This window comes from Neopsephotus bourkii, unplaced genomic scaffold (genome assembly GCF_033783945.1).
Source record: "Neopsephotus bourkii isolate Nb327-2 ecotype Australia unplaced genomic scaffold, CSIRO-AGI_Nbou_v1 NB_804, whole genome shotgun sequence".
In the NCBI taxonomy this organism is placed as follows: Eukaryota; Metazoa; Chordata; class Aves; order Psittaciformes; family Psittacidae; genus Neopsephotus; species Neopsephotus bourkii.
Window position 1 is genome coordinate 3,123,133 of NW_026901300.1, and position 281,539 is coordinate 3,404,671.

The following is a 281,539-nucleotide window of genomic DNA, read 5'->3' on the forward strand; positions in this document are numbered from 1 at the left end:
AAACAGAGAGCTGCACTGGGACAATGCCATGCTCTCCAGGAGGGGTCTGACTTACCAGCCCACATACCAGTTTCCTCCCCTGCAGCAGACTAACCCGCAGGTTTGCTTTGCATGTGCCCAACAGCTCATTGGGATTCTTCAGATATGGAAACTCCAGAAGAAAGCACATCCCCTTCTATCCAAAGGGATGCGTACAGCAGGGCACCCCACTCTGCACAGCTCTGCCCTAACCAACACTAAACTCCTCATGGCCCACACAAAGCACACAGCACTGTGGAAGAAGGGATGTCCCCACCAACACCAGCACTGTTTCACTTCCAGAAGTTAGAAGCAGAGACCTGACCCTGCCTTGTGCTTTTCCAGCCTGGATATTATTCCCGCTTTCACCATATCTCTTCAAGCTCTGAAAGCTGACCCACGGTTGAAACACATGCAGAGCAAAGCACGCCCTGAGCTGCTTATCCCGCAAGCAAAACAACTTCCTAAGAACCAATTCCATGCTGGTAACTATCCGCCAACACTGTGATCCAGGTGTCTCCGTACCCTCCAGCTTTAGCACTCCCAAACAGGGGATGTTTCCATTATGTCCTTCGACAAGCACATTCCCTAAGGGAATAACTTCGTGTCTACAAAGCAACTCCAGCTGGAAAAGATAAGGCAATCTTCCCAGCACCCCAGCAGTTCGGTAGAACAGCAGCAAAGCAGCCCAGCGTGCAGCAAAGGTGTCAGCGAGAGGCCAGGGATTGCATTCTGCAGGGAAGTGCCAAAGAAATAACTTCATTTAGGGCTTTTAACCCGCAGCAGCCTGGAACGGGGCAAGCACAAGCAGTGCTGTGCATGCAATGCAGGGAGGGCATCACCCTGGAGCACACCCCTGCCCTGCATCTCTTCAGCCCTACCTAACCCCTGCCCTATAGCCACTGAGGAGACAGGGTCACCCCTCCATCCCAAATAACGGGGGGGGCACATATGCCAGCTCCCACACAGGGGATCCCGCTCACACCAGTCCCCCCCAGTAACAGGGGGACAGTCACACCAGACCCCCCCCATAACAGAGGCTCTCCTCATCCAACCCCCCCCAATAACAGGGGTCCAGTCACTTTAACCTCCCCCCAGATAACCAAGGGCCACTCACACCCCCATACAGTAGACCCCAGTCATCCCAGTAACACGGGCCAACCACACCAGTGCTCCCACCCCGCGCAACAGCGGCCCATTCACCCCAGTGCCCCCCCCATCAGGGGCTCTAGACCCCCCCCTTTCCCTAACAGAGCCCGGCCCCCCTCAGCCACAGGGAACCCCCCAGCCTGGCACCCCCCGTCCACAAGGGCCGGCTCCGGGTTCCGAACCCCGGGCCCTGCGCACCCACCGCGGCCCGTCCCGCGCTGTCGGCGGCGCCCGCAGCCCCGGCGCGGCCGGATCGCACCACTCGGGCACACGCGCGGAAGGGGAAGGGGAGCACGCTCCGCCCCCACCGCCCGCCAATGGGCTCCGAGCGCGCCCGCCCGTGAAGATCACCCCCTCCCTCCCGCGGTTGGTACGGCCCCACGGCGCCGGGCGTGATGGGGCGTCTTAAAGGGACAGGGAGCAGCGTGCGGAGTCGGGTTAACGGGCATGGAGCGGGCTTTGGGGTGTCAGGGCTCAGAGGAGGGGATAGGAGTAGGGTGTGTATGGTCAGGGGTGGGGGCCAGGTTTGGTTTAGTGTCAGGTCTGGTATGGGGCTGGTTTTAGGGTCAGGTTTGATTTAGTGTCAGGTCTGGTATGGGGCTGGTTTTAGGGTAAGGTTTGATTTAGGGTCAGGTCTGGTATGGGGCTGGTTTTAGGGTCAGGTTTGGAGTCAGGCTTGGTTTGGGATCGGTTTTAGGGTCAGGTTTATTTTCAGTCAGGTTTGATTTAAGGTCTGTTTTGATTTGGGGTCAGGTTTGGTTTGGGGCTGGTTTTAGGGTCAGGTTTGGTTTGGGGTCAGGTTTAAGGTCAGATTTGGTTTGGGTCTGGTTTTAGGGTCAGGTTTGGTTGGGGGTCAGGTTTAAGGTCAGATTTGGTTTGGGTTTGGTTTTAGGGTCAGTTTTGGTGTCAGGCTTGGTTTGTGGCTGGTTTCAGGGTAAGGTTTATTTTGGGGTCAGGTTTTATTAAAGGTCTCTTTTGATTTAAGGTCAGGTTTGGTGTGGGGTTGGTTTTAGGGTCAGGGTATGGAGCAGCGCTGGGCACAGGCAAAGCCAGGACCCGCAGACCCCTGGCTGCAAACTGTAGTGCTGTGGGACCCCCAGTGCCCGGGGCAGGGCTTACGGGAGGCTGGGGCACCAGCTCCCTCCCTCCCTATGGATGGAGGCGCCGCTCCGCCTGGCAGAGCAGCAGATCCAAGCCCCCGGTGATGGAGCCGCAAACCGGGCGGGTGGGATGCTTCGGGGAAGCCTCGCCTCCCGCTGCAGCCCCGGGGGTTGCACAAGCAGCTCCACGGGATGGGTTTTGCAGCCCAGACCCCGGCTCCCGCGGGCACATCGGGGCTGGGGCTGTCCCCTCCCTTTTCTTTGCGCTGCTGGATCACGCCCAGCTCAGCCCCACACCAGGCCCCAGCATCGTGCATGGGGTCACCCCAGGGCTGGGTCCCCTCCCTGGCACATCAGAGCCGCGGTCCTGCTGCTATCGCTGTGTTGACTCTGGCTTCCGAGTCAATAAAACCCTCATAGAAGGTGCAAAGTCTGCGGTGGCTGAGCCAGGGCTCGCAGGCACCAGAGGGGGCAAGGAGAGGGCTTGGACCCTAAAAGCATCAGTTTTGGGGCAGTGATGCCCAGGGCAGCAGGGACACCCGTTCAGGACAGCATCCAAGAGGGTTCAGGGGCCACCCGGGGAACACTGGCTCTGGGACTGACCCCACAGAACCTCTCTGGGGTCACAAACTCCAGTCTGTGACTCTCCCCCATGAGGTGAATGGCCGCAGGTTAAACATCACCTGCAGTAGCCCCGAGGGGACAGCAGGACAGAGCTGCTCCATGGTTTGGGGTTATCCCAGCCCATCAGGTGCCCGGAGCGGGGACAGGCACCACAGCACAGCCCATCTCATTCTATTCCTGCAAGGAAGGGGCTGGGCTCCCATCACACCCAGCCCAAACCCTCCAGAGGGCAGGGAAGCCCGCAGGGACCTGTTTGGTGGGTGCTTTGTCTCCATGCATACTTGTCCCACACGCCCTGCTCACACCCCTCTGGCTCTCCTCCATCTCCAGCACAGGCTGGGGCTGAACTTCTGCCCATGGAGCTCCCGCAGTGCTGGCAAACGAGGTGGGACCCCATGGGACCAACACAGAGGTGATGATTGGCAGTGTCTTGGCCATCGCACAAGTACCTGCATCTACATCTGCATGCATGCGCTTCGCCACAAGTGAATGAGCAATAGGAAAGCTGAGAAATACAGACCTGATTTTCCTCCAGCATCAATGCCAGTGCTCCCACATGGGGCAGTGGGGCACGTCCAAGTCAGTCCTGCTTTCCTCCTTCCTGACTGCTTGTCTCTCACACCATGTGGGTGCAGAAGAGGAGCCTGTCCCCAGGCTCCTGTCACTCTGCAGTGACCCCCTGAGGACACAGGGGCAACAAAGGGGCTCTCTGGACTCATCCTGCCTCCAGAGCGGATGCAATCCTGGCATTGACTGAAGTGGCAGTTTTACTGGGAATGCGGGCAATAACAGCAATAACAACCCTCCAGGCACAGCACGTCCAGACTGAACTGGGAATTGATCCTTTTTTTTTCCCCCTTTTTTCCTTCCTCCCCCACCTCCCGTTTTCGGGACTTTGATTCTCTGTCTCCCCTCCAAGGCAATGACGTGGTACTGCAACATGCAACCACTAGCGCTGCGAACCGTTAGGCTAATGCCAAAGCCCAATGAGCTGAGGATTTTTACCTCCCTCTCCTACAAATTCCTCTTTTCAGCCTGAAACACGTTTGCAATTGTCTCATCCCGACCTCTTCCTTTTATCCAGCAGCTTCCCTTCCCTGGGTGAGGAGTTCCAAGTTTGCCACCAGCACTGGGAAACTGGGATTCGCTGGGACTCCACTGCTGGAGGAGCAGAAGGTCCTCGGCTGATTGTACAAGAGAATTCCACCATGCAGTGGCTCTCGGGAAAGGCAGGGAACAGACTTCACCAGGGAAAAGAGGGATCACTGCAAACATCCATTGAAGGCCACTGAGGATGGGTACAACATCGCAAGCGACATGCAGGCACCACAGCAGTTGTGCAGCTGGATGTGGAACAGTCTTGGGAATGCAGTGGAAGAGATCAGAGAGAGCCCAAGTGATCTGCCAGGGTCACCAGGAACTCACAAAGAGAAAACCCCAACCTATGGCTTTGTTCCCATCCCACCGCATCCCATCCAGGGCTGGTGCCTGCTCCCTGCACATACTCCCACTGCCAGGGGATGTAAAGGTTTTCTGTCTGCTCCCCATAGCAGCCAGGCCTGGGGCTGTTCTCACTGCCACCAGTGATGCTATAGTGATTCTCACAGGCCAGGGCCCCCTGGATCACTGTGACACTACTGGCTGGAAAGATGCCATCCCTTTGCTGGCTCTGCAGGGAGAGTCAGAAAGGAAACAGCCTCAGGAGCGTTTTCCAACGTGCAGTACCGCTCACTCCCAGTGTGTGTCCTTTGTCACCAGCCTCACAGGCACGCAGCACCCATCAAACCGACACAGCGGGACCCACAGGCCCCATCCCACCCAGAGGGGCACACAACACCTCCCCACTTGAAAGCAAACTCAGAGACGTAGTAGTTTGTCTTTCTGACTGTGTTTCAAGCTTCCAGTTTGGAGGTATACAACATTTGCAACTGCTACTAGTCCTCATCAACCTTTCCAGCAGGTTTCTGGAATGAACAGTGATAAAATTCCTAGGTTTGCAGGCAAGGATCTCACAAGGAGGAAAACCAAGGCACTGAAAGTGGAGTATCAAGATGTCAATGTTATCTATAGCGTTTCTTTCCTGATATCAAAACCATGCTTTTAACTTCCAAATAGAGAGCACAGATCCCTCCTGGGCATGGCACAGTAGAGCAGCCACACAGCTGGAAATAAAGCTCAAGTCCCACCAACTCAACCAACATCCTTTGTTACTGCCACAGGCATCAAACACTGCATCTTGCTTTGAATCCCTTGCTGAAACCTCCCCTATCCCTTGCCATCAGCTCTGAAGGAAACAGAGATTGTGCTAATATTGGTGGGTGAAACATCAAAAGTGGAGCTGTGTGAACACCCCCAATGGCATTGCCACATTCCAGTCAATTCTTCTAACCCACTGTTAAGGTCCCTCCCAGCTCCTTGGATATGTACACATTTGCCTCACAAATGCCCCAAATCCCTTACTGAAGAGGCACACAGGCTGAGCTAGCACAGGGCTGTCAGAAAATGAAGGCAACATGTTGATGCATGCACAGACTGCATCTAAAAAGGACCTTCATCATTTCAGAGCTGTGTTTTGGGGGGCAGAAAGGGAAGCTCTGTGTTCTGCTCTCTTGCCCACCCTGGTTTAACAAGGCACACTCTTAGTGGAGAAGTCACTGGTAGAAAAGACGTCCGTCCTTCACTCAAATATTGAGTTATAAACTAAGGTTTTCATGATTTAAACCTCTTAAACCTTTAAATCCTGTTAAACAAGATAGGAAATTAAGGCTAAGAGATGGAGCACATCATAACACTGCAGCCTAGTTAAACCCCAGATTAGTCCAGTGTTTTGGCAATTGGGTTCCCAGCTTGAGTCAGAGAGCTGATGCACTACAGCTCAAGTGGAAGCATGGAAAAAGGCAACTGCTAAATACAGCAATGAAAACAAGACTCCAAAAGGATGAGAAGCACAGAAATGAGTCCCACCCCCAGCAATATCCAAAAGAGTTACAAAAATAATTATTAAAGAAATACAATAAAGCCTCCTGGGTCAGGGAGCAGGGGAATGGTTTACGCTGGACCTACCAGCCCATTCCATAGTCACCAGCAAAGATGCCAGCAATGCATTGCTGCACGATGGTCCTGCATGGTACGAGAGTCCTGCTGCTTTCTGGAGGATCAAGACACCTGGACCCCTGAAAGTTCAGCTGGAACAGGAGCCCCTGTGGGTGCTGGATACCCCAGTGCTTGCTGAACACCAGCCGGGGGCACCAGGCCTGCAAGTGTCTGTGGGTCAGTCAGGCATGTGTGTGATGGAGGGGAGAACTGGCAGCACTGTCCAGACGATGCTCCAGTGTGGGACTGCATGTAGCACCCTTCAAAGGCACCTCTGGCTTGGTAGGAGGAAGACATGAGGCTCTGTCCTGCAGCGTGGCTGTGCTGAAATCCCTCACCATAGCCTGGAACACAGCTGTGTTGAAACCCCTGGCTCTGAACACTGGGATGCTGCATCTGGATAGCAGGAAAAGCCGGAGGCGAAGCGCAGTAGTAGCTTTGGGTTGGGTAAGTGCCTGGTGAAGGGTTAATCCTGGGAAGGAAGAAAACAGAAAGTTACAGTGTGCTCAGAACGGGCATTGCCTAGTGATGGAATTGCCCCGAGGGTAGATTTCCTCCTGACCAGTGCTTAGAAAGGTCACTGCAATCCATCAGAGCGATTCATTACAGGAGAAGCTCTAATTATAAGCAGCACTCAAATAAAAACAGGTTTACCAGCCTCCCAGGACAGATGTTCCCACTTCCAACCCACAGCAATTCCACACCCACTGAAGGAGCTCGATTCTTGGTCTCTGTGCAAAGAATACTCAAGCCAAACTGCAATGTGCTTGAAGATTAGCATACACATCCTCCCTGCCTTCCACTGAACAACACATCTGCTCAGTTATTAATCAGGAGAAGCCACAGCTGCCAAGTGTTATTTATCAAGAAGCCATAAAGGCCTTTGGTGCGAGTAAGAGACCAGGGTATAGAGTGAAAAGGGAAGGAAGAGAGAGTTACAAGTAACATTAATCATTCAGAAGCAAGGCCTAGAAACAGCTTTTGCCAACAGCAGGAATGACTCATCCCGATGGAAGTATCAAGAGAGACAAGCTGCCTGGAAGCCAAAGCCTCTGGGACTTCAGGAGTACTGCTCAGCCCACGCTCACCACTGAATCAAGACAATACTCGTGAAGAACATGACTGCCAGATTCCCAGCAAGAATAAAAGAGTGGCTCATGCTGGGGGCTTGGATTTTATTTTATATGAGGTGTAGGTTTGGTTTGGGGTTATTTTTATGGTGATGCCAAAGCCTGGACCTCCTGGAAGTGTCTCCTGCCTGGTGGCAAGTTGATACCTGAAGTCTTAGGACAATTTAAAGAGAAAAACCCAACAAAAAACCATCAAGACCTTTTGCTTGAGAATAAGAATCAACCTAATACAAAGTAAGCCCCAGCTGCACAGATAGAACTTGTGTCTAAGACACAGAGTCACGCAAATTCAGCTGCAAGAATGGAAAGATCCTAGAAACACCTTTCCACACCCTGTTTGAATGTAAATGTTTATGTAAATACCTTTGAGGCAGAACAGTCTATTTATGTCATCTCACCTGAGGCAAGCAGGTTTAGACACAGGGCTGAGGTGCTGTGTGCAACAATCATCAGCAGAAGCATGAGACTGATGCAGACACAGCACAGCAGCGAGACAGTCCCTCCTCCCAAAAGCAGCCCTTGCACAGAAGGGAGAGAGTGAAACCACAAATGCTGCTGGATCTGCCTGGCCTCCCCTGCAAGTGCTCACATGTCTGAGTGCCCCAGTGGATCTGGGGTACCCTCCTCCTACAGGCAAGGGTTTCTTTTAGGGTCTCCCCACAGCTGAGAGCAGATGCAAGCACTTGGGAATGTTTCCATCACAAAGCTTTACAGTGAGCTGATGGCTTAAACAATACGTAGAGTTCAACCTTTAATAGACAGCTGAAATCACATCTTAGAATAGGGAAAAATTGACCTAAATTTCCAACCTGTTTTAGAATACAAGGGTATATTCACATGGCTTGTGATCCACCCAAACTTAAAACCATTCCTGAACATCAGCCACAGGCCCCAAGGTTTCTTTTTGCTAATGCAATCTTGCTTTGACACTGAAATAATGCATTGAAAAGTTTACACTGAACTTCATGACATCTTCAATTTATAATGCTCTGCTCTTGCAGAGGTTTGGACACAACTCACCTCGCAGCATTCCTGGGAGGAGAGGTGGGGCAAAGAAAGATAAAGATCATGCCTGAGGGATCCATAAAGCTCCCGCTGTCTATCCTAATGTTGGGGCAGAACTGCACAACCTAGCTTTTATGTCAGCCCAGCTGCAACACCTTTGCATGTGCTCACACTGCCCTTGCAGCAGGTGAGAGGCAGATCACTTCAATTTAGCTTTCACTGAAAGACCTGGTTGAATTAATGTGGGATAATGTATTTGTCACAGTAATGTCAGCAGTGTAACATCAGTATGTTCCTTCTAACACCTAAGATATGAACACAACAAGCACAGAGCTCTTAAAGGCAACTTAATGCCTCTACTTAGGCTTCAAATTTCCCCTCTATCATAAGATCTTTCACAGGAACTCCTGTACTTACTTGCTGCTTTCCAAGGCTCTTCTCTCTGCTGAGGACCCTGGGATATATTTCAGCCCTGGTATCCTCTTTAGCAGACTGAAAGGGAACACCCGGTCCAGCTTAGAGCCCACCGACTCTGGAAAATCCAAGCAGAAACAGTAGCCAAGCCCATCTGAAGTCAGCAGCATGTTAAGGAGGATCACAGACAAAGCCCACTCATTCCTAACACAGTCACATGCAATCCCCCTCTGGCCACGACCACTTTCCCTTGGAGAATCCTCCCAGTTCTACCCAGAGCATTCTCTGCTCTGTGTTCTCTGCATGCACCAAAGCCACAGGGAAGTGGAAGCACGAGGTAAAAACCAAATGCAGAACTGGGTGGGATGAGGACCAGCAAACCCAGTGACAGTTTAATGCAGAGGAAACACCATAAAGCCAGTGCGTCTTGGCAGTAAGAACTGCAGGACGTCCTCCCCCTTGTGAGCCAGTGATCCCACTCTGGTTCAGGGCTTCACACTTGGAAAGGATACAGGCTTCCCCAGCTAAGAGCCCACACAGGTTACTCAAGAGAGAAGAATGAGGGATAAACCATGCAATGCAGAGCACAGACCATGGCACCAGCACCACTGGGACTCTAACCCCAAAAAAGAGAGTCCTCTTCATCTGTGAGCGGGTGGTGGAGACACCCAGCGTAGCAAAAGCTACTGGCATGAATCCTTTGGCATCTTCTACCTCTGACACCCTCGAGACAATGGGCTCGAGTAACAGGTAGAGGAGGGCAGAGAGGACAGCAAAGGCGACGGTGAGGAAGCAGTGCTTCACAGTGCCCACGTTCTTCTCAAAGCTGCCAGCAAAATACCAGATGATAATGGCACCGCAGGTCAGCGATATCAGGTCTTCATAGACAAAGATGTAGGTAATCAACCTGTAAACTGAGCACACCAGCACTTTAGAAAGGCACAGGCAGCAATGCATTTGTTTGCAACCACTACAATGACACGCTTGAGCAAGAGGGAGAGCTAGCCTACAAGGATTAATGGCTTTCATTTCTATCCCGGTGTAGAACAGAACTTGAGCGCTTTAAAACCAGGCATAAATCATCAGTTAAAGTAAGCGCTATCTTGGGTATCGCACACGTAGGGACTGACTCTTGCTGCTTCCTGGGAAGTTGCCTGGAGAAAAGGAACAGTATCTGTAGTAAATTTCAGTCTCATTAAAAGAGAAGGCAGGAGACATAAAAACGACTGGTGTTGTACCTGGGATTTTGCTCAAAGGATAAACACTATTTAAACTGCTAAGAGGCTGGCTTTCTCACCAAAAAATGCCTGGAGGTTACCAGAAGTAACCTTAGGTTAGCGTTCTCCTGGGCACCCAGTGAGGATGGAGCCAGAGTTCTCCCTCAGTCCCACAGCCAGGAAAACAGCAGTTGTGAGTACAACCTGGTGCAACCCAACTGCACCCCTTGGACACATGGGACGAGATGGCAGAATCCACCCATCATCTCAGAGCACTGCACTGGTAAAAGAGATCCCTCCCTGGGGGCAAGCAAGAACACAGGAATTAAAGGAGTGATAAAAATCCTTCTGGGAATAGCACAAGGAAGCAAACGGAGGAAAGCAAACCCCTCCAGCTCCTAGCAGGGTACCCACACTGCATAGTGTCACAGACGTAGGGCCGAGGGGGAAGCAGTCTGATATAGGGGAGCTGAGATGGGAGCACAGCAGGCTGCTCAGAGGAAGGGACTGAGGGGCAGGGAAGCAAGGGGAACGGTGCGGGTCATGGGGAAGCCACGGAGGGAGCAGCAGGCTGGGTGAGGGACTTGAGGATGTGCCCAGAAACAGGGCGTGAGGTGAGCGGACCGAGGGGCTCTGTTCAGGGAGGCCCGGAGAGAAGGGAAGCAAAGGCTCGGTGCGGGGGCCTAGGGAAGGCCTACAATGGGGGATAGGCAGTGGGACCATGGAGGGACCCCCGCTCACCTTCCCCGGCGCGCAGGGCCGCGGGCCGCAGCGCGGCAGCGGAGCGGGCAGGGGGAGCTCCCCGCAGCAGCCCAGGCACGGAGGCACCGAACGACAGCAGCAGCGTGAGGGCAGCGGCGGCCGGGACCGGAGCCGGAGCCCGAGCCCGAGCCCACGGCGGGGCCATGGCGCCGCGCACAGCACCGCTTCCGGCCGCCGCCGGAAGGCATGGGCCGTTGCTGTGGCAACGCGAGGCTGTTGCCATGGAGACGGGCGGGAGGTGTTTCTTTTTCTTCCTCCTCTTAAAATTTTAATTATTTCTAATTCTTTTATTTCCCCTTTTTTCCAGAAAGGAAAAACATCCCCTGGAGAGGGGGCAGCCGCGGCTCGGAGCCCGCCGGCCCTCCCGGTAAGGCCCCGGGGTCCGGTTAACCCTGGTGGGCTGGACAGCGCGTTTCCCTTCGGGAGGGAGGTGGAGAGGAGCAGGATGCTCAGAGACAGGCATCCTCCATGTCAGTGGTTATGAGCCTGCTGGAGCCGCATCATGGTGTTTTGCGCTCTGTCTACAATGTGTGTGCAACAAGGGAAGCAGCAGATGGGGTGAAGCCCCTGAGTGAGGAGAGAAGAGAGGAGGAGAAAAGGAGAGAGAAATAGAGGCTTTGCTCCAATGGTGATGGAAGGCCCAGCAGAGAGTGGAGCAGTTACGTGGCAGAGACACTGCAGCCCCCAGCTCCTCCTTCAGATGAGACCCCAGTCGCTGGCTCATGTCTAAGGAGAGAACAGTGAGGTCTCCTCCACATGGGAAGGAGCCTCAGCATAAGGACACGGAGCTGCTGGAACAAGTCCAGAGGAGGCCACGAGGATGCTCAGGGGCTGGAGCAGCTACTCTATGGAGCCAGGCTGAGAACATCACGGGTGTTCAGCCTGGAGAAGATGGAGAGCTCAGAGCAGCTTCCAGTGTCTGAAAGGGCCTACAAGGATATGGGGAGGGACTCTTCATTAGGGACTGTAGTGATAGGACAAGGGGTAACAGACTCAAACTGAAACAGGGGAAGTTTAGATTGGATATAAGGAAGAAATTCTTTACTGCAAGGGTGGTGAGGCACTGGAATGGGTTGCCCAGGGAGGTTGTGAATGCTCCATCCCTGGCAGTGTTCAGGGCCAGGTTGGACGAGGCATTGGGTGTCATGGTTTAGAGCGAGGTGTCCCTGCCCATGGCAGGGGGGTTGGAACTGGATGATCTTAAGGTCCTTTTCAACCCAACCCATTTTATGATTCACCTTCCCATACCCCCTCTGATTTTGCAAAGTGGGGGAAGAATTTGAGGGGGCTGGGATCACCCCCAGCCAAGGGGGGTGAGCAGAGCACTGAGGGGCTGACATCTTTTCCCCATCCCAGCTCTAAAGCTTTTGACTGGGAGCAACAGGAGAACACATCACGGCTATGTCAGCAGGCTCACGGGAACTCATCGCTCCATCTCCATTAATGCCATTTTCCATTCATGGGAATCCTTCAGTCTCTGAGAAACACCAAGGCACTGAGAGACTCTAAGCAGAGCCAAAGATCCCACCAGCACTCCCACCCTGCCCCTGGCTATGGAGCATTGTTTGGGATCTGCCCTAATCCTGCTGAGGGGTCCCAGGCTGTTGAAGGCCAATGGTGCAGGAGATGTCGAGGCTGGAGGAGATGAAGCTTTTCAAGGTGAAACCAAAAGCTGGGCAGAGAGCTCAACCCCCTTTTATGTTGTAATAATTCTGGCCACTGCTTGCTCTGCAGAAATGTATTTTAGGCTGTGGCAGTGGGATTTGCTTCCTGCTGCTATGCCCAGGGGGGAAGAAACAGCCCATATTACTTGCAAATATGCTCAACCCATTAGCTGAAACCAGAGAACACCCTTCACTGCCTTGAAAAGTAAAAGATTCAGGGTAAAACCTCACTGAAGCATGTGCAGGCTGCCACCAGGCAGAAAGCGTGCAACTGTTGGCTGTCCCTCTCGCAGGAAGGCAGCTTGAACTGAGAGACAGGACTGCTGAAACCCCAGCCGGATGGAATAATCAATGCTGCTTTCACTGCTGTTTTGGTTTGTTCCGCGTTAATCTTCCTTTCTGATGTCCCTCCTTTCCTAGAAGTGGCCCCGAACATCGCGACCCCTTTTCTTGGAAAGCCACTCTCCAAGTTGTTATTTGCCTTTTTGACACAGCCAGAAACTCTGCCGAACCTTTCTTATTTTAGGAACCAGATTTTGGATGTTTTCTTTTAACGCTCTCATAGAACCACAGCCCGGTTTGTGTTGGAAGGGACCTTAAAGCTCATCCAGCTCCAACCCCTCCCACGGGCAGGGACCCCTTCCACTGGAGCAGCTTGCTCCAAGCCCCTGTGTCCAACCTGGCCTTGAGCACTGCCAGGGATGGGGCAGCCACAGCTTCTCTGGGCACCCTGTGCCAGCGCCTCAGCACCCTCACAGAGAACAACTTCTGCCTTATATCCAACCTGTATCTCCCGTTTAAGTTTAAACCCATCACCCCTTGTCCTACCACTGTCTTCGCATCCTGCCCCAAATGGCGATGCACAAGGAGACGCATGCCCTGCTTCCCTCACCAGCATCCCTCTCATCACCCTACGCGTAAATTAAACCGATTTAATCACTTTAATATCCCTCCCTCCCGCGCATCCCCGCACAGCGCCGAGCACACCCCCTGCTCCGCCCCTCCCACCGCGCTCACTTGGTACGGCCCTTCCCCTCCACCCCTACTTCCCCACACGAGTGGTAGGCGCCGCGCCAGCCGATTGGCTACGGGGCCCCGCAGTCCGCGCGAGCTGCGGGTGTCTCAGTGTGCGCGCGGCTGTGCGCGGCGCTCGTTTTTCAGTTGGTCTGTACCCTCCAGCCCGGTTACCGGCCGCCGCCATGGCTTCGGGTAGGTGCTTCCAGGCCCGCCAGGCTTCGGAAGGGGAGGGGAAAGGGCCGCTGGTGGCGGCGGCTCCGCTTCCTGTCGCTAAGAGCGGGTGTGGCGGTGTGGGCGCGGAGAAGGGTGGGCGAGCGCCATGTGGCGCAGGTGTGGAGAAGGCCGCGGCCATGTTATGGAGAGACGTGGTTTCTTCCTTTCCTCCCCCCCCAGCCCCTCACACCTTCCCTTCCCCCCCCCCGGTTACCGCCCGCTCCGGGAGGGGGGCGGGGGGAGGGTAGACACGCCCCTTTTTATCGAGGCCACGCCCCCTCCCCGGGAGCCCCCCCCCCTCCGCCAGCCCTCCCAGGGCCGCCCCTTTTCGGCCTGGCCACGGCCCCCCCGTGTCGCAGCGGGGTGGGGGATCCCAAGGGGGTTCCCCCTCCGCCTGTGGGGCCCACCTTTGGGTGGTGCCTCCCTCCCCAGGACGTGAGAGGTGAGCCCTATTTTGGTTCATGACCCCCCCCCCGATGTTCCCCCTTTGTGTTGTGTGTCCTCCCCCTGGTGTGGGATGTTGACCCATCCTTCGGTGATGCCACTCCCCACACATGGTTTGTGTGCTTCCCATATGGAATGCAAACACCCCTTTCCTAACCCCCCCCCCGGCATGGGACCCACCTTTGTTTTCCAGTATCTGCTGCATCTGCTCTATGTTCCGCTTTAGCCACCAGCACAGTGAAGGGGGTGGCTCCACGCCCCCCTACAGTGGGCTTAAATTTGGCTGTAATTCTCCTATGGAGGCCTTTAGCTGGGTATGGAGTCAGCAGCTCTGCTGTCCCAGATGACTTGATGCAGCCCAGCTTTTCCTGGGCCTTCTGCAAGCGTGTTGTGTTGCTGGTTTTCATCCCATTGGAGGTCCCAGCAGCAGCGATGTCCCTGTGAAGCATGGGAGAGGGAATTCCCCAGAGCCGTAAGTGCTTTGTGGAGTGAGATATGTTTTGTTAGGTTTGAGCCATCTTAATATTGTCTCACATGTACATATATGAATGATAGAGAACAAAACCAAAGCAAGGTATGTTTAAGGAATCCTTTGATGCAAGGAACAGTTATTTACCTTTAGGAGAAAGCCTGTCCAAAGACACTGTCAAATGAGTTCAAACCATGAATTCTTCACTAACTGGGTGACGTTTGGCAGTAAACTGAAACCTCTTTCTTCCCAGCCTCCAGGTACTTTGCAGTACTCTATGGTGGTGTTCAAACATGAGGTTCTTTCTCTGATAAGACTACAACAAAAGCAACGCTGCTGCTTCATATGGATGGCTGTGTGTGAGAACTTTAGTTTTCCAATACACACATCAGGTTCCTTTATCTTAAGTAGAATACACGTGCTCGGTGGTGCAGGGTGGCTGCTCTGCTATGCCCTGCTTTATCTACAGGAGATTCTTCTAGCTTTCTAAACGTGCAGAAAAAGTGTTTGTCTATCCAGGAATTCCCAGAATAAACCATCTGTTGTTTCCAAAAGTCCTTAACAGTCTGGTATCCTCATGGAGCCCAACAAAATCAATCCAATCAGAAGCCTGTAGGCTAAAAGATCCAGTGAAGGATGCATAAATGCAGGAGAATCCTCTCATTCTGCCTGTTCCTATTTTACATGCTCCTTATGTGGTTGTTTCCAAAGTTTTTCCCAAATGTTGTGGCTTGGCAGAAGTTTAAGTGAGAAGCTAAGGAGATTAAATATAGTCATTCAGTTTATAGCTAATTTCATCCTTAGTCAATTCTGATATAACCATTAATATTCTTTCCTTTAATTAGTGGCATTAATGGCATATAAATTTTCGAGTTAAACCAGAGGTTTGAAGGCGGTTGCCTATTTAATACTCATCTTTGTGATCATTTAAATTGAAATAACATCAAAATTTGACCTTAATTTCATTAAGAACGTTCAGCATGTTGGAGCTGCACTTTTAGGTTAGCTTTTTAGTTGCTTTTCATTATGAAAAGACAATGAAATCTTTGTGTAGCAGTGCAGAAGGAGAATGTTTCACATCTGAGTGAAACTCCTGTATAGTATGTGTGAAATAAAACATTCATCTCATCTTAGCTTTTAGTAAACTTTTCTCTTGCAGAATATGAAATTTGCTGCTTTGTGTTGCTTTGAGGAGATACTTTAGCATTAAAAATGATGCTTCATATCTGAAGAGCTTAGGTGGTACCCTCGTCTTGGAATTACATACACGTGTGTTTAAGTGCATGTGTAAGTAGGATTTGATTTATAACCAGCGGTTATAATGAGCAGGCTTTCAGCAATTTGAGGAGTGTTTTGATTGGAAAATGGTTGTAGTCGTTCCTAGTTTATGACAGGTATCTTGCATTGTAGTTAATTCTTGATTTCAGCTTTTCAGTCAGTTTTAAGAGGTTAGAGACAGAGCTTTGGGGAAAGACTGAAATCGGGGCTGAAAGCAGAGACGTTCCTGCCAGTTTTTATTAGACCACAGCACTACAATATTTGTACAAGTCCTTGAAAGGATTTGAAAGGAAGAGAAGAATTGCAGGGCTGTTACCCAGAGTGACAGGCTGGTAGAGAAAGGGAAATTCCCACCTTCTTGTCTGCGTTTTGACAAGAAGGTGGGAATTTCAAGCAAGATTGTCAAGAGGAATTGAGGCTCCCTCCTAGGCAGCAGATGGATGGGATCTGTGTAGTTAAGAAGTTGGTGGGGCATTGAGCAGCTTGGGGGTGTGAGGGTATCTCTGAAGAGGTAGAGCCTGCCCTTGACAGCCTGATTCTGAAGGGTCTGAGGTTGATGGAGCAATGTGTGTGTGTTCTGGGTGCCTGCATCTGTTTGCTGGTTTGGGAAGCTGAACTGGTAGGAATGTGTGTTTTCCCCTGGATAGTAAGAGCTTTTAACACATAGGATTGTAAGAATTTGCATTACAAAATTTAGATAAAGGCAGACATTAAAAACATGGGGAAATCCATCATTTTGAGATTAACAAGCTAAAATAGCATGATAAACAGACACTGATAAGTAAAGACAAACCCCCTACTGAATTCCAGCTGGCAGGTAGTAGGGGTTTGCTGTACTTTAAATGCAACCAGTCAAACCATTTCAGTGATTTTTATTTTAACTTCAGGTCATCTTTTGAAATCCATATTTTTACTGTATATTTCCATAATAAATATCCTTGATAACTGATGTTTATATTGAAAGTAATACCCATAATCCCTGCCTGGCATGTTGTGTTGTGTGAATGAATTTATTCCTGCACGGTTTGAGCTATCAGTAATGTTTCTCTTTTTGCAATACGAGGGAAGGGAAATGTCGTGGTTCCTGCATCCCTGATTTTACGTCTCCATATTCTGCCTGTCTCTTTGCTTTTTGCTAGGCAGGGTTTTCTTACGGCATCTTAAAAAGGGGTTCGGTAGGACTGACCTGCTTAGCTTTGCTTGACTGCTAAAGCTGCTGCATTGTTTCTGTTCATTGGTGATGGCCTGTGATAGCCATTAGAGGGGGTTTTACAGGCCTCGATATTTGAAAAGACTCCTTGAAAATGGGATTCAGATCCTTCAAAAAGAAAGTTCAAAGTGGCCATTCCTGTGTCGTGTTCCCTGCACCCTGTGCTCCTGTTCTCCCAGCCTCAGCATTTGCTAATAAAGAGGAAGCTGCCTCATTCTGCATGGAAAGCAGTTGCATTACCCGGTGTACTTGAACCTTTTTCCTTCTCCCCAGATTTCTTCCTTTTACAGTAAGTAGAAGAAGAAAATGTTCATTTTAAGTTCTCAATATGACTTAATTCTTTTTCTAGATTCTGGAAGTTACGGTCAGTCTGGGGGCCAGCAGAGGTATGTGTGTGTGTGGGGGGGGGGTGGTGTGGTGTTTTGCTGTTAGCAATTAAATCTGCAAAATAAAAGGCTGTTTAGAATTCCCACCATGATGCTTGACTCTTGAGGCATAACAAAGTGTTTATGCGTTCTTGGAGTTATGGGTGCAGAGAGCTTGCTGCCCGGGGCCTTTATTAATATATCTTATAAACCAGGGGAAAAATATCTTCCTGAAGAGAAGACAATGAGCAGGTTTATATTGGAATGTCATTGAAAGAACTTAGGGAATGGCATGAATATAGAGAAATATTTTTCTTGTAACTGCCTTAAGCTGTTCAAGATTTTAGCCAAAGTTTATATAAGTGGAAAGATGATGGGCCATATAGATGTAAAGAATATATGTACATATTTCCTTCTATATTTACTTCTATACTTGTATAGAAGTGAAATTTCACTTTTCCATCTGATAACTGTTCATCATTGTGATAATTAAAAGCCTGCTCATGAAATAGCTCAAGTTGGGGGGGGGGTGTATTTTCATTGGTGAAACAAAAGTGGTGTTATGGAAGGATGAAAATCGTGGCTAATACTGACTGTGCTAATGAAAGTGAGAAGTTTCTGTGTGTATAGCACTGTGTGAGTTTGAGTTCATATCTGGATATGATATGAGTTTCAGCACATGATGGTTCTCTCTGTTCACAAAGTCTTAAAGTGGCAGCGTAACAAGTAAGTATAATCTCAAGAGAGTGTGGTTTTGAAGATGATATTGCTGAATAGTCCAGCAAATACCAACTTGACAATAATTGATGAAAGTAAAATTAACTTTGTAAGAGTATGCTGCAGAACTTAAAATGCTTTGGTTTCATAACAGTTTCTGTGATTCTGAAAAATGTCAAATGACAGTAATCCCAACTTTTATGTACTTTAAATTTATACTTCGAACAGCAGAAATTAGAATAAGCTTTCCTGCCTTCTGACAGTCAGCTGTGGTAACCAGTAATTCACTGATGTGGTTCTAATATGCCTGCAACTGCAGTACTTGGATTAAACACTTGGTTTGAAATGAAAAGAAACTTAACACCAAAAATACCTTTATTTTCCAACCCATGTGGAGGGTACTGTCAGCATTTCCTAAATGCATTTTTCTCTTACAGCTATTCGTCCTATGGCAATCAGAGCAGTCAAAATTATGGCCAAGCACAGGTAAGGTGAAAAAACCCATCCTGTCTTTCATAGCAGATGTTCCTTGGGTAAAACTAATTGTTCCTGAGTGACCATGTATGGGCCAGGAAGAATTCCATTCTCAGCTTGATGTGTGCAGTTGTGTCTAGTAAAGAAAAACTGTAATTAGCTGCTGGAAGTTACACTTATGTGAGGACGTTCTTGACATTACAGGGATATTCTGGTTATGGGCAGAGTGGAGACAATTCCTCCTACGGACAGAACTATGGAAGCTATCATGGGAACTATGGACAAAATCAAACAGGTTTGGCTAGCTTGTTACATTCATTGGCAGTAATTAAAAGGTGAATATTTACTAAAAATTTTCTTCCTTCATTCCCAGGTTATGGACAAGATTCCCAGGGATACGATGATGAATCCGGTTATGAAAATCAGAATCAGAGCTCATACAACCAGCAGTCTTATGGCAGTCAGGGGCAGCAGAAAGGGTTGTCCAGAGGGTAAGGAGGCTGAGATTAACAGGATCTATTTACAGTGCTGTCTAGTAGTTGTATGTTTTTAACTACAGCTGTAACAAATTTCAGTGCTAAAAAAAGGAAAAACATCTGAAAATCCATGTTCTTAAGACATTTTTAATGCCTGAATGAGCAGAAGGAATAGGAATAATATTTCTTTGTGTAAGAAGGATGACATATGGTTGTTTTGAAGTCAAGGAGTATGGGGAGATACACTTCAGAAGGTCTTTGAATAGTGACTGAAATTAAGAATGAACCTGGTAGAGAGTATTTTGATTAGGAAAAAGATGTATCAGGTACCTCTCCAGTCACATTCTTTTGTATGAACTTACAATACTCTTTATTAACTTCAAATAAGCTGTCAGCAAGGAAATTCTTAGCTGCTCTTCCATTTGCAAACTTCTTATTTGACTTGGAATGCCTTTTCTTTTTGAAGGAAGAGGAAAGGATTCAGAAATATCATTCAAGAAATATCTTTTCCAACCAAGTAGGTTGCTCAAAACATGATGGTTTTATATCCTCCTCAGTAACTTAAGTGTGCAGTCTGATTCAGTACTTCACACTATTGCAGATGTATTTTTCTTGTAAGGGATATTGTACCTCCAGTAAGTTTCAGGAGGATTAATGATACAGCTTTGAGAGTGTGTTGGAAAATACAACCTAGCTGCCCTTAACAACTTACAAGGCCACATTTTGCTTGAATACCTTTATTATCGAACTTACAAGCTTCGTGCATACACCCGAAGATTGCTGCTTGCATTATGTCTGTATTAAGGATCATGTGGCCTTTAAAATACAGTCTGTACTAAACCTCATTCTTGTTTTCAAGGTCCAAATATTTTTGTGTATTTTTGCAAGCTTGATAAAGCAGTCTGGACTTGAACAAATCTGTACTGGCTTTCTGCTTTTGTAGTTACCATTACAAAGCATCTTGATATGAAAAAGCAGGGTCTTCATCTGTCAGCAGTAGGTGCTGTCATTCCCTGTGTCTTTTACACATCCCTAACAAAGGCTGGTAGGTAGGTGGTTAAGTTTTGCTTTGCTTTGTTTTCTTAGCGTTTTAGAGCTGTACAAAGGACTAGGCAACAGTGTGGGGTTTAAGTGTCGACATTCAGTGGGGAAAAAATGCAATAGAGTATAGATTCTCCAATGAGTTGGTTTTGATCAGGAAAACAAAAAAGAGACCTTGGAGGGGAACTCTTCAATGTATGGTTGCAACAAGTAAGGGGAACTTGTGAAATTAAACGGTGACAGTTTTGAAGACGATGGCCACAAAGCTGTAGCTCTCACTTCCTAAGGGAGGTAAGCAAAGAAAAGCAGCAAATAGTGGATGCTCTCAATGGTGCTTCTTTCCAGATGGTGCAAAGTGGAGCTTACTTGCTCTTAAGATATTAACAAAAAGTCTTCACAAGCTCTTTGCCACTGGGGTTAGTTATATTAAAGCTAAGATCTAGGCTAGGACTGGGACAGAGCAGACCAGATGGTTGTTTATGCCGATGGGATATTTTGAGATGGGTTGAATCCAATGGACTTCAAGTGCTTCAAAAAGCTGGTGGAGGCTTTCTGTAGACTCTTAGGTTTTATTGTTTGCTTTTCTGAGACATTTTGGCTAGCAAGTACGGTTGCCAAATACTGGAGAGGGGCAAACACAGTGCCTCGTCCTTTGGAAAAGGGTGGGAGCAGGGAGGAGGAAGAGAAGAAAGGGTGGCAGAGGTTAGTGATTAACTTCAGTTACTGAAGAAAACAATACAGTTAAGCCACAGCTATGTACCCGGGGGGAAAACAAAGGTGTGAGTAACAGCCATTTGTTTCCTGGATTCAATTTCTCATCAACCTGTCTAATGTCTTGCTATGAAAAGGTAACCCAGCTGGAGCTATTCGCTAGATTTTTACAACACTTTTGTTTCTATGAGGGAAGCATGGTGTAGATGAGGTCTCTTTGTGGTTGCTCTGAAGTTGTTACTAGTCAAAGAAGAGTTACAGCTCCCTCTTAGAATGTATAGCCATGTTGTATTGTAATATCCTAGACGTGATGTTGGTTGGTGTTTCTGATGGAAGTTGGTTGGATAGTATATGTAAATGACACGAAAGTGAGGAGAACTGCAAGTATGATGGGGGACATCACAAGAGATAGAACAGTCCTTGGCCAAATGGTAGAAAGCCCAGGAAAAGATAAGCTGCAATTCAATGAAAGCAAAACTGGGGGATTGTTTTGTAGGCAGCAGGTATGAGCTGCATAATACAGTATGGGCAGCAGACGTGTTCCCTGCAGTTCTGCAGAGAAGGATTTGTTGTTCAGCAGCTCATGGGCTATCCATCAGCCCATGTATCCATCAGTAGTCATGCTACTGGGAGAGGAGAGAAAGCAGCGTTGTACTGGGATATGTACAGTGAATGATGCTCGTAAGCTACATTTATAGAGGAAATGGAGAATGTCTTGAAAGCATTGGTAGTGTACAGTTTTCTACCTTTTATCAGAACCCAGATATATCCCAACAGAGGTGAAACACAGTGTTTTCCTATCTGTATGCCAGTAATGATTGGGAGGTAACTGGGATTAGGAAGTTTGAGCAATGTCATGGATTTTCAGCCATTATTTTGCTCTCTATTCTGTGAACATTTAGCTATTAATACCAATTCTGTTTATTTTAAGTGGAAGAAGCTCTTATGAACAAAAGTCAAACTATGGTCAGCACCAAAGCTCTTATGACCAGCAGTCAAGCTATGGACAAAACCAAGACTCTTATGACCAGCAGTCAAGCTCATATGACCAGCAGTCGGGCTATTATGACCAGGGCTGTTATGACCAGCAGTCGGGCTATGGCCACCAGAGCTCATATGACCAAAAGTCAGGCTATAACCAGCACCAAAGCTCATATGGCCATTCTCAGCAATCCTACCAGTCTCAGAAGGGAGGCTATAGCCACAACAGCCAAGGTAAAATTCACAGGTTAAGTTCAATATTGGCTAGTAAAATTGAGCAGAAATGCTGTGAAATAATTGGATTGCATTCCACGAGCAGTTGATTTAATGAATAGTTAAAACCCTTTTTTCATGTCGTTGTTTTGGGGGGAATGTTTTATTTGTGAAGACTTTCGAAGCATTATGCAGAGATGAAAAACTTGGGGCCCCAAAACTCTTTCATTTGCATTTGTGGGAGGCAGCCTTGCGGAGTCCATATCCCCGAGTTCTGCAAAGTGTAGATGGAATTTTCTTCCTAAGCCATTTTGAACCTTCTTCCTACATGAAGGTGGCATGTCTTGATCAGTCATGAAGAGCTTTTGCACTTCACATTCCAACTTTATGCTGTGTAGGTGAATTCTGAGATAGAAGGAAATGAGAAGTTTAAGATCGACCCTTCTTTTTGCAGTAACTTCACACCAGTGGCACAACCCACACTCTTTATCCTTGTTCTGTCTTCAGTGATGCCTTTTGCAAACTGGGAAGGTGATATGGAAGTAGAATGCAAAGTATGTTTTAGACAATGTGTTTAACATTGGAAAATGGAGTGTGAGGAACAGTGTTTACATTTGGAGATATCTTGTGGCTCCAGGAGCTAAGAGAGAGAACCAGAACAAATCCAAACTTTGCTCCATTGCTTTGTGAAGAGATTTAGGAGTTGATGCTTTGCGGTTTTAAATGGCAAACCAGGGGAGGAAAAGCTGTAGGGTGGGAATTTTCACTGCAGTTTGCATTGCAATTCACTCATGTTTTGTTCTCTTCATTCCTCCAGATGATCGTCGTGAAAAGAGTAGGTATGGAGAAGATAATAGAGGATATGGCGGGTCACAGGGAGGAGGTAGAGGGGGATATGACATGGATGGAAGAGGTCATATGTCTGGATATAGGTAAGTGATCTCATTCCTGTGCCTGCAGTTCCCTACCCTTGCTTCTTATTATTTAGGTGGCTTTAATTTTTGTCTGTTGTATGTCTATTCCTAATGTGGCTCAGATTTAGATGTCTAAAAATGGGAGGTTTCTAAAATTAAACCTTTCTGCACTGCACAGAAACACATTTTGCCTAGGAAAAGCATTTGGATTAATACACGTAGCTGTGTTTTATTTACATGAGTTGCAATACACAAAATTGCCTGAGCCCATCCCTTGAAATAAGATACTGTAAAACCTGGAACAGTTTGTTTTCAATTAGAAGAAAACCAACAGCCTGGGATTGAGAAAGTTTTACACGGTTCATAGCTAAGGTAGCTAACATTTTAGCAGGGAAGTTTTGACTTTACAGTGACAAATCATTATGCTAAGGGTGGTTAAGTATCCTTCTGCTTCCTAGTAATAGCATTACTTGTTCTTTACTGGGTTGTTTTGTGGTTTGGGGTGGTTTTCAGTTTAAACTTTTATTAAAATACAGTTTGTATTATTGCTGAGCTATCAGTTTCAACACATTTATTTTAAGTAGATTTTAAATATTAACAACCCTGTTACCCCTTCTGCCATTGTGTTAGGCCTTGCTCCTGTCAAGAAAATTTATGCACATATTTGATGTAGTGCATGCAGATGAGCTCACGCATAGGCCAGAGTTTGGGACCTTTGCTTTAAATCCTGTTGCATTAGGCCAGATGGCATTTATATTTCTTAATAAACTGTCACAATTTGCTACCCTTTCATTCTCTCTGTGAAGTGATTGGGAGTGTAGAGTGCTCACTGATGCCAAGTAAGGATTGGGGGAGCTTCCAATGAGCTGTAGAATGCTGCTTGTTGATACCACTTGCCCTTTAATAGGCTGTACAGTTGTGGGTTATTGCTGGAATGCCAGACAAAGAGCTCTGAACTGTACAACACTGAACTGACCTTAACTAAAGAAAATAATCTAACAGTGTGTTAAGACTTGGTTGGTTTTAAAGTCTTGATTTTAAAACCATACTTTAAATTTGCCTGTTTCTAAAGTGGTCCCAAATTGTGACTTGTCGCTTCAATGACATAGGTGAACCCTACCTCTCCTAATTAGGGATGGTAGCATAATTACAAGTGTGTGTTAATACTTCATGTTAGAGTTTTCTGGGGTTTTATATAATAGAAACTTAACCAGCAAAGTCATTTCTAAATTAATTTTGAGTTAAAACTGAACAAGTGCTGTTAAATCAGCTTTTCTGCGTGGATGAGGGTTTTCCATATTCCTGTGGTAAAATCTGGGTCTTTAAAAAGCCATCTTTAGGGGAGCCCTTTCCAACAAGAGCTTCAAATGTGAGCTTCAGAAAACCTACTTTTGGTAGATTTTATCACTTTGAAACAAACTTCTGTCTTTGCAAGTTGAAGTAAATGAAATTGATGTCTGTGAAAATAAAGCCTCTTCCCATGTTTTTCCAAATTGTAAGGAAAATCTTGTTCACCCATCCATATAGGTAACACATGGATTGTTATGTATTACCACTTTTGGTCAGACCAAAAGCTACTTTTGGCTTTTTCAGTGGAAAGCCAAAAGAAAAAAGAGTGGATGTGAATGGAGAAGCGAGGGAAAATACAGCAAAGTGGGAAGGTATTTGGTAGGAATTCTGTTCACTTCTATTAAGTGATGCAGTCTTTGGTGCTGTTCGTAGTGAAATTTCTCTGAAACCACAGTGTCATATATATTTATTCAGTCTGTCTGCATAATTATGATGGAGAATTCTGTTTCTGACATGTTTTACCGAAGTCATTCCTAATAGGAAAGGGTAAAGTTTAAATTGAATACCAAACTTGTATAATCAAGAGGAAAATAACTTTTAATAAGGTAAGAAATCATGTTTAGGCCTGTGAAAGTGTGGGGTTTCAGGGTAGTTTCTTGGGTTTGTTTCCCTGGGTTTTTCTCTTTCCCCCCTCCCCTAAAAGCTTGTGTAGGAATGTCAAGTCTATCTCCAGTAACTAGTTCGTATTTGAGATCACATTTTAATGCTTAACAGTGTATCATGAATCCATAGCCACTAGGAAATAATCTGTCTAAAAGTCTCGCCTACACAGATGCTTGTAACCATGTAGGCTTTGACTTTCATAGTGCTTAGAAAATAATGTGTAACTGAGTTCTGTCAATACACACACACAGAAGTAAGTTGTTCTTTGACATTACTAAAAACATTAATAGCTAACTCAAGACCATAGCAAAGGAATCTCTTCTATGTTAGCAAGCAAGAAAGATTTTGTCTGGACAGGAAGAACATGTTGCAGCTTGTTGCTCATTGTAAGAGCTGTACCCAGTGTCTGGTGTTCTTACAGCTGTATTGCCTAACCTGCTCTGTTGTGCTGGGTGCTGCATCCCCCTTACAAGCATCATCCTGCACTTGCAAGACAGTGACTTTGCCTGCAGCAGCAGTTCTCCCCACAGGATTCGTGTGAGTTGCAATGGCCTGTATAAACCTACCCTGCGTGTAGGAACCTTCAGAGCAGTGTGCAAGTGCTAGACATCATTGTGGAATACTCGAGGCAAAATCCAGTTAACATTTTTAAATTCTAAGAGCTTGAATTTCTTTGAATAACCTTTCTAAAAGTACTTCAAAACTTTGTTGGCAATGTTAAGGTATGAATTATTATTCCAAAAATGAGAATGGTTTGAATATGTACTGTAATGAATGCTTTCAGCACTCATTTTTCTTTTGTGCCTGTGCAAAGTCAGGCAGCACTGAGAGGACAATACCTTTTGAGAAGTTCCTGTTCAGATTCTGTAGCTGATGTTACAATAGAGAGCAATCATTTTCTTCTGTGTCAGATGTTCACTTTTTAAGCTCAGTAACTCAGGGTTTCAGAATCATTCAGGTATTTTTTTAATGGCCTTGAATTACATCTTTGGGGGCTTTAGTAGAATTTGTCACCCTTTCATTATGAAGCTTGAAGAATTCATGGTCTGTTTTGTATTCTTGCTAAGAAGCAAAATCTTTTCTGTGTTTTTAAACCCACAGTAGAAGAGTCTCATCTTTGAGCTCTTTTGGTTACAAAGCAGGTACACCAGGTCTGGAGAATGCAGTTTTACACCCAGTTATTCTTCCAAGTTTCCTTGTAGGGTGTTAGAGTCCTCGTCTGAAAAATAAGGAATTAATAATTTATTGTGGTTGTGGGACTGAACTGTTTTGGTTAAGCAGGTTAAGTGGGAAATACAGTAGCAATACAAAGCAGGTTTGTGCTCTTTCATATTGAGAAAGCCATTTGGGCTGTCGGGTAGCTGTACCTGTGACACTGCCCTTCTCTTAGAGCCTGGGGATTAAATGGGAGAAGCTCTCCCTTTGAATCAGCTTGTGCTGTCTCTGTGGTGGAACTACATAGATGAAGTTTAGAAGAGGATTTACTGTTGTGTTAGGGTTTGGCATAGAAATCCCAACTTTGCCCAGCACAGATTTTATTCTCTCATGGAGAAGTGATGTTGATGTGCTATAAATCAAAGTTACCTGTGCAGCTTAGCTGTTGTATCGGTTATGATGAGTGGGAATAAGCTTATTGTTATAAAAAGAAACTACAACTTAGTGCAAGTGGGATTTTGTTACCAGTATTTTGTGTTCAGAATTAGTATTTTGACTTGTAATATTCATGCTTGAGCTCAGCCTTTTATAGATAGACTTTGGGAAAACATGAAAAGAGGCAATAAATACAAGGGGGGGGGAGGAAGCCATCTGTCAGTGATTTTATTGGTGCACTGAGCATTCCTTTCTTGTTTGTAAAAAATACATTCTTACGTGCAACTCCCACATGCTTGGCGAGATAGATCCATGTTGGAGGCTGAAATCTGGTGCCTGAGTTCTTGGTGCTGCTTCTGCCATTTAAAAAAGGTATTTCTTGTATCTGTAGTGTTGAGCTTGCCATGTAACTGTGCCTTTAACTTAAAGAGTGATTCCCAGCTGAAGTAAGCAATATTCAGATGCACGCCAGTTACAGTCAAGTAGGTGATGGTTAAATATATGAGAAAGTACAGGGAGAAAAGAACATCTGATGGTGTTTCTTCCATAGCAGCAAGGTTTTGTCCCTATGAATGGTGCCTCACAGACACTGGCTGCTTGCAGTGCAGTCAGTTATCTTGATTGGTGACATTGCTGAATTTTAGCTGCCTGTTCATGATTCTAACATAAGGTGTTAAAACTCCAAACTCAGTTGGTTGCCCATCTATTTGGTCTATGGTAAAGCAGTGAAGCACTGATATTAGGTTTTCCACATGTTCTGTGACAATGGTGTGGGAACTAATTCAGTCAGCTTGAGACTTGAGTTTTGGGTCTCAGTGAGAGGTGAATCTGAGATGCTTGCAACCAGCTTCTGTGTTTGAGTTTGCTTGCTGCAGCATATCCAGGGGCCTCTTGGGGATCTTGGGTAGCTTTGCCCAGCAAGCTTGGGAAGGGAACACACTGCAGCTTTATAAATCACATAGGAGATGTGACTTAAAAATGCAGGGGAGAATTAATCTGTCATCAAAGGTATTTGACACTGAACTGATACAGATTTTTTCTGGGTTGGTGAGTCAGAGCTAAGCAGAAGATGCCATGCTGAAGCATACTTGGGCAAAACCCTATTTCTGCAGACATTAATTAAAAAATCTAATTAAAATGTGGATTGCACTTGTTAGTGTGGGGTACAGAACTGCTGTATCGCAAAGTTACAAATGAGGCATTTGATGTGACCTCCTTTACCTTTTGTATATCCAGCTCTGTATCACTTCTCAGTATTGTGGTGCACGCATTTTTACCCCAGCAAAACCCTGTGAAGTCCTGGCTGTGTTGATCACAACCTTTCTGTATGTTTTTAGATTGTTGGATTATGTCCTGATTTATGGCTCTGCTGCTGTATACTTAGAAATCAGAAAACAAATGTTGTGGATAATGCTCTCCTGATGAACTGGGGGCATAATCTAGGGCTGGAAAGCTTTGATAACATTTTCATGGTTGATATATTCATTCCTGTTATTTCTGAGTTAAAATCATAGAAGAACAGGCATCTGACTGAAATTTGTTATGTTATAATCAAGTTTTTCTTTTAGCTGAAGTGAATTGGAGGTGGCAGAAAGGTATTTACAGTCAATTTTATGATCACTGTTGTGTTTTTTATCATCAGTCCTTGAAAATAGCCAGCCTTGACTAAAGACCAGCTCTGATGTTGCATGTGGAATTTAGTCATTTTACTTCTTTAATGAGCAGAATGAGTTACATAGGAGTAAATGACACTGCATAAGAGAAGTCCCAGTAAAAGTGATAGCCTGTTGTGGCAAACATCTAATAGTCCGTTTATGTACTGCTACAGAATGTCAGTCACCCTTCAGAGAATGTGTCTCTTAATCCAGCTTTGATAATAGCTGTTAAAAACTTGTTTCTTTTATATGCCTCACTTGGGGCATGTTTTACCTCATAAATGTTAAGCAAGCAGTACCTTCCCTTCATCACTTTGCTGTAACAGAAAGCAGATGCACGAAGTGCCAAGCAGTTACTCCTTAATTTTCCACCATTGCCTCCTGCTGGGGTGCTTGTGCCATGATTGCCCTCTGGTGTGTTGGCAGATAGATTGAATCAAAGCCTGGAGTGACTTCTAGTTGTGAAGCACAGTGGTGAAGGGGCTACTCATACTAGCACAGGAGTTCCCTAGCTACTCCACATCATGGTTTGAACTTATGCTGGCTTTATTTTAGCAGCAGAGTGTGAAGGCTGTCAGGATTAGGTGAGCTGCCTAATCTTAAGGTAGCAGCTATGCCCCCTGTGGGAAGGAGGGCAAGCAGGACTGTTGTACACGGCAGCATGAGACTTTCTGACACTTGTTTCTCCCTAAACAACCCAGTGATCGTATTTTTCCTGAAGGCTTTGAATACTGGTTATGTTATGTTCATAACATGGATGCACTTAACAAATGCTGGTGTGAAAAATCCTGCTAGTACAAACATTGACATTGAAAAGAGCGAGGGTTTATTTTCATGCGCATAATTAGAGTTTCAAACCCCCTTCTAACCTTTGAAAAGTGATGTGTGTAATCTCTTAACTTGGTCTACATTTTGTGCCACAGGTATCAGAATGAAAGAAATAAAACTTCACGGCCTCTGCTTTTGAAGCTCACATACACACACACCTTCTCTGTAATGTCAAGTGCTTGTAGTACAGTAGGTCCCCACAGACCCTTTCTCAGAGAATGGCTGATACTGATCATTTGCCCCTTGTATATAAATGCATTACAATGGAGGTTAATTAACTTCAGCTCTTGGAGGGAAGTCCTAAAGCACTGATTATTCCAAAAGAGCAATTACGCCCACAGTTAAACCCCATTAACCTTCATGACATAATGTGTCTGTTTGAAACCCCAGGTTTTAATAGCAGTCCTTTTGCCTTATGGGATGGGAGAAACTATTGAAGCAACATGTGTGTGGGTTAGTTTAAAATACTCATCAGGGCTTCTCTCCTCCAGTGAGTTTATTCACTTTCATGTAATTTAAGCTGTGAACGTGAATGAGTGGTGAGGAGAAGGTGGAGATGGTGCTTTAGCTGCCAGACAGTAACTCTCAGCTTGTGATCAGTTAACTGTAGATTGAGCCTTGGGCTCAGCGCATAGAGACTTAAGGAAGAAATCATTTCTTCAATTTTTCCTCTGCAGTGGTGGTGACCGTGGTGGCTTCAAAAATTACGGTGGTAAGTGCCGAGTATCCAAAAATGTTTCAGTGGAAATCCTTTATAAATCTAAAAGCCACCAATAATATCTCGTTACTATCTCCTAGAAGCATTATGGTGTTTCGGTGAGGCTGGTGTGTTCATGAGTTTCTTTAAATAGCCAAACTTTTAGCCATAAACTGCATTTCTCCTTTGTCAAATTGCATGAACGAATTTGTGGAGACAGTGACGTTCACCGGATTGTTTCTTTTCTTTTCTTTTGTTTCTGTTCTTTTACGTTACAAACGCTTCTTAGAAAGGTTCTAGAGGTAAAAACTTAAACAAAGCGGTAAACTGCTTGGTGATGTGACAACCAGCAAGAGAACACCAGCACAGCATCAGTGTGGCAACTGCCACGTGCTGCAAGTTAAAGAACACGTTAACGTCCTACAGACACCTTCTGTTGAACGTTTTAAGCTAAATGGCCTCTAAATCTCTGGTTAATGTTTTAGATCTTAGCTGCATTACATACATGCTTTAAATATTTTCTTGTTTCTAAAAAAGTCACTTGAAAATGTTTTGCTAAAAATAGTCTTTTTTTTTTTTTCCTTTTTTCTTTCCCCCTTAAACTCCTTTCATAGGTAAGAGGGATTATGGACCGAGATCAGATCCTGGTAAGAAAACAAGCAGTGGGTGGGAGTACCTTGTAGCTCTTAGGTCGTTGCTTTTAAAATGTGTTGCTAGAAAGATGGATGTGGCTGCAGTTCCCATGGCTCAAAAGAAATCTTAACTAAAGCTTCTCTTCCTTGAGAGAAATCTCTTTTATGAAAGCACATGTGAATTTTTGGATGCCTTTTCATGGAGCAAGTAGGAATTTGCTGATGAGCTTTGAATCCCTTTGAGCCCAGCAGCTGCTTTCACTGCCATAACACTTCCACTGAACTTGAGTTATTTAAAACATAGGCTGCTTTGATGGGTTTGGATGTCCTGGCTCCATGGATAAGTTGAGCGTGTGGCTGTCCTGGGTTCAGCGGTAGCAATGACTGCTATGCTGGTCAGCTATTAAATGTACTGTCTCTGATGTACTGTGGCATCTGTAGGCGCTGTGAATGTGTGTTGGAAGTTGAGAGTGTTAACTTCAAAATGATGCTCCCAGCTCATCTTTTATTTCATGCAAGTTGTCTTTGAGATTAAAGGTCTGCTACTGGGCAGCATAAACCCGAGCTTAAAATGCTGCTTTTGTTGCTACCACAGAAATGCATGGTAAATGTAGCTTATTTTGTCCTAGATTCAGAGTCTGACAACTCTGATAACAACACCATCTTCGTGCAAGGACTCGGAGAGGATGTTTCAACAGATCAAGTGGCAGACTATTTCAAACAAATTGGTATCATAAAGGTATGTGAAATAAGAACTCATTGGTAAGAAGAAAGAGAACTTGCAGAGCTGGTGTATTGGAAAAGTACTGGTATCATTCAAGGCAGATGCTCACTCTGACTCCCAGTTGTAGATAGTATTTTTATCTGGGTTCCCAGATGACAGCTCATTTGTAAGCTGGCAGTACTAGCACCTTTTTTTTTCCAGTGACATTTAGATTGCTTCACATCTCTTTAGTCTTTATAACCCTTAACACTGACACTATCCGTTGTACCACCCCCGTACTTCAGCACGTATGCTTCTGTGTTCTGTGACTGGTTTGTTTGTGATTCTAAATTAGGGCTTCCTGCACTTGACCTCATTTTTTCTCTTAAAACTGGGCCCATCATTACATCCTGGAGAACAGCCAGTCAGTATCCTTCAGTCAGAAGCATCTGCTTCTGCAGGCTAGCTCCAGGAGACTCTTCCTTCTAGTGATACTTAGCTTTGAACTAGCTTTACCAGTATTTCTCCTATGTCAAGTGTACAACCTTTCTTTTCAGACCAACAAAAAGACTGGCAAACCTATGATAAATCTTTATACAGATAAGGATACGGGCAAACCAAAGGGAGAAGCAACGGTATCTTTTGATGACCCTCCTTCTGCTAAAGCAGCAATTGACTGGTTTGACGGTAGGTGAGAGTATCTGTTCTGGTTATTTATGGATGTGACACACAGTTGAAGAAGCAAATCAGTAACCCCATTGGGAACCCTGTGCTGGTTGTTGTGTGGCTTTTATTATTTTCTGTGTGCTGGCTTTCTCATTTGGTGGAACAGCAGCTTGTGGTTAAGACCAAAAATCTATAATGAAACCATTAAGGTTTGCTGCTGTACCTCACTTGTCCCTGCACAAGTGTGAGAAGTGGCATCATGTCACTTCTTGTTCAGACCAGCAGAGCTGTGATCCGTCAGCAGCTGGAGGGGTTTCCTACAGTGTTAGTATTGATACTGTTAGTGCTGTGGTGTTGTTTTTAACCTTTGGGGATGGCTCTTACAATTTGTGCCAAGTGCTTGTATATATGCAGTGAAGAACAAGGGTTTTCTTAAATTGTGGGTTCAGTGGAGGATGACAGCACATGCCAGAAATATATTGAGATAAAACTTTGCCTTCTTGATGCAAAAATACAGCTATACTCTTTGATAGCAGTAAACTTGAGGAGGGTCTTACAAGCTTTGTATTCAGTCTGTATGTGCAAATCACTTCTGTGCCTTTGAACTTGCTGCTGTGCCATTGGGAGCTGTATTGATCCTTCTCTCATCTCCTGTCTTTCCACAGGAAAAGAATTCAATGGCAACGTTATCAAAGTTTCTTTTGCAACTAGAAGGCCTGAATTCATGAGAGGAGGTGGAGGTGGTGGACGTCGAGGTGGGGACTGAAATCTGTGGAATCCTTGGTTTTTAACAGTTAAATGCTTTTTAGCTATTCTTAGTTTATAGAAGTTGACTTTGAAGCAGTGATTCATCAAGCATAGGGGCCTTTGGGATTCTGCCATGAAAGGGAATAATAAGGCTTGAACCAAGCACACTAAGCTGAAATCTGTAATCTCTTTTACACAGCACAGAATTTACGCTTTCCTTTTGAACTGGAGAGTCTGCAGATCATGTCTCAGCATTGCTTTGAAAGAGACAGTATAACAAGGTTGTTGAGGCTGTGCAGTTTCCACATATATAGGTGTGGATTCCCAGAGAGTATATTTACTCATTACAGCAAAGCCTTGAGGTACTCTAATGTTTCCAGATGGTATCAGGCAAGGTAAATTATTTAACTGCTACTGACTTAGAGCAGCAGTTGGATGTCTGACTCCTTCAGTTACATGATGTTTATCTCCCCAGTTCTCTGCATAATACAGTTCTGTGAGTAGCCCATTGGATATTACTTACCATTTTACAGGAAGCATGCCTTGTGTGGTGGCTGTCAACAACTCTTAGTTCTTAAACCAGGCAGTTTTGCAGGCTGGTACAAAAGCGAGTCATCAAGAACTTCAATTGGTGTAAAAGTTCTTGCTGCATTTTGCTGCAGAAAGCAAGAACTGTGGTGTCCCTGTGCTTGTCAGATGCATCCTGGCATAAATCCAGGCAGTTTGGGGTGGTTTTTGTTCAGTGACTAAGCCAGGCCATATGTGATGGATAGACATTGTTAAATCTTTATGAAATTTCATTAATACACACAGTGAGTTTAAATTTACCCATTGGCAATTCAAGTGGATCAGGTTTCCTTTTATTGCTGAAAAAGAATATATCAGAAAGAGACACTTTTTCTGACCACCACGTGCTATCCTTGCTTCGTCGTTTTCCCCATCTGCCTGAGTTAGAAATGTGTTCATATGGGCATAAGTATTTCAGCTATGCAGATACATCAACTTCAGGACATCAAATGCTGTTGAGCTTTGGTTGTGCCTGAATCTTCTGTTCGTCCAAGTCTTCTAGCTAGTAGAACCTCAGCTGGTAGATGCTGAATTCTACCAGGGTACCATTTACTGTCCTTGGCACTCCCTGCTTCTTCCAGAATTCCTAATATGGCTTGTCTAGAGGGATATATTTACATTAAACACTTCCTCCACCTGTAAAGTCTGTCTCTCAGGTTCTGAAGCTAGTGACAGCCCTTAATAAATGTTTCTTATGTATAGGTCAGAGACACTTCCCCTCCTTTATTCTGACTATAATTTTGTCTACAGGTTCACGAGGTGGATATGGAAGAGGTGGGGGCTTCCAGGGTAGAAGTGGGGAACCCAAAAATGGTGATTGGGTTTGTCCTAACCCGTAAGTGTCATTTTAATTGGGCAGTGGTGTTTCATGGATGCTCTCTGAGTTTCTTAGCAGCTGAGTCTGGGGAGTCCTTGTCTTTTCCAGGGGCTGTGGCAACATGAACTTTGCTCGCAGGAATTCCTGCAACCAGTGCGGTGAGCCCAGACCAGAAGATTCCCGTCCATCAGGAGGTGTGTAGGGAACAACTGTCTCTCTTCTGAAGCATTTAAAGTGCTCATGACCCCTGCAGCCTTTTGGATAACCTGGCTGATGTGTTGGCTTGCATCCCCTCCAGATTTCCGTGGGAGAGGTGGCTATGGAGGAGAAAGAGGATACCGAGGGCGCGGTGGCAGAGGCGGCGACCGGGGAGGTGGCTATGGGGGTAAAATGGGAGGAAGGTAAGCACTTGCTTTGTCCTTGCTTGGTGCTGGAGCAGACAGGCTGTGGAAGTGACGGGGATGTGGGAAAGGAATGTTGTTTATGTGTGCATGCACACTGTGCTGTGAAAACACCAACTCCACAGGGGAGCTTGCAGGGGAAGGAAGTCAGTTTGAGTGTGTTATGTGGTTTTGGATGAAGCTATCCAAGCATAGGATACACAGACGTTGGTGTGGAGATGTCTGACTGAAAGGACTGCTTGTTGTTTGCTGAAGGGGATTCCTTATAGCTTTGCATTTCCCTTTCAGAAATGACTTCAGAAATGATCAACGCAACAGACCATACTGAAGACCACTGTGAATGTTTTGTTTGTCTTCTTGATGCGTTTGATAGTCAAATCGCCAGAGTTTTGCCTGCAGCTTCACCCATGGCCTCTTTGGATAGTGGAATTGAGTGAAACTAGAGTTTTATTTTGGTGGGAGGGATTGGGGTGGTTTGGGAGGACTTTTTTTTTTTTTTTTAAGCAAGACATGGAAATTTAATCTTGATTTCAACATTCTCCTCTTTCTCCCCCCAATACCTTTTCAACAGGCCCCTGAGAAGAAAAAGGATAAACTGTAAAATATTGCCAAAATATGAAGTGTTTTGTAATACAGCAATAAATGCTGATTGTTCTATTTGTGAAATCTCACTGGTGCAAGTTAATTCAGTTTTATGTGTTCCCTTATGTGCTCCATGGGTTCTTGTGTGTGACCTAAGTAGTAAATAGAATCATAGGATCCTAGACCGGGTTGGGTTGGAAGGGACCTTAAAGCTCATCCAGTTCCAACCCCTGCCATGGGCAGGGACCCCTTCCACTGGAGCAGCTTGCTCCAAGCCCCTGTGTCCAACCTGGCCTTGAACACTGCCAGGGATGGGGCAGCCACAGCTTCTCTGGGCACCCTGTGCCAGCGCCTCAGCACCCTCACAGGGAAGAGCTTCCTTGTATCTAACCTGAACTTCCCCTGTTTCAGTTTGAACCCATCACCCCTTGTGCTATCACTACAATCACTGATGAAGAACCCCTCTCCAGCATCCTGTGGTGGGCCCACTTGCTGTCCATACGTTCTGTCCCAGGCTTGCAGACTTGTCCCTGGCTCCTTTCTCATTTCCCTCTGAGGATGAAATCCTGCTTTCCTGTATTTCCTGCTACACATGCTTTGGTGCACCCTGCAGCCTTCAGGAGGAGCAGGCAGATGGCAGTGTGTTCTCATGCTGCCAAGGAGCATGTTGTGACCAGCCCAGGCTCCAAAACCAAAGTGGGATGGCTTTTAGAAAAAGAAGGTCGATTTGCTATGTGTTGCTGTCCCTTTTAGTCGCTGCTTTGGAAACGTGGGTGATGCAAACAAGTGCTGTGCTCATCTCTAGGATAAGATGGAGGTGACACAGATGGAGAAGACACATTGTAAGCATTTAGGATTCAGCACTGAAGCCAAGGTTTGAAGCAGGAGCTTCTGCTTGGACTAGGTCAGTGCACACTAGAGAGGAGAGGTGGTGGGAATGTGTGAGGAGCTGGCACTGCCCCAGTCAGCTTGTGTCCAGTGCTGCCTCCATCACAAGCCTCCAAGAGAGCGTCTGGTTAACAATAGCTTTTGTTCATGTTTGTAAGCCAGCTCTCTGCCTTGGTGTGCAGTCATGGTGATGGTAAGTTCGAAATGGGAATCACCCGTGGCTGTAAATGTAGTATTTTAAGGTTTCTCTTTGAAAGTGCAGTTGTCACAAATTACAGACAGCTTGTTCTTGAAACACTGGAACTGGAGGTGTATGTGCGTTAGTGATGCTATAAAGTTTAATGGATGAGGGAGGCCTTTAGGAAGGCAAATAAATTCAGTGTCTTGTTCTGCTTAAGACTTAAGATCTGAGGCCTGGTACTCCTAACTTGGTATTGTCAAAAATGAGCCAGGCTGGATAAGCTGGAGTGCTTTATCCCAGTTAAGCTGGAGTGATGGTTTGAGGGAAGCAGGCTAGAGGGTGCTCTTGCACCTCGGATCCGAGGGAGCAGTGGCTGCTGGATGAGGGGATGGAGGAAGGCAGTGATGCAGCTGAGAACAGAAAGGGATGTGTCACTGCCCGAGGTTGCTTACCTAACACCGTTGTGCTTGCAAATTGCAGGCACCTCCTTAGGGCTGCACCTTGATCCCAGCACACTGTGTGAGTGAGTTGGGAAGGGCTGGGCTGAGCAAACCCAATGGGCAGGGGCACTCTGGTCTTGCACGTTCCCTGCTGTCTCTCTTGCCTTTCCCTCTGGGATTTTCAATACCTGGAGCAACGGTTCTAGCTCCCTTTAATCCTTACTCAACTTCCAGCCCTGCCTTTCCTCCCAGCCTAAAAGCATGGATGTCCTTAAGCAGTCCCTCCCCAGCTGAATCACTAACCAGAGCAGTATTCAAGTAAGCCACAAAACTGCTGGAGCTGTCACCGCCTTCCCAGCTTTCCCAGCCTGGCAAAGATACTGGATGTTTGTTTTATTCATGTTCTGTTCCACACTGGGGCAAGCACAACCTCTGTTCTACATGGCTTTTATGACTGTGAGGACACCTTCACCAGCTGCTTTGTCCCACAGAAAGCTAGCAGGGCAGAGAGAGGGTGACACCGGGTTGGGGGCACGCATGTGTTTTAGTTGGCTTTGGTGCCGAGAGTTAAATTAGTTCATAGAGAGGCCTGGGAAGTGATGTTCTGTAGTTGCAAACCCAGGTGAAGGTTTAATGATGCCATTGCCCTCCCAGCTCTTTCTGCTGAGTCCTTTTGCATTGCACACACTGCCTGCAGGAGAAGGTTTCATTGAGGCTAAAAGCACAGTAAAAACCTCTCCAAGAAGCCAGTGTGTTAAGGATTGAGTGAATTTCAGCTCTTGCTGACACAGAAGGTCACAGCTTGCTGCACTCCGGTTAAACACAGGGCCTTACCACTGCACTGGGGATATCCATGTATTTAGGTTTGCTGCTCCTATTTTAGGGACTTGTAATACTGTGAGAACAAAGTGCTTTATTAATAGCCAGCACTCTCCACAAGAAGGCTTGGGGTTTAAAGGTACCAGAAGTGGTCCTGTGTGAGAGCTTAGTAGGATTTCATCTTGTAAACCTACAGACTAAGGAGAGGGAAGGATGTCGATGTGTTGGTGGCAAACCAGGAGCGGCTACTCCAATAGAAGGGGCAGTTTGGGATGTCTGAGCTGGGAACGGCTTTGCTCTGCTTCCTTCATCTCTTCTGATGATCTATCCCCCAACTCCCTTTATAAGTCCTGTATGGAATGCTGATGGTTTATTTATAAAACACATCCCGCACTTGCCAAGCTCAACAGCAGCTTCATGGAGAAACGGAGGGATGCCAGTGTGGACGAGGCATGCGGTCCCTGCGGGGATGAAATGCAGCTATTACAGCTAAACAACTTAAGAGATGGCCAAATAGTTTCCATGCTGGATCTATGCAGCCAAACCCACCTCACCCTTAGAAGTAATGCAGCTTAAGTTGCTCAAATACCACAGTCCTAGAAGAGATATGGAAGCAGTGACTGAAGCCAAGAGCTCGGCTCTTGGGGGGGTTTGAGGTTCTGCCTGTGCTGCTTTGCCTAAGCTGGAAGCTGTAATTCCCATTTCCAGGCTAACAAAGAGCTGGTGTGACCTTGTCCCCAGTAGATGGTGGTGTTAATGCTGTTGTAATAAAATACAGCTGACAGGATGCACCCAACGTTGCAAAAGGGCTTTAAAATCCACTTCTCGTGTCGCTTAGGTTACACCCTGCTCCTAGAGAGAGGGATGCATGGGTTTAGCTGTCCTCTGAGCTAATAACCAGTGAGGCTTAAACTGCTCCAGCCCCTGCAGTAGGACTCACACTGGTGTGCTTGCAGCGGGACTTGTTGGCTCTTCCCAGGATCCCTGTGCAGGAAAGGGAAAGCCAAGGGAAGCATGTGCAGCTTTTGTGTTTTCTTCTTTCCTAAACACCTTTCTGACAAGCATCTGCTCCTGGCTCTGTGTAAGGCAGGACCCTGGCCTGGGCGGGCTCACTGAATGCATCGAGTCCTTTGACTCGTGAGAGCTCACCGTGATGGAAGTACCCATGAAAACTGTGTCTGAGCAGAAAGGCTTGACCCTTGTGATGGCTGAAGCCAGGGGAGCACAAGCTGCTCGTGCCTTTGAAGAACAGACCCTTGCAGGTGAGGGTTGGTGACCACAGCAGGCAGGGGAAGGGAAGCCACAGCTGCTCATCTCATTGACACTGATGCAGAGCTTCCATCAGCGGGGTGAGTACATCTGATGCTGCCCTGGGGCCATCCTGCAGCTCCCCGCTGTTGAGCAGCAAACACGTGAAGAATGGCTGTTGTACAGGGGCTGTGTCTCGAGTGGATGGAACAGAACAACTTGAACGTGCTCTTAGCACAGAGCACTCAAGGCTTTTACCTGGCAGCTCTTGCGCGTTGCATCCATCCCAGGTAGACGCTGGCACGGAGGGGTGATGGTGTTGCTATTTGCTTTATCAGTTGTGGTAAACAGTAAGAGCCATTCCAAGAAGCATCACGTCACTGGGGTGCTGTTTCACAATGTGTGTTTATGGGCTGCTCCTGGAGCTCACCTCGGTCGGAAGCAGGCAGTGATTCACTCCGTGGTGCCTGATCCATATGGACTGAGAAGGCTTCCTTGCTCCAGACCGGTGCCTGTGGGAGCAGCAGCACGTCCTCCCTGATGTTCTCAGGTGAATACACTGCTGCATTAGACCAGGAACCTTCTGCACCTCCAAATCCAAGCTGCAAAGGCATCTTAGGAAAGGGTTTAGAAATGAAGCTACCTGCCTGCAGTGAGACCTGTGTGGATCTGAGGGAGATGGGATTTTGTCTAGAAACCTGAGGAATCAGGAATGCTTAGGCAGCCAGAGCTTGTACGGATCTGTCTATCACCCTCTTCCACTATTGGTTAGTAAAGCTTCATCAGCCCTTTGCCACTGGTTTCACTTCTTCCGTTTCAGTTTTAGGGTACAAGTTAGGAGGATTCTCTTTCTTCTGCTCCACTTTAGAGCTTTTACCTAATGCTGAAGGAGCTGGAAATGTGTTCACCCTCCCACAAGACAGCTTCTCTGTTCCTGATACTGCTCTGATTACAGCACCTGGGTAAACAGCTTTATCCCCCGAGCCAGCCGTCTGTGCAGAGCTGTGATTTGGCATCTCCAAGGCTGGCCCGGATTCTTCTCCATCTGAACGCTGAATCCCCTCAGGACCACAGCAGCGGCCCTGGGAAATGCCAGGTCGGAAAGCTGGCTGCTCCAGGGGCTGCAGGTGCCCTCCCAGAAGCGTCCCTGCATTACAATGAGCAGAGGAGGGAGTTTCCTGCTCCTCCTGGAGCCGAGCCAGTCACTTTCTCATCATCCATGTTCTTAAGTGGAAGAGCAGATGGATCGGTCGCTTCCTAGATACGAACCAAACACGGGTGCGTTTGCAGACAGAGCTGCTCTTGTTTTGAAGGGAAGCATGGGGCTGACCTGGGTGAGGAGCAGTGTGTCCTGCCCTCACCCGTGCCAGCCTCCCTCTATCCTCTGCCAGCATCCCATCGGTCATCCCCAACATTCCTCATTTCTCCCATCTGTTTATTCCCCCAATCATATCCCAGCAACTGCCTTATTTTGCCCTGTTATGCAGATCTCTTTCTCCCTCTGAATCCCGCCTTCCTTCCCGACATGCTAATCCCTGTGCAGCTGAAGGCAATGCGTTACAGGATCCCTGCGGATCTCTTCAAGCTGCACTCAGCAGATGCTCCTGGAACTTCAGCTTTTGGCATGATTAAAAAGAAGAGGAAGAGGCCTGCGAGCTGTAAAATAGGTGTGTGGTTGGAGCTGGCATGAAAACAGAAGCAGATATAAGTCACATCCTATTCCCCCCCCCGAACTGAAGCAGAACCAAAACATCCTTTTGCTTCAGTCAAACTAAAACACAACAGTCAAACAAAACACAGCGGGGAGTAAACAGAGCTGTTCACTTGTCACTGGGAGCCGCAAGATCATGAGCTGTGTGCAGGACACAGAGCTGATGCGGGTGCAACAGGCAACTGGCCCCTCGCTGCCCAAGGCCTGCTGCTGTAATGGCACTGCTCTAATGTGGGCTTTGTCCAGCCTGCTGCGCTCATGGCTAGTGCTGTTGGAGCAGGATGCCTTGTGTCTGAGCCCTGTGCTGCTCTGCATGCTCAGGGTCTGGACCACAGGTGAACACAGGTTTAGGAAGTGCTGGACTTGCTTTCTCCTCCTCTGTTCCCCAGGTTCAAGCCCAAGCCTTGCTGCCATGGTGGGGGGTTTATCCCAGCACCCAAACCTGCCCATGCTCTGCTCCCCGTCCAGCCTGGACCAACAGCCCATGCCATGGGATGCCTCCTGGCGTGGCCACGTGCGTGTCCCGCTCTGCCATGGCTGGGGTGAGCTGGTGATGCCCGAGCGCGGAGCAGAGATGTGCACAGGGGGAGAGGGACGAGGACCCAGCCCGGGTGCTGCTGGAGCCGGGTGAGTGCAGGACGGGCTCGGCTCCCTCCCATCCCTCCCTCGCTGGGTGCAGGGGGACGCGAGGCGAGTCCCGGCCGAGGGCGGGCGGTGCCGGGGCTGCGGGAACGAGCGGCGGAGCCCAGCCCTCAGCAGGGGCCGGGCCGGGCGGGGGCCGCCCCCGGGGCCGGGCGGGGAGAGGCGAACGGGGCCGGTGGGAGCGGAGCGGAGCGGGCATGGGGCCGCCGGCGGCCGGGGCGCTGCGGGCAGCGCTGGCGCTGGGGCTGCTGGCGGCAGCGCAGCTCGGTCCGGCCGCTCGGCAGCGGCGGGATGCGGAGGTAGGAGCGGCACCGGGGGACGGGGGACGGGCCGGAGGGAGCGGGGGTCCGGCAGCGGCGTCCCCATGTCCTGAGCCAGGGCGTCGTGTGAGCCCGTGCTATAGACGTGTGTGAGCCCGTGTTATGTATGTGTGTGAACCCCGATGTGCCCGTGCTATAGGGGTGTATGAGCCCATGCTATCAGTGTGTGTGAGCCCATGCTATAGATGTGTGTGACCCCCGATGTGCCCGTGCTATAGGGGTGTATGAGCCCATGCTATCAGTGTGTGTGAGCCCATGCTATAGATGTGTGTGACCCCCGATGTGCCCGTGCTATAGGGGCGCATGAACATGTGCTATAGGGGTGTATGAGCCCATGCTATCAGTGTGTGTGAGCCCATGCTATAGATGTGTGTGACCCCCGATGTGCCTGTGCTATAGGGACGCATGAACATGTGCTATAGATGTGTGTGAGCCCTGATGTGCCCGTGCTATAGGGACACATAAACCTGTGCTATAGGGGTGTGTGAGCCCATGCTGTGTATGTGTGTGAGCGTCGGTGTGCCCATGCTATAGGGGTGTGTGACCCCTTTGTGCCCATGCTATAGGGGTATGTGAGCCCCGGTGTGCTCATGATATAGCGATGCATGAACCTGTGCTATAGGGGTGTGTGAGCCCTGGTGTGCCCATACTATAGATGTGTGTGAGCCCATGCTATAGATGTTTGTGAACCTCTGTGTGCCCATGCTATAGGGATGCATGAACCTGTGCTATAGGGGTGTGTGAGCTCTGGTGTGCCCATGCTATAGGTGTGTGTGTGCCCATGCTATATGTGTGTGAGCCCCAGAGTGCCCATGCTATAGGGGTGTGTGAACCTGAGCTATAGGGGTGCATGAGCCTGTACTATAGGTATGAACCTCTGCTATAGGTATGCATAAACCTGTGCTAAGGTGTGTGTGAACCCTTGCTATAGGGGTGTGTGAACCCTTGCTATAGGTGTGTGTGAACCCATGCTATAGGGGTGTGTGAACCCATGCTATAGGGGTGTGTGAACCCATGCTATAGGGGTGTGTGAACCGGTGCTATAGGTGTGTGAACCCATGCTATAGGGGTGTGTGAACCCATGCTATAGGGGTGTGTGAACCCGTGCTATAGGGGTGTGTGAACCCTTGCTATAGGGATGTGTGAACCCATGCTATAGGGGTGTGTGTGTGCCATAGATGTGCCTATGTGATAGGCGTGTATATGTCATGGGTGTGTGTATATCATATGCATGTGCCGGCCCCAAGTATGCCCATGCTACAGGTGTGTGTGTTCCAAGGGTGTATAAATGTCATAGGCAAGTGCATGTCATAGGTGTGCCCATGCCATAGGCATGCAAGTGCCATAGGTGTGTGCATGTCATAGGGGTGTCCATACCCTGGGTGTGCCCATGCCATAGGAGCGCAAGTGCCATAGGTGTCTGCCTGTGCCATAGGTACATTCACACCATAGGTGCATGCCCACGAGGGCCTGACGTGTGTGCATCCACGTGTGCTGTGAGTGCCTGTTGTGTGTATCCCTCACAGGCACATCCATGGGTGGCAGTGTGAGCCCCATGTGCCACAAACTTCCCATCTCTGGGCAAATCCCAAGGGACAAAAGCCAGGCTTTCCCCTCCCCAGGGCTGTCCCATCACCTCTGTCTGGATTTCCTCTTTTTGTCCCCCTATCATTGTCACTCCATGCCCCATCCGTTCCTGTTTGGTTTGGGAGGATGAGGTGTGAGGTTTGGCTGGTGAACAAAGGTTGTGTTGGGGGTTTTCTCTTGTTTAGACACCAATCCAGTGCACGTTTTCACAGATGCTTGATCCAAAACCCCAGCAAATCCTAGTGCGTTAACTGGGGTTTCACATGCAATAAATGCCCAAAGGGCTGTTTTAACGTGCAGGCTTCTCTGGGAGATGCTGTTCTGAAGAGGGGATTTATCCATGTGCTCCTCCCAGTGTGCCCTGGAGAAATCAAACTTACAAGGTTCTTAATGCTCAGAATTCACTTCAGATTCACTCTCAAAGCAGCTCATTGGGGGCAAGAGCTGCCTTTGGGTTCCTCACTGATGCCTTCCCCCCTGCCTCAGTTTCCCCAATGTGATGTGCTGTGACGGCCAGGGACCACGTACACAGTGGAAACACAGAGCATCTGGGCTAACAAAGCTTGTCTAAAGGAACCGAGCAGATAATGCTGCTTTTAAAGAGGGAGCTGAATGTCCCACGTAGCATCCAATAGCTCCGGTGACTTGTGGCTTTCAGACCACGGCCAGGCTTTGCTTCTAAGGCTTTATTCTTATTGCTTTTAAACCAGGCGAAGTTTGCAGCAATGGGCTGTCAAAGTGGGACAAAGCACCCAGTGGTGCTGTTTTCCTGGCTCCTGCCCTGGTTTTCAGCGCCTTTGTGTCAATTGTAGCTCCACGAGAGAAAAAAGAAGATAGGAAATCCAATTTGAACCATTTGTGTGCTAAATCCTGTCGTTATCTGCAGGCTCCAGGCAGGAGAAGGTCTGGTGTGGGATAGCAATGGAGCTTGGCAGACCTGGGCTGTGCTCGGGATGGCAGTTTGGGGGTGTGGTAATGCCTGAGTCTCCTTGATCCCAGGGGAATGGTGTGGAATACAAGGCACACGAGAGCTCATCCCGGCTTGGGAATGAAGAGCAAGGCAGAGCGCTGGTAGGGCCAGGGGCAAAGGACCATAGAGCCCCTTGTATGAGAAGCTACAGGTCTGTTGTGATGGGAATCAAAATTGGGCAGGAATCTGAGAAAAGCTGGGAATGGGAATGGGAATGGGAATGGGGAGCGAGACTGAGGGACTGAGCCATTCTCATTCTGCCTTATTTTCTATCAGTATCTTCTTTCCCTATCCTGTCCTCCTTCTCCCTCTCTTACTTTTCCCTATCCTGTCCCTCTTCTCCCTGCACGTGACCTCTGACTTTGCAACCCAAAGGCTCCTGTTTAGCCTGGGCTCTGACCCATCGTGGGGCTTAGAAATGCTCCAGTATCCAGATGAGCTCCTTTATGGAGCAGGGTTCCAGTCGGGATGCTGGATGCTGAGCGCAGCCTGGCTGGAGCGAGGGTCTCTGGTACCACCCAGCATGTTCTGGTGCTCGGGGTCAGCTGGGACCCCCGTGTGCTCCAGGGAACCCCACATTGACATAAAGAGGAAGAAATCCTTCTTCCTGGGAGGAATTCCTGCTGTTCATCCTCTGCACGGCAATGGCAAGAGTGGAGGAGAGGAGGGGGCAATACTCGGGTGCCATCACCCCTGTGGGAGGATGTAAAACCCAAGGCTTCTGAGCCAGCGTGGATGCGGGAAGTGGCTCCAAAGGCACCCGTGTGCCGAGCAGCCCCTGAGTCACACAGTGTGAACAGCCCCGCTTTATTCCCAGCTCCGTTCCCAGACAATCCCTGCCTGTTAACAGGGAATAGCGCCCGCCAGGCAGGAGGTTCCCATCCCGATGCAGGGCGAGGATGGAGCGTCTCGCTTCCTTTCTCTCCTCTGACATGAAAGCAGAACCAGGCTGCGTGACCAGACTGGTTTGTCAGCTGCTCTGGTATTCGCAGGGGAAGGTTTGGCCAAGCCCTGCTCTCCCCAAGTGCTTTGGGTCACATTCACATGGCTCTGGAGCTCGTTTCAAATGCAGGAGTGAATTGTAGTGATTGCTGGTGAGATATTCCTCTATTTAACACACACACAAGCAACGATTTGCACCCCACAGGCAGAGAACACCAACCCTGGTGTGTTTCATGGTGTTTCTTTCCTTTCAAGCGATGTTTGCTGTTCCTGTCCCGAAGCATCCCTCCTGTCCAGGCAGAGGGGGGAGCAGGGAGCTCAGCATCCTGAAGATGTGGGTTAGTGAAACCAGCAGTGGTTTTAGTCCTGCTTCTCAGCTCCAGAAGTGTGGAAAGAAAAGGAGCTTAACAGAACCTGAGTGCAGCATCTCCCAGCTCCTCATCTTCAGTGGCGAGGAGATAAACAGCTGCTGGAGCAGCATTTCAGGAGGGATAGATGGGAGAGGAGATTCCTTCAGGGCCGGATTTGGCACAGGAATGGAGCAGCCGGATGGGGCTCCGGGTTTAATCACCCTCTGTCATTAACATGCAGAATTAGCCGAGGTTCCGCTGTCTTTGCAGCAGGATGCCCAAGCCCTGTGCTTGTTAATCTCCCTTCTTGTGTGTCTCTGTATACAGTATTTATACAGATACTTACACACTTAAACAAAAGACCCAAGGGCTCTGCCAAAGGGTTTGCAACTGCAGGCAGGAATGTGGCTCGGGAGAGAAGAGACAAATGGGTGTGTTTAAATGCCTCGACATCCTCTAAAGGCAGCTCGCAGGCAGGCATCAACCCAGCGGGCAGGAGGAGATGCTGGGGTCAGCCCTGCTTGTGTCTGTGCTTGGGGGAATCTGAGGCAGCAAAGCAGGAGCTGCAGCTTCCCCTCTGTCTGTCTTGGTGGTGCGGTGGGATGCAGCCTGGGGCTGATGGGCACCAGGGCTGAGGATCCCCTTGGGCTGCTGTTGTCTCATGATTAAACCCCAGATCATGGGCTGCTGTAACCATGGCTTGGAATTCCAGCCCTGTGGCAGGATGTGATCGCTTCCCTCTGCTGCTGAGGGATGAAGGGGAGGGATGGGGTTGTACCCATGCGGAGCACAGGGGACCACAGTCAGTGAGAGCCCAGCATGAGGCTTCTCCATCACTTAAGTGGTGGAAAGGTGCCAGAAGCTGAGTGTGTGGAGCGAGGGCATGCAGGACCGGGGCCTGCTGTCTCTGCATGGTTGTTATCCCGGTTCCCAGGGAGGGAGGTCTGATTGTATTTACTGCTGGCTGTGCTCCACTGGGATGCCTGTGGTCGAGGGCAAGGTGTTTCCTTGGCTTTAGCTCTCCGCAGAGATGATTTCCAGGGCTGTGTCCAGCTCCACATCAGAGCCCTGTGGTGGGAAGGGTCCCTCTGTCTGTCCCAAACTCTCCTTCTGCTCTCCCTGCTGCCGCTCCAAAGGCTTTTCCACCCGGCACTGGCTCCTGGGCAGCTGGATCTTTCCTCTTTTCCCTCCCTGGTGCAGAGGGGGAGCTGGGCATATTTTGTGTTAATGTTCAGCCCTTGGTTTCCTGCTGTTTTTCTTTCCCCATTGTATGGAAAAGACCATTTCCCTGTCTGGGGCAGCAGCGAAGTGGTTTTCCCAGCATGGCCAGGCTTTGCATTGCAGCCTCTGGAGAGCTTTAATAGGATGTGCCCACTTCCACACAGCCTTAACAAAGCCTGGCTGGTCCCAGGGGGATGTGCAGGGCATGGGCAGTGCTGGAGGGGGTCTTGAGCACTACTTTGGGCACAGGACACTGTGCTATGGGGCTATTGGGTTCCCCTGTAGCCCTGCAAAGCCTCTGGTCCCCAGGGGCCATAAGCTACAGGGAAACTGCTGCTTTGGTTGGACTTGCAAAGCTCAGGGAGACGTGGACAGATATAATAAAACCAGTGGCCTGTGTACATCATGGTACTGCTCAGGAGCAGCTGCTGCAACAGCCGTTGCTCTTTGCCATGTACACTGATGCTCCAGATGGGGTTTCAAGCTTTCATGAGATCATGGTGGGGAAAACCCCATTTTCATGCTTGAAGAATGGGCTTGTGTTAGGTTACAGGGGAGGAAACAGCTTCAGATTGTTATGTTTTAGATGATGAGTGAAAGCAAAACTGTGGTAGGGAAGGTTTACAGGCTGGGGCTCTGTCTGGGTGCTTTGGAGCTCACATTTATCTGCGGTGAGGTAAGTGCTGGGATTATCACCCCACGTCCATATATGTAGTTGGTGCTTTTCTAACTGGAGGAGAACATTACGAAAACACAACTGCAGAGAAAGAGGCCAGATCCCTCCTCCTCCTCCCCAGAGTACTCTTCAAACCTCCCTGCCATGCATCCCTGTGGGGCTCCTCCATCCCTGTATCCTCCTCCCCTGTGTGTGCATCCTGAGTTGCTGCTGTATTTTGCCTCCTGGTACCCATGTAAAGGGGGGATTTATCCCCCTGTGGCTGTGGAGGTGACATGTCCAGCCTCTATGGTTCATCCTCATGCAGAGGTATTGTAGCTTCACTCAGCAAACAAGCTCATGCCCGATTTAACCCCAGTGGGATGGGGTGCGCAGCATCTGGGTGACACTGATGCATTCACTGCTGCAGCCTGATGCCGCTCCAAGATGCTGGTACCTCCAGCCGAGTTGGAGAATGTGTTTGGTGGGAAGCACAGCCAGGTTTTTAGGCTGGGGCTGGGTGAATAGCGTGTCCCAGCAGGAGGCTGTGCTGGTCCTTGCTAATGGAGGGGGATGCTCCAGGTAGAAGGGGTGTAAAGGAGGAGATCAGACTCAGCGGCTGCAGGAGCACATGGAAGGGGCCTGCCCTCCCTGCCTGCGGGGAGCTGGCGGGCGCAGGGGATGAGTGTGTGGGGATGACATGATGATGACTGTTAACAGCAAGTGAAGGGTTTGGGCAGGAGGAGGAGGAGAGGGACAGGCCCTGGCACAACCCAGGGCTGCCATATCCAGCAACCATTCCCAATCCTGCCAGGCAAAGGGATGTGCCCAGGAAGGAATGGGGGGCGCAGCGGGACTGAATCACGCTCCGGAGGTGGACAGTCAGGAGCAGCATCGAGTGCAGGTTAACACCATCCCCCTGCTTTTCCCTGCCCTGAGACAAGCAGGATGGGAAGAGGCTTTAAAAGCCCAAGGGTTTGCAGTTCTGCTGTCCCGGCGCAGCCCGTGGCATTCCTGGTGCTGAGCCCACGTCTCCTTTGGGATGCGGGAAATGAAGCAGCCACTTTCCCTTTCTATTGCTCACGACTTGAACTCCAGCTCTGCACTCGCAGGATGTTTGTCCCCTGCCGACAGCCCCGGCGGGTGTGCAGCACTCCTGTGACCAGGAATATTCACTTCTCCGGGAGCTGGGGCACGGGCTGAGCAGAGGGAAGCCGTTTATTTCCCTTAACATGCAATGTCGGTGCTGGAGCCAGTTCAGAGCAGCAATCTCCGTCCATGGCAGGGGCCGATAAGAAGAAGAATGGCTTGGCAGAGCGGATTGCCCCCAGAGCGTCTCCGCTTTGCAGCAGCACATCCTGCATGGGGACGGGGGGGAGGCTGCAGCCTGACCCCGTCTCACCCCACTCTTCGTGTCCGAGCCTTTAACGTAGTCATTGTGCTAAGCTGTGGGGTTGATGACTCTGTCTGCGGATGCCACTGCAGCAGGGCTTGCTGATCTGTTGATAGCGATGTTTCCTCCTCTGCCTCCATCTCACCATGGCTAAACACCAAGAGAACCAAAAACACTCGGGGGAGGGAGACACACATAACCCCTTGTGAGCACACATTTGGGGTGCAGAGGTGCCAGGAATAAAATAACCAGGCTTTTCTGCCCGGTCCCATCTTTGCAGCACTGTTTCCCACCCCACCTCCAGTTTTCCCTTATTCCTAAGCTAATGCCTGGCTCTGCTCTGAGCTGTGCCTCTCCTGTGTCTCTTCTTCCAGCTATTCCTGGAGAAATATGGCTACTTTGGGAAGCAGGCTCCCGGCACACACAGCCCTGATGAGTTCACGGATGCACTGAGGTACGAGCCTTTGTTTCACCCAAGCACTAACGCAGCAGCTCCATCTGCATGGATGCTGCTGGCATCTCACACGGTCTGATGGTAAAGCACAACCAGCCCCTTCTGGACGAGCTGGTCCATGCCCAGCTGGATGCTGGCTGCTGGCAGCCCCGGGCCTCGCTCTGCTGCTTTATTTCCCTTTTATGGCCTGGTGCTCCCCATACAATAATATCTGCAGCGAGGCCAAGGTTGGGGATGGCTGTGAGATGTCAGGGGTGAGCTGACAGCCCCTGCTTGGGCTTCTAATGGGAACACATTGACACTGGGAGCATCCCTGGCCTGACCCTGCTCGAAGTCAAGCCCAAAGTCAAACAACTGGGGCTACAAGCTGGAAAAGGCATTTTTCAGGCTCTTCTGTCCACTTTTGCCCTGCTAAGAGGTGGCTTACCAGTCAGAAGTGGTTGCAGAGCAAAACCCATCTGGTTTTATCACCTGGATGCATTCCTGTTGGAGGGGCACGAAGCTCATCAGCTCAAACACGAGCATACCCAGCCCAGCTGCGGGATTTCAGCCGTGTGTGCTGATGTCTCCCTTCCTTCCCCAGGGATTTCCAGCGGGTCACCCACCTCCCGCTCAGCGGGGTCCTGGATGCCCCCACGCTCCATCAGATGGCCCTGCCGCGATGTGGCACCGGTGATGGGGAGAGCAGCACTACAGGGACACAACGGGCGTCCAGCACCCGGCGCCACAGGCGCACTGCGCAGCACGGTGAGCACTGGCTGTGGGGCACACAGAGAGGCTCTCTGATGAGCTTTAGCACTCTGGATGTGTGTTGGTTATCCAGCAGTAACCACAAAACCTGTTGGTGCTGGCACTGCCTGGCCAAAGGGAGGTGTTGCAGCCACATTAAGGGCTTTAACTCTGCTCCGAGCAACTTCTCTTGCTGTTGTGTGTCCAGGATTTGGCCTCTTGTCTCCCACAGGCTGCCTCCGGGCTTGTGGATGAGTAACCGGATTCCTAGAGAGCAAGAGGGCTGGGGCCAGCTGCGCTTAGGACATGGGAAAAATGAAGGCGAGATTAAGAAAGGGCCCTGTGCCTTGTCAGGCTGCCTCTGCATCTGGCAGGGCTGGCGATGGATGGCCCCAGGAGACATCCCCATCCTCCTCGTCCTGCCTCTGGCTTCCCCTCCAAACCCCTGATACACAGCATCACTCCTGCAGGCTCCGTCCTGCAGGCAGAGGGGCTGCTGTGCCCAGGGCAGGGTGATGAGGCAGAGCTTTAAAAGCTCTGGTGGTCACAGTATCACAGTATGTTAGAGATTGGAAGGGACCTCAAAAGATCATCTAGTCCAATCCCCCTGCTGGAGCAGGAACACCTAGATAAGGTTCTGGTGGTGGCAGATCTGTGACAGCAAGCTGGGGTGCAGTGCCGCTGCAGGTGGCAGTGCCTGCAGGCAGTGGGATGGGAGCAATGCCATGGCAGTGCCTGCAGGCAGCGGGATGTGAGCGATGCCATGGCAGTGCCTGCAGGCTGTGGGATGGGAGCGACGCCATGGCAGTGCCTGCAGGCAGCGGGATGGGAGCGATGCCATGGCAGTGCCAAAGGCAGAGAGATGGGAGCGATGCCATGGCAGTGCCTGCAGGCTGCGGGATGGGAGCGATGCCATGGCAGTGCCTGCAGGCAGTGGGATGGGAGCGATGCCATGGCAGTGCCTGCAGGCAGTGGGATGGGAGCGATGCCATGGCAGTGCCTGCAGGCAGTGGGATGGGAGCGATGCCATGGCAGTGCCTGCAGGCAGAGGGATGGGAGCGATGCCATGGCAGTGCCTGCAGGCAGCGGGATGGGAGCGATGCCATGGCAGTGCCTGCAGGCAGAGAGATGGGAGCGATGCCATGGCAGTGCCTGCAGGCAGCGGGATGGGAGCGATGCCATGGCAGTGCCTGCAGGCAGTGGGATGGGAGCGATGCCATGGCAGTGCCTGCAGGCAGCGGGATGGGAGTGATGCCATGGCAGTGCCTGCAGCAGTGGGATGGGAGCGACGCCATGGCAGTGCCTGCAGCAGTGGGATGGGAGCGATGCCATGGCAGTGCCTGCAGGCTGCGGGATGGGAGCGATGCCATGGCAGTGCCTGCAGGCAGCAAGGAGGGATGGTGCCCACATGGCTGGTAGCCCCAGCCAGGAAGGCCAGAGGCTTTGTGCTAAGCTGGCTGTTTATCCACTTGGAGCAGGAAGCCAGTGCAGCTGAGCCAGCAAAGTGCTTTGTTACCCACCCGTCTCCCAGCAGGAAATCGGGGTCTGCAGTGCAGGGCACTGGGAAGAGGACACTTGCTTCCAGCTGCCTTGCTGGGCTTTACAGGCACCGGAGCTGGGTGGGAGCTTTGCTGCCCAGCAGGACCGTGGCCAGGCAGCATGTTGTGCAGCCAGCATCCTGGATTTCCCCTTGGGGAGATCCCTACCGTCACAATCGTGGGCTTAATAGCTGCTTGTGGTGCCCAGCCTTCCTCTTGCTGAGAGCTGGCCTCATTTACCTCACCCAGCCTGGCCTGCTGCTGCTCTTACAGGGGAGATGCTCTGGCTGGAGCCTCCTATCCCCTGCCTGCTGGTGCCATCCATCCTTCTCCAGCAGGATATGCTCCTGTGGAGGGAAGGGTGAGGTGCCCGGGCTTTATCTTCGGCTGCAGCCATCCAGGCAGGTATTGAGCCTTTGCTATGCAGGGGTTGTCCTGGCTGGAAAGCAGAGCTGTGTCCCTTTAGACTTGGAGGCTGTTGCTGCAATGATGAGCAGGAAGAATTGATTCTGCCCCAAGGAGAGCAACCAGCTGGCCCAGGGCCGCTGCTCAGAAACGGGGGAGAAGGAAACAGAGATGGGGTGGGATGGGATGGTTTGGGATGCGATGGGAAGGGATGCGATGCCCGCCAGGTCTGCATAGCTCAGACCCTCAGCAGTGATTCCCGGTGTGCTGCGGGCTCCATTCCCGCTGTTCCCTGCACAGCTGGAGCAGGCACTGGAGATCTGCCCCTGCTCCCATGCCTCAGCACGGCCCCATGGTGTCTTTCCCAATCCTGGACAGCCCTGGATGCATGTAATCATGGGGCCCTGGGGTCCCCACAGCTGCCGAGGAGGAGGAGAGAGCTGTGATGCTCTGGGAATGAGCACACATCTTTGCACCCCTGTGTGGTGGGAGAGGGGTGGGCAGCTTAAAGGGGTCTCACAGGCTCATCCCCTTCATTGTCACCATCTGCCCTGGTGGCATCCAAGCTCTGTCTGCCCTGAAAGGGTTTATAAGGGAGCTGTGGGCAGTAAGATCTGTGGTGCTGGTGAATCGATGCATTTAAAATGAATGGTGAGCAGTGGCTTGTTCCTGCTGGGATACCCCCATCTGGGCTTCCAGGCAATGACTTCTGCAGGTAGAAATGATCAGGATGCCCTTAAAAGCAGTGAAAAGACAGCCCTAGCCTGGGGACCTGCCTGCTTCTCCTGGCTCACTGCCTGCTGTGTGCACATTACACACACAGGTCTGTGTTTTGTCGCTGGCTGAATGCTGGACTTGGGTCCCTGGGTGGGTGATGGAGATCAGCATCTGCCTTATAGCAGAGGTGGCTTTGATTTCTCTCCCTGGAATCCAGTCCTTGGCCTGCATCTTCTGGGCATAAAGCAGGAATCAGAGAGCTGCAGGTCAGGGACCCATGTTGGATTGGCCCATGATGAGGTAGGAGGGGTTCAAAGTGGGTGCCCCAGCTTCTCCTCTCCTCAAACAGGTTTTGGCCCCTCTCTTAGGGTTTGGTTGCAGCTCCATCCATGGGAATGTGTGTAGGATCCGGAGGCGACACCTTCAGAGGGATTTAATGGGTTAGACGTCGATGCTGGTGGTGGACCACCTGGAGTGACTTTCACCTTCACCTTGGCAAAGCCATGGCACTTTGCAGCACAGGGATGCTTCCCTCCACCCCGGATGGAAGAACAAGCCCAGGTCCCCATCCTTGCGCTGAGCTTGTCCCTCTTGCAGGCGGGAGGTGGTACAAGCGGCACCTGACGTACCGGGTGGTGAACTGGCCCCCGTACCTGCCGCAGCACGAGGTGCGCCTCGCCGTCAGAGCCGCCTTCGAGCTCTGGAGCAACGTGTCCTCGCTGGTGTTCTGGGAGGTGCGCGACGGCCCCGCCGACATCCGCCTCACCTTCTTCCATGGGGACCACAACGACGGGCTCAACAACGCCTTCGATGGGCCAGGTGCTGGTCGCTTACCCCGCGTAAGCTTCTCTTTCACCACGTGGGCTCTTCCCCAGCAGGGAGGAGGGCTGGGGGGGGATGGAGGCAAGGCTCTGTCTGTAACCCAGTTCGCTTTCTGATCTGGGGTCTTCACTCCCAGCTCTGTGCCAAAGCTTGCCAACGAGGCAGCTGAGATGCTCACTATAGGATCATGTCCTCCCCGTCCTGACAGCATCCCCCAGACCTGAGCTCATTCCATCCAGCTTACCCACCATCAGACAAACCCAGGGCTTCTCTCTTCCTGAGCCTTTCCCAACATGGGTCATTGTGGTGGCTTCAATCCCTGGCCCGAGCCCAGCAAGAAACCAAATGCATGAACCACAGAGCACGCAACGGGTTTGGGTTGGATGTGCCGCTGGGAATAGCCATGGGAAGCTGGTCCCAAAGACCTAAAACTGATGCACGTTTAAGCACGGGAGCTACATGTGCCCCGCTGCCCCTGTTTGTGGCTGAGGCCCTCTCCTGCCCCATGGTCCCTGATGGCTCTCGTGTCCCCAGGAGGTGCCCTGGCTCACGCCTTCTTCCCCCGGCGCGGTGAAGCCCACTTCGACAGCGCCGAGCGCTGGTCCCTGCACAGCGGTAAGGGGCGCAACCTCTTCATCGTGGTGGCCCACGAGGTCGGGCACACGCTGGGGCTGCAGCACTCCCCCGTCAAGAGCGCTCTGATGTCCCCCTACTACAAGAAGCTCGGCAAGGATTTTGTGCTCAGCTGGGACGATGTCTTGGCCGTGCAGAGCCTGTACGGTGAGCACGGCTGCCCCGAGCATCCCTGCGGCGGAGAGCAAAGAGCAGGGATGGGAGCAAAGGGAGGGGGCTACGTGCAAAGGGCATGGTGGGGATGGGCCTCATCCCTTTGCAGCTGGGGTGGAAGATGCGGTAGGGCATGTGGGATGGGTACCAGGTCCTCCAGGGCAGGGAAGGTTGGGCTTGCTAGGTGCTTGTCTGCAACTAGGGAAAGGATGGTGCATATGCTTTGGGGGTAATAAGGGGTCTTTTCCACCGCTATATAGAGGGGGACAGGTACCAGAGAGTGGACAAAGGAGTGATTGGAGCCCAGATTTATGGTCACATAGTGCTTTGGGGAAAACCAGTTCCATACCCGTTCTCCACAACTCACACCCATTGCTCCATCCCAGGGAAGCCATCCAAGGGCTTGGCCATCCAGCTCCCAGGGAAGGTCTTCACTCACTTCCAGGACTGGAGCACAGATCCTTACAGTGGGGACCAGCAGCAGAGGAGCCCCAGTGCCTATTACTGCCACTCCTTCTTCGATGCCATAACTGCTGGTGAGCGCTGGATGGTGCAACCCTCTCCCAGGACATGCACCCCTACCCCTTGCCCCGGGGTTGCCCCTCGCTCTGTTGAGCTACAGTGGTGGGAAAGGTGGGCTTGGCTGATCCAGTACCTGCTCCTGGGGCTGGTGGCATCACTGGTGCACATCACTGCCACAGAGTCCATAGTGAAGATGCAGCAATGGCTAGGTGTGTTAGGAGCAGGGAAAATATCCAAGCACATGGCCATGGCAAAGGCTTGTTCACTGCAGGAGCTCAACAGGGAAACACAAGCCTTGGGTAGCAGCTGTGCTCAGGCTGGAGACAATGAACAATGAAAGCAGGGAGGTGTAGCTGGAAAGGCAGAATGGAGCATCCAAACCCTGAGTGTCCCCAGAGCACTGCATGGGGAGGAGAGGGGATCCAGCGCATGGGAGCTGGGATGAGGTTTCTCACCCGGGACATCCTCCCTCCTCCCTCTTCCCTGCAGATGGGGATCACAACATCTACATCTTCAAGGGCAGCCACTACTGGATGGTGCCGTTGCACGGCAACGCCAGCGACCCGCAGCCCCTGCAGAGCCACTGGCCCGGCCTCCCTGCTGGTATCGATGCTGCTGCCTGGTCCCAGAGCAGCGACAAGTTCTACTTCTTCAAAGGTAGGTGAGCAGGAGAGCTCCTGCCTCTGCCCTGGCTGCCTGGTGTCCACAGCACCTCCTCCTGCCCATGATGCCCATGGTACAGGGAGGGAGCATCGCTGCGTGCAGGGTGTGCAGAGCCCTACAGGAGCCCTGTGCGTGGCCTTGGTGGTGTCACCCCGCAGCCTGTGCCTCAGTTTCCCCATACAGTAGGGCAGTGCTTACTGGTGCTTAACAACAAAGCCAGATGCATCAAACCCTTTGGGGTCCCGGGGAGAGCGTGTCCCCCATAACACACGGGCAGAGGGGAGCTGAGAGCCCCACGCTAGGGGCTGAGCTGCTGTGGGGAGCTCAAATGCCATCCACAGGCTGCCCGGGTAGAGGGAGGTCAAAGCAAGCAGCCCGGCTGCAGGGTCAGCCCCAGCTCTGAATGGAAACCAGGAGCTGGCTCATCAGAAAGGGGGCTTTGTTGCTGTGCCTGGGTGAGAGCCAGAAGCCCCTCTGCCTCCCCAGCCCTCGCCTGCTCCCTCCCTCCCTATGGCTGGAGCAGGCTGTGCCTTGTGAGCAGAAAGAGGCTTTTGTCTGCCTGCTTTGTGGGGATAAGGCTCTGTGGGGAGAGCCGAGTGCTCAGCCCCGGCTGCAGTTCCTGCTGCTCTGGGTCTGTGCCCCACTCACCGTGCAGGAACAGGGGGGACGCTTGCAAGACAGCAGCATGGGCTAGCAGGCAGTGCGGGGGCTTTGCTCTGTCCCCGGGGTCCCTTCCGATGCCTTCCAGCCACACATCCTGCTCCACGGGTGCTGCATGGATCACCAGCAGGATGGATGCCACAAGGCCCCATGGCAGGACCGCACCGGGATGGACCCTCACCTCTCCCCATCTCTCCCTAGGAGGGAGATGCTGGCGCTACGCGGGCTCCAGGTTGGATGCGGGTTTCCCTCTGAAGTGCAGCGCCCGCGGGCTCCCGCGGCACCCGGACACGGCGCTGCACTTCCAGCAGCTCCGGCGCATGGTGCTCTTCAAGGGACCCAAGTACTTCGTGCTGGGCGAGGAGCCCCTCGCCCCGGAGCCCTATTACCCTCGCAGCCTGCGGGACTGGCAGGGGCTGCCCGCGGGCACAGGGGGTGCCCTCACCCACCGCGACGGCTCCGTCTACTTCTTCAGGGATGAGCGGTACTGGCGCTTCCACCCGGGGAAGCTGCAAGTGGTGGCCAGCGGCAAATGGGCGGCGGAGCTGCCCTGGATGGGCTGCTGGGATGCCAACGGTGGGCAGGACCTCTTCTGAGCTGGACAAAACAAGGCGCTGAGCCCCTGCCGGCATCCCTCTTTGTGTGACTGAATGGGAATGGTTTGGAGGGGACCGGCAGGGTGGCTGGAGCTGTGCGTGATGCAGCGGGGATGGAGCCGTCAGCCCCAGAGGCTCTGCCATGGACAGAGAATGGAGGCTTTGAGAGACAATGCTAAGACTGCAAAGCAAGGGTATAAGCCGTGAGACTGCAATGCTCCTTCCTGTGAATGGTCGGGGGATCATTGTACATTTGTCTTCCACACCAGGACTGGGGGCTGTAGATCCTTTAGCCATGGCCAGGCAAAGAAGTGCTCCACCATTGCTCACCTTGGGCCTTGGGGGGGGTTTAAATAAGAGCCTCGAGAATGTTTCCTAGTTACAACCAAAGAGAAAAGGGAGAATGGGACAAAACCCCGGGTCCGTGTTGAGCTTTGTCCTATTGTGAGCACAGACCCCTGCTCCTGCCTCCTTCATTCCTTCATCCCACGATGGAAGATGAGCCCTGCAGCGCTGTGCTGGGTTCACATCCCAGCTGGAGGCATGAACACTATGGGGTTTGGGAGTGAAGAGGGTTTTGGTGTAAGAGCCTCTATGGGGAAGGGAGAGCTGAGCTGCTGACCATGGGGCTTGATGATGAGGTGGGTTCTCTGGTGTCTAATAAGGGCTGTGCTTTCTGGTGTGCAGAGGAAGTGTCTGTCCTCCGTCTGCAGCAGACAGGATCAACCTGCCTTTGAGTCCTGTGCCCCAGTTGGATGTGAATAACTGACACAGCACTGGGGGAGGAGGGCAGACGGACGTGCCCGTGCATGCTTGTGAGGACAGCTCGGCTGCACAGTCCTCATTCCTTTCCCAAAGCAGGTTCCCCACCTGGAAACGCTGCTGGCTCCTGTGCACAGTCACCAGTCCCGTCTGCAAAGGGTCATTGTCTCCCATGGGTGATCACTCTCTCTGGTGGGGGAATGTCAGGTCCCCAGGGTTTGAATTCAGTGTCACCAACCATAGGGGCCGAGCAGGTGCTCAGCTTCAGGATGTGCTTTGGTTCGAGGGATTTAGGGATTTTCACCATGCTGGGCTGATGGTTCACTGATGGTTCACCCAGGACTCGATCCCAGCACTGGGTGCCCTGCTTTGGCACAGGGCCGTGGCTGGTCCTGCTGTGTTAGGGGTGCTGTGTTGGGGTGCTATGTCAGGGTCCCCTCCCAGTGCCAGCAGCATCCTCTGCTTGCCCTCTCCCACCCTGGACTTTCCCACAGGGAAGGCAGGAGCTGCCTTGCCCCAGGCTGATGCTCTCCTGGGCTTGGGGTTTCCTTTTCTTCCCTTGTTTGCACAGTGTTTCCAGGGGCTCTGTGCTGTCAGGATGCCTTGTGGTCAAGGGTGGTGCTGAGCAATGGGGTGATTGCTGCATCGCCTGAACCCCACAAGGATGGGGGGACTGGTGGGAGATGGATGCGCACCCTGAGCCGTGCAGTCAGCCCCGCTGGTTGAAAACCCTGCTTCACAAGTGTCCTTTTCTGCTGCTGGGCTCCCTGGCACACGGCAGGCGCAGACTCCTCCGGCCTCCGTGCATTCCTGGCCCCGGGAATAGCTGGGATTCTTGCGTTTCCTCCCCCAAAATGACACCAGACAGACAGTTATCTGCAGTGAGCATCCTCCAGGGAGGGGACAGGCCCTGGACACAGGAAGAAGCCCCCAAGCCCATGAGAGGCTCTATTTCAATCCCAAGGTCAAGCACATCCCTGGTGGGTTTGTTTGCAGAAGTCCCTGGGTGCCGGGCAGCTCTGGGTTAGGCAGGGAGTCTCTGACATTCCCAGCAGTGCCCACTCATCCATGTAGTCATTCCCTTAAAGCCCCAGCTCTTGGAATCACCCCATCCATGGAGGAGCTCGGCTTCTGCTGCAGACCTCACTGTCATGGGCAATTTGGGATGAAGTTTGCAAGGGATCACAATGTAGAGAAACCCCAAAGGTGGGATGTAAACAACCCCCTTTATGCCATTGTATGGACCTGCTTCTCAGAAAGAGGTCTGGGGGAGAGGACTGATGTGTTTGCACTGTGATTTGCAGCTCCCCATTGACCTGCTCTGGTCCCCAGCCTTTGGGGGGTGACAAGACCTGTCTGTCACCTGCAGCGGGATCAAGGGACCATCTGAGTTCAAGTATAGGGATTTGCACCCAAACTTGAACAAAACCACTGGCCTTTTTATCAGGAGATGAAAGCAGTGATGGGGGTAAGTGAAGATGCTGTGATCAGCCTGGGGGTTGTGGCTTGGGGGAGCTGATGGAGGGGGGGCAGAGGGATCTGGGACTGCTTGGCTCTCAGTCCTTGCTCCAGGTCTTGGTGGAAAGCACAGACCAATCCATGGCAGTGGTGTCTCCATCAGGACCAGCTCCCTCTGAGGCATCTCTGCCCTGATCCCCACTGCTTTGGGAAGCTCTTGCTTCAGGGTTTGGCTTTCCAGCTCCTGGTGCTGCTGTGCTGCATGGAGCAGAGAGCAGGGATGCAGAGGGACTGCTCTGAGCATCACCCCCATGATGTGATGAGGTCCTCACACCAGACCTGGACAGAGCTCAGCCTCTGGGCACCCCATCTAGAGAGGAGGGAACCCTGCTCAGCATCACCCATGCTGGAGGTCCCCTGTTTGGGTTGGCTGCTCACCACGGTGTGTTTGGGCTTGCACAGCACTCGGCTGCACCTCAGCTGTGTCTGAGCTTCTGAAATGGGTGCAAAAAGTGTGACAGCCTCAGGGCTGTAATCCAGGGTACCAAGCCCTGAAAATGCATCTTGTAGGGCCCCCAGATCCTGGAGGTGGGTACAAGGGTGGCGTTTCACCACGGGGGGTGAAATGCCCCCTCTTTTGGTTGTGAGCAACTTGGGATGCTGAGGAGCTGCTCCCTAACTGCCCCCTGCCCTGGATCCAAGGGGGAAATCCAGCTGGGGAAGAAGGAGCAGGAGGAGCAGGCGCTGAAGGGTTAATGGGGAGTGTTTGCAGCCGGTCCCTTGTCACCAAGGAGAAGGGAGCAGCACTTGGGAAGGAAACAAAACACCCACTGCCCAGGAGGGTGATTTGCTTTCCCCACGCTGCATTACAGCCCTTGGACCCCACAAGGGCTCCTGACACCACCAGCACAACGGCATCACCATCCCGGGTGGCAGAGAGCAGGCAGCACCGGGTGAGTGTGGCCGGTGGGGAGGTGGGCTGGGGACATGTCCCCATCACCCATGTCCACACCACCCATATCCCCATCACCCCTTCCCTTCCATCTCCTCCCAGTCTTATGGCAAAATGTGGGGGCCGCCGTGCCCGGCGGTGCGGAGCATCCGTCCCTACCGCTCCAGCGAGCAGTACCTCTATGCCATGAAGGAGGACCTGGCCGAGTGGCTGAAGGAGCTCTATGGCCTGGACATCGAGGTGGGCACCTTCATGGAGGTGCTGGAGACGGGCTCCGTGCTCTGCTCCCATGCCAACAACGTCACCCACGTGGCTGGGGAGTTCTCTCGTGCCTGTCCCAGTGCAGCCCAGCACCTCCGCCTGCCCGCGGCCGGTGTCGCCTGCAACCTGGCCGCACAGCCTGGCACCTTCCAGGCCAGGGACAACGTCTCCAACTTCATCCAGTGGTGCAGGAAGGAGATGGATATCAAAGGTAAGGTGCCAGGCTGACCATGACTGGGTGCGATTCCCCTGTGGCTGCTCCTGGCATCACCCTGGGTGTTTTCCCATACATCCCACAAAGCCAGTGCCACCCAGCACCATGGGCACACGTCCCAGAGCTGGGATTTCTTGCACAAGCTCCCCCAGGCTTGGCAGCAGGGTGCTGGCACCCAGATGGTGTGTTTGCTTGGGTGCTGGAAGGGTGGAATTGTAAAGGATGCGTGCTATGGCATGATCCCAAACATCATCCCATCAGGAGCAGTCCTGGGTCTGAGCAAAGGGTCTATCACCGTGTCCCCACCACTGGTGCATGCCTGGGAAAAGCATAGGCATGGAGTGACACAACCTCTGCACACTGGGTTTTGTGGCTTTGGGATGCCATGAGAGAGCCACAGCGATTCCACTTGTGGATGCTCAAGGAGAAGGCTCTTTACCCCAACTCTCATTGGACCATTCCTAGAGGGATGGCTTCAGGAAATAACACCCCTTCGGGTGGATTTTGACTCCGCCTGTGCCCCATATCCCCTTTGTCCCCATCCCCACGCACCGGCCCCAGCTCAACCCAGCCTGCCCTGCCCCAGACGTGCTGATGTTCGAGACGGAGGACCTGGTGCTGAGGAAGAACGAGAAGAACTTTGTGCTGTGCCTGCTGGAGCTGGCGCGCCGTGCCGCCCGCTTCGGGATGCGCGCCCCGACCCTCGTGCAGATGGAGCAGGAGATCGAGGAGGAGCTGCGGCAGGAGCTGGACCTGCCACCAGCAGACACCCCCCTGCCCCGGCCCCCCCGGAAACCACGGGACCTCCACAACCTTGACCAGATGGTATTGGAGGGGCAGGGAGCGGGATGGGGATGGGGATGGGGATGGGGATGGAGATGGAGATGGAGATGGGGATGGGGATGGGGATGGGGATGGGGATGGGGATGGGGATGGAGATGGAGATGGGGATGGGGATGGGGATGGGGATGGGGATGGGGATGGGGATGGGGATGGAGACAGAGATGGGGATGGCAATGGGGATGGAAGATAGATGGAGATGGAGATGGAGATGGAGATAGATGGAGATAGAGATGGAGATGGGTGGGGTAGGGAATGGCAATGGAGATGGAGATGGGTGGAGGTGGAGATGGCGATGGAGATGGAGATAGATGGAGATGGAGATAGATGGAGATAGAGATGGAGATGGAGATGGGTGGGGTAGGGAATGGCAATGGAGATGGAGATGGGTGGAGGTGGAGATGGCGATGGAGATGGAGATAGATGGAGATGGAGATAGATGGAGATGGGTGGGGTAGGGGATGGGGATGGGGATGGGAATGGGGATGGAGATGGGTGGGGAAGGGGATGGCGATGGAGATGGAGATGGGTGGAGGTGGAGATGGAGATGGCGATGGGGATGGGGATGGAGATGGAGATGGGTGGGATAGGGGATGGCGATGGCGATGGGGATGGAGATGGGTGGAGATGGAGATGGGTGGGGAAGGGGATGGCAGTGGAGATGGAGATGAGTGGAGGTGGAGATGGCAATGGCGATGGAGATGGAGATGGGGATGGCAATGGGGATGGAGATGGATGGGGATATCCACCCCAGGACCTTTCCCAGTGACCATGATGAGGACCTATCCCTGGTGCCTGCAGGTCCAGCACCTGGTGAGCCGCTGTACCTGCCCAGTCCAGTTCCCCATGATCAAGATATCTGAAGGGAAATACCGTGTGGGTGACTCTGACACCCTCATCTTTGTCCGGGTGAGTCTGCTTGGCCCTGTGCTTTTAGGGCACAGGCATCAGGAATCTTGCTCTGCTGCCACAAAGTCTCTTCCATAATCAGCCCCCAAATGGGGTCAATGTGTGGGTTTTGACTGTGATCCCCAAGGGTGGGCAGCAGGGAAGAAGCTCAGCCCTGCAGTTCGTGTTTGCATGGATATAACCACCCATGTGTACAGGGCCAAACCTGCCATTCCAGCCAGAGCCAGGTCTTATCCAGCAGTGGGAACACTGGGATGCTCCATCCCTGCCTGGATCCATCCCAAAGGGCTCAGCACATGATGGTGGAGCTGGGCTTTCCATAAGGCTCCCCACTCTCCTCGGGGTGATGAAATGTGCCCATTGGGATGGCAGCGGGAGCTGAGCCCCCACGCTTCAGTGCACAGAGCCAGGGATGAAGCTATATCCTTTGGGAGACTCGGGGGCACTTAGAGCAAGCCCAGAGCCCTCAAAGCCCGGCTCAGCACCCTCTGTATAGAGCTGTGGGTCGCACCGGGTCTCACAGCACACGGCATCCCCTGCAGATCCTGCGGGAGCACGTCATGGTGCGGGTCGGGGGCGGCTGGGACACGCTGGAGCATTACCTGGACAAGCACGACCCGTGCCGCTGCACCTCGCTTTGTGAGTCCCTGCATCTGGGGTTGGGGGGGGGGGGGGCGCTCCGCCGTGGGTCTGGGTCCCGTTTAACAGAGGGGGAGGCTTCATTCCTGCCCTGCCCCGTTGCTTTCCCTGGTTGTGGGGACTCTGGCGGCTTCGGTGGCCGCTAGAGGTCACGGCAGACTGATGGATGGAGCCGGTCCCCCAAAGCCCCATTGCAGGGAGCATCCCGGAGGGGCCGGATGCTGAGCAGCGGGTGGTGGGGGGGGGGGGTACACCGGGGGGGGGTGCAGGGGCAGCGGTGCTGAGCCCCCGTGGTTCTCCCTGCAGCTCACAAACAAGCCTTGAAGAGCAGGAGCCCGCAGCAGCAAGTGCAGCACGAGATCCGGCTGTGCCCAGCCGCCAAGGGCCGCGGCCAGCCCCAGCCCACCGTGCTGGTCAGCCGCTCGCAGAGCCCCCTGCCCCCTGTCACATGGGGGTGCCGGGTCCCCCCAAGCCCGAGGCCCCCTTCTCCGGAGGGCTCAGGTCACCCAGTGGGTGCCAGCCCCCGCCGGGAGCAGCCCCAGAGGGTCCCTTCGGGCAGGTGAGTGATGAAGGGCCCCAAACCATCCGCTTGGAGCAGTTTTCCTCGCATCCCTGCGTTCCTTTCCCTATCCCTTCTGGATGCGCCCAGCTCCAGGTGGGATGTGGGGATGCAGCAGCTCCCCAGCCCCTCTCCCCTCTTTCCTCTTGCAGGACACGGGAGCCATCAGCTCCCCCTTTGGGACGGCAGCCGCCTCCATCCCGGTCACCCGCTCGATCCGGTTCTGCCTGCAGGGCGCCGAGCAGGGCACCCACCCCTTCCCGTGTAGCCCTCAGCACACAGGGCAGGGCACTGCACGGGAGCACCCCACTGAAATCCCCCATGGCACCAGCACGGGGCAGGCCCAGGGCACCCAGCACCCGGCTGGCACCAGCACCCCCAAAACCCACCCAGCAAGGGGGGAAACTGCCTGTGGAGGCAGCCAGGCCGCAGGAAGGGGGGGTCCCTGCTGTGCTGCACCCCCGTGCCCGTAGCCCCATCAAGGTCCATGCCCCTTCCCCGCACCAGGGTGACTCACAGAGCCCACAGGAAGGGAGATGGGGAGCCCCTGGCCGGGGTCACCCCTTGTCACCCCGAACCCCCCCATCCAGGCAGCATCCGAAACAGGACAGCAGTGTTAAATCCCCTGCCAAAGCCAGCCCAGCCTCCTGCCGGCCCCCCACCCCAGGGTGCAAGGGCTGTGCACCCCAGCAGTGCCACCCAGCCCCAAGCCCAAGGGCTGGGGATGCTGAGGAGCTGGTGGATGAACCGGGGGGAGGCTGTGGTCCTGCTGGGGGGAGTGAGGGGATGCACGCACAGCCCCCAGGCTATGACAAGGTAGTGGAGGAGCTCACCCGTGGGCACCAACCCCTGCGCCCTGCAGGGAGCTGGGTCCCCAGCATGGTCCCACAAGCCGCCCCACAGCCCTCTGTGCCCCCAGATGGGGAGCAGGCAGAGGGGTCAGGAATGGGGGCCCAGACCCCGCAGGCAGCCAGGGCCAGCAGCGTCCCCAAGCCCCGGCGGTGCCTGAAGAAGCCCGAACGCGTGCCCTCCATCTACAAGCTGAAGCTGCGGCCCAAGGTGCGTCCCCGGCGGGACCACAGGCCAGGCAAGCGGCCCTCACGCATCCCCACCCCAATGGGGCAACGGCCGCCAGCCCCCCGGGGTCAGCATCGCCCCACGGGGCTCCCCCGGCACCCCCAGCCCAGCAGCACCCGTGCCATGACCAAGCCATCACTGGCTGACAGCGGTGCCTGGCTGACCGACGATGATGAGGAGGCGTGGGTCTGACCCCCAGGTTTCAGCAGGGTTGGACCCCACACTTGTCCTAAGTGATGCTGGAGCTGTGGTACCCAAGGTTGGTGTGGGAAGGATGGATTTGCTCCCAGGACACCCATTGCTTTTTGGAGCTGCACCCTCTCCTTCCCTATGGAGTTGGTTGTGGATCACCCTGATTGTGCTCTTGTGCTGGTTTTGGGTGGAAAAATCCAGCCCCAGGTTGAGAGAATGGGGCACTTTCTGCAGGGAAGAGTGGTGCAGCTGGCCCCTATGGTGTCCCCATAAAGCGGGGACGCCTCACACCCAGCATCTAGGTGTGCAGACCATCTCATACCTCAGCCTTCCTCATCTGTACAACAGGATCAACAGCAAGAGCCTTAAAGACTGGAGAGAGGGGGTTCAGAGGCATGACCATTGCTGAGCCCCGTGGGCTTCTTTATGGTGGGAGACCCAGGGGGGCAGTGGTCACTTTGGTGGTGATGGTCAGCGTGGTGGTTGTCACCAAGGGTCATCGCCTGCAGCCATGGACCCGTCCATGTTTGTGCAATAGAGACGTACCAAAGCTCTTCTGTTCCAGCATCTTTTCCATATGGGTGGGGAGGGACAGAGGATGATCCTGATGGGGGGTCATGGCGAAGGGAATTCCTGCTGGGGGTCTGTGCAAACATCCCTCTGAGAGCCCCATAGGGGCCCGAAGAGCCCCATGCTCCAAGAGAGGAACAAGCCAGACCCACACCCCTGCAGAGGAGCAGCAAAGGAGAGCACTGGGGTCCTGAGGATGATGAAGCTGGTGGCCAAACTGCTCCTTTGGCAGGGGAGAGACCAATTCCCCCTCCCTGGCCCATTGCCCCCAGTATGAGAGCCGTGACAGCAGGACCCGGTGGCACGGGCAAAGAGCAGCGAGGCGGGTACAGAACAAGGGGACAGACCTGATTTTTAATTCCATTTCCAACGAGGGAGTGCAGGGCGTTACAGGTGGCACAGACACCTCGGGGATCTCCAACAACAGGTCCAGGGGGAAAAAGAAAGCCAAGTCCAGGCAACCGGGACACTCACCGGGGCAGGAGGAGGAGGAGAGAGAAGCATCCTTGCTGGGCTGGACCGAGCCCGGGTACCACACGCACCCATCACCACGCTGGGGACAGCAGTGGGGACATCCTCAGCCTCTGCCAGGCTCAGGAGCAGGTTGGTTTAAGCAGGACCAGGGTGGCTTTGTGTTAAAGGGCTCTTGTAGCTGCTGCTCTGATCCCTGCCAGCCTGGGATGCTCCAGACCTCCCAGCCCTCTTTGTAGCCCTCTTTATCTCGGGAGCTGGGAAATGCTGTCGGAGCAGTGAGTTATTATTACTAATATAACTTTGTCTATAAAGTGCAATAGAATATAACAATTATATTTATAACTTTTTCTTTTTCTTTCTTTTTCTCCAAAATACTAAACAGATGCTATAAAAACCGGTAACTAATTGTGCTATAAACTGCAGGCTACAGGGTTATAACAAACAATGTATTGGTTTAGTCGTTGATATGTGTACATCGGAGCACTTTCCAAATGCTTTATTATTAGCATTTACCAAGGAGTTTCCTTCTCAAACAATTTGGAGGGGTAAAGCCAACCAGAGACCGATAACGTGGATTCACACGTGTCCGTAGATCCTGATGGGATGAGGTCAGGGGCTGTGAGGAAGCCCAGTCAGTTTGCCATGAAGGCAAGGGATGGGGATGAGTGCCACTGCCTGCTTCCAGTCGGGGCTCTCGAGCCGCTGAGCTCCTCCACCACCTTTTCTCTTGGTTTTCCCTTATTTTACCATTGTGGAGCAAGGGGAATGGGGTTTGGGAAAGAGGAGGAGCGTGACCCCAAACCCCGCAGCACTGGGCTGCAGGGCAGCGCATGGGGTATGAAATGCACTGAGTGGGAAGTGCCCCCCAGAGCACAGCGGTGCTGCTGTGGGATGGAAACCTGGAGTGGGGGAAGAGATGGAGCTGGTGTCCTCTGCCAGAGCACTGCTGAACACGTGCATCGCCTGTGTCACACCAGACACCACTGACATGGATCACATCCATGGATCGCATCCATGGATCGCATCACAGCCTCGCACCCTGCTCTGGGAGGTGAGGATGCACTTCTCCATGTCCCAAAGGGAGCCAGAGAAGGAGGCACCACAACACCTCACCAGCACATCCTCCCAGCACCATTTCCTAACAGGAGCTGCCCTTGGCACCAGGAGAAGACAAGGATGCGCTTCAATCTGGTGTAGAACAACCTGGAAGATTAAAACCTAATAACGAGGCCTCGATTTCCTATTAGGGATAGACAGGGGGGAAAAAGGAAAGTAACTGGAGATCAAAGTCCAGGTCCCTATTGCTTTGGAGGATGCCTTCGCACCGCTGCCAGCTCCCATGGATGGAGGCGAGCATCCCGATGGGAAAGCCGGTGCGGGGTGATGGAGTGAGGGGCTGCCCTGGGGACACCGGGGGGTGGTTGGATCCCGCTGAGCCCGGGACACGAGGTAGCGGAGGGGTGACCTGCCCGGCAAGCAGCATTCCGGGGTTATTTGGTGTTCCACAGGCCGTGGGGAGGAGGAGGCAGAAGGGGGACTCGAGGCCCTGGGGAAGCAGCACGCAGCACCCATGGGATGGAAGGGGCAGGATGGGGGCTGTGGTTTAGTGTTTTCCTCCCCCCTCCTCCTTTCTTGCTTTCATCCAGAAATTCCACCTGGAAATCTGACCCAACCGAGCCAAAAGAGAGCCCCTGTGATCCAGCCTCTTGCTGGAGGCTGCTCTGCCCTTAGGAGAGGAACCCCAGTTCTGAAGGGGGGACTCCCAGCTCCACCGTGCCCCAGGGATGGAGCCGCGCTGGGACACAGGCACTGGGCAATTCCCTTCTGGGAGGCAGGTGATGGCAGGCAGCAGATGCCAGGGAAGGATGGACCCAACCCAACCTCTGGGTACCACCGGAGGCATCTCCTTTACCCCCCCATGCCACGCAGCACGTCAGGCACAGCAGAGACACAACCCCCCCAGAACAGCTTTGACCCCGAGTGCCTGGGGAGGGCTCAGTTTAACCATGGTCCTCCCTCACCCCTTGCTCTCTCCAGGCATCCCGGCCACCCTCCTGCCCATGGCATCACCCTGTCCAAGGTGCACTGTCCCCATATGTCACCGCAGGGTACCAGCGCTGGCGGGGCAGCAAACCCCGAGGTGCCTCCAGCACCGCTTCCACCACAGCATCACCCCCATCGGGCGGTGACACCGGGGAGCCGCGGTCCCCAAGGATGGATGGCCACGACGGCACGGCCAGAGGGGTCCACGGGGGCCGGGGGGGCTCACATGATGGTGCATCGGTTCCTGCGCAGGGCGCCCTGGAAGCGGATGGTGGTGTGGACGTGCTTGCAGCGGGCGCAGCCCACGCTCTTGAGCAGCTCGCTGAAGAGCAGCAGGATGTGCCAGTTGTACTTGGCCGAGCACTCGATGTAGCCGCACTTCCACGTCTTCTTCACCAGGTTGGAGACGTTCCAGCGCGGGATCACCCGGCCCCGCTGCAGGTCCCGCTTGTTGCCCACGATGATGATGGGGGTCTCGGATGTGCCGATGACCCTGGGGAGAGAACACAGAAGGGGACAGGGCACAGCGTGACAGTGGGCCCGCGGACCCCAACCCATCCCAAACCAGCTCTTGGCTTTCGCTTGGCAAGAGGGATGCGACTCCTCTTGCCTCATCCCTCTTCGTGGCCAGCCCCGCATTGTGTCAGCCCCAGTTGCTTTCTGCCCTCACCCACAGGTGATACCCACCCGGGGTCATAGCATCCCAGACTGGTTTGGGTTGGAAGGCACCTAAAGCACATCCAGTTCCATGGGTAGGGACACCTTCCACTAGACCAGGCTGCTCCAAGCCTCATCCAGCTCCTTCTGCCCTCAGCTCCAGTTTTGCTTCAGGGCTCCCAGCCCCGCAGAGGGGCTTTGTCCCAGTCTGCAGTATCACATCCCCAGTGCCTAGAGCAGGGAAGCACTGCGCTGCGGGGCGATGCATCCCTACCTCGTCTCCAGGATCTGCTGGCGGATGGTTTTGATGTACTCGAAGCTGTCAAAGCAACAGATGTCATAGACCAGGATGTAGGCATGGACGCTCCGGAGCCCCCTGCAACACACGTCCGCCCACTCCTGCAAGGTGCAGAGAGGGATCAATCCTGGCTCGGCCCCAGCACCATGCCTGGGGGATGCCCCACACTGGGTGCCCACTCTCCAGCACCCATCTCACCTCTGCTCTGCCCTCACCCATCCCTGCGATGCTGCATCTGCCCCCCACAGCCCTTCAGCCACCCCATCTCCAGAGATCCCTTCTTCCCCTCAGTAATCCATAGGAGAGCGAATGGGATTTGCAGCCGCAATTCCTCTCTTGATCAAGGATCGATGCCCAGAGGTCCAGGGGTGAGCTGGGAGCAGGGCTGGATGCACCCCTTGCCCTGGATGTAAAAGCTTCATCCTCCAGAGCTGTAGTTAACCAGGGATGCGCCCTGGCTTGAAGGCAGGGCAGGTGAGGAGGATGCTGAGGATGCATCCCCATCCCTGTGGGTCAGAGGGGGAAGGTGACAGCAGGGCTGTCTGGAGGGGACATGGAGACAGGAGAGGAGCAGTGGCTGCTGTGGGGTCTGTGGGACTGGGAGCTGGGGCAGAGGCAGGCAGGGGTGGCCTCTCCACAGCCCCAGTGTGGAGCTGGAAGGAATGCACTTTGTCAGGGAAGCTTTGGGTTTCCAGAAATAGCAGGATTATTTTTTCCATGCTATAGGATCTGTCCCACTTCCAGCCACTTTCCCAGTGCAGCAGCAGTGCTGGGAATGGCAGCCCATGCTGACAGCACCACAAACCCTCCTGAGCACCACTGGAGATGCACCAAGGAGGAAAGGCATTGCTTCTCCTGAGCAAACCTCTTTGGTACCATGAATCATCCCTTGCTGGGTTTATCACTGGGATGATGCAAAGCAAGACCTAGGACTGAAGGGAGCTGGGGAGAGGGAAGTTTTGGGTGCAGGTTGGTCTCCATCACAGACTGCAGCAGGGGAAGGAGCTGGGACACCGAGGGCAGGAGATGCTGTGCAGCTCCTCAGTGTCACAGCGGTGCAGGCGGATGGAGCAGCAGCATCTCTCGGTCCCGATACACCTGGGAGACCCATACGTTGCAGCCATTCCGGGGTGCAGCTCGCTCCAGTGCTGTGATGTCAGGATGGTTTTCCTTGTGTGGGCAGCTTTTCCGGGATGCTCAAGGCTGGAGGAGGCTCCCATGTGGGAGCGGGATGCTGGGGAGCCACTAGCAGGGATGCTGCTCCTGGCCATGGAGCCTCCCAGCAAACAGAGCCGTGTATCCCCCACCACAATCCTCTTCTTTGCCCTCGGAGCCATCCCTGTGCCCAGCCTCTCTTCCCAGGAAACCTCCATCTGCTCCCACCGGCTGCATCCTCTGGAGCCCAGCGAGGCAGGGAGCCAATGGAGTGTGGCAGCATCACTGCCGTGTCAGTACATCACCCTTTGCTATTCCGGGCTGTATCTCCCACTGACCTGTGGTTCCCTGCACACATCGATTCATCCTAAACCTCCTCGTCCCCCCTGGAGCTCCCACGTCACCTCCCACCTGGCAGCACAGGGCAGGAGCACTACAAGGCCCCATAACCCCATCCCCATGGGGCACTGGAGTGATATCATTACACTGATTAGATGTAAGAGAGAGCCCAGCTCCTATGGAGGTGCCCCATTGCCCTCAGCCATGGCTTCTTTCCCCACAGCAGCGGCACAACTTGTGCGCTATGGCTTGAGCCTAAAATCCCCTTCTTCCCCATTAAACCCCCTTGAAGCAGCACTGGTGGCAGCGCTTTATGACCCCATGCAGCCTTTTGGGGCTGTTCTGGAAGCACCTGAGGGGGGCTTGGGGAGGTGCTGGTGGGCTCAGTGCTCAAGAGATGTGTGGGGTGACAACCACACCGGGAGGGGATGTGCAGCCCTGCTCTACCTGGCATGGGCAGTGCATGCATCAGGGTCTGGATCTCCAGGAACCCCTGGTTCTCTCCTGAATGCTCTGGCCGTGCTCCCCAGCCCTTTGGTGGTGCCAGCTCTGACTGGGATCCATCACCCAGCTGGATGGGACCACGGGCATCGTTAGAGGAACACCATCCCTCCCACATTTGCCATCATTTTAGGTGAGAAAGCCTTAAAAGACACATTACCCATGGCCCGCTCAGCCAATAGCCATGAGGACGCGATCCCTCACACCAACAAGCACAGGGAGAAGCATCCCCTGAAGAGAAGGACCGGGGATCCCAGAGGATTCTACAGCACCCCCCCCATAGCGCTCAAGCCCCCATCCCTACCTGCAGGGTGTTGACGGGGAAGGCGGTGATGGGGGGGAAGTCCATGATCTGCAGGTCGTGGACGTGGCCGTTCATGACGACGGCGGGCAGGTAGACGCGCCGGGCCGTGGTGGGCACGCAGACCTCGCTGAACTCGTTGTAGAGGAACTGCCGCACTATGGCACTCTTGCCCACGCCCTGCGCTCCCAGCACGGCGATCTTGACCGTTGCCACCATGCCGCCGCGCGCCGGCCGCTGCCCTGCTGCTGCCCCTGCGGTGCCGAGGCTGCATATTCCCACGCAGGGGGCCTCAGCCCCATTCAGGATGCATTTCCCCTGTCACTGCCAGGCCAAGGAGGAGATGGTCAGATCCCAAAGGCACCCCGGGCGCACCTGCAGGTGATGCGTTTCCGATGGGATAGGGTTGGTTTGTCCTCGGGGAGCAGGAGCTTTGGGGGATTTGGCACTGCAATGTCCCCCCTCGGGGGGTCCCACCCCGCAGAGCCAAGGATCTGGGTGAACTCCATCCCAGGAAGGAGCTCCATATTCAGCCCTTTCGGTACCAGAGCAAGGAAACCTCTAGGAAAGGGTCTGTGTGGCTCAGGGTTTGCAGCACTGGGGGCTCACCCCACAGCATCCATAGGAACCCTCACTGACTGCTCCATCCCAGTGCTGCCCCAAGCCAGGGAATCCATCTTCGCTCCGCTTGGACAGCTGGAATTGCCTTTTGCTGGGGCAGGGGGGGGGAGATCGCTCTGTGCTGCGACAGCTTTAATGTTTAATTCCAGGCTCTGAGCGGTTTGGCAATTAACTTGATGGAGGCTAATTCCTGAGCCAGCTGACGGGGTGAGCCCACGAGCTGCTGGCACATGTGTTGAGGCCAGAGAAACTGGGGCAGGGGGGGACACAGGGTGATGGCCCACACGTTAAGGATGAAGGAGCAGAGTCAAGGAGCCCAAACACCCACTGGTCCCAGGTTCCCAAGCGGGGGCTACGATGGAAACAATGAGGGTGAGGGGCTGGGTCCCGCTTTTGCTTGCTCCCATCATTAGGAAGTGGCTTGTGCTTAATCCCAGAGTGTGGATGCTTTCAGCAGCGTGTGATGCTCTGGTCTGTTGTCCCTGAAAACCATCCCCAAAGCACAGGGCAGCGGTCCCTGAGCTGGCAGAAAGCAGCAGGTTCAAACCACCCTGTCCTGACTGCTTGGTGGAGGTGTTTGCCCCAGGGGAGCTTGGATGTGGATGTCCTGGCTGCTGGGATTGCCGGGCTTCCTGCGGCCCCCCAAGCTGGGCCATGGTGCCCACCATCCCTCACCCTCCTCACAGCAAGGCTTGGGGCTGGCAGGGCCTGACCCAGCCCCAGGGCAGCAGCAGGTCTGTGCCCTGGGCAGGGCACCACTGCACATGCATGGCACATGGTGCCGGGATCATCCCCTGGGGTGCCGCTGCCCTCGGGGACCCACTCACCCCAGCCCCAGGAGTGGTTCCATAGGGACACCGGGGTGCAGGAGCCCCCACACCGGCCCTGCTGGGGCCTCTCTCCACCCGCAGAAAGCACTGTCATTGCAAGTCCCCGGGGGCCACCCTGCTGCAGGGACAACCCCTCAGCACCCCGCTCCAATGCGGGGCTGGAGGGCGATGGAGACACAGCCGACACCCGGCGCCCCGGAGCGGGCTGAGGACACCCCCAAAACCCCGTCCCCCTCCGGGCTGGCACCCGGGGGCCATGCATGAGCCGAGCCGAGCCGGCCCCAGGACGCTTTTGCGCCCTAAAGCATCGCACCCCGACCCGCCTGCCTCCGTGGGAAGCCGAGGAGCGGAGCGGGGATGCGGTGGGAGCGGGCGGCGAGGGGGAGGCTGCCCCGGGGAGGGGACCCCGGCCCCGGCGCGACCTTGGGCAAGCGCTGCCCCCCGCAAGCCCTGACCCCGCAGCCGGGGGATGCTCTCCGCGGCGGCAGCGCAGCATCCGCGGCACCGGGGCGCTGGGGCTGGGGGAGCTCGGGGGGTACCGGGGACAAACGCACCCCGCAGGCCGGCGGGGATGGGGAACCGGGGAGCACCGGAGCTCAACTTTCGCTGGGGACCCCCCCCCCCGGACCCGGCTCCCCCCAGGCCCCCGGCCCTACCCAGCGGCAACTTCGCCCCTGTCCCCCCCGTCCCCGTTCCCGGTGGGTCCCCCCCTACCTGGCAGCAGCGGCCCGGGCCGGCGGCGCCCCGGCGGGCGGCGGAGCCATGCGGCGAGCCCGGAGCGGGGCGGGCGGCCCCGCTGCAGAGCCCCGGCCCGGCCCGGCCCGGCGCGGCGATACCGAAGGGCCGGGCGGCGGCGGGGGAGCCCGGCCGGGGCACGGGGCGGGCGGTGCCGGCGATGGAGGCAGCGCCCGGGGGGAGGCAGGCACCGCTCAGGCGGGGATGCAGGCGGCGATGCTCGGGAGTGATGCAGGCAGAGCCCGCGGAGGGAAGGGAGGCTCTGCCCAGGCGGGGATGCAGGGGATGCCCGGGGAGGGATGCAGGCAGTGGCCAGGCAGGGAAGGAGGCAGCGCTCGGGAAAGGAGGCAGGGAATGCCCAGACCGAGTCGCAGGAAGCCAGGAGGGGCACAGCGGCTTCTCCCGGGGCTCTGGGGAGGTGCCGATGGGAAAAGACCCTCCCATGTCCCCCCTGCAGTGTGCTGGGTGCAACACCCTCAGCCTTGCCCTCCCCGGCGCCCAGCAGTGTCTGTGCCCTCATGCCCGATCCGTGGGAGCCCCCAGGGCCAGACTGCTCTGAGGACGGGGGTAGGACCCGACCCCTCCCCTCCTCTGACACCGCTGCTCCTGTGCTCTCAGGCACATCCCCTCATCCCCAGTGCGCCAGGCCCCTGGGCCGCTGTCCCTGGGTGCTGCCAGGCCCCACCAAGGGAAGGACACTGCTGCTGCCGTTCCGGGACACCCCACAGCACGCATTTACCTGCAGGCCGGGCAGTGAGGAAGATGCTGGCCACAGCTCTGGGAGCGTGGTGCCGGCCCTCAGGACACGCTGCCGATGGGCTCCCTGCAGCTCTCTGCTCCTCGAAGGTCCCCGCTGCAGGTCCCCCTGACACCACCAAGCACCAGGGTGTCCCCACGGCTCTGGCTGCGGTCACACAGCCTTGGCTGAACCCAGCACCGGCCACAGCACGGCTGGGCTCCTTCCAGCCTCATCAGCACCGGCAATAACATCACCTCCAGGGGGGTCTTCTCCAGGGTGAGGAGGGGGAACACACTGCCATACCCTTCCTGGGGGAACGGGGACAGCAGACACAGCCCCAGGGCGCAGGGGGACAAGGGCAAACCCCAGGGCAGCCTTTGTGCCAGCCCACACCTCAAAGGGAGCCGGAGCCCCTTCGTGCCTCACATTACACCCAGCCTTTCCATTCGGGGCTTATTTCGCTGTGGAGGTGCCTGATGCTCACAGCTAGGGAGGTATCGATGCATCCCTCGGGGTTATCACCGGCCCTAGGTGCTGCTCTGCTTCCCGAGCTCCTCTCTCTGCATTGCCATAAAGCAGCCCGGAGCCCTGGAACATAGCTGGGAAAGGGCAGGGATCGCGGCTGCACATGAACCCTCCTGCACAATCCAGCCTCGGGCTATATTTAGCAGCTCTTCACTTGCAGGTTTATGTGTGAAATTTAATATAGGAGGCAAGGGGGAGGGAGCGGGGCTGGATCCTGGATCCCGGCGCATCCCCACTGGCTGCGAGCTTTATCCGACGCAAACCTAAACCCATCCATCAAAGAGCTCCCGTGTCCCGGCACGTGGGCAGCCCTAAAACCCTCTCCCCGTGCTGCATCATGAGCTCGGGGACCTGCTGGCACCCGGTGCTGGTCCTTAGCACATGTACCAGCATGGAGCAGGATGGGTGCAAGGAGCAGCAGGGGTTGGGGGAGCCCATCCAGCACAGCATCTCCATCCAGAGCACCCAGGGGTGCCTGCCCCACAAGCGTGGGCCTCAGGAAGGGTTAAGGCTGTAGGGATCAGGCCCATCCATCCCTGTGGCAGCTCCCAGCCCAGGGAGCGCTGGTGGCCCCTGAGCTCCCAGCACCACAGGCTCATGCTGTTATGAAGCAAACCCAGTCTGCAGGGTACAGGATGGCCTGGGGCTGGTGTGTCCCTGTTCATAGGAAATGAGCCTGCTGCAAATCCCTCCCCAAGGAACCTCTGCAGAACAGGGAAGGAGGCAAAAACCTTTCCCTTTGCCATGGGATGTGAAGGGGACAGCAGCCAGCCCAGCCCAGTCCTCAGCATCTTGTACCAGCTTTAACTGGGCCAAATGCTTCCCAGGCTCAGCCCCAGCTCCACAGCAAGGAGCAGACCCTCAGGGGGCAATGACCACCCCACCCCATCTCATCCCAGGCACACAAGGGATGCATGAAGGGACACAACGGCACCACCAGTGACCCCAAACCAGCCTCTCACTGCTGCTACAGACATACGCCAGCTTCTAACCCCAAACCACCCCACCACAGAGCACCCCAGGCCTCATCTCCAAGTGCCACAAAGGCAAGGCTGGGCAGGGCAAGGGATGCAGCTGCTCTGCTGCTTGTGTTGTTGCACTTCTGCCCAGAGCTTGGGGCTCTGCAAAGCGCAGGCTTTGGAGCCTGAGACAGCACCAGCGATGGGAAAACTCTATGGAAAACACCAGCACCAGGCTGGAGCAGTCCAAATGCATCGACTGTCCTGATTCCATCGTTTCACTGCAGGCAAAGCAGGTCCATTACACACAGCCCACCTGGGGCCCAGCAAGGGCTAAATGGGTACATCCATCTCCTGTGACAAGGTGCCAGTGCCCCCTGCAAGCAAGTGCCCTTTTCCTGCTGCCTTTTGAGCGGTGAAGAGAGCAGCAGGCAGAGGCAGAGGACTGAGGGTGATCGCAACCTCCCCGCCCTGAAAGCCCGTTTCTGGGGGGCTCTCCATAGAAATGGCTGCTGCAGTGAGGGGGAAAGGCTCCAGGGAACAAGCAGCCTCCTTCTCACCGAATGCAGCCTTCAGCCCTGCCTGCTCCCACAGGCAGTGCCACAAGCACAGGACGTGGGTCCTGGCCCCAGCCCCACAGAGCCACGCACAGCCACAGCATCGTGGAAATGAGTTTATTGACACGGAGGGCAGGTAAAGCCTGAAGAGCAACACAACCACGCGGCCAAGGCTTGGATGAGCAGTGCGGTGGGAGAGGGCAACCACTGCGGGAGCCCAGGCTCTGCCCTGCAGTGCAGACACCCATGCATGCACCCAAAAAGCTGGGAAATCAGACAAGAGAAGGGGGTGCTCAGCAACCCCTCCTTGCATCAAAGCTACACCCTCCTCCCTGCCCCAACACAGCACCACACTCGGTGCCACCGGTGCTTCCGTACTTGCTCTATGAATGGCTGTTGCAGGATGCTCTGCAAATCACCTCCAGCACACACAGGCAGGGCTCAAGGGCTGGATTGCTCCAGCTCTGCCCCACTTTTCCCCCAGCCAGAGCAGAGGGGTTCCTAACACAGGGACATCACCTTCCTTGGGGTCCTGCAGCTCCAACCGGAGCTCCTCAGCTCCCTGATGGAGTCTCTTCCAGGGCACTGTAACCTTTTCCCTGCACTGACTTCCTGGCTGCAGACAATGTCAAAGCCCTGATGGACTATCTCCCACCATAAAGCACGGATTGACTTCAAACGTGGCATCTAAAGAGGCAACATGGGGGTTGCTATGCGTAGGAGCTTTGCTTGCTGAGGAGTAGATGGCATCAATGCATGCTGGGGAGGGCAAAGCCACTCTGGTTAGTGATACAAGCAGGACAAGCTATGAACGGAGCAAGGACATGCAAGAGGCTTTGCTTTCACTGCTGCTGCTGCAGCACTTAGTGGTTGCAATGTGGCAAGTCCACAGCCATGGACTGGAAAGGGAAGCAGTCCTGGCCCTAAGGAGAGGCTGGAAAGAGGGACCAGGGTATGGGGCTGCTCAGGACAGGGGGTGAGAGCAGGAATCAAAACGGCCTCTGTGCTCCCATGTGCCTCTGGGCACAAAGAGCCAAGGTGCACATGGAAAAACACTTCCACCATCTGCTAACTCAGCCCAGCCTGAAGGCCGCAGGCAGGCAGGGAGCAAACACCATAAGCCCAAAGCATCTCCCATCACACCATGGCCTGGGTTTTGGGGGACAGCACAGGGAGAAGGAGCTCTGCTCCCTTTGGCACCCGAGACACTGCCAGCAGCAGCCCCCCTGTGCAGGGGCACAGCTGGATTTACCCCCACGAGCCTCAGGGGTTAGCGCAGCGCTGGGTGAAGGTGGCACAGCTCAGAGGACAGCTGAGAAGGCAGTTTGGCCATAGCAGGCACGGAAAGCACAAGAAGAGGGGCTGCAGATGGGTGAGGACGCAGAGAGCACACCTGGAGCTCTGGGAAGAGCCTTTTGCTCTTAGAGTGGGCTCTTTTCCTTCATTTCATCCACCGTTGTCCTGTTACCAAGCCAGGTCTGCAGCTTCTCCCCACACAAAAGCAGCCTCACTTCTCCAATCAGCAGCTAATGAGCCAGGGAGATGGTTGCAGTGAAAACACCATCAAAAGCAGAGCTGAAGCTGTCAGCACGAGTGTAATAAAAAACCCCTCTGTAGGGCTCCATCCGCCTCCAGGGACCAAACTGATGGCTCTGTTCCTAATGCCCCGAGGCTGTGCTCACCCTGTTAGAGCCTGACATCCCTGCAAAGCTCCCCCAAGACTTCCTTGGAATCACCTTCCCTTTTAGCCAATTCCAATAGAAAAACTCAAAAAAACCAACCCAAAAGTATAAAAATAGAAAATAAAGTGCAGTGTTACGTTTTCGACACTTTTCGCCTTGTTTTAATGAGCCGACGGATGGGTTTCTGCTTGTTTCTTTTTTCCCAATGAGTTTACAAAACGGGACCTACGCCTAAAGCCATTTAGAAAACACTGGACATTGGCACAAGATGGAGAAGCCCACGAGAACAGACAAGGAGTGAGGGGCGAGGGGGACGTGGGAGTAGTTGAAGCAGTGGTTACAAACTCCATGGACGCTAAAAATACCAAAGGGGTTTGTTTGCTATCATCGTTAGCACGTGGATACTAATTGCTACCTTGAATCAGTGCCTTTGACTGACATCCTACACATGAATACAGCTGCTTCCAGTTAAGAGTGCTTTCCCCTGCGCTAGTGATGAAGGAGGATCTGGGGACCCCTTTCTCCCGGCCTCCTTCCGCAGGGTGAGGCACAGGCTGAACTCCTGTTAGTTCTTCAGGATGGCATCGTAGGCCTGGTAGATGTACTGGGACACTTCGGGAGCTCGGCATTTCAGGGAGAGCTGCAAAGAGGAGAGGAGAGGTCAGTGGTGGTGCAAGGGTAGGCAGGAGCTCCCTACCATCTCCAGGAAGGCAACTGGAAACATCTGACCTACCGCATGGGTTGCACACATCATGGATGTGGCTGATGGCAGTCAACATGGATGTTTCTGCTTCATCACCAAACTGCCTTTTCAGAGCTTGCTACAAGCAAGAGGAAAGCAAACTCCCACTGTGGGCTTCCCAAGTTCCTTAACAAACGTATGCACCTCTGCACGCATGAAGGAAAGGGATGATGCCCCAAATCTGAGACAAGGGACTTGCTTGCTCTCATGCTGTAAGTCACAGCACTAAACCTGGAGGCTCAGTCCTGATGGACACAAAGTTGGCTGCTGTCAGCCCTCTCTAAGAGGCAAGCATGAGGCCGAGACCAGGTTTGCAGCATCAATCCTTGTGCAAACACTTTAAATCACCTTTCAACGCTAGTTCTCAGACCATGGGTTTTTCTTGAAACTCCTGGAACAGCTTCCAACAGGAGCTAAATCCTTTAACACCAGGATGCTCAGACATGCAGGTGCCCGGAACACAGAGCACCTCTGCACCAGCCACAGGCTGATGCCAGCACAAGGCCAAAGAGGCTGTGACATCCAGACAGCCGGTCTGCGCTGCGGGAACACGGCAGGGCATAAATATGTCCTTGTTTGTGATAGGGGGAAGGGCATCCTGGCAATGCTTCCTCGCTAATGTCTCTTGGCTTTATCTCTGGGTAACCTTGGCAAGGAGCTGCTCATTGCTGAGCGGGCATTATCCCAGCTCACTGGTAACCCAGCAGTGGGATTCTGGTGTTTCTCACTTGTTTTCCCCAGTTCCCTGGGCATCCCTAACCTCCCCCCCGTCAATTAACAGGATCCCCCCCAACAAACCAAACACATCAGGAGAAACCACTCTGTGTGTGATGTGAGTTAGAAAGATCCCAGCCTGCACCATGTGCCCACTGCAGTCCAGCACCTCACCGTGTAGTTTGGGTTCCCCGGTTGAATGCGAAGCTCAGCCAAGATCCAGATGCCGTTGGTGAGTTTCAGAGACTGGTAGAGCATGTCCTGACCCTCCACGTTCCTCTTGGCAATGGTGTAGACATTGTTATTCTGCAGTTTGCTGGAGACAGTGTCTTCAGAGAGACAGAGGAAAAACACATCTGTTAATTCACATTCATCATCTGCAGAGACAGGAGAGCCCAGAGGAGCATTCCCAGGATGCAAGCGCACAAGGAAATGCTGACTTTTGTCCCAGGGTTTTCCCTGGGGACAGGAGCAGACATGACACAAGGAGAAAAAAATCCAGTTCATTCCTTTCAGGCTGTTAACCCTTGTGATGGATTGGCCCATCTTGCAGGGCTTTCACTTACTGCTCATTGCTCTGGGATGCTCAGGATTTACTGCCTTTATCAATGCGAGTCTGCAGCTCAGAGGGTGGAAGGACTCTGCTTTATCTATAGCCCCCAACCAGCCCCAGGCAAGGGAACCTGAAGGCAGCCAGAAGATGAAGACGGAGAAGAACAAAGATCACTGCCTGAGGCTCGCTTGGGAACCTGGTTCTAAGGTCCTGTCCCAACCATGACAGCTCCCTCCTGCTTCTCCCATGCACAGACACTTCTGACCAAACCAATGTCCTACCAGGTAGTAAAAATCCTTCCCTTTCTTTTTAAAGCCATTACTTGACAGTGTAAAAACCCAGACATCTGCCTCTTAGACAGCACAGGACTGCGATACAGCTTTTACACACTGTACGACTTCAGCACTCACAGATGGGTGACTTCACCTGGAGGCCTGCATGGATGGAAGCACGACACGTTATTTCTAAGGGGCCTTTCAAAGAAACAAGGACCCGGGCAAATAAGCAGAACACAAAGACCCAAATCAGTGGCCTCTGGATGCCAAGGGGCAGCTTCTCAACACAGCATAGAGCAAACCTCAGTCTCTGGATGCCAGTAAGAGGGGCACATTCCCACTCTGGGTGGGAGGCTGAGGGAGGAGGACTCCCCCCTGGCAAGCATCACTGGCAAATTCCCATTCCTAGTGTCCAACAGGAGAAACTGAACTCATTCAAGCTCTCTGCTAGGGCAGGATGGAATGCCCTGTCTGTGCCGGGCCATTATGAGGAGGTTGTGTTCTTCTGAAAGCAAGCAAGCAGAAGTGGCCCTAAACCAATTTGTGCTGAAAGCCAAGAGACTGGAAACGTGGGAACCATTTCAAGGAGCACGAGGAGCAAGACAGCAGCAGAGAAGCAGCACAAAGTGACCGTGCAGCTCTAATCCATCCCTGCACCTAACACCACCGAGATGTGCCAGCATCAGTGCTAGATTTGAGAACGGACACAAGTCTGTGCTAGTACATGGAAGGATGAGAGAGGGAACATGTGCCAGGGAATGGTAGAAGCAGGAAAGAAAGAGCCTCGTGAATCTACACACTGATGCAGAGACTTGGACCCGCTGCTTCTCCCCAGGGCAGCACTGATAACCAAAACTGCAGATCAGCTCCACAGGCAGCCTGGACCCTTTGCCTGCAGCTGGGCTGAACCTCTTTGGTCCCCAGGCTTCAGAGCAGCTACATGCAGGTCGAGGAGGGTTCAGGCATCCAGCTACCCAGATACACTCAGATTTAGGTTTTCTCTCTTCCCCAGTTACTATGGAAACTGGCAGATATAAGTAACTGATGAGATCCTTTGCTTAAAAACCCTCATTCCCTCTGTCTCCTCCTCCCACCTCTACTCCTCCTCTATACAACAAACTCATCCAGATTTGGGAAATGGGGAATGCAGAGCAGTCCTCTGCTCACACAGAGCACGGCTGGGAGAGACATCATCCACCAGGGATAAAGCCCAAAATCCCACCTCTTTGTGTGACCCCAGCCAACGAGAGCAGCCTCCAGGGCTTTTAAAAGGCAGGGTTTTCAACAAGCACTGGCTCAGAGACTACGTCCTTGTTTGCAAGGGATGGTGGTATTAACTGTGATTTTGTTTGCCCGGTTTTAACAGGCTGTGGTTAAACCTTACCAGTTTGAAGTCTCTCTGGACACATTTCCTGGAAGTGGAACTGCTGCAAGAGGTTTCAGACTTTCTCCAGTCATCCTTATACCTGCTGGCAGCCATCTACCCATCCACTGTCACAGCAAAGGCATTCCCCAGGGAGCATGGGTGCTGGTTGGAAGCAAGGCTGCAATTGGGAAGCTGGAACTCTGGCAGCTGTGGAGCTGCTACCCCATTACACAGCAGAGGAAGTGAGTGCTCCTGCTGCCCAGGGAGCTGTGCTCTGGGGGCACAGTGGGTGAGATGGGGCTGCAGAGCTACTACGCTTATGCCAGTCTTCAACTGATGGCACCTCCCAACCTTGCCTTTGCTGGAGAGCAGGTTTCCAAACAGGGGCATGCTTGTAGGGGGCTATAGGGAGGGAAACTGAGGAAAGACACTCTTAGGAAAGCCTATTTCCACCTCCCTGTCTCACCTCAGTTACCCTCTGAAGAGTGCCAGAAACCCTACCAAAACATACTCTGTCTCAGGCAGGCACCCACAGCAACGGTTAACAGGCTCAAGTGCTGATGCTTGGCTTGCCTGGCTCCTCCTGCCCCTCTCTCAGCACAGCTGTGGGGACTGGTGAGATCCTACCCCTTCTTCTCCCAGTTAGCAGCTCCCATCCCTCCTGTGCTCCCGGAGATGTCAGGATTCGGGATTTTGGAGATGGGGCAGAGTTGCTAAGCAACAGTGCCAGGCTGTGCCTGGCTGAAGGCAGGACCGCTAATGCCATGTGACAGCACAGCCTTTGAAAGATAAATACATTTAAAAAGGCAGATATTTGCTGGGAGCAGAGCACGGAGCCCAGCACAGCACCCACCGGAGCCCTGCTCAGTGCCCAACACAGGCAGCAGGAGGGCTGAGCTGTGCTGCTATGTGTCCCCCCCTACACGTGGGGTCTGGTGACTGCAAACCAGAGCCACAGGAGCCCTCCTGCAAGTCAGCACAGTCTATGCCTGACCTTGTTAAGCAACTTTCTGCAGGGCTCCTTCTTCTGGCTCAATGCTTGCTCTCAAACCCTTCTTGAAGAACAACGTAAGGATACAGAGAGGCTTCCCCATCCCCAAGGCCAGGGAAGCCTCTAAGATCAATCCATCTTTTAGGGTTGGTTTTTGGTTGTTTTCCTTTTCTTTTGCTTTTTAAACAGAATTCTTTCCCTTGCCTCAGCCCAACAACTGAACAGCACACACGGAAACACAGGCACATAGGGAAGAAAGCTGGACAAGGGCTACTCCTTTGCACTGAACTAATCCAGTTCTTTCCAACAGCACTTTCCTTCTGGGTAAAGCAAAGGACGTGCTTAAATCCTCTACCCCTGCAACTTAAGAAGTTCACTTCCAAACTCAAAGAGCCATGATGCCCAGCTGGCAACAATAGGCGTTTTCCCAGAGGACTCACACAACTCAGGAGCGACACCAACAATACAGCCTCTTTTGAACTTGGGCCTTTGTGGTGTTCTTCACAAGCCCTGGATATGAGGAAGTAAAATTTAATGACTACTTTTTATGCTGTGGTAGCTGGAAACATCCCCATGCCATTCCCAGCAACAACTGAATGGTTCTGAGCATCCAGCCAAGGGCTGCATTAAAACACCAAATGCACCTGCAGACTCTGATCTAGTGGGGAGGCACTTTGGTCAATATTATGACAGCACACTCATTTCCAAGACATGGAATATACACGAGTTGTATAATTTATTAAATGATCAGGTTACTAGATTTGCACATCCAGAATAAAATCATACCAGAGAAGCTTGTGTATGATTGTCCCTCAGGTTCCAGCAAGAATATCCAATTTCTCTTTGTTCTAGCATTAGCAAATTACTTGGGGAACCAAAGTGACCACTGCATTCCAGTAAAGCCATAATGAATTCCAGACACTAATAACTGTTGTTTCACACCTAACTGTGGGGCAGAACAAGCAAACCCAAAGCTCTTAGAGCTACTGAAGAGCACACCAACTAATTGCCTCCTGTCAGCTCATCCTCCTTCACTCCATGGGTTTGGGTAAGCAGGCTTTAGAGAAAGGAAAACACTAAGTTAATCTGGTTTGTGTATTTTAACTTAATGTAACAGTCCTTTCAGATTCAATCAAACTTAGCATGTGCAAACAGGCAAAGCAAGCTCAGTCGCAGGGAAAACCTCAGTTGGCACAGTGACACCAACTGCACCCAGATTATCTGAGATATAACAGCCTAGGGATCTATCTTCATGCACTAGATTCTTTCATTTTCATTAAGCCCACCCCAATTCAATTAACTTAGCACTGGATTCATAAGAGATGAGAATGTTTGGGTAGAACCCTGACCTTGTGTTTCCATTAGAAGTTCTATTTCTGAACATGGTTTGCTCCATGGAACTACCACAACCTCTTCCTAAGAGGCAGACACATGAAAGAGCTCCAATGAATTCAAGATGTACAGTGCATCCTAAGTGCACCCTGACCCCATGATATACAACTCCAGAGAGACTTGTTCCTCCACAGCCATCCAGCTCCAGCCCTAAAGAACAGCCTCAGACCACAGACCACTGCCAGCTCTCACTGGTAGGAACCTGAGTCCCAAATCCCTCATCCAGATTTAAGCACTCCTCTCTCACTGAGTCACTGGGAACTGTAGGAATACCTTCAAGGGTTCAGGATTTGCTTTTTGTTTGGAAACCAAAATGCTGGAGACTGGGAACAAGAGTGGAGAGCCCTCATCACTGAAAGGCCCCAGAGCCTGGCACCTTCGGCTTAGGCCTGCAGCAGCCAAGGTTTTCTGGTTGTTCTGTGCCCTGTTAACGGGGTGAGCTGCCAGGGACTGGAGCTTTCTCTGCCATCCCCATTGCAAACCATCAAAGCTTGAATCAATCCTATTTGGCTCTGCTTGAGGGCATAGGAAGGATCTTTTACCTGCAAAGGCCTGGGAGCACTGATTCACAGACAAGCATCTCCACTGATGGACTGTGATTATCTCCTTTTTGCTTGAAGGAACAAAGGAAGGAATCTGGGGAAGAGCCTGCAGTACACACAAGAGGTGCTGTAAGGTGACTGCTGCACCCTGACAGACAGCTCTGGGTGTACATGAAATGCACAAGCTGCTTTTCTTGACAGCTAAAATCCCTGTTCCAAGCCCCTTTCACTTTGGTCTAAAGAAAAAGGAATTCAAATCCCAGTTTCTCTATTGAATAAATCAACACCCCCTGTTTAGCTGCTCAGCAGGGCCTCCTGCATGTCTGCACGTAACTTCAGCCCCACTTCTCACACAGCACACGAACAACACAGATCTGAGCACTCAGGAAAGCAAAGGCTCTTTACAGCAGGTACCGAGGGTGCAGGGACCACACTTCTGCTGAGCCCTCTGCCCAGGAGCAGACCCATGTCGTTTGGCACTGTCTATCCATCACCTGCAGCTGCCACGCAGCTCTGTTGCAGTGGCTGGTAGAGCTGTGATCAGGGCACATCAGCTGGGAGCAGAGGTATTTTCAGCTCCCAGCTTAATTCACGTCAGCGAGCTGGAATCAGACTGAAGCATGAATGGGGTGGTGTGTCCTCGAGCCTCGACTCGCCACCAAGTGGGTGGGCTCACGCTCGGCATGAATTAGTTATCCCAGAGGATACGAGAGCAGGGATAACGACTCACAGGGATAACGACTCACGTGGTGGCTGCACACCTCTGCAGAGCTGGCAGTGCTTGGAAGCTCTCTGCCTGTGCTGAAGGGCTGCAAAAACCCAGCATCTCCCAAGGTTTAGGCAGGAGCCATTGAAATCTGCAGGCTTTGTTCTGCACAGCTCTGCCACGGCAGCCGTGTGTGTACCTTGTTTTATGTGGTGATGTGAGAGCTGCACGTGGTGGTATTCTATCAGTGAACAACAGAACTGCCACCAGCCCAAGTTGAGAGCTTTATTCTGGTTAAGCATCTCCTACGAGACAGTCTTTTGAAAATGAACCAGTCTTTCCTCCACAAAGATGAAAGATTTTATACCCAGAGTTACTATTCTGGGAAGAAAGGAGATGTCTTAAGACTATTTTCACTGGATTTAAATGATCAAGACTGTGAATCTTGAAAGACTATTGCCCTACTGCAGCACATGGCCAGACACGTACCCTTGCTCTGGTATAAACTTGCAGCAAGATGGATTCAACTGTCAGCACAGCTCATCCAGGTTGTCTATGCCTCTGTCCTGGTGTGCAACACCAGCCACTTGCCACGCTAAGAAGTTTCCATCCCTGAGGATGCTGGAAGCCCAGCACTCCATGGGGATTGGGGTGATCCCTTTTCAGGCAAGCTCTGATGCTCTTAGGATGGTCCGTACTAGAGGAAGTTAGCTTAAATGAAATCAAGGTAAGCAGCAGACTCAGGCAGGGTTGCACAGGGACTAAGACAAAGCACACAAGACCTTCCTAGTTTTCCCTCCTGCAAGCTATTGGCTTGCTCTGTGCCGAAGCCCAGGTGGCCAAGGAAGGAAATGGACACGTAGTTGCAAAAAGGAGGAGGTGTCTGCAGCAGAAACACAAACCCAAAAGCCTTAGCAGATGGAAGTGTTTGAAATCTGTTTATGAGACATGACCCACTTTCGCTCACACATAAGCCAAAGAGGCTGGCAGGTCCTGCACGCCCCCGAGCATCCCAAGTGATGGACTGTGCTCAGGAGAGGCACTGCATCCAGGGCTCTTGCTAAAGCACTGAGAGAAGCCTCTTCCCACCTGAGTCCTGGCAATGGCTGCGGATAGCACTGCAGAGAAACCACCCGGCATTCCTGTGCTCTCCCTGCAAGCCAGTAACATGTTCTCCACTGAGCATCACCAATTCAGGCAGGCCTGGGCAAGCAGCCTGGTCTTGAGCTGGCAAACCCTCCCTGAATGGTCTCAGAGGGAGAAGGGGGCTCAGGCCAGGCTGCAGGATCACAGTGCTCATCCTCCCAGCCACGCACACCCCCTTCTCTCCCTCCCAGTTACACCCTCCGCTAGCCAGCCCTGCAACAGCCCAGTGCCAAACACTGCAAGTCACCAACAATTCTGATTTGAGATCCAAAGAGCTGCAGACAGCACAGGTAGGGCACGGCTGGGGCAGGAGGCACTACCAGCAGCTGCACTGCAGTGCAGGGGAGAAGCTATGCCAAGCTCGTCAGAAGAAGAGAGGACTGGGAGGCGCAGAGGTTGTTCTCATTTGAAACCCCACAGTGAAATCAAGTCATAAGGTCCAACAGCTGCTATTTTTTCCCCTCTCGCAGGCTCTATCTTTTATATTCCAAAATAGTAATAATTACGAGTACAAAGAGACCCATAGTTTCTGTCTGCAATTGAAGCAAGAGGATATTTATCGTGTAATAGACAGGAGCAAATGAAAAGGTTACAGGGCTTGTAATCAATAGGGACAGTTTTTTTTTCCTCTGTGATACAGAGCAGCTTTTGGTAGAATCACTTGGCTCCTGCCCAGAACCTCTTGAACGGGAACAAAGCTGCTACACTGGCCCCATTCCACCTTTTTACACTCCCTCATCCTTCAGCACTAGTAAGGTCATACACACAAGTAGGATGATCAGAGGCAACTAAACAGCTAAGCACAGAGGTGAACGGGACAGAGTATGATCAAAATGCATCAATATATCAGCTGACAACAGCAGAGCAAAGCTCTTCTTGTCCTCCATACGTGTCAAACCATCTTCTAGTCTTTCACAACAGAAAGAACAAAGCAGATGCTAAAAGGTGAAGTGACTGGCCCAGGATTATGCAGCAGGTTAAAGTCAGGGCTGAAACATACAGCAGCAGGACAGGACTGCTGAACAGCCCCAGCACCATATTCAGGTCTATTTAAAAGAGCAGCTTTGCAGGGAAGCAAAGTATAGAAGAGAAAACAAGAATACAAGGGTCCACAATGAAAGGAAGAAAGAGACAGGTAAAATCTAAAACCAGCATCTAAAGGATATCTAAAAGGATTTTAGATATTCTTTTGTAAGGACCCAACTAAAGTTTTTGACTGAAACAAGCCCTAGGATCCAAGGCTGTTTTCTTCATAAGCCAAAGCTGTTCTGTTCAAAAGTGCAATACCCATCTATCCATTAGCCATAGCTATTAATAAGGTGATGCCTAGTGACCACATATCAAAAGTGCTCTCAGCATGGCAGAATTAAGCTACTCACCAGCATTCAGATGACAGTCTTTAATCTGGAACTGAAGCTCGTTTTCATTTGGAATATCTTTCCATGTTGCAAGGAAGACCTGGCGCTCTAGAAACAAGACAGACAATGAGCCCTCCTGGATCCTCACAGGACTGGAGCATTCATTAATTCACCATAGAATGTTACAAGGTAGACACACAAAAAGAGGTTTTGGTCACATTTTTTGTCCTACCATGGAAAGGTCCAGAATTTGCTTCTATAACAACCTCAGTCTCACTGTAAGAGCAGTAAAGCTTGGACGGATTTTGAAACCCTCACACCAGAGGCAGTCTTTACCGTGTGAACTGTGCACAAACAAGGAACAGACAGCATTTGACAAAAAGAAGAGATGCACACATTTAGGATTACATCAGTGAAAAGCAGCTTTTTCCCAGCTACTTCAAACAATTTAACATAGGTGATGAGGAATACATTAATTATAGTGGAAGTGGTATGGAGGCAAATTCTAGACCCATTTAAGTGGATCAAAACCTCAAAACCCCAAACCATAAAAGCCCAAAACAAAACAAACACCCTCAAGGAAAATAGATTCACCCCTTATTTGGCAGAGAGAATCAGAGCAGAAGACCCAGAGCAGAGATCCTGTGACTACTGGAGCTGCAGCACAATGGGGCCAGGCTGCCACACCAGATCAATTCAGGCTGCTGAGAAGCACTAGCATGAAGGTGATGGCCAAGCACATGTGAATCTCAGTTAGCCAGGCGCTGCAAGCACAGTCTGGCTGGAGGATGCTGACCACAGACCTAAAGGCACTCACCCATTTTGCCATCCTCTACAAAAAGCACGTTGAGAGGAATTAAGCAGCTGAAGTAAAACACATCAATGTTGTTTTTCACAGCCACCTGTTACAGAAGGAAACAAGGGGTTAACGTGGCTCTGTCAGCTGGAAGTCCAAAGAGATCCCAAGATTTCAAGCAGCCTCATCGCCTTCCCATGCACCCTGCAGTGCTCTCTCTGAGCAGAGGCCAGCTCTGAACGTTGAGATTACCTGAAGAGATGTTATTGAGCTTCTGGTTAGTTTCAGACGAGGCTCAGTCCCACCACTCTGCTCACCCCATTTTCACTAAAAGCTGCTCAATCCTCTCCTGTGAGCTTCTCAGCATGCTGCTTCAGAGCCAATTGCACTGATGGAGTCACAGCCAGCATCCTTGCTCTTTTCTGCTCTTCTTCAACCTCTCTCTCCCTGTGCTTCTTCCACCTCTGAGGTATGCTCATACCTCTCAGCTGCACACAGCTACTATCATGTCTGTCATACTGCACACGAGCTTCCCCACCACCCTCTTTGCCACCTCACTCTTGCAAGCCCCTGGCTCCAATCCCCTATGTATTCTTTATTTTCACCCCCATTTCTTCATTTTCCACCTCCTTGATTAGCCTTGTCTCAGTTCACATTTTCCAGAGAGCTTGAAGTGGGTCCATTGCCTGCACCTTCCTTGCAGCACCTCCCAACTCTCCTGCCTTTACCTTAGTGAAAGCAGTGCAGTGAATGCGTGCTGGGTGTTGATTCCTGGAAGAAAGCCCTGCTACAGAGCTATCAGGGCAGGTAAAAAAAGATCACTTGACAGAAGACTTAATTCTCAGTGTCATTAAACTCCACCAGGCAGGCAGATTCACTGGAATGCCTTTTATCACACATGCTTGCCACATTACCCACTAATCTCTCCTAACACAGGGAGCAACCTTCCATTCACTTTTCCCCAGGCTGAGAGCTGATGGTTCAGCAGGAGCAAACTGGAGGTCTGAGAAAGTGCACTGTCATAATATAGCACAGGAAAAGGGAGCTCTGGGCTTTATTTCTATGCCTCTCACGCTCTCCTCACATCCTCCCACACAGCCATAGCCTGTCATGGGAATAGAGTTCAACAGACACCTGCCATTGCTTGCAATGAGGGAAACTTTGCCTGTAAGAGATGGAGAATGGAAGTTGTGTGGGGAGCCCTGAATTTCAGGAGCTGTTTGAGATCTTACTTCCTTTGAAAAACCCCAGAAGGAGTTCTCCAATTCGTCAGCCAGCTGAAACACAAACCAGACCATGCTAAATGCTGAGCCAAAGAAATAAATCTGCTGCTACAAAAGGGGTATGCCAAGACAAACTCCAGTCACATTAATAATTACATATATTAGTGCCCTGCTGAGAAATTCTATTATCTATAGGAGCAGGTTTAGAAAGACATCCCCAAATGTCTGCAAAACCAGCTGCAGATAGAGAAGGGAGGGGAATAAACCAGAGAATTCAAACCCAAGTCAGCTGATTAGACATGCATGCAAGCCAGAGGATGAGCGGGATGAGATCAAGCTCCTGAACAAACTCTTACAGCACTTGGGAAGACCCCTGAAGGACAAAGAACAGCAGAAAGGCAGTTGTAGATAGTCTGTGGGGCTCCTGCTTTCAGCCATCACTAAAGGTAGCAGCTTATATTTAACTCCCACAGTGCAAACTAGCTTAAGAAGGGATTAATTTAAAGCCCTCTAAAACCATGTAAATGATGGAGCAACCTAGGAAAAAAAAGGGAAACTGTCCTCTGAAATAGGGAGCTGTAATGTGCTTTGATTGCTGGAGTTGTACCTGCAGGTTGGAGTGCCCAGTATTTGAGCTATAGGCACCAAAGCCAGAGGGGTAAAAGCACATTTGGTGGATGGACTTAAGTGATTCACCTCTGCAGAATGTGATCAGACAGGCTGAGCAGCCAAAAATGCACCTCTCAGTCTGGGAGGGGAGGGCTGGGGGAGACAGCAGTGTAGCCATTCCATGGCTATGCTTGGATGTAAGGCATGGAGAAGAGCCAGAAGAGGGAAAATCTAGGCTAAACACCTGGGAAAACTCAGTAGAGAGAATTGCTAAGCAGCACAAAATACTCTTGAGGAAGAGAGGAGCTCCAGTACTTGGAGTATTTAAAATCAACCTTGACAATGCTCTCAATGAGAGGATCTGTAGAGAAACAACAAAGCATAGCAGGCACTACACTGCGTGACCCAAGATCTTTTCCAACTCTGATTTAACGATTAATTGCCTTGCCTTAGAATTAGCTTTTGTAGCTAATTGTTGTTGCCATACAACAGCAGTTTCTTACAAGAGGGGCTGGAAAGCAGAGCTTTCTCTCCAGTCACGGTTCTAGAGGCACACTCCAAATTAACATGCTAACCCTGTCCCTGCAGTTATAAGGATGCTATAAAAAGATATCTGCTGACCTGCTTCTCAACTCTGCAGAAACATACTGAGTAAGCTGCTTTGGCTATACTCTGGAGAGCTACCCAATTAAGATGCTCTGAAATGCAATTTCTCCCCAGCAAAGAAAAGCAAGCCACATGCCAGCCTTTCTCCCAGACTGCATCATCACTGGGTTCAGGAATGACATCACGTGTCACCTTGCAAGTGTCTGTAATGATGCAGAAACCAGCTGTTACAAATAACATTTGCAAACAGGAAAGGAAAAAGCTACAGTCCCCTTAAACCTATAGCACTAGGACAAAATTAGTAAGCTTTTCATTCACCACCACATACTGCCCCAGAACAGCCAGGCATGCACCGTTAATTCTGTGGTCCCCAAGATAAAGCACCTGCAGATACCTGGATGGGCAAACTTGCAGCAAGAGGAAAGCTAAGAGGCCCTACCAGCTGGTAACAGTTCACCAAGGTCATGCTTTAACCTCTGCACTGTCACACGAGGAGCATCCAATGCCATCTGACAGGCTACTAAAGCACCTGCAGGCAGACAGCAGATCCACAGCACTGCCTGTGAGAAACTGAGTAGCTAACAACAGTGACTTGCCAAAAAAAATCAGTGCTCCTCAGATGGGAATATCAGCCCGAGACAATCAATGGCATTTCAAGTGATACTAGCAGCTGAGAACTCTCTCCAGGTTGGACATGCTTGTAAGGAACCTCCACTTGCGTTCAATAAACCCTCCAGTCCAGACTAACTTTGCCTGTGTTTCTGCAGCATTAACCTGCTGACCCAGCCATGAAATATTACATCTTCAGCTTGACCTTCAGCTCCAGACATTTGAAACGGAAGCATTTCCAACAAAAATGGCTTTCCATCTGTGAGCCTTCTGAAAGGAGGAACAAAATATTACTACCTTGTGGATTTAGTCATGCAGACTACAAAGCTGCTGAGGGATAAAAGTCAAAAGGTGCCAGATTTTCATGTGATGCTTCACTGCTAAAGAGGTGTGAGCACTGGGTTCTCAATCACTTACATCTTGTTCATGATCTGCCTAGAGGAAGCAGCACTTCTAGAAATAATCTCTGGGACACATTTGCTCATATTGCAGCATGAGCACCCTTCTGTTGTCCTTTCTTGCAGTGCAACCCTCTGATAGCCAACACATGGTATTTTGGGGTAGAGGTACCTCATGAGTTATTTTCTTCAATAGTGTGGGTTTCTGATGCTTTAAATCCCAGACTTGAGCATAAGAACTGACTTTCAAAGTCAAGTCTGAAAGCAACACAGATGCTTTCCATCAGCAGCAAGCACACAACATACCCACTTGGAATCCCATTAGCACCTACACTAAATTAAGGATTTACTTCAAGTTGGGTTTTGCTTTAGAGCCTGGTAACAGCCAAACTGTTAAGGAGAGAACAACTCCCCTCTGCAGAGACTTTCTTACCTCTGCCAGCACGAAGGCATGGTTTATTCTGTGACAGTTTGTTGCTCTGGCTGTCAGATGCCCCCAGGGAGTGATAGCTACTTCAGTTTGTTTGACAGGTAGAGTTCCCAGGATCCTAGGGGCGCTTGACAGTTGCTGCTCTACCTAAAGGCACAAGTGTTAAGCCTGGGCAGTGGTGCTGTGCACAGACAGCAAGGGTGGGTGCTGAGCCTGCCCATCTCCAGGCACACTGCTTGCGTCAATGGTCAGGGAACAGCGAGTTACTGGGAGGGTTATGCTCCCATGTGTGCCTGGCTGTACTCGAGGTTCAAAATGTACACTATCAAATGTGCTGCACCATGTGGCAGACCTACCCTTCATCAGCAAGCTAACAGCCTTCCACAGCTGAGCTAGGAACTGGCTGCAGATGCCAAGCTGTGATCCAAGTCCTTCATTGAGGGTGCTCCCAGGAGGGCTCTCTGCTGCAATCAGACCCTTACAAGTAGAGCCTGTTGAAAAGCAACCTAGGCAACAAACCCAAGAAAGCACTTTCCACATCTAGCTGCCCAAGGCTGCTCTGTGGTCCAGTCATTCTGACTCCGCTCACACACAGGCTGATAGCATGCCATTTATTAAGTAGGCTCTGAAGGGAGAACATCTGCTGGCTGGACTTGCTGCTCACGCCTATTCTCAGCCTTGCTTTTATGGAGAGATGACTGTGTGGAATCTGTTTCCAAGTACTGAAAGCTCTGTATTTGTGACCTGAGGTACATTTACACTTCTGATGAATGAAAGCTCCAGTGGTTCTGCATTGCAAACGAAACACTGAAGAGTGGAGGAGCGCAGGTGATGAGTTACAGCAGAACTGAGCGTGGAAGAGGAAATACGATATTGCATTAGCAAGACTGATCTTTTCTCAATGAAGAATCTGCAACTTCATCTGCCTTTATAAAAGGTTTTGCCAAGCTCACTGGAAGAAACAAGCGTTCACACTGCTAGCAGCAAGGGAGAGGTCTGTGTATCCAAGTGTCACTTTGGAGGAAAGAGTGCAGCTGGCAGATCCTTCCCTTTCAATACTCACCAGATCATTTTACAGGCATTTTGGAAAACTGAAGCTCTGCTTCTTTCAGTTGCATGCTCAGTAGCTGCAACAAAGAGCCCTGCCAGTTGACAGCAGGTAATGCTGGGGAATGTAACACACTGATTGTCAATTCTGAATGTGGATCCCAAGAGAATGGCAATGCTCCAGGCTCACACTCGCTACTGCTCTGGGAGTCCCTGAGGCTTGTTTTCAATTGTACTGTCTCCTGCAAGTGGTTACCACCTCACAGAATTGATTACCGGATTTGTGCCATGACAGGCCAGGCCTGTGCTCTGAAGCTCTCACAGCAGGCTGGGTCCTCACCCATTTCCAGGGTCAAGGGAGCAATTCTCATGTACCCAAATGAACAAATAGGGTATTCTGATTTCACAACCCTTAAAAGACCATTCATTAGGAGCAGAGGTCTTTAGCATAGAAAGGCTCTCATCCCAGGTATTTTCTTATTCCAAATTTGACTCAAAGTATGTGGAAGGAGTTAATTTTCCTCAGCAATGCAAACCCCTATCTCAGAATCCATTTTCCTCTTTGCCACCATGCGTGTGAGAGCTCAAGGTCTCAGAGATACCTCACCCACCGCATCTGCTTCACTAGGTACAACCCTGACTACATGACTTTGATTGTCAAAAGGCAACTACAGGACCCTGTACAACTAATAGTCATCTCCTTGACTATCAAATACAGAGCTCAATGCAGCCTCTTGTACACCTTGGGCAAGAACTTGTTATCATTTGCAAGCACCGCGCTATGAAGAGACAGCTCTGGGCAGGGGAACCACAGCACCTACAAGTGCCAAGTAGCCTCCAAAGGGCTGACAGGGCACTGCAAGAGCATCCCCAGGCAGAAGTTAGCAGTGCACAAATAACTAAATCAGATTTTCTTTAGCAACAGGCACACTCCAAAGGCATCCATCAGCAGCTTTTAAATCTGTAAGAGGCAAAAAATGATGAGCCAGAAAGCAGAGGCTGGAGTCCATTCAGCCCCCTACAGTGCTCTGTCCAGTCTAACTACCCTCTGAATAAATCACTGCTTGACTGGGGCTTGAATCTGAGTCAACAGGTTAAGAAAATTATCATCTCTACTTTAGGATGGGAGGGAGAAGCCTGGTATTCAGCCTCACAAGATGCAAGGTGACTGGTGAACAGAAGACTTCAGTTATATTTTACCCAAGTAAGCCTCTGAAGATATTTCAGTCTTCCTCATCTTCTTGTAAAATGGCGCTTTGCTAACTTGTCACATATTTCAGTCTCTTTCCATGATTAGAAATGTTAAGATTAAACCAGTGGTATTGGGCAAAAGATTAGAAATGGTAATAAAAATAACCTGAACAAGACTTGAATTCATTACTTTTGAAATAGTTGCCTAAGGATGTACAACTAGGCTTTGAAGTTTCTAATTTACATGACAAAAGTTGAAAGCTATCAGTTTAGTTACTTCAGGAGTTATTTTTCTTGTTACTAGAACAACAAAAACCCCCACCAGAACAGATGAACATAAGGTCCTGAGGTTCAAACCAGCCCTGCATCTACTTCAATGTTCCCCAGCTCAGAAAAACCACATTAAGCAAATTCAACTTGATGAGTGTTTTGGTTCTTCAATGAATACAGGAACATTTGTATTCTCTACTCCTATATTATGCTATAAATTGTTCCCTAAGTAGGTCACCAAAATGATTTCTGAATGTTTTAAGATAGATAATTCCTACGTGAACTCACAAAACAAAACCAGAGCCTTGGCTGTCAGGACAATGACAGATCTCCATCAAACCCACTGCTGTCAAGAAAGTAAGGGGAGTGCTCTTTTTAACTTGGCATCTGCTATCATGATTCAACTCTTTGCAGAGAAATATACTATTACTCCATATGGCAGCTTCCCCAATTGTAAAAGGGCAGCCAACTTCTATGGCAATGAGAGAGCTAGCAAATTTGCAACGAAGTCTGGCACTAATGAATGCTCTGCTGTCTCAATATAAGGTAGCTGGAGGTTTCCTCCCATGTTTTCTCTTTGCTTTGTTCTAGTAGAAGATGGTGCAAGAAACAAACTGTGTTCTGATTCCTTTGGAGATTGACTAATCCAAACACTTCACTTCCTTCCTGATCAAAGGAAGCAGCAACTTGAGAGTGCCTCTATGAGAGTCCCCAGTGTTGTGGCAGATGACAACTGTCACCTCCTAGAGCCTTCCAAACTTCCTTCAGAGCAGGAGGTAGATTTTACCACATCTGACCCAAATGCAGTAATACAGACTCATCCTCATGAGCTGGAAACAGAGGGAATCCAGCTTTTCCACAAGCTGGAAAGGCCCTATGTGGAAGACAAGCACATGTAATTCATTCACTGTCCACATGCTCCATCGCATGACTGAGCTCAGAGCCCGAGTGTAGGACTGCTCGTTTGAGCGCCAGAGAAGCTATTTCGAGCTGTTTGCCCAAAGACTCATCAATAAGTCATAAGCCCCAGAATGGAAGTCAAAAGAAGGGAAAAAAACCCCAGTTGCTCAAGCAGAATAAATAGTAACTTCATTGCATTCTCTTAATCTAAAAAGAGAATGAGCTACTTCAAAATATTCCCCTCTATGGGCTGCTACGCTACAGGAACACAACCTACTTCCACCTCCTGGAGACTGGAGGCAAGTGAGGCATGCTACAGAGCAAGTTAACCACATCTTTGGAATACTGGGAAAACCATCTTGGAGGACCCAGCTACATAGAGAAGAAGCAGGAATCCCTCACTGAGCTCCACTCCACAGTGGCTGCACACGGGAGGTAGAACCGTCTGCCTGAGAAGTACTTCAAGACCAATGCCCTTGAGGCACATCAGGACTGCTGGAGACAATCTCGGGTCAAAACCAGAGGGGAGCATCTCCCTGGATCTGTTGTGGGTTTATTTACCAGATTGGCAGCCCAGTCTGATAAAAAGCCTCATCTAGGGTATGCCGTCCCTGACAGGCAGCAACAGCCTCATTAATGAAACATTAGCTGCTCACGTCATTTCTCCTCTGCCTTTCCTGGAACATCTTGTTTGCCTTGGATTAAGCTATCTGGGGCAGGGATGTGCCAATTTCTTTGTAAAGCACCCTCAAGAGCACTAAAGAAGTATTAATCACTCAGTAGTTGCCATCTTTCCTGCAATTCCTTTAATTGCCTCAATTCTTGGTGACAGCTCTTGCTGCCTCCTCTACCACAGGCATGCACTTTCTCTGTTCAGACCAGTTCATAAGCCTGCCTGGTTACCCTAGACACATGGTATTTTGTTACTAGAGTCTTACCACATTCTGTTGGGCCAAACAAGCTGGGCTGAGCATCTGCTGCTCTCCCCTCCTTGTACAGAATGATCCAATCCTTACCTGGAGGTTGTTCAGAGGCTCCATTTTCATGACTGGTCCCAAAGTGTTGAGGGGCAGGGAGACATCAATACTTTGGTTTGGCATCAGAGGTGTGTGAATGGCCAGTGGGGTGCTTGGGATGACCCCGAAGCTGAGCAAGAGAAAAACAGAGGCAATGAGAGCAGCACTGCATTGCTCAGCACCCACTTCCCTTTTGCCAAGCACAAGCTGACTCACCTTCCATTACTCCAGAGCTGCCCTTGCTGTTACTCAAAGGGAGGAGCACAGCTCAAAACAGCACTCAAAGTAGGACAAAGCACAGGAAATTCAATCAGGTCGACCTCACTGCAACATGCACCATCCTGCCCAGGGGACCAGCATCTGGGAACTCTTCCATTACCCACACCATACTGGTCTATGTGCTGAGCAGCAGCCTGCCCAGCAAGGAGAAGCCCCTGACCTTAAACTCAGGCCTCTTGGCTTACTCTTACAGAGCTGTAGAGCACTGCAAATAGAGTGTATCACATACACTCCACGGCTATTGTATCTTTGGGAGCTCTGGAAGAAGGAACAGAAGCCAACACAGAACAAATAGCCAAGGAGGAAGGGGTACGTGGTTTGTAGCAGAGCTCTGCAGAACAAATGAATCAACACAGCCAGCTGTCTGGTCCCAAATGACAGTGTCTGGCTCTGCTGCTTGGTTTGAGGCTCCTTCAGCTGGGGCTGTATACCACCATAGAAAAGCAAGTGGTTACTTGCCCTTCAGTCCAAAAGGCATTTAATTCCACAGGCATTTCTACTTTGTGCAGAGAAGAGGGAAGCAGCTAACATTTACCATAACACCTCTGTACTATGTACTGGCTTCGTTTCAAAACCAGATGCAAGCACAGATTCATAACACAGTCTGTCCACTCACAACTGTGTTTCTCTCCAGCATAATTCACATGAGCTCAGAAGTGATATTTACAGCAACAAAAACATAGGTGTGTACTTTTATTTTACTCGCTACAAAACTGAGACTGCCTCTGCACGGTGCATGTGCATTGTGTGTTTGTCACTCTTTCAGAAACCAGAAGATGCCCATTCTTTGTTCTCTTTAGTTTTCAGCCCTAGGGAGCTGAAACAAGAATATTCTCAGCAAGGGCCTACCCACGTGGTTTGCCTTCTGCAGCCATTTCACCTTGGGGGATATAAGCCCTAGTGTTTTCCCTAAGACTCAGAGGGAAAACAAAGTTGTATTTTGCTACTAAATGGCTGGTATTCCAGCACGCTAGAGCTTTAGCTTTCTTTCCCTTTTTTTTTAGTGCTTTATCCCAGGACTGCAGTGAATGTGATTAGTAGCAGCAGGAGAGGGGGAAAAGCAATAGAAACCTCCCAGTCGCAAGCCTTAATATTTAGACCTAAACTGCCAGCCCGCTGCAGCTCTTTCCAATGCACCAGCCACAGTGGAAAGCTGTGGCAGGAGAACAGTATTTGTAGAAGAGTAAATAGTAGTAGGTTGTATACAGAATGTGTGCTGAGATGCTGCAAAGGGAGAAGCTGCTGGCTTACTGTACAGTATTTAAACTTGCTGCATCCTTGAGAAGTACTGTGGAGGTGTGGCTAGAACACAGCTTGATGTATGGGGAAAAATCACAAGCAAACCAGCTTTTTTTCAGGCCAATTTGCATGAAATATTTGCACATAGCAGCTTAGCAAAACTCTCCGGAAAATACAGCAGTCCAGGGAGAACATTTACTAAGACTTAGTTAGCATAACGACTTTTGTAAGTAAATCTTCCTCGTCCCAAGAAATCCCACATTTGTAAGGCTAACAGTGATATTAAAGAGACAGTTTCAGTGGATCTGCAGTATAGAGAACTGTTTTCCAGCAAAAGGATATTAAGAAACATGGGGAACATTTCAGTCACAAGATATGCTTCACAGTCTTAACAAGAAGCAGCCTGGTCCTTGCTCAAGATAACATAGAGCAAACCACACAATAAGCTGACTAGGAAGGCTTATCTATGGGAAGACACCATGGCTGTACTGCCATGTCATGTCTTTTGGCTGAGATGGGTTTCAGAGAACAATCTGTATGCTCCAAACACTCAAGTGGCTGCTCCTTCTGACAAAATTGTTTTGCTGCCAATTAGAGGGAAAACATGTGCCACAGGCTCTTAACTTGCAACTTCTTCACTGACAAATAGCTTTATTAATGAGACCTGTATTTCCAGACAGTCTGAGGGGCAGCACAGCAATTAAGTCAGGAGGTGGAGGCATTACAGACTGATACTTGTGCAGCTCAAATGCTTGCCCGTTTATGCTCTTCCTTTCCTTGGGGCTCTTACTGGCTATAAAACAACTATACTGCCTAACAACTCATGAGGCTGCTTTAAAACTCTGCAGAGACTACATGGGGCAGATGCTGTTTCAGAGCTAGGAGACTGTCTGCTGCCCATTGCCTCACAGATTTACCAGTCTGTACTTCCAGCCATTTCACACAACTGGGGTGTGATGGAGAGTTCAGGCTGCACCATACAGCTGTTTCCATAACTGCATCATATACCTACATAAAAGTCCTCCCTCTATCTATCCACATAGACATAGACTTCCTTTCATAGGAGCATGCAATCATTTTAACAGAGGAAGTGGATTGATTTCTCACCTGTTCTTATTGAACTGAATGGCAAAGTCGGTCATGTGCTGCAAAGCCTTGTTGGTAAAGTTCATCTCCATGTAGATGTGTCCCTGCCTGTGACTGAATGTGCCTGAGATCTCCAGTCCTTTAGCCTTTACTGCAGGTAACCAAACCTTGAACACAAGAGATGTCATTCAGCATAAGTCTGGCCTGAAGATAACAAACAAGTACAGTTTTCCAAGCAACAGAGAAGTCCTGGGTCTGGAAATTCAGCTACATTGACACATTAAGCCCACAGATGCTAAAGAAACACTACAGGGAAGACACAACATGAGGTGTTGAAAGGATCAAGCTCACTGCTCCTAATCTGTATTTGCCGACAGTACTCACATAAGAATTCAAATATACTACAGCATTAGCGTGCACAAAACAGGGAAAGCTTGTGTCCATCACACTAATGCAAGACTTACCAAGTCTGCTGATGGACAGGCTTCTCCAAGGACATGTTGGGCTATTAGAGGCAGGACAACACTAAAGTTTGAACCAAATAAAATCACAGGGCTGATACTACTACCTGCCTGGGTTCTGAATTCCCAAATCATCTTTGTGGGAAAAACCCAGACCCAAATTTGAGTGGTGCAAGATGAAGTATTTCTTAGCTCAAAATTACTGGGGGTATTTTGTACTCGATCTTACATATGGTGTACTATTTACTAGCAAACTAAAGACCAAAAGCTTTGAGTATGCTCTGCCGTACCTTGAGATCCTACATTTCATAGGATGACTTAGGCTTACTCATCACTGAGTGTTTAATCAGGGTGCTGAGTTTTGTTTATTTCCTTTCAGGCAGGAAAGGCTGAATCTGAGCTCCCCCACAGCCTGTTACCAGAACCACGTTCTGTATCTCAAAAGACCTTCAGAGTAAGCACACTTCAGTCACTGCATCTGTGATCTCTGCCACTAACAGAGCATTTCTCTGCATTACGCTGCAGTGTGCTCATCAATCACGTGGTTTTACCTTCACTGTCACACTGGATTCCTCCAAATAAACATACCTTCTGTGAAAGCTGGAGCAAATTGCATCCCGCCCTCAGTTTCCTGGGGAAGCTTGCTAAGAAGCAGGTCTCCAGGAAAGAGCTACTTGCACAAAACTGAGACTCTTTTATCTTACAAGGGCTGTTCTTTGGAGTAATATTATTACAGGCAAAACTGCTGGGAACTGCTAAAGACACAGAAGTATGTAACTTACAATTACCATGGTCTCCAACACAGTTACCCTGCCCGAGCATCCCTAATGGGATTGAGTTGAATTGGGTGCCTCAGTAGCACAAGAAACTCACAATAAAGGGGACAAGCAAGCAACCTCTGACTTCTTGTAGCCCAAGGTAAGGCAATATACTGAGGATGATTCTTTTTCCTTACGTACAGACTTTGGAGCCACATATCCTCCAGGAGCCATGCCTATACCAGAGGAGAGCTCGAAGAGATCATTGAGTCCACTGCTCACCACGGCCGGGGTGGGTGAAGGGGCAAAGGTGGCTGGCACAGAGGAGGGAATGTAGGTCTGCCCCACCTGGACGGGGTAGAAAGAACAAGCACTGATTAACATCACGTATGAAGAGCACTACTTATTAAATAAAGCACGAATTCAGGCAATATACTCAATATTTTAAAGCCGTTTGCAGCTTCCCTGCTGAATTATCAATAGTGCTAAATAATGCATTGGAATCCCAAAGCTCCTGGCAACTAATCCCTACACTTGGCTATCGCCTCAACCATGCAATAGCTTTCACATCATTTGTTATAGCTCCAGTTACCTATTCCCACTGTAGAGGAATCTTTCTTCTCCATGTGTCCTCCTCATAAAAACAATATGCTTTGTGGATCTACCCTGTAGAAACCCAGGGGAAAGAAAAACGTGCTTCAAATCTTCCCAACTATGGCACTCTTCAGGAATCTTCATGATTTTGCATACCCAGAGATAGCAAGGGAGGCATGACCGTATTGTGTAATCCCACCCAAAGCCAGAGCTCTGCATTCTCAGCACTATGGTCCAACAGGTTCATTACATGAAGCAGAACTAGTTGTCTCTGCCACAGGACAGTCTTTCTGCAACAAGGGCAATCCTTCCCTCTCAGGACTTAAATGAGGGCACCAAACCTGGAGGATTAACCTTTAGGTGCCCAGCTCCAGTTAGGACAGTCACCCTCTAGTTAAGACTCCCAAGTTCTCCTTCACTATGAGCAGGAAGAATTATGTGCTTGAGAAGAGGATTCAGCAGTCAGCAGCCCAGGGACAGGCAGAAGGGCTAAGGCAGGCAACAGGAAATACTGATGGCAGGTCTGAAGTCTCACTGCTGCTCTGTTGCTCAGAAACCCACCTGAGATGTGGCGTTCAGTCAACCCCTTGGACAGGGAGGACTGGTGCTTTTACACGACTGCTTGGTGGGTTTATGATGGCCCAGGAAGGCAGAGTCCTGGCTTTGTAAGTACAATCTCTATAGTGTAAGCATCTGCCATATGCTGGTCTGTACAGCGTGGGGCTACAGGTACACTGTGCCACCATCTCTCCTCTGCCCTGGTGCTGAGGTTAGAAAGGAATGCAGGAGTCACAGGAAAAGAAGGAGAGAGAATGACTGCAGCCAGAACAAGGGTCTCCGAAAAGCCCCCATTCCAGAACTGAGGATGCTTTCCTCACTGCATTACTGCCTACACAGTCCTGGGAAGAGGGACTGGAGCTTTCTCCAGGAGACTGCTTTTGGCTGTGGGTTGGAGACACACTCCCTCCTGCTCACTGCATCTCCCAGTCACCTTGCATCCTTTTCCCATGCTTTATTGGAAGAAGCTGGTATGCACTTGAAGTCAAGGGTGCTGTGGAAGCAGCCTGAAAGTCTCCCATGCCCTGGCGGGCGCTCTAGGCACTAGGACACTCACAAAGCTGTGAGCACAGAGGAGGAGGCCGGTGGCCGGCAGAGTTCAGCACTGACCACATGCAGGAGGAAAGCTCAAAGCACCTTTTCCTGATGTTCAGGAAAAACCTTATGTGGCATTTGGGAGGAGAAAAGCACTGAGTTCAGACAAGCCCATGGAGACACTGGGTTAGGGTTACAGGAGAGCAGGCTTTGTGAGTAGAGAGGTAAGCACCTTGGCCTTTCAGCTCCCAAAGCAGCTGCACAAGGACTGGGGTACTGGCTAGTGGTAATGCTGGTGCTCAACCCAAAAGCTCTGAGAAAGAAGAGCTAAGCAGATAGTCAACAGCTCCAGTCTGGCTGCTCTTAGGAAAGCCCAGGTGACGTCTGGACTCAAAGCAACATAGATGGGGACCCGTGTTTCAGCTGCATTTGTCCATTTTCGAACATCTTGAGGGATTTTAAAACACCTTCCAGCACATAATGGGTGAGGTTGCACCGAAACACCCTGAGCTTTGAGCAGCTTTTGAAATTGGGGAAAAAAAAGGAATGGCACTTACTGCCGGGCTTCCTCCAATGCCCCCGCCAAGGTCACTGCCAAGCTGAAAGAGAGAAGGAGAAAGAGGAGAGAAAGACCGAGTTCATTTAAGCCAAGTGTCAGCAGGCCGGAGTGGAGCTGGGTTGCCCGCACTGCTCCCTCGCTTGCCACGCATAGGACAGACAGAAACGCAATGAAAGCACAGGGAACAGAGGGGCTTTTTTGCTGTTGCGTGAGCAGAGCTGTTGGAGAACTACCCCCACACACCTACAGTGGACAGGAGCATTTTGCAGGTTAATAAGAACAAAAGCTCATCCCTTCTTGCGCCTGTCATCTGCACCAAAATCTCTGCCCAGTTCTTTGTGCTTCATGCACCAGCGCTTTCCCTTCACCCCACCACGCTGGCTGCCTGCAGCCCAGAGCAGCTCCACAAAACCCAGTGGGGTAGCTGTGAAATGGCATAGAAATAAAGGTGACAGGAAGCTCATTTCCTGAAAGCTTTGGTTTTCTAGGGAACAGCTACGGAACAACAGGAAAACACAATGCACCCTGGCTGCCTTCCTCTGACATGTGGCTCTATTCAGTAAGGAGGAAGAAAGAGAACGGGCTATTGCGACAGCTCAGATAGGTGGGCTTTTCTTCCTTTTGAAGATGCTCCCCTCCCTTAGACAGGAACAAACTAGCTTCATGATCTAATGGGCCACTCAAGTAGTAAAGAGACCTTACAGTGCACTAGAATGTTTCAGTAATGATCTCTGCCAAGCTACACAGCTACAGCTTGAAGCGACTGAAATAGCCACTGTGTACCACCCGCGCAGCCCTCCATAAACACTAAACCCTCTCTGGAGCCCTTCTGCCAAACCATCCTGCAGCCCACCTAGAAGCTGTCCTATCATGAACTCCCTTTACAAAGCATCCAGTCCACTTTCTCAGTGATAAATCCCATTTTTTAAACATCCATACCATTCTACACGCTTCAGAGACCTCAGTGATCAGGACAGACTCCAAAACTAGCTACAAGTGCTGTTTGCAAGTACATCATTCCTGTGAATATCTATAAAGCACCTGAAAGATGACTGATAGCCAGGAGGAAATAAGCATATATCTGCAGTGATTATTCACTACAGAGATATCTCCAGGCATATCTGTGTCCTAAGCTTTTGTTTTCAGAAGACCATGGTAGCTTTTTGCCTACTGCAGGGTTTTTTTGGTCACACTCAGACATGGATCATGCCCCAGCAATGTGCATGGAGGATGAGGCAAGTGCAGGGGGGAGGTAGAAGCCAGCCCCCATGGGGAAAAGGCTGGACTAGCAGACCAGAACAACACAGGTGTAGATGTCTTTGCTCTTCCATTTGATCAAGGTCTGGGGAGGTCTATCTGCTTTAAAAAGCATTTGACAAAGGCTCTAGATACAGTGTTCAAATGTATGCTGATATGTTAAGATACTGAAAAAGATACACCATATAGCTAAAGCAGAAGCTTCCAGGTAAGCCTGTGCTTAAAGCCAAAAAGGCTCCAACCTTTTCTCTCTGCACAAAAGACTTGGAACCTCAACTGTGTTCTGGTCCCCAATAGCCTGTTCCCCAGGAGATCTCATGGCTAATGTCCTTTACGCCAGTCAAGAGATACCATAAAGCTTCGTAATTCTCTCCCTCAGAGCACAGATAAAAAGGATAAAATGCCTTGGGAACAGCAGTGAATTGCAAGACAGTGATTTACAGATGATAACTACCCTCCAACAATACTAAAATCTTACAAATCCCTCTGCTGTTCTGCATCCCCCTTCTAACCCCAGCCCCTTTCCTTCCCCTGGTCCCCACAGGAGCCACCCAATGCAACATTAGCTACCATGAGTAGGTGCCAGAGACGTACAAATCACACACAATTTGCCTTTTGTTAAGAAGCCTTAAGAGCTCTTTTATCCTGTGTGAAGTTCAGTTTATCCCTATTTGAGGTCATGGTAGAAAGTTATAGGACACCCCTCATCTTCTGCAACAGCCACCTCTTCACAGAGCAACCCATCCTCTTGCTGCCCATGGCAGTGCTCTGTGCAAGTCCAGCTTACTGAAGAGATAAAACCGAGCAATTCCAAAGTCAAAAGAAAGATCAGGCACAGACTGAAGGAAGCCAGCCAGAGGATGCAAATCCAATTAATACTAAGCTTATAAAATAGCGCTTATTACACTGTCAGGTCTGCCCCTCTGAAGCAGCCTGGCAGAGCAGAGTTTTGTGCTACAGCCTGCTCTTTAAGCCAAGCCATGTTTTAGATTAATATATCAGATCATTTACATCTTGTTACTGGCTCACTGAGGAGTAATAAATGCAACTATTACACCTCATCCCTATTCACAGTCTTGCATGCAGATGAAGTTTACACTTTATACTGACAGGCAGTGAAGTCCAGAGGAAAAAGGTAAAGAATCCAGTTCATTTCCAGATATTACTGTATGCATGGAGGATTTCTGGTACTGTTGTCTGAAGCAGGAGAAAGACTGGTTTATCAAGCAGCAAGCATTTGACAAAGGGTATTATGGAAATGACTGAATAATTCTGCATAATGAAGCCAGATGTTAACTATTGTACCACTTCCTACTACACTCATCATAAGAAGCTGCAGGCTAGGAATCCAACCTCGGAGAAACCCGTACACTGGTATCTGGCATGCCTTCACTGGGAGGAATAACATATTGGGGTTCCTCAAGCTATCAGCAAGCCTTCCATTTTCCCTAATTGTCAGGCCTTGGGGGAAAAGCAGAATTTGGATTTATTGCCTGTCTTGAGCCAAGATTCCAGCTCTCACCCCCTACAAGGCAGAGAAAAAACCTCACTGGCTCATAGAATTTACCACTAGATTTCTAGATTGCCCCTAATTCCTCTGTGGTGGAAAGGAGCTCTTTTGAATGCCAGGAAGCTCTGACCTGCTCTTCCTGAAGCCCGGCTTTGCTCACAGAAGGGGTCTGCACACAGCAGGCTGCCACCCTTTTGGCTCCCAGCTCAGGAGTAAGTGCTGCAGATGTGCTACAAAGCTGCAGAGCAAGAAGCTCCAAGGAGCTGGCAGCTTCACCAGGTCCCTAGAGCCAGAGCTGGCTCTACCTAACATAGCGAAAAGAGAAGCGACAACACATATACTTCAACAGAAATGAAAGGGGGGAAAGTTCGTGAACAACTAATCAGTTCCGCCTCAGATCCAGGGTGCACAACCCACTGCAGCAGCACAGAAATCCCTTTGTTTCTCTTTCCTGTCACCCTCCTACAGCACCAATGCTTTCCCCATTCAGAAACTACAGGTCTGGTTTACCCAGTCCTCCTGCAAGATGCCCAAGAGCTAACTTTATTCCAAACTCAAAATGATGGAAGAGACGGTAACAGCAACGTGCGTGATTAAGAGGGAAGGAGGAAGGCAGAGGGAACAGGAACCAATTACCCACAGACAGTCCTCTCCCATCTGGAGTGACAGGCAGAGTGCAGAAAGAAAGAAGCAGATATTAGTCAGGCGTGAAGTGCTGCTGAACCAATTCCCCAGGGCTGGCAGCTCTGGTTAACCATTTCCATTCATCTCAGGGGTGGGCAGCCACTCCTATTGGGAGGACAACATAAACCTGCATTACATGAGAGCAGGCAACAGCCCCATGGAGGAAAGGACCAGGCTAATGGCCTGGTGAGCCCCCCTCAGACTTGCTGTGAAGGTGGGGGTGGATGAGAGTTGCCACTTGATGGCCAAGGGGAACTCAAAGCACTGCAGAGCCCTGATCCTAAGCCCAAAGTTGTCAGGCTTGCCTCTTGCTGAAGAGCATAAAGCCTCTACCTAGGGTGAAGAGCTGACAGCTTCAAGGGATGAACAGGGAGCCTTGGCCACCAAACACACAAAGTTCTTGAAAGAGGAATTCTCTTTATTCCCTCCAAACCCATCCTGCCATAACAGCACTCAAGCAGCCACATGGGTTATTCACTACAGGTTTTACTGATACAGGCTCAATCCTGTACCAATAAAACCTCTTCCCAAGCTGCACTGGTATCTTTACTTTGTATTAGTTGGCTTGGATGGCGTTGCTGTGCAGTGGAAGAGCATTTGCCCTGTAATCCCAGCTCGGTGTAAGCAGTTACGCTGACTTATGAAGTGCAGCAGTGCTGAAGTTACTGCATTAGCAGGGTTTATTTGCATCTTAACAGCAGCTCATAATGAAGTGACTCTGCCGAAGTGTTCATGTGATCTGGAGGGGTTACAATGACTTCTGCAACATGACGTGAGGCATTTGGAGCTCCGAAACATAACCAGGAGGGTGGAGCCAGGGACAGAAGCTGCAACAACCACTGCTCAGCAACCGCTTTGCCTTGCATCCATCGCATCTCCAGGGTTTTCAGAGCAGCTATGCATTTCATAGAGCCATAATTCATGGGTTAAGGGGGGACAAATGCTGCCTCCCCTCTCCCTCACACCCCAAACCAAGAGTTAAGCATGTCAAGGAGCTAGATGGGAGCATGCCCTCAATAACACAGCAGCCAGGTATTTACCTAATAACAATCAGGCTATGGGGCTGAAGGAAATGCTGAGAACAGGGCTGCTAGCAGGCCACTTGAGCTGGGCTCATCCTGTTAGAGACATCTGAAGTGCAAGACAGATCATGCATGGTCTGCACCTGCTGACTTCCTGATGGGCCGTAGGTATCTCACTGCAATGCCACTGTGGCTCACACAGAGGCATTTTCAGTACCTCATTTGATGCCTGTTTTATGTGCCTGTTTTCCTACTACCAAGCCAGGCTACTGTCCAAACCAAGGTGAGCTGTGACAAAGGTGGTAGAGGATGGGTTATGCTGCCAATACAATAGCCACTAGTTCCAGTAGCACTTAACTACTAATGCTTTACCTTGCTGAATGATTTCCATCAGCAAATGAAAGGAAGTTGCTAACATCTTCATTTATGAAGTGTAAAAAAGCAGCTCTGCAAAGCTCTAGCAGCCCTATCACTGTTGCAGCAACAAAAGCCTTAAATCAGACATGAATGAATGACCCACCAGAAGAGCTCCTTTTCCATATCAGCACTGCTCCAGCAATGGACACATGCCCTTTGTCAGAAATCCTAACAGATGTCCTTTGTGGATCATCAAACCAGAACAGCCCAGATGAAAAGAGATGCTCAGCACCTTATTGGAAGCTGGGGAAGCATCACTTCCACTGCATAAATGGATGTTGGGGCTGACCTGGTATAGGCATGTTCACACTGTAGTTCCCAGAAAAGGTAAATGAAGTAACTCTCCTAAGATTATACACAGCAAGTCATCTGCAGAGCCAGGAGGGGAAGTTGGCATTTTTGGGCTTCAATAACTATGTGAGGCTTCCTACTCTGGGCATGTGAAATACAAGTTTTCCTTTTATACAACATTGGTGAGTCCCTGATCAACCTCAACAAGCCAGGGTGTTGTGCACTGAGGCCAAACTTCGAACTCTCCACTTGAAAGTATCAGTGAGGGAGGAGTGACCATCCTTTTGGATCAGGCAGGCACTCACCACTGCTGGAACAGGTGCTTCTTCCCAGGCTGCTAAGCCTACAGGCATCCAGAGCCCAGGACACCCCACAGGAAAGGGTAAGCTAGAGCTCATGTCCCTGCCCTCCACCATGCTTCAGAGCGAGCACAGCAGTAGGACACAGAACCATGCAGAGGAGACCTCTAGGGTCAGACCCCTCTTATGTCCAACCTGATTCCATAGAGGGGCACAGATCCACCTGGAACAGCACAAAGCAGCCCAGGTATTAGAGAAAACTGCAGTGTTTATCAACCAGCTTTACAATTCAGGACATAAATCAGTCTGATCAGCTGCCAGCCTTGAATCAATAATAGTCTTGTAGATGAGTGGCTAGAGTATTAAATAAAATCCTTACATAAGAGACAATCCAAGCATGTCCATTCCTACAGATTTACTGCTCTGCCCCCAGGTTTAGAGCCAGCCTCCCTGGCTCCCAGCCCGAGCTCTCATGCCCTGTGGATCTTCAGAGCAAATGAACACACAGAAAAGTTTAAAGGCAAAGTGACCCTGACTCATGGCAGCCCAGACAGCCTACAAAGCGCTGCATCAACACTAAACCAGGAGTTGGAGGGCTGCCTATAATCTGAATTAAGTTTAGGCACTGACGAGGTGGCTTTAAGGGGATAAAGCATCCATAAGCTCTCAGCATGCACAACTCTGCATCCGACATTCTGCTGTCCAAGCAAGTTTTGCTTCTCCCACATCACTACTTCACACTGTGGAGATCTCAACAGCTTTGTAACAATGGGCTTAGTCACCATTTCACAGACAAGAAAGCAAAGCAGAGGTCTGCCCAGGGTGGCAAATAGGGGCACAACCCAAAGCAGGCTCACTGCTGGCTCTGTTCACTAGAGAACAGCTCTCTGTAAGTCATACAGCAAAAGCAAAGCATATCATCTTGTAACTAAAGGCTTCCTCCCCCCCCCCTTTATTAACACATGCTCAGCATCTGTGCATGCACAATATGCATGTTACCTTGATACGAATTACAGGACTTACTAAGGTGATGAAATAGTTACTCATTAAAGGAATGAACCTTACAAGCAGCTGGATTCTCACTGGTCATGGGGATAAATATCTAGCAAGGCTGAGGAAAACTCCAGAGAACACTATTAATTTGGTGTTCATCCAGTTTTACAACATGCAGTCTCTATATAAATGCCTGGATTTAAAAAAGCCCCACAGTTTAGGAAATGCAGACTGACATTTGCCATGGAAGTTAATGCTGCTGTTGTTTCTTGCTTAGTCCTGTTGGGACTTTCACTGAAAGAGCATCCTTCTGAAGACAGACACCCCTGCAAAGGAAAGGAGACCTTAACAAACACATAAGAGCTACAACGAGTCTCCAAGGGGCTCAACACATGACAGTGAGTGAATGTGACAACCTGGCTCAGATCCTGGCAGCAGCTTCTTCCAGACCTTCAGCTGCCTTTGAGACACTTGCAGTACTGATGCAATCTCACCACCACAGCAACAGACCGTGACTTTGTGCATCAGCTCAAGCACATCCTAAACCCTTTTCTTCCACTGTAACAGAGAGGCTTATTTAGGCTTTTTCACATACCAAAAGGTTGCCTGGAAAGTGGAAATGGGGTTTGGGGTTCCTCTGCTTTGGCATTAAACCAACTTATGCCTCTGCTCACACTGAGAGTTAATGCCAGATGCACAATGCAGAGAATATGCCACAGACTAACACTATGTTCGCCTGCCTCCTCTCAGGTCATCTATGATCCAAAAGAGACCCACTAGTGATGAGCAGAAAACAGGGATTAACAGTAGGGGTGGCAAAAACTCCATCTTCAAAACATTACACTAGGCAAATTCCTGTTTGGAAAATGCATCTTCAATCTTTCCTTAGCTCAGACCCCAGCCACACTTGGTTCCAGTACTCTTACTTAGACTCTTAAGACAACAGGAGGGATGTAAAAGTAAAACCAAAGCAGCACATGCAGAGGAAGACCTCTCCCTTGACATTCACAACCAAAAAGGGCTACTTTCTGGTAGCACAAGGGCCAAAAGTGAAGTAAACTCTGGTTTGGGGAGGAGAGAAGGATGTTCCCACCACTTCATGTTTCATGCAAGAGTATGCGAGCCTCAGTCTGCCCAGCAAAGCAGTGGAAGAAATGCTATTAAAAAGACTTTAGGAGTAAAGGGAGACTTCAAAGCAGAACAAACGAGGCAGCAATACAACATGAAAGGTGTGAGTATAAGGTATCTGGAAGAGAAAGAGGAAGGGTTTGCTGCACCGACAGCCAGGACTCTTGAGTTTTGGCACTGCATAAATGTGGCTTAATAATAGCTTAGGATCCAACTGCCAATCAATCCCCTTGCCCAGCCATGCAGCCAGGAGACACTGCCCAGCAATTTAGCTAATACCAGGTTAGGGTTAACTCAGCCTGATACGTGTCAAACATGCCCACACCAATAAACACAGATCACATTCACTCATACACTAATTAGACTCATTATCATAGAATCAGAGAGTCACTTAGGTTGGAAAAGACCCTTAAGATCACCAAGTCCAATCGTTACCCCAGCACTGCCAACTCCAACCACTAACCCATATCCCCCAGTGCCACATCTACACGTCTGTTAAATACCTCCAGGGAGGTGACTCCATCACTGTCCAAAAGACACTGGGGAAGACATTTTTCCTACTCTCCATCTAAAATTCCCCTGGTGCAACTTGAGGCTGTGTTCTCTTGTCCTATTGCCTGTTACCTGGAGAAGAGATCGATTCCTCACCTCACTACAACCTCCTTTCAGGCAGCTGTAGAGAGCAATAAGGTGCCCCTGAACCTCCTTTTCTCCAGACTACACACCCCTAGCTCCCTCAGCTGCTCCTCACAAGACTTGTGCTCCAAACCCTTCACCAGCTTCATTCCCTTCTTCATGCTCCATCACCTCAATGTCTTTCTTTCCCCAAGTCTGTCGTGGTACATGGAGTTGTGACCCAAGTGCAGGACCTGGCACTGAGCCTTGTTAAACTGCATACAGTTTGGCCTTGGCCTATCAGTCCAGCCTGTCCAGATACCTCTGTAGAACCTTCCTGCCCTCAAGCAGATCAACACTCCTGCCCAACTTGGTGTCACCTGCAATGTCTTTATTAAGGAAGGAAAAGCCAGAGAAGCACAGAGATTTACCAGAAAAAGATTCACTTCTACATGTGAGGGATCAGGAGAGAAGACATTTGATGCAACAGCACTTCAACAGGAAGTAGTCCAGGGGAAACCAAACCCACCATCATTCAGATACTTTCCTTTTAGTACTCGCTCCATCTACTAACACAGATGAGACAGCACTGGCCCAAGCAGCCAGAGGCACAGCTCCTCCCCATCCAGCCATGAGCACTTTGCTCCATCACACTTCACAGCCCCATGGATTTACTTAAGGCTTGAGGAAAACACTAAGTAAAAGCCTTGTACTGTATCAGCTGTCAGCTCTGCTGCCAAAGCAGGGCACTAAATTAAGCCCATTAATGCCAACTGCGAGAGAACTCTTCCCAAAACCAAGTTTCAGCCCTCCTGCTGTGGCCATTTATTAGTCTCTGACACTAATGAGACACAAAGGTTTACTGTAAGTGGCCTGGAAGATGGTTTAGGCAGAGGAATTTAACTCCTAAGCATTCTGAGCTGCCACAGACAGCACCATTTGCTGCAATGCCTTAACACAGTTAAAAATACCAGTGTTTTAGTGGCACATCTTGGGATGCAGGGCAAAGGCTGCAAAAGTCACTGCTGCGGGCTCACTGTCTGCTTTCCCAGCACCTCCAGCTTAATCTATTGCCCTAATTCCCTACCTCCCCAGCAAAAGAAGTCTCCCTGCTAAATCAGCAAACTGCTGTTTAGATGGCAGAGAGGGTAAAGCACATCTGACCTCTGTGAATGCCAAGGCCAGTAAGTTAGTTTTCAGTTCATTAGCTCATGAAGTGCTGGAGCTGGAAATGTGCTTAATGTCTGCCTTTAATAAGATTATGGCAGCTTAAAATAAAAATCTTTGACAAATAAGGATCTGCTGCATTGGGGTTCATCCAGCTGCCTCCTACCTCTATTATTCAGAGCTTGACTCAGAACTGAAGATGCACAGATTACCCAAGCCAGTTCATTACAAGCCAAATCTCAAACCAAAGCAAGACTGTAGGTCTGAAAAACACCCAGCTGTGTTCACTGGGACAGTTTTACTCAGGTTACATGGTGCAAGTATACCTAGGCTACTTCTCACCCCTGTAGGTAAGTCTCCAGGGCGTTAGGGATCTGTGTGCTGTGCTCCCCACCATGGGAATAACTCTCAGGCTGATTAACTGCACTCACCACTCCTCAATGCCTGGCTGCTATCAGCATTAGGTCAAAGCACCAAGCTTCTCCCCACTGCCATGGTCTCCTTGCTAAGTGTTTTTCTCATTGCAGCTCATGCCCAGCTCACACCCCAGAGCAGAAGCAACGTGTGATTACTCATACTCCAGAGGCTGACCCTGTTAGCACTAGAATACATCCTTATGAGCAGCTATGGCATGGGGAGGACTACTCAGAGTGCTTCTCTCTTGACCTAACTGCAATTAAAATGTCACCGATATTAAACCATGGCATACTCTGGAGAATATACAAATGGGATGACACGGGGCTATAGCCTGCAGCCCTGAGAGCTTTGCACTGAAATTCAGTAGGGGTGGGAACAGTGTGGAACAAACACCTTCTTGAACCAATTACAAAGCAGTGGAACACTTCACATCCTTAAAACAACTTTCTGGTTTTCTTCCACAGACAGCAAAAGCATGGGACAAACATATCTGCTGACCGTGGGGATGCTACAGCATGCACCACCATTTGTTTTATAGCAGGAAAAACCTGCTGAAAGCTGGTACAGTCACACTGGTTAAATCCCCTTGGAGTTTTAGGACTCAGCACTGGGAACTCAGTGATCCAAGCATTACAGGCACAAATGATCACGGCTTTGCAGAGATAAGCACAGCTCCAATTATTTCACATCAGCTGAAGCTAAAGAGGATGCTGCTTACCAAGCTGTCCAGCCCTCCTCCCAGGAGGTCCACAGCACCCATCTGCATGGAGGACACTTGGGGAACATTCACTGGGGGTCCCAGGTCCAGGTTGAGAAGGTCACCCAGAAGGTCGCCCTGGGATGGAATGACTTGTGGCTGCTCCAGGTTTGTAGTGGCTGTTGTGCCCACGGGGCTATCGCCTGCATCAGTGCTATGGGAGGGAGGAACAAGAAGCAGAAGAGAGAAACATTAGTGATCTTCAGATTCCCAGCATGGGGAAACAGCAAGAGGTGGCTCATAAGCAGAAGCCATCTAAAATACCTTATCCTAGCAGCTGCTCTGACCACTGCCATGTACAAGGCAGTGTGTTACGGCATGTGGTTCTTCACAAAGGCATGAAAACTGCCCACCTCGAGCATCACAGACCCCTCCAAAACAGTGAGCCATGAGCACTACATGGACTACAGCACTGAAAATAATGGTTTCCCAGCTCAGAAGAAGCCTATAGAGAGGTTTTTCAGCCTACTGGGCTTGGAGAACTACATGTGGACATGGGGAGGGAAGACACACAGATTTCCTTCGAGACCTAGCACTGAGCAACCCCTGAGCCCCCACTCTAATCAGTGCAAACTCAAGCACTCCCCACAGGTCTGGATGAACCACTTCCTACTGACCAGCACCAAGCTCCATAACTCTTTTCTAACTCAAGACGTCAGTCTTAAACAGATTCCTCGCTTCTATCAGTAACTGCCTTTGAGTTAGCAGCCATGCTGATTGCTAGCCTAGGAATGCTCAAGATACAGCTCCCAGAACTCATCATGTGCAGTCTGGTTACCTTTTATATTCACTTGCCACTGAATTTTACAAGGAGAGAAAAAAACCCCAACTATGACTGACTGTAGCTCCTGGAGATCTCATTACAATGTATTTATTCTTTAAATCCAGAGACACTAATATTTTAGCTCTCTTAAAATCTATTTTTTTATCCTGTTGCCAGCAGTAACTGACAAAATTATTTCTAGCACATGTTACTGCAGATGCAGCCCACAGGTAATTGCACATAAACACCAAGGGAGAGTGTCCTGACAAGGTGTTTAATGCTGGGGCTCTTCTGTTGAGGACTGAAGCTCCTGATTTGGAGTAGCCACAACTCTCTTCCTCATCCTTATTCAGTTACTGAGGGGAAAGCTTTAGCAATGTGTCCTGGGTTCAGATGTAGCAGCTCTTTTTCTCCTGAACCCAGGACACAACAGCATATAAGCTGCTCCCAACTTCAGGGCAAAGAGGAAGAGATGCAGCATAAGTACTGCAGAATGAATTAGCTACCAGGCAGTGGTGGAAAGGGTCTAGGGCTTCTCTGCATTAAAAGCTTTAGACCCCTAATAGGAGTAATATTAGTTGTCTTTTCTGCTTCTGCCTTCAGCAGGGAGACTTCTGAGTATGCTGAACAGCTAGCTAAAATAGTTTTGAAGAGCAAGTGGTTACCGTGATGCACTTCCACCCCCAACCTGAGAACAGGGAAGAACAGCATGTATGAGCAGAGGCACATTACAAGCCGGTAGTGCACACACTTGGTTCGTTCCCAGTATATAATCCCTTTAACACTACACCTCTTCAACACTTACTCATCCTTCTTCTGATGGAGATAAAGTAATCCTTCAAGGTCTTGTGTAACTGCAGCTGCCCCAAAGCCCAACAAGAAATTAGGAAAGGACAAAGCTAAGTCAGTTTGTATTAAAAAACAAAAGCACCAAAAGCCTTCCATTGCTCTTCAAAGGGATTTGTATGAACAACTTTGCATTTCCTTTGAGAGAAAAAATATGAATAAAGAATACATAGGTTGTAAAGGGTAAAAAGACTTGATATTTCTTCCTCATAATCTTGGGCAGTGGCTAGCAGCTGGGTTTACCCACATGAGCTGGAGACTGGGCTCTCCTATGAGTTCAGCCTCCAGAGGTTTCCAGATGTTGGGTGTCACAGCCTAACCAGAATCAAAAATAGCCTGTGTGGGAATGGGGATCCTACCCAAGCCTCCTCCTCTCCCATTACAGCTGAGCAGGGGTAGTGGGGGCCATCGCACGAAAACACGCTGCCAAGCAATCAGGAGATTTATCCCGCAGCTTTAGGATCCATCTGCAGCTCTATGACACTTGGGCTTATTGCAAAGGCAGGAACATCTCACCACCCATGAGCTGCTCAGTGGGTCTTCATATAAGCTGAAAGGAACCTGTCCTACATTAAATGAAAATGAAATCAAAATGCAAGTATGTAGTATTCTGCCAACCATAACTAACTCCTCCTAGGTTTATACCCAGGAAAGCACCACTCGTGTAGCTACTTCTGCCCACTGACTCAATACAATGCTGCCCTGATTCTCTTAAACCACATCCATTGTGGACATCTCTAAAATTCCATGCTTCTACCTCCATCTCAGTGTCCAACCTGAAGGAAAATCTCAGTCTCCAGCAGAAACTTGAGCTCTCTTGAGCCACAAGAATGGTCATTACCAGAGTGCAGAAGTAATGAGGGTAACTCCAAATAGCGAGATGAGGAGACTCTTTCACTGGACACACTCAACTTGCCTTGAGCTAACAGATCTTCATGTATCTTTTCATGCACATTCAGCACTAGAAAGAGGCAACCCAGTTTTCTTAGCATTCAGTAAAATCATACTGGATACCCAAATTCAGGCTCCCACAGCCACGCTCCTGCAGAGCTGCTCACTGTAGTTCTCATGGCTGAAAGGGGCAGTTTGGTATACAGAGGTCATTAACATCAACTTGGCATCAGCCTGTAAAGTTTTACTGTCTTTTTGCTAATAGTAAAGCAGAAAACCACAACAGGGGCCTCTTTATGAGGTGAGCCATGAAGTAACACCACTCTTTTTTTACTTTCCAAACAGGCTAGAGCACTGCATCTGTATGCAGCATGCTCCACTGAGCACCTTCCTGGCCCTTCCCAGCTTGCCACTGCTGACTGAGGCCTGAAGGTTTTATGTTGAAGTAATGGGTAATTTAGTAGTAAACACCACCAGGGCAGTGTACAATACTGCTACAGTCAGAAAAGATTTAAGGTCATCAGACTGTCTGAGCATGAACTACGAGAGTCAAACCACGTACACAGTATAAGCAAGAAGCTTGTAGAAAGACTGCTCCTTGAGCTGGCTAACCCCCCCTAAAACATTAGCTTCTGTAGTGACCTGAAACAACAGTGTACAGGAAGGCTGGTAATACCAAAGACTAAAGTTACCCTCACCCCAGCTCATTTTGCTATTGAAGCCAACTCTTTGACTATAAGAGGCAGGCATGAAAAGCACCCGCTGCCTTTTTTGTCCGACCGGTAGACTTGTGCTTGCTGGTCCTGGGTCTCAGTGAACTCAGACTTGATTTCATAGGCAGGGAGAAAACAATTCAGCCTCCCAAAGCTAGTCATTACAGAAATAGCTTTAGTTGCTAAGAATAGCAGAGAAGTGGTGTCAGAAAATAGAAAAGGAGCAGCACTGCACACTGATTTATCAGCACAACAGCAAAAAATAGCACTCCAAATGTCACTTTGGGAATATTAAGAAGTAAGCCTGGATACTTTGCCTCCTGCTGTAAAGCACACTTACATTTGTATTTAATGCCATTAGTGCAAATAGCACCGTCCACCTGAATGAGGAATCATGGGAACCCGCTTAACAGCTGTAGCCCAGGACTACTGTACTGCCTGCTCTTGCAGATCTAACCCACTTCTGGGACTGTGATCATGGGGAATCATTACAGCTCCAGGCAAAAAGCCAAAGCACCTTCCCCACAAAGGTTAGACAGAACCACATCAGTCTAGACACCTTTTTAAGCCCAAACAGTTTTCAATGATAGGGCTCAGATGGCTTTTAGACTCCCCTTTAGGCACCTAGAGAAAGGTAGTTTTACCAGTCCTCCCCCGTTTTATATTCCAACAGTAAAGGATCCCTGTACTTGCCTGTTCCAGGGAACTAGTATTACTCTACACAACTGAGGCTTGTAAAGCTATGCTGTTGCTGAAGTAAAAGCTCTTAGAAAATCAGTGAAGTGCATCCTTCTGAAGGATGCTGGGTTTTAACCACAGTCACCCTCCTACTTGAGGAGACACTTGAGCCAGTTATCCAAAGTTTCTGCTTTTTTATTCAAACTCTCCTGCCAAGAGGGCTTATAGCCAGTGTCTTCTCAAAAAACATCACAGCTTCTCCTCACACAAGAACTTGGATACTTCCCTCTGTCTTCTGACCCAGGAATTCAGAAGCTACATACCCAGGATTAAAACTCACAATGAAATAGCCTCTTGAATGACCTGCAAGCCCTTACAATAGCAGGGGAAAAAAAACCCCACTACGGTGTTAAAAAAGATCTTTGCATCTTTTGGACTATTTGCTAGAAAGAAACAACCAATCCTGCCTGTTATCACCAGGGTTGCCCTCAGCTTACCTTCCATGGTGAATTGGCAAGTGTTTGCGATGGATCCCATGGCTCCCCTCCACAAAAGCGTTGGGTGGTTTGTGGTACACAGAAGCCAGAGATCCGATATGGCAGATCAACTCATCTAGCAGGGTAGGTTCAATCAGATCAGTCTCTTCAGAAATAAGTGGCTTTTCCGACAGGACCACTTCTTTGGCAGTCACTGGATCCGTGGAAAGAAGGCGCCAGTAGATGTAGCCCCGATCCCGCAGGTCTGGGTTGTCGGAATCCTGAGGCAAAGCAATACATCAGTCACAGCTCTGAAGCAGACTAATGCCTGTAATCACTTCATTTTTCTGGATTAAAAAAACCCCAACCATCCAGTCACCAACTTCAGAATAATGTTATGAACTGCTTGTTGTGATGTGAACATCCCAAAATGAGAAATAAGAACCAAAGTATTAATGCCTAGCATCCTGCTCAGGAGGCAAAAACCCCTGAGAAAACTGGAAAGGGGCTTTTGACAAAGGCAAGGACAGGACAAAGGGGAATGGCTTTAATCTGCCAGAGGGGAGGCTGAGATGAACTCTTAGGCAGAAGCTCTTCCCTGTGAGGGTGCTGAAGCTCTGGCACAGGGTGCCCAGAGAAGCTGTGGCTGCCCCATCCCTGGCAGTGCTCAAGGCCAGGTTGGATGGGGCTCAGAGCAAGCTGCTCTAAGTGGAAGGTGTCCCTGCCCATGGCAGGGGTTGGAACAGAATGAGCTTTAAGGTCCCTTTAAGGCTTCAACTGCTTTCCAAGCTCTCCTGCCACTTGACATAACAGTAAATATCAGGAGAACTCCGAGGGTCGTTGATAGGAGAAAAGAACACAGGTCAAAATGACTCTGTCACATAGTAAGGGTAGACATACAATAATGTGTATTGGAACAGAATGATCCAAGATTCCTGGAAATGTACTATTTACCCAAGGACACTGCTGGACAAAAATACACTGCAGAGCTACAGAATGGATCTTAACAAGCCATATACTTCATACCAAAAAGAGATCTTATTAATCCCGCCTTTTAGTTATCTAATGAAGTATGTAAAAAAGCTAATGACACACAGTTAGGATCCTTCATCAGTTCTCCAGCTGTCAATAATAGCCTTGTTTCACTGCAGACAGTTCTGCCTCTGCATGAAGTGCTAATTATTTCTCTGCTTTTCCAACAGCTCTGCCCAGAGCAGTAAAGTGAATGGTGATAGTTGGCAGCTAACGTTCTAGGGAGAGGGAGGTGTTGTGGTGTAGTGCAACATGTTTGAACTGTTCATGGAAACGAGAACTGGGATTTTTAATCCCCCATGTCAGCAGAATAACAGGGTAAAGGTTTTTGAAGCTTCCCCCCCCCCACTAAACTCTGGCAACACATCATACACCTCATTAGCCTTCCTACTTGGTAGTTCTTTTCCTCCTCCATGATCTTATTCCCACTGCTGCTGACCTCCTATCACCTGCCTCTCCACTGTCAGTCTCGAGACATTCACAGGCACACAGCAAAACCTCTCTTTGTAATGACACTGACCATGCTAAGCTCATTTTGTTGTAAGGACCTAGATACAATATCTGGGACAACAGACAGATTCCTCTGCAGTGCTGTTTTTCATTTTGATGGTGGAGTCGTGGACTCTTTACACTTTTCACCCTTAATTCCTACAAGACTCTTGGCATCCTGCCTGCAGAGGCAGTTCAGGAGGAGGCAGGGCTTCTGCAAGGGCAGATATGAAAGAACATATGCTCCTATTTACTTGCAGGCACACACAGATTCAAGACTGACTGTTTCTTCCCACAGCCAAATAAACAGACTTGAAACTTTAGTAAATCTACTGGAACAGGAGGCTCACAGCTCCCTTTTCCACAGTTCTCCCAATTCTCTGCTCTCCTGGGGCTGCATGCACACCTGTAGTGCATACCAATGAACTCATGCTAGCCTAATTACCCACCTGTGCCAAACGAGAGCAATGGCTCTGTGCCATCCATTAGGTTATGGGCTTGCCAGGGACCCTGACTGCAGCTACACATCCGTGTCCCTCCCATCCCCAGCTGTTTCATTGCTATTTTTACCAGTGTTGGCTGGATTAAGCTGCCTTCTTCTACAACCACACCAGCAGTTTGCTGTGCAGACATACCCTAAGAGAAACTCGAAGTGCAACAATACCTAAGCTGGGGAAAGAAATACACGTGTAATTACTCTCCCACTCAAGTGAAAAAACAGTATCTCTACCTAGAAATCAGACCTTGAAGCACAGGACTTTTTAGTGTTTTACAGCCAGTTATCCTACTTTGACTTATTCATATAAAATACCAGCTAGACTGAATCAACATTTGTGGCAAACAGAGAAAAAACAGACGCCTATTATATTCCTAGGGTACCATTAAGTGTTTTGTGACTCAGCATAGTGGGTTTTAACACTTAGTACCTTTCTTCTGTTAGCTTAGACAAATGATAAAGCATGCCCTTGGCCCAGTTCCTCTCAAAAGAGTTGCTGGGAGCCTGCCTAACAGCAGGTTTTGAAGGAAGAAAAGCAGACCACAGATTTCTTGTTTCTGACCAATGCAACACCCCCAAAGGGATGAATAAAAGTTTTAAGTACTCATAAGTCCACGGCCATGGCTTGTTGCAGCAAAGGGGACCAAAAAGGCCAGCTAATGATAGAGTCCAGGTTTTCTGTTCAGAAACAATGGCAGCCCATTCAGAGCAGCTGAGAGACTATTTTCATCACTTGACACAGCAGGTCTGGAACAGAAGGGCTTTTTCTGGGCTATGCCATCACACATTTACCCCAGTCATTACAGCCAGGGACTATAACAGGATCAGCTCATGTCCTACCCTCTCCAGCCACCATGACATCTCCACGTCTGTCCTGCAGAGCTACAGCACTTCTGTCTACCAGCTCAAGCCCAGTCCTGCCTGCAGTGATTTGAGCTCATAACTCAGCACCTCATGCATAATGAATCCAGGATCTTAACCCACTGTTAAAGCCTCCAGCAAAGCTGTCACATTGGCTGACAACATCCAAGTACAAAGGAAAAAAACCCAAACCTCAGTTCTTTCTTTTTCATAACACTGCTTAAGGTTTGCTGTTCACAGAACCAAGTCTTTGCCAGACCCTTTCCCTCTGTCATAGCTCCAGATGTTTTAACTGCAAGCCATCTTCAAAGAGAAAGCATTTTGGTTTCTTCATAACTCTGCCCTGTCCCTAGCTTTTCATTTGGTGGGGGAATGGGAGGTAATTAGGATGAAGCAAGAGCTAAGAAGGAGAGAGCAGATGCCAGATGGCATGGTAACAGGCACAGAGCAGCTCTTAAATGGAGTGTGTTTGGGAGAGAAGGGAACATGCTTGAATCCTATTTACTGCAAAGCTGATTTGCCTGGCAGATGGGAGACACCACACAGCAGGCCAACACGATGTCTGGAGGGCTCTGGTTCTCTCAATACCTTGGCTTACCTGTGTGGCAAGGCTGAGGACCTGCTGAACCAGCTCCTGTGTCTCAGAAGGCTTTTTTAAGAACAGCTTCACTATAGCAGTCAGTAGGGTGAGCTGCACCTAAGAGAAGCAGACACAGCAGGGATTAGAAAATTCATCCACGCTTTAGCAACGTCTTCCAAGTCTCAACATCCTTTACTGATAGGGAACTCGAGTCCTATGCTTTTTAACAGCATTACAACTATTCTTTGCCAGGGAAACCCAGTACACAATGAGACTCACTCTTGCCTACTGGAAAATACTTCTACAGACAAGTCCCAGATTAGTACACTGAGATTTATGTTGTACATTTATGCATCTCATCACTCTTCTGTATGTTCTAGTCCCTAGTAGAGCTATTCCCCAAGATACATACAAAATCTAGAAACCCCTCCTGTTCTGTCTTATCCTTCTAAAAAGTGAAGTTTGGGAAATACAGACAAGACAGCAAGTCTGCAGACTCCCAAAAGTTTTATTTTAGCCAAATACTGAAGCTTTCCTTGGGAGGTATTTCCTGAGCACTGCAATATTACTTACTTTTTGTCCCATACATACACTGCGTGAAACACTACAGGTAAGATGCAGAACATAACTTTACCTGAGTGCTTTCATCATGGAAGCCCTCCAAGAAACTCTCCAACAGCTCATCTGCATTGTCAATCCTTTCTGCATATTCGCCCACTATCCAGATCATCGCAGCTCTAGCATCTGGTTCATCGAGGGAATCAAGGTTCTCACACAGAGTGGCAATGATGCTTTCATACCTGGTTTGTCAGAGTACAGATGGATTACTGGGGTGAATTCCACTTGTGTTTCTCCATCTCTGCCCACATCATTCTGCAGAGAATCCTGCACTGAATGACAATGTCTTGTACTCAACAAGCAGCATTTTCACTCAACTACAGAAGATATTCCTAGCCTTTTTCTTTTACCAAGCTCACATGGTCCTCAAGAGCTTTGCAGTTTTGTTATTCAACAAGACCACCCAGATGTGGAATTCTCCTTCCCTCTCTGTTTTGCTAAAGGGAACATTTGATCCAACAGTTTAAACCATGAGTTTGTATCAGATCCTGCAGCCTCACTGGCATCTTCAGACTGGTAACTCTAAACTGGGTATTACACTTCCCCAAAGGCTTTGCTGTAAAACAGACTAAACCTCACATGGATTATTTAGCTTCCCCTATTCCCGTGTGTGGGTACCCCAGTCAATAAGCAGGTAATCTCTCTTGTAACTGACAGCAGAAATTGCCAGAGGGGCCTGCAGAGGTCCCGTATTACTTTTTAGGTGATCATGAAGTATCTGCTCAAAGACTCTGCTGTTGTGCAGCTAAGAGACAAAACCTTACTGTAGAAACAGCTGAAAAAGAGCCGAGTACTGCCCAAGCCAGAGAGAGCTCCTGATGGTGAAAACTATGTGTTTTGTTCAGCACAATCTGACCAAGACCTCAGCCCATGAAAGCCATGAACTTTCATAGCCTTGTATATAAAAACCTTCCAGAGGAGATGAGCAAAACCAGACACCCAATGCTGTAAACTTGGTCTAATTTTCCTTTTGGCATTCTCTGTGAGAGCTTTACAGCTTTTGATTAAGGCTTATACTCAGCATGAATATGCAATGGTGGGGAAGGAAAAGCTTTTGATTCAAACTAATAATGTGCCAGGCTGATACCTCATTTAGAGCTAACATCTGAGTCCTACTGTAGTAGGAGCTAGAATCAGAATGGACATGGCTTTTCAGAACAAAGGCCACCTCTGCTTCAGAGCCCTGGTAAGCTATGCTGAGTGGGTTTTACATTGCTCCATACTGATGTGAGCAACAAGGGCTTCTAAAAACCTTAGACTACCTCCACCTACTTGTTGGGGTACTTGCGGAAGATGTCTCTGATGACAACAATGGCTTCCTGGACCACATAGTTGACCTTGGTCTGGATGAGGTCTAGCAGTGTGCTCACGCAGCGCTCGGCAGATTGCTAGAGAGAATGGAACAGTACAATTAAAACAAGCTGAAGAAACACCCTGGCACATGCTGAGGAACAATGCATGCATATGAGAAAAGGCCCAAGGGTGGAAACAAAAGGACCATGGCTACCACCTCAATATACTTGTTCAGAAGAAAACTGCAGGTTGACAAGTGCTTGTGTATTACACTGGAGAAACCAGCTGACTCCAGCTCCTACAAAAGTAACATCTGAAGCAACTGTGCCAGTAGATAGATAGATCACCACATAAAAGACCTTAAGAACATCACCTGCGTTACTACTTATAACACCCTCTTGCTGGCTAGCAGTTGAAACAGGACACCAAATGAGCTCTCTTAGACTTGCCCAAGCCGTGGCAACCAGAGTGGGGAGAGTTTTGGTAGGGACTGCTGGAAGGTGTCTTTAAGGGGAAGCTAGAAGGCAAGATAAACCCATGCTGTCAATCACACTGCAGTAACAGCAGCAAAAAGCAGCAGTGTTTTTGGGGTGAGGTCACTATCAACAAGTGAAGATACAGCTATAAATAGTAATCCAGCTCTTGATAATGCAACTTTTACATTAACTAGTTCAAAATTCCCAGCCACAGGCACTGTAAGATAACAAGGACTAGACACTGGCTTGCTCCAGGAACCAGAACTGGAGTTAGAGGCAAGTAATTCAGGGAGGTCTAATTCCAAATAGCACAGTGAGGCAGGACATCACAGGAGCAACCAACTCCAGCACCGAGGAGTCTCAAATAAGGACAGCTATTTTGCTATTAACAGAGCACATATGAAGCCTCATTACACAGCTGGTGATTAATGTGAGAAGCAGACTGCTCATGACACTGCCATCAGAACATTCAGAAAGCATTCAGCATCGAGACAAACAGCGTAGGGCACAGACAATAGCAATGTAGGTGGATTTTTCAATTCAAGTGAGCTAACAGTCCCCTTCACATTCAGAGTACTTGAAGGCTGGGCAGGAGGAGGAGGAATGAAATGGCATTTAAGTCACAGGAATCAGCTTTTTGAGAATGGGCAGAAAGCTCAGGGACAAACCTCAAGACTTGTAGAGCTGAATTGGAGACAAGCAGACACTAAAACCTCTTGGTGATTGCTTGCCCTTGTGACTCTAGCTGTGGTGTCTTACAAACATAGCCTACAGGTGCAAACAGTGGCAATGAGCAGCCAAGACAGAACACACTATAAACCAGTATTCGCTCTGCCTTTGCAAAATGGCACTAAATTGCATAGGAATCTCCCCTGAAATTCACACCAAACAGAAACAAACCCAATACAATTGGCTGCAGAGTAAGGAAATGTATCATATAAAATTATGATTGGTATCATGTATTTTATGATACCTCTCCCTCCTTAGCACAGATTTACAGGTCCTCTGCCACTACAGAGGCAGTGAAATGGCAATTTGACAATGGCCTGCACTGATCTCTTCTGCTCAAAAGGAGATTTGAGGCCTGGGACTTGGAAGACTTCCATTTCACGAAGACTGACCACAGACCTAGCCCCACACACATGTGAACCCCACTGAAAGTCTTGAAGACAGATGCTTCAGAGTTTGCAATTTCATCTCTTACCAGTTTCCCCTACTTTCACTACATGTTTTAACAAGTGGCCTTAAGGGGCACTTGGGGTCAACCTGTCCTAAGCCAGCTCTACTCTGCAGAACCTACAGCGGTCAGTCGCAACAAGCAGTCCAGCCCTGTCAGTCTACAATGAGTAAAGCCTAAGAGCTGCAGAATTCAAGGAAAAGCAAATTAAGGTTTATATTTCTTTCCTTTAGGCACTTCAAAGCGTGAGTTTTCCAGGAAGAGCAAAATATCCACTTTGAAATATGCGGGATTGATTTTTAACCCATGAGATGCTTGGGAAGTGAGCAGCCACGTAGGCATACACACAGGAGAGCAGTCCCTCTCCCCATAGCAAAATCCATCTCATCTCAGCCCATCCCTTGTAAACACATTGCTGTTTGAAGGTGGCCATCCCAAGGGACTGCAGTGCTGTGCAAACCGATGAAAGAGTGCCCCAACCAGAACAGCTCTCAAGTTGGAATGAGGAAGAACAACCAACCAGTGTCAAAATTCCTTTGGTTTTTCTGTAGAAAGCAAATGAAAGCCTGAAAGAACACTGAAGTAGCACACACCATGAGCACAGCCATGAGACTCACTGATTTCTAACAACTGGGCTGCTGGCAGAATCTCTTGGAATGGAGACAAATCCCCCTCTATATGGCTCCTTCTGCTGCTTCTTTGCTCCAGAAGAATCACTATTCTTACTGCATCCACTTCATTTCCTTTTCCCATAGGAGTGATGCTTGGTTTCCTTACAAGCAAAGCATCAGATGACGACTTCATCTAGCTCTGTCAATGGAGGAAACCAATGCAAGTCTAGCTACATCACACAGTCTGCTGTAGATATACTCAAACTAACTCTGAGCTAGTCTATCCATGCAAAATGATGCTGTTCCGACATGCCTCAAGACAATATGACTACTTAAGCCTGGGAAAAAAATAAATCAGCCTTTCTATTCAGCATAGGTACTGCTTGTATTTCCCAAACAAGCACTGCCTCTGTTGTCTGCAGCAAAGGTAATGCTCACATCACAGCAGACACAATGTCTTACTCATCTAGGAGAGACAACCAGACAAAAGGTAGGATCCCTGAAGCAGAGCTGAGGTTTCCTGTGAATGCTCATTCATCAACAGCTCCCTCCGGCTGTGCCCTGTGTCAAAAAGCAGATTTTGAAGCCTTAGGAACTCGGACACTGATGGCTGAAAGGATGATGCTCTTCCATTAGTCATAACTCACAGTGCAAACAGGCTCTGGTAAACACAGATGCAGGGGGGACAGGGATTAACCCAGACTTGAGGACACTGTAATGCGTTGCTCTATATTTGCCCTCTTTAAGTCTGGCTCTTGTCAGAGGAGTAAACAGATCCCATTTTTAGCAGCAGTGTCTTCAAAGGAGCACTGCTAAACATCAAGGTTAAAGCTACCTACTGAGAGACAATTACATAGTTAGAGGGTCACTGCGAATTTGATGGGACATTATCATTAGTCCTTTGTATAATGAATCTGAATGTCATAGTACTAGGGATGGGAAGAAAGAACGTAGGGAATGAGGGCAGGAAAGGGTAAAACCTTCTAAAACCACCGTGATAGTGCAGGAATACACCATCTTTTATGAGAAACACACATGACCAAATCCTAACAAGAAAGTCCCTACTGAGAACTAAAGCCAGCTCCCAGTCCCCAGCACAAGCACTGCCTCAGAAAGAGTTGCCACCAGCTTCTTCTAACTTGTCAGTAGCCTTCTACCATACTCAAGAGGATTTTCTACTGTGACTCCTGTGGCTCCATGCAGTCAGCCTCCTGCCTGCACACATCATGGAAGGAGCACTCTGTTAGTCTGAACTGCAGACATGAAATAAGAGGCAGTGATCACCCGCGCCATTGGGCCATGCTTAAAAGAAAGCCCATGGCAGGGATAAGCCTTTAGGAGCTGAAGGAAGGAAGAGAAGGCTGCATGGGCAGTCGATTCTCTCAAGAGGTCAGCAGTTGGTGTCCTCTTTGACACAGACTCACAGGAGCTTAGCTGGAACCAGAGAAACCTATGCACTGACACCGAACTCAGCCAGGCATGATGAGGTTTTTATTTAAATCTGCTGTCAGGCAATGCTCCTGGGAACACACTTTAGGAAAAGCTAAATGAGCTCAGCTGAAATTAGAGGGCTTATGGGACATTTTCCACTCGGCTAGCAGTTTACTGAAAAGCATTAACACCACAGCGTAAGTCTTCCCTCTTCTCACAGGCTTCCTGAGCTCCTGTCAGGCATACCGGACTCATTTACAGGGAAACTGACAGGGATATCACCAAAAAAATATTCTCTGATGAGCATTTTGGTGGACGTTCAACTGGCAGAGGACATTGCAGACTGCTGTTTCAGATAACTGCAGGGGCTCCTGAGAACTTACTTGCATAAGCACCTAGACACGCTCTAAACGAAGCTACAAACTATATGGACCTGTACAACTAAATAAGCAGACAGCCACTCTGTGTTTGTGCAAATTGCACTTAAATGCCCCAAATCTTTCTAATTCTGTGCATGTGTTCTCTTCAGCTGAAATATAGGGGAACAAAGCATTTCATAATACTGAGCTCTTCTGCACAACCTCTTCTCCTTCCCCCTTCAGAAGGTCAGGCCAAAGCTATTAAAAGAGGTCCCTCATGGATCAGTGGTCATTGTTGCACTGAAGCCAGCACAGCAAAATATTCCATGAGGGATGATTTACCTGCCTCGCTCTGCCTGCAAAGCTGAGGTCTGAGAGGAGCCCACCACTCTCCTGCAATGTACTCAACTGGAGCTCACCAGCTACTGATCAACATGAGCATGACATCATGCTCATCATGCTCGTCACTCGATTGCCAACACAGGGGTAAAGAAACTTTGGGTAATGTGGAAACAAGATGACAAAGCCCATTACTGCTTCTGAAGTTGGAGAATCACAGAAAACCTCAAGGTTCAGATACTTGCCTCAACTTTGATGGCACAGCGCCCAATCGCCCTGACAGCCTTGCGCACAAAATCAACATCCACCTCAGTAGCATATTCCTTGAGCTCTGCCAGGACCTGCAAAGCAAATGCACCAGCGTGAGTCCCTGGGGTCACACAGAGAGAACATCCCATTGACAAGTGATGCTGCTTGACTACGAGAACACAAGCAGGATGCACACTTCCACAGCTACCCACACACACCCAAAGCTAACACAGTCAAACTCTGCAATCAGTCTCTACCTCTGAAACCCACTGGTTTGGATCAGGCAGCAAAACTGATCCAGAGTCAAAGGTTGGCTCAGTCTGGATTATTTTCAAATACCCCTGAACTAAAAGCTGGGGACAAAAGCAGCCCTGTCAAACTTAAATGCTGCTATTCCTTCTGACACTGAAAATACAGTGAAGTTGGGGTCACATCCACACACGTAGATTCATGCCTGGTTTATTGTACTTATTGTTCTACATTCACTGTAAGCAAAGCTCTCGGCAACAACCATTTTTGATCTCTCATTTTCTGTGCCAAGATGAACCTCTGGATCCAAAAGGAGGATGCAGAGGGGATCTGATGACACCCTGAACACCTATACAGAGATTAGTAACAGATATTTCTCCTCTTAAGGTTTTTTTGCTAATGGAAACTGAACAAAGGCTTAAGCCAGGACCTGCTGGGATAGAATAAATGAGTTTTAAAAAAAACCCTTATGCAATTTATATTCCCTCAAAATCTCATTTGTGTCTGTTTCTTATGTCAAACATGACATCAGGGATTTCACTGTGATGTCACAAATGGATTGCAAAGGAGAGGTGAGCAGCACAAAGTGAGACAGTTAAAAAAACTGTAGTCAATGCAAATTGTCCCAAGCAAAGACAAGATAAGGAGGCCTTGAAGGGCCAGACTGCAGACAAATACATCTGCAATCATAGACAGGACACCTGTGTTTTGAAGTTTCTTATTTCCTTGGCTGATCTCTGTTGCACAGGACTTAAAAGCAGCCAGGTTTAGTAGTTTATGCTTTTTAAATACTGCCTGAGTCTGAATGACTTGAATACACAACTAGTCTGCTGCCTTGGTCTAGAATGGGCAAGGAGATGAAGAGCCTTGACAAGCAGCACAGGGAGGATGTGGGTAGAAGCCTGCTCTCCTTGGGTCTCATTTCAGGGCATATTTCTGAAGCTTAGGCTGCCTTTAGGAATGCCTCTTTAGAGCCAGGAAGAGATTCGTTCATTAGTCTGCAGATACCAGTCCCAGACTTTGCCCTCCAGACACCACTGCCTTTCATCCAACCAACCTGCATTATTGAGACATTATGCATTAAAATTGCTATGGAGCCTACCAAGAAAAAATAGAAAATGCCAAATAGATTTCTCATGGAAACTCATTTTTAAGATGTTTTCCATGTCCCCAGCACAAAAGGTGTGTGAATTACCTCGCTCTGTTCCAAGAAACAGCACAGGAAAGAGCTGCTTAAAAATGTCACATTAAATGAAATTGCTCTGTGACAATTAGGGTAGAACAACAATAGCACTAACAACAGGCACTAATCATTCTGCATTAGTGTTAGGTCTTGTGGCCAGGGCTGCACTCAAGAACAGTTCCTTTAAGACACGAATTTGGATGAACCCAACATCAAATCCAAGGAGAATTTATATACTGTATAGAGCAGTCTCAACTCAGCTTAGCTGTGTGCTATTTCCACTCTGGAAGCAAAATAACCTTCATTTTAGCTCTGACAAGCATCTGTGCAAGTGTTTAACAATTTAATACTCTTGAAATCCAGACTTCAGTCATGTTGCGCCATTGTGAATGCCACTGTTACAGGTGCACCTCTTACTTGAAAGAAGCCTCTCACTCCAACCTCAACACTAACAGCAATCCATTTGACAGGAGAAGTCAGCTCTCCTTGTCGAACAAGATCTACTTAATGGTCATGATGCAAGACATACCATTCTATTAACATCTTAACTATGGAGAAAACTCCACCACCTCCCTTAAGTAGCTGCAAAGAGCACTATATCAGGGACAGGATTTCCTCAGCTGACCTGGGCAATGTTTGCTTGAGAAGCAAGGCGGATCATGATGTCCAGTTTCTCCAGTTTAACATAGATGGGATCGTTGTACTTCACAAAGAACACCTTGATTTCTTGCTTCAGAATTTCAGGCCTGGAGGGAACACAACACTGTTTGACTCGAGACTGGTAAAAACAAGGGGCTCTATCCTAACCACAGGTATCTGTTGTTTAGACATCTACCCAAACGTTTCCTGAGAAACAGGATTGTGTCACTTTGGGTCCAGTGCATGTAAACACATGAGAACAACAGTCTGAATAAAGTCAGAAGGCTGGAGCAAGAGTGTTTAGGTACAAAATGCAGAATTCAAGTCTCCAACTCTGCCTACATCTCTACTTCCTCCATTTGAACTGGTGATCCAACCACTGCAGTCAGCCAGTGGATGACAGTGTTTTCAGTGAAAGAATAACATCCTTATCTTAATGCAAAACCCACCGACAAACCCATTTGCTACTTTCACTTGCCAGATGTCTGTGCACGGTAGCTCTGCCCTGAACACAATCACAAAGTGCTACTCAACCTATTACATCTTTCCAGCAAGGAACAACAGTATTTAAACATGCACGTGGGAGTAAACTGATGGGGGAAAAAAACCCAACCCACTGTACATCAGTATGTCAGCAGCCTGGTTCTTCTTATTATGCTGATAATAGCATAAGCACATTAAGTTTCTACAGGTCACCACGAACCATACAGTTACAACCTCCTTCTTATTTGCAATTTGGTTTATAGGCTAATGAGAGGGCAGTTCTTACTGCTCTTAGAAAGGTGGCAATGAAAGGGGCAGATAAAGAAATACTGTATGATACTGGTATCACATATATACTGCTGAAAGAATTATTCAGTCTATCAGAGTCATAAACAGTTTCATCTGTCCCTCAAGGGATCTGAGCCTAAGTTCAGTGAAGTTCTTTGCCTGTGGAACTATCTGAAGCTCTGAGATAACCAGATGCCCTTCGGGCCCCATGGGCCTTTACCTTTTCTGCACAATCAAGTTGATGTTCCTTAGGGCAACATACTGAACTTCAGGCTCTCCAGAGAGCAGGGTCACCAGCGGAGGGGCAAGTTTCTTCAGCAGCATGTTGTAATAGTCAGAATCCTTGGGAAGAAGTTCCAGGAACTTCATCAAGACCTTCACTGCTGAGAGCACCACTGCGGAGTTGGCGTGAGACAGCCGAGGGGTCACCCGTTCACAGATGCTGGGGACAGAGGAGTAAGAGATGTAATTCAGAATGGCAGATATTTCAGAGCTTGTCTGACTTTAGAAGACTGCACATGGCTGAGGACAGCTTCTCAGATACTACTTTGATTGGGTTTTGGTCACAGAGAACAAGCAAAGTCCTGCTTTCCTGAACACAGCAGGAAGCAAAGAACTACTTCTCTCACAGCTTCAGGTTTCTCTCCTGCCACAGTAAGCTCAGCACTCTTCCAGCTCTCAGCATTCCAATCCCAACACAAGTTCCATTATTAGTGCTTTCTGCCTTTGCCTGATGGTATTCTCTATTTCTGTAATCTTGTCTGTCACTTACAAACACAACTTTAATGACCAGAAAAACACTTTAGCCCCCCTATAATGATCCAGAGGTGTTATACACTTCTGGTTTGCTTTGGGGGCTGCTGCCATTTCAACCATTTGTTTCTGCAAAACTAGGTTTCTGTTCCACTGATGATACAGGGAGTGACCTAAATACCACCCCCAAGTCTCAGCTTCACCACCTGCCTCAGTGGATCCTATAAATCAAGAGCATCCTAAACAAGCCACCCCAAGCAGAAAGGAAGTTTGGGTTCATATGGTCTTTCTTACAGCATCTGTCAAGTTTCTTCCCACCCCCTCCTGCATATTGCTAACCCAGAACAATCTTATTCCCATCTGTGCCTCCTGAAGTTCCTTTCCCTGAAAGATTTCCTTTCAGCCACCCTGGAAGGGAAGCAGCATGGCTTGTGAAGAGCAGAGGAGTTGAAGTCAGAGGTGGGGGCAGTCTGCCTCTGCCCAAGGTCTCCTGGCATGCAAAGCTGCTTCACCTCTCTGTGCCTCAGTTTCTTCATGCACAGGGGTAATGACACCAGCCTTGCTGTGGAGAAAGCTATTTAAAACCAAGTGCTATCATTCTCCTCTGAACTAAAGGCAGGCTCTGAGACTCAAACTCCACACAAAGGAGCAAAAGTAGTTACTGCCCATCCAGTTTCACACACCACTTCAGAGGAATCACTGATGAGGAACTGGGACATGTTCACAGCTGTTCAAACTGGTGGTCCCTTTCTGACAAAGCCAGGATAATACTGGCCTGACACCCTGGAGATCTCTGCAGGTTTCTAGCACTCATTAATAGCTGTTTCTGGCACAGAAACAGAACACACGGGGAGGGAGGTGGGAAGAAAGAAAACCTAGCAAGACTGGCAGGCTTTTCTAAAGAAGTGGATTATAAAACCACAGTTAATGAAGATACATGTCAAATTTGAAAAGGCCTGCCCAGGATTTTGCATGTGGGCATGTGCCCCCTCTTCCCCCTCCACTCCCACATCACCCACACAAAATAGATGAGGAATAGTGAATACCTGTTCCAAGTATTTTTTCCTTGTTCTCTTGGGTACAGAATCTGACTTTTTATGACTCTGGACAAAGATGAGGAGGTTTGAAGTGCACGAATTAACACTAGTTCCTAAGCCCTAAGCTCTTTGTATTTAGGTTTAGTCATTGCAGCTAAAGGTAAAAGCACAAGGATACATTTGGAGTGATAAGAAAATTAATCTCTTACCTTGATTTTGAGTTCTATCACAGACTAGTTTTTAGTTAGAAAACAGTATTACAGCCTCAGACCTATAGTACTCTGGAAGTCCCTAAACTTATAAGGGCTTCTTGCTTCTCAAAGCAACAAAACCACATTTGAGAGCTCTGCTTTAAACTAGAAAATCCTCCAAACAGTGCTGCCATTGTTACAGGTTTGGTCTTGGGCTGATCCCTTCTTAGTAGCACCAGTTCCCCTAAGAACTAGACTGCTAAATGGGAAAGGGGAAAAAAGCTACTGATAAGCAGAGGAAGCGGTTCTGCAAAGGGGACAGCAGGTTTCCAGCATCAGCCCAATCTACCACAAGTTGCTTCCCTTTTAAAGCTCTTACTTCAAGTCTTAATTGTGCTGCTACAGATCTCAACAAAAATCCCTGTTATCACAAGCCCTTTCCAGAGTTCTAACACTGCAGAAGCCTGCAAGTGACCAAACAGCCCCATGTGGCTTGTGCTAAGAGCATGAACAACCATACCTCTGAGCTTCACGATCATCCTTGGGGTTGTAGTTGGACAGACAGTCCAGGATGAAGATCTGGCCCCACTCTGTGCACTCATTTAAAGCTGTCAGTAGCTTATTGATGTTCTGAGGGTTCAAATCCAGCAGGTTGCTGTTGGGATGCGATTCACTGATTTCCGACAAGGCGGCCACAGCGTTCGCTACCACCTGGAAGAAGAGACAAGGAGATGTGTTTTTTGCTGGCATTCCATCAATGACTTGGCAGGGATTAACCTGAGTTTACATGGGTTCCACATGGCAAACAAACATGGAGATCCTGGTGTGTGCTATCAGCTGCTCTGCAGGAGCAACTGCATCAGTCACCTGAGCCCATACAACCTCATAACCAAACTGGAGAGCCTGAAGCTTGATTGTAACCTTGCTCTTTACCAAAACTTGAAGGGTCTCTTGAGAAGGAAGTGAAAGAAGAGCAGCACAGAGCAGGACGAGGCTGCCAACACACACAGAAAACATGAAAAGCCAGCCTGGGTGCATTTTGCTAGAGAAATTACAACTTGAAAGTAGTTTTGTTGGAGATAAACTAAAGTTAAAGTCACCTCCAGACAGAGCTGGGACCAGGACCTCCCAAGAGACTTTACTTGGAAGGGAGCAGACATGACAGCAGAGTATCCACGTGGAACAAGAACATCTCCCCTTTCTGCATGCTCCAGACTCCCACCCTGGCTTGCTTCAAGACATTGTCTACCCTCACTTCCAGGAGATGCTCAACTGATACAGTCCAGGTCCCAAAAGCTATAATTGCCCTACTCATTCAGGAATGCATACCTCTTACCTAATCTCCCCTCAGCAGCCCACAGCACTTGGCTTAGTGTGATCTGAGAAATGAGAGGGATTATCTGAGAATTAAGAACAACCATCTCCTTGGTAAGAGATGTCAGGTGCCTTCAGCTCTGCAGCAACACTGCCAGGTCACCCAGTCTGAAAGCAAACGCACAATTTCCCTAAAATGGGCAACTCATAAATAACACCTATTTCAATTCCAGATAGTCCCCATCACATCCAGTTGTCTGCCTTAGAGTCCTGTTGGCAAGCACTGCAGTACAGCACTGAAAATACTCTTGCTACATTTAAGACTATATAAGGTCTATTCTCTAAGCATAGATGACAGGAAGCACAGAGAGGAGGGTCCAGCTCAACAAGAGCAAGAAGGGGGAGTGCAACACAAATTCAGAGCTCCATAACTCAAATTCAGCAGTTATTCTAACAGATGCCAAGTGAAGATGTTCAAAATAGAAGAGTTGCAAATAGACAGACAAAAATAGAAAATTTGTAGAGGAGACAAAAGTCTTTTATTTGTTCAATTCACTAGAAAAGGGATTTAAGCCTGAGTTTGACGCACAACTTGCTATACCCTACACAAAGGCGTTTTCAGGCTATCTTACAATGGATGGCATGTCCAACCCAATTCACAGTACACCCCTGCTAAAAAAGATTTATAGCACTATTTTCTATGGGATTAAGGCAAAGAAACATCTTATCTAAAATCAGCTGATTCTTTGGATGCCTAAAGATGCTTTTGATGCATTACGCTGAAAATAAGAACAGCACGGCCAGACAACTCTCTGTATTGTTCCCATCACTGCCTGTCATTAAACCAATCTATTCCAAAGTCATTGCACAAGCACAGTAATGTTGATTGGTTTGCATTTCACACCTAGAGGTCAGAGATAGGATTTTGATCCAAGACTTTATGAATTTCATTAGTTGAATGAGCCTTCTGTCACTAAAATCAGCAGTAATCAGAACTGCTGTCTCCTTGTACTGTTTTAATGAGTAACTTATTAAGAGATGCTGCTTACTCTCCCCATCATTTCATTTGACTAACTCCTGAAAGGCTAATGTGACACAGCAGAAAGCTGAAGTGAAAGACTGCTTCAATTCCATTATATTTTGGAAGTATTTAAGTGCAGACAAATCAAAACAAGTTAAAAGTTCAAAACCATTGCGGAAAAACACTTTTAGAATGAAACAACTTTTGGAAAAAGCCATCAAAACTGAAGTAATATGAAAAGTTACAGAGCCAAAGCATCACAGAGTCATGTACCTGGCAGGTGTACTGAGCAACAGGGCTGAGCTCTGGCAAATGCACTCACACTGCCAGGCACTACACTGCAGTAACTGGGCCATGTGCATATCCTAAACCCTGGGGCAGGTACAAGTCAAAGAAGCTGCACTCAAGTTTCCTTTCTTGCAGAGGAAGTGAAGTCTAGCATGGAGTTTGCCACAGGCAAAGGATGCACAGAAATGCTGTCACCATGGGCTGCCTGACAGCAAGAGTAGCCACATGGAACAAGAACATCTCACCTTCCTGCAGGCTCCAGACTTCCACTCTGGGTAGCTTCACAGCAGCTCCAACCCAGAGCCCTGACTCTGAATGAGGGCTTGCTTTTAGGATTTTTTCAGGAACTAACATGGAAGCATTAATGCAAGTGTCCAAATCAGTGCTGAGGTTGGCACAGCATATGGCAACCCAGTAGATTTCAGATTCCCATGAAGTGCATTCATAAGAAGGAGTATCAGATGGCAAGATGCACTCAGGAGCATGGCCTGTGGTCTGCTTGGGTGTTAGGAAAGGAGGACTGGACGAGGCTGTGAAATATTTGGCAGTAGCTAGATGAGCTGGGATCCACAATCTTATAGCCCACAATTACAGCCAGCCCTCACCGTCTGCCTTAGCAGAACTGTGCTGCTGTCAACTTGGTGACAAGATAAATAAAGCAAAAGGGGATAAGGGAGTAATTTCAAACTTTAAGCAACATTTATTAAAGGGAAAAAGAAGTCCTTGCTGGCGGTTCACACTGAACATATTGATGTGTTATGGTATGCCAACAAAAATAATTAACATCTTTAAGGCTTTTTAGACAGCAGCAGCACAGTTGAAATGAAAACAGATTGCAGGAACCAGGCCAACATAAACACTGGTTCAAGCATGCATGCTCACCTCTCTTCACTGGCATTGCCATTGGCTTCGTTAGGAGACAGGAACATAGGGCAATACAAGCCAGCACTGCATGGCTTCATTCCAATACACAGCTGACAGCTCTCACTAAGTGATGGCTCAGGCAACATGGAAATAAAGACAGAAGCACTATCCACAGTTTGGGATGCTAACAGTGGTCAGTGAGGTATGGGGAAAGAAGTCCATTAAGTCAACACCAATTCAAGTAGTACCTCACCTGGTAACCTAGTGTACACTGTGGCCAAAGAAAACGTTCAGCTTTGATGTTGTACATTAACTCTTCAACTCAGTTGAGAGCTCCTTCCTCAACAGAGGAACACAAGTAGTGAAGTCCAGCTGCACTGAACAGCAAGTACAAGGTACAAAGGGATAAAGTAACTTGTACAACTCGTTGGGTTTTCTCACCCTTAAAAACAGGAATCAGTGAGGATATATTTGCTGGGGGACACATTAAATATAAAGCTAAAGCTTTACAAGGGGTACAGGACAAAGTCCTACATGAAACTGGTCAAGTTTCACAACCACTTCCATACTTGGCTGAGGAAAAAAAAGCCATAAACTTCTTCAGCAAAGAATTCCCTGCTTTTCAAAACATTTGGTTGAGGAACCATCAGTAGCTTATTTCACAGATAGGAAGAAGACTAAAGGACAAGAAACTAACATCTACTATAGTCTTTAGTTCTCAAAAAGACCTAAGAAAACTGAGGCCAGCCCACTACCCAAACACACGTGAACCCAAACAACTGCTGAACAGGGAAAGCTTAAACCTCTAAACTAAATCCACAGCAGAATGCCTCACCTGACTCACAATTAACACCACTGCCTTTAAGCTAAGAGGTACCAAGCACTGAGAATCAGCCTGAAAGCCACCTAGGAAGTACAAATGCAGAGCAGACTGAAGATTAAATAACAGTAATAATAGGTGCCTGGCTTGCTGGTGTAAATCAGTTCACTCCGGGTACATTTCAGCAGTATTCAAATGCAGTCACATCCCGTTAGAGCACAGTTAAGCTGAATGACAATAAACCTGCTTTTTGGCTGGAATTTCCCAATAAATTTAGACTCTCAAAGAAGCATCACTGGGATAAACTAAGTCTCACAGGCTCTCATTAAAAAACACAATAAACCCTGCACTTGAAACTCCATTACAGATTTAACAAGAACCCAACATTTTTAAACCCACCTACAGACAATCCCCCTCTGCAGCCGGAGAGACCAGATCCGACCCTGTGGAGAGCTGCAAGAGGTAGGAGCACTGCTTTGCCAGTTATTCCTTCTGGCAGCTCAAACCTCTAGCTCTGAGCAAATGGTATAAAATACATTAACAAGGAGAAAAGGGGGTGGGTGAAAACCCGAGTGTCTGCCTATCAACCCACACGGAAAAGCTTTGCAGGGGGTGGGGGGGACAGGAGGGAAGCTAGGCAGATCTAGAACACCCAACAGACAAAGCAATCGGATTATTTTGCTAGCATACTAGGCTAATTGGAAATTAAACCAAGTGTGTAATGGAGTTCATGAAATACAATGTTCTGCTGTTTAAAGCAGGAACCTCTGGTTCACCATCCAATTAAAATGAGGAGAAAATGAAGAAAAAGAGGCAAAATGAAGGCGCTCTGTAAGGATGCTGAGGAGAGGCAGCCTTCCTCACATAGCTGGAGGCTCTGCCCTCAAGGGAGGCAGGCACAACGTGATGTTTTCCAGAACAGAGAGGTGTTGACATTTCCAAAGAGCACTCTCGTCTTGCAATGGTGTGGTCCTGTCATTAAGCAGACTCCCAGATGGGATATCAGGGGCATCCGTGTGGATGGGTACTTCACAGGGCTGCTTGCTTTCATGGGCACACAATGCTGTGTGCCTGAAAGGTCCCTAATAAGTGTTAACACAGACAAGCACTCCTTCCATGCATGACCACTGCTTCTGTTCACATTTCCTCTTTCATCTACAGCCCCCTTTTACTTTACTTACCTAGAAGTGGTCTATAAACACTTAAAATGGCCCAAACAGGCAGGTTGGAGAGGCTGTATGAACCTCCCACACCATTAATACATGTGCTATCTATGGCTTTAAATTAAAGCTCTGTGAGACTAACACATCCTCAGTCTATGTAGTCGTGCAAAGCAACAGCTCCCCTGTTCAGCCTTAATTGTGACAGGTTTCCAGAGCTCAGGGTAAGTCATTCATCTCCCACTAATTCCATTGCAAGAGGTTTGCACCTAGAAGCCTGGAACCGCACTGGTGGATATATGATCAGTTCCTGACCACGTCCCCAGCATTGCCTGAGTGGGGAAGATCTCCAGCTTGCTTTTTGCAAGTAGGATGAGTTTTTCTGGAGGTGACAATGAAAGGACAGTCAAAGTGTTATGCTTCCCATGGCGTACTTGTCCTGACTGGTTTCTGTGCTTCCATGCTCCCGCAGTGCACAGCAGAACAATGCCACTCTGTGGCAGACTAAAACACCCCTCCTCCTCTGATGTCCTGCAAGATCAGAATGGATTAGTTGTAAGGCAGAAGACTACTTCCCCTAAGTACTGAACCTCTTGTGGTAGGTAGGCAAGAAGCTTTTCAGGGATGGCTGCAAGTCAAAGGGTTCCTGAGCCCCCCAGTACAGAAAATTAAGCTCTGTAAGGAAGCCACTGAGGCTCTGCAACCTGCTATGCTTCTTGCAGAAAGCTCCAGGCTCTGACCCCAGCCTGGATCAGGCACCTACCACACACCAGGAAGGATTTTCATGGGGCTTCTTTTTGTAAGGCCCTTTGCAATGTGGCTTGCAGAGGTTCTCACTGGCACCATCCAGTGGCAAACAGGGCTGTCACTGCTCCAAGCAGCTATTTAGCAGACAGACACCAGCTAAGCATCAACACAAACCTACTGTAGCCCTGGAAGGAGGGTGCAGAGTTACAAAGCACTATGGCCACAGCACTTTTTGACAAATGCTGCTTGTCATTAGCTCGAAGTGTCTGTTCCAACTGAAAATGTAACACCTAGATACATGTCTGTAAAGCTCTCCAACACTCTGATTGATAGTAGAGATCCTGGAATGATCTATTCAGCAAGACTAACGCTTTGGGAATTAAGACACATAATGGTAGTAGTAACTGGAAGGAGACAAGTCTCTGATGGATGGATTTGTCAATTAAGCTTTATAAATGAGGGGTCTGGCGTGAAAGACTCTGCAAACAGTCATGGGAATCCATGCATTATCATCCAAAAACCCTTGCATCTCTCTGCCAGAGTGCCAGTATTCCGAAGGCAAGGAAAAGCACAGCTTCTACAGGAAGTGCTCAAGACCAGCATCCTTCATCTGCAAGCCTACAAAACCCACCAATCAAACAAATGAGGCCCAATACACAGGCTTGGAATTCCCTCAGACCTGTTTAGGATGACAACCTGGACTGAAAACCAGCTACTCACTAAGTCAGACTCCAGCTTCCTCTGGAGAAGCAGCTGCAGGAGCTCAGCTCAAAGCCAAAACCGAGCCTCCAGAGGCAGAGCGAGCAGGGTCTGGGTGGCTAACCTGAAGCTGTGCCATTGACTGCAGACAGCAGCTCTCCCTTCTCCCCCAGTTTAAGCCTTTGCAGTCTGACTGCTGAAACACACACACACAAGCTGGCTTCCGACCTCAGGCAATCTCTTATGTTGCTCCTTTCAAGGCCCAACACAAATATGGCTGGGGGACTTCAAGATACAGCCTTCATTCTGCAGCACCTAGGTTGAAAAGAGGGATGTTTTCCAGCCAGGGTGTCTTGGAGGCAGCCCCAGACTGATGACATGCTGCAGAGGCACAGCCCACAGCTCCTAGCAATACTCAACACTCCAGTAGGATGAGAGTTTCCAAGTTCTTACCACCTTCATGAGCAGGAATCACAACCTCATTCAGCAGCGGTGGTTTACTCCTGGCACTAGATAAAACATCAGCTGCAGAGGGGAAAACATACAGCTGTGGAAAGTCCAAGTTTCCCCATGAGGAACAAGTGCTTTCCTGTGCCCATGAAGAAGGTGGTGCTCCACTCCCTACTATCCAGGAACAGTCCCACCTCCCAGACTGCCTCCTACAAAGTCCTTTTGGGACTCAGAGGACCACCAACAGCTTCTCAGCAAGAGGTTCATTTCTCAGCTTTATTACACAGAGGGATAGAATTCCTCAAAGTACACAGTGGAAGACAGCCCAGGAGACAAAAAGCTGCTTCTGTTTCTAAACAGGCTTGTTCCTCAGGACATGATCTCAGAGAGACATACTGCTTGCCAGCTAGTAGGAAAAAGAACAAAAGGAGGACCTTCTTCCTCCATAAGGTCATCCAGGAAGCCCACACATACACTGTGAACTTGTGGCTGGCAGAGAAGGAACCTACACGTCTTGCTGTCACAGCAGGGAGGACAAGAGAGCGCTGTGATTTAGATCACTACATTTTTAGTCTAGTCTGTGACCTGCAGAAACTCAACCCTGCTGGAGGGAATTCTGATTAGATCAAGATGGACCTCACCGGCTCTCGTGGTCCAATCTCAGTCGACTCCTTTCTAAGTGCAGGTTAATGCTAAAGGCAATACCCTGGCACAACAAAAGAGTTTAATTATATTCCACACACTTGCTGTATTTCCTAATCAGCTCCTGTGATCTCAGGTTGCTCTGTATTGATTCACAACAGTGTTTCTCCCATTAATCTGGGATGGGTAGATGGTGTAGCACATAACATATTCTTAGGCAGCACATAAGTGCTATGTCCATGAAAACCCAGGAGCAGAACAGCCGCACTTATGAAAGGTTTGATCGTGCACACCACAGTGACAAAACAGAGCATAAGGAAGAAGATATGCTACAAAGAGCAATAGAAATCCCAACAGCACCTAGAAAAGAACTGGAGGAAGGTGACATCAACCTAACTTAAGCCATGTGGATAACAGGCAGATTGACAAGAAAGCTATTCCATGAGTTAAAAGGTACTCCAGAAGGTCAAGGATTCAAAATATTTGGAAAGAAAGGTCATTCTGTTCAAATATTAAAGACCAGGAAGGCTTAAGATGGATTTCCTCTTACGTTTTTCTGCCAATATTTACATTTCTGGAGAAAACCAAGTGCAGTGAAAAAAGCCAGGAGGGAACCAGTTATAAAATAAGGTGTCTATCGACAGCTCTGGTTCTACTTTAAGCTGCTGCCATCTCGTGGTCCTGCTCTTCATCACCAGGGCCCAGCACCTGCAATGCTCCAACGAGCAGCAGGCACTAGGTCTGAGTCACAAGTGTCAGACCAAGACAGTATCAAGAGAAACTAAAAAGCATAAGGGTTTGTCCAACATTCCAGAGAGCCCCTGGCCAGCAGTAAGTGTGTAACAGACCCACTTCTCCCACCCCACTAATATCTCTTGCTTGGGGGTAAACAGTGTTGTGCAGTAACCTGTGTGCAAGCAGGAGTACACAAAACCCCTGGGATGTCACACAAACTGTATTTTGTAGGAACACAAGGATCGTGGGAGGGCATCCTTTCTGAGTTGTAGCACACCAGAGTTACCAGCAAGAAAAGTCCTGAGGACTAATTGCAGCAGCACACTGACAGCAGAAAGCAAGCTTTAGCTTTGCATCCATCCAGACCTGGTCCTGAGAAGCTTCATGCGAGCAAATGCACAGCAAAGAAGGGTGTGCCTTAGACAGCTCTGGGTAGAAATGAGGGTTCCCTCTATGAATGGAAACTCACTGCCAGGATCCCAAGTGACAAAGGGCAACCACAAGCACTTTAGGCCCATCTGTAAAACAAGATTAAAGACTCCATCCATAATCAAACTTGTCCAGTGTAACCACCCAGTAACTGAACCATGCCCTTGTATGTGTTATTGGCCCACTGCCTGCCCAAGGTAAGATATCTCAGATAACTCATCTGAAATGTAGTAAGTCACTAACCCATTTGGTAACTTGCCATGTGTCAATAGATACGCAATTAGAAGTTTGAATTAATTCATCCAAGAGAAACTGCAAAGCTACCACAGGCATTTCTCAGCAGAAGCTAATGAACTACCGGCCTCCAGTGTCAGTCCTTTCATCACAACTACTGCAGCTCATCTGCAACCCCTCAGCTCTGCAAAACACCACTGTTTCCAAACAAAGGCCAGACCCTGACAATAAAAGCCCAGATAAAGAGGGAAAGCGCCATGGCTGTGCACCCACAGCACCTCAACAGGACTTGCCAGAACATTCCATGTTAATAACCTATTAGTCTGAATATATGTATTAAAAAAGAAACCCAAATAAACTAAAAAGTTTCTGACGAGGTCACCTCCAACTTACAACATAGAATCACAGAATAGTTAGGGCTGGAAAGGAACTTAAGGTCATACAGTTCCAAGCCCCTGCCATGGGCAGGGACCCCTTCCACTAGAGCAGGTTGCTCTAAGCGCTGTCCAACCTGGCCTTGAACTCTGCCAGGGATGGATCACTCACCATCATTATGATGAGGGTGGTTTGAGCAGCTACAAACCATGCACCCTGATCTCTGCACAACTACAAGGCAATTAGCAAGCCCCACATGGAGTTGTTACTCTACCCAGCTAGAATGCTTAGTGCTTGCTCATGTGCTAGAGGCAGCCAATTACAAAACCATAATAAACCTCTTCTTAAATACTGTTTTTCAACAGGAGGTTTTTAGCTCCTGCTCAAAATCCTCACTTCTCAGAAGAGAGAATAAGCGTGGATTTCCTGTCTACAAAATTCTGCTTCATTAAGGTCTAACGTTGCCTATTTCACCAAGTCATCAAAAGAGGACAAACATTTATAATACAGTGATGAGTGAGTTTAAAGAACAGGCTGCAATGATTGAGATGCAGGATTTACAGAGGAACAGGCCGTAAGGACAGATCCATCTGTACCATTCTTATCAGTAATCTTTTGATAACCAATACTGATTCATACATTTTACTTATAAAGAGCTTCCAGGCAGGGCTGCGCTCCACCTGATCATGGAGAAATACCTTCATAAATATCAACTTGTACACAAATGGAACTTAGCTGCTGAACACAACTGCTGGCCATCAGGAACCCCCACTGGAGTTTCAGCAACGAGCTGCATGGTTTGACTGGGAAGGTGTGGATAGCTCCTGTACCTTTGAGGGAATCACTGTGCCACAAAGAAATAAATTTCAAAGGGGACCAAAGCAATAAACTTAACTAGAAGCAATGGCTGTATCTAAAATTGTAACTAGATTAAGTATTGCATGAAGTCAGCAGCTCTAAGAGCCCCAAACCTGATAAAAGCTCTCCCCATGCACCCTTAAAATGCAAAAATAGAATGCCTGTTTACAGGAAAACCTGTGAAACCCGTACACTGCACTACAGCCATGTGATCCTCTCAAATCTTGATCTAAAACCACACCACAGGCCCCTCTGTCACTATCACTCCTCCAAACTGCATGTTCCTGGCTGGGAATCCTCAGCTTTGGGAAGAGCAGACAAGTACAATGTCGGACAGGTACTGTGGTCCCCCACAGCTTCAGCAGCTGTAGAGCTGCAAAGCTTTTGCTATCCCAGCCCATCCTCATTCCCACCAAGGAGCTCATTAGTTGCACTGCTGTTTTATTAGGAATCCCTATGCTACCATGGGTGGTTTATTTAGCCAACAGAGCATACACTGCCCTTTGATATTTCTCCTCTTCTCCTTTGATATTTCTTCTCATTTAAGTCAGTATGAAGTTAATGTACTTTTGATATTGGTGCTCTCCTAACAGCAAACTGTTCATTTGCAAAAAGTTAGTTCCATAGAGATCAACGAGCAGAAGGAGCCAACCAAAACCATATTAATTTCCCTTAAGAACCACATCTTTTCAGCCTGAGCTCCTCTGCTCGTCTCCATGTGGCTGTAATCAGCAGAAGAAAATTAAACAGCTGGAACCAAGGCCAGGAGAAGAGTAGGTTATATCCGTGTCCAGAGCACACACCATTGCTGCCTTAGAGCCAGTGAATGTCAGGGGCCAGCATTTAAGCAGAACTGAAGCAGCACTGAAGCAGCCTTCAGTCCCATCAAACGCTTTCAAAGGCTGCAAGGACATCAACACTGAATTGAAAAAGCAGGTGTTCCCCTATTAGCCTCTAAATTGCATAGCCACAGAGAGCATCTTCAAGTAGTCATCAATATTCATGCAGAAACCTGGCACAGAAAACCATCAGGGAGGCATTCAAAAAGAACAGGAAAGGGCTAGGTATCAGAGGCAACAGGCGCCTGTATCTTCTGACAGATACCAGTGCTCACAGACTTGTGCCTGTGAAGTCAGACACCTTTAGTTTTCCTGTCTCTAGAAAGCTGCAAGAAAAGCAGTCAGCACCCTTCTCTCTCCTGTTAAAGGGGATGGCACCTTACCACCTGCACTTGATGCACTCAAACCTGCCCAAAGACAGCTATAACAGGATAGTAATTTGTTTTCTGTGGTTTGATTCATGCACCACAAAGAGCGGTCAGACCTGCCCAATAGTGTGAAATGATGTCTTTAAGGAGTCTTCTAGCTCCTTTAGATCTGTGCTCTAAAGGAGCTAAAAAAGCAGTCACATGCCTAAACTGAGTTAAACTGAGATGCAGAAGTTTTAGTCCCTGCTAGGACTCATAGCAGTATCAGTATGCTCACCAGATTCCAGTAGATCACAGGAAAAACGTAATGAATGACAGGATTATGCAGTAATGCACTTTAATACATTGGCCATCACCTTATAGTTACAAAGTAATAGTGGAAGATGCCTGGCACGGAAATGGACCCTTCCTCAACCACAAAGAAGTACTGATTTAGTAGGTAATTTACTCCTGTGAAATTCCTGGTCTTGATCTCCACCTCTCATGACTCATTCAACTCTATTAAACACATGAGCATTGATTTTTCTCCACTCATTACAGGCCCCTGGATTTATCTGCATTAGTGAATGAATTAATCCATCGAATCTTACTCCAAGAAGAGCCAAAGCCTGCAGGAAAGCAATCACTATGAGCTGTCACCAAGGTAGCAGCATGAAGTATTTCTTGCTCTTCTGACTATCTGACCAGGAAGTTAAACAGTCACTGCAGCATTCAGGCAAAAGCCTAGAGATAAAAGATAAGGTATTTCCTGGTTTTTGAGGCAACAAGTGGTCACTAACCAGCACATACATCACGGTGTATCGGTTGCAACAAAAAAAGACTTCACATTTCTTATTATCTGCCCATTGTGAACTCAAGCAACACACTGAAGGAACATGTACATTACCATGGGATTGGAGTCTGCAATCAGGTCACGCAGGGAATCCAGAAATCCTTGGTCCTCCACCATCTGGGCATTGATGTCATGCAGCTTCGCCACACAGACAGCTGCAGTCTTCCGTACATAAGGGTCTTCATCCTTCAGACACTTGCGAAGAGGCTCACACAAGTACTCTGTGATCTTGTCCACCCTGATGCATCCCATTGTACGTACGGCCAGGGCACGGATGAGAGGGTTTGGGTCTTCACAGTCCTGCAACACGACAGAAATACAGTAAGCAAATCTGCAGCACTAGCCCCTGATACCTTCCCTGCAGCCAGAATCAGGCTGGTCCTATTTAAACCAAAAGGCATTCTCTCTGATTACATGCTAAAACAAGGCAATTATTTCAGATCAGGGATAAAAGGTGGAGCTTGCAGGTTCACAGAAACATTCTACACTACCCCAAGATGGTTTCAGGCTATGTTAGCTTGTAAATTTGTGATCTCTGTTCCTTGGTTCTCTCAGACAAAGCTTCTTTCCACACGATCTAGCAGCTACAGCTAAGCTAGAGAGCTAGCTCTCACCACCCAAAAGCTAGCCACAGGCAACTTTCAAAGTAATACGCTGGTTTCCAGCCTTACTGGTTTAAAGGAGCAAGAGAAGATTATGGGAAAATTAATCAACTAAGCACAATGCGACAGTCATTAAGGGCTATTTCTCATAGGCCATCAGTTCTAGACATAAGCATCCCTTAAGTTTGCAAAACACGAAGCAGTACACAAAGACTAGCCTAGAGGTGCTTTTCCAATGAGGAGAAAGAAAAAGCAGAAGGGAATGTAACGCTTCATGCTTCAAGGCTACACAATTTTCCATACATCCAATCCACCTACACCTCTGAGCAACGCTCCTCCAAAACAGCCTAGAAAAGGATGGCTGCAGAATGACCTACAAAAGCACAAGGTGCATTTACCTTCCACTATCTACATTCCCTACAGCTGAAAACACACCTTCACTTTCAAAGCATGCAAGCAAAGGGACATATCTTACCAGTGCGTTCAACACCTTGAACTGTGAACTGATGTGAAGTGCTCAGCTAGTGCAGACTAGTGTCAACACTTTACCTTCACAAAGCTGTTGACAGCCATGATGGCCATATCTGGCTGACTTTTGGCGTAGTTCATCAGGTAAAGGTAGACCAGCTTCTTTAACTCCAGGTTGTCAGTCTGCATGCAGTTCACAACATCAGGAAAGAGTGAGCTGCACAGACAAGGGAAGGCAAGAATAGAATCAAAGTAACATATGTTGGAAGAGACTATCAAGTCCAACCATTAACCCAGCACTGCCAACACCATGGTTTAATGACAATCATGTCATTGAAGTGCCATACATCTGTTAAAACACCTGCAGGGATGGCAACTCTATCACTTCCTGAGCAGCCTGTTCCAATGCTTGACAACTGTTTTGTTGAAGATACTTTTCCTAATATCCGGTCTAAACCTCCCCTGACACAACTTAAGGCCATTTCCTCTTTTCCCATGGCTTGTCTCTTGGGAGAAGAGACTCACCTTAAGGTCTCCCCCAAACCTCCTTTTCTTCAGGCTAAACACCCCCAGCTGCACCTCACATTGTGTTCTAGACCCTCCACCAGCTTCATTCTCTTCTCTGGACCCCCTCCAGCACCTCCATGTCTCTCTTGGAATGAAGAGCTCAAAACTGAACACAGGATTCGAGGTGCAGCCTCACCAATGTCCAGGGGACGGTCACTGCCCCCATCCTGCTGGTCACACTGGTGCTGACACAAGCGAGGATGCTCTTTGCCTTCCTGGCCACATGGGCACAGTCCTGGCTTACCCTCAGCTGTCTGTTGACCAAAACCCCAAGGACATTTCCATCAGTCTGCAGTGGTATATGGGGCTGTTGTGACTGAAGGGCAGCACTAAGCCTTGGTGAACCTCGTACAAATACACCACAACCCATCAATCCAGCCTGCCTTGGTCCCCCTTAAGAGCCTTCCTGCCCTCAAGCAGATCAACACTCCCACCCAAAACTAAGAAAAGCAGTGAGGTTGTATGGTATGCAAAGGGGATAGATAGCAACAGTACCAAGGAAGCTGCGAAAACTGGAGTTCTACTTTAAGTATTCTGCTGTGTAATGAGAGGTCAACAACCAGTTTGCAATGGCTTTTATAATAATCATTTAATCTCTTCTAGGCCTTTAACATGGGTCAGTTCTGGAACAAGTGAAAACTAATGCAATTTCCCAAAGGTGTTTTAACTGGGGAGCTCACCAAACAACAACATTCTGCCATGCCAGGCCTGGTAATGAGCCCACGAGGAAAAGAAATGCTTAAAAACATTTTGGTAATGCAGGACACTTGCAAAGACCCTGCAAATCTCAGCCTGCTAAACGCTACAGAGATTTGGAGCTTCAACACTGCCAAGCTGAGCTGCACGCAAAACTCAGCTCTCGGGTACACTGGAGAGAGCTAAAGGTGAAGGGCAAGTGCTGCTGGCCAAAAACCATCACTTTATCTTTCCTGCAGTTTATCTGCCCCTTCATTCTACAATGAAGTCATGATGCTAAATTTGCAACCTCATATTATTTCCGTGGCAACAGAGCACAATGCCATGAATCCAGGGCTACTGTGACTTTGTGGCAGACTCCAGTAACAGGAGAAGCTGGAAGGGAGAAGCATTGACTGAAGCAAGTTTTTCTGGTTGTCTCAAAGACAGATAAAGTCTTGGGGACAGTGTTGCAGAAGGTAAATGCCTGTGTTCCTATGTTCTTGAGTTGCCACAAGGCAAAGGGTCAGTTTTAAAATCACTTATGTTGAATGTAGCTTAAATTGATGCTATGACAAGCAAGGCTAAGCAAAACACTTGGAATTGACTTTCTAACACGAAAACACAAGCTAAGAAGTGAGAAAACATCATCTAAAGTGATGCACAAAATGGATGAATTCTGGATGAGTTTTTAAATAAAAAGGGCTACTGGCACCCAGCTAAACCAGCACTGAAAACAGCTGTTTCTTTTGTTCTCAGTTAACAGGAGGAAGCTTGAGGAAGCTGTGGCTCAAGCACAGCACAGGCAAGGACACAGCCAGCCTCACTACCCAGCCCCACTGAGATGACAGGCTCAGAGCTGCCCCACAGAGACGTGTTGCTACACCCAACCAAGTCCCAGAACAACCAGAGCTGCTAACAGGTGTAAGAAAAGTTGGGTTTACCTGACATCCTTCCCCACGGTCATGGCTGCAATAACCTTCTTCACAGCTTCTTTCCTCTTCTCTTTCTTCTCATTATTGAGTTCAGCCTTCAGTTCAAAAATCTCCCCTGGCAGAAGACAAAATAGACCGAGCCTTTTGGGAGCTGAAAAGGGTCTTGGTTCATGGATAAATCAAGACTGACTTTTTACTTTCCCAGCATCTTGTTCCCATACAGCCAGCACAGCATCTGTCAGACCTTATGGAGAATGTGCTTCAATGAGAAGCAAAGCTGCAACACTCAAGATAATGATATGGGCTAACACCTTGCTAAGGAAAAAGCAGTTAACAAGAACCACGCTGCATGTTGCAGCTCTCCCACTTCCAGAACATTAAATCACATCACTGCAGCGTCTGTTTCTCAGAGGCAACTATTATATAAGTGGGATGGAAAGATATTTGGAGACACCAGATTCGTGCCTGCAAGAACTAACTAAGCTAGGAATTTTGCCCAGACTTTCAACTTTGGCTCATCATCACCTGCTTCCAGCAAACGCAAAGAGAGAACAGCAGGCTGTGGTATAGCCCAAATGCTGTGATACACAGCAGCAGAAACAGGGATGCTCAAATTTATTCCAGTGGAATAAATCTCTTCCAAGCTAGAAAGAGCTACTACTAACAAAATGGTGTAACACAGCTTCTCTGGATTCTGAGGTTGCCAAAGCTGCCTTTTCCATGACACTAATTCTTCCAGATGCTAGTGTGTGGAACGTCAGTTCAGGCTGGATCATGAAAGCAGCAAAGCAAGCTTGCATGCAAAACTTTGCTTATGAGGCCTGTTCTAGATAGAGTGATGCAAGAAAGCTAATGCTTCTGTCTCACAGCTTTCCTCAAGAAGGATGGTAAGCAGTATTCCTCACTGAAAGCCACAGGCTGAAGACACAAATACTAAAATCTCTCTGACAAAACCCATCCAAACCCCTAACCTTCCATTCCTACACACCAATGGCACTTTCGTCACATCAGCTGCACTGATTACTGAAGAGCCTGACAAAAAAAGACTAACAGGTACCTCAGAAAAGGAGAACAGTTACTGTTCTGGAGAACACAGTGCAGTGGGCACTCATCATACCTCCTGCCTGCCAGAGATACTCGCATTACTCACACTGAGATCAAGTCCCAGCCGGAGCTGAGCCAGCAGCAGTGTGCCACTAAAGCTCAGAGAGTGCAGGCTGGCCTCTTACAGCCATGGCAGAAAACCCCACCTTTAGGACTCAACTTACAGATCAGATTGTTCCTTAGAAAGATGTGAACTGCATTTGCTTAAATTATGAGTTCATTCTGAAGCTTAATGAAATATAAATTGATCAACACTAGCTTTTTCACTGGCAAACATTCACCAGAAACTGAGCTGTTCTGAAAAGTAGGGCTTAATGTGAACCATTTTCCACATCTGCTGGAGAAGGATGAGCAACACAGAATCACAGAATAGTTAGGGTTGGAAAGGACCTTAAGATCATCCAGTTCCAACCCCCCTGCCATAGGCAGGGACACCTCACACTAAACCAGGGCACTCAGGGCTCTGTCCAACCTGGCCTTGAACACTGCCAGGAATGGAGCATTCACAACCTCCCTGGGCATCCCATTGCAGTGCCTCAGCACCCTTACAGGAAAGAACTTCTTCCTTATATCCAATCTAAACTTCCCCTGTTTAAGTTTTAACCCATTACCCCTTGTCCTATCACTACAGTCCCTAATGAATATCCCCTCCCCAGCACCCCTATAGGCCCCCTTCAGATACTGGAAGGCTGCTATGAGGTCTCCACGCAGCCTTCTCTTCTCCAGGCTGAACAGCCCCAACTTTCTCGGTCTGTCTTCATATGGTTTACATCAGGTTTAAACTGCAGTTAGCAACATTGTTCTGTTTGGAAACAGGTTATAAGAAAAAGTCTGCCTGGGACAGATTCAGCAGAACAAGCCCTGCTCTGGAACAGGTGGATGGGTAAAACCATCCTCAAAGATCCTTTACAGGCTACCCTTCCTTAAGGGCAATTGTCCTGAAGTGAGGAGACCACCATGCCTATAGTAAAGCCAAGGAGAAGTCAGAGCACTGCAGCTTTGGAGGAAACAGTCACAGGAAATCCCCTTATCTGCAACAGCTCAATGCAGAGATACACACTTATACCTTATATACTAAATGTCATCAACTTAATCCTGTGATGCCCAACAGAGAAACCACCCTCAGCCTTGAACATGTAAGCCCATAACTAAAACTTTAACCAGATCTGCACTCAAATCCCAATGTTTTGCTCTCCGATCCTTGATAAAGCAGCAATTGGGGTCATTTTGCGCATCACAAAACCGTATGTACATCAGTTTTGTCTTCTGCCACCATGTGACCTACTTGCAAAGTTCCTCCCTAGATGATTAAGATGAGAAACAGGGACAGAGCTAACAGAACAGCACAAGTTCTTCCGCACGCAGTTAAAAAAGCTGGGTAAAAATAGCCACCCACCACCTCCAATCCACCACAACAGCTTAACACTAACCTTTCTTATTGGTCGTGAAGTATTTGGAGTCCGTCATGGTTCCAGTTCCTCACAACACCTGAATAAGAATAAACACAGGAAGAAGCAGTCAGACAGCCCTGGGAGCTGACAACAGCCAGTTTGGAAGGCAGGAACTCAGAGGAAGGATGGCTGGTGAGTGTGTAACATAAGGGGAAGCAGCAAATGCTTTATATCCACAGGCACAAGTCTCACAATCTTCATTCTGCACCTGCAGCTGCTATTACTTGGGAAACCTAGGGATTTAAAGGGCTCAGATGAGCAATGTCAGTGAAAACACCACAGCCTCAGGTGGGCAGGCTGGGAAAGCAGGGATGCTCAGCCCAGGTTTTCAAACTCTCAAGTCTCAGAAGGGGAAAAGGGGCTTTTAACTCCTTATAATCAGCAAATCCTGACATGTTCTGCAGCTGCCTTTCCCACGGGTTCACCATTTCGTTTGCCGTAAAAACCACTGCACATTTAATATCTCGACTGGAAGTGAGAAGTCCATGATGCAGACAAAGGAAACTGTCAACTCCCCCTAACGATACTTCCCTGTGTTGCATCTTGATGGAAGGAACAATCAACCCTACTTGCAACACCCACCCCGAGGCCCTTTCATTTCTTTCCCTCCTTTTGTTCCCGAGAGATGCAAAGTGGTTGTTTGCAATGAAAAGCCATTACTTTTCTGTTCTCCGAAGCCCGAAATTGAAATCTTTCTCTGCCAAGAGCTGACATCCCACTCTGACACACACACAAGCTGATTATTTCAGTGCTGCACTTCAGGTTTGTGGACAGGACTGACAAATGGTGCTGGGCCAGCAAGTGGTTAAGAGCCACGAGAATGGTCCCACCAGTACTTTCCTTGTCTCAGAGAACTGAATTATTAATACTTTAGAATACAGGGATTGCCCAAATGTACGTGGATAGCCATCATTTTATCCTTACAACTGACAGCTCCATGGCAAACATGACTCAAACAATTTTCAGCCGAACTGAAAAACAAGCAAAGGAGCGGGCAGTTTTAGTGCTTTTGGTGGAACAGTGCATCAGTACTAAGAATCTATGATTCTAAAACTACCCAAAGGAAAGGGTTTTCCCACTTCTTCCCTCCTTTTTATTCTTTTCCAGTTCCTCTTCTCTTGTACATACTCCCATGACCTTAAATGTTATCAGCAAAGCAGCAAGTCATCTGTTCCCTAAACACTGCCTGTCCTGCCTCTAAACCTTGCAGCTCTTGCTGGCTCAGCACAGAAGGACGAGCACAGCTTTGAACTCCAAGACACTGCCCACCAGCAGCACAACCAGCTTGCTGCTTAACACTTTCCTTCCTCATCCTTTAACCAACCCCAACACCACTGCCATTCTTTTCCACCCTTATCCCCCTTGACCAGTTCATTTCCTCAGCTGTTCAATTCCCAGCAGCAGCAACTGAGGGGGAATGCCACGATTTCTACCACCTTCAATGTGCTCTATAGCCATGCAGAGCTGTCGTCATCTTGCCCCACTGCCAAGCAGGCAGATGAGAAGCAACCTGTTGCTTCACCCAGCTCCCCAGAGCTCCAGCCTGCCCTGTGCCTGTGTGGTTACCATCTCATCCCAATGAGGCAGCATGACTGGGTTTGATTTTCATCTTTCTGCTCCTGCCAAGCTGGAGAGCAAAACTGTGCCTGGGGACAGGTCTGGAAGCACATTCCTCCTGCAGGAGAGGTTTGCCCTTCTTCCAAAACAGAGGCTGGGTTTTGAAAGCCACAGAAACTATAGCACTGCAATCTTTCCAGCTAAAGTATCACAACATCCTGAAAGCTGAAGCTGTTGTGGGTCTTGGTTTATGATTAAGACCAGACCCCATGCTCAGCTGCAATGCTACTGTTGACGCAGTCTTTCAGACTTGAGCCCAGCTTAAAAGATGACCTAAAATACTTTCCTCTACAAGAGTGTTTGGTATAGTGCTATGCAAAAGTCATTGAACATAACCTTGCTGTTCTTTGTTTGCACTGTATGTGGATTTATCAACCCAGGTCACACCTCTCAGCTGAGCTACCCTGATACTGGTTTTAACAGTGGCCAGAGCAGCAGATAAGAGAGAAAACTGAGGAGCGAAAACCCCAACAAACCATCATACACATCATCCATCCCAGTTGCATGAAGCTACACAGAGGAGGAAGAAACCTTCCTGAATTTCAGAGATGATCTTTAAACTCAAAACCAGGACATTCTGCTGTTCTCCTAACTTCAGATGAAGAACCCTAGGCACACTCAGCCAAGGCTAAGCACAGTGCATGTCTTTACACCCTGTTTTGATTGCTGTAAATGACATCTGACAGGTCAATAAGCAAACTACCATATTCCAAGTGCAACACTGGAGAGAGCTCTTCTCATGAGCACTCAGATTGCTGCTTCACAATGTCAGAGCTTGCTTTGCACATTGTTCAGTGACAGCAATGGGTATAATCTCATCCACTAAGCAAACCCAGCTTGGTTTACAGCAAGTCCCAGATGAAGGCCAAACCAGCCCAGATATACAACAGCAATGTTTTAAGTAACTCAGGAAAATGCCAGTCCCTTGCACACAAATCTAAACTGAAGAGAGCCAAGATAAATTCTGACAACATCATGATCGTCCTTGTATTTTTAGGAGAAAATCCACATCCGATTGGGCCCTCACTATTGCTCTGTGTCCAAGGTGGGAACAGGTAAGAGGTGTTTTAGCTGACAGCAAAAGGCTCCTGTTCCAACCCCTGCAAACAGGAAGAGGAATTTCTCCAGAAGCTCTGGCAATGTTTAATGCTATAAGCATTGCCTTGACATTTAAACAGAGACTGAACCAAAAATATGATTAAATTAAAAGAATAAGGAACCATCATAGCCTGAAAGATAAAGCTTCCTCAGCCCAAAACCACACAGCAAAATGGACCCTGTGTCTGACCAACACCTGCTTTGCCCTAGGCATGACTCCAACAGCCTGAGCAGCTCCCACCACTGATTTCACATCACTGTAAAGAGGAAGGCAACAGCTTTAAGGCCTCAGTATTGATCCAAACTCCCCAGCACTGAAATGACTCAGTGTTGCACCCCTAAATCTCTAAAGTGATCCCTGGTTAACACTCCAGCTGGTGCCACGCCTTCTTATCTGCACCCATTTTGACTGAGTAGCCACACCATAGCCCAAGCATGGCTCAGGGCCCCCAGAGCATCAGGAGACTGAATGAAACATGGATGTCAAGCGGAAAATAGCACCTCAGCTTCTGAACCCACAGCCTTAACAGCATGTGCTAGGAGCAGGTGACTGTTCCCATCCCCACCCCATTCTCCAGTGCCTTGTGCTTCCTATCACCTTCTCCCTCCTTGGACACCCCCCGTATCCCTCGACACCCCGCCCACCAGCCTTCCCCCTCACCAGAATCCCCCAAACCTCTCCCAGGTTGCAGGAGCATCCCCCACCGATCCCAGCCTCCCGCACGGTGCCTGCTCAGTCCCTCCTGTATCCCAGTACCTCACTTACCTCATTCCCAGCCCACCTCCCAGCACCCCCCCCACCCCCCGTGTCCTTATGGCCAGCACCCTCCTGCCCAGTCCTCCCAGTGCCCCTCCCATCCTATCCCAGTCACCCCACCAAGGCCTCACCAGTGCCCCCACCGCCTCCCAGACCTCCCTCCAGCGCGCCCCCAGTACCTCACCAGTACCCCCCCACCGCTCCCAATGCCGCCCCACTCACGGCGGCGGGACGGACACACCGCTGTGGGGGCGACGGCGGAACCGGAAGCGGAGCGGAGGGGCCGGGAGGACTCGCGAGGAGCGAGAATAAACCCTCCTCCGCCTAGAGCGGCCGCGCCCTGCCACCATAGAGTAGCGCGGGAGGCGACAGAGCGCCGGCCGCGCTGCGCTTCCGGGAGGAGGTGCTCCGCGGCGTCTTAGGCGGGAGCTCCCCCTGGCGGCGGGGCGGAGCGCAGTGCAGTCGGTGTCATGGCGGAGGTCGGCGCTCACCTCACGGCCGCTTCGGCCAGTGATGACCGGCCCTCCATCTTCGAGGCGGTGGCCCAGGACAGCCTGATGGCCGCCGTGAAACCCGCCCTGCAGCACCTGGTGAAGGTACGTGCGAGGCCTGGGGTGAGGGGGGGAAGCGAAGGCCGGCGGTCCCTCATCACCGCAGGCCTGAGGGAGCGGGGCGCTGAGGTGAGCGGTGCCTGAGGGTGGCTGCTGTGTGGGGAAGCTGCTGCAGAGGGGCCCTGGGGACACTGCACAGCGTTGCTGAGCCCTTCATCACTTGCATTTACCACACATGAACGACTACAACAGTTTTGACCCGCCCAGATGGTGTTATGAGCCATGGCCATGACCTGTGAGGGTCCCTTCCTACCCAGACTATTCTGTGCTAGTTCCTGTTATTCAGAACACCACTCTGTTTTATGCCCTCCTGTTTTGTATCCCTTTCAACAGGTGCTTGCTGAGTCCAATCCCGGTCGATACGGCTTCCTCTGGCACTGGTTTGATGAGATCTATGTCCTTCTGGACATGCTGCTCCAGCAGCACTACCTAGCTAGGTGTAGTGCTTCCTTTTCTGAAAACTTCTACAGCTTAAAGAGGATCCCCATAGGATACTGCAGACAGCAACCGTTGGCCACTGCTGGCCTGCCAAAGAGGCAGCACTGGAAGTCTCTTCTCTTGCTGGTTCTTGTTCCTTATCTGAAAGGAAAGCTGGAGAAACTGGTGTCCACCCTGAGGGAAGAGGATGAGTACTCCATCCACCCTCCCTCATCATCATGGAAGCGCTTCTACAGAGCCTTTCTGGCTGCCTACCCCTTTGTAAACATGACCTGGGAGGGCTGGTTTCTCATCCAGCAACTGTGCTATATTCTGGGGAAGGCTCAGCATCATTCACCCATGCTGCGCCTGGCTGGCGTTCGCCTGGTCAGACTGACTGCGGAGGATATCCTGGCCCTGGAGAAGAAACTGGGGGGAACCACCTCACATCCTGCACCCAGGTATGTCAGAACATGACTTAGCTGCTCTCAAAGGGGGGTCTGTGGGTGTCTTAATTTAGAGTTGATGCTGCAACTGAAAACTTTTCCAGGAAACTGAAAACTTTTCCAGGGCAACTAAGATGATTAAGGGAGTGGAGCATCTCCCTTATGAGGAAAGACTGAGGGAGCTGGGTCTCTATAGTTTGGAGAAGAGGAGATTGAGGGGTGACCTTATTAGTGTATATAAATATATAAAGGGGAGTGTCACGAGGATGGAGCCAGGCTCTTCTCAGTGGCAAACAATGAAAGACAAGGGGAATGGGTACAAATTGGAGCACAAGAGGTTCCACTTAAACCTGAGAAGAAACTTCTCCTCAGTGAGGGTGACGGAACATGGAACAGGCTGCCCAGGGAGGTTGTGGAATCTCCTTCTTGGAGACATTCAAAACCCGCCTGGACACGTTCCTGTGTAACCTTATCTAGGTGTTCCTGCTCCGGCAGGGGATTGGACTAGATGATCTTTTGAGGTCCCTTCCAATCTCTAACATACTGTGATACTGTGATACTGTGTAAATTCATTGAGATGAAGTTTACCTCTGGCAAAATGTGCTCCAAAAGGGTGCATTGTCAGTGTGAATGAGGAATCAAGTAGCAGGGATCAGCTTCACAAGATTTTGTGGTCATAAAATGAGGGTCTTTTTTGGCACTTCAGCCTTTATCCTGTTCAGTCTTCATCTGCACTTTTCTAACGAGGGAACGAACCAGACTGCAACTATATTGCTAAAAGTACTAAAACTTAGCTCTTTGATTCCTCTGAGCAGCAGCTAGCCATGACCACACTTAATGTCCTGTAAAATGATGATCCATGGGTGAAAAGCTCTGTGATCCAGGCGCGCTCAATCCAAACTCCTCCAGTTTAGATTTCTGGATAAAACAGGACTTGAAGCTTTCTTAAAATACTAAGAGAAACATCCTAGCAGATGCCTTACTATAAACATGGGATACATTGACCAACTTAGTGTTAAGAAGCTGTGTAAAGCAATCCCTTCTGCTGTGGTTTATATATGTAGTAGTAAGTTTTTCCTTATATAATACCTTAATACATTTATATATGATTTATGATAATAATGCATTTATATATAATAATAATGTATTAATATACTTAATACCTTCTCTCTGCTACAGCATTAAAACCCAGGTGCAGTCAGCAGTGAGGAAAGCCCTGGGCACCATCGCCTTCTCCCTGTCCACCGGGCTGTCTATCAGCGTGTTCTTCCTCCAGTTCCTGGACTGGTGGTACTCCTCAGAAAACCAGGAGACCATCAAATCTCTGACTGCACTCCCAACTCCTCCGCCCCCTGTGCACCTCGATCCCAGCTCCACTCTCCTACCCAAACTGAAGACTGTGTGTCCCCTGTGCCACAAAACTCGTGTGAACGCCACAGCCCTGTCCACATCTGGCTTTGTCTTCTGCTACCGCTGTGCATACGGGTACGTGAAGGCTCATCAGCACTGCCCCATCACAGGCTATGCCACAGAGCTGCAGCATCTTGTCAAACTGTACTCTCCTGAGAGCTGAAAGGAGAGATCCATCCCTGCACCTAGCAGCTGGGTAGCACTGAGCCTGAATTCTCCCCTCCCTGTGTCCCATAAAAGACTTTGGACCTACAGCTCATCAGTCAGCTCTAAAGATGCTCTGAACTTGGCAATACATCAGTTTTGCTGCCCTTGTGAATTCTGGTAAGGCTCTCACCTTTATTAACTGTTCAAACATCCCATGACAGTCTCAGAGATCTTTTTTAGGGAATATCAACTTTATTAAACCATCCTTCAGACTTACATACTGATTTCTGACTTCTATGCAGGCACATATGTATACATTCAGGATGCTTTGTTCTGAGTTCTACGGCTTAATACAATTACATCAACATTAACAGCAGCACTGGAGCTGCCCAATATGTTACTTGACTGAAGTCTTTTAAAAAACATTTAATGAAGCTAAGCCACATTCACAACTCATCCAGACACTTAGAAAATGAGTGCATAAGCAACTGAGTTGCTTTCCTCACTTCCTTACAGAAATCACATTGCTTCTGTTATGAGAAACCCACCATAATTATACTCCTCAGTATATACTCCCTGTAGAAGCTTCCTTCTTGACAGGAAAAGAGAAATGAATGTAGAGCCATCATCAAGACCTGGAAGAGATTAAAAACTTGATTAGGGAATAGCTCCAGGTCTCTTCCTGTACTTCCTTGATTAGCCCAGCCTTTCCCCTGTCACTTCCTCCAGAGCAGAGCACCAGAGCCAGGCCCAACACCACAACTCTCTCCAAAAAACATTCCTCCTAGCAATCACTAGATGAGAGTACAGCTGAACCAACTGCTAATGAGGTGCCTACAGGACAAACTCCATTTTACAGAGTAAAATGCACTGCAATTACAAACAGAGAAGATGCAGTGGCAGAGCATCTGGAGTTTCATGTGCCATACTGCACACAGACAAAAGAAACCTCCCTTGCTGCAAGCTCAGTTCTAAACCCAGCATTGCAGCAGGATGCACAAACCCAAACAAGTGTTTGCACTACTCACTTGTCAAATCAAGGGTTTTGTTTTCTGCCAGTAAAATAAATGGCTACAAATTCTTAATACTTTACATGTTAAGATTCTTAGGGTTTGGGTTGGTTGGTTGGGGTTTTTTTTTCCCCCAGTTTTTTTAGGGTGCATCAAAAAGTTTCAAGCAGCAAAGTTATTTACTCCAGATGAGCTCAGCCTAAATAAGCTCAGAGAGAAGATTACATGATCATGCCCTGGTCAGAGCAAAGACACACAGTCTCAGCAATACCAGTTCAGACTATACTTCGCTCATCATTGCTTCGGGCAACTGTATTTCCATTCCATAAGAAGCTTGCTCCCAACTCGGAAACTAGAACAGAAAAGGTGTTTTCCCTGAAGGAAAACCACACACACACACATCTCCCCGCACCCAAACACAGATTAACTTGGGGTTTGGGTTAATTCTTTTCAGGATCACACAGCTTTCTACAGGATGGAGTTTGCAGTAAGTTAACAGCAACCCTTGGGAGATGAGACAGGCATGGCTGTTTTAAGATACTGAGCCCCAAGCTGCTATTTCTACCTTGACACAGCAGGATGGAGGTGGTACTCTGCACCATCAGGATGGATGTAGTCTCTCCATGAAGAGCTCCTGTACATTACAAAGCCGTGTTGGTGGAGTAACACTGGCAAAACTCCTTTATTTCCCCTTCCCAAACACCATGAGCTAAAACAGCATCCTTCCTCTCTTTCCTCCTGACACATTTATACACAAAGCCATCCCATAACGCATACGAAACTCCAAATAAGCATTCATTAAAGCTCTAGCTGATCTGCAAGCAGGCAGCAGATAAAGTCTTAAGCTCATCCATTAATTAAAGATGTGGTTTTTCTCCTTATCATGACCTCCTGGTAGAGGTAATAAGGGGAGAAAGCACATTTAGCAGGGGAGGAAGATGACATGCTGATGGAATGGACCTGGAGCTAGGGAAGACAGGTCACGAGCTGGGATTCCATGGTCAGGCCAGCTAGGACCAGGCAAAACCAAGAGGAAAAATCCCACCGTACCTACAAACGCTGCCGAACCCAGCAGCTCTGCGAGGGTCCACAGGTCTCTATTTCGATCTAACCACCCTCACACCACCCATTCCCCACCTCCTTCCTTGCACTCTCTCCTCAGACCCTTGCAGCTCTTCAGTCTCCTGTTCCTCTACCCCTACCCACCACCCTCCAGTGCCTCTTCCCCAGTCGGCCCCTGCAGCCCCCCCCCCGTCCCCGTCCCGCTCACCTCCACGCCGGTTCAGCCACAGATCCCCCGCCTCAGTCGGCTCTCCCCCCCTCCCCAGCCCCTTGCACACCTCTCCGGCCCGCACTCCGATCCCCCCGCCTCGTTGCCTACCCCGCAGCCGCCGCGTCCCCCTCACGCCGCTCCCGCAGGCCCAGACACGCCGAGGCGAAGCGTCCCCGCCTTTGTGCCACCCCCCCAGTCCCCAACAGCCAATGGCAGCGCGCGGCACTGCCGGAGAGGTCGGGTGGGCACCAATCGGAAGGCGCGTTATCCGCGGTCGGGGCGGTGCGAGCGTTTCCCGCCCTGTGAGGAGGCCTGAGGGGACGGGAAGGGGCGGGATGATGCAGCGGCGTTTGCATTGCCCGTTAACGTTGTGCTCCGTTTCTTCAGTGGCGCCGGCTGCGGGGCCAAAGCGACGGTGATACGTCACCGCCTCAAGCACCGCCCAGTCCCGAGAGCCTGGCTGTCCCGGTGGCATATTGTGTAGCGGCGGCTCCACCACAGAGGGGCAGCGCGGAACCGGTTGAGAGGAGGGAAGTAATAAACCATGAGGGAGAAATAAAAATAGATAAATAAAAATATTCCAATCACTGAGGTGCTTTGGAAGGAAAACCAGCATGGTTTAATGTGCAAGTTCGAATAAAATGTGTATTTAAGGCCAGATGTAAGGAATAAAGCCCAGGGCACCAGAACGAAGAGAGGCAAAGGAAGACAAAGCGCAAAGCAAGGAGGGCCCTGCTCTCAGTCATAGAATCATAGAACAGTCAGGGTTGGAAAGGACTGTAAGATCATCAAGCTCCAACCCCCCTGCCATGGGCAGGGACACTTCACACTAAACCAAGACACCCAAGGCTCTGTCCAACCTGGCCTTGAACACTGCCAGGGATGGAGCATTCACAGCCTCCCTGGGAACCCATTCCAGTGCCTCACCACCCTAACAGGAAATAATTTCCTCCTTATAGCCAACCTAAACTTCTGTTTAAGTTTTAACCCATTACCCCTTGTCCTATCACTACAGTTCCTAATGAAGAGTCTCTCCCCAGCATCCCTATAGCCCCCCTTCAGATACTGGAAGGCTGCTATGAGGTCTCCACGCAGCCTTCTCCAGGCTGAGCAGCCCCAACTTTCTCAGCCTATCTTCATATGGGAGGTGCTCCAGTCCCTGATCATCCTCATGGCCTCCTCTGGACTTGTTCCAACAGTTCCATGTCCTTTTTATGTTGAGGACACCAGAACTGCACACAGTACTCCAGGTGAGGTCTCACAAGAGCAGAGTAGAGGGGCAGGATCACCTCCTTGGACCTGCTGGTCACGCTCCTGTTGATGCAGCCCAGGATACGGTTGGCTTCTGGGCTGCGAGCAGTCCTCACATTACTGCTCTAGTCTCAGTGCCTTGGCTGGAATTTGGCTCCAAGGAGGGAGGTGACACTGAGGATGTTCCAGAGTTATCCCCAGCCTGGATCACTTTCATGGGGAAAACTTATGAGGCAGGTTAAGCCATGACATTATTTCAGCTGCAAGTTGTATATGGACACGATTTCAATATAAATTTATATAGAAAAGTTGAATGTAATGACCAACTGGTGTGTTCTCTCTTTGTTCTGCTTCTTCCGTCAATGAGCTCTTTTCAGCATTCCCTGTTGAGCCAAACACCATTCCCTGGTGTGAACCTCAGCTTAAGCCATTAAGCTCCTGCAGCCTCTCACAGTGACTTGGCCCATTCATCTGAGCATCACTGGGTAAGGCTGCAAGTGGTGGGAATCCAGCCTGTGCTACCCATTTCTCCAACCTCCTGGGTCTAATACAAGGCTGCAAGTGGGAGCTCTCCATTTGCTTAATGAAAACAGAAGAGGAATTGCACATGGAACAAAGACGTGAATTTATTAAGAGCTCACCTACCACTTAAGGCTGTCTAAAACTACCATAATTTAACAAAGCACACAGCTATTACCCAACCCATTTTCTGACTACAGAACAGAAGGCATTTAACCCTTCCTGTTCCACCATTTCTAGGAATTCCACAACTACCACGAGCTGTAGATGGTTGCAGGAGAGATATCAGCTCAATTGAGTTTCCTTCTGCAATCCACAGTGCATCTGCAACACAACCGACTGTTTACAGCTGGGCCTTGAAGCTTTCATCGAAGGGGCAGAAAGGGTTTAACACCAGTTACTCAGATGGACACTTTCCCAACTTTCCCAGTCCCTCTTTTCCTCATATTGTTTCTGATCTTCCACAATCATCCCCACATGATTCCATGCCTTAACAATGGCATGAGATTTCCCTCATGGCTCTCACTGTTACACATTTCTCAGTGGCTTTTTTCCTATCCACATTCTCTTTGGTGCTTTTCATTTCCTCATGCCTGAGAGAGGGGTTTGATGAGCCCGTAATCCATGCACCTCGTGAGGCAGTCGTGTGCTACGTTAATGATGTGCTGCTTCTTGGGGTCTTCCTGCTTGCCGATGTATGTCAGGATCTCTAGGAGCTCCGTCTCCACCAGCTTCTTTGCTAGGTCTTTGTCAGCATTGATTAAGTTGAAAGCGATGACCAGTCCTCGGTGCTGTACTTCCATGTTCTCGTGCAAGCACAGCCTCTGCAGGATTTCAAGCCATTGGGTGGTCTTCAAGGGAGAGAGAGGTCATTAGTATTGATCTGAAGAACACCTCAACCAAGAATGTGAGTTTGGAAAGGCGTTTCTTAGCAGAAGGAAGCACATGAATCCAAGGCACTGGCACCACACAAAACATGTTTCATGTTTAGGTTACTGCTTAATCTCTGTGCAAATATTCTGATCAGAATATTGGCACAATGATAACTGAAGCAGACCACCCATTCCCATTCCCCCTGCACTGATCTTCCTGAGCCCCTTCTGTGGCTTGATTCATCACTTTTATTCTAACAAGGTCCAACATCGACACAACAGAGTTCATTATTTCTCAACCACAGCTCTTCACAGGTACTCAACCACACAGGGTCTGAGTCCTCAGGGCTTACAGACCTGTGCAGGAAATTGAGATGTTTGGGGATCTGTAAAGCTTAATATGTTACCTATCAAGCTTTTCTCATGTCTGAGTGAAACAAGGGTTGGATCTCAGGTTATTTATCAAAAGCTTTAAGAGCCTATAGAATAATATTCTGCATTCCTAACCTTGCTTGACATTTAGCATCATGGACTTAGCTTGAGGAATGGCTATATAGAAATGTTTCAGCTCTGAGATGAAGTCTTCTATAAAGTAGGCTGGTTTACCTCATGCAAGGATGAACTAGAAGCATGCACAGCCAGGTCTCAACTTCACCAAGTTCCTCACTATCAAACTGGTGCACTGCATCTTCCTTTTGAGTGGTGTTTCCATGGCTGAGCCAGGCCCCTTCAAGGGTATATCTACTGCCAATAATCAGACTTTGGGTCTTACCACTTCAGTCATTTTAGAGCAGAGCTTCTTTTGTGCTGCTGTAAGCATGGCCAGGGCTCCTGCTGCTGCAACCTGGACTTTTTCATCATCCTCACCACACAGTAACACTACCAACTTCAGCCGGTCATTTCCATCAGCCACAAACCGCTCTTGAACCTGAAAACACCCAAACCCATGATATCCAGGGATAATACATTCAGGAATGCCTCATCACAGGGGCTCACAAACCAGTGCACACAGTCTAGTTTGAGCTGCCCAGTGAGTTACCTCCTTGTTGACCACCAGGTTGCACATGCACTCTGTGGCTGCCTGTCGAAGTTGGTCGTGATTCTCAAACATGTAATTCTCAATATCTGGCAGGGCCTTCTCTTTGACTATCTTCATCCTGTGTTGAAGAGCAGTCAAATAAAATCTATCATGAGACAAGCAATGACCAACTTACACCATATTAGCTGCAGACAAGGGGAAGCCTTGAAACCAACCAGTGTCTGCAGCACTGGAGCTCATGATGTGATTCATTTCCTATCTAATGCAGGCTACGATGTTCACATCTTTCCTCTTTCTAGAGGAAAAAGTGCCACTCTCCTCTTCCTGTTACTTTTAGTTCCAAGACTTTCACAGTTCTGCCAAAGGTATTTCAAACTGACCAGTTTGACTGACATTCACGGGTACTCAGGGGAAGGCAGAAAGGCAGAAACCAGTTAAACTCACCGAAGTTTATCACTTCTTCCTGAAAAGTTAGTGAGACCTAACAGAGCCTCGTAGTTCTGAAGGCCATCTCTCTCTGTGTTCAGCAGGCTGATGAGGGGCCTCACCACCTCATACACCTAAGAAGAAAAGGGATGTCTCTGCTTTTCCAGCTATAAGGTCTTGGCAATTTTCATTTGTTAAAGGAAATGTCAAGATTAATTCTGGGTGTATTTTTAAGCTTACCCTCTCCCCTGGGAATGCTATGTCTGGATTGGAAATAGCAGCAATTTTTGCCAGAGCATGCGAAGCCTTTATCTTGCCAACTTCTGTGCCTTCCAGAGCCAGAGGTATCAGGGCCTAGTGACACATGTGAAAGCATATGATGCCTTTGAGAAGACTTACAGGATTGCCTTAATATACTAAAATAAGTTTAAAAATGCCTAAAGATGTGTCTGTTGAAGAAATAGGCCTGCACTGTGGCCCAGAGTGATATCTTTAGTTCATCACACCAGAGCCTGTAGCTCATTCAGTTGTTTCAAGACTACTTGTTTGGAGGCTCACAGGGATAGGACTGCAGTGGCAGTGTGGGCCCCAGGGGCTACACCAAGACAGCTCACACTTCTCTGGCACCTTCCCTCAGTGCAGACACTTTGCAGACAAACTGCACATCAGGTTGGGCTGCAGACATACGAGTAATCACCTTTCCACCACCTTCAGCAACAATGGTCCCCCGGTCCTTGGGGTCTTCACACAAGGCAAGAAACACCCTGCAGAAGCACAGAATCATTTAGTGAAACAGCCACAGGGGAAGGGAATAGCCAGCATCCCCCAGGGAAGGAGCCTAAGGTTTTGCAAGGGGGCCAGATCCACCAGTTAATTCCAGATGTTTAACCCAGTGCCCTACAGAACTCTAGGAGAAAAGCACAAATGGCACAATAAGAAGTTCTCAGGCCTGTAAGATGAACTCTGTTCTAGTCAAAACCAGTAGAGAGGGCTGGAAAGTCAAGATGCTGCCCAGCAAAGCAGGCCTGCAATTCAGCTTTGGGGTCAGAATGTGGATTTGGTGTTAAATCTTTTCTCCTTCTCCCTTTTATCCCTCCCCCATAGGCAGAAGGCACCACCCCACCAAGCAGAGAGCCAGCCCAAGAGCCCATCTCAGTGGCACATGGGCTGGCCAGCGCTCCCAGCTCCTATGACAGCAGTGAAGGTACCTGGCAATGAGCTCCTTGCTCTGGTCTGTCAGCACCGCACTGTCTGCCTTCACCATGCAGGCCAGGGCAGAGACAACACCAGCTTTCAGCAACCGCTTCACCCGCTTCACCACAAAATCCTTCTTGTCCTGAGGGGGGACATTGGAAAGGGATTAGCCCCTTAGCAGCTGCCATCCTGCTAACTACAGCCAAGCCTGGTTGGAGAGCAAAGCAATTTCAGCCTTGGAGATAGGAGACCTGAGGTCTGTGACAATGGATACACCAGGGAAGGTGTTTAGATCCGAGCATCTCCTCCCAGCTCCCTGGGATACCTTCGGATGCTCCTCAGGTACGTGCTGCTTGGAGAACTTTGCCAGTTGCACCAGCTCTGGGACCAGCTCCTTGGTGTCATAGCTGTTGGTACAGTTCACCAGCACAGAAGCCACAGAATACAAGATAGTCTTGTCACTTGTCTGCACAGAAAAAGGAAAGCTTATGTGAGGGTGAGGGAAAACACTGCAGGGAAACAGGTCCCTTAGGACTGCCACTGTGGTGGTTTGCACTAGCTGAAGTCTTCTTAGGCTTAGCCCCAGCCTTATAGCCCAGGGCAGGGAAAAACAAATGTTTTTATGGTCCAACAGGGTGTTGACATCATCAGACGCTGTCAGCACCTTCATGCCTCTGATTTTCGTTGCTGACAGTAAAGGCAAGAGCAACCTTCCTCAGCCTTGGGAGAGGAGCAGGATGATGACAGCCTTGAGGTGTCTCTATTGCACAGGCTAAGCTGAAGTTTTAAGACAGAGGAGAGAGGTTGGGGTCACAGCTCCTTCTGCATGGGGAGACACTGTTGGGCTGGAAACCTGGGAGAACATGATGCTACTAGAGGAATGAGGAAACAAAATAAGGAGATAGACCTTGGCTAATTCAAGCATAGCTTGCAGGGCTGGCCCATCTTCAACAAAGTCATCTTTCACATCCGCATCAAGGGTTAGATATGACATCCCTTCCACAGCCCATCTCCTCGTGCGGACATCAATGCTGGTGTTGCACAACCATCTGGAAGACAGAAAAACATCCACGTTTCTATCTCAGGAGCCAGGAATAGCTTCTCTAGGAGAAGAGGGAGGAACAACATTGAGACTGTTTCAGGCCCAAACATGTCCTCAGGTTCTGCTGCAGCTCCTAAAGGCTGTGGGATGCTTCCCTCGAGACATGACCTTCCTCCCATGGCCCAGCTTGAGGGATCTAAATGCTGCAGGAAAAGACAGACCAGGACAGGTACTCAGCACTGCTTTGCCTTCACCACCACACAAACACATGATGCCCTGCTCTCCAGTGTCAGGAGCAATGATCACCCATTCAGTCACTTCCTAACTTCATCCCAGCTCCTCCTGTCATCCACCTGCAAAAGACACTTGTGCATATTCTAGATAGCACTCAATTAGTCTGTACCATTATGGCAAAGAGGGAAGCACCATGTCTGGTGTCTCTCATAGGAAATCAACGAGGGAGAAAGGCTTCTCTGGATACTGAGGCAGGAGGAACATACAGTTACTTCAGACCATAAGAGCTCCAGGTCCCAGTGCAATGGCTCTGGGGGCCCTGTCAGCTCTCAGGCAGCACCAGTAAATGAAGGCAACATGTGAGCAAGATCTCTTGGGAAAGGATCATACTGTATTTTACAAGGTACAGAGCAACAGAAGGACAAAGTAAGGTCACTCACTTCCTGCACTGCTTGGCTAACTTCTCAGTGGACCCCTCAGCAAACTGCCGCAGTCCATAATCGGTACCTCCTGCTGAGCCCAGCTTGCAGAGACCCTGAGGAGCAGGAAGAAGATACACCAGTGAGAAAGGTTCATTAATCCTCTAGTATTGCTGCCCCCAACAGCCTAATCCCATTTCTGAAGTTTGAAGTCAGTTCCAACAGAGCAAGCAGTATGTAAAAGAAATACCCAGTAGACTGTTCAGGTTGTAGCACAGCAAGCTGAGGTTTTGTTCTCTTATTGCATGTCCGTAATGCAAGATGAACCAAGGTTACCAATATTCCCTGTTCTCTCCTGGTTTACAATCTCTCCCTTACTTGTAAGGAAAGCACCATAAACTATTTCCCAGCTGAAGGAAATGAATCCAACACATTCCCAGGTCCTCCCTCTCTCCCAAGTCCAGGGTTTAAGCTCGTGAGTGTGGCAGGGGCTGCCATCCTTACCACCAGGGCTCGGATTTTGATCTTCTCATTCTTGGTCTTCTTGTAGATCTCCTTCAGGAGCGCCACCCCATTGGAGATGATGAAGGTGGCCCGGCTCAGCTTGGTGGAGGCATGGATGAGGGCTTCCACAGCCACCAGCTGGTCAATCTCTCTCTCGGACCCACACAGGGCCACCATCATCTCCATGACTCCCTTCATGCCAAGCAGCTTGTTGCCCAAGTCAAAGGGCCCTTGCAGAACTCCAGACACCATCTGGATAGCATGGAGTGTTTTATCCATGTCCTGTGGGTCAACTTTGCTCCTGCATGGGACAGAGAGAGGGAATAGCATGTGGAACAGCAGTTGCTTAAGTTCTAATTCCCTTGAGTAGGGAGCATCCTCCCTCAGATCAAGAGCTGACCTCCTCTGATGGTGGGTACATGGGACACAGCTGAGCCTAAACTCAGGCAAAGGCTGTGATCCAGCAGGTAGGATCCCAGCTGAAGGATCCAGCAGGATCTCAACCCAGTCATTATCTCCCAGGTCCTCAGTTTGGCATCTAAGTGGACTCCAAGTACTTCACCACAGCCTTAAGACCTCACACTCTTGTGCCTCTGAGCTCAACTCACTTGATGTACTCCTCGCAGATCACCCGGTAGTTGTCACGCTCCGGGTCGCAGCGCAGGTCATCGTAGAGCTTATTTAGGAGCACCGAGGCACTCAGCTGGGTGTTCTCTGTCAGTGGCAGGCAGTCAGGCAGCTCAGGAATCTGGCCCACCACTTTCAGTATCTTTTTTAAGCCTGGAAACAATGGAGTCGTATGGCTGTTAGAGGGGAGGGGTCTGTCCACAGCTCAAGATACTACTTGTTGGTTCCTTGCAGTGAAATAGCCAGTTTGGATGGTTTTCAATTACTTTGCAGCCTAATCACGTAAGTCCTAAAGAAGACAATCAGATATTTACTGGGGAAGAGCTTCTGCTCTTGAGATTGCAGGTTTGCAGCATCAGGCTTTTATCCAGCTCTGAGTGAGATAAGCAAAACTGCATTGGTCCCTGGCTGGATCAGTTATTTTTGTCAGGAGGCTTTAAACCTACTGACTTCCAAGGCTGGAGGCTCTGACTAAGGAAAAGTCAGTGACTTCCAAGGGCTCCTGCATGTCTTAACCCTCCTTTTGCTGAAGTGTTATTTAATACCTTCCAGAATGGTACCACACATATGCATTGGAATTAGTATAAAAACACATCCCACACAAACTTCTTACCCCCTTCTAGTTTTAGAAATGACCAGTTTAAGGATCCAGCAAGCTCAGCAGGTGCTCATCTCATCTGAAGATAGGCAAGTTATCCAAGCCAAATCCTCCTAACGTTAGCAAATACGTTGGAATAAATGAACCAGAGAAGCCAGTCCTCTAGAAACTGAAAAGGTCTTGTTCTCATACACAGCTTTTTTCTCTCTTAACCTTAATACTGCTACCTGCTAATACATCTAACCTCGCTCCAGGCTTGCATGCACCAAAGAAAGCTACAGAGGATCCATTCCAGAGGTATTCAGGCAAGAATACACAGCTCCACATCTCCCAGACCAGAATAGGGAGGAAGGGAAGGACTCACCATTGTCGATGACAAAGATGGTCCTGCTGTTGTCATGGTCTTTCAGGTCCTTCCTTGGTATATTCTTGTTGAGGAGGTTGAGAGCTCTGTCTCGTCCTTGCCCAGACACTTTCTTGCTGACCAACATATCCAGCAAACGCATTGTGATCATCCTCAAATCTTTCTTAGTATCTACACAGAAGCAAGCCAGTAGCAGCCAGTTACAAGACATTATCTTCAAAAGCAGACAAACTTGGTGAAAACCATTCAGATGCATTACGTGGCTGGAATATTGGTGTTTGACACCATAAGGATAAGAGCTGCGTTCAGGCTGTCATCCTGGACAGCTGGAGGGTAAAGTCCCCACTTCCCCAAAGAACAAGGAATAAGGTGGACATCCCAGGAGCAGAGTCCTCTCTGCTCACCCCACTTTGACAGCACAACCACAGAACCATCAGGTCATGCAGTGTTACCGAGCACTACAGCCTCCTCCTTCCCGTGATGCTCCTCTTTCCCCTGGCCCAGCAAGCAGTCGGTGATGGCTTGCAGGAGGCTGCAGACAGCCAAGGAGATCTCTTCATTGTCCACAGACATCCACATACAAATGCTGTCAATGCCCAAGTAATGGAGAATGGCAGTGGCCTGGCACCAGAAAGGAGAAAGCAGGGCAGCTGTTAGCAAAAGCCTTTCCTTCCTGCATACTTTAGGCTCAGCTTGGACAAAGGAACTCTTTTCCTGGGTGAATCCCAAGTCAGTACAAGGCAGAGTTCTGCTCTTCAGCCTCATTTTCATCTACAATAAGACAACAACTAACATGTAGAGTTGCCAGTAATTAACAGGCTATTTCCAAAGAGGATGTTAAAAGCATTGCTAGGCTCGCAAGCCTTAGACAAAGCTTTCCTAAAGTTAGTTGTTCTTTGTTGCTTTTCTGTGATGAAGGACATGGATTTGACCCAACCACGCTCACCACCTTGTCCTAACTTCTACTTCACCAGCACACATGAAGGCTCCATAGGGAACAGGTACAGCTTTCACCCCTAGAGGTCAGGGGCATTTTCAATCGTGTTACAAGTCTTACTTGCCCACAAGCATCAAACCATGGCAGTTTTCCACTCCCCTCGGTGCCAGGCAGTAGCAGTGAAGGCTGCTTACCCGAGCCTTGTGCCCCGTGCACATTTCTGACAGCGTCCTCACGGCTGCCAGGACCAGCTCCGGGTTTTTGGTTTCTATCAGCTGCAGCAGGAGGCTGACCCCGTTGTTCTGGAAGATCCTCTCAGCACCCGCTTCCTCCCGGCCCAGGATTATGAGGTTGTTTGCAGCCTGGAGGGGGAGACAGACCTGGGGTCAGTGGCACAGCCCTGCAGAACATCTCTGTGCAGCTCTGGGATGGTGGCCATCCCGCAGTGACAGACACAACCAGCTCAGACAGCACCACATAGTTCTCCAGGTACATCTGGGGATTGGCTTCACTCCGCCCCATTAAAGTGGGTCACTGCTCGGAGAGGAACATAGGGGAAGGTGGCAGAGATAGGCCTGATAAGTCCAGTCTGATCCCACCTTTGGTATACTGGGAGGTGAGCTCACCTTCCCCCTCAGCACAGGGGTGATGCCTCATTGAGACACTTCCCTCTCCAAGCACAGCTCATCTCCCAGCTCCTTTCCTCATCCTCCATCTAGGGCAGGATGGAAAGGGAATGCATTTTCCTGCTCCTCAGAGCAACCTCTGACATTGAATAACAATTCTGTCAAGTCCAGGACAGTTCTCACCTTTTCCCGCTTTTCTTTGTCACTGTTCTCATCCAGCAGGATTTCAAACATCTTCTGCACCCTCAAGTCCGTGGAGAACTGAATGCGCAGCTGTGCCAACAGAGAGTGCATGGAGCATCAGAGGCAGAATCCTGAGGCACAGGTTTGTTTTCCTTTATCACTTCAAGGACATCACAGCCCCTCAAGCCATGGACAGTTTAAAACAGGCATCACTTCTCAGCAACCAGCACCTATTGCCCATCTCAGACTTGTAGACACAAGCAGAGCCAGCCCATACCCATCATTTCTGAGACCTAACCATCCCTAGTGATGCAGGGACTTCTTCACAGCACCCTGTAAAGATGTCAGAGTGGGAGCTGCCAGATCCAGCCCCAAAGCTGGTCCAGTTCCTTGCCAGGACCTTACCACAACACTCAGGACCAGGCCAACCTGAGGAGTGAGCTGCTTTTTAACTTAACAACTCAATCTGACCCCCAGATTTACATGCACCAGATATGAACTCCCAGTAAATGCAGCCTATTTAACCCTGTACATTGTTAGGAGTTTCCAGTACAATCAATACTCTATTAATACAACCCAGAGCAAGAACATTCCATGCCTGGTCTGTGAACCCAGGACTGCTTCCCTGGCATTTACCTTCTCCTGGATGTTGGCTCCCAGTCGCCTCAGGGTCTCCTGGAAGTTTTTGTTGCGGGGTTCAATGGTGGCACATTTCTGAGCATCTTTGAATGCTTGGTCCAATTTTCCCAGTTTTTCCAGAGCTTGACTGCGCCGGTACAAGGCTTTGATATCCGAGGAATTGATGTCAATAGCTAGGAGAATGATCCAAAACACCAGCCATGGAAATAACCTGTGTAAACTGTGATTTGCTTTACAGTGACTACAGCTCTTTGAGATGCAGTTATTGTGGATTAGCTCCAATAGAACAAATCGGTGCATCTTCTTTTCAACCCCCTCCATTAATTCCCTTGTGGCCTCAGCACTTGGGTGTTAATGGACATGAAGGAATAAGACCACAGAACCCCAAAACCAGATGTGAGAGCTGGCTGAAGCACACCCACCAATGCAGCTCTGCCTTCTCAAAACAGCCCCCTCCTTACCTCTAGATGCATCTGAGGCTGCCTTTGCATATTCCTCCTGTTAAACCAGCAAGAGAGAGATCTGTTAGCACTGGAATAGCAGGGCATGTCCCCATTGCTGACACACTCTGAGACCTCTGTGTTCCCATAGAACACCTCAGTGAAGCCAGCAGCAGTTACAGCAGGAAAGATGGGGGCTTGGGTACCTTCTCATCACTGATGGAAGAGGAAAAGGTGACTGATGCAGGTGAGACAACATATGCTGCTGTAGCAGCAGATAGTGGGCAGTGAGGGCAGAGGGGACACTCACAACAGCCTGTCTGCAGCTTGTTCTGAGTGGGTGTTTCTTCTGGGTTAGTGTAAACCCAAGCATATGCAAGAGATCTGCTAAAACCCCACAGCAGGTCACTACAAGCTGGCTGCAGGGAGCCAAGGCAGTTTTGGTACAGATACCAATAACTCAGTTTGCTAAATACTGACTTTTGCTTCTTTTGTTCTGGGACGGATGGCAAGAACAATGCCTCCACATCCCAACCCATGGCTTACAGTGCTCCCATGGCTGCCAAACAGCTTTTGCTTCAAAGTGATTATGTGAGACCCTCTCTGACGTGAACCATCAGGACTGAAGCAGGGAGGCAGCTTTACAGTTCCAGAATAAGCCCAGAACAAACCACTTCAGACCAGTTGAAACATGCTATTCAATCAATGGACAAAACACACAGCCCACAGCACGGGAGCACCCTGGGCTGCCTCCCTGCTCTTCTCCCCTTGAGCACAGCCCAGGCAAACCAGGAGCAATCCTCACCTTCTTGAGGAAACACGCTGCCCTGTTCCTGTACAGCACCGCCTGCAGCGCCTTGTCCTTGTTGAGCTTTAGGGCTTGAGTGTAGCTTTGAGCAGCTTTCTCGTAGTCATTGGCCTGAAAGTACTGATTGCCCTCCTCTTTCAGCTGGATGGGATCCTCCATTTGGAGAGCTTGAAGGAAAAGCATCGATTTGTGTCCCACTCCAACTGCCTGTGTCACCGGGGCCGCCTGCCCACCCCACCAGAACACTGACACATAATGAACACCCACATTAATAAAAGCAGCTTACCACGCTGAAGGGCTTTGAAAGTGAAGACCTACGGTCAAGGCTGTAGCTTCACAGCAGCTTATCCCACGGCTGTAGATCCTTAGGATTCAGTTAATAAGAGAACAAGAACTGGAGCCCACCGGTGCCACAGAGAGCCTATGTGTCCCAGCAAAGAGCTCGCCTCCCGCTCCGAGTTTGGGCAGGACCTGGCAGCTCCTGCTGCCTGTCAATGTCACCTGTCACCACAGCCTGTCCCCCTGTGCTATATATTGCCTGGGAACGGCCCCTGTCAGCAGCCCTGCTCGGGGGGGCCCTGCATGCAAGCACGCAGCCCCTATCTACAGGAGAGGGGATCCTCTGCCACCTCTGCAAGCAAACCCCAGCTTCCCTCTACCTGCAGAGCTGCACGGAGTGTGGGGAGCAGGAATGGGGGGGTTCATGCCATAGAAGCCCTTAGCCGGGAGGGCTGACCCCCACCACAGTGCTCAGACCCTTCTCCCTTTCTATTTAGGGAAGCATGAGACAGCTGAGCCTCGGGAACAAGCGGCCCCATGCCAGCAGCTGCAGCAGCACCAGCACCTTCCAGAACACCCTGGGATGGAAAGCCAGCTCACCCCCCACACTACCTCCTCCTCACGGGGCCTTTGGGAGCCCGCCCCACTGGAAACCCACTCGTGGCTTGCACAGAGCTCAGGTTCAGCTCTGAAATAAGCACAGACATCATAACGAAAGCTGTTTTCCCCATTCACATCAGCAGCTCTCACAGCAAGGACTCGGTCCCCACCAGCTCTGCAGGGCTCATGGCTCTGCTCAGGCACACCAGCAGCAGAGCCCAGCTCTACCTACAAACTATGGCTTTAGAAGTGAAACAAACCACACTCAGAGCTCTGTGAGAGAAAGCTGAAGCAGCTTCACCTCTTCCTCCTACTTCTGCCTTGCTCCATTCATAAACTAGCTTACTTTATCCCCCGCAGCTACAGCATCTGCTTCCCAAACAACCCACACCAGCCTGTGGGGCTGTTACCTATAGAGCCTGAGGGGCTGCAGCATTGCCGAGCACCTGTGCTAAGGGCATTTAAAGGCAGCTGGTAGAGGGGGAGCTGCAATAAATAAGGGGAAATTCCCATTTCTGGTTCCTGTTATCTCCGTTTCTGAGCGCGTTCTGCTCCCCGCCGGTACCAATGGAAACCGCTCTGTGTGCTTCCACGAGCATCCCTGGGTACCAGCGGCTGGAGGACGAGGGGAGGACCGGGAGACAGGACCCCGGTGTGGGGCCGACACACGGGCAAGCAACCGGATCCCTTGCCCGGCTCTTCCGCTGCCGGCAGGAAGCAGGAAGGGGAACGGGCAGGGAGCGGGAGCCCTGCTTCGGGAGGTACCTTCGGGGTTGGAGGAGCTCGCACTGCTCCGTGCTGAGGGATGCTGAACACTCGCTGTGCTCACCCATCCCAGACACAGCCTCGGCAGCATCTCCCCAGCGCCTGCGGGTATGCTCAGTGTCAGGATGGTGCCAAATCTCCTCTCCCATCTCCTCCGCAGGTCTCTCCTTCCCTGGCCCCGTGGCTCTCCCTGCTGGGGTGCCTGAGGACATGGTGGTCCTGCGGGCTGGGCTCTGCCCTGGTCTCACCGAGGAGATGATCCAGCTTCTCAGGGCGAACAGCATCCAAACGGGTAACGGGGGGCAGTGGGGTCTCGGGTTGGGGAGGCCCTCCCCCTGTGCAGGACCCGTCTGCCAGCCTGGGCAGTCAGGACTTGTCCATAGAAGCAGGAGAGCGTTAGGATGTGGCAGGGCTCTTGTAGAGGCTTTTGGAAGGTATTTTAGGAGGGTTTGTGTGTTTTTCCCTCTGAAAAATGCCCATTCTGCTGGCAGGCTGCACCCTGGGCACCTCCTGCCCTTAGGGGGAAGGAAGAGATTTGGGGTGAGTTCTTGACTTGTTCAGACTGGATTAGAGCTGGGGAAATCACTGTTCTGTGCTTGTTATTTGGAGCCTGTGCGATCCCGTGGCTGCTGGCGCCCTGGATGCTGTAACCCTTGTTTTCCCTTTAAGAATTGCTTTTGACTTGTTTTAAACCAATAACAAACACATTTATCTGAAAAGAGCGATCTTGGAGTGGTTCCTGAGAGCAGAGATGGGGCCACCAGCTCTAATCCCTGGGGCTTTAGCTCTTCCGGGCGCTTTGGGTCAGTCAGTAGCCCCTTGAGGCTGTGGCAGAAGGGGAGTCTCTTGGCTGGCCCCAGTTATCAAATGGTGCTGGGCAGCTCTTGAGCAGAAGAGGCAGGGTTTTTACCATCTTCTCTCCCTGATCTGTTTTGCAGTGGGCAGTGGGGCCATCTCCAGGTTTACGTTGTGTAGGGCATCCAATTCACCCACTTGAAGCGTTGCCAGAGGGTGCAGACGTTTTGCCTGTGGGTGCAGGCAGGTTTATCTTGCTGGCCATCTTTTAGTGTTCATGATGTGTCCAGGTTTGGCTGCCAGCTTCTCATTCCTCATGTTATTGCAGTGGTGGACTTCGTGTCATCAGACCTGGAGGACGTTGCCCAGAAGTGTTCCCTGTCTTACAAGGTAAAGGGTGACTCCCAAGTCCTGCTGTGTTTGCTGCGGAGCTCAGAGCTGCTCAGCTCCTACTTGGATGGGTTTTCCTGGGGGCACCTCCTACAGCATGGTGTTGTCCCCAGACTTCCTTAGTCCTGTTTCCAGGCATCTCTCTGCCCACCAGGCACTGGTTGCGGTGAGACGGGTGCTCCTGGCCCAGTTCTCTGCCTTCCCCGCCAATGGAGCAGACCTCTATGAGGAGCTCAAGAGCTCCACGGCCATCCTGCCCACCGGGAGCCCCAGGTGGGTGATTGCTTGGTGAGCCAGCAGGTCTGCCCAGGGCTGGGCTTGCTGCAGATGGCCATGGTTCCCCAGCACAGGCTTTGAATCGCAATGTGGTGATGTGCTGGGAAGGAGCAGGGGCTGGGGCACTCGTCTGCATTTGGGAAGGAGGCTCTAGGGGCAGACACCCGGGGATTGCTGCTCCTGCCATTGAAGGGGATTTGATAATCCCACCCTGTGTTCATCCCATAGCCTGGACCAGCTGCTGGACTCCGGGCTGTACACAGGGGAAGTGACGGAGCTCATGGGGGCACCGGGCAGTGGGAAGACGCAGGTGAGTGGGATGAAGGAGAGGACAGGTAGGAGGAAGATGATGCCTTCAGGCATGTGAAGCAGAGGGGCCTGGGGGGGCTGGCTGACCTCCCTGCCTCTCCAGGTGTGCCTGGGCATTGCAGCCAGCGTGTCTCTTGGCCTCAAGCAGCACGTCCTGTTTCTCGACTCCACGGGGGGGTTCACTGCCTCTCGACTCCACCAGATGCTCCGAGCCCAGGCAGAGGAAGAGGAAGAGCAGGCAAGTTCCCCTGAGCTGAGGCCTCCACTCGCACTTGGCTCTTGCCTGCAGACAACCCCCAGAGATGGTTTGTCTGTCCAGCTCTGCCTTTGTCATCCCCATGGGCTTTTTGGATCCACAGTCTTCCTCCCGTGGTTTGGTGGGTGCTGTGCTCAGGCACAGACACTGTACTTTAGATGCTTTTCTTAGGCAGAAGGAGAAGACTTGCTGTACTTGCTTACACTTTTGCTCCATGAGCATAATCTGTGTTGCTGCTTCTGTCAGTGCCATGGGGATGAGAGTATTCATGGGGTGGAGGCAAATGTGGAAGAAATAAGGGTTCCTGGCTCCTGGTAGCAGCTGGGACAGGAGGACTCTAACAAATCCTGGTGGGGTGAGGCTGTTGGTGATGCCACTTTGTGCTGCAGCTGGAGGCTCTGCAGCGGATCCAGGTGGTCCGTGTGTTTGACATCTATGAGATGCTGAGCGCCTTGCAGGAGCTGCGGGAGCGCCTCTCCCAGCAGGTAGGAGCAAGGGACCGGGCCCCTCTCCCTTCCCCAGAGCTGCACTGGGAGCAGCAGGGCTTGTGTGCCTGATGAGTGACACCACATCACCCTGCCCTGGGGATGTCTGAGCCTGTGTGCAGCTCATGAGCTCCAGAACTGCTGGATGTGTTACTCCACATGGTGCCTCCTCCTTTCAGGTTGTGAGCTCCATGGGTCCTCTCAAGATCGTGGTGATCGATTCTGTCTCGGCTGTGATTTACCCGCTGCTGGGTGGGAAGCAGTCAGAGGGTGAGCTGCTTCGTTGGGATGTGCAGTAAGGTTGCAGATCTCTGCTCATCCTGAAGAGCATCTTCCATGTGTGATGGGGCAGGACGGATGTGTGTGCCACAGCTCCCAGCTTTTCCTTTGCTACTGCATATAAAGGGGAGTCTGTCTGTGGTGTTACCAGCAAACATTCAAGCTGGCTGTGGCCATGCAGGCTCATGTGGGTGGTCTGAAACCCAGCCAGGGGACAGAGGAGGCCACGGATTAAAACCTCTACTTACAGTGTTGCAAGTACATTGTGGTTGCTGGTGTGGTTCGCGAAGCAACCCTGGGGCTCTTTCTGCCAAAAAGGACCATAAATCAGGAGTGAGGGGCTTCCTGCTGGCTGGGATGCCAAGGAGGCCCCTCATACACCTTCCAGAGGGTATTGCAGACCTGGGTGGCAGGCAGGGCTATCACAGGAGCCATGGGCTGTAGGAAATGAAGCTGTGAGCTGGAGAGATGGGCCCTGTACCTGTTAAATCAGCCTGGCCAGCTTTGGATCTCCTGGTGCTTTCGTAGGGTTTTTTGACCTCAGGGCTTCTAGGATGGGGAAGGAGGTGGTGGGACAACTTTGGGATTGGTCTGGCCATGCCACATCCATTGGGCCAGAGTGCCCTGGTAGTTGCAGGTGCAGTGGGTGCTGATAATGGCAATGGGTTGTAAGTGTCTATGAGCACTAGCACTGGCACTAAATCTTGTGCTCATGCAAATATAGATGTCACCTGCTTCCAAGAAGTGCTTTTAGGGTTGTTCCTGAAACACCCAAATCCTTTGTCCTCCTCCAGGTTTGGCCATCATGATGCAGCTAGCCAGGGAGCTGAAGACGCTGGCCAGGGAGTTCAGCCTTGCTGTTGTGGTGCGTGTTGCTGTGCTTTGCCCTTCACATGCTGGCATGTGCCATGGTGAGGAGTCCTGGGAAGGGGGGGACCCCAATCCCAGCTAAGCAGGAGCAAAAGGCCTGTACCCACAGTGCTCTGTAGTTTCTTCCAGTGAGTGTGGAGCAAGAACAGGGCTGATTTACTGCCTGCTCTTATCGCTGTCCTCAGCCAGTGAGGCATTAACTTGATTGAGCAAGGTAAGGTTAAGTACAGATGGATAGAAAGGTTGTTTGTATTTATTTTTGATATAACACTAGTCATTTAAGGGACTGGCCAGCTTCTAAGTAACCTCTTGCTCGGTTACCTTAGAGAAACTGCTGGGCATTGCATCATGCAGAAGGAGCTAGGGACTGGAACGGGCTCTGCTGTACTCTTCCCCAGCGCTTGGCCCAGCAATTGCATTTGCTCCAGTGCACCCAGACAGGTTGCTGGGACCATAATTAATGTGTTTGAACTGGGAAGGCCACAACAGAAAACAGTGTTCTGCTAAACCTGACACTGGAAGGTGTTGAGACAGTCCTGCCCTTTGATTAGCAATGAAGTGACAAGGATGGGGTGTCTGGAAGGATGCTTGGAAGCTCCAAGTTTAAAGTTTGCAGGTGCCTTCAGCATGTGGAGTCCCTGCAGCTTGCAGATACAAGTGGGTTCCTACCTGAATACATCTGGGGCAGTTGCATGGGCTGTGTTTAAAGGGGGTGGCATGAGTGTGCCAAGAAGGGAGGGCACAGGATGGAGAAGAAAAAGCACTACAGAAGTAGCAGACTGGCCGTTATCTCCTGGTAATCTCTGGTGTTCCATTACACCACATGGCACTGCTGAGCCTGTTTGTGCTGCAGGTGACCAACCAGGTGACAAGGGACAGCAGCACCGGTCCACCAAAGCCAGCCCTTGGCCGCTCCTGGAGTTTCGTGCCCAGCACCCGAGTGCTGCTGGAGAGCAAAGAAGTCACCTTGGAGAAAGCCACCACCCAGCGCATCGCTTCCTTGGCTAAGTCACCCCGGCAGGTGAGGCTCCCTGGGCTGGTCCCTCAGGTGTGGAGGTGATGCTGTGCAACTTGGACCTGGCTTTGGAGCAGGGTGAGGCTCCTGCTGCGGGTCAGGCAGCATCAGGTCTCGTGGGTGACCCATGGCAATGGGAGGGGAGGAAATGCAGCTTGGTTGTGTGCTGTGGAAGAGAAGAGCATCTGTTCGCAACAGCCTGGGCTTGTATTTATAGGCATGATAAATGAGTGGCACCACTTCCAATGTGGGTCACAGTGTTCCTTGGGCTTTTCCTGCTCTCCTGATCAGTGGGAGTCCTGCAGAAACGGCTCCAACACCTGCAAAGGTGACTTTAGCTTGAATCCTACCTAGTATGAGACAGCACTGCCTGAGCCTCCTGGCTTTGAGCCTGCTCTGCTGCCTGATCTGAATGGGTTTGGATGTGGTGGTGTGTGGGGCAGAAAATGCATCCTGGATGTGCTAAATAAGTGTGTCTGGGGATATCTCAGGCCAAATCGTTCTTTTTTTACTAGATTGCATTCTCTGTATCTCTGTGTTCAGCAGACCCAGTTAAAATGAAGGGTACCAGCAGAGGGCAATGCTCAAGGGGATGTGTTTGGGGATCTTTGGCTCTGGGGCCAGTGATGGAGTGATGAATAGAGTGAGGTTAAACCCCTCTCTGTTTCTCCTTGCAGCCAGTTGGGATACAGGCAGAGCTGGATATTGGAAGTGCTGATGTGACACCCACGGAGAGGCTCTAATGTGGGTGGAAAACCAAATGACAGGTTCCAGAAGAGCTGCAAAAAAGCAGACCAGCACACTGGAGGCTTTACAGACTGACTGAATCCTGCAGCCCTGGGAAGCACCAATGTGAAGAAGCTCTTGTCTTCTGCACTGGGGAGAAAGAGTGTGGGGCTTCCTGGAGATCTTGCCTCAGCAGATGCTGCCTGCAGTGGCTGGGCTGTGTGAGCAGCACAACAACCAGGTTGTCTCTCCTGCTGCAGGCCTGTCTTCAAGCAGCAGAGCCAGCCCGGTCCTCAGGTATTGGCTTGGGACCAGCTGGCGTGTTCCTATACAAACCCATGACTGCTCCTGGTGGTTTTGTTTCCCCCGTAATTCCCTGCCTTCTGGTCCCAGAGCTCTGATCGTCCTTGGGAGCAGCCTGCAGTGGTCTTGGCTCAGAAATGAAAGGTGCTGCACACTGCTGTGGTGGTTGAGAGCTGGAGTTCAGTTAATGGTAACTGCTGTTAACTTCCATTACAATTAGGGTTAGTCCCCAGCAGGACTAGGGTGGGACGGGCTGCTGATGAGCAGGAACATAACCAGATGCTTCATCTGACCTCCTCCCCAGACTAACACCAGGCCCTGGAGAGAGCTGCTGGTGTTTTGGGGGCACTGCTGTGCTTCAGGAAGAATTGATGTTAACTGCTGAAGGTTATGGTGTGCATCAGCTGGGGTGGATGAGTCCTGGCTGCACCAGCTGGCCCTGTCTCATGCTCAAGCTCCTACTCAGTTGCATGCTGTGAAGTTTAATCTCTCTTTGCTCCAGTGCTTTCCAGCTGCTCTTGCCTGCTCTGGGCAACCTCCTGGGTGCTTGTGCAGTGCTGGGGAGGAGACAGGAGGCTGTAATGGAATGTGGCCTCTCCTCTTGATCCCAGGTATCTTAAACACTCTTATCCCCCTGCTTAATGAAAAGCCTCTTTGGCAGGTGAGCTGAGCTCTGGCTTGCACTTCCAAGGCTGCTGATGTAGACTGTGGGGGCTGAGAGTCATCAGGCCATACTTATTAATCTACTGACACAGCAGTAGAGCTCCTGGAGCTTTCTAAAGCTCTGCTGGGCAAAGAGGAGGCTGATTTAGCCACAGTTTGGGTGCTAATTTCTCCGGAGTTAGATATAGCAGTGTACAGCCCTGCATTGCTGAGCGAATAGCTGCTGGAGGGAAGGGGCCGCTAAAAGGGGTGCTGCAGGAAGGGCTGCCTGAGGAGGGGAATGTGCCAAAGCAATGGGAGCTGTGGGCTGTGCCATTCTACAGGTTTCAGTAAGAATAAATGCATTTTAAAGCTGTGCACTGATCTGCATTTATGAGCTTGGGAGGGGAGGCTTGGCTGCAGCCACGGCAGCCTGGCTGGGGTGAGGAGGAGGAGGGTGGATTTCCCATCTGCTGGAGCAGGTATGGCTGGTCTTCACCAGCAGAGAATGTGGTTTATGTCTCTTGAAGCTGTGTGTAAAGAGCTGGTTCACACCAATTTCAACCAAAACTGCTGCTACTTCCTCTCTCTGCCTGAGGTTCTGTAGGGGAGGCAAAGCTCTCGTGGTGGGGCATGGAGCAGGGGAAGAGCTAAAGGGAAACCTCTTTGTTATACTTGAACCAAGGGGCATTTCTTGCTGTTTCCTTCCCCTAGCTAGCAAGAGGATGAGAAGTGGAGCAGCCTGCTCTGAACCCTGCATCACCTTCATGCCCAGCATGCATCTTTGCCATGGCATCAGGAAGCGACAGGCATCACTTGCTCATGCAGTTGGTCACTGGGGGCTGTGATTCAATGGGGATGGTGCTGCTCTGTGGGGAAGAGACTGGGGAAAGTCACTGCCATGTGGGCTGTGCTCAAACAGAGCCACCCATGCCAGGCTTTGGGGCACAGCCATGACCTGGGGGTAGTTTCTCCTTGGCAATCAGCTGGTTTGTGCCCTCTTGGGAAGCAGCTGGACAGGTTGGGGAGGATGCTGTGATAGGGCTCCTTGGCTCCAGGGTTTGCTGCAGAAGGTGGGCAGAGAGGCAGTGTGCATGGTGACAGTGATGTCCTGATGGATTGTGGCTGTGCTGTGGGTGCTGGTCATTGCTCAGTGTGGGTGCTGCGAAAGGGTTTGGGCTGTGGGAACCCATTACCTGATCTGGAAGAACTTGACTGCTTATCCCATCTCATTTGCCCTAAATTTGCATAGTAAAATGAGCCTGGAAAGAGTTTCAGACCTAAATGTCCTCATCCAGCCTTTCTCTGTGCTCAGACAGGCACTTTTGCAGCCTTGTAAGCTGTATGGGGACATCCCCCTCCCTGCTCCTTCCCATTGCCCAGAAAGGGGGGATAAAACCCATCTCGGGGCTGACAGGACACCCTTTGCCCCAAGGAATGTGGGTGCCTTTTGGCACTGAGGACTTCTATGTGTGCATATGTACAAAATACAAGTGTATGTTTATATGTACTGTGCTATAGGTATGCGTGTGTGGGGGTCTGTGTATATATGCCTGTGTGTATGTCTCTCTCTATATAGGTGTTCTTGTGTGTGTTTCCCGTTTAATGTAGCTAAGCCCCTGTGAATATAGCAGAAACCCTACGGAGAACAGAGAACCCCACAGTCCCCCCCACATCCCTGCCCGGACGGGGTCTCGAACCCGCGGCCCCTCTGTGGGCGCTACCCTCTGGGCCTCCTGATGGCGCTAGTGAGGCCTCGGGGGGCGGGCCGCCCGGTGCTCTCTAGCTCGCGGCTCTATGGCCGCCGCCCTGGGCGGGCTCCCTGTGGCCGGCCGTTGCGGGCCGTTGCCGGCCGTTGCCGTGGCGCCGCCGCCGCCCTGCCGAGCGGGGGGCTCGGGGCTCACCCGCGGCCCGGCCCCTTCGGCCTCTACCAGGACGGGACTGTCGAAGGAGGCAGGTGAGGGGCTTGGGGGGGGGTGAGGCCTCAGTGAGGGCTGCCCCGGTGTGGGGGTGTCCGAGCAGCAGGGGTGCGGGTGAATGTGGGGCCCGTGAGGTGATGGAGTCGCCCCTGAGGGTTGTGAAGGGGCTCTGGGTAACGGCTGTGGATTGGGGGTGTTGGTAAGGGGGCGTTTGGCAGGGTTTGGGGGAGAATGGGGCCACTTGGACTGGGAAAGGCTGGAAGGGGGCTGCAAGCACCTGGATTTTGGTGGTGGGGAGATGAGGCAAAGGGGCTCCCTCATGGGAAGCACTTGCAGGGGTTCCCTATGGAGGGCCGGTGAGACTCGGGTGCAGCGTCTTTCCTCCGATTTAGAAAGTGGAGTTGAAAAACTCGTTCCTTCTCCAAGTAACGCTCCCAAAGGCACTGCGAGGTTCATAGTAGGTTATTCTGCTGGAAATGCTGTGAGAACGGAGGGGTTCTGGATGAGCACCAGCCGTCAGCAGAGCCCTTGGCTTAAATCACTGTCTCTTCGCGTTTCAGCGCGTCTAAAGTACTGTGCTTGGTGGCAGTGGGTGGGTGACTCCTTGGTGACAAGGACCCGAGTCGTTCCCTTCATGAGGAGCTGCTTCTGCTGGAGATGGGGGTTGAACAGCGAAGTGGAAGCTGTGCAAGGCAAAAGGAGCTGGGAACACAGAAGCACTGGGGTGGTTTTGGGACCCTTTGTCCTGTGAGCTGGTCAGGGTGCTTCCCGTGGAGGTGTTGACGCAGCACGGCATGGGTGCCTGGCTCAGGTTGGTGACGGTGAGCTCCCCGCAGCGAGAGCATGAGCATGGTCCAGGGTGAGACAGGCTGTGTGTGAGCTGGTGCTGCAGCGCTGCGTCCTCACATCCCGCCAGGTAAAATGCTGTCCTCAGCTCCTGTGTGTTGGGTTTGCTGTAATACACAGAGGGAAAACTGGGTGTAATTAGGGTTAGGTTACCTTCCCGTCCCTTATAGGAAGAGTGAGCTTTCATACACAGGCAAAGCAGCTAAGGATGAATGTGCTTGATGTAGTGCCTGTATGATAAATAGTGTTGCACTTGGGAGTTTCATGTGTTTCAAGCACTGTGGGGCTGGTCTGGCTTGCTGAGATATTGTGGAGGTGAGTATAACATTAAAGCATTGATAGGGATGTTTTATATTTATGGTTCTTTGGTTAAGATATGTTCAGGGTAATGTTTAATGTGAGATGTGAAAGGACGTGTTTCATTTGAGCTCACTTCCTCCTCTGTGGTGCAGAATGTGTCTGCCATGGATAGCATAGCCTTGGGAGAGCTGTTTCGTGGCAGCTTTCTGGCCTTTCTAACCTGATTATAGAGTTGGTAAAGAACTTAGTGGATTTGAGGAATGCTTGTGCAGTTCTCCGTTTCACTAGGATGGGAAGTGACAGTGCTGTAAGTCAGTGGGTTTGGTGTGTTTACATCATAGTGGGTTGTATTTCAAATCTTGGAAGCCCACATTTTAAGATAAATGGTCATTGAGGCACGTACATGGAACAAAGCCCAAAAGAGTATTAACCTTTTGTTGTTTCCACTGTTACCTTGTTTTTCCAGAGCTGAGAAGCGGAACAGAAAGCTGGGATCTTGGAAAGTTTCTTATGAACTCCAGGTCCTTGTATTTACCTACCTCTGAAATAAAAAGCCAGGTTGGACACAGGGGCTTGGAGCAAGCTGCTCCAGTGGAAGGTGTCCCTGCCCGTGGCAGGGATTGGAGCTGGATGAGCTTTAAGGTCCCTTGCAACCCAAACCAGTCTGGGATTCTGTGAAACCCTCCTATCTCCTCAGCACATTTTGTGTTCCCAGTGGTGGGGAGCAGGCTCTTGTTTGCATTCTTTGAAAACATAATTGCTTTTGGTAGAACGTTTGGGTCTAAGGAAACAAAATAATCTACTGTGGCTGCTGTGTTTTCCATTATGGACAATTCTCTGTGCCTGTGGGAGCTCTGGTGGAGGGCTCCCGGCTGCAGCACTCGGTGTTTGCACATCCACTCAGCTGGTGGCAGTTGAGCTTTTAATTAAAAGCTGATTGCCTTGAAATTGCTGTTCATGCCTTAATGCTTCATTACTCAAGTTTATGCTGGATTGGATTAGCTTTAAAGCCATCATTTAAGTATTGCGTTTAATTGTAGAAAAAGTAGGCTTTCAGTGAGGCTTTGTCATTCTTGTTGGCAGGTACATGTGATTGGGCTCTTGGGAGTCAAACTCAGAGCTGAATGCAACACTCTGCAGTGAGAGCACAAAGGAACGATATATCTAAGTTATATTTTGGGGCTGGCGGTCACCCGTTGTGTTTCTGACTGAAATCCCTCTTCTTTTCTCCAGGCCTTCAGTTTTGTCTTTCTTGGGGTTGACTTTAGTGTTGTGTTTCAATTCGGTTTTTAGCTTGTGTCATTTTCATTTGTTTCTATACAGGGTTTGTTGTTTCTAACAACTCGCACTGTAAAGTCTTCCATCCTGCTAGAGCAGGATTTGAGTTGAATTGTCAGCTCTATATATAGCAGGGTTATTAAAACTTGTGCTTTAGACGTTGGACCAGCTTTTGAATGGTGAAAGGGTGTAAGCAGATTTTCAGCCAGTCATCTGCTGTGGTGTTCCTATAGCAGTGTGTCTGCCCCTGAACTGCATGGACGTGTGCTGGAGGCAGTTGTGGAGCTGGACAGGCTGTGTCTGACCTGGTACTGCAGCTCTGTGTCCTCACATCCAGCCAGGTAAAATGCTGTCCCCATCTACTGTGTGTTGTGTTTGCTGTAATACACGGAGGGAAAACTGGGTGTAATTAGGTTTAGGTGACTTTCCCATCCCTTGTAGGAAGAGTGAGCTTTCATACACAGGGTATCTCAGAGTGTCTCTTCTCTAAAGCCTTTGACCATTCCTGGGGGATACAGAGCTTGTTCCAGAGGTAAGGAATTAGAAAGGACATTCAACCAAGAACTCAGGGCTTAATAAAACACTTTGCAGCAGAAGCATAATGTAAGATGCAACTAGTTGTGTGCACTATTTTGGACACAACTGTGTGTGAATAAATCCGTGCTGACCAGGACAAGAGGACCTTTTGGTATGTGGTAGTAAAACCTGAGGGAATTCAGTATTTCTCTGTAGCCTGAGCCCTGACTACAAGCATAGCATGGCTTTAAACTACCTGAATACTGCTGGTGTGGGCTAAATACTTGAGTATTGATTTAAGTGTTACAGTCGGTGCTATGGTAAAGTCTGTGCTGCTGTGATTTGCCTGCACCATATGTATTCACCTGGTGCCAGTGTTTCTCCAGCCCTCTTGTGACTGCCCACTTCCATTGTGAAATTCCAGCCAGTCTCCTGCTCCCCAGGGTAATTCCAGTCATTATTCTTGGTAGCACCTATCAGTGTCTCCCCATATCGAGCTCATTTTCCTCCACTTCCCAGAGACTGTCATTATGAGAAGCCAGAAATTAGTACTTGGAACTCCACACTGGCTGGCATTCAGGGAGCATGGAATGCTTTGCAGGGGTGAGTAAGTGCAGTCTCTGATTCGCAGGTGGGGAGAATCGCATCAGCACTGAATTGATGTCAGAAACAGAAGTCACCTGCTTGCCAAGTCTTCTAACCCACCTGATGGCATGGGCCCTCCAGATGTATTACTCAGTCTCCAAAGAACATTGCAAGGTTGAAAACCAATGCTTTTCTTTCAGAAGCCAGAGTATGTCTGTCAGATCTAGAGTTTAAACTATTAGTTTCTCCCCTTTCTCAGCCAGAGCTCAGAGCTGAGAGATGGCTCTGAAAGCCCTTTCTCAATTTATGTTCCCATGAGGGACTTCCTTTAAAAAGGAATTGTTGTTTTCTGTGGGACACTGTTTATTCTTCTGAGTGTCCATAAAATCTATGCATTCTCCATGTTAATTGCTCTTGAGGTTTTCACTTTACTCCACAATATTAATTAGGCTTCTTCCTCGAATGCCCTCCAGCTTCTCTGCCACATAGTCTTAGAATAGGAATTTCCACATTGTATTTCAGTGGAGACTAGGATATTAATTTAACATCAGCTCTTTTTATGCTGCCACCTTTTTATTTCTATTCAGGAGGTTGTGGGATATGCTTATCAGAATAAATTTAAGCATCATGTGCTTTGGATCTTTCAGTTTAGCCTCTAGACAGATGTTAAGTGAGACTTTAAACAGGCAAATTGACAGTAGTCTCTTTTGGGAGTAGCTTGTTGCATAGTACCCTTTACTGCAGAAGGATAGTTCCTTTGGCATTATGTATTCTACATGCACACATGGGTAACTTCAAATTGCAGTATCACAAGTGGCATCACTGAACCAACGCCACTTGCGGTGTGCCTGAGCTTGTATTGGTTTGGCGTGTTCCCCAAAAGAGTTGGAAACATGGAATTCCAGACTGAAACTGATGTGCCTCTGCTTTTTGTTGATGTCAAAATACCTTGCTCAGAAAGCCATTACTACTGACTTCCATGTTTCAGTCACCCGTTACTTTGAGCTCTTTTCTTCCATGAACGTGTTGGTGCTTCTTAGGACTTTTCCTGAGCCAAAGTCATTTGGAAAACTGCTGAGCAGTAGCGTTCCTGGGAATGGAGGGCTGGAGAGCAGCAAGTTAATCCTCTGCTCTAGTCCGGTGTTACAATAACCATGGCTAGGCTGGAACTGCAACTGGTGCTGCTGCTCTGCTGCAGTGAGGAATCCCTTCTCCGTAGGATTGCCTTAGAGTTAAAACAGAGTGTTGATTCATCTTGTGAGGTATATAGGAATGATTCGTGTCAGAAACTTAGGAGTCCTTGTCATCATTGCACTTTGGGAGGAATCGAAAATCATGATCAGATTAAGATGGGAGTTCCTGTAAATACAATGATGAAAAGAAGGAACAAAGGAATAATCCTTCCTAATCAAAGTCTTTGTTACTTTAAGGGGTACTTTACTTTGTTTAACTACTTGAATGTCTCAAATGCTTTGCTAACTACAGAGGGTGTTTTGTTTAACTGCTTGAATACCTTAAGGGGGTTAGGTAATCAAGGGCTATATTCTGTTACGGAATGAGGTGAAACTTGTATATTCAATATGTAACTATATAAGAAATGGAATTGAGGGGGCTAAGATGGTGGTTAAGCTTGTGGCAGACATTCCCTGTTAATGTATTGCCAAGGAATTCAATGACTTTTTAAGAAGTTTCATCACCCAAAGATAAGATCCCAGCAACAGGAGGAGAACAATGAAAAAAGAATCATGTGGGTATTTGAGTGAAGGAGACGACAGAATTGGCTGAAACCCAAGACCGAGGAGTATAAGAGACTGTACCCCAGAACTCTCGTTGTGCGTCTTGGGTGGAGCAGAGACTCCCCAGCGCACCCAGCGCTGTTTGCTTATTGTCTCTCGATCTTAATCAATTGTAATAAAAAATTAATTAAATCAGATCATGGTCAAGGCAAAATTCTTATAACAATCTGATGGCATAGATTTATTTACAGATCCTTGGATTTGATAATCTGGAGGACAAACAGGCCCGTGGTTTGCTGAGCAGGTTTTTAAATGGCAACTTAATCATTAAAAGAAGGAAAATGTTTGCCTGGTTAGATGAACAAACTTTTCTGACTGCATCCGTGCACCCTCTTCCTATGTGTGCCCTGTATTCTTGGCTAGCAGCAGAGACAGATTAAATGTCAAGCCTGATAGATAGTTGGAGCTGGTTTTTGGTGGTTAAACAATAACGAAACTGTTGTATGCTTGCAGGGAAACACTGCTCCCTGTGTGCAGACTCCGTCCTGGAGAAAGTTTGGATTGTTCCAAAGAAGGGGCATTTCTAGAATGCAGCTTCTGTGGTCAGTTGCACAGCTGTCTAAGTGACTGCCTGTCTTGAGGCCATTACACAAGCACTGCAAAATAGTTTGGAAACAGTTTATTTTTCAGATTCCACATAAAGTGTAGATTTCAAAGGCCCTTTGGGCTGTCTAATCACAATAAAAGTAGAAATAGAAGCTGGTGTTTCTATAGAGGTTGATTTATGCTCCCTGAAATGCAGGTTTCTTCCAGTCAGAGGCCTGATACTTGCATTATTCCTACCTTATGTTTCTCGGATTGAAAGGCTTATCAGTTGTTGAATGTGATTGTGCATTTCCTTGTTGGCTTAGTGAAATCGAGCCTGTCCTTGTGCATCCTTTTGTGCAAAGGGCTTTTGGGTGAGACGGTTTAGATCTTGTCTCTTACGCAGAAGTGAGAGGGAGTTAATGCAGGTATTTGATTAAAAAGCCCCAAACCTCAGCCTTCCTGTTGACAAACTTCTTGTTCTTTCTATTTCTGTTGTTATTTTTAACTCTTACTTCTTGTTACTTGCTTCTCTGATGTGAAGACAGATCACAGACAGAGTGTGCAATGGAAATAACTAAATCAGGAGTGTCATCCTACGGGAAGGAAGAAATTCCTGAAATGAGTTGAAATATGTTGCTCAGCTTGCTGCTGGAGCTTCAGGAGTGCATTGCAGTGCCGACAAAAGTGTGCTTAGAGAATGCAATTGGAATTCAAAGCACCAGTAAATGACTACTTGTATCTAGCAAAGTAATGCAGTTAAAAACAAAGTGCTTGCAGCATTTCTTGTTATCTGCCTTCAGAGACAAACCTGCAAATAGCTTTATCTGATAGTCATGAATGGTGCTGATACCATCTCTGAACTCTTCTGTGGGTGAAAACCTATTTCAGGGTATTCCAAATGTGTCTATTTCAGAGCTAATATATAGTACATTTAATGCAGTTTTACCATTTTTATCTTGTTCACCTTTTGCTGTGTTAAATGCCATTTGGATCACATTTTCAAACATGCTCAACTGCATATAATGAAGCCTTTTCATGCAACAGAACATAGGCCAACCCCAAGCTGAGCTCATGAAAGGCTTTACTTTGTCTAAGTGAAGTAAGATGATCATTCTTGGAACGAGGCCTGTCTCTTCATCAGTGTTTTCCAATCGGCGTGCTGCTCAAAACCTAAGTAACTTGGTAAGGTATTGTTAGGGAGGCCTAAGCTTGGTCCTTTACTTCTGGATGTGGCTCTTTATAATGCAAGTTCAGGCCTTGCTCTGTCTGGAATAACAGATGCAAGCTTGAAACTAAATCCGTGATATGTGGTAGTAGTTCCTAAAAACTCCCCCAGTCAAAGCAAATGTGAGGAAAAGGCTGTAAACTGTTACTGTCTGCTTGACTGATCAGCTTCAATCCTTGATGATGGAGGAAACAGTCTAAAAATACTCACTGAACCTTCTGAGCTTTGAAAGAAGGGCATTTTTACAACATCCACTGAAGACTTGACATCTAAAATCCGAGATGCTTTTCTAACCAGCAGTGCGATAGTGTGCTGCCTCCTTCAGACCTTATTCTTGTCTCAGGTACCAAGATTGCCTTTTTTATTGAGAAGGCCACATTTGGCAGGGGCACTTCTTTAAAACATTAAAATACCTCATTAAGTAAAAACAAATGTACAGGGCAGCATTTTATTCAGCACATTACCTTAACTTTCACTGTGAATGGTTAAAGAGTTCAAACAAAGCCCAACAAAAAAAGGACAAAAAGCCTAATGGGACTTGCATTGTCTTTTGCACTTGTGTGAAACCTGAAGTTGGCCTCAAAATCGTCTTGTCTTGTCCTCATTTATATACATCTATGTGGTTTGTGATGTTAAAATGTCGGGAAGCTCTGCAAACATGCAAGGAGGTTCTTTACTGTGAAGGTTTGACGTGACTTACTTATGTGAGCTGTGATAGCTCTCTGAAAGTATTTAATACCATTATGATTACAGTACTGCTTTGAAGAAAGGAAATAGTAACCCAGTTCCATTCCCTGATGAGGTATTATCTGTATTTTACGGGTGGAAAACTGGGGTACAGAGAATTGAATTGGCTGGATGCACAAGGCATCTGTAGCAGAGCTAGAAACTGAAACCAAAAATCCTCAGTCTCAGCTGTGCCACGTTATTTATCCCATTACTAATCTGAAATTAATTACCCAATGGATTCTGGTGAACTTGAGGTCTTTTTGTTTTCTTATTAATAGCAATAACTGGTATGTGATTGCATGTGTGTGTGTAATCAAACCTGGGGCAGTTGCTGCTGACCTATTGAACTGAGAAAAGCAGAGCTCAGAATGGAAGCAAGTTCATGTTGATGTTAATGGTGGAAAAGATTGTGTCACAGGGAGCTTCTCAGCAGCAGAACTCATGTCTGCTTGTGCTGGAAGGCCAGATAAGCAGTTACTTGTTTGGGATCTAAGAACAGATCCCAAAGGTTTTGAGGTTTTATTTAAAAAATGAGTGTTCTTTGTTATTAAAGGACAAGACAGCAGAGTGTCTGTTCCCAGCTTCCATGATAGTTGGTAGGAATTTTGTCTTAATGCCTCAACACCAGGATTTAATCTAATACAAAGATCTCATCTGTCGTCTTACAAAGCAGACAAACCCAAAGGGAAAGAAGTGCTCCTTCCAGATACAGAGAAGCAAAATGAGAAGGTGATGATGCTGCTGTATGGCAGACATTGAGAGAAAACAATCAGCAAACCCAAGCAAATTAAAACCACCCCAAATGAAACAGATTTATTGGTTTACAAATCCCAATGATTTCTGACTCACCATGTCTGAATGCTTGGGCTTGCCAACAGCGGTGAACTGAAATGTGACCCTGGTCTGCTTGTTGGTGTGGGCCATATATGGGAAATTTCCTCTTCATGACAAAGGTGGGGAATCCAGAAGATGTGGGTCCTTAAGGGCGGTTTGAAGCTTTCATTACCCGGTATCTTCTCAGTCTCTAAAAAATAACTGTTTTGTACAGGTTGGCTCCAACAGTGACCGCATGTTCATCAATCCTGACTTTCTGCTTTGATCACCATAAACTGCAGCAGTTTTAGGTGAGTTGCGCCTTCAGTGATGTCTTGTTGTGCCTCTGTTGGCAATTCACACACATGCTTAAAATGCTTGACAAAGGATTCTAATATTCTGCCATAATATATGTATAGAGATGTGGCAATAGAGGAAAACTACCTTTGTAGGAGGTCATGGTTTTCATTCCAAGAGACAAATGTTTACTTGTATAGTTTGTACTGATGATGTAGGTAAGCTCCTGTGTGAGCTCCTGCAGAATCTCCTCGGGATCTTACCATTCAACTCAGTAGCCAAAAATCTGGGACAAGATGGCTGTTGGGTTTGTTCATGTCCCTCTTTAAATTCCCAGCCCAAATTCCAGCCTGCCTTGGCTTGGGTTTACTAGTCCTTAAAGTTCGGTAGAGATTGAGGCTGGAAGAAGAGGCATGGCAACTGAACATAGGTGGGGGTAAAACCATCAATTCAGAGTCGTTGTTCCCTAGAAACAACCGCTGTAGATGGTTGGAAATGAACTTTTCCACAACATAACCTATGAATGTTGTAAGGAGTTCATGCCAGTCCTACTGACAGACACTAGAAGGCAAAGCTTGAACTTTCCCTCGGTTTTCCAGCTCTTTTCTAGGGCTGCTTGCAAGTGATTTTGAATTTCAAATGCTTTTGTGCTAAATGGAGATTGGCATAAAAGTAATAGTTAATATTTATGGAAATGGTTTAAGAGTGCAACTTCAAAGTGTCTCTCAAAGTTCCACCTGTACCAACTTACCTCAAACGAGGATGGGGTATTTTTCCTCATCCTCAGATGAGGTGATTAAGCCATAAATGAACAGACTTCTTTATTCTCATATCTTTTCTTGTCTCAGTAACAAAACTGGTATTCAGGTTTGTTGCTTTTCAGTGCTGTACTCAGTATCCCAGACCTTTCTTTAGCTGCTGACAAACCCCTGAGTATTTCTGTGGTCTGGGAGAGTAGAGCTTTCCACACTGTTTCGATGTGATGTATCTGCTGGTCTTTGTACATGCCTACCAAAGGAGATGATATGCAGTTGCATTTGATTCTATTTCAGCACCTAGTTTGGATTTGAATTCAGATTAATTTGGAATCGGCATAGCTAGGAAATGAGTCTGCAGTGTTTGTACTTGTTATGATGTGCCTCAATTATATACATTCAGATCTTTTTTCAATCTAGCCAAATAAAAACACCCTTTTTTCAGGCTGCAGTTAAATAGGTTAGAGGTTGCCTACCAGTCTGCACACATCCTTGTGGTGTGCAATTTTGCTGCACGTGCACTTCCCCATGTGCATGAATTCCATGGGGTTTAGGTTGAATTTTAGATTACCTCCTGAAATGGGGGGGGGGGGGCGGGAAGCAGGCTTTGTCTGTGAGGAATTTTGAGGCTGTCTTTGATTTCTGGGGGAAAATAGAAGGCAAAAGGAAAAGTAGAAATTTACTGTTTAAAAATAAACCTGAAGCTTGGCGTAAGAAGTAGTTTATGGGATTTCCAACTGGTGGTGTAGCTTATCAGCAAACACTCAATTCTGGGTGTCTGAGACACAGTGATAGCTTTAAAGCATTAGTGCCAACTGCAGTCCCAATTGCATCCAAACTGAACGCGGTTCTGACTGATGCTGTACCACCTCCAACCCAAGCTCAGCTGTTGGATGAGTAACACTGCAAGACTGAAGATTGTATTTAGAACTGCCTCTATTTTAGGAATAAATGCTTTAGAGTGCTTCATCTCCCTGAATCCTTGTACACCAGGTGGGATAGGGAGTTTCTGTGCCCGTTGCTGCAATCTGTGTTGAGATGCCTCCTGTTTTCCTGAGTCCCTGTAGATTGGGGGTAAGGGTTTTTATAGGCTTGAGGAGCTGTATCTGGGATAATGCCTCTTTCTCCTCCATTCACCTGCCCCATATGCTTGTGCTTCGTTCCAAAGATGAGCTGTTGAATATGTAAGTTTTCCAGTTGGAGAGAAACCTTCTGTCACAATGAAACAAGATGTGCAGCTGTCTCATAGGCCTCTTGGGCCAAGGATTTAAATGGAAATATCTTGATTCCTTTTTATCTGAAATGGGAACTCTAGTGATGTGATGTCAAATTGACATCCTTTCTCCTCACCTTTTCTCTCCAGCTCCCTGCATTCCTCTTATTTAGGGGAAAAGTATCATTAAAGCCATCTGACAGTGGTTACCTTCTTCCATGGTGAAAGCTGAGGCAATTCAAAGCTGTTCCTTGATGTCCCTGCTGGAATTGTGGAACTGCTCCTGCTTGTTTGTAATATCTGAATGCTGAAGTGATTTACTTCATGGCAGCTCTTTGCAGCAGAGCAGAAACTCACTTTGAGCAATGTATAATGTATAAAATACATTGGGCAACGTAGAACTTGCAGAGAAAGTGAGGCATTTGTATCATTACGAGGAGGAGGACTCACTGAAAAGCTTATGTTGAACCTTTGGAGACCATTTCTGGCTTTCAGGTGGGCACGGATCCAGCTAACCTCCCCCAGCTATTGCCACGTGGCTGTCACAGTAGGATGTTCTAGGTGGGGTTTGAGATGAAGTCTGGAGAGGATGGAGTGGCGGCCTCCCTCGAGTAGAGCTCGTTAAGGAAGCAACATGTTATTTAAATTCTGATTTAATTTTCAGGTTTTAATTTAGCATTTTATTGCTATGTATCAAATGATAATTTTAGCAGCTACCTACCGCTTGAAAAAGCAATCTGGCTGAAAGTAAATCCCAGCGAGGCTTGTGATGGTGTGACTGCACAGGGAAAGAAATTCTGGGTGCAAGCCAGCATTGACCTTTTTCCCCATAATGGAAAGGAAGGATTGAAATGGACAGTGATAGTCCAGGGTTCCTGCATCGGTCATTGCTAAAGTATTGACAGAGAGCTGCCACTTCAGTGTGTAGGATGAGGGACAGGGACACGCACACCCCCATACAGGATGCTAGGAGGGTAGGAATAGTAATAAAATGGAACACTCTGGAATCTTATTTTTACAGAGATTTCTTTTTTCTGTCTTGGTTCATGGTCTGTATTACACCTGACGTAATTTTTGTCTAGCTGATGAGCAGCTCACTAGTGCAAAAGAATGCACTGGGATTTTAAATTGCTTTTCAGCATAGCAAGAGAGTGGAAGGGAGATAGTGACAGGAAAAGGGGGGATTGCTTTAAGCTGAAAGAGGGTAGATTTAAGTTACTATTGGAAAGAAGCTCTTCCCTGTGAGGGTGCTGAGGCGCTGGCACAGGGTGCCCAGAGAAGCTGTGGCTGCCCCATCCCTGGCAGTGCTCAAGGCCAGGTTGGACACAGGGGCTTGGAGCAAGCTGCTTTTAGTGGAAGGTGTCCCTGCCCGTGGCAGGGGGTTGGAACTGGGTAAGCTTTAAGGTCCCTTCCAATCCAAACCATTCTGTGGTTCTATGATAGTCTGTCTGTCTGCTGTCAGAGCGTATTATTTGGGAAGAGGCATGGGAATAAGGAATTAAGGGAGACTGGGTAAGAGGAATCATTTTCTAAACCCGGTCACCTGATTTCATTAACCATGTTTTGGTTTGGGTTAACTTGCTGGAAGAATATCGCTGACTTGCAAAAGAAAAAGGCTGTTGTTGAATTTCTGTCTATGCCTGCAGACCTCATTACAGTTAATAGCCAGAAGAATGTTATATCTAAATATTTCTCAATATATAAAGTGTAATTTGGGGTGAAACCAAACTGTTTATATTGAGCTAATGCATATGCCAGGTGCCCAGCTCTGTTTGAAACAAGAATTTCCAAGCTTCTCTTGTTGATATTGGGGAAAATCATTTGGTTTTACTGTGCTACAGAGGAGAAGGTGGGTGAGTATTGAGTTCAGGTGTGAGGCTGGGGGTCGAATTAAGGGGTCTCTGCCTTTGGAATGAGCTTCCCATCCAATACTCTATAATCACACTGCTTTGTGAGACCACTGTCTCCGATTTACAATGAAAACTGCAGCTCTCTGGTTTCAAAGAAGGGTTGAAGTTTAGATCCTTTGTGCTTGTAACATTGGTGGGATTTGCTGATGGGGAAAGGTGAGTTCACTGAAGATCTGCGTGTAAACCTTCCAACAAACACAACATCAGCAAGCGTTGCTGTGACTAAGCTTGCAAATGACTGTAACAGTGTGCTGATAAACACTGATAGAGCTGCAGAGTGTTCTGGAATACCCACTGTATTTTTTTTCCCATGTATTCAAGAACTCCAGTTCTTAATTTTCCTCTCAGTTAAGCACATTTTCTAAAGGCTCACCTTGTAAATGATTTACTCCAATGTCAACCAGGTTCTAGCAATAGAAAAGGATCTTTGTCTACATGATCGTTTCCTCTGTACCACATAACTGAAGTTACTTTTGATACTCCTCTTGGAATCAGCAGTGATTTAAGGCGAGAGCAGTTCAGTGAAGTTGTGTGTGGCTGAACTGCTGTGGCCCCATTCCAGCTTTTCCCTGCGCTGCTTTGCACCCTGCCCCAGCGGACCACGCTGTTTACTTTCTGCTCTGTGGGAAATGGATGTCACTTCCTTGATTAAAATGCTGGTGTGCAGCCAAATGCTCTCCCCTTTGGGCTCGCACGATTGGAGGAGCAGCGCACCTCGTCAGCACACACTGCTGAATCCAGCTGTGTGCCACGCTCCTGGATCTGGATGTGTTGGGATGTACTGCGGCTCCTGGCTTCTGGGATGCCTGGCGCCTGCATGTAGAGGCTTTTGAAGGCATCTCTGAGGTGGAGAAGCACAGATGCAACTACATAATGCTGTTAAAAAGGGTCTGAAGATGGATTACAGGAAGGCACAAGCTGAACTATGAGCCACGTAGTATCTTCATGCAACGGGGAAGGTCTAAGTGTATGGGCATGGGATGCGTGTCAGCCTCCTCTGTCCATTGGAAAGAGCCAGTGGATGTGAGCTTGGAGATGCTATTCAAGTGCAGCTGCTCGCCCTGATGTGCCTGATAGCATAGGCACTTTTGGATGCTCAGAAGCCACAGAAGCTAACCTGGATACCTGGTTCTCACTAAGCTCAGTGCAGGTTACCCGGATGCCCTGTCCTCTGCCTGCATAGCTGGCCAGTTTCTCGCCTGAAAATCTTTAGACTGGCATCCAAGTTGCTGATCAGACTGGTGAGCAATCATGTGTTTGTCTTTGTAAAGATTACTGGTATTGCATACTTAGATGGTGAGAGACATGAAATGTCTCAAAGGCACAAAACAAAGTGGCAAAATGTCTCCTCCCTCCAAAGGAAAATTTCAATCTCTCTTTCCCCCCCTGTTCACTCATGTTTCCAGCTGTGATACAGTGCTGATATTTATTCGCTTACTGTTTTCAGTCTGTGCATGCTGTCACTTTAGGCACATGTGAACTGGTACCTTTACTCATAAACACATTGTTTTTTCTATCCTTAGATAAAATCCTTATGTGCTCAGTACAGCAAATGAGGTTTATGTGCTTTGTAACAGCCACGGCTCATTCCTGCTCATCATATTCTCATGCTTTGGACTGGTTCACACGTCACCTGTGCCAATGTCCTGCTCAGACTGGCAACCTGCCTCCTTCCCCTCGCCTCTTACAAGTGGCTCATTTGTTGACTTCCACCTGTCCCGACATATGGTTGCTCCCATTTATCATAACTCAGGTCTGTGTGCCTGTGACATGGGCTGATAAAAATAATGCTGCATGCGTAGATGTCATTTGAGCAGATTATAGCCCTGTTATTGAGTAAATACTAATTTCTGACCAAACAAGCTGTGATTACAAATTGGAAGTAGTAGGTTATTAGTGAAACTAATTTTAGCAAGGCATTTCTTATCAGTGCAGGTTTACTGATAAATAAAGAAGTAAATTGGAGCAATGAGCATTTACGCTCATTTGTGCTATTAATGAGGCACCAAGATGGTTAACTCATACTTTAGCCATTTCAAAACAGCATTAGTGGAAGTCTGATCTGATTAACTTTGCAGGGATGCAACATGCATTAATAATAGCAAAACAATAATTTAAGATGTGCTTTTGCAAGACAAAAAGTATTTTAAAGCCACACTGCCCTTTGCTGCCTTCCTGAACAGATTTCAGTGATCTTCTAGCTACTAGAAATGGCAGAAACTGCTGCTTTGGTGAAGAGTGTTCATCCCAGCCTTAGTGTATTGCCTTGAAAGTTGTGTCTTACCAGTGACCGTGGTTTTGCTGTTGTGGAGGCCACGCAGTGGGTAACAGGTTGGATATGGGCTGTTGTGTAGCATCTGCATTTGAAGCACACAGACCTCCCTGCAGTCTGCAGGTTGGCAGTTGCCTGGTGTTTGACGAAAGAGAGAAGACCGAGACATTCTGCAGTAATCTGGAAGCTGCTGAGAAAAAGGAGAAGACAGTTTGGGATCATTGGGGCGTTCTGAAACGTAAGAAGGAGGTAGTCAAAGAGGATGGCCAGTGGCATGATATGGAAAGAGCAGTGTGATGGTTCAGGGAGCTAATAGAAAAGAAGCTCCTTGTGGTGAACAGTCTTCCTCCAAACTAGGAGGTGCAAGGGCAGCTGATAGAGCTAATGAGCAAGTATTATTGTAGGGGAGCATGCCCTAGCACAGCTGCTGTTTGTCTTGCATCTCCCTCCCTTTTTGGCACCCTTCTCCATTTGCCTCAAGGGTCATCAGCCCTGGTGTTCCAGAAGGCCTCTCAGGAGGAGGAGAACTTGTTGCTGTGGCTTGTCCTCATGTAGAAGCAAAACCAGCTGCCTGTGGGAGCTCAGTTCCTTTTGATCCCTTAACTCAAGTGTCTTGTTGGTGCTACTGCATTCCAGCCCCCAAATTCCTGAGCAGTCATGAAAAGAAGCCAGACCCAGTCCTTGAGAGTATTATTAGGCAGAGCTGGAAGCTCCGTGATTGAGAGATGTTCTGTTGCTTGCTGTACTCCCTGATTGTTTGTACTCTTGGGAAAATAAAGGGAAATTTTATTTCCAAACATAAGCCACAGTTTTCCTATAGAGCCAAAGCCTTCCCTTTGATAGAAATGCACAAAGCATGTGTAATAAATCCTGTATGTAGATAGTAATCTTTGGTACTCCAGCTATTCTCACTGTATATTGCATAGGCAGTGAGAACCTGAGTTCAAAGACTTTTTAAAGTGGAGATGGAAAGTCTAAAACTCCCAGCTTGCATTATGAACAGCATCTTCAACAGGAAAACTTTGATATCACTGGTATTTCCTGCGGAATGAAATCATACTTGCAAATGGATACAAAGCTCTTGGTGATGTATAGATGGTAATAAATGGGTGGTAAGATGAATTTCACTCTTCTGTTAAAATCAGTGAGGGAGTCATGGCATTCAAAGCTTCTTACTGGAAATAAAGGGGAAAAAGGCAGTGCAGCAGAGCATGATAGAGAGCTAGCACTGCTTTGCCCACAGACTGTGGCAAGCAGCTCCCGGCCTTGTCAAGTATTTATGGGATTTCTTCTGGCTTTTCCTTAAAGAGACTCAGTAAGAAGATAAAACGGTCTTGCTTCTCCAACCCCAGCCCAGTGTGATGATTGCCATGTGGGTGGATGTGTTTGATCTCCTGTCTCTACCCTTGGTGAAGCTCCTTCTCCCTTCGCTCTTGCAGATGCTCCAAGCACAACATGCAGTTATGATTTAGGGCAGGTACTCTTTGGCTGCCAGAAATTATCTACTGAGTGCCTGCCATAGAGCTTTCAGCTTCCCAAACCCATGTTCAGCTCCAGAGTTAGGACAGTGATTTTCTGTGGCTCCTGTTGGCCAGTATGAGCAGGATATCCAAGAATAATGAAGACTTCTGATACCAGTGATGCCTGTAACATTAAGTCGTACCACTAAGTCAACATCTTTTATTCAGGAAGTTGCTTGAGAATTCCTGAAGTCTCTGGTGGTGTTAACTTTTCCAAACCAACATGTTAGTAATAGTCAGGTAACTCTTGGAGCACAACAAAGAAGTAGCTCTTTCTGCTGATAAACTGTTTTGGCTGGGCATTTATTTGTCACTTCAGCGTGATTATGGAGCTCCTGGCTCTGTTCATCTGCAAAAGACTGACAGGCTTTACACAGGGAGGTGCTTTCTCATGATGCTCAAACTCTGCTGCATCTGTAACAACAACCACCCATCTGTCAAAGCATTGCTTACAGCAGTTATCAACTTCTGGACGGTGCTGCCCACATAGCTCTGAATGGGTAACAAAATAAATAAGGGAATAATTAGGCCATAGCAAACATTGTAGAGATGTCTAGGAAATTCCACCCTACCAGTGCTTATTTCCTCAGATCTAAAACTGATTCTGTACAGAATTGCTCTTGAAGCAGCTGCTGAATCTTGCCTGCATTTCTTCTTGTTGTCTTAGTGCAGCTGCAGTGCAGGTAGATACAGAGATGTTTTAGCATCTTAAGCCTCAGCTGTACCTGCTTAGTAGCATAGCTGGCAGTTAGCAAAGCTTTGCTGATCTGGTGGCAGCATTTTAAGTTCCCATGTAGCATCTACTGCATGTTGTGCTGGTGTCAGTGTGTAATTGTTGCTTTTCAGCCATTATAGTCTCCTGGGATTTAGGGGACGGTAGCAGATACCTACAAAATCAAAGGCAGAGCACAATGGCCGTGTATAGGCAGAGGTATGTATATGAGCTTTCTTTCTAGTCTAAGCTGGGGCACAGTGTGTGCCATGGTGAGAGATGATGGTCACTCACCTTGGCTGGCAGGTACCCTTCCATGTGCCTGGAGGAGATTCCCACTTTGTGTAGGAGCTGGTGGTGGCACAAAAGGAGTGTGGGATGCCTGCTCCCAGCGCAAAGGATGTGCTCAGCAGGAACCCACCATCCTGAGCTGCTGCTGGAGAAGCGAGAGCTCTTTGCTTCTGTGTGGCTGTCAGTGTCAGCACAAGGCAGTTGTCAGTGGAGCATCTTTGTCAGTGTAAGTGCTGCATTTCCCTAACTGAAACGTACATCTGTATGCAGAGGTCCTCAAATAACCAGAAGTGATGCACCCAGGCACAGGCTGAGGTGGCATGCCTGAGTTGTATGAATGGCTGTTCATGTTTCCACGTGCTCCTTTCTCTTAAAGATGGGAGATACCTTTGGGAAAACATTACAGAGCAGAGGCCAGGCCTGGTTATTCGTTGTTTATTTATGGACATTTTCCTTCCATGCCTTTGTAGCTGAGCAGGATTAAGGTTCTTCTAAAGCAACCTCTGAGCCTTTTGTCAACCTTTTCGTTTCCTGGCAATTACACAAAACTACAACTCCATCTGAATGCTGAGCTCTGTCTTCTTTTATCCTGGTCTGTGTGCTCCCTTGTGTTTTTCTTCCCAATGTTTGTCATGTTGCAATGTTCCAGAGTGAATTACTGGGCTGTCTTTTTTTTAGGAAAACAAAGTTTTAGAGGCAGGCAGCAGCATTTACGTATTCTGTTATCGTGGGTGGTCTTCAGTTTGTAGGGGTCCTTGAAACAGGAAGGCAACTTCACTGTGGATGCAGTTTTCCACTGCTGGGGAGGCTGGGAATACTTGACTGTGCAGCTTTCATGTTGTTTAGATTTGCAATTCCTAGGAACAAATTAAACCTCCAAACAGCATAGTTTTAAATAGAAATTCAGGATCTCTGCAATAGAAAGGGCATATTAAGTTCTGAGTGGGGAGCGACAGCTTGAAAATGAATGTGCAGAAGGAAAAGGAGTCATTCTTTTCTGTATGATATCTAAAGTACGTGTTTTGATGGCAGTGCAGAGTGAAAGCAAATGCATGAGAGGTTATTTCTGTTCATGGAACGCTTCTCTCCACGTATTAAGCTCTAGTTGCCAGTCTAAGTGCAGATTATACTGCAGCACTGCGCTCATCAGTTACACGAAGAATTGTTTTTCGTGTCATGAATCTGTAGAGTTTCACTTCAACATTAAAATGTGCTGAGCCTGCAGGGTAGACTTCATTGGTAAGCTCACCATTGTGGGCTTTCAAAGGCATATGTCCACTCCCATGACAGCAGCAACTTTGACGAGCCAAATTCAGCTGCATTTTGAAAGGATTAAAGATGCCACTAAAGCTACAGACACTGGAACAGCACCAAACTGCAAAACCTTCCCAATTCAACTCCATCAACCCAAAAGACTTAACACAGCTTAAAAAGGAGAAACCAACAGAACAGTATGTTGCTATATTATATCAAATAACCTTTAGGACTCATACCAGCCCCAATCCCTTAGGAAGCTGGAGTTTTACAGTGGCAATACTTAGTGAGGGGAAAGAAATGAATTGGCTGTGTAGCTGAGAGATGTTTCATTTCCAGAAGTTTATAAAATGAAGCAGTTGCTGAACGCTATCAGTGGTGGAGCTCATTTTCAAGACATAAAAGAAACGTGGTCCAGGAACAGCAGTGTGAATACAGAAACGCAGAGGAGGCGGTTTGTATTCTCTTTACCAGTAAGTGATGACACATGGGGTATGCTCTAGAAACTGAATGCCCAGATGCATTCTGATTTCTTTGTAAACTCCCAAAAGCAAGTTTGCAGCGGTGTATTTCTGGAATACTGCTGCATGGGTGGTCTTCCAACACTACAGAACTGCACTTTGCACTGGACTGGTAGGGTTAGGTAAGTGTGTATCTTTCTGTCTCTCTCTCATTATTTGACTTGCAATAAACCCCCAAGTGATTCCATCTCAAATGCAATTGTTTTCCCAAGTATGTTACCAGAAGCTGGTGTTTGATTTTCTTATGTTACTGACATTTACTTGCTGTCTGATGGTTTAGCCTTGTAATGCTGCAGATTCAGTTGAGAACTGGCATATATTAAATCAGCGGCTCCACTGTCCTTGTCTCTTATCCTTTTAGGTTTCATCTGTAAATCTGGAGAGAATTTAGAATAAAACTGAACACTGTCTATGATCTTGCTGCTGTTCTTATTTAAACAATGGATGAGACACAACTTCTGCTTGCTTTTCCCAATGCGCAAAAACCAAAGTCAGTATATGAGGTTTACGTGGAGTAGGCACAGCCTGTTACAGCAAACTGGATCATAGTCTCATACAGCCAACTGGAACATAAAATTGATCATATCTTCACTGTAATCTCTTAACCCTAAGGAATTCCAGTGATAATTCCTGAACTTTATTTGTCCTTTCTCACCAAAGGCTTTCCATGCTGGACTGGGTGTGTGGTTTTTGCATGTGCTTGAAAGTTAAAGATCAAAACTTACAAACACACTGTCAGAAGTGAATTGATGGTGGCAAATTCAAACAGGCATTTTATGCTTTGCTCTCCCTTTAGCTGACAGGTTGTTTCCCATGTCCCTTCTAATGTGAATCTTTCCCTCTTTCAGTTACTATGTGGGCAAGCTGCTGTAATTGGTTTTGTCTGGATGGCTCCCCTGAAGAGATGCAGCCCCAGCCAGAGCAGGGAGCCAGAGCCCAAGCCTATTCCAACCCTGGATACAGCTCCTACCCATCTCCAACCACTTCGGAACAGAGCTGCAAAGCCTGTGGGGTGTGCTTCAACAGCTCCTCCAGGAAGGTGAGTTGCAAATGTCTTCCTTGCCAGAATGATATGTGACTTCCACTTAACAACAGAGCCACTTTGAAGAGTGCACATTAGTGGCCTCTGATTTGAGGACATTCCATATGGGAAAAGAGAGCTTGCCTTTGCTTCTGTCTTTACTCATTCTTTCATCCTTAGCAGGCATAGTTAAAGATAACTGGAAATGTGGTAGTTAACCTTCAGTACACTTGGCTTTCCCAGGCTCTGAAAGAAGAAAGCCAAACTGCTTATGACCCTTTGAAGGAGCATGAGTTGAACTTGAGTTTTGAAATAGATTTAAAAGCACTGATGTCCTTTCAATTAGTTGTGGCCAGAATTTCAGTCCTCCGTTTGTGCTTCCAGTAAAGGAGGACCTACAGTTCTCTTTTCCAGACTATTGCTGCTTAAACTAAAAAGCATAGAGGCTTATTGAGGCTGTGTGTAGAAGAAAGTTATAAAAGACCAAATCCATTTTATCTTGCTTGTAAAGTTCATTTATGAGCATATAGATACCAAAACAATTGTTGCCACAGGACTTTTAGTTGGGCAGCAGACCCTGTCTAGGGCATTATTTGGCCATGGTGGTTTCTATAATGCTGCTTGAAAAACGTTTTTATGTGTAAAGTTGTTCAGTGTCCATACTCTGTGGTTTAAGTGTCTTACATATACAATCATGTATTTTGGGTGTGTAAGGATGCTTAGGCTTTTTCTGACAGTAGGCATGTTCTGGGGCAGCTAGAATAGTGCAATCACTGCATATCACTCCACACACTGTGTCATCTTCAACATTGTCCTCATTAATGTGATGTGCCTTCACAAACACTTGTGGAGGGAGTTACTCTGGATCCAGTGCTTCCGGTTGAGCATAGTAGCAAATAGTGGATGTAGAGGATTCTGCTTTTGAAATGAAAACAGTTCACCCAGTTAAGTATGAATTACACAGCAGCAGTGCTGGAACCATAGTCCCATTTTTCCTTTATCTTCTAAATTCTATGTTCTGTGTAAGCTGTCTTTGAAGCAATGTCTTTTATAGGAGCAATCACTACTGCTCTAGATATGCAAAACCATTCTGACTGATTGGGGCTAGCTAAAGCTCTGGTGCACAAATGTACGTGGTAGAGGATCTGCTGAAGCAGTTCAAGACATTCTGCCGCCAGCAGACGCTGTTCTGTGCAACTTGGCTGACAGCATAACTGGGGCAGCAGAGTACAATGTGTGCTTGTGTCTCAGCTGCTCCCATTCAGTGCAGGCTACCAATGAAAAGGAGTTTGAGGCTTAGATTCAGTGTAGAGAAGGGAGGCTCCTGAACCTTCATTCCACCTTCCTTCTGCCACCACAACCAGCAGATCTCTGGGACTGACTTGAGCTGGGTGGCAAAGCTTTAACAGCTGCTGGGAAGTCTGCTAGAGCTCATCCACCACTCCCTGGTCTCCAGCAGGGAACTGAATACAGAGCTTACAGAACACTGACATGCTTGTGGCCATGTTAATTCTCGAATGCTGTTGATCCGGACTGGGAAGTGTGTGAGATCTCACTCTGCTGCAACAAGAGCATGGAAAACTCTGCATTCTCTCCCAGGAGAGTCAATACCTTTGAACTCTAGTGTCCAGTTAATGTTTCTACTGGAATACAATGGACAGAAATGAATTCCTTCTGCTCTGGTGACCATAAGGATAACCTAGATTCCCTAAAAAGAACCCACAACCCCAAACCAACAACCAACCCGCAGCCCCAAAGCAGGATGGTGGCATGTGGAGAACCTGGCCTTTTATCCTAATTGTATTGGAATTACTGTACAGCATGGCACCTACTAAAAGGGTCAGGGTAGGGGACATTTGATTGTACTTATGAGACACTTATAAGTAACTGTTGGAGCATCTTTAAAGAATGTAAAACTTAATTGTGGGGGCAAAAATCTCTTAAGTTTTTGGTGTTTTCCTTCTCTTTGATGACTTTTGATCTTAGTTTTCTGCAGCAGACCGCTTCCCCAAAATCTTTTCAATGTAAACTGAGCATCCTTCATTTCCCTCTCTGCTGATAGAAGGCTGTGGCAGGAATTCTCAGTGGATGTGTCATATTGTTATTCCTTCCTCCCCATTTTCTGATTTCAGTGCCCTCAATTGGCTGACATTTTCAGGAAGATGCTTTTCTTTGCATACTTGCAGGAAAAGCTCTGGCAAGCTGGACTGTAAGGTTAAAAAACCCCTGAACAACAGTAGCTGTAGTGAGAGCTTGAATGTTGGCATTCCTTCATTTTATCCTGCATACAGACAAGAGCCAAGTGTATCAAAGCCCCATCCTGGTATCTCTGGGAGACTGGCTGTGAGAGCAAACAACCAGGAGCAGCTTCCACTCTGGACAGGCTGCTGATTTGAAGCATTTCCCTTGTGTTTGCCCACGCTGTGACTGTCAGTGAGCATCAGTCAGAAGTGGCCTGACCTTTTCGGAACAGGTTTTCATTTACAGCAACATTTGAAAGTAATCATTCTGAAGAGACTGGTGTCCTTAAAGTTCAGCAAATATCTCAGAGCTGTAAAAGCTGCTTAATGCTGAGATGGTTCCAGACAGCTTCTGTGCATGTTTAAATACTTGATGCTTAGATACAGGCTGGGGAGCTTTTTTTCTCTGAAGATAAATCCTAGTGCTGAACTGATAAGCCAGAGACAGGCCTGGGTTTATTTTGACTCCTCAACTGTATCATTTGATAACTAAGGCAGGCTTGTGTTATTACTGTTAATTGCTTCCAAAACCCACGTTGGATAATGCAGCCCTTGTGCTGGGCTTGCTTATGTGATGTCTAACCATGTAAATAAGTAGGAGTTCTCTGGCTGGAAGGTCCTTGGCCATACAATGGTTCCCTTTGGAGTGTGGTGGAGGCTTCCCCCTGCCCAGAGCAAAGCAGGACTGTTTGGGGTTTGGTTGTTTTCTTCCTCAGTTCTGATTGCTCCCTTGTCACAGATGGATGGTTGAGAGAGAGTGAGTGTTGTCAATGGGGTTATTTCCCATTCCTCTGCCTTTGTGGAATGTTTGTTCCCCTGCTCTAGACATGCGCACAACCAGTATACCCTGAGTGCTCCTGCAATTGTAAGGTCAGAAGAAGACAGGCAAATACTAATGGGGTTCTATTCTAATGACCAAGTGAAGGAAAACTTCTCAAAACAGGTATGTGGAAATTTCCCTTCCTTCCCTGCTGTGTCATTGATGAAAGCCACTTCTACTTGGCAGGCCCCCAAACAGCGATTCGGAGATGAGGTTTCAAGCTTGTGTGACCAGAGGTTCTCTCTGTGGTAGAAACTTTCATGTCTTAAAGTGCTTAGGCAGGAAGTGGGGATTCTTTCCACTGTCACTGTAAGTGTATTACAGGGTCTAAATGAGAAGCATGTTGGTTATAAATGTAAAGGATGTGTGGGACAAGGGGGCTGCCAGGGGATCAGAAGGAGCTCATGTAAGCAAGCAGTGCATTTCCACCATTAGGAACATCTGCTTGCTTTGGACTGTGAAGTTAAAAATGTTCTTTAATCAGGAGAAGCAATATTTTTGTCCCTGAGTTTGTATTTGTTGCTTCTCCACTCACACACAATACACACGTGTGTTTCTCCTTGCGTGGCTCCAAAGGCTCAGGGTGTCAGCATTTCATAGGGGTGCTTGTCTTCTCCAGTGCTGAACCAGTTCTTTCTTCCCTCTGGACTTTTTAAAAAGCCATGCAATGGGGCTGTTCTGCTGCTCTTCCTATTGGAAAACATAGGATTTGACTTCCCACCTGAATAGCCAAGTTTCTGCAGAAGTCACCATGGACTGGGAGTGCTTGAAAATGGAGCCCTGAGTGAGGAGACCAGAACAGGATAAAATAGAGACTTTGACCAACAGAACTGAATCTGTAGAGATTTCAACATCTGGTGCCTGCTGTTTCCAAACCTTCCAACACTTTCTGCCTAGCACCTAACTGGCACATGGCCTGCCTGGTATTTTCAGCAGAAGCTGGCTATTTTTGTTGCATAAATAAATGTTGGATTCTTTGATGTCTGTCAGACACTCAGCATTGCTGTTTCCTTTCCCTCTTATGGCAAAAAATAAAGATTGATTCAGTGATTGCAGCAAATGGAGGAAAGAAAAACCAAGGGGGAAGGTCACTCATTGATGGAGAAAGGGTTTTAAGTAGCTCCCTCCAGTGCCAGGGCTTTCTTAATTTGCAGGGGTTTGGTTGTTTTATGAAGCAGTGCACAACTAGGTGTAATTTACTTCAAAGTCTGCCGCCTCACAGGTATCTCCTGATTTCACCTGTGGCTTAAACTGCATGAACAGGTCCTGAATAAGGTGCAGAATATGCCTGTTGTCTGAGGGAAGAGGCTAAGAATCTAACTTTTCATTCTGGGTAAATGGGGGTTTTCCTGATCTAGGAACACAAGTAACAAACTTGACACTTCATAAAGCAGGAGGTTTTGGTGATGCTTTATCAGAGGCTTTTGCTTCCTTTGCCTTTCAGGTGGTAGGGGAACGCTGCCCGCAGCCGTTGTGTGCCTCTGTTGCAGGTCATGGATGGGTTTGATTTTGTTCCCTTCTCATTGCCAGCACGTCTGCTTGGACTGCAAGAAGAACTTCTGTACGTCCTGCTCCAGCCAGGCTGACGGTGGTCCCCTCCTCTGCCACCTCTGCCAGCGGTTCCAAGCCACAGCTTTTCAGCGGGAGGAGTTGATGAAGATGAAGGTGAAGGATCTGCGAGACTATTTGGCACTCCACGAGGTATCCACAGAGTTGTGTCATGAAAAGGAGGACCTGGTACTGCTGATTCTTGGCCAGCAGCCGGTAATTACCCAAGAAGATCAGATAAGAACAAATCCATTTCATACTAGTGCCTCTGGACAGCAAGGCTTTGTGATTCTCCCACCAACCGGCCCCGCATCTTCTACCTCACATGATGCATCTCCAGGGTCTGCAGATCCCGTCTCAAGTTCACTAGCTCAGGAACATGAACAGGTACAGTCTCCAGCCAGAAGCATCTTTTGCAGACTCATTCCTCTCTGGTTTTGAATTAGCTACTGAGGGTGCATGAGGTTTTCCAAGTAGATACGTGCCAAGAAAAGTGTTATGTTAAGTGTTATGTTATACCTGCTTAAAAAGCAAGGAGGGTTCTGTATAGAACAGATGACAGAATACTTCAGTCGTGTTTTATACTTGGGTTTGGTTTTGATTTTGCAGTGAGAACTTCAGTTTCTTACAGAGTGATTAGGAAGCAAGATGAGTTAGATTGCACTGCCTTGCTGTGTGTAAAACCTACTTGCTGTGATGTGGTTTAATCCCAGCTGGCAACTAAGTACCAGCAGCTGCTCACTCACTGTCCCCTGCCCCTCCCTGGTGGGATGGGGAGGAGAATAAGAACAAGGTAAAACCTGCAGGTTGAGATAAGCACAGTTTAATGGTTGGAATAAAGTAGAATGTAATAACAATGATAATAAGAAAGAGAGGAATAAAACCCATGACAGACAAGTGATGCACAATACGATTGCTCACCACACACTGACTGATGCCCAGCTTGTCCCCAGGCAGTGATCAGCCCCCAGCCAACTCCCCACAGTTTCTGTATTGAGTCTGATGTTCTATAGTATGGAATATCCCTTTGGCTAGTTCAGGTCAGCAGTCCTGGCTCTGCTCCCTCCTGGCTTCTTGTGCAGCTCCTCACTGGCAGAGCAGGAGAGACTGGAAAGTCCTTGATTTTGGGTAAGCGCTACGTAGCAACAACTAAAACATCAGTGTGTTATCAGCATTGGTCTCACACTAAATCCAAACCACAGCACTGCACCAGCTGTTGGGAAGAAAATTACCTCTATCCCAGCCAAAAGCTCAACATGCCACCACCAGCTTTGATGTGCTATTCCCATTCTACAGTATGGAATTTGGTGGGCAGTGCTGAGTATATTGAACCTTCACTCGGAGAACTCCACCACTGTTTTGAGATGCATTTCCTCTGGTGCTCTGGTGCAAATACGCCATTGCCACTAGATCCTCTGTAGCTGATTGCTGTGGTACCCGATGGCTGTGTCAGTGCACAGATCTGTCTGGTGTGTTGATGTCGACGGCTTTCTGACAGTTGTCTGTAGGTGTTAGAAGAAATGGTTACTATTGTTTAATTCATGTGCAAGACACAAGCACAGTTTAAATCCATTTTGGAACTGAAACTCATGAGAGATGATTGCAGTACTGGTGAGGTTTTTGGTGCCTTCTGCACTCAGACCAACAGAAGACAAAGCTGAGGATGTTATTCACTCTGCAGTCTGTAATGAACCATGGCAGGGGCATTGGAGCTTAATTATTTTTCACTGACTTTGCCTTGTTTGTCTTTCTGCTATCTGCTGTGGAAAGTTTACTCCGTGTTTGACATCTGCTCCTAGTCCTATTAGGAGGCTAATAGGTGTATTTAGTTCCCTATGGATCAAAGCTGTGAAAGTGTATGTATCTCCTGCTTCCTCAGCAGATGTATGTAGTGCAAAAGAAGAGCTTTCCTGGGATGACACTTCTCACAGACCATTAAAAGACTGGTTTCTGGCTGTTGCCATTCCAGTTTTTACCAGCACATTCAGCTCTGTTGTCTTCCCTTACTGCCCTCATGATACATGTCAGCTTGTCTCCGTTTGCGTGGCATCCTGCTGCAGCTCAGGCTCTTTCATCGTTATCGTTATCCTCTTACTTGGTAAATATTAACAACTCCCCACTTAGATAAGTAGGATGGTAACGTTACAGTCTCCTTTGTCATAGGGAAACCACAGAAGGGAACGGCAGCTGCTGGGGAGGAGTCAGCTTGAATGACACTGCACTTCCTTTCACTTTAAGTGCTCAAAGCAGCTGCTTCTCCTCATCTCCAGCTTTGCTGCTGCTGGTCCTTCATGTGGTATCTCCTGTTTGTCCAGTCCAGAACCCACCGGAGGAGGCGTTTGTGGTTACTTGAAGATGACCTGTTGGCTTTAAGCTGTGTTATACAGAGCCTTGTACTGGCAGCAATGTACCACCAGGGCTGTCATACCATACCACAGCACACTGCTACACTGCACTGAAGGATCGCATATATATATATATATATATATGTGTGTGTGTGTGTGTGTGTATAAATTTGGTCTGCTCCTGATCCAGCCTCATAAGAACCTTATGTGGGATCCTGCTGTACATATACTCTGTCAGGGCTTAAATAAAGTGAGGCTTTAAATGGTCAGATGGTGATTTCAGTTTCAGAGTTTTACTTATTCCAAACTTGGTTTTGTAAGTGATGCACACTAAGGAAAAGCTTCCTGTGAGTGTGCCTCACTTATACTTTGTGCTGCAGTTTGTGCTTCCAGTGGGCAGCGTTTGCAGTTACAGAATGATCATTGGATCACTGAATGGTTTGGGTTGGAAGGGACCTTAAAGATCATCTTGTTCCAACCCCTGGCTGTGGGCAGGGTCATGCTGAATATTGAGTTTATTTTGCTTTGGACACACAGACATGCTGTTAGTGAAAGCTTTATTTCCTCTTCTAGGCAAATGGTTACGTGCCTCCAAGCCAAGTTGGTTTGACAGGAGTTGAGATTGCAGCTGAAGCACAAGCAGAGGAGGAGACTCAGGTTTGTGTGTCCTGGGATTAATAACCAGGAATACCAGGCTTTCGAGGCTGTGTTTGCTGCCAGAGAATCATTACTGCAGAGAGACTGGGGGCTAACCAGGAACTCAGGCTGCCCACAGGCAGACCCTATCAACCACTTTCTTTGGCATCATCGTGTCCTCCTCATGTGAAAAGAACTGGTGTTCTTGGACACTATACTAATGGAAATGATTTATTTTTATCCTAGAACTTGTGTTTCTGGTAGATGGGGGAATTCACAGAGGAATCAGGGTTGTATTTATATCCAAACATGCATCCCTGCTAGCACACACTGAAAGCTGATTTAAGCTGTAGCTCTATGTGTTGAGGGCAAGAGTCACTCCATCTTTGTTCCCTTTCAGTCTACGGACTCCGAAGATAACCTCGTGCAGGGGAGGAAGGCTTCTCTGTCTGATCTGACAAGCATTGGAGACATCAACGCGCTCTCCGTGCGACAGCTGAAGGAAATCCTTGCTCGCAACTTTGTCAACTACAAAGGCTGCTGTGAAAAGTGGGAGCTGCTGGAGAGGGTGACTCGTCTTTATAAAGAGAAAGACCTTCAACATCTAGGTAAGGAACTGAGCAAACATGTGCCTGTTTTCCAGCTTTTCCCTTTTGACGGACAGTTGCAGAAGGAACTAGAACTTAACATCTCTGTTTTGTGCAAGGGAGGAGAAAGTGCTACATAGGTTAGAGTGAAAGCAGCTAAACTTTTATTCACCACTGCTTGTACTTGTTTAAGAGGAGAGCAGTATGGTAGCTCTGGAGAGTGGCTTCCCTCTGTTAGCAACAAAGGAGAGCTCTGCACCCTTCCTCTGTGGCAGATCGTGCAGTCACTGCATCACCCACTGAACGGCTGATGTGTGACTGCAGAGGGATGAGTGTGAGCTCTGATCTGTCAACTCATGGTGACTGGCAAAGTGAGCAGGAAAATGCCACCCAAAGGCAGCCAGGCACTTCAGAGCAGGCAGGTGCCCACTGCTGCCCAGCCATAGGGAGCTGTGCTTTGACTCTTGGTCACAAGAGCATTCCTCTAGTGCACTGCCAGGCCTGCACACTGACCAGGGTTGGATGGTGGTGTGCTAGAGGTCATAGAGAACGTGCCTGGCTTGACTTGCAGGTGCCAGTCTGCAATTCTAAGGTTAAAAGAGACACACTTGTAAATGGCTTCCAAGAGAAATGGATTGTTTCTGTTTGTCCAGTGTAGCTTTGTTGTCTTAAAAACTAAGCTTTGTCCTCTGTGAATGCTAACAAGATTTAAGACAACTGCTTTGGGTTTATATTCTTCTTTCATTGGATCTTGTGCTTTTGACAGCACTTGCCCTTTTCTCTCAATCCCTGTTGCCTGTCTTGGCTGAGCTCAGCAATATTGGCGACATTGTGAAACACCAAAGGAACTGAAAGTGTAGTTCTTGGAAACCAAGCACTGCACTGATTCTGTGTTAAGCATTGACACATCACTGTAGGTGGCTGCTGAGCTTTGTGAAGCATTGGCTGTTGTGCAAGCACAGCAGAAGAGAAAGTTCTGGTCAGTTGAGCCTATCCTGATCAGAGCCTCAGCTTTAGCCCCTGCATGGGGATCAGCAAAAGGCAGGTTTGGTGTAAGTGATCTCCCTTCAAGGCTTTCGTCCTGTTAATAATACTGCTTGAGAAACATGGTTTTTTTCCCCCAGCTTCCATTATTCTCACTAAATAAGTGTCTCTTCTTCTGTTGCAGTTTCTGACACTGATGATCAAACTGGTAAGTGATATTCTTAATCCTGGAACTGTGAGCTGAAAAAGACCTTTCAGTTCAAGTCCCACTGTTAACCCAGCACTGCCAAAACCATGTCCCCATGTGCCACAGCTACATGTCTGTCAAATACCTCCAGGGATGGTAACTCCATCACTTCCCTAGCAGCCTGTTCCAGTGCTTGACAACCCTTTTGGGGAACACAGTTTTCCTAACATCCAATTTAAACCTCCCCTGGCAGAACTTGAGGCCATTTTCTCTTGTCCTATTGCTTGTCACTTAGTGAAGAGAGATCCATGTTGCCTCATTGCTAAGAATCTCAGTGGTATCTCTGTTTCCATCGCACAGAGGACTCTAAAAGCTAAAACTTCCTGCCCCTCGCTGGAGCAGATACCTCCACATCAGTTTAGTCAGGCACAAGCATTTCTTTTTCATACCCTCAGTGTGCACAAGTCCATCAGAGAAGCTGGGTAAAGCCAACTCGCACACTGCTCAGAGACAACGTACCTGCCTTCTGTTCCCTTGTCTCATGCCAACCCTGCTCTCTTGTTTACTCAGGTGGCGCTGGGCGCCTGGGCACGGAGGAAAACCTCTGCAAAATCTGCATGGATGCCCCCATTGACTGTATCCTGCTGGAATGTGGCCACATGGTCACTTGCACCAAGTGCGGGAAGCAGATGAGCGAGTGTCCCATCTGCCGGCAGTATGTGATAAGGGCCGTCCATGTCTTTAAGTCCTGAGTGTGTGGAAGGAAGACTGGGAATGCCTTAAAGCCTCATCTGCTGTGAGAGAAATGGTCAAAATAGCTACTAGTTAGGTCAGAGGTTATCACATGGACCCCACTGGAAGCTGGAGGTGAGGGATGAAGCCTGAGAAAACTTGTTCTTACCCAAGCCATGCCTGGCTGTGCTCTTCCCATGATAGTGCTTTACACCACAGTGCCTGGACTCCTTGGAGCTCATTGCCAGCAGCAAACACACAAACTGTTCACCTACGTTCTAGGATAACTTGATCCGTTAGAGGTGGGGATCCAGGGATGTTTGGCTTCCCACCACAAAGCTGAGATGCAGAGGCTTCATATTTTCCCCTGACTAGTAAATACAAGCGCAGTGGGATCTCAGAGGGTGACCTTTGTTTTGCTGCTTAGGCTCAACACCCAGCACCAACTTTTATTTTCAAAGATGAAAATTTATTGTACTTGTTAATTCTTACCTTTAATGTAATGTTAAACTCCTATGCTTGCAGGACAGGCAGCCAGCCTCCCCCCCCATAGCACAATAAACACGTCTAGCCTAGTGCAACGGTGTACAATTGTATGCTTTTATTTGAAGGTGGACTTTGTAGTATTGAAACCCAGAACAGGAGTGAGACTCTGGCCCATGGAGCCTGACCTCGTGTGGCGGGTTGCTTTACACACCAGGGAGATCCCTTTGACTTTCAGTTTCAAACCTGAACTCATTTCACTTGATTAAGGAGCTACAAATCTAAGGCTTGAGTGTTTGAGGGTTTAGTGGGGCCAAGACACAGCTACAGAGCAGTAAGGGTTCTGATGTTACACAATCATGCTTAAGTGCAGGTGACTCTTTCTAGAGAGGAGATATGAAAGGAAGCTTTATCTCCCTCAAACCATTACAGATGCTTCTGCTTAGTAAACAGCTTCCTCCATCCTCCCCTTTGCTCACTCTTACTCCTGTACATGCAGACTGCTTATCAAAGCAGTTGATTTTCACTCCTGCTTGTGAGGGTGGACAGGAGGTTCTGGTCTGATTCATGACAAGTGCAAGCCCTCAGGAGCAGCATGTTCATTTGGAAGCCTTGCTAGAGAGAGCTGTAGCTGGCATACTTCTCCCTGAGTTTCAGAATCTTGATGCCTTAAGTTCTCAGCCACCATAGGATTGTACACTCGTTTTAAGTCATTTGCTGAGGAGCTTCTGCTGCAGGTTTGTTCCCTTCATGGGGAGTGATCACTTAGTGTTCAAGCTGCGTCCCTGCACAGCTGCCAGCAAACAACAGCACAAAAGCAAGTGTCCACTTACAGCTCCTGGAGCAGCAGAAGTGCAGTTACAGAAACCATCACCAAAGACATCTACTTTTGCAGTAAGTGGTAATGTATGTTAACAGGGAATTAAACTGGTGTCATCTTTAACATGCAGTATTGCATGAGTAGGAACTCCTCAACTGGCATGGAGTGGAGGGTCTCTATGAGTGTTAACAAAGCACTTAAGCTGAAGATATCTGTCAGTTGGTAGCAGAACTGCTGCACTACTGAGGTTTACTGAACTAAGAATTCAGAGCTTTCCCTCTTTCTGTGTTCAGGTTGTTCTTTAATATTAGGCTTAAGGTTTAACAGCTTCCAGCAGGAGATGAGCACCGGTACAATTCCATGCACCACGTTAAAGAAAGGGCAGGTAAGCAGTCATTGCATTTACTGTTCAGGAGGTTCACAGGGACCTCTCAGAGGTACAGGAATACACACACAAAGTGCTGAACAGCCTCATTCATAAACTCACTGTGAAAACTCATGTTGTCATAGTTTTCAGTAAACTCAGGGCTGGGGGGAAGCAGGAAGATGAGGATTCCCCTGCAGACAGATGTACCTGGAGAGGGTAGACTTATTTTCTACAGCAGATAAATCAGATTGTGGATCAATGCTTGAAACCTTAGGAATGAGAATATGGGCCCCCCCCCCGAAACGTGCTTTCTGAAGGGAGGAGGTTCTGTTTTTGTCTCCTGGCTACAGAGTTTCCCTTGCAAAAATGATTTTCTACTTGTGGCTGAGTTGTTTTTAAAGGAAAATCAAAATGTGGAGGAAACTGACTAAATATAATGATCTGAACTAATAAATGGTAATATTTATGTGCTTTATGTCCACTGTACATACTTTAAATACTTTAAAAGTTGATATTCTTCTTGAACTGGCGTGTCAAATCCTCTTGGTACGATGATGGTGAAACTTCCTAGTTTTGGTACATAAGCTTGGTTTATAATTTTATAATAAAGTCGAACTGTGATTTAGTTAACCTTGGTTTCTGACTGCTGCCACCAGGCCAGGAGAAAGCAGAGCTCCTACAGCTGCTTCTGAACTTCAACCTGGAAAGGCTTGGGAGAGCAGGCGCTTAAATAGCAGCAGTAGGTGGGGGACAAGTACAGGAGAGGTTGAAGGAAAGAAGGTAACAAACACACATTAACTTTCAGCAGTGCAGTCTTAATGGGGGGGAGATTACAAAGGGGAGAGCACCCTTGAGGTTAAAGAAACCAGTAAACTGGTCAACTTGACTTTCCTTCCATCATGTACACATGCACCCGCCCTGCTCATGCAGTCACGAGTATGTCATGCAGAGTCACAGTGGTATTTGCCTAACAGTTAAAATGGACCCCTGTTCCTAAACCCCATCTTCCTTATTTCCTTAATATTCAAGTACTTGCAGTAGCTGTGAACAGCTTCAGATAAGGTGTTGCAACTACTGAGGTGGTAGAATTCTTCTTGCCTCGACTTTTCCTTGGTGAAACAAGAGCAGCATATTCTAGAGAAGAAACCCCCCAAGGGGATGCTCAGAGAATGCTACAGCAGTTGCTGCAATGGAAGATCATTTGGTGCCCCAGTTTTGGTATGAAACCTACCGCAGAGGTGCACACTGCCACCAGATACAGACCTGTGCTGAGTGTTAGGAAAGCAAAGTCAAAGCAGGAGCAGGACACGTGTCCTTCATGTGAGTTGTAGCCATGCAGCAGTCCACAGCTGGTGGTTTCCCAGGGCTGATGGGCTGTGTTCCTGGCCCAGCAGAGAGTAACTGTTGGGAAATAAGTCCTGACAGCAAAGGAGCAACTGCTTCAGTTTTATTTATCTATAAAAATACCCAGACTTTAAAAACCCAGAAACTAAAGCAGCACCAGGGTAAGTGCAGCAGCCTACAGTATGGGCAGAAAAAGAGAGTCAGCAGTGACACTTCCTCACAGAGCTGTTTTAATTGATTCCATATGGATCTTTAGAACTACCTCGGATGGTCGTGGGCACTTCATTTCTATCCACGTCTCCACAGAGGAACCTCACTGTTTCTTCCACCTACCTACTTCTCAGCTGTTCTTGTGTCAGGACTGCTCAGCTGCCCCCCATTGCTAGCATGGGGCTACCAGCCTCTGCTTCCGGATGCACTCCCAGATCCACTTGGGAGACACACGCTTAGCACCAGGATTATCATTGATGTCCCCTATAACATGGGTTGCTGAGGCTGTGTCAGACTCTGTCACAAGGTCCCCATCATATGCTATAAAGTACCGCTGGATTTTGTCATAGTCCTTCACAGAGGGCGACAGATAGAGCTTCACACCAGTGAATATGTCCAGCAGTATCTGCAGATTGTGAGAGAGAAGCACAGGTTGGAAAAGCCTGGAAGTGTCTGGAAATGACACTAAAGAGCTTTGAAGGCATGAGCGAGTCTGTTTGCAGTTCCCACGGTTCTCATTCTAATCCCACACCTAATAATGGGACTACTGTTAAATCATACACAGAAGCAGCACCCACATGGGTCCTCTGCAAGCCAGATGTTCCAGCTGAACGGCACTGTCCCAGCTAAAGAGACTTATTATCCCATTCCTCCCTGTAGTGATGATGCTGATGTGGTCCAGTAACCATGATCTTAATGTCTGTCTTTACAAGCTGATGCTTCTTAGTTAAAGTAGGAAAACATAACAACCCCGGGGGAGAACTTGGTGTTTATATCACAATAACTGCTCCAGGCTCATCAGGACTCAGTGACTCTTATCACACTCCCACAGTTTGCTGCACAATGGGCTAGAAAGGACAGCTCTCTCCTATACCTCCCAGCTCTGCCATATGCAGCACTCAGGAAAAGCAGCCACTCAGCAGTCTCAATGCTTCACAGAGCAGGACATTGTCAGTGGGTGAGGAGAACATTGGCCTTTAGCACGACAAACCCAGTTACATCAGCTCTACAAACTGGAGAGGCCAGCCATCTGCTGCCTTTACCAGGGGACTTGATGCTATTTCTGCCTTTACGTGTCTTTTTAACTTAGGGTGCTGCTGTAGGATTTCCAGCTCTCCTGATGGAAGGCAGAGGAGAAGAGAACCAAAGGTGCCTCAGCTCCTTCCCACCCAAAGTGGCTGCTGCCCAGTTGACCATACCTTTTTGCCATTGTCTTCCATCTCGGATGCTTTCCTCTTCTCACCTCGTTTCTCTTCTGATTTTTGAGGGGATCCAATGACTGCTTTGCTCTCTAGAAACAAAAACCTTGTCTCATTTGTGCTCTCTGTCCAGATACGGGTTGTGCATTAAAAGGGGGGAGGAATGAAGGAGAGGAAAAGGAAAAAGTTCCTCCCCCTTTTTGGAAAACCTGTGTATTAGAATGTAACTAAGTAAGAGTTAGTACTGCCAATGGTGTGGGGCATGTTCCTGCCCTCATGGAGCTGCTGAGCTTCCCTGCTGGCTGTCACTGCACTGCCTCAGTTCCTCTCCAGTGGCAAAGTGCTGGTGAGGCAAACTCATGTCACAGCTCTGCAACCTGGAAATCCCCTCCATCCAGGTGCCCTGTTACATGCATGAACTTGAGCCAATAAAACTAAATACTGGTTCATGGCCAAAAAACATCTAACCAGAGAGCATGAGATCTGCAGGAACAGGAGCAGCAGGTCTGCTGTTCAGATCAGTCTTACACCTTCTGCTAAGGACCTGGAGCTAGTCAAGATTAAAGGGACTGCAGCCCCAGAGGAATCACTCCAAAGCAGTTTTGGTATGAATTATAACAGACTGCTAGGTTCAAGATACCCACTTCCAAGCAGCATATAATCCCAGAGAGCTTTTATTGTCCAAGTGAGTTGCCTAAACAGCATCGTCAGTGCTGTTCCCATCTTTTCTTGCTCCCAGCTCAGAGCTGTGGCTGTTCAGTCTGTGCTCAAGCAACACAGGCCAAACATAAAAAGGACATGGAACTGTTGGAACAAGTCCAGAGGAGGGCAACGAGGATGATCAGGGGACTGGAGCACCTCCTGTATGAAGACAGGCTGAGAAAGCTGGGGCTGCTCAGCCTGGAGAAGAGAAGGCTGCGTGGAGACCTCATAGCAGCCTTCCAGTATCTGAAGGGGGCCTATAGGGATGCTGGGGAGGGACTCTTCATTAGGGACTGTAATGGTAGGACAAGGGGTAACGGGTTCAAACTTAAACAGGGGAAGTTTAGATTGGATATAAGGAGGAAATTCTTTCCTGTTAGGGTGCTGAAGCACTGGAATGGGTTGCCCAAGGAGGCTGTGAATGCTCCATCCCTGGCAGTGTTCAAGGCCAGGTTGGACGAAGCCTTGGGTGCCATGGTTTAGTGTGAGGTGTCCCTGCCCATGGCAGGGGGTTGGAACTGGATGATCTTAAGGTCCTTTCCAACCCAAACCATTCTATGATTCTATGTAAACACAGCTTTGCTCGTGACCCCTGACATACACATGGAAGCTGCCACAGGATCTTCAAGCACCTGACAGAAGGCAGCCTCTCCAAAGGCACAGAGCACACCCTGCAGTTCCTCTCCCCAAAGCACCATCTTACCTTCTGGCTTCTGGGCTTTTGCAGGTGACTTGCTTGGGGGAGTCTTAATAGTGCTGTGTGGTGTGGAAGACCTGGAATTGCCCTCATTCTCTCCACTGCTGCCAGCCGTGGACTCATCTTCCTCCCCAGCAGTAACATTGAAATCAGCCTTCTCTTTGGAGAGTTGGTACAGCTCCTGTCCCACCAGGAATAAAGCACTGCCTTTAACCACAGGGAAACCTCTGACATTAGATCAGAGATGTAACGTGTGGTCTTCTCGAGTTTGATATGTTTGCTCAAATACTTGTTCTTCCTCTTGTAGCCATTTCCTTGTCTACTCTGTCCAAGCTCTCTGCTTTCCACCCAGCTACTTGGCGTTAAGGGAAGCCATACTACCAAATGCTATTCACATCTGCTACAGAGCAAGACAAGAGTACCTCTTCAGAGCCTGGCTCCTAGCCTGAAAAAGGCCCACTGCTCACACAAGGAACAGTCTGTCTGAAGAAGGTATTTTACTTTTCCTTCACCTGCATAGGGAGCCAGAATCCCTCCTTGCTTCAATGGCATAACAAGTGCTTCAGTCTGCTGCCAGGACCCCTGTAGGCGGCGTGAAGACAGCCCAAATGACAATAACTAGGCTGAGACCTAAGACCAGAGCTCAGGAGCAGCTGGGGTGGCAGCAGGCCAGCCCGCTTCCCAGTGCGGGAGGTATGGAAGCTGCATGGGTGAATGCAGTACAGGGGGCCTGGCTGCCCACCACGTGGCCCCTGTGCCCTGGAACTTGGCCGGTTTCCCCCATGTCACTTCCCAGATGCCTCCCTCAATCTCAGCAATTAATGGGAGACCGAATGACCATAAACAAGAGAATAAAGGTCACCTCTTTCAGGAAGGAAATGCCTCACTATGAAGGCTGTTACAAGAGCTGATACAACCAGCTGCCAGCACTGACTTCCCTGAAACTGCACAACACAACTCGAGAGGCCCCATTGAAAGAATAAAACCCACATCAAAATAACCCAGCAAGCAGGCTGAGCCTAGATTAAACAGGTACCAGCCAGCAGACATCTTCACTACACACCCTGCTACCCAAATGTGTCTTTTGAGTCAGAACTTCTTCTCTAACACGTTGCAGACACACTGCATGAACTCACCTTTAGCTGCTGGAGGTTGGTGGCTGTCTTCCAGTCTTTGTCATCTCGAATGCGGGTACAGCGAGGGAAGCGAATGGAGATCCCGTCTGCAGTGTGGGCTTCAGCTTTAGAGAACTCGGCCCCTGTGATCTCCCACACTGGGGCTTTCTAAACACAGGATTGAGGAAGCCGGGTCACATTCCTGTGCTCTCTCATGAACTAACTTGATGTGTCTGTGTTCTTCTTCCCCTGCCACAACCCTGCTTCCCCACCCCAGCACACAGTTCCATACCCACAAACTCACCTTGGTCACCTTCATTTGACAAACTTTTTTCAGTGAGTCAAAGAACCTCAACTAATGATAGAATCCCAGGCTGGTTTGGCTTGGAAGGGACCTTAAAGCTCATCCAGCTCCAACCCCTGCCACGGGCAGGGACCCCTTCCACTGGAGCAGCTTGCTCCAAGCCCCTGTGTCCAACCTGGCCTTGAGCACTGCCAGGGATGGGGCAGCCACAGCTTCTCTGGGCACCCTGTGCCAGTGCCTCAGCACCCTCACAGGGAAGAGCTTCTGCCTTATATCTAACCTAAATCTTCCCTGTTTAAGTTTTAACCCATTACCCCCTGTCCTATCACTACAGTCATAACACAGAATGCCAACTTCTAAACAGCAGCTTTTCTGTCCATCAGCCATACATGGCCCAAGGCATACTGATAAATTCTGTAAACCAGCAACTTTTGGGGTACACTTGTGCTTCAAATGTTTTAAGTCAGATTTTTCATGCCTCAAATTTAAAGGGTTTTCACTTCTGGAAGGGATTTAATGCATAAAAGTACCAGAAGTGCTGCAGGTACCATCTCTTCAGGGAGCTCTTAGACTCAAACACACCTGCAAGATTCAGAAATAAACACTTAATTTCCTGTTCCAGCTATGAAGACTGATTGTAATAGAGACAGTTTGTACATTTAAATGAAGCGTAGCAATTGCTGCGTCAGGGCTGGAACACAGTTCAGTGACTGTGACTTACCTTTGGATCTGGAACAATGAAGTCTGGGTAGTAGATTTTGTTAATTTTTAGCCACCTTGGAATTTTGCTGGGATCCTATTAACAAAAAGCACAAACCCAAAATGACAGCAGTTATGCACATATATGAACCTAATTCTACAAAAAGAAGGTGCTGAAAGATAACCCTGTAGTAGATTAGTCTATCACAGGTATTACATTGCCTTTGTAATGGGGAAAATCTGTCAGCCTGCAGTGCAGGGTGCACTGACCTGCAGCAGTTTATCTTATGCAGGGAATCACACAGACTATCTGTAGCAGCTCTTGATTACTGACATTCCATATGGGAACGGTAACAGTGGTGCTCCAACTGTCATTCAGATAAAACCACCCTTTTTCAAGATTTAAAAGGCCTTCAGGTGTCAAGTAAATACTAAAATTCAGCTGTTTATTTGTTAAGTCTTGAAAAGTAAAGATTCCTCACTCACACCAAGCCTCAACTCCACCGTGGCACGTTGTCCGGCCACAAACCAGCCTGACTTGCATTGCTCACCTGCAGCTCCATCTAGTGACTGTCTTCACCAATGCAATAGGTGATAAAGGCAAGGCACTTGCTCTGCTCCTCCCGATAAAACTCAGTCTTGGGAGGAAAACAGATGGTGTCTGGCTTCCCACTCAGTGCCTAATCTCAGGCAGTGCCTCATCTCGGGAGGTGGCTGCACCTACATCTCACTGCTGTCAGAGGTATTCATCTGCTTTACCACTAATCAAGCCTCTTCCCAGCAGAGCACTTGAGTTCTGCAGGAAGCCAGCACTCAGGTGTAGCTCAGCAGGAAGGTGGCTTTTACAAGCCCTTTGCTGAGCAGTCCTTGATCACCTCCATGCCACAGCCCCTCTCACCTTGCTGATCTTCACCATATCCAGCTCTGTTTGCAGACGTGCCAGGGTGGCATCATCGTGGCCACCAGAACACTTGGTCACAGTGCACCATTTCTCACTCTTGGGATCATAGCAGCCCATGAGGAAGATGGACATCATCCCACCTGCAGGAGGGGAGAGCAGGGTGGTTCACAGCTTCTACAGGACATGCCACAGCTTTCCAAAAAGCAAAGTAATGAACCAAAACCCTTTTCCATCTTGGGGTGTCAAAGGACTGTGGGCTTGCGACGGCTTCACAGCATCAGCATAGGCCAGCCCCACAGACTTACCTTTACTGCCTTGTCCATAGAAAGCTCCCAGCACCACCAGGTCTGCTGTGTCAGCCATGGCACCCTCGTTTAGGTAATCCTTCTTCACTTTCAGCCAGTGCCGCTTTCCTGGTTCATAATTACCCTGTGCAGAACAGGGCAAGAACCCCCAGTTAGAAAGATCATCTGAGAGCTGTCCCCTCAAACAGCCCTTGCTTTTACCCAGCTTAACACTGCAAGAGCACAGCAGTGCTCAGATCTCTAAGGAGCAACTTGGATTGGATGTCAGCATCAGCAAGAACCCAGAGATTTCCAGGATGCTCAGCTCTGTGTGCTTCATCCACAGATCTGTCCACTGTTATTCCCCAACTCCCAGCATACCCAGTGAAGAGTAAAGATGAGCCTGCCTTTATATCTTTCAAAACCAGCCCTTCCAGGCCCTCACGGATGACTCGGGTGATCATATCTGCCAGATCCGAAGCTTTCTGAAATGGAAAGGCATCATGGTTAGCTCAGGAGTGTCAAAGGGCTGTGGTCTTCAGGCTTTCCACGTGGAGCAGTGAGTGGTGCACTAAACCATGTTCTCTTTGCTGCACATCCAGTAACTAATATGGTAACATGTCCCAGGAAGAGATGCGGTGGTTAGTTAAACATACTCCTCAGAGATGAGGACACACATTGGTTGTGCCCCAGGTATGTCCTATAGCTGCAAGATGAGATTTTCTCAGCCTGCTTAATGCTCTATCCAGCTGCCTTGGTTCCTATCCTCTTTGCTTCTTCCCCAAATGTTTCCTCTGCCCCAAACGCCCAAGCATTCTCCACCAAAACCAAGATACTACTGAAATCAGTAGCAGTGGGGAGAAATAATGGGAGATAGGCCTTGTGCATATCAATGAAAGGAAAAACCAAGCGTGCTGCTATGTAAATGCAGCTTTTAGCACTTGGGATGTATGTGGGCTGTGTGGTACTTGAAGTTGCCAGAAGCAGTCTAGCTCCCTTCAGTCATATTCCAGTCTTTCTCCACAGCTCAGCATTGCACAGTAAAGGCTAAGTTACAAGAGGATTTAGCTCCTCCTAGCAACAAAGTTATGATGGGCACAAAATCGTTAAGAAGCCAAGAGGAAAAAAGGGATGTGCAAGTTTCAACTATGTAAAGTGGTTGCACTGCTCAAGATGGGAGCACAGGCACAGTGCTCTTGACCACCACTCGCTCAAGGAGTCCTGTACAGACAGCAGAACCATCCTGACAGGCAGGGGATCGCTGGCTTTGCACCCTTAGCCAGAAGGCCCTGTGGTAAAGGAGCAATGGGGTGTCCAGAGCGCAGGCAATGAGATCACCAGCCAGGCAGTCTGAACACTGAGCTCACCGTGACGTGCTTCATCTCCGAGAAGAGGATCCGGTTGGGGATTTCAACCATGTTGTCATGGAGGAACTTGCGACGCTCACTCAGAGGCCTGAAGGAAGGTTTGGAGAATGAAGGACAAGCAAGTGGCAGACATGTGCACACTGAGAAAAGCTATTTAGAGAATTAAATGATGTATCCTACAGAGCTCCAGAAAGGACAGTCAATTCTTGCTTTCCTCCAGGGAGTCAGTTATAAAATAGAAGTTCCATGTTAAGCATGCATTTTGTTTCAGACAGAGATGAGCTGGGCACTGAATCACGCTCACTGAAATAGAGTCAAACCTGGTATTTTGGAACTGCAAAGCAAGATAGAGCTCCACAGTGAAACTTCTCAGCACAGCAAGGACCCTCCCATGCTGTCTGGATTTTCTAGGCTCAACAGCCCATATCAACCTCTCCCTCTGCGGCAAGTTCATACAGGGAAACTGGTCAGGCTACTCTCACACTGTGCCAGACACATACCTGTCCATCAGGCTGACATCGTTGAAGTAGATGCAGTCAAACACAAACAAGCAAACGTTGGCATCTTGGAAAGCAGCTTTCTGCAAGACAATTAAGAGCAATTAAAAGAAATCCACAGTCATAGCAAGCAGCAAGAGGCAGGTTTAGAAAGATGACAGAAACACAAGGATGTATTTTTATCTCCATAATCTTTTAGTTATAAGCAGTTTAGGCCTCTACTAAAAGACAGAATTATTCCAAGAATTAAGATTTAGACTGAACGTGTCAAAGCACAGAGAAAGAAACTAAAACATGCTCATTTCCTAGTGACAGGGAAACACCACTACAAATAGTAATGACTTCAGGCATCCATCCATCCATCACTGCTGCTGCAACAAAAACCCAACCACCATTCCAGACTTCAGATTAATGGCTACTTTAAGTTAAAGCCCTTAGAGCTTAATTTTCATGTTACTGTCCTCTTCCTCTCCACCATTTAGTCTAGATATAGACACTATACAACATTCACATGGACTAAACGCTCTTAACATACTGTGGTGTTCCAGCCTGCCACACATTGCTCAAAGAATGACAGAACTGCAGGGTTTTCTAAGGGGTTTTAATATTTATCTTGAGCTGAAATGTTCTTGCTGTTCTGCAAGATTAATATCAAATCTGGTGTATTAGAGCAGTCCCTTTTCTTTGATATCAGCCTTCTCAGGGATCTTGTTTTTTCCCCAGTCTCTTCCCTGGGATAACAGATCACATGCTGGTGTGTTGAAGTCAGCAGAGGAACAGCTTCCAAGCACAGCAAAGTTTCTTTACCTTGTGCACGCCAAGAGTCCCAAAAGGAAGGGGCTTGCCAGTTTTGTTGTCAATCAGAAGAACTTCTGAATCCAGGATCATGCTTTGCCCACCAGGGAAGGCCTGAGGGATGAAGTCCTTAAAATGGGCCACCTTGGAGAAAAGGAAGGAAAAATAGATCTACTGGCTGAAGAGAAGGACTCACCCCAGTGCAGATGGTTCTCCCAGAAGCATGTCTGAGGCACGTGTAGGCATATCTGCACTAGCTTTGCTTTCTACTGTGGTATACACTGTACAAAGAGAAAAATGAGTCTTGAACAAAGATAACCAAGTCACGCAGCTGGTATCAGGCCTCCCACAATGCAGTGTGTAAGAGGACTCTAAAGCAGAGAGCTTAACGTTAGTTTCAAGCTCTGGATGTCCACCAAAACTAACTGATTACAACTCTATCAAGGGTTGCTTTTCCAGATTCCATATGTCTACATAAATTAGGAAAGTCTACAACAAGAGGTATTCCCCTTGCTTACAGAAAGGGTTGCGAAATGCAGTCATGTTTCTAGAGGAGCCAGTGCAAGAGGAGAGAGGAGAGGTGGTTGATAGGTGCTTACTTTATGTGGGAGGACAGGCTTGAGGCTTCTGCTGAAGTAGCTGAAATGGTCTCCATTTTTATGGACCTGCACCCGCTCGCCATCGTATTTGATCTCTGCGTACATGCCGTTGGGGCACTTCTTCATGGCATACTCAATGGACTTGCAGGCTTCAGCCTTAGGAAGGTGGAGAGAGACATCCAAACTCACTCAGATTATAGGTTAAAAGATTAAGTTCCTTTTAGTAAAGTTCATGAGCTAACAATGCTTTGTAGCTTTTTGTCCAGGGTCTCTAATATCCAGTCCAAGTTTTCCTTTCCTTAATTACTCATTTACTTAGAATCATCTACACATATCCTTTTCAGTGCTTATCTCCTCCAAATACTTAGAGGTGTAAGTACTGTGCCTTTAGCAGGAGTGTGCTTAGCCCGTAAGTAAAGGCTTAACTCAATCTGTTCAAATAAAACCTCAAACTTATTTGAATCTCTAACGCAGTTGAAAGCTCACACTATTTCTATAGAAAGAATGGACTTCTGGAATGACAGCAAACAAAAAAGTCACTTCTGGACTGAAAACAAGTCAAGATTCTAGCTTCTGCAGTGGCACTGAAGATGCATGTACACTGAATACTGGCCTCTTGGTAGAAAACACTTTCTAAAGTGGTGTTAAATCAGCACTGCATGCTCTATTAGCTCACACTACAGTCATTTATCCATCTACTGCTTGTTAAAGGTGAGGGGTCTGACAGTGCATGTGAGAACCCCATGTCTCGAGCAGCTGAAGGTGCTCATTGCAGGGGAGCCAACCTTACCAGCATGGGCTGCACAGGGGTCATCAGGGAGGCCTGCACACTGAGGGTCCGCTTCAGACCTGGCATCTTCTCAGCCTCCTGCTGGTTCTTCAGGACTCGCTCTACCACGTCCTGGAGGTTGCGTGACGCTTTGAACGCCTCGTAAGCATTGGGATCCAAAGCATCCAACCTTCAAAAGATTGAGGAGAGGGGGAAGCATGGATCAACTTCAGCTCTGCTGCTCCTGGCTTATGAGGCTAATGCCCACTTCTGGTGGGTTTCTCACAACAAAAGGTAAGACTTACACATGCTTTGCTCCAGCATTCATTTTCAAGTCATGCTTAATTAGCCTGATGATGCATTTCAGGTCGTTGCCCGTACATCTGAAATGCGAGAGAAGACTCAGAAGTGGCAGACAGTTAACTGAATTACTTGCCAGCTGAAAAAAAGAAACTGATCAAAAAAGGCCCTCCCCTTCTGCAGGGTTTAAAATTAAATAAGGACACGTTACCAGTGACACCTCAGAGGCACAAAAGAATATCCAAAAAGCTTTTTAACATCTCTGTGTTTGAATGCCTGTATTAATTCTGCCTCAGTGGTGACATACCTTCCAAAATTCACTTAATGCATCAGAAGGAAGCGACAGGAACATCCTCAAATCACATCAACACAGACTGAGCCACACCAAGAATCTTCAACCTGTCTAAATGGCTTGAAGGCTTTTTCCCAACGTAAATAAGTACAGCAACTTCATTAACAGCTAAGTCCCATGAAGGTAGTTTTGCAAGCTATTTGTTTAGTATTGACTGAACAGTGGCTTGTCAGGCCAGGGTGAAATTCTCTGGCATGAATAGGAGCCAAACATGTTCTCCAATGCTGGTCAGCAGGTAGAGTGTCTTAACAGAAGACATGAAGTTCAGTCTCTGTGGGTATGCTTAGTTTTCCACCTGTTCCAGCTTGTGATATGTTGGTAACTACTCCCAGTTTTAGGGCAAACCTTCAGAGGCCATTTACTGTGCTCACCTGCGAGTGATATGTTGCAGCACACTTTGCTGGTCATCTTCCTTAGTGAGCTTTGATAGCTGGATGAGGAATTCATCTACCTCTTGGATGGTCAGGAGACTTTTGGCTGCTGGAGGACAACACTTGCTCTGTTCAAAGAAGAGGCGTATGGTCTCGGAAACATCTCCCTGTCTCCAGAAAGAAAGTAAGGGTGTGGATCAGGGCTATGGCTACAGAATGGGGATGTCACTCGGGATTCAATACGGCTCCAATAAGTAGGATAAACCACAGGAATGATGCTAGGATTGCATGAAGGAATTGAATCAAACATTAGAAGCTGCCATGACACAAAATAAAGCTGCTCAGCTGTTTCATTTGCAAAAGAAAGGTAAGTAACAGTACCAGTATTATCTCATTGCTCTATTTTTCACTGCTGCAGCATCACAGACCATTTATTTCCTCAGGATGAATCCACTTGTAAATCCAAGGATCTGAAACAGTGTAGTGATGTCACTAGAAGACAGTATATACCAAGACAATAAAGAGGTGTAATACTAGCCTCATTAATTCACCCATTTTCTCCATCTTGCAATGAATCAGAAGCGTGCAGAGTCCATTACCAACTCCTGTGCAAAGGAGTTAAACACACACATGAGCACTTGCAATTGTATGAGTGTAGCTTAACTGTATGAACCACATTAAGCTCACAGGAACAGATCTGTTAATTGAATCACAGGTTTTGATAAGTGATGTTACAAAAAGCGTAATATAAATCAGTTATGCAGGAATATGCTCGACAAAGCAGTTTAGACAAAGCAGATGCAGCCCAAACTGCCTAAATATTTCAGTCTTGCTCTGTAAAGTGGGGCAGGTGAATTCACATGTTGTTTTCTGTTCAAGCATTCTTTTCTAAAGGTTCCAGATGGCAAAAAGTGCTATGCAAGGAGCCAAAAACCCCCAAATCACTAACTCCCATTCTAACAGCCAAACTAACTGTGTTTTAGGTAGAAGTTAAAAACCCTATTACAGCACTGCCATGCCAAGGGAGGGAAGAGAACTGGTGCCTGTACTCACCTGCTCCAGGTCACGGATCATTTCTTCTTGGTTGCAGTTGAAAATTCTACTGAAGAGCTTTACAATCTGCTTATCGTTCAGGTTGTAAACAACCTTAATGACGCCTGGTAACAGCAGCTTAATGGTCAGGTACACATCCCCATGAAAGCCATCTGGGAAAGAAAACAGCACACAGCATTGGAAATGGGCACAGTTTGTTTTCACACATGGGCTCTGGTTGGTTATCCTCCCATGAGGATGGCCCTGGGAATCAAACCCTTCAACCAGGGCTTTCTCTTTTCACCATGCTGTTCTGCTTCACGTAAGAGATTCCTTAAGGGATACACTCACAATTGCCCTCCAAATGTGACCCCAGCTCTAAGTTTGGCAGCACCGATGAATGTTCTCAGCAATTCTAGACTGAGACATTCTTGTCTGAATTTGTTATGGGGATAAACAGTTCACTTTGCAAATGTTATCTCCATAGTTCTGAAATCATCACAACACATAGCAAGCAGGTTTTATGTCACCCTTGCTTTTGAAGTAATACTTTGAGGTTCATTTTGAGAAGGTTTTCATATGCTGAAAATGCCAAGCAGGAATCTTACCTCCTCCAGAACCCTTCTTCAGAAAATCCTGGATTATCTGTGTTTTCACATTATAGCTGGGCTTTTCAGCTACCATGGCACAGAGCTTCCTGAACTCACGCAGCAAGCAGTCTTTGTGCTTTGGATCACATTGTTTTGCAGATAGGCTGGACTTGTGGGAAGAGTTTGCAGAGATATCATCTGAATTCTTTGGCTTGGCTGCAAAGACAAAAAGAGAAGTTACCTTTTTAACAAGCACAGTAGGATGTAAACTCTGCAGTTGTAGCGGCCTCTGCTTGGCAAGCTGAAAAGAACAACCCCGGTGTGCTGGCAAAGCTTCAGAGCTGAAGAATGACCTGTGCTATGCCAAAATTTGTGACTTAAAACATACCCTAACCTATTTTTATATCAGGTTTGATCTTCACAGTATACCAGAATCTTCGGGACCATAACTCTACTGAACTAATACGATTAATCCTTGGTGAAAAGGAATTCCTGCTGGCAGATGCTTCTGTCTTCTTTCTGTTTTATAGGCCTCTGCCCTTCACAGCAAGATGTTTTCCAAGGTATTTCTAAAATGGGGAAAAAAATGTCCCCATCCCCTCTTCTGTTATAATACCAAAACCCTTGCACATTCCTAGCTCTGGCTGTGTAGAGGGAGCTAAGTGGGTGGTTCAGAGCTACACATCTGTGTCAGGTCAGGCAGTGCTTGCACACCAATTGTCTTGCTGACAGTGGTTTCTCAGGACCAGCTGCTGAGGAATAACAGGTTTGCCTTCCATGAACACCACCACTGGGAATCCCTCACAACCAAGTTTTTACAGATTTTGAGCTCCACATGGTGTATGTTTAAGTCTGGACTTTCACAGTCTGATGAAGTTGACCAACGGACTAAGTCAGCCTGAGAACGTGGGTTACTGCATAAACTTTGTTCCCTTGGGAATGCTACAAACTCAAGACTACCAACCTCAGAAAGCATTAACCATTTCTGGCAAAACAGATTTTAGAACAGTATTAAAACTAAACTGTCTTCTATAGATAAAAACTACTTATCTGAGCCAAGTTAAAACACCTCTGATGCTGGTATTAGAAGAGAAGGATTTCCCAGAATCGCATTCTTTTTACCTGTGAAGCCAGAGAACTTCTTTGGTGATGGACTGCTGAGACCTAATGGATCTTTTGTAGTTAGTTGTCCTGTGGCAGTGAGCTTAGCTTGGACTATCACTTTTTTCTTCGGTGTACTTCCAGCCTTGGAATTAGCTTCTGTAAAACAGTGAGGTTCAAACCAGCAGTCAGAAATAACCTCATATATCACTCAATAAACTACATAAGACATACTGCAACAAGCAAGTCTGAAACTGGTGAGGAAGGACAAAAAATGCACGTTTTTTCAGATCTCAAGATAAAAGTAAAGATCACGGAAAAAAGCTGAAAGGGGAAATAAAAAATAACCAATGCATGCTCCTGGGATTTCTCTGCCCAGGAATTAAATCACTCAGACACTCTTCATAAAAAGTTGTGACAAACGAATTTAGAATTGAGTATTCTTATCTTTCCTGTATGGCTGAAACACAGATTTGAGCAGCACTTTGTCATACTGATGTCATCACATCAGTGAGGATTTCATGGTAAAAGTGTGGCAATTGGTGGCACACCTCAAGAATGAGTGAAGTACAGAAGTGAACAAGGGGTTGATAGTACCTCACCTGAGATGTGCTTGTTGATCAAGTCTTTCTCCGCATCTTGTAGCTCTTCCCACCCTTCCAAGTCCGTGATGTCTTCTATTTTCTTGGTGGTGGCCCGAGCCTTATCCAGCTTCTCGAATATGCACTTCACATGGTACCACTCCTTCATGTCCCCGCCAGACTCCGTGAAAGGATTGGGAACAATCTTCCCAATGCGCACCATTCCCTTCACAATCTTCTCCTTGCACTTCTTGCAGCCTGCCGTGCCACGCTTGGCATAGTCTACGCAGTACCTCTGCTCTGCCATGTCCTTTACAGCCGTGCAGGCCTGGCGAAGCCAAGCGTTCACAAGCGGGGAGAAGCAGAAAGCCTCAGCAGCACTACCCTGGTTTCTGCCTGCAGACCGGAGAGATACAGGCTGTAACAGCACCTGGTACCAGCAGCTGAGGCTCGCCCTGGGGAGGCCAGCACAGCAAAGGAAGGGTCTTGGCGAGGACACCTGTGTGTGGAAGACCAGTTCTGTGCCCCTGCCGAGCGCCCGGACAGCCTGCGATAGTGTCCTGCTGCCTGTGGGCATGCAGCCTGCTCCGTGTGTGCTGCGAACGAGAGGACACACTAAGGGCCTAGTGTCCGGTGTGGGGCACTCGGAGCCCCCAACCCTCACCCCCTTACCCAGACCCACCCCATAGCTGCCTCCCCACAGCCCTCACCACCCTCAGCCCCGATCCCCCTCCACACCCGCCTCACAGCCGCTCGTTACCCCTCACACACGAACCCCGCCTCCCCACAGGCCGCTTGCCCGCCCTGGCCCAACCGCTGCAGCCCGCAGGCCCCGGCCCTGCCCATGGCGAAGGAAGCGCTCACCGAGCTCTCACACCGCGGCCATCCCGCCCTCAGCTCCGGCCCGCGGGAGCAGCCTCTCCCGCTCCCTCCCCAGCCCTCCCGCTAGGCCGGAGCCGCCGCCGCGGCGCCTTCAAACGCGGCTCGCGGAGCTTCCGGGCCGCGCCCCGCCCCTTCCGCCCCGTGGTGGCGCCCGCCTCGGAAGCCTGTGCGCAGGCGCTGAGCAGCGTTTTCCCGCCTTTGGCGTGTCTGAGGCGATGGTGCGGTGCCATTGCTGTGCGTGAGGCGAGGCCGCGGCCGCGCTCTCCGGAGCCGGCTGCGGTAAGGGTGGGCGGGACTGATGTCTTCTGGCTTCCCCGCATCGGCCTTCCCGAGGGAGCGGCGCCGTGTTGATGCAGGTTTGAGGTGCTGCCATGTGCTCCGGGCTTCAGAACGGCCCCGCACAGGGCTGAGGCGCTGCTCTGCCTCCTCACGTTGTGCTTCCGAGAGCCTTACACTGTGTGTGTGGGCCTGAGGTGCTGAGGTGAGCGCGGCCTCCCAGCACAGGCCCTCCAGGAGCCCAGAAGTGCTGATGTAGACCTCAGCCCCCCCCCGACCCACCCTTCATCCCAGTACAGGTGGGCACATCGCTGCAGCCCTGCTGTCTGCTCTGGTGTGGTGCAGCCTGCCCTGTTCCTCTGCTGAACGTGCTCTTGTGCTGTGCTAGGAGGCTGCCGAGGGAGCTGCAGTGGTTCCTGCAGGGTTCCTGCCTTTGGCCAAGAAAAGGATGCTGTGTGAGTTGTAATGGCCAGGCTGACCCTGACCTGCTTTGCTGTACCTCAGAGGCAGGGTATGAGGCATTAAGGCATAGAATGAAGCATAACATACAGAATTTGATTCACCGGGTGTGTACCTGTTCTGTGCTAGCCTTCAGCTAGTTGTAAGGCGAGCTACAGTGCCTTTTGTCAGCACATAAAACTCCAGCTACAGAAGCCACAGTATTTGGAGCTGCGGATGAGCAGCACAACCACATCTGGTCACAAAACTGGGATGAATGCCACAAGATAAGCATTTCTGATCAACAGGGTTTGGCTGTAAAGTAACCTGTCTGCATTTCTTTGCAATACTTTACATTACAGTACTTCGCTCTCGGACAATTGAATAATCCATGATCCCAGAACAGAAGCACACCTTCCTGTCCCTTGTGGCGCAGAAGTGGTGGAAACCCCAAAACAACAGAAACAAGCTCCCCCAACCAAGTCCAACCGGGGCTTTGAGTCACAGACGAGGAACTGCAGGATTCAGGGAGTTCATGAGGGATTTCTTGATTGCTGTTGACTTCATGTGGAAGTATCCAGACCAGCCCTATGCTCCGGTTTTAAAATGCTGATCCAAGAGGCTGTGTACATCCAGCTCCAAGACCGTCCATCTGACAGGCGGGGTGTAAAGGTAGGTGTATGCGTTTAATGCGGTTACATTCTTAATCGTTCAGATTGTCCTGGAAAAGATGTCCCATTGAGGCAGTTATTTACAGAACCAGCAGTGCCTGGTGCACCAGTTTGCATTAACACTGACATCTTACAGGGGAAGAAAATGAAGAAACCCGGGAAAAGGTGTAATGTTGAGGGAGAGCTCACTGGGAGCACAGCAGGGTGTTCACAACATGCCTTTAGTGAGATCTCTCATTCATTGTGTGTTTGAGCCTGGTAAAAGAGGTGGAAAGATAGACTCAATGGCTGACACCCACTGCAGTGTGTCGTTACTGGATTTAAATGAGGCAGCTGAGCAGCCTCGCAGCGGTAGGATTTGCTTCCCTAATTTTTACTGGGTAAAAGTCAGCAAAATCATGTAGATGAGGCTGTTATCATCTATGATAATGCCTCTGTGAACCTGCAGAGGGCGTTTCAGAGTCTTCAGTTAGGGTGAGGTGAATTGCTTTCTGGCTCTTTTCTGTGCGGGGGGTGTTAAAATGGACAGGTAAATGAAGGGCTTCCCTCTTGTGCTGAGGCCGGAGACTGGTGACCTGACCCGTGATGAAATGCAGGATGCACGTGTGAGTTTCAGGTTGTTTTTTTTTCAGTGACAGACTGACACAAGTGATGGTTGCTTTTGAAAGGCCTGGGAATAATAGCAGCAAAGCTGGGGCACTCTTAGTTCCAGCTCTCTTGATCAATATAACTGAAGACTCTTCAGCCTGGAGCATTTATTTTGCTTTCCTTCTTCTGTGGCCCCAAGGGAATGTGTGGAAAGTAGAAACTGCATCTTCTGATCTTTTTGAGGCTGGCAGGTTTAAAGTACATTAGGAAGTGATAGAGGTTTCAGCTAGTGTGGGACTTCCTATTCTGGGTGGGAAGTTACGCTTGCAAGGGGAGGAATGAAAATTACTGTAGGTTTTACAGTTTTATTTGAACAAACTCCTCCAACTCCCACTTTAGCCAAGATGTGCCTTTAAACAGCTGTGAATAGAGTGGTATTCTCCAGTGAGTGGCTCTCCACAAAACTCAGGACACTGGGTTCACAGAAAGGTGGGAGAAAATGAGGAGACAAGTCACTGCTGTTTCTCGAAGGATCAACAAGGAATCACTGCTGGTGTCTCTCTTTGTAGGTAATACTGGCATTGCTGAGATGAGCCTCTTAATGTAATGCTCCCTCTGTGTAAGTCATCAACGACAGACTGGTGCAGAACTCTGTATTAAGTAGTTTATTCCACTAATACAGGGAAGATAATGCCCCTAAAGTCAGATTTAGAGGTTTGAGTCTGTCTGTGCTTAAGCAAAGTGGTCATCTGGAGTGCTGTCAGGAGTTAAAATATACATTAAAGCCAAATAATGATCTCAAGGTTTCTTTGTGGGTTTTTCTTACTGTTATGAAACTAAATACATTTTTTTTTGCTTCTCCTTAAAATAGTGTTGCAAATAGTCCAGATAAAAAGGTTCACCTTGTTCAGATCTTCTGGGGATATCTTAAATAGCTAGGGTTTTGAGCCAAAATTAAAGTTTCAATGCAAGACGCCTTTCAGAGTTAGATTCCAATGAATCCCATCTTGGTGTTGAGAAAATGTCCAGAATCTCAGTAAAATCAAATAAAGGGAGGGAGATACTTAGAATTTTAATAACTGCAGTGAACAATCTATCTCTCTGTCTGGCTGCTTAAAGAAGATACTGAATCTGGACATGTGGTTTATTAGAATAGAAGCGATAAGAGAAATGGAGAAGATTATAGAAAACAGACATATATACATGAAATACATTAGAAAAAAAGGGAAGTGATGTCAGTTAAATAACATCAAGAAGCCGGGGAACAGAGTTGTAAAGCTCAATATTCCTCCTGTATTTGCATATATATTTGTTGGTTAGGCTTACTTTGTTAGGGTTTTGATAGGAAAAGCTACTACAAGCTTAATGGTGAAGTAAAGCTTAGAGTGGTAGATGGCAGTTCAGTCTGAAAGGATTGGTTTGAGAAGTGGCTTACAAGGCTTTCTGGCTTCTTAGAGTGTGAAAAGTGGAAGCTGGATATAACAAGAATGAAATCTCTTCCCTCTGACACTTGGTTTGGTGGGGAAAGGGAAGAATATAATCTGTTACCAGTTTACAAGTGAGCTTGCTTGATTTTAGTTCATGTTTCCTTCTTATGGACAGGAAGAGTGCTAAAAATTTGTTTCTCAAAAGAGTAGCTGTTCCCTTCTTTGGGACATACTATAAGGTGTACAGATGGAGTTAACCTTTCCTTTCCCTCCACATTAGCACGCTTCAGGGCGGTGCTTGTAATTCAGTGCATATGACACATGCAGCCATGTAACTCCTCTGGAGCCCTGTTCCCATTGCAGTGACGTGTCTGCCTCAGGCGGTGACAAAAAGATAACAGTGACTGTGGTAGTGTCCTGAAGTCAGTACATACAGCCCTCAGATGAGGAGACAGTTCTGGAATGTGAACTTTGTCCTTTAATCCAAACACAGCAAAAGTCTGACTCTTCCCTCTCTCTTATCCCATCTCAGCTGTCTTTTTGTGGGAAAATCCTGACGTTTGGTACATGGGCATTATGAATATGTGAGCACAGGGAAACAAATGTGGGATTTGTCATGTCTTGTGCAGGTTGCCCAGAAGAGTCATTTAATGGCCACAAAAAACGCGTCAGAGATTTCCAAAGGCTGCTTATGGCCATTTGTTGTTAATGCTAATGAGAAGTGAGCATCCAAATCACTTGGATGTGTTTTGGAAAGTCTCAGCTAGACATATGTCTTCCTGGAGGAAATTACATTTGACAGGAGGCTTCTGATGAGGAGAGAACAGGGGCATTGGAGGTACTATTTAAATCCATCCTATTTCGGTTCAGAAATCTGCCGAATGTGCGATAGATACAGATGCTGATATCTACACCTCTATTCTGCTGTCAGCTAATAGAATATCCTTTATTTTTCTGCTTACTGTATATGCTGTTAAATTAGATAGAGGTATTTGCAAGGTGAATGACAAGTGTAATTGGCTATAAATGCTCCATTTAGAGAGATTGCAAACTATGTTTAAGTTACACCCAAGTGCACCTGTACTTGAGATGCAGTCATTCAGCTCCCACAGCACCTTCATTGCAACCATACTTCATCCTCCCACACAAATAGAATCTGAGGAAAATGATTTCTCCCCAAATGTGCATCTGCTGCAAATTATACTGGTATCATTAGCCATGCAGGTATAGCGAACACGAATCTCATGCTACATGTTGCCGCTGATTGAGAGATGATACCTACTTTTGGAAAACAAAGGAAAGCTGAAAGAAGATCGCTTGACAAATTCTTGTTTGTTTGTTTCAAAGCATTTCCCAAATTCCTTCATCTTTGCTGCATGCTTGGAGGAGGATTTTTTTCCAAAATTTTAAAGGAAAATTTTAGTTTTAAATCCTTGAGAATGAGATTGAAGCCATGGCTGAAAGGTGTTGCCATTGATCTGGTTAGGGAATCACTGTTGCTAAAACCTGGAGATCATTTTGATTGCATTCTTTGAGACATCTCAGTTGAGTTTAGAAAACCAGGAATGTTTTTAAGAAAGGCTGGAAAAGTTCAAACTTCTTTTTTATTTTTTCATTTGAAAAGTCGTTAAGGCTGCTGGTAAAAAGGCTGGTTTTGAATGCAAACAGCTTTTTATTAAAACACTTCTGAATAGTTCTCCTGCAAAGTAACACTTGCGACCAGAAAGAGAATGGTGCAATTTAATCGGTGCCTCCCTTTCATTGTCCCCATCAGCGCTGCGCTGGTTGTGTTAAAAGCACAGTGTGCTCATTATCTTAAAAGCCAGGAATCTTGCAGGTTTCCCATTCCCGATTTCTCTTCTCCGTTTCTTCATTATACTAAGTGGCAGTTGTGTACGAATAGAGAACAGGCTTGGTCAAGGCAGTTTTAACTTCTTTTTGCATCTCAGGTAATCTGTGCTCTCTGCTTTAATACAAAGTAGTCCCAAGGCTGCTGTGCACTTTCCTGTGTTCTTTCAAGCCACATCTGTCAAGTCTGTACTTGACAGCCGGTCTATATGGGTGTCGTACATTCAAAGCAAAGTCAGTTAAATGAAAGAAACTCCTAAACAAATTCAGTATAGATTGTGCCCTGCTGCCAGCAATGTGGGACTTAAGTACGCCTGATTGCAGATCTAAACTCACTGTGATACCTGAGTACCAATAATGAGTTTTGTCCTGCCCAAGGAGGCTGTGGGATATCTTTAGCTATATGAAGTATTACCACTCTTCAGGCTTTCTTTAGGTCTTCTGAAATAAGACCATGTTTCAGAAGGCAAATGGAACTTCAAGTACAAAGTGACAAAGGCCAGCTCTTGGCCTCTGCTGTTCAGCAAGTGTAGGAGTTGTTCTCTCTGGGCTTTAATAGAGCCTCAGGATGCCTCCTGCTAAGGAGGCATAGACAGACCTGTGCTTAAAGGGAAATTCTGGTGTTTAATGTTACAGAGAACTTTTTTACTTTAATGCTAAACTGCTTTATTTCTCTTTGAATCTTCCCTAAAGTAGTATGTGGTGTTACACATTGCTGTGCTGAGGGCTCTATGTGTATTTAGTGACTTGTATCACCCCCAAAGCTGCAGTACAAATTGTAATCCAGCCTTCACCTTGATCACCATGCCACATCTCTTGAAAGCATTTATGATCAGGGGACTGCAATTCTTAGCGTCAGTTCCACACTGGAGCTGACTTTCAGTAGCGAGTCAGGATGTTAAAAAAAGTATTCAACTGGTCCTCATTAGAAACTGGAGACATAAAAGTCTCCAGAGCCAGATTGTGGCTGCCACTGCAGAGCTGTTTATGCAGCTGTTTATGCGGAGAACAGCCCTCTAGGGATGGGCTGTTTGCTGCTGCTTCATCTGCGTAGATCCTGCACCTAGATGCCAGTGCTGGAACTTGGGGTTTGGGGTTTCTGCCCGAAAAGTGGGAATTGTAATGATTGCCAAATACCTCATTTTTCCCTCTGGAGAGGGAATGGGTTGTCACAGTACCTTTGCTTGACTTGCAGAACCCTTGGGCATGGGAAATGGGATAAAAACAAAGGCAGAGCAAATGGAAAACCTCTGACCTATCTGCAAATGCTGCTTCTGGGGCTATTTGTTTCTGTGTATCTGGAGAGCATGTTGGGGAATGTGGGCTTATTGCTGCCTGGGATATCTTATCCCTTCCCGTTCAATGAAATACAACTCTTCTTTCTTTCTGAAGGGCTTTGCAAATGACTTAAGATGAGCTGAGGAGCTGTCATTTAGCTTCTATGTCTCTCCTGCCAAATAACTCCATATTCTCTTTCTTGCTGTCTGAGCCACAGGTCCTCTCTGCAGGGCTGGGGCCTAGCAAATCAGGTCACAGGCTTAGCCTGTCCCTTCCTGGCTCCCACTTTTGCCCCCTTCATTATCTGAAATCTAGACTCTCATTGAAATAAAGTGAGTGAAAACACCTGCACACTGAAGCAAATAGATTTAAAACAACATTAAGAAAACCTTTTCCATCTCCATTATCATCAGCTGTTGGTATTGTGGAGAAAGCCAGTAGGCCTGCAATTCCACCATTATCTTTACACACAAGGTCACATTAACTGTCTGAGCAGATGCCCCCAGTTTTGGAAGCACCCACCTGCTGCAGATGAAACCCAATTAACTGGCCTCACACTGTTATAAAAACCCTAGGCAGGAGCTCTGTTAGTTCTTTGCCTGGGGAGAGAGATGTGTGGGCTGCCTTCAGGCTTGGAGCTAGGAGTTTTACTCTCTGTTCTGTCTTTCTAAAGAGTCCTTCCCCTTATGATAGGAGATGCTGTGCTTCGTAACACTCGTTGAGAACTATGCCTGTCTGATCTGTGCATTTTCCTTAAAGCAGGTGTAATTGCTTTATCTAGGTTAGTATCTTTTACTCCTTAATTTCCAGCATATTTTTAGACTGGTCTGTGATATGACAGGACCGGTTAAAATCTCTGTGTAGATTGGCTGGTAGAGTCTAAAAGGATGTGGTATAGGATTTGCTGTGTAAGGGGGCTGACAGCTCTTCTTAAGGTGTTTAGATGTAATCCATACTAATGAGATAACTTCTTATCAAACAGAACTGTACCATTTCTTAACTGCTTTCTGTCTGCTTCTGAAAACCTATGTATTAAATTACTGTGAGACAATAGTTTTTAAGGCATTCTTCTAACCTTAGCTTCCTCACTAAATTGAATGAATCTAGTGAAGTGTCTCTTAGAAACAAATCTTTTTTAAACCTGTACTCTATTCTTCTTAACCTCTCTGCCCTAAACAATTTCTGGGACAAGATGAATACCAGCCTGTGAAGATCATCACTACATATATTCTACTTAAGCATTTGCTTGGCTGGTAGCCTGGAATAAGTCACTTTTGAGGGTTAAACAACTTCTGGGTGTATAGATGGGACCTCATTATGCAGTGTTTGAGCAGAGTTATTATTGGAAATGAGTCATTCAGGTATGGTTGCTGAGTTCACTACGTAGAAAGTACAGGCACTGAGGTTACCCTGGTGCTGCAGTCTGAAACAAGATGGTTAACCTTTCTCTCATGGGAATCTTCCACACTTTGGCCAGGTTTTGCTAATTTAGGGTTCTACCATTTTGCTGCTAGAAAATACAGGAAAGGAGAATTTCCACTCCCTGTAAGGATCATGTCCTTGCTTTGAGATATTTTGAATTGCTAATCTTTGTTTAAATCTTGGGCTAATGCCACTGCAGACCAAGTCATTGGCAAAACCTTGAAATCAGAGGCTTCCAATTTGAATCTCAGATGCACCTGGAAGGGAGCATGCCTAAACCCAGGAGGTGAATAATTCTGCCTTTGTACTTCAGTGGGATAACCAGGGTGACTGTTGGCTCTAGAAGTGTGTTACTTAAAGTGATTTCCATCTCCCAGTGTACTCTCATTACTCAGTACAAATGAGCCAGGTTGGGAACACCTTTTAGGAGTGCTCTGAGCTGAAACTTTGGCTGCTTCTTCAAAGCCAAACCCTGCTATGATGTGTCAACAAAGACTTGAAAAGTTTTGGGAAATAACAGGACCAGGAAAATGATCCACAGGCAGTTGCTTTCGTTATAATCTTTATTTTTTGTCCTGATAGAAAGTTACCTTCTAAAGGCAGGTAAAAGGGGGGTTCCCCTAGATTTATCCTCAGATAGGATTGGAAGAGACATCTGGATTATTGGTTTGGACTTGCACAGCAAGGGGAATTGCTTTGTCATGTTCAGAGAGCCACCAAACTACTAAAGGCTCCAAACTTTCATGCTGCAGTCTTAAATGTCTGTGTCCTAGAAAAATCACTAAATCAAGTAGCTGCTTTTTGGACCCATCTGAAGTGCTTAGGCATGCAGGGTGAATTTTGAAATCCCACTGAAATGCATAAAGTCATTTTAGATTAAGAGTTTAACTCACCTGTACTGCATGCTTAAGAGTCAGATGGGATGAATAATGAGTGGCTTGGATCACTTTTCCCACACAATAAATGACACTCAAAAGTATGTGGTTGAAATTCAGAGTGGAATAGGATACCCAGCTTTGTATGTCACTTTTTAACTGAGCTTTGGTTTCCTCTGACTGTGCGTTTCCATGTGAGCTGTGTAACTCTTCCTGAATTTGCATGAGTAGATCTTGAAAGTGGTGGGGTTGCTGTATCTTACCTTTCTTTTAAATACCCACATCCTTAGAGGGAACCTGTGTTCTAGTTAATATGATGGGACATTCCTCCTCCTATGCATGCAAAATCAGCACTAAAAATTCATTGACCAAATGCTGCCAAACAATGCCAGATTCTTTTAGGATTGGCAGCACCAATCAGTATGTTACTGCATGCTCGGGGCTTTGCTCATAAACATGCTTCACTGTCTCTGTGATGGAAATGGAAGGTTAATTCAATGATGGCTTGCTTGCTTTCTGCATGTAAATAGTAATCTGGAGGGTGCTGAGAGGATGCTCTAAAGGGGGTTTGTAATGCTAGAGATCTGTTCTCTATAAATGCCCCTCAGTGACTCTCCTGAAGATGACGTGGCTGCCAGCACTGTTGTGTGCACTAAAATTGTCAAGGCTTTCTGTTTTTCAGCCTTCCAAGTGGGGGCCTTAGTGTAAGTCTGACTTAGCCTGCCCTTGCTTCAGAGCGAAAACCTTTCTGATAAAGATGTCCTTAACTCTTTCAGGACACCTTACAGAGGTTGCTTGCTGCTTTCTTATCTGCCCCTGGAGTTGCTGCATAACTTAAATCATTAACTTGTCCTTGCAAACAGTTCTCCCATTTCATTTTAATACTTCAAAGAATTACTGGACCTCATAATATTGATCTATTCACTTCCGACCCTTTTATAGCTGCCTGTATAATTTCTGATCCTTAAATCTGACAACTATGTCCCCAGGATGACTGTTCTTAATGTTTAAATGATTGCCACCTTCCATCAAAAAAATCTAGCATTAAAACAGGAAATACAATGCAAAAGCAATAAAATAGTATGTCTGTGGTTTAATTTCAGACTACCCTTTAAGTATGAAATCAATGTGTGGAATCTAACTTGAGTTTTAGCTAAAGGTAGATCAAAGTTCTTTAAGCGCAAACAAGAAATCACCTGGAAATAGAGCAAACTGCAAGTAAAAGTGTCCAAGTTTTGTACATTTCATGTATATAAAACTGCACAGAAAGAATTATTTCAGAAAAAATGAGAGATTGTGTTTTTATGTAGATATCAAAGACACAGAGGGTTACGAGAACATTAGATACGGGAGTGAATGCACTTGGTCATTCAGTGGTGCCATTTCCTCTCTGTTGAGCAATACAGTGCTTTATTTTTGCTGTTGAGTGGGTTTGTGATGCTGTGCTGAAGCACTGCATCTAATTTTGGGGTATAACTTTTTATAAATGCAAAAAGTATTTCCCTCCTGCTCTCCTTCGTGCTCTGCGGACCACCAAAGCAACTCCTAATGCAATTTTAATTTATAGCTCAACCTTTTTCTCAAGCTCTGGGACAAAGATTCCCTAAAGTGCTTTAGAACAGAGGTCAGACTGATTTTTAAACCAGCTGTGAGAAGCCTCTGATGTGTAATGTAAACCCCAAGCTATCCAGCTCTGCAGTCTAACCAAGGTTGGAAGCTGCTGAGCTGGTAGGAGGGTAACTGTGCGTAGAGCGGCTGTGTGGATCACATCACATCCTCACACGGCAAGCAGATGCTCTAGAAGGCTGAGTTTCCACTTTTCCCTCTATTACTGTATGGTCCTTTTCCTCCAGAGCCATCCCTCACCCCTCAGAGACATCCCTCCTTAAAACAGGAGGTGTCTTAACCAATGGCATCTGCAACCATGAGAATTGCTTCACTGCTACTGTCACACTGCACTTCAAACTATTACAGCCCCTCACTCTGGATCTGTGAAGAGATGCAGCCTTGTCCAACAGTCTTCCCAGAGCTTCTGGCTTTTGACTTGACATATTTGTCCATTCCTTTGTTAGCACACATAGCAGAGGAGCCCTAATCCAGCTTTGTCTGTTTGCTCTGGCTTCCTAGTACAAATGTCAGGTGTCTTTGAGCCTTCTCTCTTTTAAGTGTAAAACAGGCATGAAAATCAAATGGAGCAGGTTTCAAATCTGGGCAGCTTCCAGAACATGAGCTTCTAAATTTCTGTGCTGTGAAGCAGATGCTGTTTAACAGTCTCCTTGCTTATCTGATAATCAATCTCTGAATAGTGAAGTGATAAATAGTGCCAATCCTACATCTATCGTCCAAGATACAGTTGGATTGTTTGCTGCTTGTGCAGATGGAGTGTGTTAGGTGCCTGCATGTAGTTGGGACCATGTTATGTTACATAGCTGATGGTTACATTAAATGCAAATTAATGAGATTTGAACAATTCTTTCTTCTCCTTACTCTTTCCAAGATGTATGACCTCCACGTACTCCCATTTTTCTCTCCTTTCACCCCATGCCACCAGAGGTGAAACACCTATGCAGACAGATGTTTTGAGGACAGAAAAGCGAGGTACTAGAATTCCAGGTTTTAAATATGTTCCAGATCAATGTCTGTGGTATCACCTGGTGCGTGGTCTTTCATCAGAGTAAGATGAACCTGATAGTCTAAAATATGCTGGGGTAGGAAGCCCTGTTGCAGCATAAACAGTGTTAAGCTTTTCTGGAGGAGGCCTAAATGGGAATTTCTGTAAGAAAAAGGAAGAATGAGTTTTAGAGGTTTTCCCTGACAAAGAAAGGGAGTTCACTGAGATTTGTCAAATGTCAGGCAGGAAATTCAGCTTGGAAGAGCTGGTTAAGAAGGCTGCAATTTTCAAGTGGTGAGTCTGCAAAACCCAACTCTGCTGAGTGATTTCAGTGACCCTGCCTGGAGCTTCAGGTGATGGTGGCTGCGGAAGTTCTGGAGGCAGCAAACTCTGCCTGCACGAGAGCTTTGCAGTGCACAAGGCAAGATGACTTCAGAAGAGCTCCATCATCAGCCACCTACTTTCATTTTCTGCTTCCCCAACTTGCCTGGAAGGGTTTTCTCTAGAGCAGTGTATCAGGATTGGGCACACAGCATTACTTAACAGTTGTTTTCTCCCAGCTGCAAGCCTCTCTTTTGCACTCTGTTGTGGCATCAGGATTCACTCTGCAAGGGCAGACACTGGGCCTCAGTCACGTACCTGTCTGAACTACTAGAACTGCTGAGAAGTAGTTCTCATTAGGGAGGACTGGCAAATAAAGTCCTCTTTACTCTCCCAGCTGATTTATTAAACACAGGGTGTTGTTGGGGCTGCTCTGGTGTTGTCAGTCTTTGAAGCAAAGCCTGAAAAATGTGCTTTGCCTTGATGCTGACGGGTTGCTGAATAGAAGAGGGTGATTTAGCAGCTTGCCTCCCTACCTTCCATGTGTTATCTGCCACTTGAAAAGCTGCTGGTAGTGCCAGGGTGGTGCTAAGCCATAGGAGGTAATTTTCCTTCCGTGTGCTGTTGGTAGGAGAAACTTTTGCACAGAAACTGCCACTTCAACCTTCAGTTTGCAAGAACAGAAATATTAACCTTTGTGTAAGGAGGAAAGAGAAGGGAACCTGCATTTATCTTCTGATGGGAGGAATATGCAGTTCCAGCAGGCTTGACTGGACTCACATAAGAAGATTGTTTAAATGCTATACCTTGGTTGTGGCCACTCGCTGTCCCTTCACATTGTTTTCTCCTTCCTTTTTTTAGTTTTTTCCTATCACTTTTTAACATGTTAGAAAATATTTCTATTTCTTTTGGAGAATGGGGAATGGCACGCAAGAAATTAGTTGTAGAGGGAAGCATGGCTGTGGTCGCGTCTGCCGTCAGATCAGTTTCAGGTGCTAAGCAGCAATGTAGAGTCAAAATACTGAGCAATGAATCATTAGGATGATACATCTCAGTTTGTTTCAGTCCTCTGGAACCTGAAAGGAAATCTCCTACTACTTCAAATCCCATCATGAAATAATGGCATTCCTTCTCTTCTGCTTCCCTCCCTGCTCCCCTGGGATCAGGCAGTTTTAGATAACCATAGTTTTCATTCATGTGGCATAATGATATTGTAAGAGAGAAGATATTTAGAAGCAAGCAATAAATAGGTTGGAATCTGAGTCTCAGCCCACTCTCATTGTGGTTGATGGGAGGGGGAGTATGGTTGTCTTTTTGGAGAACTGTTCCTGAGCTGTTTTTGCTGCCTTCCCTGCTAACTTCAGTTCCTTCATGAGCTATGGTGTCCAGTTCCTCACATACCCCTGGTTCCTGGCATCAGATGTAAGTGATGACTTTTGAATGACTGAAAAGCGATGGAAGAGAGAGGGAAGGACAGGGTGATCCTTACAGGCTTCCTGCTGGTGCAGCTGTCTTGAGAGCCGAGAACTCTGTTCCTCATGATGACCATTTATTTTGGGACTCTTTTTCTTGCTCATCAACCTCAGTTGTCAGCATGATGAGATGCCCTCATGGGCAGCAGGTCAGCCAGTTCTCCATCTTGTTTTCCATAAAGAGGCCTGTTACCCTGTGATGTAGGCAGTCAAGGAAGAACCTGCTCTCCCAGGTTTTCCAGGATGGCACATGAGCAGTTTGTAGCCTGCAGTGCTCTGGGCAAGAACAAGTTCTTTTTGATTACAGCTGTGGTGTATTGGTAAACTGCACTGTATGAGGAACAGCTTTAAACATCCAGATCCTTCAGGACGAGATAAGCATAATTGCATATTTGGAATTAGCAAAACTGCAAGGATCAAAGCAATCTCCTGGATGGATGGCTAGATCAAAGGAGAGACTTTAAAAGGAGAAAACATGGATGTTAAGTTCTCCATCTACACTCTATAAATACAAGATGCCAGCGGTAAAGAGGACATAGGAATAAAAGGAGCTTTTGCACATTTCTCAGCAGGAAATAATTTAGTGTCTGACTAGTTTGATTTTAAATTATGATAAAATAACAGGCACAAAACTCCAGCACAAACAAGGTTCTCCTTTTAAAAACTGAGTCTGAATCCTTATTAGGATATAGGATAAAATCATATCTTCTTCCATAAATTTACATGAAAGAGCAGTATCATGTTTCTGTGCTTGAAAAACAGATGCTACCTGACTAACCAGCAAACTGCAACGTACCCAAAAATCTATAATAGAAGTCAATTACTTGTTCTCACTTTAAATCACTCCCTGACATTCAGATAGAATCAGAGGATACAGATCTCTCTTCAAGCAGAAGGGGCCCAGCAATGTGCCTGGCAGATTGAAAATATGCCTGCTGCTTGTTGTGCATGTGGCTGTTAAAAGCATATGGTATTCTGGATGAGAAACAGCACTGGTAATAAGCTCAAGCTTGCCTTATGTTTTGAAGGGGGCATGCTGGTCAGTCTTATCTTGACCAGCCTTCAGATGTGCTTGTCCTGCTTGTGAATTGACTGTGATACCTTGACCAGGGTGGAGGTGGCAGCCCACAGAACTGGGGTGAGAGCTGAGCTGTGAACTTGCAACAGAAGCATCTCAAGAGTCTATGTGTATGAATTGTCTTGTCATACCCTCAGGGATTGAACTCCCACACTGACGTGCATCCTGCTGCAAGGAGCGCTCATAAACAAATACTCCTTTGGTTAAATGAGATGTTTCAGGGGGTTATAAAAGCAGCTTTCTGGGAGTCAGAAATAAGATGAGCAGCAGCTTATGCAAGAAGAAAGTGCTAACTGTGAATGCCTGTACACCCAGCCTGTTGCCCTTACCTCACTCTGTGTTTGTGGATCTGGAGTTATTTAAAGGATTAGGCAGCTCTGAGGATCTCAGTTTTGGACTGCATTGGAATTTGTTCACTAAAATCCTATTGTGAATCTCACCCCTCAGGCCCGTCCCATAGCTTGGCAGTGAAAATATGGCAGCCTGGAGAAAATGCCTGGGTTTTAGGAATAAGATTGAGTTAACTTCCGTGAAGAGGCATTTAGAACATGACAGCATTAGTTTTACCTTTTGCTACAGCTGAGTTTTCTGCCTGAGGCTTCCCTTAATTACACTTTGAATGGGGGACAGGAAAGAGAAGCATCCAAAAGAACAGCCAGCACTGTCGTGCCTGGCTCCTCTTTTCTGAGCAGATAAAGCTGAGAGGAAAGAAAGTGTCTTGCATTGTACAGTGCTGTTTTTCCAAATCCTGGGATCAGTTAACTGCCAAACACTTTCTAATCCAACCAAATCAATTTGCAAGCTTTCATTAATACTCTCAGGTAATCTGCAAGCTGTTTACCCCCTGCCGTATTGGAAGGGCCATTAATACACAGGATAATGGATACCTCAGGGAAGACAGACATTAAGTTAATAATTAATGATTAGAGAGGCCTTGAGGCAACTGAGCACATTTACCTCTATGAGGATATTGAGATCGCGTTCCTGTAATTTCAAATACTCCCTGTGGTTGGTACTTGGAGCTGGTTGGAGCCTGGCTCCAGACTAGATGTTCTCTCCCTGGATTGCTGTGTGTAAAGTGTTCATGAGAACTGCTGGGCTTGTCTGTGCTGTCCTGTTAGCCTATGCCTGAGCAGGGGGAGGCGTGTGGGGCTAATTCCTCCTGACAGGCTCCTCTGGTGCTCTGCTTGTACTGTTGGAGCTTGCTGCATGCCAGTTGTGGGTGCTGATGTGATGTGAAGTGCTGATGCCTTCGCTGTCTTCTGAGGACACTGTAGAACACTGTACAACCTCAGGAGGGGCTCTGTGAGTCAGAAGGAAGGGTGCAAGGTGGCTCCTATGAGGAACATGCAACCTAAACATTAGCCCTGGCCTTCAGTGAGCCAGGGAGCTGGTATTCACTGAAGAAGCCTCTCACTGAAATGGTAGCAGAGAATCCAGCACAAATCTAATCCAAAGGTCAGGTTCAGAATAAGCCTTAGAAACTGTGATTTTGGGTGGCAGGTCTTGTGGTGTAGTATGCACACTACCTCTGCAGTTCACTGCTTGCACAGTCTGCATGAATCGATGGCGTGTGTTCGTTTCAGGTTTTTGTAAGTTCGTTGTCAACTTTTCTTCCCTCCTTTCTGCACCATCCACAGTTGGTCCAGAAGTTCTGGCTCCCCTCTGAACAGTACCCATTGTCCATTCCTTGTTCTCTCAGCCCATGTGACTGCTGCCTCTGTGCTGATTTTATCCAGTTTTCCCCCGAATCTGTTCTCCTACAGCAGCTTTGCCTGTTCCAGGGCCAGACTAAGCCTGTCTGGGGGCTGTGGCTGACCCTATTGCTGCCTTCATGACAACACTGAGCACATGCCTGTGCCAGGACAGCCCCAAGGTGTTTGTGCAGAAAGACTTCAGCACAGGCATCTACAGCTGTGAAGAGAAACTGACCTGGGTGCAAGACACCCACATTTGTGGCCCTTCCAGGGACTTTCACAATGCAAGCATAGCACCAACATCCCCACCCCTGTGTTTGGGTGAATTTTGCCAATTACTGGAATGTCTAAAATAGCATTAGACAGACACCACCCCCTCCTTCAATTTATAACCCTTCAGTTCTGAAGAATCTGGTTGGGAAGTGTGTTTAATTCTTATACCCTTTGTTTTCCACTCAGAGTCTCTACACTCTGGATGTGAGAACAGCTACTCTGAGCTCCTTGTCTTTCATCCAGTCTCCTGGAGATAAGGTTTTATCTGGCTCTAAGGTGTAATTTGTTTGTAACTGTCTCTCCTTACTCATCAATTTCAATGATGTTAACGTGGTGCTTAAGCCAGTTCTTGTGTTAAGTTTCAAGGGTTTTGTATTCCACAATCCAATTTTGCATTATTGATAAAGTCTTAAGCAGGGGATTACTTGAGACATGAGCTTTCTAGTGCATTAGTCATACCTGAGTTGTGTTTTTCAGAGGAAGCTGGTCTCCTATTTAGGCCAGTTACTTGCCTGTCTGGCTGCTTCTGTTCCTTTCTAATGCTGATGTTACTAACTCCAGGCATAACTGCAGGCTTTTCTTGTCAGGGAGCAGCAAGGGAGAATGAGCAGGGAGCTGAGGGTGACAGTGGGACAAGCAGAGTATGGCCTTCCTGCCATGCACTGCAGTCTCACAGTACCTCAGCAAGAACAGTTGGGCAGGTCTGGTGACGCAAGTTGCTTCTGTCGGCTGGTCAGAGTCTCTGCCAAGGTCTGGAAGTCAATCTTGAGCTGTGGGGAGTCCTATCTCCCTATGGACGGGTATGCTTTGTAGCCTTGGAACCACAGTGATTTTCATGTACCACTTCTTTATAACTCTAATGCAATGTTAAAGCTGATTCATCTTGCCTCCCCACCGACTTCAGCAAGATGATCTTAAAGACATTGAAACTAGTGACAGCCTCACTCAATCTGTTAGCTGAGTGGCAGACACGTGTTGGTTAGAAACCAGGCCATGTGCAACCTTCACAGCTGGGCAGGATACATCCTCCTTCAATCATCACCACAAAACAGAGGGCTGCCATTACAGACTTGATCACAAAACAGCATCAACCAGAAAATGTAAACCAAATTAAAGCACTTGTTCTCTCTGTTGCAAAATGGAGACGTTTCTTTCTGTAACAAATTTATGTCTTGGGCTTTCTATGGCTAATCTTATGTTTCTGTAAACCACTGTAGACCTGCCAGAAACAAGGTATTGACAACCCCAGTGTGCAACTCAAAATAGACTTGAAACTACTTGTGCAATGGTTCTTTCCTCTGAGGGTTTTTTAGTGTCATTTGCAGAAGTGTGCAGTGAAGTGTGACTTGTATGCAGCCTGGTTTTGCTTTGTTTGACTTGTGTATTATCACTTGGATAGGGCAGTGATGATGGAGCAGTGGTACTCAGAGGATGTGCTCCTGCCGTTGATGTTACATACACATTTCACAGTTGGTCCTCCTCATCTCGTTCATGTTCCTTAGCACACACTCACTGCTGCAATATTTCATTGCCTTCCAGATGCACAATAAAGGCTCAAATAAAAATGTCCCCTCTTTTTCCTTCAGCCTCTCTTATATTACAGGGGTGGAGGGGGAAAGAGGAAATAAAAAAAGACATAAAATCGCATTCTCCTGTGAAATGTCTTGGTGCCTGGGATGAAGGCCATGGCTTCTTTTTAGAGCCCATGGGGAAAGCTGGTGCTGTTGAGGCAGGACATCTCTCACCCCCTCACAGGGGTGTCTGCTGAGCTGATCCAGCAATGCTATGACCTGTGGAATGTGAGTGCCCTGCACGCATGGCACTGACCTACCCAGTGACTGTCACACAGCTGAGAGCTGTGCCTGGTCCCACATCAGAGCCTGCCCTGGCTGCCCAGTCCAGGTGGCTGGATCCCAGCTGCTCTACCTGTTCCTATGAACCTCTGCATTTGAAACTATTGCGTATCCCCACTGAACCTCCTCCAGCCTCTATTAGCTGAAGATTTGACAGGCTTACATTCCTGTTACAATTCCCAGGCCTTTAACTTCTTCCTTCCACGCCCCAGCCTCTATAATAGAGGGTTAGTTTTATAAGCCTTATTAGAGTCTCATCTTTCAAAGCTCTTGGGGGCTATTTGGCTTGATAAAACACCACATAAATTGGAGTGGCTGTTGATTTTGGAGTCTTTCTTACAAGACAGTTGTGTTTCCAATTAGGGATTTCCTTCTTTTACATGTACAATGTTTTTTTTTTTCTTTGCTAGATGGCTTCAAATGCCTGCCATACGCTGATAAGCTCTGTGCTATACCTTTTGTCTTCTCCTGCTGCATGTGTACAGGACAAAGTGCACAATAGAATAGTGGATACAGCTCCCCAGATCTGTTGCCAGTCACATAAAGCCTGATAGAAAACAGTGTTTGTTCTCCCTAGCAGCTGTGGGGAAGTACAGAAAATGTGGTAATGAAGGTGGATGCTGGTTGGACACTGCCAGATGTGGAATTATTTGGTTTGTAAGTCAGCCTCATCAGGCTGAGAAGGCAAATAAGCAGAGCAGGAGTGCTGGCATGTGCTGATAGGCATGGGCTGTTGGTGGGTGTAGTGTCTCCTTGGTTAAGAGGCCTGGCCACTGAGTGGGAGGCTCACGTGTGGTCCCACAGAGCCTTCATCTGAGGAGCAGGGCGAGTGAGCATGGGCCATTTTGGGGTTCACAGGCATCTATCACCCAGGCCAGATATACGTGAAGGATCGCAATGATCTTTTTGTTAAGCTTTTCTTTACTTCTTTTCGTCTAGCCAAAAGGACTTGCATCCTGAATTAGTCTTGCTCGTAATGGGGTTGCAGAATTCCCCCATCCCTCACCCCAAAAGGTTACCAGAGAAATGAGAAAGCCAGGCTTATTAGAGGATATTATCTCTTGGGATAACATGGGTTCTGATTTGGGGAACAAAAGGGATCTTTTATCTTTTAGAAAATGCCTGGCTAAAACTGCCTGTGAAGCAGGCGTGGGTGGTGCATGCAGATATGTAAGGGTGGTAATTCATATTTTTAGGAAGAGTAGGAGATAAAACTTCCTCTGGAGTCTGTACCATACTCCAGCACGCTTGTCCTCTGGTAGTAGCCTGTGCTAAAAGCACATCAATAAAATTGCTGATGCTGCTGGTAAGTAACAAGGTAATTACAAAGGATGGGGGGGGACATAACTAAAAGTCTGAAATAGTAGTTAATGCTATTTCTATTAAGTTACCAGCATTAAATACATGGCTTACTGCATCTCTAACTTTTAGTGCTGTAAAATGGTGCAAATTGCAGACTTAAGAGATCATTTGAAAAATACACAGTGGCTTTATCTTCATGAATAAAAATGATGCAACACAGAGCTTTTTGCTTTGTGGAAAAGCAGATACGAGTCAAGACAAGAAAGACTTTGTTCCCAGTTAGCGTTTCTTCAGAACAGCGAATCTGATTGTGCTCCAAAGGTTACGCTATATGAGCGGTTAAAGCTGTGTCTTAACCTTCTTGATGGAAATAGTTCGTAAGATAAAATATGATGCTCTTCCGAGAATATTTTGCTGTTCCCTGGTGACAAATCAAGACAATGTTTTGTGCTGATTAAGTCACGGTCAGAAGGTCAGGGAACTGGTTTAGAAACCTCTGAAATAAATCACCTCCTCTTCTGCCCCCCGTCCATTTCTCATTCAGCTCTGTTCCTGCCCTGGAGATGCTGGAACCTCAGCCCTGACTCCCCTCTCACTCCTGGGGAAGCTTGAACAACAGAAACTTCATGCACTGATATCCACCAGCTTCACTGCAGAACAGCTTCTGCTGTGCCCTACAGAATGAAAAGGGAAGGTTGGGATTTCCCTGCTCTTGAGCTGGTTATGTTGATTGTGGCTATTCAAGTTTTAAACTGCACCCAGCTTTAAGATGCAGTGAAACTCTGCAGGCTTGTATTCAAGCACGGCTGGAAAAGAACCCAGCAGAGTGTCGTTATCCCAAGCAAGTCTAGAAATGATGTGCCTCCTTTCTCTGCTTTATTTCACATCTGCCAATGAGAGAATGTGCATATTCCCCACTTCTGCTTAGCTAAGCTTTCTAGAGGACAAGTCTTTCAGGTTGTAATGTCAGTTGACCTGGATGTGGGTACGAATAAAGCAGTTGCACAGCCACTGCAAGGTGGTACAGTAGTGGCTGTGTGTTGACACAGGCCTTTGGCATGCTGCACCTCACCCCATCTTGAATCATACTGGGTACCTTTGCGTGGTGGGACTTCTTGATCCAGAACCAGTATCTACTGGTTCTGCCTTTTGCTTTCCCCTGCAACCGTGCTCTTGGAGATGGGGCACATTGCTCTGGTGCTGCCTAGGGCCTGCTGGGAGTCCCTGGCTCACAGGTGACCCCTCTTCAGAGCTTCAGAACAGCACTGCACAAGATCTTTGTGGTACCTGCATGGGATGGGCTGCTCTGCAAGTATCATTTGGAATTGGACTGCTGCACTGTCTGCTCTCTTTTTCCCTGGAGCTCCTTCAGGTCAAGCACTTGCACCCAAATCTGCTTGCGTTTGTACTACAAACCACAGATGGTTGTGGCTCTGGGACCTTGCTTGCCCTTCTGCCATCTCATGTCAGGTAAAGCAAGCATTTTTTAGCAGTGCTAGCAGTAAAACACCACTGGCTCATGGCAAAGAAGACTCAGTGCTTCAGTCTGAAGGTTAAGGGGCCATGCAGTCATGTACAGTGACCCCAAAGAGCATCAGGAGTGGGAAGAGTGTAAAAAGGACTGTCACAGAGGCCTGTGGGATTGTATTACAAGCCATTAACCAAGCATAAATTCTGTGATCATCATTACCATTTTCAGTACAAAGCTGAAGAGATCCAGGAGCTTTAGACCAGATCAGGGCTCTGTATCATCTGTCCATTCCAGCTTTTGATATGCAGCCAAGTTCAGCCTCTCCCGAACTCGAGCTTTGGCTAGCAAGAGTCTGAAAAGCTTTTTGCTCTGTTTTCTAAGTGGACGAGATGTATCACCAGGGCTGCAGCTTTCCTTTTCTCCCGTTTCCTAAACCAATAAATATTTCTCATAGATGGACCTAATGGTTTAAGCACAACCTGGCAGTTCATGAAATATGTCCCTGCTTTAATCAGAATCCTGAAGCAAACGAGAAGGGAAATAAAAAGCCAATAATATGCTTGGTTGTGTGCACAAAAGTAGAATGAAATATATGAAGCTAGTAATGGCTCTGCTGTCACCTCTTAAAAACATTTGCTTTGACTTGCATAAGTGTCAATTCAGCTTGCACTTGATACATTGCACCCTGGATAGAGTGGCTGGCTTTTTAAATCAGGTCTCTTAACAAACCTAGAGATACTCTAAGTAGCTACTCTGTATTGTTGGGTAATGATGGATATAGCAGAGAAAGCTTTTTTCTTTAAAAGCCCAACTTTTATGCTGCAATTTTTTCTGCCATGTGTCTGCATTAGGGAAGGAGCCCAGAAGCTTCTCAGGCACAAAGCATGACTGAAGGCACATCTCTTTTGCCAGAGTTCAACCTCTTGCCCATTTGCTGGGGAGGTGTGTTGAGCCAGGCCTCGCGCTGTGCCAGTGCAGCTTTCCAGGTTCTGGGCAGCCTGGCTGGGAAGAGAGTGGAGGAACTGGGGGCAATGTGTGCAGTGTTCCACTGCACATCCTCGTGGTGGTCCTCTGTGCCTGCGTGTTGTGGCTTTCAGCTGGGCTACAGGAGATGAGATTTCTCTGCTGCTCATTCTCTGGTGGAAATGCCTCTCCTTTCTCACACTTTTCTCTTGTCACATCATTTGGCTGGTCTGGGAACGACTGAGTCTCCAAACCCATCTAGATCCTTTGTTGCTTGCACGTGGTGTGTTCCAAAACCTCTTCCATTCTAGGCTATTTGATCTTAGTTCTGTGTCTTGGGTGTTCAGGGTCACCCAGTTATTTCTGCCGTGTTTGTGCTATTGTGACAACTGAAATGCAACACCTCCGGTACCATAGAACAATCTTTTTTTGATGCCATGTGGATCCCAGCTGCCTGCCTCCAGCCTAGCTGCTCCCTTACAACACTGCATGCCTTGGAGCCTTTTGCTTTTGGTTTCTTGCCTTCTTTGGCTTCCTTCGCTTCTTGTCTTTAATCCTCTCTATCTTCACTTTTCCTTCTCCCCCTCAAAGTGCTGCACAGAATAGCAGGTTAGATCTCCTGAAAAGCAGTATCACTCCCTGCCACCAGCCCATGATGGTGGAAATCAGGCACTCTGTGTTGCTTGTTTCCTTTGTTTCACTTGATTTGCCCTTCTGTTGGAAGTTCCTTTATCCCTTCCTAGAACTTTGTAGTCCTCTTCCTGTTTTACCTCTACTGTATATCAAGGCCTTGTCTTGGTACTGATGCTCTTCCTCCATCTGTGCTTGCAGGTTTTTGCATTCCTTATCCACTTGTCTGGATGTCCTTCCTTCCACAGTCACATTCCACCAGTTAAGCATGTGTCCAGACCTTTATTCCAGCACTCCTCTTTGAGTCACCTCTGCTTTCCTTCTCTCTGGGCTGGAGAAATCCCCTTAATGGGCCCTTGAGTGCTCTGTCCTTTGAGTGCAGCACCGTCCGCTTTGCTCTGTTCAGCTGGTAGCTGCTCTGAGCAAAAAACTCTAGGCAGGGTGAAATGACTTACAAGGGGCTGTAAGTTAATGCACCTTGCACTGGCCAAGGCAGTTTACCTTACCACTGCTTCTCAAGACTTTACAGCCTCTGATTTTGTTGTCATACTGCTATGTTATTTACTCTGGAGATGATTGAAGAAATGGCTTTGAGTGTTTCTCAAACACTGAACAGCAAGAGCCGGATTGGGATGTGTGAATTGCTGAGAGCCTTAAGTGACAGCTGCTGTACTTGTGACCTTTGGGTGAGGAAATCACAGGCTATGAAACCTCTAGAAAGGCTTTCTGCCACTTTATTTGCTTTGCCCAAGGTCCCTGAGGCTCACTCAGAAATGTGCTTCTCAGGACTGTTTAGTGCTTGCATGTTTATAGTGCAATGGAGTTAAAAGCACTTGGGATTTGCCTTGCTGCTGGAAAAGCTGGGTGGGAAACTGGGCTGCCTTGGAGGCTTTTTAATCGGGATTGAAGCTTTCCTTACTCTGAGGATAGGAATGGGAAGGCTTTTGCCACAATGTTGTTGGATCAGTGGGAAGGGGGATTCATACATAGGATTAGCTGTTATCCTGCCGGAGGGGCAGCCACATGACATGTGGGCGGATAAACATATCTGGACTTTTCCAGTGCCGTTTCTCCCTTCAGGCAGTTTTAGGGTTTCCAAACGGAGCCCTTTCATTGTTTTGCCCTCTCAGGGAGGGCAGAAATCCCTGGATAAAAAAGAGGGACCTAGTTCAGAGGGATGGTGTGCTTTAAGCAGGCATTTTGTCTTCATAATACCAATCCCCCTCCCTCTGCAGACTTCTGCAGCCCTCCAGGTAACCTTACTCTGTGGATGGATGAGGAAGCAGGAGCCTCCTTTGCAGAGCAGGGAGATCCTTCCTCCATTTCTGCTTTGATATTCGGGATCTAGCTTGCCAGATCTTTTCCTTCAGCATTGGTTTTAGAGGAAGATTGACCCTCTTCTGCCCTCATCCCAAGGATCTTGACCTCTTGGGCAATGAGCAGTATTAATGTGGATCCCTACAGCTATGGTCATTCCACTGGCTAATGTGGTTCTCATTAGAAATATAGCTGAGCCCTTCCATAACTCAGGAAGTGGGCGGTGGAGCGCTACAGGAGAGCAATTGAACTGTCCATGGAACACTGCTGGAGCCTGTAGTGTTTTAAGGAGTCAAGGCCATGAAGAGTGATTGCAAAGGGCGCGTTGTATTTTTGAATTCACACATTATCCCTCCCTCTGGATGCTGCTCATGTGTGTCTAAAAACTTAGTTTGAAGGCAGCTGTTCCCAACTGCTGACTCTGAAATACAGGGAGGAAAATACCCTCTTTATCACAAGGTGACCCCAGAGATTACAGTCTTTGTAGGCTTGGGAGATACTTCCCTTCCCTATCAGAAATGCGTTTCTTCAATGCTGAGAACTGGCTTTGTGCTGCTCAGCACTGGAGGTGCTGTCAGCAGTGCCTGCACTGGTGCCCTTCTTGGAAGTGTGCTTGTATCTTAAGTCCAGGGGCAAAGCCCTTTCTTTCTGAACATCGAGGTGCTGTTTCATTCTTTTCCAGTTTGGCTCTAGGACTGTGAACTGAAGATATTCCTGACAAAAAGAATCTGTCCATTGCTAGATTTGTAAGGCTGAAATCTGGGAGATGGAGTCTGATTCCCTGCCTGTGACTCTGTGACCTTGGGTGAATCCTGCTGGTGTTGTGGGTGGCTGAGATTAAAGCTTGAGATGGTTTTGTCCACAAAAAAAGTGCTTTTGCAGCTATAGGATAAAGAAACAAATGAACAATCCAGGCAATGTGGGGAGTTTATCTACCAATACCTGGGGAAAAAAAAAACCTCAAGCAAACTTGTCTGGAGTCCCTGTTCACTTAATCCTTTTCTCCTTGATGAATGCTGTGAGTTCTTGATGCTGGAGCATATTCTTCAAGAGAAGTCTGCCTGTTAGTACACTAAGAGGCAATTTAATAGTGAATGCACACTTGAAGAAGCAGAGTTCTTGACTAGAAAGCAAACAGGACCAGGGAGGGGATACAAATAAATAAATAAAGCAACCCCCTACCTTTTCCCAAGTTTCACCTTAAATTCCCTTTTAAAAAGAGGTAGAGCTGATGCCACCATTTGCTGCTAATTTATCACTGTATGAATGCAAAAGAAGCTGAGCAATACAACAGTCCTCTGGTGATCAGTTGTGTGCTGACAGCCTGTGGCTGCGTCCTTCTCTGAATGCCAGCACGGTTGGTTGGGATTTTTTGCTGTCCTGCAAAGCCAAATGCCTCGGGCACGTTTTACCCACCATTTCCTGCCGCCTCTTTCATATAAATAGTGCACTGAGAGCTGGGTTTTGTTGTTTTACTTTAGACCCTCTGTCTTCTGTGAGATGGTTTTCAAACAGAGCAGGGCAGGGGAAGAGTTGTTGCAGCAGAATATATGGAAGACATGTTAAAGCTCTATCTTCACTGTGTCAGCTTAAAGATAATGGAACATCTTTGCTTGTTGCCGTTGCTGGAGCTCTGCCTGTTCTACCCTTGTCATATCTGCAGGTAACAGCTGGGTAAATAAAGCTCATATGCAAATGGCAGGATTACCATCTTATTATGTTCTCCCCTCAGCAACATGAGGTGGAATTATCGCTGTTCCCTTTTCAAGGCTGGAGATACGCACTCAGTTCAACAAGTGATGGAAAGCTGGAGACTTGTGGTGTGTAGAAACTTCTGGGGTGGCTGGGAAAGATTCTGCATTTCAGTGCCTTTTACAGTCCTTGCCTCAGTCCTGGCACTTGTACTAAAGCTGCCCACAAAGCTTGCTCATCTCTGCAGCAAACAGATACAGTCCTGTGATGCCCAGCACTGATGTAGGTACTGTTGGTTTCAGATGGTGGCCCCTGGCTGAGTTGTCTGGTTTACCCGAACATGCACTGATTCAGCAGTGAAACCCACTGCACTCTATCCCCATCTCACACCCAGGACTTTCCATCCTTTTGCAAGCATCTTTTCGCAAACCCTCTCCATATTCAGAGGCATCCATTGCTGTTCTGACATCCCTTCTCCCTGTCTGAAGCAACTTCCCTTAAGCAGCTCCTTACAGGGCCTGCAGACCCCTACAAGTGGTTGGAGCTGTGGCTTTGCCAGAGCAGTGTTTGGGCTTCCTGGAGACATTGAAAGGCTTCACTCTGCCCTGTTTGCACTTCTGAGCCTCTCTGAAGTGAAGGAGAGCTGTTCCCTGTTCTGTCCTAAGGATGTGTTTCACCACTGCAAAGTCTGAGGGAATGGTGGGATTTGAGCTAATGCAGCAGTTGATGTCCTGGTGTTAGGGCTGTGGTTTTGGCTTCTCACCTTGAGATGCTGTGTGTCATTCAGCTGCCTACAGCTTTTTCATCTGTTCTCTGGCCCCCTTCATGGTTGCCCATAACAGAGAAAGCATTGACAAGCCTGGGGAGACTGAATCAACCTCTGCTTGTGGTGGGAGTAAAGAGAGAAAGGGTGCTCTCAGCCCCCTCCTATGGACTTTGCCAGGGGAGAATCCCTTTAGTGCCAGAAGACTCCTCTGAGGAGAATGCTTTTCCTTCCCTCCTCCCGTCTGAGACACGAATTGTCCCACCATGCTCTGTGGGTTTAACTTCATTACAAAAAGTGTCCCTGCTGAAAGCCAATGCCCTTCACAGGTGCTAAGGGAGAAAAATGTGCCTGAAATAGCCCATCTGGTACGTGTCTTTTGATTACTTCCCCCCTTCCATCTCACTACCCCTATTACCAAGAAATGCCCAAATGCTGTTAACAGTCCATTCCCCTAATAACAGCGCTGCTTCATCAAGTGCAGCCTCCATTAGAGGAGAAAGCGAGGAAGCTTTTTTTGTTCTTGTGATGGAGAAAGAGGAAATCATGTTGAGAAAATGGTGTTTGGGCCCAGTGGAGGGTAGGGAAGGGAAGAACAGCCTGAGGGCAAGAGACAGTGGAGCTGCTGTTCTATCAGTGTGATGGGCCAGCAGGCTTAGAGGAGGCAGTGCAGAAAAGCTGAGCTAACACAACTGCATTTGGGCCTTCACATGCTGTGGGCATGTTGCACTGTGCAGCAGCAAGGCAGGTCAGCCTCCACTTCCTCTTAGTCATTCTGGAGACATGCGTAGGATCTCTCCCACAGAAAAATGTGGTGTTGGCCTTAAAAAAACCTCAGTTACGTTTGTATCTGGGCTCGGAGATGTTTGAAAACCAGTTAGATGGGGCAGTGATTTTGAAACTAGCAGAAGAGAAGGTATGACTAAGAGTTAGAGGTACCTAAACGAGGAAATTAGTGGCTGATGTAGTGCAAACCCCTGCAAAGCATTTGTACAGCAGCATCAGATGTCAGTGAAGTTGCTGCTTTCTCTGGTTGTGTTCCAAAATGTCTTTTTCTTCCTGCTCACTCCTCATGCTCTCAGCATGACTGTAGCATAACCCTTTGTCTTGGCAGTTAAAATAAATATGTAGGTGTAGTGACCTATCATCTCTGGCCTCTGTCTGGGCACAATAAATTGCACTGTCTGGGCATCTGTGCTGAGCAATAAATTTGTCTCTTGGGTTAAGCAGAACTTCAGTGGAGGGGGAAGGAAGCGGTGAGTTTCTGAACTGTGAGGAGATACTTGTTTGTCTTCTCTTGGTTTGCTGCTCTTCTCTACACCTCCCTGCCTGGCTTTGGGGTAGTCACTGAGACCTCTTCTTCCCTGTGTGAATAAGCAATAAACCCAAAGTGCCTTTTTGCTGTGTCCTGCTTGTCTGGGCAAGTTCTTAGCCACCACCTGATGCTTGGGGAGGGAGAAATGGGGCAATATTTCAGTCTCTGTTTGTACTACCTTTGGTGTGTACCTTCCATCACCCTGCATGTGCTTTCTGTTGGCACAGAGTAACAGGCTACTGAGTAATTGTGGTCTTCCCACAGGAAGTGTGGTTCTGCGGTCTCTACAGAAGTTAGAGGAGCATTTCCTTAGCTGGGCACTGAGTTTATCTTTCTACCAGCCATATCAGGCCTCAGTGTTAGCCAAGAATAAAGCTGGAGAAAGAGGATCATACAGCTGTGGCTGGATGGAAGTTGGGACTGGGTCCTCTAAAGCATACATCCTTATTTCTTAGGTTCATGGAATCGTAGAATCAGAGAATGGTTTGGATCAGAAAGGACCTTAAGACCATCCAGTTCCAACCCTCTGCCATGGGCAGGGACACCTCACACTGAATTTCTCTCCCACTATGTCATGATTTATTAAGGGCTCTCCTCTGCCTGGCCAGGAGGAATCCTCTTTTCACCTCGTCCTGGTCCTCCCCCTGCAGTGCTCAGATCTTGCTAATGCTGCACAACCTGCTTCAGGACTGCATGCCCCCTCACACTTTGCCTTCAGCACAGATTGGTTTTTGTAAGTTCTGACTGCTAGATGCGCTGCACAAAGCTGGACTTTAGGTGTTGTGCTGCCTTGGAAATAGCCCAAGGCAACAGCTACATTTGGCAGCCCTCATTTTTTTTTCCCTTACAGAAGAGGGGTTCTCAGTTCAGCCTGGACACCCCAAGAATGAGTAGTCATCTCTTCACCTCAGACCTCTCACTTAATTCCAGTGAAACAGACCTAAGGTGTGCAGTTGTTTCACTTACAAACCCAACTGCAGCCACCTTCAAGGTACTGCTTTGGATGCCCTCCACCACCATCCACCACCATCTCCATCACTGCTGCTGCTATTTCATTCATTCATTGGGCCTGACAACTCTTGCAAAAAGACTTTAGGGCTCGCAGATTCCCCACGTTGCAAAGCCCAAAACGCAGCACAGGCACTTTGCACAGGCAGGATTAGTGCCTGTCAAACAGTGCTGGAAGAGGAGCAGCTCTGTCTCAGGAAATGTCCAGCTGAGGACACAGAGCCCAGCCCTGGCACAGGCAATGCCATTCTGCAGCACGCAGCTTGGTTACTGCTGCCTCTGTGCTGCTGCCAGATAATGGTTTGCCTCCACTTTCAGCCTGTGCCATAGCTCTCAGTATTCCCCAAAAAGGCAAAGGCAGGTCTGAGGAGAGGCGTTTTACTGGTGTGGATGAGGAGGCAGATGGTCGGAGGTGAAGATGCTGTGTTATACTTGGTAGAAACCCTGGCATTTTCAGCTCTGTATAATGGGCAGCATGAAGGTGCAGGGCCAGGAACACCACTCTTGGTGCGGTCAGGGACACTGTCAAGGGGATTTCCTGCAGTTCTTGTAGATGGGAAACATTTCTGGCATTCTCTTCACAGTATTGCTGGGCTGAGCCAGATGCACAGTTAGCAAGGGGAAATCTCATACTTTGAAATGGTGTAATATCATTACACATCAGCAGAAGAGTAATGTCTGTGGACAGCAGCCTGGATGTGCTGGAGAGGAGAGCAGAGCAAATATCGGAGAGATTTGTTCTGTAGCACAGCTCTTGGGGCCAGGGGTGGCACTTACATTGAGTACTGCAGGGTTCATCCCCAAAGGGCTTTATAAAGCTCATTGAAATCTGTGTCATTCTTGTCACTTAAATGGTGATGTGCAGTTGTGGCATGATGGGGTGGAGGTTATTGTACTAAACAAGAGTAGCAGTTTATTCATTATCAAGGTAATATGACCATGATGAGACTAGTTGGACTTGTGACAGTAGAAAAAATAGCAATTATCTTCTAAAGGAAGCCCTAAGCTTGTTCCACACATATGTGCACACAAGTCTACTTCAAAATATTCTGCTGAGATCCTTACCAGCTAAAAACCAGTAAAGCCACCATTTACAGGGTAGGAAAATATTGCATTCCTGACCTGATTCTTGTAACTCCTGCTGTCCTGCAGCCAGGTAATGCCTTTTACCAGCTCCCATGTGAACATCTGAATGCATGTAAAGTGTCTTGATGCCTTGCTTGCCCCAAAGTAGTGCTGCTGTGAGAGGTAGGTGGGGATGGAAGGAAGGAAGACATCAGGAGGAGTGGAGGTAAAGGAGTTTATCTGCTTCTTAGAGTTGTGGAACTGACAGGAACCACCAGGAAGGCCCAGCTCCTCCAAGTTAGCTCCAAAGCAGCCACTTGGAGCTCTACTCACTGCCCCTAATGCTGCCCAGTTCCCTCCTACCTTCCCCAAGCTAAGCTTGGGGCCTTCCCATAGGGTACAGCTCAAAGGGGACTTGGAGACTGACCTCCCTGTGCTGACACTGTGCCACTGCACTGAAACGAATATCCTTGTTTCAGTTCCCTGACCTTCACCAGCCAAATAATTTACTGTCATTTCCTCCTTTCCCCTCTTCCCTACCCTGGCAATAACTGTGTGTGCACATAAAAGCTTAGTGAATGCTAATCAGGAGCAGTGTAATGGTGTTTCTAGCCCTGTGAACACATGCTTTATGACTGTTGTGGGTGTTGTTCTTTTTGGTGGGTTTTGTTTTGCTTAAAAAAACCCAAACCAGAGTCCCACAGGGCTTTTGTTAACATAATTGTGTTGAGCAAATTTGAAATATTTGAAAGCTTTTAAGTGCCTGTTCTATATACATCCAAGGTTTGTCTTGGAACATGCTGGGTTGCAATAGGCATTTTCCAATTAAGTGAAACAGCAGTGAGGATAATGGGTTTATGGAAATGGAAGAGCCATGCTGGAGGGAGATGGAAAGCCAAAAAGCATTAATCTTAATAGGATCCTTTCTCTTCCTTTTTTTTTTTTTTCTTTGCTTTGCTTTTCCTTTAAAGTTTAAACTTTTCATGGGTTTTCCTTGGCATGTCCCTGGCTCTGCAGTGGCACCTTCTGCATCCAGGGAATCTCTTCCACTGCATGTCCCTGGCCACCCCTTGCATCCAGGGAGTCTCTTCCACTGCATGTCCCTGGTTCTGCAGTGGCACCTTCTGCATCCAGGGAATCTCTTCCACTGCATGTCCCTGGTTCTGCAGTGGCACCTTCTGCATCCAGGGAATCTCTTCCACTGCATGTCCCTGGCTCTGCAGATGCACCTTCTGCATCCAGGGAATCTCTTCCACTGCATGTCCCTGGCTCTGCAGATGCACCTTCTGCATCCAGGGAATCTCTTCCACTGCATGTCCCTGGTTCTGCAGTGGCACCTTCTGCATCCCAGGAGTCTCTTCTACTTCTTTCTTCAGGAGTCTACGTCAAATTTCTCTCATCTGTTTTCTTTCTCTTCCATTCTCCCTGAGCAATCATCTGCACTCTCCTTGCTACAGTGATGGAGGCTCATGCATGCACACACACACGCAGAGTCATCTGTCACTTTAACTGAGTGCTCAGTGTGGGGAATGGGGAATTCACAGCCTTCTGCTCTGGAAGGCAAAGTAACCCTCCACAGAGCCAAACCCTCCCTCTGCCTCTGGATGAGGAAAACCTCTGGGAGAGGTCTGGGCTTTGGTCCAGTTCTGCAGCCCAGTCACCTTGGGCAAGGCTCCTCCCTTCTCTGTGATGAGTAATTATCTTTTCCCAGATGCTTCCCAGTGAAATAAGAAGGATCCAGGTAGAGTCAGTGTCTAGGACTGGCATCTTTCCCTGCTCCTGTGGCTGTCACGTTGTACCTTGCTGTGTTGGTGCTTGGCTGGGAAGTCCCTATGTGCTGAAGCAGCCAGGTGGGTGCTGAGTCTGGCGCAGGAAGGTGGCAGTGAGCTCTGCTGTGGGGCAGCTCCTCTTTGAGAGGAAGCTTGTTGAACTGAAGGTGGGCCCAAAAGGGAATTTCATACATACAGTCAGAAACTGGGGCTCTGACTTAGCCATGTTTTCTGGGAGTAACTGGAGCTTGAAGGAAGTAGGGAACCTGTGGGCTGCACATGGCACGCTATGCAGAGGGAGCACTGTGACATCTCTCAGGAGGGATACTGGGCTTAACCCATCACTTTCCTGTGCCTGTCACCTCTCCCACCATTTCTCAATTGACCTGTGAAGCATCCCCATGCCCTGCTCTCACTCCTGCTTCAGCTGATGGCACTTCTACCAGCACAGGTTTCTGTGGGATGCTTAACTGGGTGACATCTCTATAGAAAAGATTACGTGGAGTCTGGAATGGACTTTCTTAGTTTCCTTCTGTCCCTGGCTGTTAAAGTGGACTGTGTTTCTTTAAATCCTTTACAACTGCTGCCTTGCAGAAAACAATGCTTAGGTCTTTAATGTGAAAACAAGAGCTCCCTCAGAAGCCTCAGCTCTATTTCTCTTTGCCCAAATCAGAAGATTTGGAGGTTTAGACACCACAAATGTCTCCCTAGAGGTAGGTGCATTTCAATAGTGGATGAAGGGATGTCTAGATATATACCATTGATGGTAGATAGGCTTTTGCATGGCAAGGGCACTGGAGGTACCGCATAATTCCACTCTGTTGAGATTCTAATACTCACCTGTCACTGTGGTGTCAGTGTGGTATTAGAGAGGGCACTGGGGGGAGCATATTGATCCCATCTGGGTACAGTTTACAGCATCCTCTGCATTCTTTATGTCCAATGCATCAGTCATTGCCCAGTTCCTCCCCTGCTCTAACAGCAAAATCTTTCATCCAGGAGCCAAAGCAAAGCAGCTTCACCAGCTCTGATGTCCTCAGGAAACGTGTTGGGCTTCTGCCACGAGCACAGAGACTGCTTCCACCCCCAGAAGCTTTCAGGCAGTCAGCAGGATTAAGACACACAGCCATAGGCTTTTCTGTGACCTTTGGGTATTTAAATAGGCTTGGCCTGGCTTCATGAACATGAGTACACTTCTATCTAGTTCCCAAGCCAGTGCTCTCCTGGCATAGAAGTCCTTGAAGGAGTGGTTTTGACTATGTTTTTAGCTGGCTTTCCTTGAAAAGTAAAAAATAACACTGTAATTGATAATCATAATTTATGCCTGTGTTTCCCATGATATTTTGTTTCCCTCAGTTTTCAGGACCATTCTGTTTGTCTTATGCTCAATCTCAGTGCATTTTATTTCTTTGAGATCTAAAATCCTGCATTTGTGTGTGCGTGTAATGGTTTTCAAGGCTTTCTCCAAGCTGTTCTCCCACTAGAGGGTACTCCTGCTACATCAGAAGTAGACGTTCAGGGCTGGCCTTCCTTCGCAATGCGTCCCTCTTCTTTCCGAGCAGGCTGTTCATTGACAGCACAACCTGGATGTGTTCAGCGTGCTGCTCCCCTGCTTCAGTGGCTGTGGCTGCTTCACTGCTGCTGGTTGTGCAGGGGGCCAGAAATGCAGTAATGCCATTTTGGCCTCTCCTGTCTCCACCTCATTGGCTACACAGCACTCTGCTCCAATGTGTCTGACCCACTGGCCCTCAAGCTGGGGGCTGAGGTTACTGCCAGCTTCAGGAGGCACATGGAGGGTCCCCTACACCACGCCACTGGGTTTGATTTGAATGTGCTCTAATGGCTTCAGGGTCCTGCAGACACACTGCTGCTGAGCCGAGGGGTGGAGGTGGGGAGCTTTTGGTTTTGGGGCATGTTACTGGGGCCAGGAAACAGAGAAAACTTACTGGTCATCCATTTTTAGGCAGGAGATCAGACCACATGGTCTCTTCTGGCCTTGAACTCTGTGTGTTGGCTGTTGATAGATGGGAGGCTCCCTTAAGAGCAGATTTATTTGCCTTTCATGCCGTGAGACTGTGAAAGTAGCTTTGGGTATGGCTGGACCCCCTCCTTTCTCCTCCATGCTTGAGTGCCCCCATGTATTTATGGCAGGCAGGCTGCCCGTGGGCAGGCAGGATGCAGCCATGCTGTGGTTTATGCTGCTCTCGGGGCTGTTCTTTCACTGCAGCATGGTTTCAGCCTCTGAAGTGGCACAGCCAGCAGAGGGGATTTTAGGTTTACAGGGCTCATCCAAGGAGAAGCCCCAGGTTCCTTCCTTGTGGTCTCTTGTCTCAGAACTATACCCCAGTGCCTTGCTCCCCTGCCAGCCCCTCACCTTCACACCTCCCTGCACTGCAGAGCCGCTGGGATTTCCACCATTGCCTGCTGCTTTCCTGTTGAGCATGGTCATGCTCCTGTCTGCTCACACTGATTAAATGGGTAGGCAGGAATTACAGTCAACCATCCATCACCAGAGTCAGTGTTCCCTTGACCCAGTCAAGATGAAAGAGGTCAAAATCTTTCTTTCCCAGGCTGTTCCTAGCAGTGAGAGAGCCAGCTACAGCTTTCTGGCAGTGCAAGTGCATAGATGTGCTGGGGATGGTTCTCCTTCCTAAAAGAAGCCCAGTGAGCTCTGTCACCAGCTACACAAAGCAGTATCTTTAAAGCAGTGAGAGTCACAGCTCAGTCATAGTAGTTGGTGGAAAAGTCTTCTCTTCTCAGGAGAATAAAACATCCTCTTTTGCAAAAGAGAGGGCCTGTGGCATAGGTTGGTGTTTGGAGTAATAAATCCCGAATGTGGATCACAAAAGGGAATGCCATTGTCCCTTTGAGCCTAGCCTAAGCCGTAGGACACAAAGGTGGGTCTCTGAAGTGTGTGCTGTCAAAGACAGGTGAGGAGACAATCCAAGACACTAAATGCTCTACTTGAGTATATGGTCCTCTGGTGTAATCTGCTGTGGGATCTTGCAGGAAGCCTGGTAGTGGTTGGGATGTAGTTGTTCCTGGAAGCATCAGTAAAGCTGGCTCCTCTTCAGGGATCTGTGTAGCTGTTGGAGTAAGGAACGGTGTAAGGAATGACATCCATGAAGCTAAAATCCAGCAAAGCCTTCTCTCTTCCCCCAGACTGACAGCACTGAGGTAGCAGAGGCCACAATGGGAGGCTGGGAAACACTCTACTTCCCAGGAGTGGAAAGGAAGCTGGGGTCTGACAGTCAGGAAAACTGAGCCTACAGAGGGGAGTAACTCACCACTGTGACTAACTGTTCCTCTTGGAAAACCTGAAGAAAGTAATCTAGCAGCTCAGAATTGCAGTAAATTACAGACCTGGCTTCGCCTGTCTGCTGAGCGCTCTCAGCATCTATTGATCTCGGAACCAGGCTATGAATTGCTGCCAGGCAATGAGCTGCCTGGTGCCTGAACCCTTCTGTACTTCCCTAGACCCAGTCCTTCTCTTTGTCCAGTTCCCATCACTGGCTGTAGGTGCTAACGGTCACTGCAGCTGAGTGCTGACTCTGGTTTACCCCCCTGTAAATCCAGAGGAATTTCACAGATGCTGTAACAGCCCTTTCAAGCTTTCATCGGAATAATGGAGCCCTTTCTTCTCTGACGTGTGTCTGATCCCTGGTCATTGTCCAGTATGCTGCTGAAGGCAGCAGGACACTCTGGAGCTCTGTTGGAAGGAGTTGTCTCTATTCCTTTCTGCTGCACCCAGGAGGAGGCTGCTGAGCAGCTCCATGCTGTGCTGCACCTCTGGTTCCTTCCCAGCTGAGAACGGATCAGTCTGGGGGGTGAGGAAGAACATCTCAGCCCTCCTTGTGCACCCAGCTGCGGAGGCTGCTCTGAGAGCTGTTGTGCAAACAAATGTCTGTTTGTTTGTGTGTTTGTGCAGCCCACAGCAGTTACCACACCTGAACTCTGGGTTTTTCAAAGCAGCGCTGAGTGCTCCTGGGGACAGAGGATTTGAAACATCCCCAGCTGGGGGACATGAGTCAGGTCTCAGCCCTTGGTGCTGACGTGTCTCTGACAAGCCCCCTGCTTCTCAAGCAAAAGGGGGGTCTATTGAGCCAGAGCTCCCTAATGCAGAGGTTTTGGAGAGGGAGGATTACCCTCACTAATCAGGAGGTGTGTGCTGCCCTGTGTTGGAACAGCCTTATTCATAGCAGTAAGTCATGTGTGCTCAGGTTGGCAGCCTTAGGGTAGACAGAGTGTAAAGAGAGACAGGACCACCCCTTAACAGGAGCTGCAGCCCTATAATGGAGGGGCCTCCAGCCCATGAGATGTTGCAAGCCTCCAGCTAAAAATCTGCTGCATTAGCTCTGTTCTGCAACTTCTCTTACTCTTGATCATGCTGTGGCATCACCCCTTCCTCCCCCCTGTTTCATGTGCCTTCTTTGTGTAATCTGTGGCACCTATCTTGTGGCTTTTGGTGTGATGATCTCTGACTTGGGAGGCACATTGCTCCGTGTATTGAAGGCAATGATAAAATACACAGTGTAGTGCAGAGCAAAACTGGCAGGGAACCTTGGAGAAACAGCTGCTCTCTTGCATGATCCTGGTGGAGTCAGGATGTGTTCTCTGGGACTCATAGAAGCCTGGAGAACAGGAGTGAATGGTTGGGCTTTGCTGGAGGTCTGGAGTGGGAACAAGGCTGCCCTTATGGCAGGGAGTGGGGACAGGAATGAAGCCAAGTTGCTGCTCCGTTGCTGCTGGCCAGTGGGGCTTTGGAAGGGGACATCAAAGAATAAGTCTGTGGTGAGGGGAAAAGCATGGAAGAGCAGCTTTTTGGGGTCTGAATCCCAGAGGATGGACCAGCATATGAACTCATCACGTGAGGAATTACTCAGTACCAGCATAGAGTGTGTGTAGGAAGGGGAGATGAAACTAATGAAGAGAGATGTTGTACCTGGAGGGATGTTTGCTCTTGCTTCCATTAGGTACTCAGACATAGCAGAGTTGAATAGCCTCAAAGACCCAGAATAACCTTGGGAGCTTTATCAGGACCTGTGCCTGGGGTTCCCTCCATATGGGCTGACACAAATGAAGGGACTAATGATGGTTACCCCCGAATACCACAAAACAGCTAAAAAATTGAGCACCTTAAAAAAGCTAGAGCTGTGTCAAACCCTTAATGCAGCATGTGCTGTCTGGTGCTGTGTCTGCTGCGCTGGTTGTTTGTCTGATGGAGGGGGAAAATAATGTGGAGCTGGTGATGAAAATAGCTCAGCCTTTCCAGGCGGGTTCCAGTAGGTGCCAGTCTCACCTTGTGGAGCAGGGGAGAATGGAAGCTGCTAGCAATCCTGCACAGCAATAAGGAAGAAATACAGCAGCAGAGGGGGTGGGAGGAAGAATGAAAGCCTCTAGGAAAGACCTCTGTTCTCTGGGATGCTCACTTCAGTTCTTTTTCCCTACTCAGCAAAGTTTATCTTGGGCTCCCAGCACAGCCCAGTCTCCCCCCTGCTCTTTAATTAGTGGGTAATAAAGGAAGAAGGGGTTGGGGAAGGAAAGGGAAATGGGATATTGTGTTTTGATGCCCCAATGGGTAGAAAAATGCCTGGTTTCCAAATACGATAGTTAATGCATAATCTGACAGACTGTCTCTTATCAACAGGCTGTATGTGACACCCCATTATGTGATAATGGAATCCTATATGAAGACTACAGGAGACCCAGTACCATTCAATTTCCTTACAGAACAGCAAAGCTCTGAAAGCAAATTTGTCTTCTCTTTCCCCCATCTCCTTCTCTCCTCTTTTTTTTTTACCCTGAGAAAATGAATATTTCTATTTTGTTTTGCAGAGGATTAGCATGAACTAATAGGATTAATATCCTGAGCTGTGTGGCAAATGGAACATTGTTAATAGGGTGATTATTACAGAATTATATGGAGGGGCAAAAAAATGAAAGCAGCTGAACTAAAAGCATCTCTGTGTTGCATGGACTGCCATTTCTGTGCAATATCCCAGCTGCTGGCTTGCCTGTGCTGGCTCCTGCTCCCTTATTCCTCAGGCTTGCTCTGCCTGGGGGATAGACTTCAACATCAGCACAAGGCAGGAAGCAGTTTCAGAGGCTGGAAGTACTGGATGCAGAGAGCTGGCATCTCCTCCAGGCCTAGCTACTAGGGCCCTAAAAGTAAAAGGAAGGTAAAGGATTTACAAGTACCAGAGAGTCAACATTTCACTGGTATCCTGGGGATGCCTTCCAGGTGTGAATGGTCTTCTGCTCATGATGACCTTAGAGCAGCCTTCCAGTGGCAGACAAGAAAGCTGGAGAGGGGCTTTTCATAAGGGCAGGTAGTGACAGGACAGGGGGGAATGGCTTTAAAGTCAAAGACAGTAGATTTAGATTAGATATTAGGGGGAAGTTCTTCTCTGTGAGGGTGGTGACACCAACACAGGGTGCCCAGAGAAGCTGTGGCTGCCCCATCCCTGGCAGTGTTCAAGGCCAGGTTGGATGCAGGGGCTTGGAGCAATCTGCTCCAGTGGAAGAGGTCCCTGCCCGTGGCAGGGGTTGGAACTGCATGAGCTTTAAGGTCCCTTCCAACACAAACCAGTCGGATTCTGTGAATAATTCTACCTCTCCCTGTTATCTCCCTCCTCTCTGCTTGGTTTGACTTTGCCCATGGGCACTTACTGCAGGTGGGCAGCAGTGAGAATCAATGTGTGTGTGAGTGCTGTTTGCTAGCTGGTGTAAGATAGGCAGCTCCTGCAAACCAGTATTGGCAAGCCTGGAGCTCTGCTTCCCAGCTATAGTCCTTAGGAAATGAAAGGACAGTTATTTGTTTCCCAAACCCTGTATGTGTGTGTGGGTCACATTCACCTAACAGAATGTGGGTGTGAAGTCCTCAAGGAGGGACTCTCAGGGGAGAGGTTGCAGCAGCAGCTGAACACGGTTGAAACAGGAGCATCTGTCTGAGATACTCTGCATAAATCCTTCTGTCCTGGGCCACAAACCAAAGCCATCCCCAGCAACCAAAGCCATCCCCAGCAGTTCCTGCACAGGAGACTGGCACAAAGGCCTGTCTGCCTGTGCAATATTATCCTGAGCTCTGTATTTCCAGATGCCTGACAGTACTTAGGCCTGCACCTTCAGGGTTGTTTGCTGTAGGAGGCTTTGTCTGAGCAACCGATAGGAGTTTGTTCTCCTGAACTGGCTCCCCATTACGCCATGACTCACTCCTATTTATATCAGCTGTTGGTCTCTCCTAGGGCAGCTATTTCTGGCTACTTGTATTCAGTGGAGATTTAGCACTTTGTTGTGAAATTGAACCTCCTTTTAATTCTGTTTCAAACAGGTTTTCTCCTAGTTTGTTTCCCAGCAGCTGAGCAGTGTCTGGAGTTGAGCTGCCCTCACCTGCTGCTACTTGTTCTGCTGAGAATGGGATATCCAGGGCCGCTTCTCAGCACGTTCAGCTTTCTCTAGGAGTACTTTGCCACAGAGTGTGATGCCATCTAGAAAGGAAAGGCTACAACAGAAAACAAAGTGCTTTGCATCAACCAGGCATTTTAAACACTGGAACTACAGTCCAAAGTGCAAGGTTCACTTTGTTTATGGCTCTTGTTACCCGATGAACTCTGCAAGTGAACAGTAAATAATCCATTCTTGCAAGTACGTTGAAAAGGACTGACCTGCTTTAATATCAGAGAAGGGAAGTGGGCCATGAGAAGGGCTGTGCCTCAGCCAGAGTGAGGCAGTGATATCAGAGCTGTCCATTTGGATGGACCAGAGGTCCATTTGGATGCTCTGCTCACAGGGGCTGTGCTCTGCTCTATGCTCTGCTCACAGGGCTGTGCTCTCTGCTATGGTCTGGTTTCCCTCCCTCATCTTCTTGTGCATGCTCGGAACTTCCAATCTTTCATTTCGGTCATTCTGCTGTCTTTAATCAGGACTGGGCTTTTCCTTTCTCTCCCCACATCTCAGTCAGCCAAGGGACCTCCTGCCAGCCTTGGGCTCTCCCTGTAGGAGAGCAAAGACTTAGGCTGGAAGAAGTTGTGCTGAAGCTGTGTGCACTTCCAAGAAGGAGGAGATTCTGGGACCTACTGGGAGGCTTCCATAGCACAGCTGATGGTGTGTGTTGCGTGAGGCAGGGGCACAGTCATTGCAGCACCAAGCCACAACTGCAGACTCAGTGTGAGTGGTGAGTTACGCACTTCACAGCTGGGCTGTGGTATGACAGGGGTGTCCTGAGGGGCTCCTGAGCATCCTGCACCCTGGCCCTCTCACAAAGAGGTCTGAGGAGCCACCTCTGCTCATGCATAAAGCCGGGCAGGACGTGTAGGAACAGCGGGATGGTGTTTTACTTTCACCTCTGTGAAGGTAAAAGTCTGTGTAATTTAAAGATGAGTTCCCTTATACCGGGTTATGAAAAAAGTCTTCAGAACACCCCCAAGGTTTCCATTTAATTACCAATTGCAGCTGATTTCACAGAGCAATTTCTAAGCCTCCAGCAAGGCCTTGTGGCAGTTCTTTCATCTCTGAGGCTTATTGGGAAAAGCTGTATTAAACGTCTTTTAATCCTGCCTTGGATGCTCTACCTTTGATCACCTACAATTTTATACATCTAGGCTTGGGCTCAGGTTCCTGTGGACGTGCTTCCCAATCCAAAAGGCTTTAAACTCTGCTGATTAGAAAGTCTCTCCTGGCTGATACAAAGCACTTTGCAAACTTGACTGAAATTCTCTCATAGCTAATGATGATCCAGAGGGTCTGGGTGATTCCACTGCACGTTTCAGCATGGCTGCTTGTCAGTTCCTGATCTGTGTTTTACTCCATGTTTTCTTCATAGAGAGCAAGTTTCTTTAGGAGGGAAGAAAAGTGTAAGTGTCCTTGCAGGAAAAGAAGGAGCTTTCGTCAGATCTGGGATGAGACACTTCAGTCTCAGTTGAGTGTGGGACACAAGAAGGTGGGATGCTTCCAGAGAGGATGCAGAAGCCTACATCCTAAAAAGCCCAGATTTCCCCAGCACACGGAGGGCAAGGTCGGTGCAGGGAGCTGGAGCTCTGAGCTCTTAGTCGAATGGCCCAGCTACAGGGCACTATACCCCTTATGATGCTTCCTGTCTGAGAACCTGATCTCTTTTCTGGGAGGATCACAGTGGTAACAATAAAAGATTGCACTTGGGATCCAGCTGGAGTCCCAGTGCTCCTGAGCACTGCAAATGTGCCACGGGGGTTGTGCCACTTCACAGCAATTGGAAGGCTCTTTCTTTTGCGTATCATGGGGGTGGATCTCTGCGAGGCTACTGTCATTTGGGAGAGTCCTATTGTCCATCAGGGAAGGCAAAGAAAAGCTGGGATAAGGTGTGTGCTGTTCTGGGGTAGATACAGACAAAAGTTCTATTATGTGCAGGTAAGCTCCATATCACAGCCAAGAGAGCAGTGAGAAGTGCACACAAAGCACTGGTGGGGTTACTTTGAACAAGGCAAACATGTCCTAAACCTGCCTGTGTGTAAATGGGGACATCTGCCTGCACCAGGAGCTTGGTGTGACCACCTGCACTTAGGCTTGCATCCGGGCTGTTGGAACATAGGTTTATTCCAACTACAACCAGAAAACTGAGTATGAGATCATGTTCTGGTTTGCTTGGGTTTGCTTACTGGAGCAGGAGCAGTTTTTTCCCCAGGAAGTCATTATCTTGATACTCGGGGAAGAGCCGGGAGAGGTTTGTGATCTGAAAATAGCTCAGCTCTGTAGGAAGTGCCAGGTCAACTGCCAGGTGTGTCAGCTCCAACCCTTTGCTCTGCCTAAACCAGCATGTTTTGCACTTTGCAGCTTCTACCTAGGATCTTCAGGAGGTAACATTATCGGGTAGAGGCCCTTTAGGCATGTGCCCATGAGATCCCTGATAGCCTGTCTCTTTAGAAGCATCATTTATGTGAATTATACCTTGAAACCAAGAAGCATTTTAGTTCTTTGTGGCAGCCTTATCCCTGGCAGTGCTCAAGGCCAGGTTGGATGAGACTTGGAGCAGCCTGCTGTAGTAGAAGGTGCCCCTGCCCGTGGCAGGGGGTTGGAACTGGATGAGCTTTAAGGTCCCTTCCAACCCAAGTCAGTCTGGGATTCTGTGATCATGCAGAATATCTGTATTCAACTGTGCTTTTTGTGCAGTGGGAATGGCACAAGATCCTCCTTAAACTCCTCTTCCTGCACAGCAGATGAACCCATGCTTTTGGCTGAAGGATGAACTTGGCCAATTTCCTTTCTCTTGCTCAACCAGAAAAGTGAGTGAATCCTAAAGGAGTCTGATCCAACAGTTACACATGAAAATCCAGCACTGCCATGCTTGCCAGGTCTGATAGAACTGTGATCTGATGTGTCAGATGCGTGTTAGGGTCTGAGCTCGGTGACAGCTTGCTAATGACGTGGAGCTGCAGGAAGCTTTTCCTGATCCCTCTGGGAGCTGGCAGAGAAAACTGCAGGAAAACTTTTCTTTCTTTTTTTCTTAAACATTTTTGTCCAAATCAAAACATTGACTGCAAACACGTCCCTGCCATCATCCCTCGAAACAGGGAGGTGTCAAAACAAATGCTTGTGTTTTGAGTTGAGTGCCACACAGTTTTCTACTTTAAGTTGCGATAAGGAAACAACACATTTATGGTGTTTTTATTTATGACTCTGCTTGTTGGCTAATTATCAGCCATGAGGAAGCACGTGCTTCCAAAGGGAATTCGTTGGCATTTGTATGCAGAGATCTTCTGTTTCTTGCTCATGATGAAGCAGATGTGGATGTTCAGCCACAGGTGGGAACTCCAGCAACTGAGATTCTCCCTTTGGCCCTGGAATGTTTTCCTTAGCAGCAGTCTCATTGTGCAGACATGTGGAGGGGCCACCTTACATGTGGAGAGGCTTTAGGCTGCTCTGGGTATTTAATGGTGGTGCGGCTGAAACCAAAAGCCAGAATTTGCTTTCAAGTGGGGAGTATTTGGTAATACTTAAGTGTGTTCTGGACAACCAGAGGCTAAGCTGGAGGCAAGAGTGGTGCTCAGAAGACAATTCAGAAAGGTGCACTTTTGCTTGCAAAAAAAGAGTCAAGGAACAACCCCGGTATCTTGGGGTAGCAAATGAATTCTCTGGTCACACCTCGAGTTTCTGTCTTTCCTTGAGACAGGAGGAAGATGTTTCCCTTCTCTTCTGTCTGCCAGCCCTGTGGGCGCTGGGGTGAGTTGTCAGAGACGTCAAGCATGGCTGCAGAACATAATGATAACCTCAACCAGCATTGTTTTAACTCCTTGGTGTGGAAACACTGCTGAAATTAATGCAGGATATTGGGCTTTGCTGTAAGATACTGGGCTTTGCTTGTCCTTTTGCCACTGGCTCAGTAGGTGAGTCTGAGTGGGTATATTCATGGCTGTGCATCAGTTTCCCTTTCTGTCTGTTGGTCTCATGCTGTACTGTTGTTGTCTCTGTCCATAGGTTCCTTTACGTACAGTTTGGGAGTGCAACTCCAGCAACCAGGGTAGTTCTGGTGCAGAAGCTTGGGGCAGGGTAGATGGTACCAGCTGAAGGATCTTTTCTTCCCCTTTTGTGACCAGGAGGGTGCTTACGCTGGGGGCTGAACTTGCCCAGTGCCCTCCTGTTTGAAGGGAACACCCAGACTGTGAACTAGTGCTCAGGGCTGCTTGGATGGATTAGGTGATGGGGAACAGGGGCAGATCCCTTGGGAAATCTCTCTTTCCAGATTGGTCTCTCAGTTTTTCTGCCTACTTTGAAGTGAAGATCGAGTCCTATTTCTGGACAGGAGCCATCAGAAGTCCTCTTTGGCCACTCTGGGACAGGACTGAAGTATGAGTCTTCCTGATAGATGAATTGGGAATTGGAGACATCCAATGAGCCTGGCAGAGGAGGGACTCCCTGCTGCTTCCCTGCTTGTTTCATGCAGCCTCTCCTCTGCATATGGTCAGCTTAGACCCCAGAATTTCAAAACTATGTCAATAAATCATGGTCCTGTCATGCTTTGAAGTGAGCTGTCCTCAGAGAGCAGAGCTTGACTGAGCTGGAGCAGTAAAAGCTGGTCCTTGGTTATGTTCCTGCATGAACGTTCCGCTTTGGAGGATACAGACTCAGCCTGGGCTTCAGAGGGGAGGATGCTCTGGTAGTAGCCATGCTCACCTCTGGGCTGGATGTGACATTTCCCCCCTGGTTCTCTTGCCTGTGGGGTGAAAATGGCTTGTGGGTTTTCTTTTTCATGCCCTTGCCCATGAACTAATGGTGATTCTTATCTTAATTGTTTTTAAAGCATGCAAAGCTGTGTGTCTACCTCAGATAGTAGCAGGCTCCAATGCACTTAGCACTTTCCAAAATACCTTTTTAATTAAACTGGAGCAGAGTGCTCCATTTTCTGCAGCCTATCTGCCTTGGCAAGGTTCTTGTTTCTGCTGAGCAGGCATTACCCTGTTTAGCACTGGCAAAATTTGGTGACTTTTCCACAGGCTTTGGGATTTGCAGGGAAATTTTCCTCTGATGGGTAGAAAGCTGCTCACACAGAGGCTGCTCCAGTGGGATGCTGTGGGCTAAGGATGTACTGCACCAGTTCAGGGAGGGTTTGTTGTAGGCTTAGCAGGAAAATTGTGGTGTCTGTGATATGAAGATGGATATAAAGGTGATACAAACGTTTAACACTATGATAGGCCCTCTCTTCCCCTGAACTCTGCAAATCTGTGCAGGACAACAGAAGACAGTTTTCCAAGCAAAGATAAGGGCTTGGGATTTAGTTAAAAGGTAAACCCAAGCCTGTGAATTTGGGAAGCAAGGCAGCTGCTCTGCTCCATCACAGGCACCTGCGATGCTGGTGTCCTCTTCTGCTCAACATGGGAAATTGCTCTCTGCATCATCCCCTTTTGGGTTGACATCCCCTTCACTGCCATGTTCTGTGTCAGATCTCCCTTCTTGCTTTGAGATTCAGTGCTGGAGCATCCGCCTGCCCCAGCACACAGCATCACCTTACAAACCCAAACCCACATCATGCTGTTGGAGAGATGAAGGTGAGCAGAGTGCCAGTGTAGAAGTGAACCTTTCTTCCTCTGAAAGCAAGCAGTGAGTGTCTGAGTCACATTTGCTTTGCTGCAGGAAAACACTAAAGGTGGTTTTCACTGTCTTGGCCACTGTTACCCCTGCAGAACCAGTGCTGCTCCAGGAGAGCACAGCAGTCTGCTCTGCCTTGTGAATCGACGGAGTTATAAACTTCCTTCTGCATGTCCTGATTGACTTAGTGCCTAAGGCTTGAGCTCCCTTGTGCAGCCCTTTTCACAGGAAGGGGCTTGTGTGGAGGTATCCAGCATGAGCAGTGGAATCTTTCTATGGCTTGTGACAATGGCTGAGGCAAAGAGAAAATGATTTGATCTCCCCAGGTGAGTTCATGGGCATTTTCACTTGGCAGAGGGGTATGAGGAATTGTTTGATGATGTGAATTGAGCAGGTTTGTTGCTGGCATTGAGAAAACGGAGGTGGTGCCTCTCAACAAAGCTTTGGAAAGACAGCTTTTAAAAACTCCAGCAGTGTGTGACAGCTCTGAATTTTCCGCTGGTGAGTGAAGTTCATTTGATAAAGACAATGCAGCTGGTGGCTGGGCACATCTCCTCACTGCTGATTGAAGGGATCAGGTAGGAACTGAGATTTAGTGCCTGCTGAGGGCTACAACTGCTGCCATGAGAGCAGGCAGCATCCCAGAGGTTTAAGTACAGATTGCTCTAACACCCTTGGAAGGAGCTTTAACACCAAATCATGCATCGATGCAGAGCCAAGAGGTCAGTGCTCACCTTAAGAGAGGGACCTGACAAGGTGTCAGTGTTCTTGTTGCCACATTTTAAGTCTGGAACCTGGAATTTCCTCAGTTAAAATGGTGAAATTGATATAAGATACAGTCTAGGAAAGTCTGGGCTTGGCTCTAAACATATGTGAAGGTATCCCTGGGGTCTAGGATCCATAAAATCATAGAACCACAGAATGGTTTGGCTTGGAAAGGACCTTAAGATCATCCAGTTCCAACCTCTCTGCCTTGGGGGTGGGGTGGGTGTTGAAACTGCCCTATGCCTCACACTAGACCATGTTGCCCAAGGCTCTGTCCAACCTGCCCTTGAACACTGCCAGGAATTAAGTATTTACCACTTCTTTGGGCAACCTGTGCTGCCTAAGAGGGACTTACTTGCTCAGTGTGGATGTGTCATACCGATGTTCTGGGACTCACCCAAAGCAAGGTTTGGCATCTTGGAAACATCTTGTTTTAGTCAGAGGCGCTTGGATCAGAGATGTTCAGGTTTGTTGAGATTTGGTTTTGATATTTTTTTTTTGTCACAACAGTTTTGTCTTGAAAAATGTCATTTTGATGCAATAGAAATTGCTCAGGAAATCTCAGCGAGTCTGACAATTCTGCTTGGAAGGGAGCTGGGGAGGAATAGCTTGAAAGTGCTGCAGCTCCCAGTTATGACATTTTCTGAATGGGAAGGAGTTTTGATTTATTTCTTTTTCTCATTTCAAAATGATGTTTCAAAATGAACTGTTTTGTGGGGGGAAAAAAAATGGTTCAGTCTGAAGGAAATGCCTGAAAACAGGGAAGGAAAATATTGTGATTGCTCCAAAGCAGTTCTTCGACGTTTCCTTTTGCAACTCCATTGGCTTTTTGGATAACATGGGATGATTTAGCAATTATTGGTTGTTAAGTCCGGCTATCCATACTCCCAGATGTGTTTCTAGGTTGAGGCATTGATGTATGAACCATGCTTCTTTCTGTGGTGATAAACTACCTGGTTTCATAGCTGAAAAAAACCCCTCTTTTAATCCATTAACTACAGAGAACAAAATACCCCAAGTCTCTCCATTCACGGCACCATAGAAGGATCTTCCACTGCATGAATTATTCAGGAGCAGTGGTGGAAATGAAGTACCCATTACATTTACAAATACTCCACAAAGAGTTTGGGGCTGAGCAGGAATAGATCAGACAGCATTTATTTGTAAAGCCTGGCTGAGTATTCCTGGAGCTGGAATTTCCTGTAGCAATTACCACAGGATCTGCAATCCAGCTTTGAAAAGGAGACTGCACCTTTCCCTGTGAATCCAGGCATCATCTCTGTTATTAGGTGGTACAGGTGACTTGGAGTGTCGAGCCTTTGTCTAAAATTAGTCCTCAGTGTGGTGAATGATTAAAGAGGGATCGCTCCTTCGGGCTACTTGGGATTGATGTTTCCTATTAAAAAATGCATTGCTAAGGATTTGTGAAACACAGAGAGCTTCTCAGCTGCGTGTAGCACATTATGCAGATATGCTTAAGCTATCAGATAAGCGATAAATGATTTCTGTGAGTCAGATGGGGGAGCATGACCCACGGGTAGGGGGGAGTATTAGTTTTCTTCCCCTCTAAGAATCGCAGAGAGCCATTTGTCAAGGCGACCAAGTGAGGTGCCCAGAGATCATGTGTCAAAGGCTGTTCTGCCTGGAGTGGGCACAGCAGGAGTTAATAACGTGGCACCTCCTCAGACCTCTTCATTTCTACTAGAGTTCCCTGCCCTTTCCCTGGTTTTTGAGTTACACTTTTCTTCTGTGCCACCTCTGAGTGCTGCCCACTGGGAAAGCTGACAGCAAGGCTGGGAATGAGCAAAAGCACCAGGTAATGGTGTCCGAGCGCCCTTCTCTCTGCCCCTGTACCAACACTGAGCTGACAACACTGGGGACTAGGAGGCAAAGCGATCCCTTCATCTCCCATCCCTCTCTGAACAGTCGGTGCTTTGTTCCTGATCAACTGTGCTGCTCCTGTGAGTCCTAAGCGCCTTGCCAGCCTGAGGAGAGAGCTGCTTCACAGGACCTGATGGCAGAGAAGCATCTTGAGGGCTGGCTCTTGTCCCAGCTGAGCACGAGGCCTTCCAGTTCCACCTGGGAGCATAGATTGTGTTTCCATTGATGCAAGACCCTCTCCAGGGGGAGAAGCCAGAGGCACGGGGTAGGTAGAGCATGGAAACAGCAATGTCCTGCACAGGTCTCCTGTTTGTGTCAGGAATAAGCGTGGAACAGGCTATCTTTGCATTTTGCATTGAAGTTCTCTCTCCACAGCTGCAGCAAGTGGTGGCTACCAGTGCGTTTGGTCAGCATCAAGGCTGTTTGGGTGGTGGTAGGGTGGGTTGGCCATATCCCTGCATGGCTTGCCGTTTCTGGGACTATGAGAGTCATTGACCTGGGGTTGGACAAAACTTCTCCTGTTGGGCTTTTTCTGAGGAATAAGATGCAGAGTTATTTCTCGGTGGAGTTCTGACATCTCCAGCACCACACGACACTAAATCAGGGCTTTAAAAAACAAGACTTTTTCTGATTACTTCCAGAACATTAACTCACTGTTGGAAATTGGGATTCTGTTGTGTTAAAGTCCGTATATAGACTAAAAGAGTCAGTGGCTTGAAGAATTACCTACTTAACAAAATAGAGCGGGGGGAAAGTTATTAGAACTGCTCCCAGCTTTGAAATGTGTGAAACCTAAACCAAATTCACTGGAAGAGAAGGGAACTCGTGGCAGCAGAGTTCTTACCTTTCAGTCAGTTCTAATGCTTCTTATCTCAGTGGTGAAGAATTGACAGGAGATGGTGACTTCTCAGGATGCTGAATTTCACAAGGGAGAAAAATGATGGTTCTGCAGAAATGACCCTATTCTGGAGGAATCAATTTGTCTGGATGGTTCCCCAGACTCTTCTGGGTTGGGAAAATAACAATTAAATCACTTCGCAACAGTTTTATTCTTTGAAAATTGTTTTTTTGTTTGTAAACTTGAAATATCTTTAGTGAGTTCAAGAAACCAATTTAGCAGCATTTCCTCAGTAATAAAATACCTTACAAGAGGTCTGTGGGCTTTGTCTTGCCTCTCACTGCCTGGGTCCCTCTGCAGGACTTTAAATCATTGGGCTTCCTGTCAGGCTGCCCCCATCTCATCAAAGAGAGGATTAGAAGACCTGAGAGGCATCTATGTCATTGAGGCAGAGGATGTCTTACTCCACATTTTTATAGCACATGGCTCTACAGGGCTGTGGTCAAGGCCAGGGCACTCTGATATCCTATAAACCTCCTTATTTATGTTTTCAACCTACTTCGGGAATTACAGGAGGGTTGGGATTTTATTTGGCTTTCCCAAGAATGTGTTCTTTTCCTGAACATAATGTACATAGCTGAGGATATGCTAAGAAGAGAAGGGCAAGGGATTTGAACAATTTGTGCTGGATTTGGGTGGCAGGAGATAATCCTGAGCCTGTACAAAGCACCTTTCATCTTGTTCTATTAGTTTTGTAGACAGCAATCACTTTGCTCGAGACCAAATTGTCTGTGACAGCATCCCTGTGCCTTGCCACCTACTCCAGCAAAGAGTGTGGCAGGCTTTTTAATGACTGTAATCTGCTGTGCATGATCCCAGGGTGCTCCAGTGATGTCTGCATCGAAAGGATAAAGCATCTTGGGAGAGGAGTGAGCAACAGGCACAGATAAGCTCTGCAGACGTTCACACACTGCCCACCCTGTAACAGCACTGGCTTGAGGAGCAATTCTCCCCTCCCCTCTCAAGGGACTGCTTTGCTTTCCATTCTCCAGGGACATCATCTGTTTTTCTTGGCATCAGCTGCTTCAGAGCTGTACTTGCTAATGCTGAAGGACAAGGGAGACTCTGCTGCCAGGGTTGATACAAATATGTAATAATTTGTTTTTAATCAGTATTAGCAGTGCTGAGATTACAGGGTCAGATCCACTCATATCACAGTTATCACGGTAGCAAGAAACAAGCAGTGGCAGGATGGTTGAGCTCTTCCTAGCAAAGCATGTAGATAATTTGAGGATAGATCATAAATGCAGGATCAAAGACAACACGTGCAGCTTCTTGGGGAAACTCCCATTCCAACATCTTTGTCAACAGCGTGAGTCTGACTGTGCACATGTCTCTGAAGGCTCAGGGAGCCCAGCGTGACATTTGTTTGCAGAGGAAACTTTGGGCTTGTGTGTGCTGAGTATTTGCTTTCATGAAAAGAAAAAAGGCAATGAACAAAATGAAGCAGTGGTTTGTTTCCTGAACTGTGGCAGTGCCTTGTCTGCACAGGTACATTCACCGTTGCTGTTTGTCCATTAATGACTTTGACAAGTTTCCAGATCAGATCAGGATGGGTGGGAATGCACTAAGATGCCTTTGGCATTCGTCCTTTCTTGGGCCTCCAGGCTTAGAAGGGAGGCACAGACATCACTGTGCTGCAAGGGAGCTCCAGTCTTGCTCCTGTGCTCCTTCTGAGCACAGATTTCCTGCAGGGTTTCCAGATCAAGGTGCAAATTCCTTGTCAAGGTCTCCATCTTGCCATGAGTTTGGTAGTCTGGTGCCCATCGTCAGGCTGGAACACCTGTGATTGACAGGGATTGTGGGTTTATTGCTCATTTCTTTGGGGTGGGATGAGATGGATGGTGGGTAACCTCACTGCACATCCATTGCCAGTATCTTCTTCCTGCTCAGATCTCCAGAAACCTGAGCATCTCTAAGTGCTGGCAGCCAAACCCTGATGCACTGCTGGCTGAGTTGACCTTTTGCTGCTTCCTCATTATAGTGCAGAGTACCCCTGTACTGAGGTAAGCAATGCTGTAATGGCAAGGGACAAGGAACCTGCAGCCCCTTCTCCCATGCTCTCTGATTATCTCTGCAGTGGGAGCCACTCTGGAGTGGGAGTGGTCTTGTGGGCCAGGGAGGGACTTGGGCTCCAAGCACTCGGCCTTTGAAACCTCTCCTCAATGCCTGCTCCTTTACCTGCAACACAAAAGCAGATCAGCTGAGGAGGAGGCCAGCCTCCTCCAGTGCCTCCCTGTAGGCTCCTGTGCCCTCCCAGGGCACCAGCCAGATCTCTTCCTTCCTTCACTTGCCCTGCACTCATCATTACCTTGAGAAACTGGCCTCTTTTGCCCCAGGAGGGGTAACTTGTCAGTGGGTTTTGTTCCAGTGTTGAGTGAGCAGGGAGAAGGAACAGGCTCTCACACATGACACTATAAAAAACCTGGTTGAAGAAATCCCATCCTTCCACATCTGCCTGTACATGTTTAGAATTTCACAGACTGTTTTGCTTTCTTAAAGCTAAATTTTACTTGGCTTTAGCAAAGTTTTGTGGTGTTTTTGTGGGTTTTTTTTTTGGTAAAAAAATAAGTTTTCTTCATGGAATTTGCCTGTCTTTCCTTGGGAAAAATTCCTTACTTTCAGTGATAACCAAACAGGATTCTCTCATAAGAGCTGGGCCCACACTATCTCCTAGGAGAGGTGACACTGGTCCCATGGGAAAGGTTGGCTCCAGCCATGGGGGCTGCTGCTGCTTTGGACCATGTGTGATCCCAGGTCTCTGTATCCTGTCCTGGACACCAGACTGGATCCTCACAGACAGCTCTGGGCCCTGCAGCTCTGCCCTCTTTACTTAGAAAGCAGCAACACACCTCAGCAAGGCATCAAAGTCTGTGCTGCGTGTTCAGACTTCAAATCCCTGCCAGTAATGCAGAGTTAAAGAAGGGAATTATTATGGTGCATAACAAATAACAAGGGTTTAAACTGCCTTAAGAACACTGTACTCAGAAGAAGAGGGATTGATTGCATGATGGAGCCTGTAGGTCTGAAGAAAGGGTTTTATTTCATGTATCTGTGCACTTGCAGTACAAAACTCTGCTGTGTGGTGAGGGCTGTTATAATGAACTTACCCTGGACTTGTGCGTTTCTCTTGCTCTAATGCATGCGGGTTGTGATTACTTTCTGCCTCCTTCAGTCTTATTCAGGAGCAAACTCAAGAAGGTGGTAGGGGTGGAAAGCAAGGTGGGAATCTGCCCTTCCTGTCTTTCTTCCCATCCTTTTCTCCTTAGTTCACGCCCCAGCTAAGGGGGCCTGGAAGAAAGCTCAGCCCCTGGTTTGCATCACCCTCACAGCACATGTGGACTGCTTTCCACTGGGCCCATCCCGCCTGGATTGGGGTGGTAGATCCCAAGTGACCTGGTTGTGGCTGAGCTGCCTCCATGCAAGACCTCGGGTGCCTTTGAGAAGCC

General features: G+C 48.3%; 11 protein-coding genes, 1 long non-coding RNA gene and 1 other non-coding gene across 21 annotated transcripts; 7 read left to right on the forward strand and 6 right to left on the reverse strand.

The window, feature by feature from the left end:
- Positions 1-5,641: 5,641 nt before the first annotated feature.
- RHBDD2 (rhomboid domain containing 2) lies at positions 5,642-10,735 on the reverse strand. The gene is made up of 4 exons (XM_061355578.1): positions 10,492-10,735; positions 9,046-9,447; positions 8,537-8,687; positions 5,642-6,456 (listed from the first exon to the last, which is right to left on the reverse strand). Exons 1-4 carry the CDS (start codon positions 10,733-10,735, stop codon positions 6,048-6,050), a joined length of 1,206 nt encoding a protein of 401 aa, XP_061211562.1. The 3' UTR covers positions 5,642-6,047.
- A 2,588-nt stretch (positions 10,736-13,323) lies between these two features.
- Positions 13,324-34,621, forward strand: TAF15 (TATA-box binding protein associated factor 15). Its single transcript, XM_061355558.1, has 16 exons — positions 13,324-13,385; positions 17,157-17,193; positions 18,327-18,375; positions 18,568-18,658; positions 18,737-18,854; positions 21,523-21,806; positions 22,603-22,717; positions 29,403-29,437; positions 30,037-30,069; positions 30,684-30,793; positions 31,315-31,444; positions 32,089-32,178; positions 33,488-33,572; positions 33,663-33,748; positions 33,853-33,955; positions 34,244-34,621. The coding sequence occupies exons 1-16, from the start codon at positions 13,376-13,378 to the stop codon at positions 34,281-34,283; spliced, it is 1,416 nt and encodes a 471-aa protein (XP_061211542.1). The 5' UTR covers positions 13,324-13,375; the 3' UTR covers positions 34,284-34,621.
- A 6,015-nt stretch (positions 34,622-40,636) lies between these two features.
- On the forward strand, positions 40,637-56,191 carry MMP28 (matrix metallopeptidase 28). Its single transcript, XM_061355559.1, has 8 exons — positions 40,637-40,765; positions 48,279-48,358; positions 48,942-49,105; positions 52,345-52,566; positions 53,104-53,349; positions 53,742-53,891; positions 54,367-54,534; positions 55,402-56,191. Exons 1-8 carry the CDS (start codon positions 40,664-40,666, stop codon positions 55,794-55,796), a joined length of 1,527 nt encoding a protein of 508 aa, XP_061211543.1. The 5' UTR covers positions 40,637-40,663; the 3' UTR covers positions 55,797-56,191.
- A 2,562-nt stretch (positions 56,192-58,753) lies between these two features.
- Positions 58,754-63,759, forward strand: GAS2L2 (growth arrest specific 2 like 2). Its single transcript, XM_061355584.1, has 7 exons — positions 58,754-58,969; positions 59,071-59,440; positions 60,030-60,268; positions 61,085-61,192; positions 61,735-61,831; positions 62,138-62,390; positions 62,543-63,759. Exons 1-7 carry the CDS (start codon positions 58,772-58,774, stop codon positions 63,657-63,659), a joined length of 2,382 nt encoding a protein of 793 aa, XP_061211568.1. The 5' UTR covers positions 58,754-58,771; the 3' UTR covers positions 63,660-63,759.
- Positions 63,760-66,685: 2,926 nt separating this feature from the next.
- RASL10B (RAS like family 10 member B) lies at positions 66,686-73,010 on the reverse strand. Of its 5 annotated transcripts, none has more exons than XM_061355562.1 (4): positions 72,923-73,010; positions 70,001-70,372; positions 67,678-67,722; positions 66,686-67,239 (listed from the first exon to the last, which is right to left on the reverse strand). In XM_061355562.1, exons 2-4 carry the CDS (start codon positions 70,214-70,216, stop codon positions 66,802-66,804), a joined length of 699 nt encoding a protein of 232 aa, XP_061211546.1. In that variant the 5' UTR covers positions 70,217-70,372; positions 72,923-73,010; the 3' UTR covers positions 66,686-66,801. The 5 variants fall into 5 exon arrangements, with proteins under 5 accessions (XP_061211546.1, XP_061211547.1, XP_061211544.1 ...); XM_061355563.1 differs by having other exon boundaries at positions 70,001-70,321; positions 72,923-72,939; XM_061355560.1 differs by lacking the exon at positions 72,923-73,010 and adding an exon at positions 72,163-72,692 and having other exon boundaries at positions 70,001-70,321.
- A 2,056-nt stretch (positions 73,011-75,066) lies between these two features.
- Positions 75,067-153,684, reverse strand: AP2B1 (adaptor related protein complex 2 subunit beta 1). The gene is made up of 22 exons (XM_061355574.1): positions 153,523-153,684; positions 149,808-149,865; positions 147,283-147,388; positions 145,178-145,313; positions 144,081-144,326; positions 131,872-132,062; positions 129,591-129,812; positions 128,586-128,706; positions 126,525-126,620; positions 121,866-121,981; positions 120,610-120,775; positions 119,994-120,092; positions 116,539-116,798; positions 112,112-112,304; positions 101,592-101,633; positions 99,550-99,696; positions 98,151-98,296; positions 95,526-95,655; positions 87,248-87,332; positions 86,452-86,538; positions 78,276-78,430; positions 75,067-77,285 (listed from the first exon to the last, which is right to left on the reverse strand). The coding sequence occupies exons 2-22, from the start codon at positions 149,842-149,844 to the stop codon at positions 77,211-77,213; spliced, it is 2,856 nt and encodes a 951-aa protein (XP_061211558.1). The 5' UTR covers positions 149,845-149,865; positions 153,523-153,684; the 3' UTR covers positions 75,067-77,210.
- Positions 153,685-153,751: 67 nt separating this feature from the next.
- On the forward strand, positions 153,752-156,554 carry PEX12 (peroxisomal biogenesis factor 12). Its single transcript, XM_061355572.1, has 3 exons — positions 153,752-153,896; positions 154,245-154,789; positions 155,954-156,554. The coding sequence occupies exons 1-3, from the start codon at positions 153,771-153,773 to the stop codon at positions 156,345-156,347; spliced, it is 1,065 nt and encodes a 354-aa protein (XP_061211556.1). The 5' UTR covers positions 153,752-153,770; the 3' UTR covers positions 156,348-156,554.
- Positions 156,555-157,546: 992 nt separating this feature from the next.
- On the reverse strand, positions 157,547-157,644 carry LOC133213395 (Z30 small nucleolar RNA). Its single transcript, XR_009725808.1, has one exon. It is a non-coding gene; the product is annotated as a Z30 small nucleolar RNA (small nucleolar RNA).
- A 2,863-nt stretch (positions 157,645-160,507) lies between these two features.
- On the reverse strand, positions 160,508-171,848 carry UNC45B (unc-45 myosin chaperone B). The gene is made up of 20 exons (XM_061355565.1): positions 171,623-171,848; positions 171,334-171,503; positions 170,550-170,586; positions 170,086-170,261; positions 169,450-169,539; positions 168,835-169,002; positions 168,156-168,324; positions 167,704-167,874; positions 166,723-166,894; positions 166,115-166,415; positions 165,632-165,726; positions 164,823-164,964; positions 164,241-164,381; positions 163,930-164,057; positions 163,419-163,485; positions 162,962-163,075; positions 162,740-162,855; positions 162,296-162,413; positions 162,029-162,184; positions 160,508-161,235 (listed from the first exon to the last, which is right to left on the reverse strand). Exons 2-20 carry the CDS (start codon positions 171,493-171,495, stop codon positions 160,972-160,974), a joined length of 2,787 nt encoding a protein of 928 aa, XP_061211549.1. The 5' UTR covers positions 171,496-171,503; positions 171,623-171,848; the 3' UTR covers positions 160,508-160,971.
- LOC133213364 (uncharacterized) lies at positions 169,487-172,426 on the forward strand. Its single transcript, XR_009725790.1, has 3 exons — positions 169,487-169,591; positions 170,680-170,775; positions 172,113-172,426. It is a non-coding gene; the product is annotated as an uncharacterized LOC133213364 (long non-coding RNA).
- Positions 172,427-172,739: 313 nt separating this feature from the next.
- RAD51D (RAD51 paralog D) lies at positions 172,740-179,702 on the forward strand. Its single transcript, XM_061355566.1, has 11 exons — positions 172,740-172,776; positions 173,141-173,272; positions 174,104-174,165; positions 174,320-174,438; positions 174,670-174,751; positions 174,854-174,988; positions 175,396-175,491; positions 175,671-175,761; positions 176,565-176,635; positions 177,494-177,661; positions 178,333-179,702. The coding sequence occupies exons 2-11, from the start codon at positions 173,191-173,193 to the stop codon at positions 178,396-178,398; spliced, it is 972 nt and encodes a 323-aa protein (XP_061211550.1). The 5' UTR covers positions 172,740-172,776; positions 173,141-173,190; the 3' UTR covers positions 178,399-179,702.
- Positions 179,703-181,173: 1,471 nt separating this feature from the next.
- Positions 181,174-212,282, forward strand: RFFL (ring finger and FYVE like domain containing E3 ubiquitin protein ligase). Of its 5 annotated transcripts, none has more exons than XM_061355568.1 (8): positions 181,174-181,283; positions 190,097-190,172; positions 201,455-201,645; positions 206,218-206,622; positions 209,154-209,237; positions 209,617-209,824; positions 210,972-210,995; positions 211,545-212,282. In XM_061355568.1, the coding sequence occupies exons 3-8, from the start codon at positions 201,460-201,462 to the stop codon at positions 211,724-211,726; spliced, it is 1,089 nt and encodes a 362-aa protein (XP_061211552.1). In that variant the 5' UTR covers positions 181,174-181,283; positions 190,097-190,172; positions 201,455-201,459; the 3' UTR covers positions 211,727-212,282. The 5 variants fall into 5 exon arrangements, with proteins under 5 accessions (XP_061211552.1, XP_061211554.1, XP_061211555.1 ...); XM_061355567.1 differs by lacking the exon at positions 181,174-181,283 and adding an exon at positions 183,928-184,010; XM_061355570.1 differs by lacking the exon at positions 190,097-190,172 and having other exon boundaries at positions 181,180-181,283.
- Positions 212,283-214,810: 2,528 nt separating this feature from the next.
- On the reverse strand, positions 214,811-229,776 carry LIG3 (DNA ligase 3). Its single transcript, XM_061355573.1, has 19 exons — positions 229,207-229,776; positions 228,626-228,763; positions 227,522-227,719; positions 226,935-227,086; positions 225,882-226,048; positions 225,164-225,241; positions 224,880-225,048; positions 224,090-224,245; positions 223,503-223,634; positions 222,699-222,778; positions 222,199-222,286; positions 221,239-221,316; positions 220,853-220,976; positions 220,545-220,687; positions 219,669-219,743; positions 218,665-218,811; positions 217,535-217,709; positions 216,130-216,221; positions 214,811-215,336 (listed from the first exon to the last, which is right to left on the reverse strand). The coding sequence occupies exons 1-19, from the start codon at positions 229,760-229,762 to the stop codon at positions 215,103-215,105; spliced, it is 2,982 nt and encodes a 993-aa protein (XP_061211557.1). The 5' UTR covers positions 229,763-229,776; the 3' UTR covers positions 214,811-215,102.
- Between the last annotated feature and the right edge of the window lie 51,763 nt (positions 229,777-281,539).

Coding starts and splice junctions, on each gene's coding strand:
- AP2B1 (XM_061355574.1), bottom strand. CDS start 149,844: ATGACGGACTCCAAATACTTCACGACCAATAAGAAAG. Junction 98,297..99,549: donor GATATGTGGCTCCAAAGTCT/GTACGTAAGGAA, acceptor CTTGTGTTCAAG/GTTTGGTTACCTGCAGTAAA. Junction 95,656..98,150: donor ATTCAGTTCAATAAGAACAG/GTGAGAAATCAA, acceptor TCTCTTGCTCAG/CTTCGGGGTCATCCCAAGCA.
- GAS2L2 (XM_061355584.1), top strand. CDS start 58,772: ATGGGGAGTGTTTGCAGCCGGTCCCTTGTCACCAAGGAGAAGGGAGCA. Junction 58,970..59,070: donor CAGAGAGCAGGCAGCACCGG/GTGAGTGTGGCC, acceptor ATCTCCTCCCAG/TCTTATGGCAAAATGTGGGG. Junction 59,441..60,029: donor GAAGGAGATGGATATCAAAG/GTAAGGTGCCAG, acceptor GCCCTGCCCCAG/ACGTGCTGATGTTCGAGACG.
- RHBDD2 (XM_061355578.1), bottom strand. CDS start 10,735: ATGGCAACAGCCTCGCGTTGCCACAGCAACGGCCCATGCCTTCCGGCG. Junction 9,448..10,491: donor GGCCCTGCGCGCCGGGGAAG/GTGAGCGGGGGT, acceptor TGGTGTGCTCAG/TTTACAGGTTGATTACCTAC. Junction 6,457..8,536: donor AGAGCCTTGGAAAGCAGCAA/GTAAGTACAGGA, acceptor CTTCCTTCCCAG/GATTAACCCTTCACCAGGCA.
- MMP28 (XM_061355559.1), top strand. CDS start 40,664: ATGGGGCCGCCGGCGGCCGGGGCGCTGCGGGCAGCGCTGGCGCTGGGG. Junction 48,359..48,941: donor GAGTTCACGGATGCACTGAG/GTACGAGCCTTT, acceptor TTCCTTCCCCAG/GGATTTCCAGCGGGTCACCC. Junction 54,535..55,401: donor CAAGTTCTACTTCTTCAAAG/GTAGGTGAGCAG, acceptor ATCTCTCCCTAG/GAGGGAGATGCTGGCGCTAC.
- RASL10B (XM_061355562.1), bottom strand. CDS start 70,216: ATGGTGGCAACGGTCAAGATCGCCGTGCTGGGAGCGCAGGGCGTGGGC. Junction 67,723..70,000: donor TCCCCGTCAACACCCTGCAG/GTAGGGATGGGG, acceptor TTGCTTTGACAG/CTTCGAGTACATCAAAACCA. Junction 67,240..67,677: donor CAGCAGATCCTGGAGACGAG/GTAGGGATGCAT, acceptor TTCTCTCCCCAG/GGTCATCGGCACATCCGAGA.
- PEX12 (XM_061355572.1), top strand. CDS start 153,771: ATGGCGGAGGTCGGCGCTCACCTCACGGCCGCTTCGGCCAGTGATGAC. Junction 153,897..154,244: donor CCCTGCAGCACCTGGTGAAG/GTACGTGCGAGG, acceptor CCCTTTCAACAG/GTGCTTGCTGAGTCCAATCC. Junction 154,790..155,953: donor ACCTCACATCCTGCACCCAG/GTATGTCAGAAC, acceptor TCTCTGCTACAG/CATTAAAACCCAGGTGCAGT.
- RAD51D (XM_061355566.1), top strand. CDS start 173,191: ATGGTGGTCCTGCGGGCTGGGCTCTGCCCTGGTCTCACCGAGGAGATG. Junction 173,273..174,103: donor GGCGAACAGCATCCAAACGG/GTAACGGGGGGC, acceptor ATGTTATTGCAG/TGGTGGACTTCGTGTCATCA. Junction 176,636..177,493: donor AGTTCAGCCTTGCTGTTGTG/GTGCGTGTTGCT, acceptor TTTGTGCTGCAG/GTGACCAACCAGGTGACAAG.
- RFFL (XM_061355568.1), top strand. CDS start 201,460: ATGTGGGCAAGCTGCTGTAATTGGTTTTGTCTGGATGGCTCCCCTGAA. Junction 206,623..209,153: donor TAGCTCAGGAACATGAACAG/GTACAGTCTCCA, acceptor TTCCTCTTCTAG/GCAAATGGTTACGTGCCTCC. Junction 209,238..209,616: donor AAGCAGAGGAGGAGACTCAG/GTTTGTGTGTCC, acceptor GTTCCCTTTCAG/TCTACGGACTCCGAAGATAA.
- UNC45B (XM_061355565.1), bottom strand. CDS start 171,495: ATGGAGGATCCCATCCAGCTGAAAGAGGAGGGCAATCAGTACTTTCAG. Junction 169,540..170,085: donor GAGCCAACATCCAGGAGAAG/GTAAATGCCAGG, acceptor CTGTTGGCACAG/CTGCGCATTCAGTTCTCCAC. Junction 166,416..166,722: donor ATCTGCGAGGAGTACATCAA/GTGAGTTGAGCT, acceptor TGTCCCATGCAG/GAGCAAAGTTGACCCACAGG.
- TAF15 (XM_061355558.1), top strand. Junction 18,376..18,567: donor AAAATTATGGCCAAGCACAG/GTAAGGTGAAAA, acceptor TTGACATTACAG/GGATATTCTGGTTATGGGCA. Junction 18,659..18,736: donor CTATGGACAAAATCAAACAG/GTTTGGCTAGCT, acceptor CTTCATTCCCAG/GTTATGGACAAGATTCCCAG.
- LIG3 (XM_061355573.1), bottom strand. CDS start 229,762: ATGCCCACAGGCAGCAGGACACTATCGCAGGCTGTCCGGGCGCTCGGC. Junction 219,744..220,544: donor ATATGGTGAAGATCAGCAAG/GTGAGAGGGGCT, acceptor TTTTGTTAATAG/GATCCCAGCAAAATTCCAAG. Junction 218,812..219,668: donor TCATTGTTCCAGATCCAAAG/GTAAGTCACAGT, acceptor TCCTGTGTTTAG/AAAGCCCCAGTGTGGGAGAT.